Source organism: Ambystoma mexicanum, chromosome 2q (assembly GCF_040938575.1).
Source record: "Ambystoma mexicanum isolate Mex_15411 chromosome 2q, UKY_AmexF1_1, whole genome shotgun sequence".
Taxonomy (NCBI): Eukaryota; Metazoa; Chordata; class Amphibia; order Caudata; family Ambystomatidae; genus Ambystoma; species Ambystoma mexicanum.
This window is the reverse complement of record NC_090924.1, coordinates 80400137-80688494: the sequence shown is the minus strand read 5'-3', so window position 1 is coordinate 80688494 and position 288358 is coordinate 80400137. Positions and strand designations below refer to the sequence as shown.

General features: G+C 45.1%; 1 protein-coding gene across 8 annotated transcripts; it reads right to left on the bottom strand.

The window, feature by feature from the left end:
- Positions 1-52473: 52473 nt before the first annotated feature.
- Positions 52474-276817, bottom strand: DECR2 (2,4-dienoyl-CoA reductase 2). 8 transcript variants are annotated; one of them, XM_069646891.1, is made up of 11 exons: positions 276581-276656; positions 185471-185642; positions 119504-119613; positions 112141-112209; positions 108908-108959; positions 91229-91364; positions 90013-90137; positions 89515-89608; positions 89245-89349; positions 75230-75444; positions 52474-52926 (listed from the first exon to the last, which is right to left on the bottom strand). In XM_069646891.1, exons 3-10 carry the CDS (start codon positions 119599-119601, stop codon positions 75230-75232), a joined length of 894 nt encoding a protein of 297 aa, XP_069502992.1. In that variant the 5' UTR covers positions 119602-119613; positions 185471-185642; positions 276581-276656; the 3' UTR covers positions 52474-52926. The 8 variants fall into 8 exon arrangements, with proteins under 8 accessions (XP_069502992.1, XP_069502991.1, XP_069502990.1 ...); XM_069646890.1 differs by having other exon boundaries at positions 75256-75444; XM_069646889.1 differs by lacking the exon at positions 276581-276656 and adding an exon at positions 185825-185963 and having other exon boundaries at positions 75256-75444.
- Positions 276818-288358: the final 11541 nt, after the last annotated feature.

The following is a 288358-nucleotide window of genomic DNA, read 5'->3' as shown; positions in this document are numbered from 1 at the left end:
TCAATAATGATGGCACCCGGTGGGAGGCCCTCCTGGCCCCCTTCCACTCCTCCAAGACGATCATTAATGTCTACTTAAATAGCAATGTTTTGGTCTCCAGGGCCCTCAGGCCAATCTCCTCCTTTTTGATACACGCTTCCTGCGCCTTATCAACTTCTTTCTTTGCCTGCTATCCCTACTTAACCCTCTCTGGCTACTCTTCCACCTCCTTACTCCGCCACACTCTGCTACTTCTTTGGCCACCCTGTTGCCACCTCTCTTCTTCCTCTCCGACTACCCTGCCATCTCTTCCTCCCTCCCTCCCTCCCTCCCTCTGCCCATCCCCTGGCACCTTCAACACTTCCGCAGGGCATACCTCTGCCCTGTAGACCTCTCCCCAGAAGTCCTTCAAAGGTGGCAACCTGTTACACATCTCTACTCTCTCACTCCACTATCAAACACTCCTCTCACATCTGTTGTCTCCTGGAAGAGCTTGATTTGGATGTACTCAGTCTCACAGAGTCTTGGTTCATGGCCAGCTCTGTCATGAGTTTTGACGCTGTCCTTCCCGATTGCTATAAGATCCTCTCCGAACCCAGAACCAACCGTCCTGGCGGGGGTGTAGATTTTCCCAGAGTGGATCCCTGCTTCTGTCATTGAATGCCTGGTCTGCAGGCTCCGTCTCTGTACAGGCCTCTCCCTCTCACTGTGGCCACTATCTACAGTATGCCTGGTCAGGTTTCCATCTTCCTCTCCGAATGGGCTGACCTCTCCTCCTTGGAGACATAAACAACCACCTGGATGCTACTTGGGTCTCTCTCTCTCTCTCTGGGTCTGGGTCTCTCTCTGTGTGCTGATCTCCTCAGACCTCCTCCTCTAACACTCACACCACTTCTCTCTTGCAGCGACCACTTTATCCTTTCCTCCCATCTCTCCCCCTCTATCCCTCTATCCCTCAGGTCAAACCAACCCCAGCACTGCCACTTAGCTTCTCAGTCATCCGGCCCATGAAGCGTGCGTCAGTTGAGGCTTTCGCCGCTACTTTCTCTCCTTCTCCTACAGCTTTGGCCAATTCATACTCTGACACAGCCCTCTCTAACCTTCATCTTTCTATCTCCAACATCCTTGCCCCTCTCCAGAGAATCCATTTGAAGCCTAAATCCAAGTGCAACTCTTGGTACGATTCAAACCTTGCTACCGTTAAACACAAGTGTAGGGTGGCTGAAAGGTGGCTCCTCCTCCTCCTCCTCCTCCTCCCCCCCCAATTCCAATCTATGAAAGTCTCATCAAAACAGGTTCTCCCATGCTCATGCAGAACCATCAAGGACCACAACGACACCATTGCTCCAGCCTTGGCCGCTTTCTGCAATCACTCATTGGCCACTGGAACCTTCCCCTCCGCCTTAAGCACTTGCTTGTGCACCCCTGTGTAAAGAAGCCCTCTGCCAATCCTTCCTCTCCGGCTAACTAGTGCTCCTTCTCCATACCTCCTTTCCTGGGCAAACCCTTGGAAAAGCTGGCCCTCTCACAGCTCAATCTGCATACTAAATCTGTTGTTTGTCTCCATGACCAACAGTCAGGCTTCAGAGCTGCCAGAAGCACGGAAACTGCTCTCCAGAACACCCGTGAAGATTTGCTCTCTAATCTTCCTTCTGTCCTCATTCTTCTCGATCTATCCTCTGCCTTTGACATGGTCAACCATGCCATCCAATTGCCTCCGTGACAACCTGGGCAACACTGGTTAGGCCCTGGCCCAGTTGACCTCCTTTCTCACTGACCCGACACTCCCAGTTCCAACTGGGGTCTTTCCTCTCTTCTATCTCTCGCTCTCTCTACTTGTGGTGTTCCCAAGGGGCATAACATTTCTCCATGGCTTGTCAACCATTACCGGTCACCTCTTGCTCACTGCATCGCTACATTCTGCTCTAACTTTGAGGGTTATGCGGATGACACGCAGCGCTCCTTCAGGTTCCCCTCAGCCACCTCTGCAATTTCTCTAATACCAGACAGTCAGACTGCAATTCAGGAATGGTGTGCTGCCAATGATCTCTGCCTGAATGCCAGCAAGGCCGAGATCCTCCTCATCAGGACCCCTGCTCCCTCCTTTCCTCTCTCTCTGGCTGCCCACCCTGGGCCCTGTTCCTGCTCCTTCTTGTGAGGCTAAGAACCTTGGTGTCATCTTCGACTCCACCCTCTCCTTCTCGCCTCACATCGCCGACGTCTCTCAGCTGCACCTCTTCAGAGGTATTCCACCTTTCTCACTTTCCCCCAGAAGATCACTGTCTCCAGAGCCCCGGTCCTCTCTAGGTTGGACTTTTGCAACAGCCTCTTTCTAAATCTGCCCGTCTCTACTCTTCGACCTTTACAACTAATCCAGAACAAGACTGCAAGCCTTGTCCTTGGCCTCAAGCCCAGGGATCGCATCTCTCCAGCTCTGAAATCTCTTCACTGGCTCCCTGTGGCTGCAAGGATCACGTTCAAGACCCTTTGCATCATCCACAAGGCTTTCTGGGACCGCACTACCTCAAACTTTCTCTTCCTAAACATCTTCCTTCTCGAATATTCCGCTCATCCACCTCCAACTCTGAGGGTCAGACGCTTCTCCAAGCAGAGAGTGGGGGGGGTATCTCTTTCCTCAGCTGGGGCTTCCCTCCGGAACAGTTCCCTGCCCCTCTCAAACTTTAGCAGAACCACCTCTGGTTCTGGAAGCAACTCAAGATCTTCCTTTTCACTTCCACTGTCTCTCTTCCTCTCCCCTGCTGATGTCCCCGACTGCTCCACGGACTGGCCTCCTGACCACCCAATGGACTTGGGCCCAGGCTCTTGCATGTCCAGTTGCCCTTGCCTCCGGGCTCCCTCAGCACTTAAGGGTCTGTATCTGTAACCCTACAGTCCCTCTCTCTGCACTTATGAGCCACCCTCTGGCAGCACTTATGGAGTTACTTGCACTTCTCCCCTCCCTCTTCCCCACACTTATGTGATCTGATTGACACAAGGCCTAGTCAGATCATTGTTTTGTCCTCTTTCCGTTTCCCCCTCCTCATCTTGTCACGCCTAGAAACACTTGTGTACAGGCGCGTTATAAATGACGTATATCATATCACAACCCTTAAAAGAAACGCAAGTGCGTGTACATATACTTTTGGGGCAGAGGTACCACTGCCGCCAGGAGGAGTTTTCATTGCACCTGTTTGTCATGAGGACGTCACCATTACAGCAAGATTTTTCATTACCAAAGTGAGCAAAGTCACACAATTGGTATGCGCCGCGGCGGGGGCATTGAGCATTGTGAAATTTGCCTTTGGAGTTTACGTACAAGATATCTCATCTCTGCTGACCAGACATGCAAAAGTATTTACGGGCGTATGAAGATTCACAGGTGACCCAGTTTGCCTACAGATTGATCCAACCATATAACCAAAAGCCTTGAAACACAGAAGGGTGCCCTTTAATCTTCAGGCAATGGTGGAGAAAGAACTTGAAGGCCTAGTTAACATGGATATTATTGAAGCGTTGGAAGGACCGACCCCATGGATTTCTCCCATCTTGATTGCCAACAAACCTAGACAAACTGACTACATCCGCATATGTGTGGACATGCACCTCCCTAATAGAGCCATCCAAAGGGAGCAACACATCACCCCAACGCTTGATGACATTCTAACAGACATACACGTTTCACTCAAAGCTGGACATGAGATGGGGTTATCACCAGTTGGTGCTAGACCCAGCCTTCCATTACATCACCACGTTCACCACTGAGAGAGAGCCCCTGCATCGTACAGGTATAAGCACCTCAACTTTGCTATCTCTTCAGCAGTGGAGGTGTTCAAGAACAACATCTGCAGGGCTTTGGCAGGACTAAAAGGAGTGATCAACATCAGTGATAACGGTGTATTCCAGCTCGGAACAGGAACATTTGGAGAGGCTAGGGAAAGTATTAGGTTGAATTCAACAACTGGGGCTTACATTACACAAAGACAAATGCGTATTCCTACAAAAGAGAATCAAATTCTTTGGGTTCCTATAGGAAGGTGGCATTTCTCCCAATCCCACAAAAGTAAAGGATATACAAACAGCAGTTCCCCTTCGAATGCCTCTGAAGTACACAGCTTCCTTGGTATGGTCACATACTGCAGGAGGTTTATACGTAACCTAACCACCCTTTCCAAAGCACTTTGCAATTTCACAAAGAAGGAGTGTACCTGGAAAAGGACGGCCCTGGAACAAAGCGCCTTTGAAGAGATGAAGACTGCGCCTCAGAGCGAAGGACACAATGGCATTCTTTGACCCAAACAGAAAGGCGGAAATAATCGTGGACGCCAATACATTTGGCCGTTGAGCTGTGTTGATGCAGCCAGATGTGTCTGGGGATGCCCGCCCTGTTGCATTTGCAAGCAGAGCCCTCTCGAATACAGAAGAACGATACTTGCAGATTGAGCGGGAGGCACTGGCTGTGCTGTGGGGCTGTAGGCATTTCCATCTCTATGTGTATGACAAATCAATAACCGTGGTCACTGACCAGAAGCCCCTTGTTCCAATCATGAATGGTTCATCCTCCAAACCCCCAGCGAGAATTAAGAGGTGGCTGCTCGCCATGCAGGAATACGACCTTGAACTGGTATACCATCCGGGGAGCTCCAATGCGGCAGACTACCTGTCCAGACACCCTGTGGAGTCGAGGAAACAGCAGAGGTCGACAAGGAGGAAGAAACGGAAGAATTTCTGCACATCCCAACATCAGCAGCTACACCTATATCCATGTGCCAAGAGCAGATAGAGGAGGCGTGTCAGCAAATGATTAATGCTTCCGACTGCTACAGTTGGCTGGAACTCGAGGCGAGTAGAATTGTATTCTGGAAAAGCTAAATAGGCGCACACAGGACGCAACGAGAGTGCTTGAGCAAATGTGCTGTGTGCGGTCTGAACTGACATTTCTGGATAACGGACTGGTTCTGAGAGGCTCGAAAATAGTTATTCCGTCCAGTCTGGTAGCACACGTGCTGGAGCTGGCGCACAGAGGACATCAAGGAGTGGCCAAAGTCTAACAATTTGTAATCACCTGTGTATGGTGTCAGGCAGCACTGCCCCACCAGAGAGAATCCTGCATAGAGTCCATGGAGCGGAGTAACATCCCTTGGAGGACAGTACACATGGACTTCGGGCCTACCTGCTGCAATACCCTCTTTCTAGTACTAGTGGACCAGTGATCGCGGCACCCATAGGTGGAATTTGTGGAGTCCACCTCGCTTGAGGATGTAGTACCTATTCTTGCAAAAATATTCGCCATTCCCAGACGAAATGTGCATGGACAATGATCCTCCATTTCAGAGCAGAGGGTTCTCAGAGTACCTCCAAGGGCCAGGAAACCAGCACCGGAAAAGAACGCTGCTAAGGCCTAGAGCAAATGGTGACGTGGAAACGATGAGGGCACTCAACAAGATATTCCACATCGCACATGGCCAGGGTGTGTGCGAACAACGGGCCCTGTATCCATTTTTGTCGGAATACCGCAACAGTCCCCACTACTCAACCGGGATACCGCCTGCAGAAGCCCTATTCCAACGATGCCCAAGGGGACTGCTACCAGACCATCCAAGTCGCTCCCCGGAGTGATTGATGAAGGACTAGTGTTTGAACGGAGGAGGAGAGCAAATAAAAAGGAAAATATCAGAAGAGGACTGCGTGACCGACATCTAGAGATAGGAGACAAGGTACTAGTACCTGCCAGACACCCGGAAGGCAAAATGGACCCACCTCACGATCCTACCCTGATGGAAGTGATGAGAACAAAAGGGACTATGGTCACCGCCTCTGATGGTAGGTCCACAGTGACAAGAAATGCCAGTTCCTTCTGAAAAATGGGGAAGTCGACAAGGGAAGGAAGTGGAGAAAGAATGCCCAGCCCTACAACACCAGTCCTCCCTGTAGTGGCCAAGACTAGAAAGTGAGGGGTCGGACATTTGATGGACCCGTGTTCAGCGACGACGAAAATGGTACAGCAGATCAAGGAGGCGGCATGTGTCCGGGAGAAGACGGGGGACCAGAAGGCTCTACCCCGCGAGAGATCGCTGCAGGCCACTGAAGTACCTGAAGGACTTTGAAGTCGGTATTGTCTGACATGCACACTTAAATTGTATGACACAGTTGGTCATTCAGACGAAGGTCCCGTTATAGGTCTGTGTGAAAATTGTATTAGCATCTTTTCCTTATGAAAAAGGATTGTAGTGTGTGCACATTTTAAGCGCCTGTGACGCGTTGGGTCACGGGACGCAGAGAATAAAAGCCTGCCGCCGTGCTGCGTAGTTAGTCAGCACGGGGACCGAGTTACTTAGCAAACTGTCCGTCTATGTGTGATTATTCTTCTGGCGGGTAGACCCCAATCTAGATGGAATCCTACCCCACCACATAAACGCGCATTTCTTGTGGTCTAATCGAATCCACTCGTTTGCACATTTACAACATGAAGGGGATATAGTTCATCCCTGTCTATGCCACGGGCTGCATCGTTTTATGCAGCCCGTCCATGCTAGGCTGCACTGCTCCCTACCGTGAGCTCCACGAGCGTGTGAGATAGGAGATTGCGTGCACATCTTCTAGACCACACATGCAGCCAAGTACTGTTTGATGTGCGCCGTGCAGTGTGTATTTGTTTCGTGGTTATCCCGACCCACAGCTCCTACATATGCACTTGTAATGTAGGACCATGTCTGCAGCAAGTGGGATTTGCTCTGCTAGTGAAATCCAAGGCGACATATTTTTTTTAAACTACTGACAAGTCATGAGTCGTGCCGGTTCTCTTGCCAGTGGGCGATTCATGGATGATTTCTGGCAAAGCTGCAGTTTTGTAAACAGGCCTCCACCATTAGCTTTCCACTGCTGCCGTCCAGTGGTCAAACTAGTGTAGCACACCAAAGTCGTGTCATGTTCCGATTACTTATTAGTAATGTTCATGACTCCAGTACTTTTTACTCTATAAGGATACAACCACTGGCCACGAGGAGCATAAATAATACCTCGGACACACAAGCCTGTACACACCATAGTGTATGTATTCCGTGACTCATCTCACCCAACACAGCACAAGCAAATGAGTGATACTTCCGCCCAGGAGGGGAGAGAAGCGCAGATTGCTGCCCTTCACATGTCAAATACCGATGCTCCCCTGGCCTCTGCTCATGAAGCCGCCAGGCCCGGGTGGACTAACCCAGAGACCACTCACAGAGTATGAAAGGACAAGTCTTTCAGCCGCCTACTAAGTGGCAGGGACTAGGACTTCCTAATCCTTTCCGGAAACCCAAAGGCAGAAACAGACTAGGGTTTAGGGGAGGACCTAAAGAAAGCCTTTGTTTTCAGATGAGTCAGAATAAATTCCCTGACATCAAGTTGGTCCAAGGCAGGGTCTCCCCCCACACCGCCCCCCGCCCCGCGCCTGCACCATCTTTGGCAGATCCCCCAGGATTGCAGGAATCACCATTTTTTTAAGCTAAAAGGAAAAATGCAGAATCACTGTTGGTTGAAAGAGGGGTCTCATTGTAAGCAGATTGCATCAGAGGTAAAATGGGGGCAGAGGATTCACCCAGCTCCCAATGCAACTTGTCAAAATGATGGCTACCCAAAGGCTAGCTTTAGAGTTAGGGATGTCAGGTCTGAGTAAGCCAGAGGTTAAAAAAAAATAGGGGAGGCCCTGTGGAGCCCGAAGCCCCAAAGGAGGATCTCTGGAAAGTGGCGGGCAGGAGTGTGGGGGATGAAGTGGGTGAAATCTTAATGTTAGGACGAAAGCCCAAAACTCTTACGAAGGCAGGCTATGACCGCAGCAGCAGAACCCAGGCCCGGGATCTCAAATGGTTTTGAAGGCCTGCCACTAAGCTCCCAGAGAGAAAAGAGCCTCGCCCCAGTTAATGACCCCCTGCAAATATTGGGCTAGAGATACACAGTCCAAAGGCAGGAACTCAAGGCCCTTGCTACATGAGACAAATGCAGCCAAATGGTGAACATATGAAGTCAGCTTGTAGGAATGGTGGGGGCTTTGACTGAGGAGGAAATCCTGTCTTCTAGACCCACCCATCTGAAGCCGACCCTTTTGATAGCCAGGCTCCCACAAGCCAGGGATTGGTGAATGGGGGAGATGTTATGTTCAACATCAGGCAGCTGAATCAAGTGTGACATCAATAATCCTACTAGGTGGGCGAGGCACCCCCTCCTGGGCCGCCAACAGGGCTTCAATGATAAAGCCACTTAGACCCCCCCCGCCCCACCTCTCCCAGACAACTGGGGTGCAACCACACAACAAGCCCACCCAGACAATGCCACTTCTATTGCTTATGAGTCGATCCAGTCATGATCCACAGAGGTCTGATGCTGCAGTGGTAAAGGCAGAAGAGCTTACTCTCCCAGGAAGTCCCCGAAAAACCTGGGAGCAGGCCTGGACTGACCCACCGGGACACCGGGAGTTTCCCCCGGTAGGCCTCGAGCACATTGGGCCTCTTTTCTTGGGGGAAGGACACATGATTAATGCCTGTGTATCTGCTCATCCATTTTTGTGTGCTTTAGTCTGGCCCTGCAAGGCTTCTGATGAGCAAAGGCTGCAGGTGTGCACTCCCTCCGCCTCAGCACAGCTCGTGGACAGAAGACTCCCTCACCCACAGATAGCCGGCCATCACCTCCTCAGCAGGTCACCATGAACAGCGGTGCATGCCTGGCTCTACTCACGCATCTCGCAGCGGCCACGGATCCCTCCCGAGGTAAGAATGGAAGCATAGCTCTCAACCCGCCTTGTAAACAGCGGACTCACCCGCCAAGCCTCCTGCATGCGCATTCGTTTCAATAGGCCTCTCACCCGCCAATAATCAAATCGGTTGTTTTCACCCGCCTTTGCAACACAGATGGTCGAGAGCTGTGCGGAAGACTACAAGTAATCTCTGTCCAAGCGTTACCACAGTCTTTACAACTAATAGCACCGTAGGTTGGCATGTGCCCACCCATAGCCCCGTTTGCAGCAGCCCCTAAGAAAATCTCAAACACTCGTGGGTGTCAATGTGCAAAGATTGAACCCGACAGCAGCCAAAAACAAAACAAAAAAAAAAAAAGTTCGCGCAGGCCGGGGTTCCTAATTTGAATGCGTTCAGTTGCTTATTGTCCGTAGGATGGAAAAGAGTAACCACTAGAGTCAGGCTGGTTGGAGAGTGCCTGTATTTTCCCCTAAAAATGTGTAGTGATTGTAACGTGTGCTGCACTTTACATACTGTTTCGCACTGTAGTAACTTTGCGGATAATACGGGTTTATTTTAAATCAGGGAGCAGATAGAAAAATGCAGAATAATTTTGACATTACGTTTTTGTAGCGCTACATTCTGTACCCTCCCGCCTACGGCTTCTAGGTGCTGGTACAACTAGTCTTATTATCAAATCTAATTGTACAATGATTTTGGAGTCCACAGTGCTACAAAACTTGTTAAATAAAGATTTATCAGCCTGACTGGTAAATAATGGACTATTATTAAACTGTGTGGGATTGGTTAACTAAACAACTTCTCTGTCTCCCGTGATACATCTGCACCAGAACAATGTCATGAATGAATATGCTCTGTCATGCCCTGTCCTGGACAACCTATTTGCGATTTGTATTTTGCACAGGTGCAGTGCAATTTTAAACCTTTGTTGTGCTATGCCCATGCATAATGACCTCAAGCAGTAGAATGCTGCCCTGCTGCAGAAGTGCCAACATAAGGACCAATATCGTCATTGCTGATACAAGAGCGCTGAGAGGCATAAGCACAACGCAGTGCACAAGGGGGTCACTGGAGACCCACCAGCCTCAGCTGAGCTCACCCGCCCTTACTGCGCTATTTCTAAGACCACCCTAACCACTCATTAATGGAATATTTTTAATATTCCAATCATTATATAGTAAATGATTGCCTAAATGGAGCCATGTTACTGGTCCAACCAATGGGATTTTCATAAACTAAAAAATAGAAATTTCATTTTGTGTGGTAATGTATCTTATTGTCAGTGTTCTCATAGACAAAGGGTTGGGCATGCTGAAACTTTGAAAATGAGTTCCAGGGCCTGGTTCCCAGTCCAACCCATGTGATTTAAAAACTGTTTCACCACTTGATTATGCCATATAGCGGATGCGTGCAACACCAGGGGTATTCACCAAATGGTTTCGGGACGTTGGTTCATCGCATGCATGGGGTGGGCTGGCCTATAGGGAACTCTGGAGATTTCCTGGTAGGCATCTGCACCCTGGGCCTCTTTTGTGTGGTATTTCCACATTTCCTCAGAGGAAAAGGGTTGTGATTGCTGAAGATGTGTAATATGGGGCCACTTTAAACATTATTTCCAGGGCCTCTTTTGGTTCCCAGTCCACCCCTGCCTGGGAGTAGGGTAGGCCAACTCAAACCGCTGCCCCTGAACAGAAGATGGGCAGGGCCTAGGGATCTGGCACAAGAAGCGCGACGCAGTCATCAACCGGCTTCAGAACATAGTCCAGAAGGTTGCCAGATTCTCACCCCACCAGCAACTTGACTCACTCCCTCGTCACCGCCCAAAACTAAGATGGATGGTAGTACCACTCCCCCAACCCAAGACTGTGGTCAGCAAGTGGAGAAGGGCAGGACGGGAAACCCCAGCGAGAAGCCATGCCCCTCCACCCACCCCCAAGTACCCTGCTGCAATTCACAAAAATGCCAGGGGTCCCAACCTACTAGTGCCCTCATGGTCACCACAAATAATGATTTATATGGAAATCCTATTACATTTAAATGTAATTACATGAACGTGTTTCGCTGAATCACGAACAGTATACACATTCATACTTGTATCACATCAATGTTTGCCTTCATAAACAATGACATCATGATGCGAGCATAATCTTCCTGTGGTCAAGCAGAATTCTGCCAGAAGGAAAAAGGAAACAAAAAGCCTTGGCCACCCCATACCTCATTTTGATGCAATCTGTAGAGCTAACTGGAAGAAAGCTACTTTCATCTGCTGGCGTTTGCTAGGCTGCCATAGAAACCAGTGAACAAAGTTAATTCACAAGGCCTGGTGTTCAGATGGATTTCTAGAATCTGGCCTTGTGGGCAGATTTTAGGAGGCCACACTAGTTATAGTGCACAGGAGAATACTGAGGGGTTAGCCAAAACACAATTAAAGTAGCAATGGCAATGGAGAGCAGTCAAGGCTATTCTCAGAATATATACAGTCACCATATGTTCCAAACAGCATTCAAAGACTTAAATAATAACATCAGGTAAGTAAGTGATACAGTAAGATGGAACCAAGTCATAAGAAAAAAGCCTCAGAAGTCCAATCTATGAAGAGGCGGGGGAGCCTTCTGCCTAAAAATCACAATGCTTCTCTCCCCAGAACGCATCTGATGCAGGTAAAGTAGGTCTGTTGGCGATTATTCAAGAGAAGAAATGCAACAAAGTTACTGGTAAGTGAAAATGTGTTATTTTTCAGGTTACACTGCTCAGGTGCGAAACCCGAAAAGCAGTGGAACAATAAAGGACAGGGGGAGACAAAAGCTTTGAGTTTACTTACACCCCCCACGCTCCTTCCCCCCAACCCCCATTTCCAACTCAGATTTTTCCAGAGGACTGCATGGATTGACTGGGGGGACAGAGGCTCTGGAGGTTGGATTTTCTGCCGTTGATTCGGGTGAGAGGTGCCCGGGTGCAAGGGTTCTTCCGGTCAGGTCCAGAAGCAGAGTGCAACCCATGCCAATGGAGAAATGCCAAAAGCACCGAGGCGGATCTCTTCAGGACACTTCACAGGACAGCTAAAGGTGAGTTTCAGCAATGGACACCGCACATAGACAACGGCAGGCGTCCTTCCAGTTGTGGTTGAAGAAAACCTTCCAGAGCAGGATCCCTTGAAGATAAGAGGATGAAATTAAGCAGGAAGGCAATTTACACCACACACTGACAACCACCCAAGTTCCAGCTGCCAACACAGAATGGTTCTAGCGAGGTAGCCCACTGGAGAGCTTGGGAGTCCAACAGGTGGTCTAGGGACACCTCTGATGGCTGGATCATCAAGAACATGTCGAGACAGGTTGGTGCCACCAGTCCAGAGGTTGAAGCACCGCGCAGGGCCTCCACACCTCAAGTAGTCCAAAAGGGCCGGATGCAGGAAGGGATGCTGGGTCTCTTCAGGACTTGCAGGGCCGGACTGGGAACCAAAAGTGGCCCTGGAATATTTTTTCAATGTGGCCCCATATTTTGACGAATGAGTGAGCATAGCGCATGAGCCCAACCCTTCTATGAGGGTATTGGGTGTACCCCCTAAGAAAATGTTGAATAAAATGTGTCAAAATGAGTGCATTTAAAGCATGTTTGTAAAAATATATGTATTAAAAAGTCATGTTTTAAATAAGTTAATGATCTCTCAAAGTAAATCTTCGATGATAGCGGGACCTGGGATGTTACACATTTTGAAGATGAGAAAAACGAATTAATCTGCTATTAAAGGTGCCCAGACAACATGTATCCCTAATCCATTTAATCATATTCTCGTGCAAGGAAGGGTAAACAAATAAAAGGCATTCTTAAATGAGCATTGGCAATACCAACAGTTTCGACTTGTGTGTAGAGATGATAAAGGCATTTTCCAGGCGCTGCCTTAGTGGTATTAACTGTCCTTTGATGGCAGCAGCTGCAAAGTGGTGAGAGTACCTCGGCATATAGTAGCACTGCCTGGTGAATGCCTAATATTGATACACAAGCTTAAACTGTTGGCTTTGGCAATGATTGTTTTTAACAGGACTTCATTGAAGGACAGGCATACTGCTTATAGAGTGGCTGAAGGAAGACCTAGTAGATATTTTAATTTCACCAGTAGCACTTTTACAGTTCCAATTAAGTAATGAACTCTCAGAAGACTGCTTTGCAAAAACAATTGCAGGCACTTCATGCACAGAGTTTGATAGTAAGGATTGATAAAGCTAGCCCCAAAACATACCAGGATTATGTGTTTTGGGTGGAGAGGGTCAGTAAGTGGGTGGAAATGGTTGTAGGGATTAGCATGGCCATGGGCAGCCAATGGGTGGGTAAATAACCAAACAATATGTACAAGCTTTGTGTCCCAAAAGGCACAAACGGGTCAGAAAGTGGACAGAAGAATTCTGGGAGTTCATGTTGGGAGGGTGAGAAGATCGACCAGACAGGATCTGTGAATAAAACTTAGAGGCGAGTACAATAATGTGAAATATATGAGAGATGCTATGGTCCGTAGACTGCACGTCTGTACACGTAGACAATGGGCAAACATGCAGTCCACAATGTAAATCTCAATAACACATACCTGAAATCAAGACTATTTTCCAATAAGGACTTACCCACCTACGAACTGTGAAATAATTCATTGTCTCTTTCCAGGCCAAAAACCATAGTGCTTGGCCGGCTGCCTGAAAGCAATCATTGGTTTTGCAAGGGCCGTTCGAACAGGTCTTTAATATAAAAATGAAAAACTGGTCTAGCACGCTTTCCCCCTTTGTCAAACTAGTATATCATGTTACTGAGAAACAGTGTTCAGCTCATCTTACTTTCCAGGTCAGAGTACAGTATATAGTAGAATAGAATGCAACATCCATTACGGTTTACAACACGTCTATAAGATCTCACAACCGTATTGAACGTGAGTGCATAAACACAGATAAAGTGCCCGAGTTTTCTCACAGTAATCCTCTTACTATAAATGGGCAAGTATTCCCTTCCATCCATAAATTACTGCTTGCTTTCTTAAAATTGTTTGGAGCCCTATGTCGTGTGCCCTATTCCCATATTCTTTTTGAATATGAAAAAATGACATTTCTGAAAGAGAAAGAGCTTACTTTTGGATGTCTTATGTGCACTTATACCACCTAAACAAACTGGTGGCGGACATATTTTTCCAGGGGTGTTGGGTGGGGCTCAGTGGATGAAGTCTGATAAGAGGAATCCCACTTTGGGTGGTACATGCAACCCAAGGAGGAACGGCAGCATGGAGGTCAGAGGAGTGTGCTAAATTGACACTGCAATCTTGCCCTCCTAGGGCTAATTTGCACTGGGGTATCGGGGTGTGACATCTTTCCAGTAACTACATACCCTGAATGTAACAGGACTTCAGAAGATACCGTTTATTTTAATGGAGTTCCTATTGCACTAGTGGACTTATAAAAAAATGATATATTATGAAAAGCATGGCACCTAGCAGTATTTGATATTTTGTGCTGTGCTTTATGACACGTTAATAAATGGTCAACAAAAGCGCTGAGGGTTAAAGGCTGAGTCTGGGCCAATCAAGATGCCATCTCGTGACCAAACCTCTAGACACTGTCTGGGAAACAAGCTTGAATATTAACAGATGTGGGCTGCCATCTTCCCATTCCCCACCGGTCCAACTCAATGTATTAGTGCCGTCTTGATCTTACCATTGACTTTGGGGAACATCTACAAAGCCCTAGAACGAGAAAGGTGCAGAAGCTTTTGAAGTCGCAGTATGAAAACCCTGGTGTGTCTCCCCGCTCACTGAGGTGAAAACCAGCACTAGCCTCATGTAGTCTACCACGCCCCACCACCTGCAGCAGCAGGTAGAGGCTTCATCCAGGCTGATGCCCCGCTCCCCCAACATTTCATGAAGCAAAGTGCTTATGTGACCATCATATTTACATTACTCTACCTTTTCGTGCTTAATGTGGCTTCCTTTTGCCTACTGCTACTTGACAAAATGAGGGCAGTTCAAAATCTATTTTTACACCTCCTAGCAATTTACAACTTGGCTCTGGACCAGGACCCTATCCTCAAGAACTCGCCTCTCTTGGGCTCACTAAGCGAGACTGACTCTTCTCTGTGCCAAGGGGCGAATCTGGATGTGACTCCCTCTTGTCAAGCTCCAAGTCAGCTCACATTTTGACTGAGCATTTTAATCTATGTTCTCAAAGAAGCCTTCTGCAAAAAAATGGCTTTCTGCTAGTTCTCTCCAGAAAAGCTCCTCAGAATTTCCATCATCTTAATGTAGGCATTTTGAACTCCCTGAAACATCACTTTCTTTTACAGCACTATACAAAGTGACAAGCATGCACTGTTTTTGACCAGGATTGAACAATACAAGAGTTTGTTCCATTTATTTATCAATTTGAACCTGGTGCTGCATGAAGGAGGAGTGGGTTCTGCTTTATGTGCAGTCTCGCTCATCTGAAACACATACACACACACTTCACAAATCAGTGCACAGCAACAGCATCTCCTCCCGCGCAGAGTTCGAGTCCACCAGCAGCATAACGCCAATACACCATAACTCAAAAAAAGCTGCGAAGACAGCAATTGGTGCACGCACTGCACCATCCACTCTGACTACCACATCCCTGCACTCGCACTCTTTCTCAAATAGGGGCCCTAATAGTGACTCAAGCTGCACTCAAACAAATGATACACCAGAAGCCAACCCATCCAAAAACACTGATGAAATTATTTGCGCATTTAAGGATTAGCTTAGAATTTAAGAAGGACTTGGAGAGAAGAAGTCTAAGAATCCGACTTGTAAAGATATTCAGAAACGAGGAAGAGCAAAAAGAGTAGCAAGAGAAAGGATGACAGAAAGAGAAAAATTGTAGAATGTGGAAAAATAAAGATTAAAAGGGGAAATGAAGAAAAAGCAGGAGCAAGTGCAAGGAGGAAATTGCGAGATGTGTGTGAGTATCAGAGAAGGGATTGGCCTCAAACCTCACTATCCATCAGCACAGAGCTGTCAGCCTTTACTGCTGTTTAAGCCTCACTTTCAGTAAGCAATGGATTGTATCAGAATATGGCTAGCCCTAATGTCACCCGCAGAACATGGTTTGCCCTCATCCCTTGGTTTATATGTAGCTATGCTGTTCTCAGTGTGTGCCCATAATTTGCCCCCACCCAGGGGCACCTTTTTCATCCTCATTCAAGATGTATGGAAAAATACCCGATTAACCACCCCACCAAAGCTGAAAGCCATTACCCCCTCAGCACGTGCTAGAGAATGGTGATGGAGCCCTCAGCTTGTCACACTGCAGAGCCAGTGAGGCCTTACCCTCTTAGTGTGCAACAAAACACAACCAGCCCCCACCTTCATTGAAGTTGCAGGGCTGAGTGTGAGCAGAAAGTCTTTGACCGGAATGTTGTCAATGGGCGTGAGGTGCAGGCAGACTCCTCTCCCACCTCCTCACGGCATAGTGTTCCACAGCAGCCCAAAGCCCACAATAGCCGTGTCACTACACATTGTGCATCCGGAGTGCCAATTACCACAGGGCTCATGGGATAAGCACTAAAAACCTATAATACACCTCCTTGCTCGGTGCGGCATACACAAGGTCCATTCAAACTTGCACACAGATGCAGTAGCAGCACAAACACAGGCAAACCCTGCAACCATAGGGGCAGCACACATACAAGTGCACAACCTCAATGGGCAAAACACTTCACATACATACATACATACATATGTAGATGTAAGCAGGCATGGGAAGCACATGAACAGATATTGAGCAAACAAATAGATGCCGCCCAACAAGGCTACGCATTTAAAAGAAATCAACATTGTTGTGGCCGCAGGATACAGGCTACAGCTCTGAATGAAGATTAGACCAAATCCCAAATAAAAAACATATTTCTCATAATCGCATGATTCGCACCTGAAATGAAAGCACAACGCTGCTCCCTGCTCTCCTCGTTCGATGTCAGAGCACTCAGAGCCAGCACTGGGCCACAGGTCGACAACTCGAAACAAAGACACGGGCGGCCTGGGCTGCTTCCGCTCTACGTCCGAGCATGTGATGCAAGCACACGATGTACCCGAGACGTGCGGTTGCTGCACATGCCCAGCCACGGGTGGTGACTCTCAAATGCGCAAGCGCAAGCCACCGGCCAGCAGAAAAGAAATGCAGCAAGACAGCAGCCACATGATAGCGAACTATCCAGGCTGGCCTGCATGTTTGTTAGTTCCGAAAATAATTATTTATGTAGCACTCGACCCCAAGCAAGAAAAGCGGCCCTATCCACCCGCGGCCAACCAGGGAAAGTCCCGGTGTCCCGCTGGACCAGTCCAGCACTGAGGACTTGTCTTCGGCTCTTCAGTTGGCGGTCCTTCTACACAGGATTCTTGGTTCCAACACTGATCTCTTATCCAAAATCTTGGCTGGAAGCAAGTCCACCAATAGTACGGATGTACGCCATTCAAAATCCACCAGTGGTGCAATTAGGGAGCACTGTTGGTTTAACTCATGCCCCACACCCAGACCATCAGGCACCATGGATGTGGAGTGGAACCAGACAGTCCCATTGTCTTCCAGAGCGCACACAAAGGCATCACTAGGCCACAAAAGTTAGCCAGAAAGTGCCTGACCTTATATGCAATTTCCTGAGCCGGCAAGGCAAGAAGAAAGCCAAACAACAATATGGCCACAGAACAAGTGAAAATCTTGTGGCATGGGCACTTTAGGGCACTCGCCACATTTAGTAGCTATATGCAGTAAACACGAATGTGCACACTAGAAACAACAACACACAGTAAAAATATAATTGCTGCTCGTCTTTAGGCACATATAAAAGTAACCAAAATACCAAGTGTTAAAGACTAGAGTGATACAAAAGTATCCCCATTGGACTGCAATGTACGATGCTGTGTGAAAGGTAAAAAGTTACAAAAGGGCAGAAATAAAAAGGGGAAACAGTTTCCCAGTACTAATAGTCTGAAGGAGTGATCTGTTTCCCCATCACAAAATGAGCAAAAAGCCAGGGGTGTGACGCTGAAGGCTTCACACTTCCCTTCCCTGTACAAAAATTAGGACCTGTTCAAAAACAAAAGCACCACGTTTGGGGGTCCATATCATTATGGAGGGAAAGTTGCCAAAAGAGAAATCTTTTCCAACTTCAGGCACTCCAGATAGCACAAACAGAAAATGACAGTCTCCCTCCATCAATAGGAATCCCATTCCTCAGGCATGGTGCACCAAAAAGAATCTAATCCCAAACGGTTAAAGAATGAGTGTCAATCACTTGCCCTTATCTCTGAGCTCTTTAACATCTCTTCTCTGGACTCTTCCCTGCCGCTTTCAAATATGCAACTAGCTTACCCTTATTGAAGATACATTTCTGGGACCTTTGGGTTAGCAGGGGGTATCGCCCAGATTCTCTCCTAACCCATTGTTCAAAGTTCCTTGAGCAGGTCGTATTCTACCAGATTACAAGTACCTTGAGAAAAATGGCTTTGGAGATCTATTTCAATCTGGCTTCCCTACTAAACACTCCACCGAAACTGCTCTCATGCTTGTCTCTAACGTTCTCTCTGAAGGTCACCACATCATAATCTCTTCTATATTCATGCTTTTGGTTCCCTTTTCCACTTTCGACACGGTTGACCACCTCTTCACTCTGCAGGACCTTGGGTTTCGCAAATCTGCTCTTGCCTGGATTGCCTCCTACCTGGAAGATTGATTCTTTAAAATCTCTTAGAACTCTCAAACCTCTGACACCAAGGATTAGTCTTTGGATCTCTGCTCTTCACCCTCCGTACCTCTACCTTAGGAAAAGCTATCTCGTCCTTTGGCCTTCACCATGACTTTTTTGTTGATGTCTCCAATACTTTTCTCCTTTCACTCCTTCACCTTTCATTGTCTCAAGAGGACAGCTCTGGGGCAATGCACTCACCTTGGAAGCAAGAGAAACCTGAGCAACACAGGTTCGATCCCCGGGTCGACACTTAGAAACCTCCCGTTATTAAGCATGTTGTAAATAACCCATTACAATTACACCTCAGCCATTTTGGAAAAGATGGCAAACTGTCTCACTAATTCGTCAGTGGATGGCTCTCTGCTGACTCATGCTGAACTCTTCAGAAACAGAAATCATCTTTCTCCCATCGTCCAATGCCATCTCTCCCCTCTTCCATCATCTTCCTGGCAGACCTTCTTGCTCCCTTGCCCAAGCTCGCAATATTGGCTCTTCTTCGATAGCAACCTGCGACTGCAACACTTCATCACTGCCTCTGCTGCTCATATTAACCTTCTCAACATTAAGAAAATGTGCCCTTTTCTTACTAACCACTATACAAAAGTTATAATCTCCACCCTTATACACAGCAAACCTGACTACTGCTTCAGCCTACTCATTTGCCTTCCTCTCTATTCCTTCCTCTCTGTAGGCAAAGTCCTCAACTTTCCTCCCTGTACTCTACAACCTCCTCCACTTCGTCTTATAGACAACGGTATCCTGTCATTTTTTGGAATGTAAAAGTTTCGAATGGCAAACTTTCGCATTTTGTGGAAATGCCATTCTTTCGAATGGCAATTTCTTAGAAATGTTTTTGAAAGTGCCGTCAACATGGGTTAGGGGTAGGGTTGGGGCTTGGATTAGGGGTGGGGGTGGGAGGGTGGTGTGGGGGTTGGTGGGGACTGGGGGGAGGTCGGGGGGGGGAAGTACCCCCCCCCCCCCCAATATACAATAAAACCTTGAAACGTTACATGGAGCTGTCCAGTGCTGAAATAACAGCACTGGACAGCTCCATGTAACGTTTCAAAGTTACAAAAAAAGCATTAAAATGCCAATATACCCAAAAACCTTGAAACGTTGCATGGAGCTGTCCAGTGCTGAAATTACAGAACTGGACAGCTCCATCTAACGTTTCAAAGTTACAACAGAAAAAAGCATTGAAATGCTACTTTTAACATGTAAAAGAGCATTTCAATTGAAACCAGTCCATGACTATTGTTGGCGGATTGGTTTTGAAAGAAATGCACTTTGCACTTTAAATATAGGCTGTCACAGCTTTTTCTTTCGAAACTTTGTTTTCGAAATTATCACTATAAAACATAGAGAACATGCTGGTTGGTTCTCCATGCACAACCACTCCACTTTCAAGCTCCTTCTCCTACTCCACAAAGCTAATGGTCTTGTTCTTCAGTACCGGTCTGATTGTATTCTCAGTTTACTCACCATCTTGCTCCCTCTGATCCTCCTTTGCACTCAATGTCACTGTCCCATAGCCTCCTCTGTGCCTTCTAATTTTGCTTTCTAATTTTGGATATTTATATAGCCCACCTCCTTAGTTTGAAGCACTTGTCCTTTTAGTTTGTTACCTTTGTACGTTACCATTTTTCTTAAATATTTTATGTTTGTCCCACTTTTTATTTTCCGCACCCTCACAAAATGGCTCACCACACGTCATCTATGTGCTATTGTACAAAACCCCTTCATGGTAATTCCTCCACCTTTGTAAATGTGTTATTGCAAGTCATTACTGATTGAAATTGACATCCGTGTTCTTTAAATAAATACAAACACACCACACCTGCCCATGCAGAGCTCCTACCTATTCATTGGCACACAGAACCGGCAATAGGGTATTCCCGGTAGCCTGCTCGCCGTGTTGTGGGAGAATTCACAGTCCAAAGTGTCACTCACCCCTTATGGCATGGCAGTGCTCAGACTGCCATTTCTGCAACCAAGGGCCGCACCATGAGCTGAAGCCCCACCCATAGACTGTGAAGCCTAATACAACCTGCAAAAGGCCTTGTTGAATGCAAGTAGTGTGGGGAACCACCAGACGCCATACACCGAATAGTGCCAACATACATGAGGCAGAGAAAAACAGTGGCCACAGATAGAATTTCCATTACTTACTGCGACCTCAAGGATCCTTGGAGGGGTGTTTGCAATCCACCCATCCCCATGCAGAGCCCTTTCCTCAAATCATTACCAAAGCATGGGCCCCTGTGACTCCCAGCGCTGTTAACTATTGTTGCTCAATCCCACTGCTGTGCTCTTTGAAGCCTCCTGGAGAGCCATCCACGGCCACCCACCAGCCTAGGCCCACTGGTGCTTAGCTCACCAGAAACTCCCCAGGTGCCCCATACTCACCAGGCCTGGGGCTGCGCTTCCCTCCTGAAGTTCAACTCCAGTGGGAACTGAAACGGGTAAATAAAATAACGCTCCAACTTCCCTTTTCATGTCCAATTTACCCCATCTCAACATATATTGACTCTGTGGGTGGCTTGCAGGAGGGGTGGGGGAGTAGGTCTGTCGAGACCAGCCTACAGCTGTATTCCCAAGATATCCTCATAGTATTCACCAGACCTTATATTGCTCAGCTAATGAAATAAGAAGGCATGAAGACCTAGCGAGCCACCCGCCGACTGCCGATCTGCTCCACTTCCTCCATGCACACAATCGGGTGTTTTGCGCCGGTGGGGCTGCTGCTATTGCAGGCCAGGCCAGGCCTGTTTGAGGCCTACATTAGGGTGGTGAGTAGGGTGGTGAGGGAGGCAGTGGGGAAAAGAGATTCGCTTAACTGCATCTCCAGTGCCCCCAGGTCGTGGCAGTGTCCACGCATGGCCCGGTCGCCCCAAGGAGGGCCTTCAACCAATACATGCAGCCCAAAGCTGGCACGCTGAGGGGGCTGCCTACTTTCAAGGGGGCTTCCCACTTGCACGCTCCCCTGACCACCACAAGCCCAACCAATAGGGGAAGGAATCCATCCGGATATTTTTTCCACTGCAGACAAGCAGCAGATTATTCTAGAAGGACCAGCCCATCAGGCCCCTCTACCAGCTGTCTGGAACGACAGAAGAAACGGGCCCCATCTCCCACCCCTAAAGGAGAACCCCATACAACATCCCAAGACACAATTAGGTTTTGATTGGCCAAGGCAGTCAGGAAGACGGTTCTCCTGCAAAGAGTAGTGCACGTATTGGAAAGAGGAAGGAGGACATTGGAGGCAATGGCCAAGAAGCATTCACAAAACATGATTTTTGTTAAAGCCTCAGTTCCCAATTGTGAGAGAGGCATGATATCAAGAGAGATGACATAGACAGATATATTAAACAAAGCTTTATTAATAATCAGGATGGTGTAAAGCCTAACCCTATGCTCCAGCGGGATTTCCCCGCCCAAAGAATCTAAGAAAGTCTGTGTCTATAAGTTAAAACCAAAAGTCTGTGTGTCAAAAACCTAAGCTTGTTCTCACAACTACAACAAAACTAGTGGGGAAATGCTCTCAACCGAATAGAAGTGTTCCAAAGTAAATGTTCAATGATTGGCAATTTAAGTTCTAAAGTTCTCTGACTCAAGCCCAATACAGTTCCAATGTAGTCTTGTAACAATTAGGGCTGATCAAGTTCTGAGGTTACCTTCTGCAGATTCACAAATATTACAGTTCACATCACTTGCCAGTCTCAGGTTTCACTTCCCCAAACACCAAAGGTAATAAAGTTCACACAGCACTGCAATCTTGGGATTCCCTTCACCAAGATGAATATTCTCCAACTTTTGTTCTCAGGGTTCCCTTTCCCAAGATTTACTTTCAACAGTTACTTGTTTCTTTGAGTTACCAGTTGGCAAAAGAGCATGAGATCTACTTGACCCTTCCTTTGGTTAACTTCACCAATGATTCACCTCTGTGCTGCTGTGCAACCTTCAATGGTTTTTGGTCTAGGCCCAGTTGTCAGACCACACGGTCCAACCATCACAAGTCACGCAACCATAGGTTTACCAAAGCTGATGCTCAATGGTTCACAAGACAATGCTTTCATTTAATTGTAGGATTCTCATGCGTTTTCCAAAGTGTTTTCTAACCATGCAACACTTGGTTACCCAAGACTGTTCTTATAGTTGTTAACACTCTGTAGTCTTGTTCAAGTAGCAACATTGTCATTTGATTTATCCAGCCTTGCAGCATTCACTTCGTTTCACCCTAACCATGCTTTCCTGTTATTCAATATTCAAGATGTATAGCTTTACGTTGTAAGAGCTCGAATAATGTCTTTCGAACAATTCAGTATTCAATAGATGCCAATTCTTCTTTTATGAGCTCAGCCGCTCCTTTCATCAAGTTCAGCATTCAATATTCGCTTGGTTCAATAAGACAGGCTCAACAGCCCCTCGGAGCACCCCAGAGTTCCCAGTCTCTTTGAAAGCCTTACCTTGTTGCTGCTGCTCCGCGGCTTCCCCCCACACGGAAGCACCTTGCCGGTTTGCCTGCTGCTTCCTTCCAGGTATGCTGACCATCGTGCTGCGCTCTGCTTTCCTCCACAAGAGTTCCCGGTCCTGCTTAGTCTGCTCGGCAGGATTCCCGGGATCTTCAGCGGGCGCCTTCGCATCTCGTCTTCCCTCACCGCAGCACGGCACAAACTTGTTTCAGTTCTCATTCTGCTCCTGCACCCCCTGCATCTCTGGCACCTCTCACACCTCTCTAGGAATCCCTGACGTCCACATTTCATACTCTCTTTAATTCATAATGGGCTGCAGGTGAAACAAGATCTTCCCAATCCCCTGACCTTGTTTAAGCCCATTTTTGTGACCAGGGCCAGGATCCAAAAGCAATGGCCTTTCCCTGGCCACCTGAATAGACTATACCTGGGGAGTATATGTGAGAGCACCTTAAGGTTTCTCCCACAATCAACAATGTTCAACTTTTGTACAGTCTATTCTCCACTGCATGCAAAGAATTTACAAATGATGTATGCCACTTGATGGAATAATATACTACGGTGTAGGGTTCATATTGAAAGCCATCACCAACTACTTTCATTTCAAAATGCCATATCCTCTTAAGTTGACATTACATCAGAGGATTATGGAATGTCACTGCAGGGGGATACACAATTTACTCTTCCCCTTTTGGTCTCCTAAGAACCGCCGGAAGCAAAGAAAGCTCAGTGCCTGGCCACATCATTTCACTGCTCCATCTCATGACTTCCCCTCTTCTCCAAATGCAACGATGGACCATATTGACAGTGCAGGATTGTAAAAGGGACACAAGTGGGCCATACACAACACAACATTAGATACAAGAGCTTTCAACACAAGGTCTAATACACCTTGGTATTCTGAGTGACGCCAAAGGCTAGTTAAGCTTCACTGTCACCTATCAGATGCAACTTGGAACTCATCTGTGGGAGATATATTTATTTATATATTTTACCATAATTGACAATGCATCATCTATAATTCTGTAACTAAAAAAGTGATGGGTTGAAGGTTTTGAATTAATCATCCACTTCCGGCCATCACCTCTTGTTTTGCGCAAGTCACCTTGAGTGGGACAGGTATGGCCAGACATGTGTCCTGTGCGTGCTGGGTCTACAGACCCAAGCTACTCCTCACTGATGAGGCCCAACAAGACTGAAACAGATTTGGGGATTCTTGTGATCTCGTGCACAAGGGATGTGACCAAGCAGTTTGGGCTGCACTGCCCCGTTTGCAGTGGGACCAAGCCTGATTTGAATATGGTCTTTCCCCTTTTGTAATATCTTGGCAGGCAGAGACCGGTGGTCTAGAGGGTTGCCCAGAGCAATACCAGAGGTTAAGACTAAAGCCAAACCTTCAGCCATCACCTCTTGTTTTATCTATAATTCTGTATACTGATATTGTTTGGGGAAGTACATTATTAGAGTTCATCTTGAAAGCAACATTTAATAGGGGACCACATCTTCTAACTTTTAAAATATGTTCTCTCTCATTCCAAACTCTTTGGGAATATTAATGTGGTGAAAGTTATAGTTAATTGCCATCCTGCAACTCCACCTATACCGTGACCTTCCGTTTCCAAACACTCACTGCAGAGGGACATTCACAAGAAATGTAACCAGGCTAAAAAAACAGCATCCATTTTAGGAAATAAAAAGTCATTTAAAAATAAAAACGTAATACTTAGTACTGATACTTGTGGAAGCTATTTAGCGACCCGCCTTCACTGTTAGGACCACCAGCCCCCACCCCGCCACAGGTAATAAAAAGGCTATAGACCTCTCTCCAAGAACCTTGCCCTCCCCACAAACAACTGCAGCCCAATCCATGTTCCCTAAGGCAAATCCTAATCCCCTCCCCACCTATCGATCCTCCTTCTGCCCGACCTACTCTGGCCCAGATTGGTCATGCTGGGGTTCAATAGACCTGGAACAGCAACCTTTTGGATACCCACCCAGGGCAACACTGCCCGTGCAGCCAGCAAAGTGCACAGGCAATGGGTGGCTTCCTGTTTGACTGGCGCCCTGACCCCCTCCACAGTCTACAGCGACATCAAGGTAAGGGACGTCCATTGGTAATGTAAGCCTGTACCAATGTGTGATTTTACCATTACGAACCATCAGCATTGTTGTGATTTTACCAATGAGTTTGTGATCATACGAGATTACACCAAGGCAAGTCTTTGCCACTACCAGTTTATCATATTTCAGTGTTTGGCATAATCTCACTTTAAAAAATGTTTGGGTCAAAGGGAGATCTTTGTCTATCAGTTTTAGCCACCAATGATTGTTTCAAACTGAGACTGTACTAATGTGTAATTTTGCCAATTAGTTTGTGTGCCATATTTCAGTTTTCACGACTTAAGTTGTTTAAAGTGCGAGTACGCTAAAGTTAGATTTTAGCCTCTATCAGTTAAAACCACTAATGGTTAAACAAGCTTGCCCGGGCACAAACCTAAATGTTGATTGAAGTACTTGTCTGATTTGCTCAGAAACGTTTGCCTTGCTCAGAAACGCTTGCCTTGCTGTTTTGAAGTATTTTACCATATTTTGAGTTTACTTTTAGTCTCTTGATACTTCTCATATTACACTGCTTAGGATTGTATACCACTTTACTGTGCATTTTACCAATTACAGCCATAGATTAGCCGAAATTCCAGTTCCCAGGCTCCCCTAACCATCCTAACAGGAGTCTGACGCCGTTGCGTCATTTCCGTGCACCCCTGCTTTAAAAGATCACACAGGCACAAAGCGTGTTGAAGCATGTTAAAGCAGGTAAGTGGGCCAGAAATCGCTGTGGTTGGCGCCTGGCTTTGTTTTACTGCGCCCATCACTACCGATCAAGCTTAGCTGTACATCTTCCTAGCTGCAAAGAGCTCTTGGATGTCTGCCTCATCTGGCTTTTGCACTACTTGCCTCTTAGCTAGTTCTATCCATCCTTCTTTCTTCATTTAATTTGATAGCAACCAACTGCTTTGCTGGACTTCATTGCACTTAGTCTCATGATGAGCAAATCAATAGTCAGAACCGTACTAGATAAATCTATCCAAATGGCCCAACAGGATGTTGATCCCATTTGTAATTTAGAACTCATCCCTAAATGAAACAAGACTGCCTCTTTCAATTCAAAATCCTTCTGCGTTCCACATTACTATAATTGCTTATGCCCAGCGGTTTCTAAGCGCAGACCCGGGGCTCGTACCGGTGTTGCTCCACATCGTCTTGCTTCCAAGGTGAGCGCATTTCCCCTGAGCTATCCTGCCCAGCCCGATACACCATTCAACACAGATAATACTCAGACATCACCAACTGGACATACCGCACATCTTGACCTACATTGTCATCTGCCTGAACCGAAGGGATCATGGCTATTCTACTCACATACACCATCAGATCCCCCCCAAATGCTCTAAACTCCATAGCAATTCCAGATGACCGTGATCAGTACAAGGTGTGTACGAAAATGGACCTGAATCCAGAGGCAGGGGACTGCTCTTATCTACAACTCTACACTCAAAAAACAGACAGGAAACTGTCTCTGAAATACCTGCATGTGAACATTTACACCACTAATTCTACTTCCCTGCATGATTTCAGATCAACCTCCATCACTACCTTTGGATTTTACCTCTTACCTACTAGAGTTTATTTTGTCCCTCATTTCCAATGAATGATGGATAACAATGAGAGATTTCAATCTTGGATTCAATGATCCATCAGAGGCATCTGATTTATGGGTTATTTTAGATTCTCTTAGTTTTGCTCAAATTGTTACAGGCCCATCGCACCTCAAGGGACATACACTGGATTGGGTAGTCGTGAGAAAATCTGGCCACGGTCCAGATTTCACAAACCACTCTTAACTGGTCAGACCATTACATGATCAGATGCACCCTAGCTCTCGACCACAAGCCAATACGACAAACTGCTAAGGAAATCTCCTACCGGAATCCCTGATCCCCAACCAAAGACAATCTCAACTGTCCTTTTGAAAACAGTATAGACAGGATTGCTCTTGAGCAACCACTGCACCAAATAGTTTTGAACTGTTTTTTAAATGTCAATTGTATGATAAAACTGACGCTAAGAAAAAGAAAATGTTACAGCTTGCACCTCAGATCCCTTAAAACCAAAATTAGAGCCCTTGAGCGAAGCTAGATGAATCCTTCCCGTGCCAAAAAGTTGGCACTAACAGCTAAACTAACTGAATATAAAATTGGCATCATTGAGACTAAACTTTTATGAAGACCAAATTGACAGCGCAGAGAACATACCGAATGGGATACATTACTAACCATAATCTTATTTCTGGTGCTTGTATCTGCTTAAATTCACATGCTCTGCATAGTCAGACATTAGTGAAAGTCGCAGAGTATTAAAAGTTTTGTTTTTGAAACTTGAAAACAGACGTCAATATGGCGTGTTATTAATATGTGTGACGTGTACTGTACCCATGGTCCTTCACGTGTCGAGGTCCCTCAGATTGTTTGTCTCTGACATGAGGTTGCATGAAGTGTAGCAGGAGTACAGATGTGATAAAGCAGAAACAGTGGTAACCCAGAAAACATCCATGCGCCTTCTACTCCAGAAGGGGAGAAAGGGTGGGCGCATGTGAATCTAAGCAGTTACAGGCACCAGAAATGATTATGGTGAGTAAGGTATCCCTTCTGGAGCTTGTGGATTTGTTTAGATCACATGCTCTGCATAGATTAGCGAGCAGTATCTGGAGAAGGAGGTGGGAAGTGAGAAGGTACAGCGGCAAAGATGTTTTAGGACTGCTTGCCCCACCTGTGGATCTGCTTTGGTGTGTGTCAATGCAATAATGCTGGGCGCACGTGTGGATGGAACTCCATGTAGCAGCTTTGCAAATGGATGGCGTTTAAAGGGACGTTTGCAATGAAGGATAAGGTAGCTCCTGTACCTCTGGTAGAGTGAGCCCTACGGGTTAAAGTTAAGACTTTCCTGGATAGGGAATAGCAGAGCTGTATGCACTTGACTATCCATCTGGAGGTGGCGTTCTTATGTGATCACCTTCTCTACAAGGTGCTATGGAAACAAAGAGTTGGCCTGTTTTCCTTAGAGGTTTAGTTTTGTTCACATAGTATAAGACCGTCCTCCGTACATCAAGTGTATGTGGTCGCCTACAAGACCACATTTGATTGATTTGTGTGGTGCCTTATGGTCGCCTACAGACCACATTTGATTGTATCATGCCTTATGGTCACCTACAGACTACATTTGATTGATTTGTGTTGTGCCTTATGGTCGCCTACAGACCACATTTGATTGTATCAGGCCTTATGGTCACCCACAAGACCACATTTGATTGATTTGTGTTGTGCCCTTTGGTCGCCTACAGACCACATTCATACCTAATGATTATGCTATTATTAGATGCGACAAACGCCACTCAAACGAAGGGAGGTGGACTCGCCATCATATTCAGAAATACGTTCGACATCAAAGTCATCCAGGACGCTCAAATCCCCTCTGCTGAATCCTTGTCTATTAAGCAACCCCGATCACATAACCACACGGCAACTATGCACCTTATTTACCGACCACCAGGTCCCATCTCCTCCTTTATAGAGGACATTGCATCACTCTTAACCACAGATACCAAACCCAACTCTCAAACGATCTTACTTGGGGACTTTAATCTTGGTTTTAACGACCCTAAGAACACTAACGCCCATGACCTAGCTAACACCTTATCGGACTTGGGTCACACGCACATTATTCACGAGCCCACTCATATCAAAGGCAGAACACTGGACTGGATCACTCACCTCAATTGCTCTATTGACCTTCTATCCAATGACCCATGCATTTGGTCGGATCATCACAAAATAACCTTCTCTATCAAAGCCAATACACCTCACCTGGTGCCTATCATCGCCCCAGCCACCAGCACGAGAAATAAGAAAGATATTACACCTGACAAACTCTTACCCATACTACTCCCCATCCTGAACAATATCGACTCAGAGGCTGACCCCACAGTCTTAGTGGATATCCACAACCAGGCTATACTTAAAGCACTGAACACCATTGCCCCCCTAGAATTGCGGAAACCCAAACCACAGCGTCACCTTAACACCTGGTTCACGCCGCAGCTAAGAGAATTACGCAAAGCTAAGAGAACCGCAGAGTCACATTGGAAAAAACATCCCACAGCATCCAATAAGACTGAGCTAACCCTAGCCGCCTCTAGTTACAAAGAAGCCATCTTTATTGCTAAAAAAGACACATATAACAAAAGGATTACACAAGCGGAATCCAACACAAAGGAACTCTAAGATTTTGAAAGAACTAGGATCCCCCATTTCCCCCATAGACAAATGTGTTACAGATGCACTATGGTGTAGTAATATTCAGAAGGCTTTATTAGATAAAATAGCTCGCCTACAATCTAAAATCAACGCAAAAAAATCCCTGCTACTTGCTGACCCGGACTACAAACAATTACCTAACAAATCACCTACCTTTAAATCAACTTGTAAACCTTTCAGCTTCTCACCCCTCTCAATCTGGGAAGTAGAAAACATCATCAGGAAACTTACACCTTCAAATTGCCAAGGTGATGCCTGCCCTGCCCCGATCATCAAAGCTGCTGCGCACGACCTGGCACCATTCATAACCAACCTCATCAATGCCTCCTTCAAAAGTGGAGTAGTACCTGACAACCTAAAAGATGCGTGGGTCATCCCACTCCTTAAAAAACCTACTCTTGATCCAGCCAACCCGTCTAACTATAGACCGATAACAACTGTACCTTTCTTATTAAAAATACTGGATAGAGCAGCCTATTTACAAATACAGGCCTACTTAGAATCAAACAATCTCCTAGGACTTAGGCAGTCAGGTTTCCGACCGAGACACGGTACGGAAACTGCATTAATAGATCTCACTACCCAGATCCAAATCCTGAAAGACAATGGTAAACTTGCACTCTTCTTATTGCTTGACCTGTCAGCAGCTTTTGACCTGGTCAACCATCAAACACTCTGTCACCACTTGAAAACTGCAGCACACTTCTCAGACGCAGCCACGGCCTGGATCAGTTCCTTCTTGGCAAACAGAACCATGAGGGTCTTCTCTCCCACTGATTCTGCTGAACCTTCACCAGTACCCTGTGGAGTCCCGCAAGGCTCTTGCGTGTCCCCGACACTCTATAATATATTCACAAAGCCCCTCTTTGATATCCTTGACTATCTGGGTGTCACGTATACCAATTACGCGGACGACACCCAGATACTCATTCCTATCTCGGGGAACTATGAAACAGACAGCAAAACCCTTAATGAAATCTACTCAGTAATTCAAGCATGGATGGCAAATCATGGACTCTGTCTCAATGACGAAAAAACCGAGTTGATCATCCTTGGCACTCACGCCAAACTCAAAAATCTCAATCCTGCATTTAAATCCTTCACCATAGATGGCAATCTCATCCCCGTGTCAAATAACACCAAAACCCTTGGGTTTTACATCGATGCCACCTTATCCTTCTCCGAACAAACTAATGCAGTAGCATCATCAGCCGCTTACACCTGTAAGCTGATCACTGCATGTAGGCCGTTCATCTCCTCACCCAATTGCATTACTCTTGCTAGAGCATTAGTCCTATCCAAGATAGACTATTGTAATGCCCTTTACTTAGGCACTAGCTACAAAATATCAACAAACTGCAAGTAATTCAAAATAATGCCATCAGAGCTGCCCTCAACATCCCCAAAAAGATGCACATCTCGGAGACCAGACGCAAATTACGTTGGCTTCCAGTCAAGCACAGAATATCCCTTAAAACTCTGGCCCTTATACATAAAGCCAGGGCAAACCTTGCACCAGCCTACCTCACCAACCAACCAACTTACACCTCACACTTCTTCAAGACCACTTAGAGCAGCACAAGCTAACACTATGTCCATACCGAGATTTAAACTTCATAACTCGGGTGGTGCTAGCTTCCCTGTACAAGCCTCTAAATTATGGAACACAATACCTGCGCTTTTGCGAGCAGAACCTTCATTTAACCTATTTAAACATAACACAAAGTGTTGGCTTCCAACATGGACTCTATGACAGCCTAACTGCCTGATCCCAGCATGATTGACTGTCACTGGCACACTTTTGTAATTAATGTACTTACACTAGACTATGTATATCTGCATTTGCATGACTAAGTTTGTACCCACCTGTAACTGCAATGTAACGAAACCCTTATTGACTGCTTTCAATTGTAACTGTAACCAGATCTAACTTACGCACCCGTATGCCCCTGGGCCTGGCTGCGCTTGATAAATAAATACAAAATACAAATGGAGGCTTCTTTCTGCAGTTAGATGAATCTTGAAAGAAGGTAGGAAGTTCTATGGATTAATTTACATGGAACTTTGAAATTAACTTCGGTGAGAACCTAGGATGCGTTCTGAGAACCACCATGTACTTGTGTATAATGAAAAAGGAGTATTGTATGGACAAAGCCTGTAGCTCACCAACTCATTTTATGGAGGCGATGGCTAGTAGGAATGTAGTTTTGCAAGTCAGATGTTTTAGGCTGGCCTTGTGCATAGGTTCAAAGGGTGGACCCATGGGCTTGGAGAGCACAACATTGAGATCCCAACCCTGGGAAAGGTTGGAAATTGGGGGGTATATCCTCTTCACCCCCTCCATGAATGCCTTAATGACAGGAACTTTCCACCAGGACACCTTATTCTGTGAATTGGTGTAAGCTGACAGGGTCGCCAGATGCACTTTGATGGAAGTAAATACTAGGTCAGAGTAAAAGGTAAAGCAGGTAGCGTAGAATGTTAGCTGGAGTACATTCCATTGGGGTTAGTGTTTGTGACGTGCACTATATCACAAATCTCTTCCACTTATTGAACTAGCAGTATCTGGTTTTGGTTTTCTGTGCCCTTTTTAGAATATCCATATACCTTTCTGGAAGATTTAAGTGGGCAAATTCTATGACTTAGGGAGCCAAGCTGCCAAGTTCATAGACTGAGGGCGTGGGTGGAGGGATGCTCCCTTGTGTTGTGTGGCATGTTGTACGGGCATAGGAGTTTGATCGGGTCGCACATCGCCAGTTTGAGCAGATGTGGAAACCAAGGTTGTCTCGCCCACACAGGCAACCAGGATTAGAGTTACTTGTTTCTGGTGCATCTTATGCCCTATTTTGCTCGGGAGTGGTGTCGGGGGGGAAAAGCATAAGCACATTTCCCTGACCAGTTCATCCACAGGGCGTTCCTCTTGGATCCTGGTTGGGGAAACCTGGACGTGAAGTCTGGGCATTGTGCGTTTAGGCTTGTGGCGAATCCCCTGGAACATGTTGACATGCTGGGGACATGTTCTGCTTGAGTGCCCACTTCCATATTTTTTGGGATAGTTTGGATAGACAGAGTGTGCGCACCCAGGTAGAACATGGCAGTGGTGCCGTCTTTGAGGACCTGCACTGTTTGACCTGCGCGATGTTGCTGAAAGGCCTGAAGAGCCTTGAGGACTGCCAAGAGTTCTGCAAAGTTGATATGTCTGGGCAGTAGCATGTGTCCACTGGCTGTGGGCTTTGTGGTGAAGGAAGTGAGGCATCTGTAGTTCGGATCGCTTGTGCAACACAAAAGGGTTTTCCTTTTAGCAGGTTGTCGCTGGACCACCAGTGAAGAGCCTGTACCAGGGAAACGACCACTGACCGCTTGCCCGAGACCATTGTTTTGCTAACCATTCCTGCATTGGACGCATACGCAGGCGCACGTGTGAAACCAAATGAATGCACACTCCATCATCCTGAGCAAGCTCATTGCTTTGGGTAAAGTTATCTGGTGGCCAACCTTGCAGTCAGGTACTTGCACCAGCTTTTTTTAAACTCTCTGGTCTGAGGGGAAAGCCATATCCTCTTGTTTTTAGAATAGCCCCTAGAAATTATTTTATTTGGCTCGACTCGATTGCTTTTCATTGGTGGAGAAACCCAGATTGAAAAGGAGATTTATTGTTTTTTGCGTATTTTGTTTGCAAATTTGAGGAGATTCCCAGGTGATTAGCCAGTCGTCCAGAGAAGGGTATACTGGGATGGACTTTCTGCGCAGGTGTGCTGCACTACCGAGAGCACCTTTGTGAATACTCTTGGTGCTGAGGCAATGCCAAAGGGGAGTACTTTGAACTGGTAATGAACTCTCGCTATCTTTAATCGCAGACATTTTCTGTGTGGAGGGAGCATCGAAATATGAAAGTATGCATCTTTCATATCCAATGTTGCCATGTTGTCCCCCCGTTTTAGGTGTGGGATTACCTCTTGGAGCATGGTCATGCAAAACATTTGGGGTTTGACATGTTCGTTTGCATGGCGCAGATATAGTACTGGGCGCATGGAAGTGTCTTTCTTTGGCACAAGGAAGTAGTTTGAAGAAATACTCTTGTTTACGTGGTTTGCTGGGGCGATCTCAATGGCATCCTTTTCCAGCAGTGCCATTACGTCTTCCAACAGTATGCTTCGTTCTTCTGTTGACATGTTCCTGTTTCTTGTGGGCAGAAGGGTGGTTTTTGTACCAGCTTGCTACAATACGCTCCTGCCACAGTGGACATTACCCACTTGTCCCACAATATCCCCTCCCATGCGTGGGTGAAGTGTGAAATGTGGCATTGGGGGGCCTAAAGCAGTGTGTCATTGTTTGGGAGGAGTGAAGCCTCTCCCTTGCTCTTCCCCTTTAATTACCTCTTTGAAAATTGAAGAGGAACCTTGACCTTGCGATTGGCCCCAAGACTAGGGCTGTCCGCCGAGACTGTAGCCCGAGGAACACTGAGCACCCTGGTCCTGAAACCTTCTAGAGTTCAAGGAGCCCCAATGAACATAAGGCTTGTTTGTTAACTGGCCAGGTGATTCGAGAAGGTCGTATTCCTCCTTAGCACTCTTAAGGGCATCTTCGGCAGCTTTCCCGAATAATACATTAGGCTCCATCGGCATGTTTAAGAGGTTTGCCCGAGATTCCAACTTAAACCCAGAGTGTCTGAGCCAGGCGTGGCGCTTGATGAACGTACCCTCTGCTTTGATGTGTCCTGCATCATCTGCTGCATCAAGGTTATTTTTCAAAATGTGGTTTGATATCTGCTTGCCCCCTGGAATAGTTTCCAGGATGGCTTCAATTTAGCATTCCAGGTCACCCCATTTGTGGCAGCCGTAACTAGCTAAAAATGTACTGTTGTTGGCGATTCTCACCTGGTATGCCGCAGAGGAGGCGACTTTTCTCCCAAAAGTATATATCTTTTTGCTCTCCTCGTCTGGCGGGGCCTCTGCCGATGCCAGTGGAGTACCCGTCCTCTTTCTGGTGTTGGTGACCACTAACAATCCGGTTTAAGCAGACACCTCAGTGGGTTCCGGTCTGAATAGTTTTCTCTTCTAGGGTTGACCCCCTTGTGAGACTAAGTGCCAGGAGGGATGGCATGATGCGCCTTTATACTGCCTGCAGGAGAGGAATAAACTGGGTGGCAGACCTTTGATCCTACCAGAATGTCTTCCACAAGTCCTCCCAGAATGTTTTCCACAAAGTCTTTGTCGACCTGTGCTTCCTGAGTGTCAAATTTAAAGTGTTGCGCCGCCTTTAGTACCAGTTCATTATATTGTAGTTGGTTATCAACAGGAGAATCTGCTACTCGCTGATCCTGGCGGTCTGGCGACTGAATTACATAAATGTAGTTATAAAATTGGTCTTTGTCTTGACTATAAAGGTCCTCTTGTGACCCAGAGGGGTTGTCATAATACATAAACAGTGGGGGTCTTGGTAGGAAGTTGAGTCTGGGGTGCCTAGAGCAGAGGTGCTAGGCTGTGGCTCAAGACAAGACTTTTTGGCAGGGGGCTGCTGTACGGGGAGGAGAAGGAAAGAAAAAAAGAGACACTCTCTACAGGAGTGGGAAATTGCAGCCTGTGTGGTTTTCAATGACAAAGGCATTGAAATGTGTGACTTTTTCTGCAACCTCGCTTTAAGCAGGGAAGCACTAACGTGTTACTTGATTAAATCCTGCATTTTCAGCATCTTCTTGGGGACGCCAAAATGCCTTTTGCCGCCTGTTTTTCGGCACGCGAAAGGAGGGCCTTTTTGTGTGCGGTGTCCGAACAGACCTTCGGGTCCAGTTTCGGAGGCCTGTTTTGGTACAAAAGCGTACGCGATGGCCCAGAGGACAGTGAAGAACCTGAGGCTTTCTCCGTGGACACCATGGGCGCCCCACCACATGACAGAACCGTTGAAAGTCAGCCATGCGGTATGTTTTTAGTGTTCTTGGGCTTATGTGTGCTCTGGCCACCTAGTGTCTTCTCCATCACAGAACAGCCGGTCTGTATACTGGAGTCGGGGGACCACACATGGGGTTTCGACAAACACCGATTGCCTCCGGCGGCACTCATGAACCCCAATACTGCCCTCGCTGGAGTCTTCCATCACGTCGATGGATGCCTCAGCCTGCCTGGCGTGAGCGGCCCAGTGTTTGGTGCACTTAGCTTTTAAGGTTTTAGGTAGAAAAAGTTACACGATTTTCAAGCTTTTTTGGCGTGATCCCTCGGGAGACAGTAATTGCACACTCGGTACGTGTCTTTCCAAGGGAATTTTCTGTGGCAGGTAGGGCAAAATTTAAAGTGAGTTTTGTCCATTATTTTTAGAAGGGCAGATTGGCGAGAAAAAGGGAAAGGGGATGACAGAATATGCATTCTCTGAAGAGGTCAGTATGAAGAACCTCCCCCCTGTCTCCCTATTGTAATGAGCCGAAGCCCGAAGAGGCCCATGTAGAGACCCCTGCCCTTCGAGCATAATTAAACTCTGTAGCTCCTCGGTCATATCGTTCCTCAGACATTTTATGAACAGGTCCTTTTCAGAGGGATATATACAAGAGGAAATAAAAAGCATCCGGATTATACTCTTATTAAAGAAAAAACCCAGCCACTAGATACGAGAAACTACCGGCACGACCTCCAACGGCCCCATCCTCTTATAAAATACTCTACAAAATGGATACAATTCAATTACAGGAAGATTTAGAAAACCATGTCTTGCTTCCCAACAGGCCGAAGCACGAAAACAGCCCTAATATATGTGAAAGATCAGCTTCAGAACATCTTGGATCAGGGCTCACCTGCCTTGCTTATGCTGCTTGATTTATCATTGACCTTTCACACCCTGGACCGTTCCATCTTGTTATCCAGTCTAAAGGAGATTGCACATATCTCTGATAATGCCCTCTTATGGTTTTCTTCATTCCTAGCAGAATGCAGGGTTTGAGTAAAGATCAATCAGTTGGAGTCCAAGACATATTCTTTAGATAGCAGATTACCACAAGGGCGTGTCTGTACCCCTGCTATTTTACATTTATTTACAGCCTCTACATGACTGGCTCGAGGACAATAACATCTTTCATAACTATGTCAACAAGACAGTTAATCTTTTGCATGTCCTCATCTAATACAGAGCAGGTTCAGGCCGAAATAAATACTTTCAATTGCATTGGATATTGGATGAACCAAAATTGGCCTAGCCTTATTACATGTAAAACTTAATATCTCGATACCCGCCTGACCAGAAAGCCAAAGCAATCAGATGAGCAACTCTGCCTAGATTAAGTTATTAAATTTCAACGAGTAGAGAAAAATCTAGTGGCTCATTCCGGCTCTCAGCTCTCCATGGTCCAACACACAAATACATTATTGTGACCAAATACTATCCAATGATCCTCAGGCAGGTCAGACCCTTCATATCGGAACACAATGCAGCAACCATTGCTTGTGCCATTATCAGCTCACGCCTCAATTATGGCAACTCGATACTGCCTGGTGCCCCTAAATAGGTCTTGAATAAATTGCAGACGATTCAAAAACATTGCTGCTTGCACAGTAGTTGGCCTTCCTTCAACATCAACAAACATGCATATATCCTACACCTGGAAGAAGCTTCACTGGCTTCCAATTGAGGCAAGAATTGAATTCAAATCATGGTCTTCAAGACCCTACAAGAAAATCAGTCCCAAATAGCTATATCTGTATGAGTTGCCCTCTGCAGTCCAAATGGCAAAGCGCACCCACTTCAACAACAGCTATCCTTTTAACATACGGATGCATTTCATCGTGGTCAGCAAAAATTCGGAAGTTACTTCTTTCCACCCCCCACTTCTCTTCCCACATGGCATGTCGGTTCCAGTGTCAATGAACAGTTAATTACTGGCTCAACATTTCAGTCTATAAAGAGCCAAACGCTGTAGGACATACACCTCCTCACAAGCTAAAACTGAAAGTAGGTGCTGTAATTATGCTACTGTTTTAGTTAACTCTTCCCCCCCTTTTTTATTTTATAGTTGTTAATGGGTGAGGTCTGAGAGCTAGATACACTTACTACAATACCTTCTCTTTTATATACTCTTTTTCTGTTGTTCATTCCCTTTCTCTCAGGAGTCTTGTTCTTACATATCTGACTTTTGGTCCTGAAGATGGTAGCAATTTTGATTTACACGCCGAAACGTATTCCACCACGCCATTTTGAACTTCCAGCTAGGTGTGGGCAGCATGCCTGTGCACATCTAGACAGGAATTATACGTAGACCTTTAGTAGAGTTGTAAGACAAGTGAGACATTGTTCGCACACAAACAGATTACTATTGAATGTAATCTTATGACTTGAGTTGTCTATTGAAGAGATCTGCAAAAGCAATTGGACACTAATTTTGATGTGTGGCCATCTTGACTCTTCAACTCAAGTAGAGTCACAATACCAGTGAGACATTGTTCTCAAATGAATGAATTACCATCTTGATGTAATTTTATGCTTTTCTTGGATATGAATAGACTTGCATAAGTAATCGGGTAGCAATTCCCATGTATGAATACTTTGGCTCTTAGGGAGTCTCCATGTCTATTTTTCTTTTTTCCTTTGTTGATGCCAATTATTATTATTGGACTCTAATTATGATGTTCATTTATGTATGTGAAAATTTGAGTTTGTGGAAAAATGACATTCTCTGTAATAAACTGACTTTTTTCTACTATTAGGTTCCATGTCTAATACTTGACAAAATGGCAAGAATGGTTAATTTAAATGCATGGGTGAAGTTAACATGTATGTGATAGTGCATTGAGTAAATAGATGAGTATAGGACACCACCTGAGATAGTGACTAGAGCATCCAGCCAGTAGTGATCCTTTTTCTTCATTTTTTTCTTTTTGGATTAAGTGAGGGTGCAGCAAATTATTTCACTGCACAACCTATAAACCATTATCCTGTGGGGACAGCTTTTGTTGTTTTTGGATTATCTTTCCCAATCCCGCACAGAGTAGGGAGAGTCGGTCCAGTGTACGTAATTATGCTGCTACGCAATCTTATGCCATCACAGGGACTCTGGAACAAGGTTGACAATTACGCATCTACAAAGGCACATTATATAGGCCTGTGTGACGGATGGAACTTGGATACTGTTCTTATACCACGCATACCTCTCATTCCATCGGATACGTTTAGCCTCTTCAATGACCATTACTAAGCCAAAAGGTATCTACGGCCCCTTCCTGGAAGAGATCAATGGTAATTCCGATATTTAAGAAGGGGTACAGAAGTGACCCTGAGAATTATTGACAGATATTGACAAGATGTACTAGAACGGCATATGTTATGCAGGGAACAGCTAGTCTTTCAGAAAATTCAAATTTTACTCTCTTCAGCAGTCTTTTCGATCAACTCATACCTTGCTTTTTTCTGAACAGCATTTCAGGTGTTCAAGTGCTAGCCCCTTGATCACCAATATCAAAATGACCTTTTCACCTTCAGGAAAATATTGAAAAGTTTTGTTCATGTAACTGCACTCTCTCTACCAGCACTTGCTTAGACTGGTTCAGCGCTTGGATGCTGAGGCCGATGGCGCTATGCAAATAAGCTTAGCAATAAATTGAGATTGTGCTAAATTGAGACTTTTACCTCCATCTATGTTTGCCAAGAAGATGGTTTTAAACTGGGATTATGCTAAAGTGAGATTCTTGCCTCCGTCAGTTTTCACCACTAAAATTGCTTTAAAGTGAGACAGTACTAAAGTGAGATTTTGACGCCATGAGCTTGAAACACCATCTATTTTGCCACAATTGACACTATCAGTTTCTGCCACCATCAGAATTTGTCACCAAGACTGTTTAAAGGTGAGACTCTACCAATATCAGTTATTACCACAATCAGATTTAACACTAAGACTGTGGTAACATTAGACTGTAGTAAAGTTTCACATTGGCAACAATCAGTTATTACTTTTGTGTAGTTCTGCCAATAACAATCAGGATCACGGAATGTAGCCTTGTAAGAGGCTGCCATTGCGATAACCTACCTTTGTGATACTTTATCTGAACAGGTTAACTGATCACACTGCTAGCTTTGCCAGACAAATAGTACACCTGCATTGTAAACTTTGACGTTTGTGATATTTCACTATTGTGACGTCTTTTCTCCCCAGGAGGTTGTTTTCTGATAACCGTTCACAGCAATAATCCTCCCAACACTGATAGCTTGGACTGCCCTGCTACGATAGTGCTCTGCAAGTGCTGACATTCATTATCACTGTCATACTCTGCCATCATGCTATTTCCACCGTTTTATACTTAATCCAGACAGATTTAACAGATTGTTGTAGTGTAGTCTTGTCTTGCCACTGGCCTGGTGCTTGCTGTATAATGTTGGTGCATGAATGTAGAATGTAGCTCAGGAGAATGTTGGGTGGATATGTGTGTGAATGTTGGGTGGGTGTCAGTTATGGGGCCTGAGCTGGGTTGAATGTATGGCCGGTGGGTCAGCTCCTTTATAAGTAATGTTATACCTTCCCATGTTCCTGTCTATGTCTACGCGTGCTGTAAATACAAGAAGAGTAACTGGAGTAATGTACAGATTCTACATATGTGAAATAAAGCCTACCTGGAAGCAATCTAGACTACAGCTGGTCTGTGATTCAGAAGTGCACTCTGAATATCTAGCATTAAGGCTTTACAACATTGGCGACGAGGTTAAAAGAACCTGCATTAAAGGGAAGGTGGAAAAAGGAAAGCAAACGGGACAGAAAAAACAGCGAGAGGAGCTGCAGCAACTGAGATGTACAGTAAGGAGTGCTGTGGGGGGTGAAGCAGCGTTAGAGTGACCCACCGTTCCCCCAAAACCTTGAATATAACCATCCTGTCCAGCAAATTGGAATTAAAAATGACATTGGACTGGACTCTGGGAGGGAAGTCCCCAAAAATGATAATGCCCCAGAGATCCCCGCAAGGTTGGAAGGAACCCTGCATGCAAAGTAACATTATCTTATAGTTTGCAGAAATCCACCATGCTCAGCTAATTGGAAAGTATCCCTAGCGGGCAAGGAGTAGCTATGCCTAGTAATACGTGTTAAAATGACACTTGGGGCGGCTGTGATTGTCCCGAGCCCAGCTGAAGTATAAATGAATAAGAGCTGGAAATACAAATAGACTTGCAATGACTTTGGGCTTAATCCCACAGAAATCCAGCAGGTGGCGCTGATGCTACATGTTTTAATTCATAACAAAAAATTAAAATAAATACAAAAAAAGGTGAAATGATTTCGGTTTGGATCATGTTTATTGCTTCCTCTAGCTGAAAAGGGAGTTACATGAGCGGCTTTCTTCCAGGTTAGTACATTTATGTGCACATCTAAAGAAATAACTTCACTGGAATACTGCAACTGATGTTATTCTGGGCGGCGAATGGAAATTATTTGTTGCACTGGAAAACTACTTCGTATGTGAAACTGTGCTGCATACTTTTAAAGCATGAAATGAAACTATGGAAATATTTATAGCATTGTTTTTAAAATCACGATAACGAGGATGACTTTGAAAGTTACGTTTAAATTAAGCTCAGTATTCTATTTTATGGTTTTATATGTGGCATCCATAACGATAATGGGAATTTGGGTAATAAAAAGTTTGTGATAATTTGTTTATGTGGACAATGCCCGAAGACAGAAGGCACATTTAAATTGCACAGCACGGTGAATTTTGAGGTTTATTATGCTACAGGCGCAACCTTTTATAATTATAAATACAGTGAAAGATACAGATTTGAATAATCTCTCAGTTTGCAAAAACTTTTTTTTTTTTTTTTACAGGTTTCCTATGTGATTTTGTTTTTGGATGGGGTGTTAAATACATGAGGAGGAAACCTTAGTAATGTTTTGGGTATTATTTATAATGCAGCACGATTGATTGGACATTTATAAGTAAAGTAGGACAACTGACACAAGTAATACTGCAATACATGTAATTTATGAAATGTTGCACTAGAGATTCCGGATATTGTAATTTTTGAGAGTGTACATGGGCCGTTGTCTCGTGTGTTGTTTTTATTTTGTGGCCCAAGAGTTCTTATTGGTGCAAGCTATATTTATGGTGACAAAGTAAACTTTGTCAAAATAGTGAAGAGTCGGAAAGTAGATGCAGAAATGGTGAAGTTAAATTATATATGGGAAAAGTGAAATGTATATATGTGGTCAACTGAAAATGGTTGATGTTCGATTTTATTTCTTGGCAATACATGACACTGTTTTCAGCCGATTTTAAGGTTGTTAATATTATTTTAGGCGGCCACACTGCATGTTTTTGCAAGTGTGGTTGGTGTCATGTTTAGAGCGGAGTATCCCAAATATTGTTTGGTTGCATGGTGCAACAATCTGCATTAATTGAGCATTTGTAGGGGGGAGGAAGAAGGGTACCCCTTCCTATTTGGGATCCACGTATCTCAATCCAGAATGGACTATATTTGGGTAACCTTGAGTTTAGTGGGCCGGGTTCGAGAGGTAGTAACGGGACCCATCAGTATAGCGGATCACAAAGTGGTATCTATGGTAATGGACTTAGGTCATAGGGAAAGAGAGGTATGGACATGGAGGTATCCAGGACACCTCCTCAGAGACCCGATAATTAGGCAGGAAATAGAGGATAAAATTAGGAACTTCTTTGTAATCAACCAAAGGGGGGGATACAAGGGAAGAGATAAGATGGAACGCCTTTAAGGCTAAGTTGAGGGGGGAACTAATAGTGGCAGCGACCCATAGGGAGAAGCAATTGAAAGCGCGGTTGGAAGAGGAAGTTGAAACGGCGAGGCGGAAGGCGGAGGTGACCCCGACTAGAGCTTCTATGAGGGACTATCGCAGGGCACTAGGACAGCTGGAGGTCCTCCAAACCAGAAAGGCTGAGGGGGCTCTTCACAGGGTTCTTCAGCAATTCTATGCTAAAGCGAACAAGGCAAACACTCCTTGCACGCTTATTAAGGGGAGTATCTAGAAATGGGATCACGGCCCTAAAAAGAGGGTCGGGGAAAAGGGTTACAGAGGCAGGGAAGTTACGAGAGATGTTGGTCACTGTCTATGAATCACTATACGCGTCATAGAACCCCCGGGATTGCTGGCAGCTAGAGTTTCTAGATAAGGTTGAGCTGGGAAGAATTGGGAGGGAAGCACCAGAACTGTTGAGCACGGAGATCAAAGAGGAGGAAGTAGTGAAGGTGATCAGAGGTTTACCTTTGAATAAGGCACCAGGCCCTGATGGCTATACTGCGGCCTTCTATAAAACCTTTGCAACTGTACTGGTCGCTCACCTGACTTGCCTTTTTAATTCATTTGGGACAACGGGGAAAATAACTCCGTCTATGGAGGAAGCTAGACTAACCCTTGTCCTGAAGCCCGATAAGAACCCTGAGGAGGGAACATTTTATAGACCTATTGCGTTGATCAACATCGACGCCAAGATGTTCACAAAAATATTGGCGAACAGGTTGAAGGGTCTTCTCCCGGACCTGATCCACCCAGACCAGGCAGTGTTTATAAGGGGCCGCAGACAGCAGACAACATAAGGAGGGTGGCCCACTTGGTGGTAAAGACTCACAGAACGGACACTCCCGTGGTACTCCTATCTTTGTGCGCAGAAAAAGTGTTTGACCGCGTGGAGTGGTCTTTTCTGTTTAAGATAATGCGGAAGATGGGTTTCAGTGGGAATTATTCTACGCATGGTACAGGCCATCTACCAAACACCCACTATGAGAATAGCGGTAAATGGGACTATGTCTGGGTCCTTTAGAGTGAGCAGGGGTACTAAACAGGGCTGCCCCCTGTCTCCTATGCTTTACGTAATCTATCTTGAGCCTCTTCTGCAGGCGATTAGGGTGGCGGAGGGGATAAAGGGTATTCCATTTGGGGGAGTAGAACAAAAAGTAGCAGCCTTTGCCGATGACCTGTTATTAACCCTGACGGCGCCAACAGAGTCCAATCACCTAAGCAGGAAACTGCTGGAAGAATTGGGGGAGTCCTCTGGCCTCAAGATTAATTTTGGCAAATCGGAGCTCCTGAATCTGACTCTAAAGGCAGAGGATCGGGAATCCCTTAGGGAGGCTACCCCGTTAATATGGAGCCCGGGGGTAATTAGATAATGGGGTGTGAGAATCACACCAACCTTGGCAGGTTGGTATCAAGCTAATTACCCACCGTTGTTGAAGGCTATCGAACGGGACTGCCGTAAGTGGAGGAGTCTTCGGATCTCGTGGCTAGGCAGGGTGGCAACGGTTAAAATGGTAACCCTCCCGCACTTGTTGTATCGTTTCCAGGCAATACCTTTGTTTTTTTTTTTTTAAGGGATTGGGATCTTTGACTAGAGATTTCCTGTGGGAAGGGAAAAAACCACGGGTTAGCAGACTCCTGTTGATGGCTCCTAGACGGGAGGGGAGCCTGGCATTACTGAATTTCCAACAGTATTATGAGGCAACGCAGTTACAGGCGATTAGAGACCGGCTCTGGGAGGAAGAGGCCACACAAGACAAGCAATGGGTGGCAATGGACAGAGCGGTGGCACATCGCAGCCTGGCAGAGGTCCTGTGGCTCCCAAAACAGCATAGGCCCAAGTATGTATATGAAAGCACCATCACGAAATTGATGGCGGAGAACTGGGACAAATTGGTGAGGAACAAGGGAATTACGACCTTTCCCTCCCCCTTTACACCCCTTTTCTGCAATGGAGATTTCACCCCAGGGATGGGGAGAGAGGAGCATTTAAGCAGTGGTAGAGGGGGACTGTAAATGGCTGGGTGATATGTTTTGGGGGGAGGGATTCTCTCCTTCGAGGAGTGTAAGAGGGAGTATGGAGTGAAAGAGGGGGAAAGACTTAGATACGCGCAGCTACGCCACTGGGTCCTGAACCCTGTGAACAAACAGGCCGCAACAAGGGAAAAGACACGGTTTGAGAGATTCCTTCTATCTAATGATGGGTCCAAGGGGTTAATATGTAATCGATATAAGATTTTGGATGAAGCAACTGCCAGAAGTCATTGGAAGTATATGCGGAGGTGGGAACAGATCTTGGCAAGGGCAATCGAGCGAGAAGAGTGGGAAAGGCTTTGGAGGAAAATTCCCAAATTGGTCAAAGCATCTCAGCTGCAGGAAATGTGGTACAAGATCTTGTTTGGGTGGCACTATACACCAGCCAGGCTTCGGGAGATATATTCTACTACCTCTGGGATCTGTTGGTGGGGATGTGGAATGGAGGGCACGACGCAGCACATCTGGTGGACATGCCCAAAAATTAGGCCCTTTTGGCTGGAGGTCCAGAGGCCTCAGGAACAAGCATTCGGACTAGAAAGTAGCAGACCCCCAGAGGAGGTCCTCCTGGGAGTTGGGTGGGGTATCAGAGAGGGAGAGCCTAAATCTCGGGGGAAGGCAAGGGCGATCCTTATAATCGCAGCTATGACACTAATAGCACAGAGGTGGAAGAGTAAAGAGGTCCCTCTTCTACAGGACTTGTTGCAGAAACTTTGGGAAATTGTGGCTCTTGAATGGGCATCGTATGCGAAGGATAATCTACAGTCCTTCACAGGGGACTGGGAGGAAACTTTGGCCTTTCTTAAAGATGACTTTCGGATCGGGTGGTACCCTCAGTGTCTGCGATTATTGGTCCGGCAATGAGCATTGTTGAATGCCCATGGAAGTAATGGATTATGGACAAGGAGAAGGCGTCCCAGGAGAAAGAGAGGGGGGGGGTCGCTGGTGGTCACTGTTTTCCTGCTATACAATTGGAGTGCCTGGTCCATGGCGCTAATGGACTATGGACATAACGTAGCTGCCTTTGGGGGGGAGGGAGGATGGGGAGTTGGGAAATGCATTTTATTTTGTGTTGTAAAATCAATAAAAAGAAGTTACAAAAAAAAAAATGTGCATTTGTATAAAATGTATGAGGTTTTATGCAATATGAAGATGCAAAGTTGTATGGGGACATCCACCAAGTATTTTATTGGCTGGATGGTGCGGCAATTTTTAGAGGTTGTGCGCTTATTAAGTAAAAATAAAGGGTGTGAGGTTTATAAATGAAAAAATGCAAATGCAATTAAAGTGCAGTAAGTAAAGTATATTAAGTAAAAGAAAAGGAGTGAGGATGTATACAAAATTTGAAAATTCTAATGTAATTAAAGTGCACTAAGGAGAGTGATGAATATATAGGTTATTAGGGTACCCAATTGTTTTGAATTGTTATGGTTTTAGTTATTATAGCTGTGTTAGGAAAAAAGTTAATGCTACCAGGAGCACTTCATTTGTTTTTTGGTGTCTTGGCATGGGTCTGGTAGTGTCTGGTTTGGAATGTATTTGTGATAAGTGATGTGTGCGTATGTTCTCCATGGCTGGTTGTAGTTTGCTTGTAGTTGGTGGCAGCTGTTTTTCGTGTGACTGATTCTGTGGGATGTCTGAGGGAGTCAAGTGGGAGCGATTTGTGTTTGGATGAGATGTGAGGGTGTAAAGAGGAAGAGGTGTGATCTAAAGTTATCCCCTCTGCAAATGTTTTCCTGTCATGGCAACACCTCTTTTTGCTTGTTAGATGGTTGGACTTGGACTATGTTCCTTTAGGTGTCATGGTTGTGGTGATACCAGGTCCGTGGCAGGGCAAATGCGTGACCCCACCTCCCCCCTGTTTTTCCCCATCCGGATGTATGATTGGTTTCCTTGGTTGTTTATGGTTGGTGCCAGAGTGTGGCAGGCTCTGTGTTTGGATGTGGCAGGTTCAATTGGAAGGTGTTTGTTTTGGTTGGACGGTTTTGGTGATAGGGAGATGTTGTGGTGAGAGTCTGTGGTAAGTCTGGTATTAAAGGTAGATGCTGTGTGTGGTGAATCTGGTATGAAAGGGAGTCGTAGTGTAGTCTTGTCTTGCCACTGGCCTGGGTGCTTGCTGTAGAATGTTGGTGCATGAATGTAGAATGTAGCTCAGGAGAATGTTGGGTGGATGTGTGTGAATGTTCTGTGGGTGTCAGTTATGGGGCCTGAGCTGGGTTGAATGTATGGCCGGTGGGTCAGCTCCTTTATAAGTAATGTTATACCTTCCCATGTTCCTGTCTATGTCTACGCGTACTGTAAATACAAGAAGAGTAACTGGAGTAATGTACAGATTGTACATATGTGAAATAAAGCCTACTACAGCTGGTCTGTGATTCAGACGTTCACTCTGAATGTCTAGCATTAAGGCTTTACAACACAGACAACCTTGCTAGTTCAGACTGCTCTACAAAAATGATACCAACCAATAATAGACCTTTGTGATAATTTGCCATTTCAACACTTCGCCTTATCGATACTTCTTCCCAACAGGTCGGCTGACCACAAGGCTAACCCGCCACAGTCTTCCCACATTGATGGTTCTGACTTTCTCTGCCAAACTGACCTTCTGCAAATTCAGACGTCTAGCTTTTAAGATACTTTGTCACTGATATTTCTTGCAACAGGTTTGCATGATAACACAGCGAGTCTGCCACACAGTTTCCCTCTAAGAAAGATTTTGATCATACTTTTATTACTCTGCAATTATTCAACTTTAGGCTATTGCTGTCGTCATAACAATGGGATATTTCTCCCCAAACAGATTCCTTTTCCCCCAACAGATTAGCTGTCTATGCCATACAGCCCACCACTCTGACAGCCAACCACATTAGTAGAGTGACCACACTGATGGTCTTTACCCCTTCGATAGTTTAGAGGACAGCAAATTCTTATCACATGGATCGCAAAGTTACATAGACACCGGATTGTCTACACACACAGGTAACCACAGATCATCCTTACAGCAGAGGCCTGTCACGTGGATAGTTGACACAGAGATTAAACACAGCACTACCAGTCACCCACCTACAACCACAACAGAACACCCATAATTACAGCAATGCCCAGTTACAAGAAGGACAAATGAACAAAAATGGAGAACAAAGAAAGAAAACACCACTCCTTCACCAAACACCAGGAACCACCAACCGGAGTTCACATAAGCTCAAAATCACCACCAACCCTTATTAAAAGAACAAACTCAGGAATAAAACAAGAGCGCACATCATACATGGCTCGTTACCTTTCCACCTACAAAACAACCAGATCAGAAAAGTCCACTAAAAAGGGCCCAGGTGACGTAGGTGGAAGCTCTGCTACACTACCCAGAACAAAGTTCCCATCCCAAAACACAGAACCTTCCAATGCAGAATATTCTATCTGAAAGACATCGATAAGAATCAGATTTAAACACCATTCCCCTGCTACCAAAACTCCTTTCATAACAATAGATGGTAAACCTGCTTCTCAAACCACTAAACTACAACAAAACAAAATAGAGACACCCATGACGAAATCTACTAGAACTCCCCAATGAAGAGACAGGTGATACAGCCGCACCCCTGGAAACAGCCACCCTCAATGGGCCACCCAGAAAAGCATGCACCAATGAATCAACCAAAACGCGCACACTCCGCTTCAGCCTCTTCAATGTTTCATCTATGTCAAAGCACACAACTGGAAATACACAACCTCCTAAACCAAGGTGGCACTGATGCACTCTTCCTCACAGAAAGAGGACTACAAAGTAATCACTCTCAAAGCCATTCCTAAAAACTACAAATTAATACAATCTAACAGAGAAGGCAGGAGAAGAGGAATCACCCTGGCACACAAAAACGGTATTACCTCCACATCTCTACCTTCAACAGACTAACTAATACAATTCGCTCCTAGTCAACCTCAACTCAGCAACCAATTAAACTTACTCTTCCTAGTGCCTACCTACAACCCTAACTTTGCCACAAAACTCACTGATGACATAGCCAACAGAGCCATAAAACAGGACGTCCTCATACTGTGAGATTTCAACATCCGGTTCGAGAGAGATAACCAAATGACAACCAAAACCCTCAGTGCCCTCCTGAAAACTCTCCACCTCAAATAAAATGGTGAATGGACCAACCCACAGAGGTGGACACACTTGACGTAATCTTCTGCAGGGATGGGACCCTCCATGCTGCCCCACCGGTACCCATCATCTGGCGCGACCATCATATGATCCCCTCCACCATCAGAACCTCAACATGTGCAATTATCACAAATACAAAGCAACCAATGACACCCAAAAGAAACTGGAAAAGGCTTGATCTAGAAATTCTAACAATTATTAAAAACCACCAAACCCGATACTTCTCAACTAAAGAAATGATGCCGGACAGTGTCAGAGATAATTTTCATACCTGGATCACAGATGCGCTATACCAATTGACACCCTTAAAAAACTTTCAAGCCTACACCGAACAAAGTAGCAGCTAGATAGTTCATACAGAGGAATTTAAAAAGCTAACGGTAAACTAGAAAAGACATGGAGGAAAACAACAACCAACTGGACAAAATAAACTACCAATGACAAATTTGGCATACAAAGTGGCAGTTTTGAAAGCCAAGAAAGCACACTACACCACAAGAATCCAATCAGCAACACACCCACAAAAGGAAACGTTGCTATATGAGGTAGGATTTATATTGCCTCGATAATTCTGCACAACACTCTACCCTTGCAAGTGTTATGTGACAGCATTGCAGACCATCTGAGAACAGAAATATGCTCAATTCAACAGGCCACAGACGCATCCACCATGACCACAAACAACGCCCTACCAGAAACCAGAACCCCAATAACCTGCTCAATTGTCAATCAATTTGAACCAATAAATGAGGAAACTTTCAGCAATCTACTAAAAGAAAACAGCAAGGGTGGATCCCCCACTGACTCATGCCCACCGGATAATTGCAAACAGCTACTTGCTCATGAAACACTAGCCCTCTACAGCCGAATATTAATGAACCTATAACTGAATACTGGCACTGTGCCTAAATCATACAAATTAACCTATATTGAACCGCTTTTAAAAAATGAGGCAGGAAAAACATACAATCCTGCTAACTACAGACCAATTACAAGCCTGCTTTATCACACAAAAGATCTTGAAGAACCACATGTACAAAGAATTGCTCAACCACGTGGAATCCAACAGACTGCTAGACCAATCCCAGGTTGGTTCTACACCCATTAGAGGAACCGAATAAGAGCTCATTCCCATATGGGATGGCCTAACGAACGCTGACAACACCAAATCTGCCCTCATATTACTGGACATAGCAGCAGCCTTTGAAAGAATTAAAAAAAAAAAACATTCTTAATCAAAAGACTGGAAGAATTCGGCATTCAAAACTCTGCACTACAATGGCTGAAATCATACCTCCATGACAGAACTGAAAGAACTACCCACCACCGCTCACATCAAACAAGAAACATCACTTGCGGTGAACCACACAAATCAAGCCTCCCCCACTTCTCTTTAATATATATGCTCATAAAAACCTACGGTCTCACATCCTACAACTACAGACGACATACAGCTAATTTTTAAGATGTCTACCAACAACGACCCCGGCAATGTACTCAAATGCCTCATTGATATAAACATATGGATGACAAACCTCAAACTAAACCCAACCAAAACTGAGATGACCACCCCAAGAAACCACAACCTAAAAACAGACATCTCTCACCTGGCCCCCAAGAATGGAAACTCAACCTGTAACCTCAACAGCGATAAAAAAACTGGGAATACTCACGGACAGTGGTCTCACACTGGAACCACAAGCCAATTCTATAGTAAGAACATGCGTCTACCATTACCTCCACTTCCCACACTGAACCCTTGTTATCTCCCTGGTATTTGCAAGAATGGACAACGCAAACGTCCTCTAGCTAGGAATGCCAGACTACCTCATCCAAAAATTACAACGCATCCAAAACACAGTAGCAAGACTAAATAGAAGAGACCACATCAACCCAGCCCTGAGAAGTCTACATTGGATACCAGTCAAGAAACAAATCAATTTCAAAGCCCTCTGCATAGCCCACAGAGCACTACATAGACAAGGAGCTGAATTCCTCATGGCAAAAATCACTCAATGCCAATCTAGAAGAACTTTCAAATCTAGCACCAACCCCTGGATAGAAACAAGACACCATGAGTAAACTAAAATCGGAGGAACTGCCTTCTCTATTCTCATAGCCAAACTATGGAACTTGATCCTGAAGTAAATCGGGACGGAGGACCACCTAATCTTTCGGAAATGGCTAAAAACATGGTTATTCAACTTGACGGGATAGAAGCAGATTAACATCAACTACACAATGATCATTCTTATGGGGATGCTACATCAACCCCATACAATGCCCAAACAACATCCACAAAAGCATTGAAAAGTGAGCTCTCGAATGAATTAATCGCAAGGATCCTGACAACCTAGCGTTCTACATCTTCCTACACATGTATCAAATACGCACAGAAGTTTAAAGGATCAAGAGAAACCAGTCAATCCAATAACCCCTAGCCTATACACCAGCGCCTCTAGATGAATGCTTGCACCTGAGGCGCCTCTAGATAAATGCTTGCACCTTAGACAGCTTACAATCTCCAAATCAATCACTACTTTACTAACCGCTTTTTTAGCCTGCTTACCAAACCTGGACAAGCACATCTTTGTCCCGCAAATTTAACCTCATACCAATGCAAAGGTTAGTGTCCACCCCAATCCCCAAAAAAGGAATAGCATACCTGCGCAATATCCAGAGACTATATTCAAACAGGGATCATGTCAGCGGAATGTAGCAATACTCGATCAAAGAGACATAGCCGACAAAAAATGAAAAGAAAGGACCCCCAGCTCCACACCACAGATCAACCTTACATTGAATACTTACATTGTATCCTAATTCATTATAAAAAACATTGTTTATTTAATTTTTCATCAATATTAAAATGCATTTTAAATCATCATGAGCTCATATTTAATATAAACTTGATATGTCAAGAAATAAAGTGCATAATCATAAAGTGCTAATTTAAAGATAAAACAAGAAAAAGGGCCATATAATTGGTCCGTGTCGCTAGTCCACAGGTGCAATGTCGGGAACCCCGAATGAGTGAAGGGGAGCACTGAAGGGGGACCGGCAGACACCCGCGGACATTTTAGTGAAAGGAGAATATAAAACAGTCACAATATTCAAAAACACACGAAAAGGCTAACCATGGGATGCGATGCGTCAATATCCAGAGACTACCCACAATCTGTTACCCAAACAAATAACCATTTCATTTTCTGAACCTCCCTCGCACATCAGACACACCCACATGACTCGTGAACATGCTGCTAAACCCCCCAAAATGCACATCACTCTCAAACTAACTCACAAACTCCTAATAGCCTCCAACACCCGACGACACAAACACTGGACGGACGGCACACATGCGGAAACCATAAGCCTCCAGTGTAGAAAAAGCGTGCACGGACGCCATTCACTCCGATTCTACACACATCAACAGCTGAGCACAACACCGGTCTCATCCCGCTCTTCCACCTTAACCAACCCACCCCACGTTACCTCCCATAGCCAATAGAGCGCCTGGAGACCATGAAAGTGGAAGTGGAGCGCAGTATAAAATCATCCTAACATAACTGCAATGTACATAGCTTTGACCCTGGTGCCCTCTCATACACAAATTTAGATTTCCAAGGACGCACAACTTGCACTCAAAAATCAACAAACTGTAAATAACTGAATGCAAAATGTTATTTGACTACCAACCTCACCTCCCCTTTTTTTGATAAATTCCTTTAAGAACTAAATGCACATTCGCCACACAGCTACGAAATCCACTGCAGGAAAGCTAGTCTTCTGGTAGCAATTGCTTGAAGGTCTGCCTACTTAAGCTACCCGTTAACATTCTATAGTGTATACGTGTTATCATGAACACTAGCCACTCCTTTCCTTGTGCCTGTTTGCACTTGGGGATACGAGTGTCCCTGCTGGTAGCATCATCATCTCTCCCATGCAGGCATTTCTGCCTAGATCACAAAGGTTATTGTAGCAGAAGCAGGTATAGATGCTATATTTGAATGTTGGATTTCGGACTCTAGAGAGGGACTGGTACCATTCCCAAAGATCCCAGGTATATTGTAAAATGTGCAAATTTCATGGTAATTATTTGAAATGCAATTCCAAAATGTTAATACAATGCTTGTCGTTTAAACGGTTTGCATTTCGGATGCCGAGTTTTACTTCTGGTGACATGAAAGCAGCTAAGGTAGTTCCCCGTAAGCCCCCACTATTTAAATCTTAAATAAAGACAATCACAATTCCCTGCAAAAATCACAGATTTTTTATTCTATACATGGAAGTTCAAATGATCAGATGCGGACGACACGATCACCAGCCAGCTCCCAAGATTCACTCATTGAGCAATAACACCCAATGCACTGGACTCCCCCCACTTCACTGTTGGTCTGTCCCCATGATCTGCCCGGAAAACATGAAATCCAGCAGAAGGGGGCCGAGCTTCGGTGACCTCCTGAGTGAGATGGACATACCCTGCACTAATGGCCAGATCGCGTTCAAGCCCCCTTCAGCAAAAACACTTTGGGGTGCCCCTAGGGGTGAAGATGGCCAATGATGTGATGACAAGCACGCCTCCTGGTCGCTCTGGTCTCAAGGGGTCTTGACTCATGTCTTAAAGTGGCTGAAGAGTTTGGTTGGGCTCCCACCTTCAGACAGTCCTTTAGTTATTTGTCTTGCTTCACCTCTGTACTCCAGTGACCTGTAGGGGACAACATAGGAGGTTAATGCAGGGGCATCAAAATGACAGAACAAAAGAAAAAAGCAGCATCATGAGAAGCAAAGGGGAAGCAATGAGGAAAATGAGAATCTTTAGCAAGTGTCCCTGGGCCACTATGTAATCGATGTTGCAGTTTACTTATAATCTAAAGCACTTACATGTCAACAATCAATTATTTGCCCTTTGAGCTAGAACACCTTTTATTCATTGCTCCAATTCCTTACTCTTAAGTCAAGCTCATCTTATTCTTGATTGCCTCAGACCACCCATGTTCCCTTGATGGCAGGACTTTGCTCATAACAAAATGGACGCTGGGCCAGGAAATTCAGCACGACTGAAACAGCGGCACAGTATCCCCCTTGCAAAATACTTGGTTAACGCCAGAACACCAAGCTTCTCAGGGGAGGTGGTCTCAGGGGTCGCAGGACCCAGGAAGCACTCCTGCTAAAAGTCACTAAATCTTGCCACAACAGTTAGGATATGTTTCTTGGATAGCTGTTGCATATATAAATGCCCTCCACGGCTCACTGAGAAGTCAAATGAAATCACATCTCCTTATCTGTAGGAAGGAGCTCAACCCATGCTTGGATTGTTGGCCATCCTTCCAAGCTAGTTCAATGTTCTATCCCTCTCTAATTGCATTGCTCCTGCTGTCTAACATTTGTATTTTACTAGGATCTTTTCAGTGATCTGCTGTGCTTTAGTGCAATATTCATAGCATACAGAAACATTTTATTTCAATGTTTTGCTTCTTTTCTATAGGCATAGTGATACAGGAAGGCATATCTAAAATTCACTGAGCTGCTTGATTATTTTCAAGACTTCAGCACCCCTACTGCTAAGTTCGAGCCAGCAAGATAATTAAGCGAGTTAAGTGCTTGCTCCTGGCATCCATTTTCAGGCTTCAGAACAAAGGTTGAAACTTTGTAGAAAGGATCAACTCAACAAGCTATCTTGCAAACTGTATTTGGTTCTACTGAACAACGTGGATGGTTCGTGACATTAGATGTCTTGCGTCATTCAGCAAACATGCAATTCACATAACTACCAGCTTTTGTTATTTTATGTTAGTTTCGAAAGTGGCTCTCTTTGTCCATACAGTGGCGTATTGTGCCACTGCCCGGGGTGACTAGACATTGGTTGGCTGGAAGGTGAGCTCTAGAACAGGGAAAGGTAAGAGGGCCAATGAAGTAGGAAAGAGCTTGCAGACGAAGGGAGGGGTCTCCCAGACTAGCTCACATTTTGCCCCTGGCTTGCCAGTCCCAGAATTGTATTCAGGAATGTACCTTCGGCACTATAATTGGACATTTCCAGGCATCTAACTCTTCCAGGATTGCCAGAGCAGGATCTCAAGCCACCCAACACCATTTGCAACTCATTCTACTCCAAAGCTGCCACCTTCGCTGCACGAGCAGGCCAGGTGCACACAGGTAAGCAGTTCGAGCTTCCAGATGCGCTTTACCAGTATGATCTTTCACTTTCATTAGCACACTATCCAGATGTGCTCACAAAAGCATATTCACTGCAATAACACTGCTAACCAGAAAACTTCCTCCACAAACCCAAAGCCACAGCAAATAAGTCCTGGCCAGCATACTCAGTTTAACAGAGATGGCCAAGAAGGCAAATAAGACTCTGAGATGACAAACATGGAAGGGTAGGAAACCACTCTCGTAACTGTACTGATGAACCTTGCAACATGGGCAACAGTGACCACACGGACCAAGAATGCAGAACAGCATTTCTGGTTGCAAGGGTTCTGTCCTGGCACCTATCCTAATTAAATGGTTTATAGACAAACTGGATTATCGTTTAAGTGGTGGAGGTGAACACTGGTGCTTAAAAAAAGGTAAGTTACTAGTTCTATTATTTGTGGAAGATGTAAGATTATTTTGCCAACAGCAAGGTATCTGCAATGCCTTTGGCAATTTTCAAATGAATTGCAAGAAAATAAATAAATAAATAAATAAAAGTACGATGTTGAACATCTAAAAGAACTTAATGAAGAAATCCATAACACGCCGAGAGCCTGGGAAGGTACAGCTACACAAGGCCAAAAGCCAGCAGAAATAAATAGACTTGCTTTAACAAGGGCAGTAAATAACCCACTGGCTGCACTACGGCGGTACAAGCACAGGCTGCCACACTGCACAGCATGGAACGGGAGGATCCTTCCAATGCCAACACTTTGGTCCCTAGAGAAAAGCACTTTTTTGACAATTACTCAAATGTCTAGGATACACACCTACTTCCCGGCTCTCTATGGAGAAGGGAGCTCTGGGAACTCAGGACCTGGTAGCCTGGAAGCCCTTATATTTTACAAACAGGCATTATCCTGAGAACTAATTTTCTTGAAGAGGTTATGAGCAGTCATAGTAAGTCTATGCGTGACTTACCTGGCACACAATTGGAATTTCTATATCATGCGAGAAGGCTGGACAAACAAACTCATCTAAAGAAAGAGCATGGAGGCTCTTTGGGGTGTGGGTAAATGAGGACACTGAAGCAATGTCGAAAGTGCCATGGGCTACAGACCGAAAGTATATAATATATCTGTCAGAAATAGCAAGAGTAACTTATCCATGAAGGTTTGAATAGGGTTGATGCTTTTTGCAAACCCGAAAATGTGAATGTGGACAAGTGTACCTTTTTCAGACCAGTGCATATGCTTAGAGTGGGCTGCAGAATCATGAAGCCTCCTTTTGCCCTCTCTTTGTACACAAGGCTAAAGGGCCTTAAACACATTTCCTTACTGTGTGCAATAAGGGGTGTACACGCAAGCCTAAAACAATACTTTGTAGATAACTCTCGATGCATGTATTTATGATGATGTATAGATATCTATTTGGAGCACTTATCAGATATGGGCCAAATGTATGGAAACGCTATGCACTTTTATAGTCTCTGAAGTTATCGTGTCAGATTCACAAATATGGGTTTTGTGGAAGCAAAGACCCGTACTAGGAAGGCGCACGTTTAAAGAAATTGGTGTTGAGGCTACTATAAATGGAGCAATAGCTGCAGTCGTGTGGTTGATAAGGTGATCTTCCACCGTCACCTGAGTATAGAATAAGAACTATGGGGTGCTAACCACACAGGATGCGCTTCTATTAACTTAAATGCCAAGTTTGTGACGAGTTAGTCAAATGGGAGATGTATTCAAAATTGGAATAATCGGTAAGTCAAACCTTTATATGTCAGACACAGTGTTATTTGAATACAAATAGTCTCAGCTAAATTAATCAAAATTGTTTTATTCACAGTTTTGTTGAATTCAGACTTGTTTTTGGTCACATAGAATAAGTTGCATATAGATAGATCACATAGAGTACTTTTTAAACACAATATTGTTGACTTTGGACATAATACGAAGTTATAATTAGTAATGCCACTGCTCTTGAAAAGGCTAACACGTGTTTCAACCTATAAGGTCGTCCTCAGGGCGTGAACATATAAAGTTCCAACAGGTAAACTGAAATCTTTAAATGTGTAGCTTGTTATCAGCTACTATATAGTGGCCAAAAAACCCGAGGAGGGAGAGAGAACAGAGACAAAAAACAACACAGAAGGGAGAAAAAATAAATAAAAATCGTCAGATGTGAATGAACATGCTATGTTACTTGATATACATCGACTGTGAAATTTACCTTAGTCACGTTTCACTGTGCAAGGTAATAACGTTGCGTGCCGCTGTAGCAGCTTAGCAGAAATGTTCAAATTTCTTCTTGGAATAGTGGCCGTAATCTAAGGAGATAGTTTAAATGCGATAACGTGTCATTACCTTTCTCCTGTATTCCGCATGCTCAGTTAGCTGATTTTAGAATTAGTCTCAAATGGTCTTACCGGCAGGGTCCTGAATAGATGCACGCACAATGGCGAATGTCTTCACGGAGGCCGAGTGCATCGGCAGTAGATATTCGTTACTATGGTAGCCAACCTGGTTTCCTGGTCAGGTGACAAGTTCACGTGACCCCCGTTGCTTGGTTACCGGCTTGATTCCGGAAATGGGAATCGACCAGTCCTCTCAATCGGCGAATGCTGTTTAATTCTAACATGCACGGCCACAACCAGGTTGTTTCTTGTAAGAAAGTTAAATTGCCGTCCTACGTGGCAGATTGCACCAACTTAAATAATTTGGTGTGTCTATGTGACGATTACATTTATATCAATATAATTCTTATACGAGTCACAAATCTGATTGGTTACTGGAGAGATGACTGATAAGTCCCTGATCCATGTAATGCTTTGCATCTAGTAGTGTAGCACTTGATTGGATTTTAGTCCACATACGACTGGGTTGTAATGGGAATACGCTACTCTGTCCTCCAGACAGACATCTTCTCTCTGGTTTGGGCGCATACTTTAGAGCATGTGATTGTGCTTGGAATGGTGAAGAATATACGCTCCGACAGGGGTGGCCCTGCTTATTGAACTGTATTATCGTTATGGTGTATCTCGTGGCATTAGTGCTTACGGTATATATGCTTATGATAAGCGCAGTATCAGTCTCAGGATTGGCAAAGGTAATTCCTGCTAATACACAATCAATCATTGCTATCTATTAACCAGTCCCTGGTTAAAGTGTTTGAAACGTGCAAAGTATAAAAAACATCATATAGTAATTTATAAAAAGACATTCAACTCATGTTCTTGGTTTAAACAGAGTGTGAGACAACGTAATTTACATATCATTTTCGCTTCTTGTTGTTGCAGCATCATCTCTCTGTTACCACCTCTCTGGTGTTGTTTGATTTGTTTAAGTCCAATGTATTTGATATCTTTTGCGTTGTCCATTTGGTGATGTGTCTGCCAATGGGAAGCCATTGGTAATCTGATGTCTTGACTGCTAAGGTTATTCAGGTGTTCACAAATACGAAAACTAACTTCACGGATGGTACTTCCAATATATATTTTCTGACACACATTGGATACCATATATAACATATTTTGAGCGACAGTTAATAAATTCTTTGATTTCAAGTCCTCCATGACAACTGAAAATCTTGGTTGGTGATAAGGCATACTGACAGAAATTACATGACCCACATTTGAAAAATCCTTCTGGTTTGGTACTTGTAGTTAGCCATTTGTCCTGTCTAATTGGTTCAGGTTTGAGAAAGGAGGGACTCACAATATTCCTCAAGGTAGTAGCCTTTGTAAAAATGATGTTGGGTCGTTCAGACAGATAGGTTGTGAGATCTGGATCTAGGTGCAGAATATGCCAGTGTTTTTGTAAAATATAGTATAAACATTTGTCACTTGAAAATTTAGTGATGAAGTTAACATGTGTAGGATATGTGATTTTATTCGATTTTGTCTTTTCTTCCAATGGCTTAGACCTTTTGACCTTTTTCACAGAATCTCTGGTTCGCCTGATTATTTTCTAGAGTACCCTCTTTCCTGAAATCTGTGTCCAATTGACTTACATTCTGGTTTGAAGATATCTTATTGGCTGCAGTTTCTTTTGGATCTGAGGAACTCACCTCTGTGTATGTTAAGAATGACACTACGTCTGTGGCTGCTGTTAGCATAGAGAATAGCATTCACGGCAGTAGCCTTTCTGTAAGTGCAAGTTTGGATTGTTGCAGAAACAATACTAATTTTTAGATCCAAAAACATGATTTCAGCTGCATCCATATGTCCTGTGAATTGAATATCAAAAGTGTTTTTATTCAAATAGAGCATAAATGCCTCAAACTCTTCTTTGCTGCCTTCCCAAATGGCTAAAACATCATCAATATACCTTCGCCAGGTGATATGATTTTTAAAAGGGTTATTGTTAAAGATATATTTGTCTTCAAAGAAGGCCATGAACAGGTTAGCCAATGAGGGCGCATATTTTGCCCCCATGGCTATGCCTTTAATTTGAGACTAGTAATCTCCATTGAAGAGAAACTGGTTGTGTGTTAGGGTGAATTCTAGGAAACTTTTAACCATTTGGACATGTGTTTAGTGGGAGGCTGAAAAGGTTCTAAAACTAAAGTCAAACTAATTCACAAGCTTCTAAAGGAAAGAAGTATTCTGACATCCAGAGAGGTTCAGGTTAGCAGATCATTTTAAGGTAGCATTGGAATCTGATTCCATAGCATGACGCCACTTGTACCACTACTGCTTTCAACCAATGAGTTTGCCCGGATGGATCCTGAGATCACAACAATCAATGGAAGATGTTTCACTTGGATAAAACACAACCCTCCCTTTAGCAAAACAAAAGTACCTGGGTTACTTTAATTTCCCCTCCAGCTGTTTGTAGGGTGATCATCTCCAATGACCGCTCCCGATACAATGTAATTTATGGGGGGAGCAGGCTGCTCCAAGGATGAATCATTAATGGCAACTTTAGCCCTCCAAGCAGCCAAGCAGCTTCCGAGATTCCGCAAACCTTTCTAGTGATCCCTCCAACGTGGCATCCGGCTGAGCATTAGAAGAATGTCTGGTTCGTGGGTAGAGGCCCTCTGGGTAACAGAAGTTGCAGTACTGCCCCTGGAATTCCTTATGTAAATGGTAAGAGCAGGATTCTGCTGTGGCATCTCGGAGGGAAACTTGGGTACGAGAGGGCAATAGTAAAGTTACCAGAGCAGGGCTAGGTACTGTGACGAATAGAGGGTATTTGTCCCTTCTCCCCAAGGCCCAAAGAGGGAGCCACCCCTTTGAGGCTAGGGAGGTGAGATCGCTCTGCGATACTTTCCCTAGGGGTATGGGCAAGTGGGACCTCACTGAGAGTCACTCCCCCTTAAGCGGCACATACTTATGTTCCTATGAGCAACTCACAAGACTGCCAAACATATCGGCATATGTGGGACGGTCTTCTGGGAAGAACAATACAAAATCTGTATATTTGGCTTTCACATTCCGGTGCAGAACAGAGTGATGTTTCAGACGCGATCAAAAACATTTGTCATTACCTTGCAGATCATGGCACAATAAAACATGCGTCATTTAAACGTCTGAGGTCCTCAACTTAGTGCACTCTGCTGTGCCCATGTTTATGTGCGGCTCAGAGTGGCGTGCAATGTGATGACGTTGCATTTTTAGATGTCAGCACCACGCAGATTAACACAGCATGTTAAACAATAACAGTTGTTAATTGTTAGAGTCTGTAATTCCACGTTCATGTTCATATGCAGAATTCGGTGATGTTTGAGACACGATTAGAAGCAACAGCTATCACCATGTATATTATGACACCACCACAAAGGTCAATCAAACGCCATAGGTCGCTAACTTGGTGCACACCATTTTATCTATGTTTATGTGCAGATCAGAGTGGCAAATAGTTTGACCATGTCGCATCTTGTGAGGATAGCATCACAATTTGTTCAGACACGTCCCCTCCGTGGGATTGCGGGGTGATAGCCGTTCACCTTATCCACAGTGAGTGGATTGATTTTTCAGCGTGTGTTTCTTGATCTTAGATAGGAAGGCTTAGATGCCCTACATCTTTTGTAATGGGCTCTTACTTAACATTGCCGCTAGGTCACACGACTATGAGTAATGGAGAGTTTGTTGTGATTTTCCTTTAAACTGTGGCGATGGTACGTTCTTTGGCCATTGATTTCACTCCCCAGTTTACCATGGGATCAAGGTCTATTTGAGAAGGTGATCCTGCACGTCTGTAGTGATTTACAGATACAAGACCACAAGTAAGTTTGGCTACTCTTAATATATCGAATTTAGCACACATAGGTAGAGCAGTAGTTTCACTCTGTGCCTATGTCGTTTACAGGCTTCTTGGCATTTTCCTCTGGAGCATTGCTGATTCGATTCTGAGTTTGCACCACCCCCATAAACCAGTATTGGAGGTTAGTGCAGACTTTTGGTAATTGCGAAGGATTTACTAGCATAACTTGGATATGCCTATGTTTTGTTGAAGAGATTGGGCTGTAAACAGTTCTTGTTGCATTTATTTGTCCCATGTAGAGTGTATACTGGAAGACATCTTCCACCACATTTTGTTTTGTACTTGAGGGAACATTTACACCTCATTGTTTGTCCTGAAAATGTCAGAACTACGCCAGGCTGCAATTTAAAGCCATCTAACCAACCGAAACATATGTAGACTTTTGTCAATAAGCTTTGTCTTCTATTGTATATATACACACACACCAACAGGAGACATGGGTGTTGTTAGGAAAGATTTCATAATTGTATGTAATTTGCCCTCCATGTGGCAACCCCCAAACGTTTTGCTGTTTTACACCCTGATCTAGACTTTGCCAGAGAAGCGCAGCCTTCCGCCGCACTCCTCTGGGCTGTCGCGCAATTCTTATGGGGAAACTGACATGCCCTTAAAACAGTCAGTACTGGGAGACTTCGTTTCCCTTAGTCCTTTCCTCATGTGCAGCTTTTGTGCAACATGAAACAAGAGTGCACCGTAACTTACATTACCGCGCTCTTGGGTCTCTAGTCATTCCAAAGGCCCTAAAAACTCTCGCTGGACTAATCATGAACTGTGCAAGTGTGCCACGGACCGGATTGGTGGCAGCCATCGTTTCTCTTGTGTTTTGAACCTCTTTTTGCCATGTATCCGCACTTACCGCGTTTGGCACGAATAGGTGGCCTGGCTCCCAAAATGGCCAGGCCACAAGGTTCTTTGTCCTGTCCGCTGACCGTCTTGCCCCTTCACCCTCCCCCAGGTCGAGCCGACCCGGGGCAGTCCTTATTTGGTTATGTACTTTCCCGCGAAACACAATGCTTTCGTGGGCTTCTGCATGCCTTGTGTGCCCCTCCAGGATGTGGGCTGGGATGTCTGGTCCCAATACACATCCTGGGTGCCAGAGAGTCTAGAGTGTCCTGAATGCCTGGGACCACCGTGGTCCGTGATAGGTCCACGTATGGTGTGAGTGTTTGTGAGCAGATCTCCCATTGGGCCCTCTCCGTTTTGGCGCAAAGGGAACTTTGGATAAGAGGAGGCTGAAAACACCACTACCATGTCGATCTCCTGAGTTCACACCAAACAAGGGATAAGGAGCCAAGTATCCTGCAACAAGAAGCTGAGTCGAGGAACCGCTGGTGACCCGCTGAAGGTTTGGCACCCTGAGCCGCTGTCGTCCTGCGAGACCCCTCTGCATCTGATCGTCCTAGAAGGTCTGCAAAGGCGTTTCAACCCATTGGAATAGTGGGATCAACTATTCCTGGCACCTTCATCAAACCCTGCAAGTAAGCCTCTTTGTAAGTGTCCCTGGGCCAACCAGTGGGCTGACCAGCTTACGCAGGACGCTTTGCTCTGTCACCGCCGCCGTTTCGGGGAAGCCCTCGAAACTTGGTCTACTGCTTGCTCTGCGCCCACAGCATCCTCACACCGAATTCGTACACTTGGCATTCCCAGGTCTGAAGTGAGAAGAGTGCGCCCGGACCAGAGTAAACGCGGTTGCCGTGTTGCCCTGCTGTGGTAACAACCTGTGCACGTCCGCTGCATTTGGGACACCCTCTACCCTGCATCCTGCTACGCAGAATCTACACGGTGTCGAGGCGTCCTGATCATCGCAGCTGAACCTGCCAGCAACTTGAACTGAAGAAGTTTGGGTCAGCCTGCATCGGGGACCGGTGAGCAGTCCATACCCCAACCGGTGGTCCCTCGCGCAGGTGCCCATTTCTTTTCTACCGCTGTTACGAAATAGCGACTCTATCCCGCACTCTCACCCTGCCTCTGCCCACAAGTGGAGGCCTTGCTTGAGTAGTGGGGACTTGTTCTGCATCGCTTCATTCACCTTCCTGAACTGCCTGATATCCTCGAAGAGGCCCTCTTTTGTCCACTGGCACCAGCGCGTGCAGGTACCTTTGAGCATAAGGCTCCTCTCTTCGTAGGGCTCGGACCTCCTCCTAGTTAGGTGTATTTCAGATGTCGAAGTGGGTCTAATGATTACTTGCACTGCCTGTTTTCCTCCCCATCTAGGTGGTCTACATATTACGTGCTCCTAACTCCTTAGGCCCCTCGGTCTTGTATATATATTGTATTGATTGTTATGTGTTGGTTTACTTTAGTATTATTGTGATTCTTTGCTATGGTCGATGTTACAAGGGCCTTGTAATAAATGTGTCTATATTTTTAATTATAACACCTGCCTGGAGTAATTTGTAAGTGTCCTTGCTTTGTGTGCTCATTGAGGTCTTTCCGTCACCCTCGCCCCTCTTGAGACTTAGTCTTGACCGCCGCCATCGCTACCCTGATTAGTCTGGCTTGTCCAGAGGTTACCCTGTTCCAAGAAACTAGGCTGGCCTTCTGAACATCTGCCCCTCCAGGTCAGAGCTCAGAAATCCATCTCAACAGGTGTAACATAATCATTATAATTCATTGTCTGTAGAAGCACAAAAGGGGTTCCATATATAGGCTGTCCTTTTTTCTGTGCTCAGTATTGTCATTGGTTGTTTGCGTGTGAGTATGTGTATGAAAAGTGGAATGAATCTGATGTCAAAACTATTTGTTTGTATAAATTATATGTTTTGTTTTAACATTGTGGCATTTTCTTCGAAGTAAATGTATTTTCTGTATGAAAATGAAGTGTTGATGGTATCAGTTCAACCTTATTACCAAGGTCTATTTTCTTAATATTATCATATTGTTTACCTGGTGGACCTTTGGGATTACAGGTACCTTTATAATTTACATTGTGCCAACAATGGCCAGGGCGACTTTTGGGAAGTCAATGCTTGAGACTGTTTTTGTACGGCAGCCTCATGTTGTGGGGTAATCTTAACATGGTGTTGGATACAGACAGAGAGAGACAACGAACAAAAGATACTCGGAAGATGGATGACGGGTTTAGAGAATCCACCAAGGTTAAAGAAATAAATGATGAACTATGCCTCATAGTCCCACTGAAATGTTGTACGGACACTGACTATTTACCCATCACTCTGCAGTAAACAACTTCTTTTTCCGTATTAACCTGATTCTTATAGATTGCGCGGCCATCCCCTTTGACAAAGGAGCAAAGACCTGCGCCACCTCATGGTCTGACCAATATCTTGTTTTAATCATGCTAGGAGAATGTAGGCAGTAGGTTTGTAATGAATACATTTTGAAGGATAGGAATTTGGGGGGAGAGTTAGTAACATAAAACAGATTATTTTGAATTTACTGACACCGGCGAGATTTCTACTCCGATTCTTTGGTAAGGCCTTAAGTATATTAGTAGGGGGTAATTGATTAAACTAGGGTCGCAAAAACATGAGCAAATAAATAGAGACCTCTCTAAAAGCTACAAGAAAAAGATACAGCCAGGAGGATAAATGTAAAAATAATATTTCATCAATACAAATGAGAAATAACTCTGGAGCCTGTAAGGCAGAGCTTAAAGCCATTTTAGCTCATGAAATAGAGTGAAAACTGAGGTTCCTCAAACAAAAATATTTCGAAAGGGGGGAGACTGCAGACAAATATCTGGTGTCAAGGCTTAGGGAACAGTAAAAATAACAGGCAGTGAACAGTATATAAAGTGAAGAGGGGCATTTAATATGGGATAAGGAGGGAATCGTGAAGGAATTTAGGACATTTTATGAGAACTTCGATGCCTTAGAATGGGATGGAGATAAACGCTTGGTAAAAGTTTACTATGAGATTAGACCTTACCAAACTAAGGTTGGACCATACCCTAGTATTTGACTCCCTGATAACGGTGGATGATTTTATACCAACAATATAAAGAAAAGGTTTGATGACCGGAAAGACCCTTAGGGATGATGGCTTGTGAGATTCTATAAGATCTTTTTCTCCCTTCTAGTGCCTACGCTGGCTAAATTATTTAATGTAGTATTGGATAAGCAGTCTTTTCCGTTGTCCATGTTGGGAGATCTAATTACTGTATTCCCGAAAGATGGTAAAGACCCAGGGTTTTGCCCATCATATAGACACATTTTCTCCTGAACACAGATGCTAAAAATCTTTGCGAAAATTCTAGGGAGCAGACCGGACAGAGCAGTGCAATCAATAATCCATGGGGACCAGGTAGGGTACTGTGGTGAACCAGAAGGAGTCAGACTCCAGGTTGACATTTCAAGGGTTTTATTTTTAACAAAAAAAGGAAATTCCTATCTGTGCTGATTGCAAGAGGGATTTTCAGCCTACAAACTAAATTAAGGGTGCTTGTCATTTGTCGAACACAAAAAGTAGTCCCCAGTCCAAAGCCTATTAACTATCCAGCCCTGCCACTTTAGGAAGGAAGAACAAAAAAAAAATACATGGGTGAGAGCTTTAGGCTCCCAGCTCTTGTTTCGTCTGGCCAATGTTCGTTGGATCTCCCCCAAAGTACTGGTTGTAGTACAAATGTTCTTTCAGATCAGTTCATAAAAGAAAAATTTAAGTCTCCTTTTTAAGTCCCCCAAAAAGAATTGCAAGTCTTTACATAAACCAAATGTCTCAATTTCGTGAAGGGTAGGGCTTATATAACTTTAGTCAGTTTCCTCCAAATTGGACCTTTTCTTCCCCCATTATTGTGCCTTGTAGGGATTAATTGCAATCTTCAGGTTCTCTTCTTCTAAGAAAGTCTCATATCTTTAATGCTTTCCAGGCCCTTCTGGATTACATATTTCTCTATTTAATTCCACTCGCCTCCCTCTAATCTGGGCAACCCGGGTACCTTCTCTTCTTAGGGGTGTGTCCCAGCGGGGCGGCACCTCTGGCATTCTCCTTTTCCTGCACGTCTCAGCACTTTCGTTGTTCCTCGCACCGAGATCGGAGGATTAGTTTCTCCGTCGTTTCCTAGTCTCAGCGTCGGTTGGCAGGCCCCACACTCACCATTCCACCAGGTAAGACAGTTTGTCTCCTGTCCGTCTGGTCAGTCTGTATTTGCCACACTAAAAACAGAGGGTTAGTACCTCTGCTGTCCCTTGGCCTCTGGGTCGATTCGTGGCTCCCAGGTCCTCCACGATTGAAGCGTGGTCACGCCACAAGACTGACAGTTTTTCCCAGTCTCAGTTTCGCCCTTCTCGGTGCCGGCCTTCCAGTGTTTCTCATTGCTCATTTTGGTTCTCCCACACTACCACTGGCTACATGGTGTAGCGCAACTCCAGCCCTCCAGGGCGTTCACATGTCAGAGGCTCGCCTCGGCATATGATTCTTCCTCCTCCATTCAAGGTTCCTCAACCCTTTATTGTTGCTGCCATACTTCAATGGGGCGTGTTTTTCAACAACTGCTGAGTTCAAGTGGATTCCAGCATTACCACGAGCCAATGATATTGGAGTAATGTCAATAGGGTTGAAATGCAAAAGAGAAGTAACAGCAGTCTTTTTCACTCCCATATATGCAGAGAGTGTTCCTCATGGGAATGGGAGCCCTTGTTCCATAGAGGGGAGTCACTCACAGTGATGAGCATATGGTCCTTAATCATTAACATGTCATGCAAAGAATGGGATGCAGAGTAATCTTAACTCTTACATCAAATAATCAGACCGACTCAGGAAGTTGGCAAGGTCCTATTCGACTGTTTTAATATCAATTGTCTAAAACAGAGTTACAACGGACATCGACGGACGTTGGCTCGAGCTCTCAACATATTTTTCATAAAACCACACTTATGCACAAAAGATTCGTCATAGGCGACGTCATACTACGTGGCAAATAAGAAAAACCTCTGAGGGATTGTGGTTGGCTCAAGGGGAATATCTAAGTATACTTTCTATACGGGGTCTGGTTCCGATAGGACACCTGTCAGGTGGACAACTTAAGCCTGCCTAATTACAACATTTATAGTTTTATTTGGCAGGATAAGAGGTCCTGGGTAGGGTGGAACATTCTTACTCTCCCTAAAGATGAAGAGGGTGTTAGATTCCCAGGTCCTTTTTGTTATACCAAGGCAGCTCAGCTTACAGTCATGTTGGAACCTATGAGGGGACGACCTGAGGACTGGTAATATCTAAAGGACCACTGGAGGGATCTTATTTTGCATCCCCATTGAGCTCACTCTGGGGCCCTTTGCTCGATCTGGTTCCAAAAGTAACTCAAAAATGGTCAGAATCAGAACTGAAAAGAGTTCCCCCTTCTCTGAGAGGGAATTGAAAGCTATGAGGAATGCAGGATACGCTGGGCAAACAATGTTGGGGTCTTTCAATATTTAAGGGTATTGTTTTTGGACCGCAGGTGGAGATCAAGGCTTGTCAGAGAACTTAAACCTTCTGAAAAGGCCCTGGACTCGGTCCAATAAAGAAATGGCATCATATCTAGGACATATAAAATATATTTGTTTACAAACGGTTTGGTGGAGAAACCTAAATTCAAGAACTATTGGAAAAAGTTTGATAATTCTAGAAAGCCCCGGGGAAAGATATGGTGACATTTCCTTGGAAAATGTGTACCCGCTATGCAACATAATTTTAAGATTCTGCATGGTTGGTACAGAGACCCAGTGAAGTTAAAAGGTTTGCAGAGTTTTCCCCACTTTATGGAAAGGTGTGTGGTCAGGCTGGGACCTCCATTCACATGTGGTGGACGTGTCCAACCATTCAGGTCCTCTGGGCAGAATGGTTTACCTGGATTACGGATATAACAGGAGTCCATTGACATGTAGATGCCCTGACATTGTTGTTTGGGTAACCTACCAAAGATTATGACACTACCTAGAATGGGGGAGGCGTTACTGTGAGCAGAGACTGGTGGTGGCCCAGAAATTAAGACAGCCCTCTATCCTGGACAAATGGGAGTGGCTACAGAAAGTGTGGGCCATTTAACTGATGGAAAAACTGACATAAATCGCCCATGACAATCTCTTTATTTTTATTGAGTCAGGGGCTTTCATAGACTGAAAAATAAACAATTATATAAATACTCCATAACATGAGAAAAAGAGCAGATAGAGAGTGTGAAATAATGTATGTGATAATAGCATAATGGTCACCATCACTTCTCCTGGATGTGTATGCAGAGTGAATGAAGCACAGAATTTTATAGTTCTCAAATCCAAGGAGTTGAACACCCTGAAACATTCTTTTTAGATCTTCCTTTGGAAAACACTTGGGCTTCTAGTCAACCCCCTGTCTAGTCTCGGTTACTGGTGTTTTTAATTCACCCTTTAATTTGTATGGGTCATTATAAACTCATTTGTGATACCTTATCTGCAGATTTTAGTCACGTTTACACATTTGTAACCTTTTACTTTTTTGCTGCATATCTTGCATCTTACCTGATTGGTTCTCTTGTGAATTAATGTCACAAAAAATTCAATAAAAAAATGTCAAAAAAAATCTTTACCAGTCCACCCATATTTTAATAATAATGATAAATTAGAGGTAAGTAACCAATTCCGGTTATATAGGTGGACTTTAAAAAGGTAGAGCTCACCCACAAGATATTATGGGGCTTAATTCATGAATCAAGCGCACTTCGGCTGTACTAATTTGTAAGATAGCATTCACTGGTCTCCTATGGCAAAAAAAGCAGTTACCAATCATGAATGTCTTGGGCAACCCCAGACAAGATTCTTAAACTCAGAATCCATCACAAATTGTAGACTGGGTAAATAGCTGCAGTGCATAGGAACAGGTCAACAAAAATGGAAAACCCCAATCACGACGTCCAACGATCTCAGGTAAGTATGAGCCCTAGGGGATGACTAATGGTCGATACACTGGGCATCAAGGTTAATTTATTTGTAATTCTGTTTATTTGTAAAGCGCAAGCAGGCCCGAAGGATACCGGGCGCATATTCTTAGGGGCAGTTACAGAACATACAAAATAGTTAATTACAGTACTGAGCAATATATACAGTTGCAGTATTACAAAAAAAGGTGCAAGGTCTAGAATGAGGTGCTTCATACGTTCTGCGTGAGCAACCAAGATTTGGTTTTATTCTTGAAGGTTAAGAAAGAAGGCTCAGTTCTGATGGTAGTGGGCAATGAGTTCCAGAGCTTTGAGGCTAGGACAGGGAAACTCACATCGCCAGCTTTTGGAGTTTAAACCTGGGCCGGATGAGGCTGTGAATATGTGGTGTTCTAGTCGGTCGTGTGGAGGTGTGGATTGTGAGACGAGAGGCAAGGTAGGGTGGGGCCTTGTTGTCCAGGCATTTATGAGTCAAGGCTTGTGTTTTCAAGGCGATTTTATGTTTTACTGGGAGCCAGTGTAGGTTGCTATTTTAATAGTGGTTTCCAGTGGTTACAGGCCTCAATTTAGATCTTGGGATCTTGCACCACCAGGCCGGACCTCAAGTTTCCAAAGGCAAAAAAACTCTGTTGGAGGCAACATGACTGAGATGGACTAGCAAGGTAGCATGCGATGAAAGCAGTCTTGGGGGCCAAGCATGGGTCAGAAGAAAACTAAGTAGGGTGACTGAAGACTTAGAGGCACTCTGCTCTACACCAGTAGAGCGGCATTGCTGGAGCACCTCGACAAGTTGAACTACTGGCAAGCAAAGAAGCATGGAGAGCTCTACGATGTGCTGAGCACACAGCCATTGAAGACCAGCTACAGGCCCATTGCCCCTTAACCAGCCAAATCCAGTTCCAAGAACACAAAGGTTACTTTCTGAGCTCTGGCTTGAGCCTGCAAATAGAATGACCATATATGCCCATTTCTAACCCATGCCTGAAAGGACGTCTAAGACATTGAGCCAAAGAGACACAGCTTGAATAAAAAGGTTAGCCATTTTGGCCACTGTAGTGGCAAAAAGGTTACCACACTGAAAAGAAAAAAAGAAAATGCACAGGTGTTGTACAAATAAGTTACTAATGCCACAAGCCTTTCTGGGATACACTAGGGTTGGGTGGTGGGGTGGCTGAAATTAGGGGGGGGGATGTTCAGAGTAAAAAGAAAGGAGAGCAAGGTTGCACTGAACTATTATCCCCAAGTGAAAGTAGGGATACACAACTTCGATGGGGGACTGGGCCCCCACTGCATTGGTAGCCTTAAGGACTAATTGGGGCCCCCAAAACAAAATGAGTTAAGCGAGTGATGTTAAAAAAGTACTGGCTAAAAATAGCACATAAACACGACAACAGCAGATGGGCTGTAGGCCTCACTGAAAAAGATGGGAAAACTGTAAATGAAAAAGGCTAACAACATCCATCTTTGAATTATTTTGAAATGTTTTTCACTACTCCTCACAACTGGGGCAACGTTAACCATGGTTCCCTAATGTTGCATTTCCCTTACCGTATCACTAGACAGATTTACACCAAACATGCAAGAGAAGCTGGCTTCCGGTACCATCAACAACCTCGGCTTGGTTAGGTGAAAACCACTAGTGTTTTTTTTAAAAAAAATAAAAATAAAACGTCTGTTTGCGAAAGATGACCAAAAAAACGATTTTTTGTAAGTTACATCCAGAGATATTCTGCTTACCCAACCAGGAATGGGATGGACTGATTTATAACTGTACATTTTTGTGCGGCCGGCATTTAGGGTTCTGAAACTCGGGTGCGAGCATGCAGACTTTTCACTGAAAACATTTTCAAAAGTAGAATGTAGAAGCTCATTGGGGCATGTCCTGGCCCTGGGGAAAGCTAGTGCATGCCCCCAGATAGGTGAAACAGGCCCTTTTGTAGGAACCCCAAACCCCTAAAAAAAATTGCCAAATTTAGCTCTGAAGTCCACGGATCCGGGACCATGGGGAGAGCCATGCAAAATTAAGCATGCTCTGGCAAACGGAGTGAATTTGAATAAAATTAAATGACTATATAAGGAAATGTTGAACTTCGATTACTGTGTATGGAACTGCATGAAACATTCAAAAAATCCAACATAGGCAAATTTGAATATTTTCAGAAGGTTTTGTGAAATTTAATCAAGGAAAAGAAAGTTATTGTGGGTGGCAAAATTAAAAATGTGCGTAACAATATCAACTAGATAGATTGTCGTCAAATTTGGACAAGAAGTTGTCACTGGTCCTGGGACACAATCAAGGTCCATAACCCCTGGCACAGTATTGACCACAGGCATGCCCAGCAGGTACTGCAGAAACTGTCAATTCCACTATGCCCCATGCACTCACTGTTGAGTAGGACCACAGCCACGCCCTATAGGGTTCTGCAGTATCTGCACCTGAAAGATGACTAAAGTCAAGCCCCGGGGCACAGTCACCTCTTGGCATGGTGCATGCCAGGCCTAGCGGGGAAAACAGAAAAAGTCACTGTGCCAATCATGTAGGCTAAATGTCATGCCGGTGGCACATAGAATTGGAATGGACACGTCAATAAAACATATCATAAAAACACAATTATTAGGAAAACCTTTTGATACCCACTGAAAACAAATTTAAGTTGAAGGATGTACTGGTTACACTGTAAAACCTAAAAACCACTGGAATTTGCGAGTTACGCTAAGCAATGTATGATCAGCCACTTCTCCCCTTTCACGCATGGTCTTTTTTGTTCAGCGGGACAGCAGTGGTATGAACCTCTGATGTTCCACTTTCATTTATATCCCCCAAATGGGTTTAGAAATACCTTTTCCTTTTTCACAACTTCACGATGATAGGCCCTTTAAGAACAGTGAAATGCACTCCTAGCACCTGGGCATACTCATAAATTGGTATTGGTGCACAGGCAACAAAGTTGGCCAGTGGAAAATGTGCACTGGCACACAGCACCAAATGCAAGTTGCAGAGGTTTCCTTTGTAAATATGGTGATCTGCTAATTTATTAGAAAAAGACCTGCAGGGAACTAGGAACATCTAATCAGGAAGGGGTGGAACAATTAAGCCAGTGTCAATCACGTTACTCAAAACTAATGGGTAAATAGACTTGCAAATCAGAGCCGTCAACATCCTATCCCTCTATCAATGCAAGACTACAGAGGATCAAGACTCCGGACTATGAGGGTGATCGGATTGTGTTCCTCAGAGGTGCTATAGTGAGGAGAATTAATGGAGGAGGGCCAGGAGAAGAGACGCAAAATGGACCATGCCAAGAATGCCAAATAGGGATTTAAGATGTAGAGGAGAAATACAAGCAGAGAACTATTGTAGAGCAAGTCAAATAGGTCAACCAAAAACAGCTAGTGAGAGTGGGAGATGGCCAAGTCATTGGATGCACGTTAGGAGAAACCGGTTAAAGTTACAGGCGGGTAGACTGACCTGCGGGGGCCTATACCCAGATACCGGCAAGAGGGCACACCCAAAGATCCCTGAGGCACAAAGTAAATATCGCTGGGAGCTACGTGGTGGGAGTACCAGAGCTACCAAAACAAATAAAGAATCATGTGTAATATTAAAACTGGAAGGAGAAGCAAAGCAACCTGCACCATATAAAGAAAACTTGCCAAGTATAAGGCCCTAATGTAGCATGCATACGCCACAAGCCCCAATAAAGAAGTCTTGCTAAAACCTGAATACCCAGGTAGGCGGGAGCAAATCCTGCTTGAAAGTACCCGGTAGCGGGAGAATACCCATCAGCCTGATAGCCCAAGAAACTCCTAGATCAACAGGTGCCCCATACTTGTTTTGTTCAAGTAGCTGCTGTGAGGTTGATGCTTTGTCCTCCAATCCAAGACCACGCCACCAACTAGAACCGTGCCAAGAGCTCGGATCAAGAGTCGAAGACCACAGCCAGGATAAAGACTTTGTACCTGATTCACAGAGCATTTTCCTATTGGATTACACCATTAAAAAACGCTTCTGTGAATCAGGCCCTTAGCCACAAGGAGATCATCACTGTGAAAGGAGTGTGCAACTGAGGGACTTGCATGGGCGGACGTCCAAGTGTTGCTTGATAATATATGGTGGGTGGACTCTGGATTTACATTCCTTTCATGACCTTTTTATTAATCCTCAGTCTTTGCATTTTACTTGGCATTCTCTACTTAATGGATCACAGTCTTGTAATTCTGAGGCAAGTATTGATTCTTCTTTCATTGCCTGTATTTCTCTAATTTTGTGACTGACCACTTTCTTTTTGCAGAGACTATATGTTCATATCAATGCACCCCATACCACTGCGTTTGTCACATGATCTTGGGCGGCCTTTTCAATTCAGTGCCTCACAGTGCCCTTGGAATATCTTTGACATTCTCCTCAGTGCACCTGTAAGCTCGCCAGTATCAGCCCTGGTGTTATTAAAGCCCACTCCCAGGACTTAGTGTCCACTGCCACAGTGATGCACCCGGGCTCATTCTCGTAGCATGGCCACTGGGATAAAGGATAGCTGGTTGCATTCTGTTTCTCCCACGTGGCACACAACCCTTGGGACCTCACCTGTTGCAGAGCTTCAGAAAGCCCATGCAGTGCTGCTCAACACCATAGTGCAGCCCCCTCTCGGAGTTCCTCTTCCTTGGTTTCTCTGAGAATCAGGTGCTTGAGTGTGTGTCCTCTTGGTCGCAGAGAAGGCTTTGTTCCCACTGCTGCCTAAATCATGCTAAAATCACCACTGCTGTCTAATTTAGTTATGGTTCCAATCTGGGAACATGCTATGCTGCAAAGATCTGACTGCTCACTGCGCGCATCCTCCTGGCGAACTCCCATGAGAAGCGGATATTTCCAAAGCGAGAAAAACTAATTAGGCGCTCCTCTCGAATAGTCCTCCACATGAACACTGCAAGCATGGCTTTCATGTTGGTCCTCTCAGGATTTCTGGTACCTGAGGCAGCAGAAACCGATTAGTGCTTTAGATTCTGATAAGAGACAGCACCCTCAATTGGAATTTACTCCACCGGTCCCAACAGGAATACTGAGTTTACCAATCTTGGAGAAAAAACACTGTTTGACAGTTTTTAAAGGATCAAGCAGGAGCTCCTCTATCATGCCCAGCTATGTCAAGACGTGGCCACAAGTAACAGTTTAATATCCTAATATATATATGGAAGTGCAGATGCCACACACACAGCCACACACTCCCGCACACTGACATATTTGAGTTGACCATAGCTCCACCCCTGAGCACAATGACCGCGTGAGTGAGGGTCCCCTTTTGACAAAGATGGCAGGTAGGAAAACATCTCACAAAAAAACAAAAGCAACTTCTAAAGCCTTGGTGTGCTGCGGAAGCTGTGTTGAGCCTACTCAGTACACCATGGTAGTCTAGACTCCTGATGCGCGATACGCAGGCAAAGAGGTACCAGGCACATGAAAGGGGGATGAAAACAAATGTACAAAGTGCACAATGTCGATTCCAAAACAATGTACACATTTAACAATTAACAGTCGAAAACAAACTGGAGATAACAGAGCAAGATCAAGTAAGATATGTAGAGGATAGACTATGCTAGGGTAATGTGTGAAGACTAGAGGAACCCATGCGGCTGTGTACAGAGAGGCGCAAGCCCAGTGCAGCTGAAATAGCAGCACCTGGGAGCCTGCAACACAGCGTTCAACAAGTCTTTTCTGAAGCTTATGGCTTCTTTCTCTTGCACATGGCATTAGCACCACACAATAGCACAGGGTCTGCAGCAGGTGTGACTGAAAGGGGCAGCATAGATAGTGGAATGGACAACACTCTTCTTGTGAATTGCTGGCGGGATGCTGAGGCTTCATTTGACATAACAATCTCCCTGAAAAAGGATAACTAAATATTTCCTCCAATATAACCAGGGTGGGACTTCTCACCCAAGAGACAGCAAGCAACCATTAAAGGCAGGAAGTGGCCAGGTGCCCTATAAGGCAGAGACCAAGCTTTACACTCAAACACTGCTGCAGGGCTAGATATCCCAGAATAGCTTTAAGGATCTGCTGATAAAGATCCAATCTGCAGCCACTGTCCAAGTCAACCCCACTTGTCCCAAGGACATTTTTTCTTCTCACATTGTTATTTGAAGGTGCAATGCATTTTTTTATGATCTTCATACTGTCCTAGTGCAAATACAGAGTGTTATGAAATAACTAATCTCCGTTCTGGGTTATAAAATCTTAATTGTGACTTGAGCATTAATCATTCTATCATGAATGGCTCAAAGGAGAGCACTGAAAAAGCAAGGGAATGCATGCATGATGAGAGGCAAGCTAAGGCAAAGATTACAGGAGTGAGCGGTAGGCATATGAGGTGAAATGTGACCCGAATATGTGTATATTGGAGGTGCATGTGTCGGCAGGTAGAGTCTGAGGAGACGAGTATTTGGAGATGGTGAGTGGGTTATGGGTGAATTTGTCCAGTGTGCATGTTGTGTACAGTAAGCAGAGGGGTTGGTGAGGGAGCCATGCAAGAGTGTGTGCATGAAGTAAGATTAAGGTGTGGGGGCAAGAGTGCACATGGGAAAATGGGGTAAATGTGGGATAGGATCAGGGCCACATTTGGCAAGAAGGTGTTGAATATGTGTTGAGGTCTATGTCCATGCCGGTGTGTTTGTTATGCATGTGTTTCCTACAGACAGGTGAAGGTTAGCAAACCCCGGGGTAGGGGAGAAAAGGAGAGGTTAAAAGTCCACATCACCTATATTTTAGACTGAAAAGAACTACCCAGCATTGCAGAGAAGTTGTTAGCGGAAGTCAACCAACTTCCCCCATCAGCCACAAGAGTTGTGCCAGTCACATAAGATGCCAGGGGACTGGCCAGGAACAGGGCACTGTGGGCAATCTCAGTCTTGTTCCCTGGCCGTTGAAGAGGAATGCTGTCGAAGAGATTGCCTGATTCAGCCCATTTGCCACCTATAATACAAGAGAGAACAAGAAAGGTAAACAAATAGAAAGGTAAGGGTGGGGAGAACCTCATGAAAAAGGAACAGAAGACAGCCTAATAACAATATTCTGTTTTCAAGAGGGCAGTTCAAGGCTCCAATTTAGGAAAAAATTAAGTGGATTCCCATTTGGGAAAAATAAACTGGTAATGTTTAAAAGAAAAAGTGATAACATTTCTATACATAAAAACGTGTATTTTAGGAATAGCAATCGATGTAAATTCCACATCACTCCAGCTGTGCAGCATGTAAGTTAAGTTTCACTTGACCAACAAGGTTGAATGAAAAAAAAAACATAAGTTTTGCATGCCTTAAAGTCTTTGAAAAGGGAAAAGAACAGGTCTATATTTTGGGACAGGGTTGGGAGGATTCAGAGGCAGACACTTAAAATCAATATGGATTAATACCTAAACTCTATTAATCTACATGTTCCACAAGTGCACCAATGAGGAGCCCTTTTACAAGTACTACAGACCATGGAGAAGTAAAAGCCGCTATATATAACATTCATTGACTTCTCCATGGCCTTCGACAGCATAAATCGGAATAAATTATGGGTCAAACTTCAATCATGGGACTGCCCAGCTCTTCTATTAGAAATGCTCATTGCGCTGCACACAAACACCTGTGTACGGGTTAGATGGAATAGGCAGAGCCAGTTATCTGCACCGATTCAAAGTGTACGCAGCTTGAAACAAGGCTGCCTTTTAGCCCCCCTTTTTAATTTTGGATATTTCTAGTGCCTTTGTTAACACATGCTCCTTCCCCACAAGTTTGGGTGGTCCTCCAGTCAACTACTTGCTATATGCGGACGATAAGGCCTAGATGGACCATACTCCTTTCTGGAAACCTACACTAGGATGAATGACCTACGCATTAATGAAGCAAAAACTAAGGTCTTCTCATTCCGTTGACAAAGGAAAAACCTGTATCCCGAGTTTATATGTACTTGAGCAATAAGAATTTGGAAAGAGTGGATCATTTAATTTATTTGGGTTTTTAATTTATTTGAAACAAAGAACGAAACCAAGCTCCTAAATCATTAAATGATTGCAGGTGTAGCACAAGCAAGGCAAATAAATAGAATGTTCTGGCACTTCTCATTAGTCCCAGCAGTTGATTGTACACAAAGAAAGTAATTACCAGTCATCACGTAAGGTGCCGAAACCTTATTATAGGGCCTATTTTGGAGGAGAGCACTTAGGCTTCAGCAGGAAGTACCAGCACATGTGATTAGATATTAATTGGGGCTACACCGAAACTTTGAGACACTTAGTCACCGACTATTCCTACTTTGATAACTGGCTAATGTGTTTTAGGGATACCATTGGTAATAACACGGATGTGTCTATGAACCTCTTCTGGTGCAGATGTATGTGGGGTGCTAATGTTTTTTTGATTTTAGTCTTAAATGTTTTCTTAAAGTCTGTTACAACCGAATTGGACAAGAAAAACCTAAGAACTGTGATGACTTGCTGTGGTATGCACCTGAAATTTGAATTGTGAATTTTTATTTTATTTCTTCAAGTTTTAATAGTGCTATGAGCGATAAATGTTTTAGTTTTTTGTATCGTTTATGTTGTGTAAGGTTTTCTGTAAACCGTGAATGCAACAATAAAAAACAAAAAAAATTGGGGCTATGCTTTCGGGCAGGGTGATATGGAAGAACTTAAGGTTGCTGGTGAAAATGGCCTACGTGGACGAGAACTCCATCTACTGGTATTTAAGACAACTACTAGACAATCACCTTTGCAACCGCCTGAATATGTGGGTAGCAAAATGCCAAGAGTATCATCCAATACAATTTGACCTTTGAACTATTACAACTAATGCCGGAGAAGGCGAAACAAAAACTGTGGGACTGGATAGTCACTACTGAGGAGGTTCGGGGATACCGCTTATTTTCAGGAATATTGTTATATGCCTGACCTTATGGTGTTCTCCACCACTATTTACAAAGATTCCCTGGTCAACACTGACACACACAATTTTTGCACCTCTGCTTTAATCTCTTCCCCACAAAAAAAAAATCCAGCAGAAAGAGGGACTGGAATGTAGCTTGAGAATCTGTTGATACTGTAAAGTAGAGGGAATCATTGAAACTATGTATCATCTACTGATGGAATGAGAAACTTAAACCCAATGTTGTGTCCTATATTTTAATCACCTGAATAAGGACCATAAACTTTTATCGAGGCCTTGGTTTGGCAATACATCTTCACTCAAAAATCTAACAGATGGAGACTTGCTGCTCTGCGCTTCCTAAAAGAATTGCACGCTGGAGGGAGCGATGACTAGGATGAATGGAGACACTTTATCTCATATTTTAGGACTTAAATATAAACCTAATCTGTAATAATGTTTTAAATGTCAGTGAATTGATTTGTTTAGTAACGTTCTAAATATTTGATGTGCTAATTAATTGAAATGAACTCTATGTATTTTGTAACCTTATTAAAAATGTAGGTTATGCAATGATCTTTTCTCAGAAAACAGCAATTATATCAGTAATAAATAAAGTACCACAGTTTGCACCTCGCAGACAACAAAATTACTGACCTTTATCAATTAATGTTGCAAAATCGGAGACTCAATCTTACGTCACAAATGTATAGCAGAACTTAAAAAGATCAATCTGGGGGATGGGAGGATGACCTGTATGGAGGCTAATGGCGACGCAGCCCTGTGAGCTCTGCAGCCCTGAGCAGAGGAAACAAAGCCTCTCATCCGGATGATGCAGCGCTGACTCCGGCGCCCCTCGAGCATCAATGGTTTGTATTTTGGATACTGGTGAGCTGGCTGGGCACCCAAAATAGTTGCATACGTGAAGCTCAGAGTCCTGATTGTGCCAATATGGCTGTCGTCATTAATACAGACAGAGCGCGCCCGGCTTGCTGAACACCCACACTGCATTACTGATGGCCCCGGCTCCCCAATTCGGAAGCTGGGCGGCACCATAGTCTCCTGGTAACTGCGCTGCACTTCGAGGATAGAGCCAGCCTCCCCTGCGAGCTGCGCCACACATTGCTGAAGTCAGACTCAAACTCCAGGAGGCAGACAGTACCAGCCTATATTCTTGTGGCGCCCCGCAACAGACCATGTATTATCAACAGATCCTTAGTTAGGCACAAACCCGCACTACACAGGCCGAAAGGGACCGCTGACCGGTACAAGCACTGCACTCCTGGCCTCTCCGTGCAGCCATTAAACAGGGCAGCACACCCAGCGGGTATTAAAAGATGCTGCACTACATTGCTGAGGTGAGCTGCATGGATGATGCACTGAAACTGTAGGCAGACCCCTGCCATTCGGAAGTGTGTGGGGCCTAAAGACATAGGGCCTCATTACGATTTCGGAGGTAGCCATGGTGCTATTAGCGCCATGGCTGCCTCCAAACCCGCGTCCAGAACCGGTTACTCGGAACGGGGATTTAGCGGGTCATTCCAACCTTGGAGGACCCGGTAAATCCCCACATTCAAGCCCCCATGGGGCTCAATGGGAATGGGGGGAAGAAGCTGAAAACGGGCCCGCAAATAGTGGGCCCGTTATTAGCTCCCTGGTCCCTTAGCGGCTCCCTAAAACCAGCTGGCCTTAGTGGGACTCGCTAAGGGACCTCGGAATCCGGCGGTAGGGGGTTAAAGGCACCGGCATTATTACCGGTGCCGTTAACCCCTTAACGCCGTACTATTAATGAAGCCCATAGGCTGCTAAATACCACCGGACAATTCATGTAGCCACCGGGGAGCGCATTCAGAGAAAGATCCCAGTAAATGCCCCTTTGGTCATCAGATACCATTGAGCCCACCACTATACGGCATCCTTGGCCTAACGGGCTAATGTGCCATGCGGCTTCCCAGCTGGTAGTTGGCAGTGGAGGTTGAACAGTGAAGAAAATAACTTATATTTGGTTGTGAGGTTGCCCAGTGACCCATTTGGCGTCTGCACCAGTGTCTGAAACGTCATGCCCCCGGCCTCTAATTAGGTACACCTCCCTCATCTCACACACCAGTCTTACTTGTATTGACCATATCATGAAGTCTGGCAAAGCTAAAGACAAGTCGGTGACCTCCATTAAAGATATGCTTCAACAGCTGAAAATCCACCTCCACTAGCCCAGCGGCCTCCGAAACGATCTCTACCTTGAACTTAGATGCACAACTGGTCACAATGGGCAAGCTTGTTCCAGTCCATTCAGAAACAACATTGCAGGAATTAAAAATCTCCCTTCAAGTGCTGCACAACATTCATCAGAATGAAACCAGACTGGGAGATCTGGAGACTGTCTTCTGAGACCAGACACACACTCATAACCAACTGGAACAGAGAGTGGCCGCTTTGGAGTCCTATACGAGTTCTGGAAGAGAAACAAGAGGACGCAGGGAAGAGGTCCTGCAGGAATAAGATTTGCATCAGTGGGATCCCCAAGGAGGTCACAAACCGGGAATTAGAAGCACATGTCCGAGGCTTGTTCATAGAAATACTGGGAGATGGAGAGGCGAACCTCACCCTTGATTGCACGCGTAGAGTGTACTCATACTTTCAACTATGGCAGAACCTCCTCCCAGATGTGCCGACGAGGGTCCACTTCTTTAAAACCAAAGACCTTATCTTTCAGAAGACCAGAGCACAGCGGGTAGAGGACTATAAAGGTGATTCTCTTCAATTGTTCCAGGACTTGTCTCAAGGATCTACATAAAAGCGCAGGATGATGAGACCATTAATTAACTGGTTGACTGATTAAGGCATTCTCTAAAGATGGGGATACCCGTTTTGCATTCTGGTCAAGCATCAGTTTACCTCCCTCTGTGCAGCCAATGAGACCCTAGATTCCCAAAACCGACAAGGGTGAGCTTAGGAAGCCCCTTCCACCGACTAGTCAAGAGTGTGCCCAAGAAGAGTAAGAAGAAACGATCGCCGGAGACCCTCAATGGACAGAAGGAAAAGTAGGGACTCAGAGGCGCTTACGTGAAAGCTGGATTCGAATACCCTGATGCTGAAGTTGTTAAAATGCACTGCATACAGCAGTGTGGCTGGATTTTCTCTCAGGTTTACTGTGAGCCGCTAGTTATAGTAGTTGATGAGGCTTCTATAAGCCGTATTTGTTAGAGTTCATATACATTTATAAGGGCCTTCGGAGCATGTGCCCTCATTCAGGTATCTCGGCCTGATAACCCCAGGCAGGGTCGTTTTCATCTTTTCTTTGCTCCTTTTTGAAATTTCTTCTCAGTGGGTTTTTACAATGTGGGAGAGCTCACAGTGAAATAGGGTTGTTGACTACTTTTGATGAACAGACTCCTACAGTTCTGGGGCATATGCATCTGAGGTGGGAGGCCTGAAGTTAGCGGGTAAGATAGCTCAGCGGGTTGAGCGCGATCTGCAGGTCTGAATTCCGCCATGGCCAACTCAGCCTTACATCCTTCCGAGGTCGATAAATGAGTACCAATTTCGGTTGTGTGATATTGTATGTAAATATGTTCACTGTTAAGTGCTTTGGATTAAGGAGCTATATAAATAAACACATCATTATCATTAAGTGGGAGATTATGAGAAATTAAATCAATGGTATGGCTGATTTAAAAATAATTTTAATGAGTGTTCACGGGTTGAACTCCAGGAGAAAGAGGAATAGTGTGCCATCTAAATTGGTGGACCTCAAGGCTGATATTGCTTTACTCCAGGAAACTACTGAACTGGCTGAGGCTACGCGCCATATGGAGTCCAATTTAATAAAATGGCTACTTGTGGAAAAACTATCTACTTGCCCTCCTAGCATTTCTGACTCCTCACAACACTACCAAGTGTGTTTAAGCCCCGTGACCTGGCCATTTTCATGGCGGGCCATTCTTATTGTTTTTTATGGAGGAAATTGCCATTTTGGCCATTCTGCCTATGTGCTCTGGCTCAGAACGCAGTCTCCTTTGAGTGAATGGGATGAGATTTAGGCTGGGTCTGCCAGACACCTCAATCAATATTCCTTTGTGTGTACCCACAAATGTACGGGTGAGATGAGTCTTCCTGGCCAGGAAGGCTGCTAGAGTTTGGTACATGAATGGTGACTGGAGGGGTTGGGATGTGCGTGTATACTGGCGGACATCTCAAGCTACTTACTAAACCCATCGGGAACATCTTTTGTGTAGCTGGACAGACTATGATGTAACTTGTTGAAAACCTGCCGCTTGTCTCGGAGCATCCTCAAGGCTAATTATTGCCCCTCTATCCAGCAGAATCTTGCTTCAGGACCTTCCTCTCTCAGATTAAACAGGAACAGCTGGATAATCCCCCACTGCAGCCCTATTTGCTCCTCTAGAAGCTCTTGGACAGTGTTCTTTACTGGAGGATAAGTGAGAGTCTCTGCTGTAAACTGAACAGTTATGTTATTTTCTTACTGTTCACAAGGGCTAGATAAATTGTGCTAGGCCTGGGACTGGACTTCTGCAGCTGTCCTCTGAGGCAGTTTCCTGTGTCATTGCCATGCAGACCATTGCCTCAATCGGTGCATCCTGTGACCGGATTAAAATGGTCACCATTATGGTTCTTTGCTGCTGCCATCAGGTTTACCACTTTGTGGCTTGTTTCGTAAGGGTCCTCCAAACTGGTCTACAAAGGTTTCCCCGCAGAGCCACCCACATGGACTCTGCTGCCAGGCCCTGCTTTAGGAATCGGCACCTCAACCAAACTAAATCTAGACACTGGACACAACCTCACCACCTACGACTCCAGGACTTCCGACTTCTATCACCAATCTGGTCAACATCCTGAGGGTCTTACTTTCATTCTGTTGCTGGTCCCATTCTTTTGGGCTTTGAGATTTTGCTAGCAGCACTATTTTAAGGCCCCGTCCTGACGAGGACATCCCCTGCATCTTGAACTTGGCTCCAGCATTTCAATCTCCTCGAGAGAGACTGTGGTCATCGAACCTGGGTCTAGATCTCCTCTGATGAGGGTCCTCCAACATCACTAGTATTGTCTGCAGCTGCCAATGGAATCTACCAATACCGGTTTTCAAGCCTATACTCGGGACCTGTCCAAACTACCATATCTCTTTAAGGATTCAGACACAATTTCTAAACTATGAATTTTTTACTAACCTATACATTTGTGGTGTATGCTTTCTTAGATTGGTTTTGATTTTTAGGGAACCTTCAGAAATATAAAAGGGGTAATATAAAAACTATAAAGTACTAGTACCTAGTGTAGCGATTTTCTGATGCACAGCTTTACATGTAAACAGTACATTTTCAGTGATATACTGGGTGGACATTCCTTGATTTCGTGCTGAAATCTCTGCAGGTTTACTACTGCCCCTCATCCCCACTATGAGCGACATGAGTTTAGTAACACCACCCCTGTGAAAGTCAGGAATAACTCAAGGGAAACCTTGTGACATGCCAATGGTTGATCTTCAAGTCCTCAACAAGGGACTAGTAGAGAATCTCCCTAACAACCAGGTACCATGATAAGTCTGGTTAATGGGAGAACATCTCTGAAACTGGAATTAATGTGCGAAATTGCAGATGATTAAGTCCACAGAAACACAACACCAAGCAGGTTAGAGCAGGCCCTATCCCGTCACATAATATCTTCAACTTCGGGAATTGATTCTAATTACTAATGAATACCACTCTCAATTGCTTAATATGTTCTATTACATTGAATAGAGGTTTAATTGTACTCATCACTTTGTACTTCTGTGTTTTTCTGTGATTCAACCAAGTATTCCAGTGATACATAACTGGTTTTTTGTCAATATTGTAATTGCTTTTCATTTATGTTCTTTCCTTGATGTACCAATTCTAATTTTCTTAGATTGTTTCAAAGCTCTCATACCCAATTGACAAATGGGAAATGAATGTTCGTTTTCTTGATTACACATGTCTTTCCACGTTGGTTTTTACTATATGTACTTAATTTTTTTATGATATTAAATATTTCTTTTCTTTTTTTTACATCAATCTCTGTAAATATCTGTTTATTCTGTAGGAGTGTTCTAATATGTATTTTTGCATGCAAATTGATAACCATTAAGGTTATGTGGGTTTAGACCGGGTGCAATATTTCTAATTCATTTACACTTCACACTGGCTAACCCCTAAACATACCAGTACCTTTGTTTTGTTGAGATTATAGAGCTGTAACAAGAACAGGAATTGCAAATTCTGTGATAGATAGTGAAGTTGTTCTGCTTCCTTAAACAAATTAACATTGTAACTGCAGGTATTGACCCTACCTTTACCTGCCTTCTTTGTGATGCACACTGAAATAATAGGGGTGAGCACATACATGCTCACCTCCAACTCTGAACAATGATGGAGGCAGCATTCCATTCCACAGGGCCATAAATAAGGTGGTGCAAATTAAACCAGCCACTATGCTTCCAGGCACCTTATGATGCCTAGTTAGAGGTGGACCAAGATACCAGGCAGAGGAAGGATGGTGCAGATGAGCGTGGATAGGGATTATACAGGTGGTGTGCAAGGTGAGGTTTTGTTTGATGACATTAAGTGGTACTGGAAGTGCATGAGCGTGTGTTTGTGTGAGTGGTAGGAGAAAGGAGTGCATGAGAAGGGCGAGTGGGGAAGTGAAAGGAGAGCGAGTGAAAGAAAGGGTGGAGGACTAGTAGTTGTGCGAGTTCTAGTGATGGGGAAAGCGGGAGCTGTAGTGGTGTAGAGAGGGGAGAGAAGTAGTGGCGATGGCCCACTGGTGAATACAAATTACCTAGAGGCAGCTGTCGAATCCTATGAAATGAGGCTTGTGAGAGACTCCCAGAGACCATCCGACCCCTGAATGGACAGAGGATTGTGTAGTCTAAGGGAAGCCCTCCGGGAGTAAATAAAACCTTCTTGTAACTCAGGATAATGGACCACAAGCAGAAATCCACGGGTGACGATGGACAGATCCAACAGTCCAGTTCTCGGGAGGCAAGGAGGAAGGACCAGGGAATGCTGTGGAAGGTATCACAGGAATTCAAGCAGCAATGAAAGCGGGGAGCTGGAGTCGAGAAAAGGCAAGGAGGAGAGAGGTATGCGAGAGAATGAGATCAGGGAGTACGAGACTGGCCAAAGTAAAGAGAAAATGGGGAGGGAGAACATGAAACAAGCGGACAGTGTCGGTGCTCCAAGAAGTGATGCAGAGAGCTTACCGCCCGGGTTTCCTGTCACTGCAGTCTTCGAGTAGCACTTGCAGCTGGACCTGAGAGGCCAGGGCACCATGTTGGAATAAGATGAAACAATGCAGGATGTCTGTATAGTGGAAAACCTTGAGCACCATATTGGCATGCATATCACCTGACGAATAGCAGTTTGTTTCCATTTATGCCACAGGGACCATGATGGGAATGGTTTACTGACACTATCTCTGAAAGATGATGTGTTATCGAGGTCATCAGTGACACATTACAGAATTTGCTACAGGAAAGGCCCTTCTCATTTGTCCAATCCCATTATCTGGCACTTGTGAGGTTACCCTGTCCACATCCCATCTCCACCCAAGCAAATCAACCCCCCTACATTTTGGGAACATCTTCATAGGTTGGGAGTAATCAGAGGATGGGAAGGAAAGGAGATGTAGCAGCAATGAGCAGTATAAAGGACAGGTGAAAATATGACAGGCATTCAAGGCAGGTAGGGAGCGTTCAAGGCTAAGGGGCATGGATAACTTGGTACATCTTAGAATTCAGGCGTCCTTTGCTGGTGGAAGGCAAGGTAAGGGGTATCTGATGAATTGGATTATCCTGGACTGAGATCATGCAGAACGAAGGGGCATTTGAGGTTGGGAGAACCTTTGGAGAGTGGGGGCCAACAGGGCATATGAGCAACTGGCACCATTTAGGGCAGGGGAAGATATGGAAGCTGAGGCCATCTGAGGTTTGGGGTCCTCCTGATCAGGGGGAATACATGGCTTGGGGGACATGTTCTATTGAGTGGTATTGGATGACTCGGGACATGCACGGTGGGGTGCATTAATTTAGGTATTGGGCATTTGAGGTTGGCTGGCACCAGATGGCTAAGGCACTGCAGCCCTGGATTTGAAAACCTGTACTTCGGGCCTGAGACATACAGGTCTGAAGCATTATGGTTCTGATGAAGGGCATTTGATGCATAGGTAGCCATTTCCTTCTTTTGTTTGGGAGTCTTAACTTATCAAATAAAGGTAAGAACATCAGTCCATCTGACTCATTGGGTGTGGTGCTAGTCCAGTATCAATATATTTGTACTGCCCATTTCTTTTAGTGCCCCATCCCACCATGGTTTTCCCATGGACTCTGAAAACCCTGTGACTGCAAGGTCTGATGCTACTACTCCTACCCCTTCAGGTTTCCCATATTCTGAATCCTTGCATCGCACCCATATTCTATGCACACCTCTTTTTGCAGATCATACTCTTCTCTCGTTCGTGCAACAAATCAGTTCCAATATTGTGCCAATATTGTTATGTATTAGAATGTCTGTAGTCCTCGTATCGACTGTCATCAGAACTCTTGTCCTAAACAGACAACCAGTAGTAAGCAGAGATAGTTGGCAGCAACATATTCCTTGCACTTATTTACCAGTTACCTACTGAAACTTGCTTGTTCTTCACCTTTTAATGTTCCTGAACACAACACACAAACCCCTCCAGAAAATATTCAGAGATGTGACCAGAAAGCATAACCCCCGCCTCTTTAGTAGATGCAGAAGACATGTTTACCTGCCCATTAAAGCCACACGCCAAGTCCCTAACCTTTTTCAGTTATGCCCAAGAACAAAAAATAGCTCAAGTTTAGGAGCACACCGACAGTCAAGGAGGGCAGCAAGGTTGGGGGCATAAGGAAGAGTGCACAAAAATCATAAGAGATCAACCAGGTAAATGAGGCTTAATGCACAGAAACTGTCAAAGATACTCCAATGTGTGGTAGGTGAGGGTCTGAGGGGTATTGCATAGTAATGTTCAGCATAACATTGGAAACATCAAAACAGTAGAGCACCCAGCACATGCACACAGTGTCCAGCAATATTGCAGAATCTACATTAAAGCATCCAACATAGTCAGGCCGACAGGGAGAACAGGTAGACACCTTGACCGGTCCAGGGATCAAAGACACAACAGCACAAAACTTGAACGGAAATGGGCAAAAGGAGCTCAGACAAAGTGTCCGCCCACTCTTGCAATGACCACCCCACTTCACTGGACAAACCTTTTAAAGAACAGGCCATCCAATCTAATCCACTGCTCAACAATATCACACTGCTATAAACAACACTTCCCACTACAGAAACACAACCCTTCAAAAGTAAACTCATACAATAGGTTCATATTCACTACAGAAAAGCTTTTAGTGACACATTTGATAGTGGTAAATTGCATGCTACTTTAAACTACGTACTTTGCCAGAGCTTCTCGATTGATAGAAAGCAATGCAGAGAATGAAAGCTGTTCAGAATTCTGGTAAATTCAAGGAACGTTCTGAAAGAGCACCAAACATATTGGCATGATCTCGCTGGTGCAGAGCATGCTCTGTGGGAACAATACTTCTAATTTGGTGCTGGATAGTCCTGGGTGCCCAGGTGTGCTTGTATGCCCTCACTCATCAGAGTATGCCTCGACACAGTCTTGCTCTTCAGTGTGGAGTAAGTGCCTGGTAGACAGGAAACACTTGGCACAAGACCTCGTGAAGTCCAGGTTCATGCCATAATAAATCTCTTGGTGAGTTAGAGACACTGCTGGCCTTGCCTTTCACTTTTGTGGGGCTGGTTGGCCAGAATCTGTGCTTGAGTGAAGGCTAAGCCTGTTGGCCTGCCATCCACCATGTTACCATCAAGGGCATCAAAGCCCACCACTCCCAAAAGCTCCTCACATATCCTGTGTGACCCATGAGAGTTAGGAGCACGAGTTAGCAAACTGCACACACCTATGAGGCCTAGATGCTGGTGCAGGCAGTACGACCAATAGCACCATCAGTCATTTGTCCTTTTAGGGACTATACTTAATGGGTAAATCTTTCAGCCCTCGCCAGCCTTCACTTTTCACCCTGAGAAGTCAGCAAGATTCCATGAAGGTAATGAGGTGGTAACATGAGGCAAGTGGAGCGAAGACTAGTGGAGATGTAATCTAGAGGCACTTTGGAGTAGATCTAGCGGGCCCCAAGTGCTTCTTGCAATATAAGCCCCAAAAGTGGATTGAAGAGAGTGATCATACTTGCAATACTGCTCAGAAAAGTCTTTTGGAGGTGGTACGACAAGCCTCTACATATAGACCTGTATGTTTCAGATCTATTCAAGAGGACTTGACAGTCAAGATACAGTGCCTCTAGTGTGCTACCAGATGATACCATTGTAGCTTATGTATTACTGGTTAAGATGGTAGAGGCAATGCATGTAAACGTAGTAAGCACTACATGATGATATTCTGGAACTTATTAGGAGCCCGTGAACAAATCCTCTCATCAGATGCAACTTAATGGCCAGCATAACTACAAAGTAGAAGTAGTAGACCTAAGGAGGAAGTCTAATTTCCTCACCATTTGCTGAACCCCAGCCAACTGATCTCAAAACTGCATGAAGCAGCCTATAGATTGCAGCCACTTGCTCATCTGCTACTTCTTATGAGGAGTCCCAAGAACCCGGCTCCTATAAGCAAAAAAGTCCACTATACTGAAACCCTTAGGTTGCAAAAGGGCAGACACAGAGCCAGTGACGAAGAAAAGAGAAAACCACCAACGGAGGAAATAATGTAAAAGTTATTTTATAAATGTTCAGCTTAAAGACAAAATACTCAGGAGGAGGAACAAATAAAACTGCCCAATATATCCGCTAGAGTTAGATCGTGGGCTTATATTGTAGGAAATATTCACAATCAAGGGTATTTGTCATATTACCTGACCTCTAGGAAAGGCTATTATAGCTCTCTTATCTAGAAAACATTGTGCTTTCCTCACATAGTAGCCTCCCTACTCCTCTTTGATTTTACACTACAAAGAGAATAGGAAAAATATGTTAACTTCTCGCTGCCCTGTTAGAGATGCCTACAAGAAGACTATGCTTTGCTATTTGCAGAATAGGGTAGCAGACATCTCTTTAGATTCACTCACTGTGCTTTTATCCATTAGAGCACGCTTCCAACGGGATTAGAACTGGACCTTCAACATGTATATAGGCAGATTATGTTGTCACGCATGCCACCACCAATCCATGCTACAGTTTGCCATGGATCCAGGACTCCTAATAACTGAGGTCATTTTCTGCTGTCAAGGCAACCATTGTCTGGAATTCATGCCAACCTGAAGGTGCTGCAGTGGTTAATATGTCCTATGGGGCAGTCTGGAAGAAACAGCAAACCTACAGGTGGAACGTTCTCCACAAATGCACCTTTAATTCTTCATTACTCAACCAATTACAAGGCTGAGAGCATCACACCACATTAAAGTTTAAGACATTCAAATCGCTTCCAGCTCAAGGTCAGGGGCAGGAAAGCAGCGACTTCATGGATTACTTTACTGTATGTCTGCAATTAGATATGGATCGCTGTCCCCGGTTGTTGGAGCACTGTCATGTAGAGGTCAGAGCAAGGACAAAGGAAAGTAGTGCACCTTTGACAGAAGATTCATAAGCTGAACCATGGAACTGCAAAGACTAAGTGGAACTTGTATGCCCTACAATTTCACTGTACTTACAATAGGACCTGAAAGTTCACTTTCTCGCATGGCCTGTACTTTTACACAAGGACTGTAAACACAGTAGAATTACTTGCTTGCTTCCATGAAAAAATAGGAATACACCGAGAAACCCAGGCCTACCGAGCCGGCGGAATCCCTCAGTTCCGGAAATTGGTCCAGGGGCAAGACTGTTGACCCTCACTTTGCTTGAACCCCACTCCACTGCCAAATGCTTGGTCATTGCATCTAAGGGAAGCGAAGAAAAGAGGTGCATCAACCCAACATTTCAGCAGTACAGTCAGAGAAAACAAGGGTCTCTGGACAACACTTTGCATGTGCTGGCACAGCAACCATAGGATAGAATGAACACACAAGTATAAGGGTTTTGCAGAAGCAACAATCCTCTCTTACCTACAGCAGCCTTGGCTGTACCAGCATGCACCTGCAGGGCTTGACCTTTATAGCTTAAAGTCGCAGTGATGTTAACGATAACCCCTCCTCGGTCCTACAATATGAGAAATCAATACAAATGGGATGCATGCTGGTTGAGAGGAGCTGCAAGAGTAGTAAATGCTTAGAAAATGTTTCAAATGTAAAGGATAGCAGAACTGGCAATGCATAGTGCTCTACCTTAAATGGGTGAATGGTTGGAAGTCAGATTACCCACTCGGTACTTAAAACGTAGAATGCAACTAAGGGGTTACAGGTGGATGGGGGTGAAAGTAGACACCAGTATTGAAGCACAATTAGTGAAGTGATGAACATAAATGGGTGCATAGATGTGCACAAAGGAGAAGGGTACAGGGCAGCAAAGTTCTATTTCGTGGAGGAATACTTTATCCTATGGCTCTGGCATGCAGTCAGAAGAGACGGTATGTTTTTACTGTATCCAGAGACGGCAAGCATTACCTGGAAGCACTTCTCAAACAGCACCTTGGAGACATTGAAGGTACCCATGGTGTCAATATCCAGCACAGTCTTATATGCATTAAAGGACAGAGCACTTGCTGGGCACAAGAAGTTTCCTGCAGCATCTGCGGAAGTTACAAAACAATTAATTAGTAAATCAAAAAGAGGACACATGCATTTGATACAGCATAAGCTCCTGAAACTTGCACTCAGGACTTTTATCTGTACCCATACAATCCCCCCGCAGCCCCCATTTTTCTTCTTTTCTGTACTTATCAGACTTACCCAATCTGCTGCCGTAAACAAAGCACTTGCCACTTTGCTGGCTGCATTAACACTGTTTATTGCCTCTGTTATGTATTTATTTTGATTTATTATTGATCTGTTCTCCGCTGCTTCGCACTTTCCACTCTCCCCCTTCCATGCAGTTTTCCCCTTTCCCTTTCCCATGCACTCGCGCGTTCTCAATGTCACTGGGCCTAGTAAGATCATTGTTGTGTTCTCCCCTCTTCTCCTCCCTTGCCTTGTCGCGTTCTGAAACACTTGTGTACGAACGTCATACAAATAAAATATGATATCCTATATCATATCAAAAACAAAATTCACTTCTATGGGAATCACAGAGCAGGACTACAGGAACACATTCATGGAAGTGGAAACATACGCATAGTATAAGGGCTCAAAATGATGGCTGACTAAGCAGGAGCTAAAAGCATCTCCTCAGTATCCAACATCAAGTGACCTGGAGCTACCATTAGCAAACGAGGGACCAGTACATATCGTTCCGCAAATCTAGCTTCCACGTAAGATAGAAACCTATGCTTTTGTCCATTGTTTGACCCCTGGCCCCTTATGCTTTACATGTTGTATACATGTGTCCTAGTGCTTATTTATAGATTGTCCCAAATCCACATAGTTAAATTCACGCAAGTGTGTTTGACATCAATTGGCCTGGGCAACCAAACGTAGCTCCTGCCAACTGTTGGTGTCAAGCTAACCAGGGTCTTCTAGACTGCATGCAGGTGCTAAATAGCTGCCAGCTGCCATCAATTTAAAACCCTGTAGTAGTAATGAGTAAGAGCTGCCTTGGGAATCAAAACCAGATCACATAGTAACTATGCAGAACAGTGCAGAGACTGCACCAGTGCTTCTCTCACTTCCAGATCCAACTCCCCTTAACCCTACCCTCAACCCCTTACCTCTTCAAAAAACATACTGTTAATGAGAATGTCTATGTGTCGAAACTCTGCCAGTGCCTGATCCACAGCGGCCATGATAGTCTGAGGCTGTCGAACATCTACACAGAGAGGGAGACAACGCCGACCTGTAGCATCTACCAACTTCTTCGCAGCCTTCAATAGTAGGTGAAGGAACAAAAAGAAAAAGGAAGAGATCAGTAACATGGTTTCTTCTTGTGGTGCTTGTGACACAACTGTTGATGGCAACTCATTTGTGCTTGGAAATGGTATAGTACATACGTTTGTGGTACACGTTTTCTTGTACAGATGCACTAGGGGGAATGTTGTGAGTCATCATCAAGTTATACCCGACGTTAATAAACAAGAGCATGACATACCAATCTTAGGATTGGAGATGATTGTACTAAGTAGCACATTAGCACTCAATAGAGGGAGAGCTACACACTTAATGAAAATTATGCTGCAATTTAATGTCACACATCAAGAAATCTCTACAGTCAGTCAAGGTAAGTGCTTACAATTATAGGAACAGAATATAAACAACTATGAAGTGTCCAAAATGGACACAAACATTTAAGAAAAGTAGCATGTGGCTTTACAAAAGAGAAAAAAAATACTTAAGGTTTTTTGTGAACATGTGGTTTTCCTAAAATCTAAGTCCTTTCAAAAATCAAAAGGTAATTATTACAAACTAAGCGTTCCTAAGATGGTACCCCCAATAGAAACATAGAAGTACAATTACACAGTTAAAATTATTAGGTACGTAAAGACAGGACAATACTGTAGGAACTGTTCTAATGAAAAGTAATGTAAAAATAAGCATTTCACAGGAGCTGCAGAGGAAACATTCGGTTTGGAGACGCTAATAGGACCCCAACAGAGAATTCCAAGCCAAGGTTTGATGACCAGAGGCTCAGGATTGAGTAGTTGCAGAGCTTAAACAGGCCCTATTGCAGTAAGTACCGCGGCCGGGAGGGACTGGGGGGGTTTGAATCAGGATTGCAGGCAGAGACCCAAGACACCAAGATGAGACCAGTGATGAATCTTTAGTCAGAAGACCTCAGTGACATAAGTAAGGCCATTGAAAGCAGTTGAGGGAAGCCCAGGAGTTGGATCTGCAAAGGTCACTTTGGACTTTGAATCGGTTTTAGCTTTAATTAATGTGGTTGTTCCTGTTTCAGGATGACGTAGCAGAGCCCCTGGAGCTTGTTGGGTCAAAGGAACACCAGTGGCGATGTTGATGCCTCCCCGCCCCCAATGAAACCCATAGAGAGCTGGTAGGACTGACAAAGCAGCAAAGACAAAACCAATTCTTAACATGTCACCAGAATGCTGTAGTGGGGATGGGGCTTAAGCACAGGGGGTGGGACAGACCGATAAATAGGAGCAGCTGCAAAAGTCACATCCAGGATGTCCCACTAAGGAGCCTGTAGGTTTTGAGCAACAGCACAATCCAGTCCCTCCACTTGAGTCCGATGAGAACCATAGTTCTAGGACGCTTCAGGAAAGAAAAAGGCGGCTGCAGAAATGGATTTCAGCAATTCTCACCGGATGAAGACAAAATGGGTCTGAAGCAGAATTCTATTGCACTAAGTACAGTTATGAGGGCGTGAGATCACAGATCCACTGTCAAGCCAGCCTTGAGGCTCTTCAGGGACATTTGATCTCTTCAGCACCTTCCAGCAAGTTTCAACATTCAAATCTCTAATATGGCCAGGGGACGGGGGGTTGTATAGAAAAATGCACATACCCACACACCCCACCCCCACACACAAACTGCCCCCCACACAAACCACGCAAACAGTCTCCCCCACACACAAGCCACCCCCCACATGCAAACCGTGCCCCACACACAAACACCGTCACACACACACAAACTGTCCCCGACACACACAAACTGTCCCCGACACACACAGCCATATACACACACACACACACGTGTTATCCCAGCCCACCAATGCACAGATGTGTACTTCACAGGCTTGCCAGACAACCAGAATTGGCCAACAAAGCTCAATTTTCATGGGCACACCCAATCAGATGTGGAACGAGGTGCCCAAGGGACACTCTTGCAACTTGCACTAGATACCTTTTATCCAGACGTGTCTGGGCTGTGTAAAGAATCCGCATTGGCAGAGCAGCCAAAATGGCTGTTCATCTTGGCACGAACGCACCAATAATGGCCACAAATAAAAGGGCAAGGGTGTAGGACTTCTAAAATGCATTGGTAGTGACTTTGCTCCTTTTCAGCAAACTTGTGCCCCCTCAACACAAACATCTACAGTGGTGTAGCCAAAAGTAAAAACACAGAACTGTACCAAACACTTTCTGGGTGCAGAAACTCAACCAGGGACGAAAGGAGGTGGCTCTGCAGGCAACTCTTCCTCAGGTACCCATAAAGGGTACTAAGGGCAGCACATCATAAACAAGATTGAAGTTTTAGGACAAACCCTATAAAAGTCTCTGCCGGCAAACAGACCGTTTGGAGACCAAAAAGCTAGCAACATGTTTCGGCAACAATCTGTTAGCAAAAGGGGAGCCAAAAAGGGCTCCCTGACCTAACAAGGTGCAATTGCAATTAAGATTAAACATGCTGCAAATCTCTGCATTGAAAGCAATGCAGTAGAATGAATGTAGGAAAAGAAATTGTAAATGAGTGATGAACGAAATCAGAATCTCAGAGTAACCATGGATCACAAATGAGAGGCATCTCGAGGGGCATCGGTCATCTGGAAGTGAGGGGTTAAATCAAGGTACGGTCAGTGTAGGCGAAACAAAATCTTATGTTGTAAATTCACATCTGGTATCAAGGGAAAACATGTTACAGTAGCGCACACAGTTATTCATATTAAAGCAAGACCCTAGCATTACCATAGCAAGGTGCAAACGTTGCTGCAATGAGTTCTTCTCGTCTGGTCTTTGAGTCAACAAACTTTCAACCTATATTTGGGATTACATTAGCTGTCAACCGTCCGCACTGGTGCCAATTCTTTAAGCCTCAGTCGATCCTGTATTCCTTGAAGTCTAATTAAACATTAACATACAGACTCCTATATTCCTAGAATCACAGCAAATATTTCAGGTTGCATGCCCTTCCGTTTTGGTTATTTTTAAAGTTGCAGTTGCTGGTAATTCTGCCCGGTGTAGATTCACCTTAGAACAGAAAGGCTAAGTTGTCTACTTCAGTGTTCTTTGGGACGTTTGTATAAAGAAAATGCGTCGGTAGCAACCAAAGTTTCTCACTCTCCCACCTCATCCCCAAATTATATTGCTCATCTGACTTGGGCAATGCGCAATTTGCGTCTCTGACCCACAATGAGATTTATTTTTTTCTGCCATTTAGAAACTGGCGAAATGAAGGGCTGCTAGCAATGACTGGATTCTCACATATTACAGCAGAACTACATAACCTATTGTTTCAATTGGTAATAGAAACTGGAATGGCCTTAAAACATGTGAGGCTTTTAATATAGCTATTTTTGCCAAAAACCAAGACTCTAGATTGTTAAAAGGTATTTATATCGCACATCGTCACCAACAGAGTTGGTCACCAAGACTCTAGATTCTCTGCCTTATTGCTCCATACTGCACCACTGAAGCTGAATTGCAAGATCTGCTCTAAAAAAACAAATGCAATGTGAGGTTTACTTCATGAGGCTTCATTAATTTGAAGTAAACCTTAGTCTTCACTCATCTCCATATTGGGGCACATAATACCAATTTAGATGCTCTGCAATACATGGGACAGTTAATCAGAACACTCAGCAGACCCTTTCCTTTTGGCGGCCGAAGAAGTATTAATTTTGGGTGACCAGCAGTTACGGAGGAAAGTAATTGAATACAGGGTTTTTGATAACAATGTATTTGCTCAGCTCACACTTTATGATCAGATCCTAGAGCAAAGATATGTGGTGGCCAATTGTTCTGAAGTGTTTGAAGCAGTCATTGCATCAGCTAAAAACAAAGCTCACACTACGAATATGAAAGTTCAAGAGGAGACAGGGTCAGTGTATTACTCTGCAATGCAATACATTGACGCATGCCCCCCGTAGAAACTGAACCCAGCAACAACCCCTGCATATAGGTCAGTATCTTTATAAACCGTTCTCGCTCTACGCTGAAAAGGATCCTTACAATAAGGCTGTTATATGTCATGCCCGGTCTATCTTTCTTGGTAGGAAATGGATAGAGGGTAGTGATTCATTAATTAGTTGCTGTTCACTGCAGCCAGGCAACAATTATACATGACAATAAAGGATGATGGTGTGTCCTTAGCTTACCCAAAGCTTTATAACTGGGCTGTGCATGTGAACCTTCTGAAGATATTTTTTTTAATACAGATATTCTAGGGATCTCATGGGTAAGTAAAATCCCAGAAATGGTTATTCCTACCTTTAAAAAAGTCCTTGAAAAATATGCTTTCAATTGGTCATTGATGGCACATTTCTGAAGATTCTATTAAAACATAATTGAATCTATTGTTGGTTCATTCGGGAACTGCTATATGGGAGTTGGCTGGTATGACTGTTGGTCAATTATCCTTCACAGGTCAGCAACAATACACAGGTAGATATAAGATCAGTTCTATGTGCGCTACCCTAAAAGGATTTCTTCAAATATGCGTCGAAATGCGCTACTAAACTATGGATAGATGTTGTAGACCACCAAGCGTTCAGAAATGTGCATGTGTGAAAGGATCTCCAGATGCTGTACACTTATTTTTGATATTAAGGTGTTGCATAGTGAATCTGTACCTATTGAGGTTGAAACATTTTACTTGCAGCACACAATACACAAACATGAAAAAATTTCAATTGCATTTATGCGGATTGAAATAAATATCACCTTCAAAATACCCATGAAAAGCATCGAAATATCCAGTGAGCTCCATAAAATGTTTACTTTTTTTTTATTGTATATGGTTTACATATTAAACCATTACATTCATACTCCATGCGTAATGCTAGTATGAATACACATTGAACAGATATTATCTGCATTTTATTACATGTTGAAACATGAGTCTCAAAGAATCAAACAGTGTAAAGCTCAATTTTATAAAACCAAATGTTATTTAAAAACAAATAAATCAGTTAGGGCAAAGTTTCAGTTGCATTGAATGATTGAATTGAAATTTTTATTTTAAGTAAATGCCTTTGGAAGAAGAACAAAACACTTTCTGTTAGCTGCAGTTCTCCATTATTAGAATATATTTGAAATTTAATACGGCTCTTTGGCCATTTTGTAAACTAACATTTGGACAATGCATGGGCAAGATATTTTTTGCAATTGCATTTGAAAGACAATGTCCCAACAGAAAAATAGCATGCTGAATGCCAGCAGGAAATAAACATGGGCAGCATCATATAAAGTAATTGGACGACTTACACGTTTTTCCCCTGATGGGCTGTCTAAATGTGGGAGGGTACTTTTAGATCAGCCTCTAACTGACATGTACAGCGTCATTTTGCAAACCAATGCAGTCTATGGAAAACAGACCTATCAACCACTTTCCAATTTTTGTTGGGCTGTCAATTTTTGGAGGAGTAGAAAATTACATATTTGTGGAGGAGATACCGATCACATACAAGATTGACTTCTATGCTGTGAATTCTTGAAAACAACGTCGACCCAATGGGAAACAGCCGTGCCCGCACTTTCAAAGATGAAAACTAGCGATTAAAACAAAACTGCTCACAAATCAGAATAGGCTGGCAAGGAAAAGACATAACCGCCAAAAAGTCAGATCGGCAGTTAAACAAGGGTCGGCATGATGGGTTGAACATCACACGATATAATAAGCTGAAGAGAAGAATAGAGCCACACAAACACAAGGTTCCTGAAGTCAAAAGTAGCAGAGCTGGCAGGCAGAAATGGATCCACAGAGCTGAGAGGCCTAGCTGAAATCGTAAGCTAATTTAATGCAATGGGCAGAGCATTGGCAGAGCAGATTGGCCTATAGGCCTAAAATTGGTAGTTTGCCAAATGTTCCAAATTCAAATTTGTATGCTTGCTCCAATAATTAGGAAGCAGAACAGAGCCACGCAACTAAACTAATTTGATGGCAAGAAGCAAACTGGTTTTAAATGTCTTCAGTAAATCTACTCATTGGCCTGCCAATTTTTCCAAATTGCAGATTTGATTGTTTCCATATTTTGGAGGTTGCAATAAGCAATTTTTTTAAAACATATTTTTCTTTTCCATGGTTACATTATTGAGATACCACCCTTTCAACTATCCCTGTGCTGGTGAAACACTGTTTAATGTGATACCAAGGTTTGGCAGAGCATGTTAAGACCTGTGCTGCCTCTCTCATTTATTTGGCCAAGGTAAGTGGATACATCAAAGCACAGAGAATGAAAGGGGAATCCTTATAGGGAGGGTTTTAAAAGGCTCCACCTGCAACTTTTAATCTAGGCTTTTAGATTGTTTTTAGGTTATGTTTAGGCAACTGCCTTAGAACCCATGGATATTTGACCATTTTCTTTTGTCATTTTTATTTAATGGGTTGTGCAGGGATTAGTATAACCTCACCGGTTAACTAGCTTGCCAATCCAGACAGCACAACTTTTTATACTGCGAGTGTAATGTGACAAATCCAGAGTATCTATCCCCTCTCCCCAAGGGGGAGCCACCCTCTTTAGGTCTAGGGAGGTTAGCCTGCTAAGCTGAACACTAGGTGAAAGCGAAAGCAGGATCCCGCTTGGGGTAATCCCCCCGCCCCCTTAGCGGACCGGAAAAAAAAGAGGGGCATTGTAATCCTCCCTAGTCTCAAGATCCCAATGATTTCGTTTGCTATATGGGTCTTCAATTGTAGGTTGATTTAAAACATCCTGTACGACCGACTGATATGGTTTCTGACCCTGTGTGTGCACAGGATTCACCTAGAATGAGGGCAGTTTGGAACAGCCCACCCCTTATAGAAGGAGGGATAAAGAGCCAATGTGCATTAAAAAGAGAAGAGAAACATGCAGAGCCAGAGAAGCATGGGATCCTCTTCCTGGAAGGAGTGGCAGGAAGAAGAAGAGTATGCCAGTGAACATTATGAAATTCATGACAGAGTGGGAAGGGCCCGATATGCCCATTGTTGAATGCTAAAGGTGAAAGCTCTTCTACTTTGACAATTTTGCATCTGGTTTTAGAACGCACCAATTAAAAGTCATGTTTAGGCTTCACTATCAGTATATGGATTGCCAGTTAAATAGGTGTTCGCCTAGAGATGCTCTTCCTTCTCCCTGATAATTATCAGTCAATACTGCAATTACTGATTTTTTGTTCTCTCTCTGATCTTAATTCATCACCATACTAGTCGCAAATTGCAGTAAAATGATCTCACTATTGGCTCAAATATTGGCTTAGAAAAGAAAAAGATATCCTGTTTGGCTTACCAAGGGGTAATAGTTATACCATCTGTTCTTCTAAAAAGCATTTATTAGAATGCAGATTCATCAAATATGAAAGAACGCAGGTCCCCCTGCTGCACAATATAGATTGCTGTGTTAAATGGACTATTTGGAAGAAAAACCGGAAAGCAGGCATTCGCAGAATACATTCCTGGAAATCAGACGTTATCTTCCTACCTGCACATGAAAGCAGAGCTGTATTAAAACGGTTCTATGTGTTTCTTTTGAACGATTTTAGGCAGCCCGCAAAAAACCTCATCGCTTTGCCTCCCACCCTCTCGGGTGGGATATGTTAGAAATTGTGGGGTTTCGCCCCCAAACTCCCCTTCCTCAGCCCCCGCCGCCTCCCTCCCAACCCAAGAATTCCCCTTTAGGGTATAAATTTTTGGTATCTGGCTAAATGTTTAGAGTATCCTCAAGTAGGATAATCGTATGTTTTAGTTCACTGTACACGTCTGGTGTTACAATACTTGAATACACATACCCGGTTTGTGATTTCTTTAATGGGCCATGCACAAACTGTGGGAGCAGCATGTTAAGAGTGGGGCGCATGATGCACGTACATAGGGTGGGCTACAGCTGCACTAATAGTCAGACCAAGGTGCACATTTGTGCAGAACTTAACTGGTGGTCACCATTACAGCATTCAAACCAATATTTGTTTCCAATATCAGTAACAGTAATTTGCATTTGAATACTTGATGTATTTTAAAGGAACAGTGCATTTGAGGGTTATTCCAGGAACAGGTTTGAGAGTCAATGACCCAGGAGATGCATGTTTGAAGAGTAAAGTTCTTAAGGCTTTCCGGGCGTTGCAGTGCCTTTCTTACATCCTCAGAAGAAATGGCAAGCTATTTAAACCTCAATATTTGAGTGAAAACATTTTGGTATACTTAAACGACTTTCTGAAAAAAAGTAACAAATGAAAAGCTATTTTTGTTTATTTTGTGGGTGTTAAATCTACCCGGAGTTCCGGGTTAGTGGATGCTCTTGCCATTGGGTTGTGTGGCATTAGCTTGATTATCTTTTGTACCATTTCTGGAAAGGAACTGTTGATTCACGTTAATTACTTGAAGTCAATTAGCTCCTGGTACGTTTAGAATGCAAGGCACGTGGTATCGACAATGTTGTGGATACCACGATGTAGGAAGACGGGCTTTTGTTTTTAAAAGAGCCTCTTTGTATTGTTTTTCATACAATCCTGCTGCTCTGCAACTCAAAGCAGGTTATGAAATTCTAATAAACCATTAATCAGGCCTTCACTAGTGGCCTCTTGGCGCTAGCCAATGAGTAGAAACGCCCAAGATCTAGCAGAAAGAGCTAGATTTTACACACCAGTGTCAATATATTTCTGTATCAGTCTGCTTGTTACATTATTAAAATTACTGCACATAGCCGAAGGGTGCCAAATACTATTACAGTGAATAGTTTACCTTGAATAAGGTCAAGGAAACTAGTGTAGATGTGGGTTTAAGAGTTAGTCAATCCAGATTATTTCCTTTTGCCTACATGTATTGTACACAGGAGAGCAAACTTCATGCATTCGTCTATGAAGATCCATGCCCTTTTTACAGCCAGTTTGAGAAATGTCTAGTGTCTATCAACAAACATGCAGTTTGTGCTCCGTAAGCAGGGTTGACACCCTTCCCTTAAAAGCATAATGCAATCTATTCTTAAAGTGTAGTGATCAGACTTGCATTAAGACAACCATGTTAACTTTAGACACACTGGGTCAGAGTTCAAACAAGTCACACCAAATTGAAGACAACATTTTTTGCTACTGTCCATGCATATTTATATTATTTTTGGGAATCCTAACGATGACCTAATTCCAAGGAGCAGCAGAGTACTTTACACAGCACATTTACAGTAGGAGGAAGCATCTAGATCATATGGTGCTGTAAATAGAACAGAACTGGGTCTGGTTGAGACTGGATAGCAGAAACCAGGGGGTGATGAGGTTCTGAACATGCTATTGGAACCACACTAGACAACATGCCACTTTTAAAACACATTTTTGTATTAAACTTATTTGCAATTTTCGGCACAGAGAAATAAAGTCATAGATCTACGTCACTCTGCTAATGTCCCGTTCTCCAACTGCAGGTTCCCAATTCTCACCACTTTTTTCTTCTTTATGGAGGCGGGACCCCCCCCCCCCTCGTGCCATATGTCCCCCCCCCATCGCGTGCCTGTTCCCCTTACACTTCCCCAGCACCATTCACTGGCCCATGAACAGGTTGTTTTTACGTTTATGTTAAAAATTGCATTTTCATTAACATTAACTGAAAATGCTTCTGACCAACATTTCAATGTTAAAACTGAAGCATCGCAAACTAAGTCGTCTAAAATTAATCACAGGAAAGAAACAATCACCTAGAGCCTGTTTGCGCTGCTTTTCTACCAAGATGGTAAGAAGACAGGCACATTGATCATCTAAAAGACAAAGGAAGCAAGCTCTTTCATCACAATGATGCTAGCTTTAGCATCTGGCTGAATAATATACTTACTAAAAATTGATGAACACTCTGAACATAAATGAAAACCGAGGCTTCTCGTTTGAGCAAAAGCAACACAAAACCTCTAGTGCAAATTTCTGCGAGAAACACTAAACAGTGTTTGGATGAAAAGTACTCGAATATAAATCCCTCGTTTTATATCGGCTTATGCATATCAGATCTTTTAAACATTAATTACTCAGAGGAACAGGCACAAAAATCTAAAACTGGAAAATGGTAAAAGTGTATTATGCATGCACCATTAAATATATTTTTGTAATGTACCATTAAGCCTGTTCTTGGGAAACGCAGGAATTGGCCCACTACACAAAAGTTAAGGAAGGTGGCAGCTCTTGGCCAGTCATCTTGGTCACAGTAGTGATGCAAAAAATACTTTCTTTTTTTTTTAAACAATATTTGTTTTAATGGGTTGGAGACATAAAAAAAGAAAAGAAAAACATTACAGCATATCAATTAAATACAGGTCAAATTATTAGTCATAGGTAATCCTGATTGTGCATATCCGGATGGTCAGCAAAAGGGAAATAACCCCCAAACCCTGCATAGTTCGCCTACTCAGGGGAGTCAAACGTTACTTGGTTTCCCCAGACTGCAGATAGAGTCTTGCCAGGCTGGGTTTAAATGTTAACGTTGGGTATCCCAGATCGTAGTCCAACAAGGGAGCCCATATGTTCAGAAATTGGTGAAGCTTTACCTCCTTTGCAGCTGTAGCCTTCTACGCCACCAACACGTCCCATAGTTTAATCCACCGCAGGGAGAGATCTGGCCCCTCTACAGCTGTCCATTGGCGGGCAATCGTAATGTGCGCAGCCCTCAATAGTTGTGTTAGTAGTTTCGCCCGCACACCAGATTTAGAATATATCTCCTCCCTTGGGGCCCCCCAAGAGAAGAATTTCGGGGCACATCGGAAGTTTGATGCCAGTGATGGACTATTATAGCCACAATGCTTTCCCAGAAGGAGTGAATAATTGGGCAGTCCCACCACATTTGCAATTATGAGCCTTGTGCCCCGCAATTTCGCCAACAAGTGGGAGCAACTGATGCCTGAAAGTGATGCATCTGTGCTGGGGAGTAACACCAGCGAAATACAAGTTTTAGGGCACATTCGTTGTTAGTTACGCATCTGGAGGAGGAATGATTTCTGGCCCAAATATCTAGCCACAATTGGTCCTCCAGCTGGTGGGCCAAATCTGCATGCCAGCGGTTCCTGTAAGCTGGGTGACCTGTTAGCATGTCATCCCTGAGGAGTTTATATAGTTTGGAGACCCCCTCGCTGCCCCTCCAGAGCAGTTAATTCAATCAGACTCGGAGTTCGTGTAGCATTTTGTCTCGTCTCTGGGTGTGTGATCCAGTGCCGTAACTGAGCATATGAAAATCTGTCTGACTCAGAGTTGAAATGCCCTTTTACAGTCCACTAACGAACGAGGTTGATCTCCTTTGAATAGCTGGGTCAATGTTTGACGACCACCTCGCCTCCAGTTTCTGAAGGCTTCAAGATGCATGCAAGGGGAGAAGGAAGGTTTGCAAAAGATTGGGGATAGCGGGCCCATGACTCTAGGAATCTTTTCCCGTTTCAGGTCCCTGTCGCACGTTAGAGTAACTTTTGTTCTGCCATTGTTTTCCTAGAGTGTGGGGGACGAAGGGCAGAAAACGAAGGGGGAGAGAGAGAGAGAGTGTCTGGACTGTTCAATCTCAGCCTATTTCGGTGGAGATCGAGACATCATTGGCAGGTGTGATATTTGTGCAGCCTCCGCATATGTGTGTAAATTGGGCACCCCCAAACCAGGCACCTCCCATCATTAACCTTTGGGGGATCCTAGACTTCTTGCCCGCCAGATAAATCACAGGGTCTTATGCTGGTGACGGTCTAATAGGTTATTCAGTATTTCCACCGGGAGGGACGAACAAAGATAAAAGGAGGCGCGGGAGTACGTTCATTTTGACTGCCGTGATGCGACCCATCAACAAAATCTTCTGGCTCGCCCATTTCTCTAGTTCTTTTTATAGCGTTTTAAAGAGGGGTGGAAAGTTAGTCACAAATAGGTCTTTTGGGGAAGCCATGATCTGAACCCCCCCCCCCCCCCCCCCAAGTATTCCATAGATTTGGTATCCCAGCAGATTGGACAGAGGGACTGAAAAGCGGAGACCTCCTGTGGGGACAACCTAACCCCCAATGCCACCGATTGCCCAGAATTTATTTTATTTTGAAACCTGCTACTTGACTAAAACTCCTGAAGTGCAGCTCGGAGGAAAGGCTGAATATTAGTAAGAGAGAGTGACACATTGTCAGCATAGAGTGATAACTTGTGGGGAGAGCCCCGAACCATAACCCCTTGGATTGCCAGGTTGCTAAGTATGCGTTGAGCCAGGGACTCCATGATTGGGGCGAACAGGAGGTGGGAGAGGCGACAACCCTGTCGCGTTCCGCATGTGAGGGGGATCAGGGATGATTGTTCCCGGTTAAAATGGAGTAAAGTATTCAGGGAAATATAGTTGGGTACAATCATTCTTCTAAAACAGGGCCCAAAATGAAAAGCCTCCAGTTTAGCTGCATAAAAGACCAGCCACATTGTCAAACGCCTTAGTGGTATATAGAGCCAGAAGGGATAATTATCCTTGGTTCATGGTGGTTGTCTATCAGGTTCAGGGTTCGCCTAATGAGATCCCCAGTCTTACTTCCCAGAACAAATCCTGTGTGGTTTGCATCGATCAGCGTTGGGAGAAGTGGAGCCAAGCGATTTGCCAGTACTTAAGCTTTGATGCAAACATTTACTCGTAACAGTGAGATTGGCCTATAAGAGGCACAGTCCCTTGTGTCTTTCCCGGGTCTCAGTAATAAGATCATGGTGGAGGTTTGCATAGAGGGAATTACATTACCCACTTCTCTGAAAGAGTTGAAGAGGGCCGTAAAAGGAGAAAGCAACTGGCTACTAAAGAGTTTATACAATTTTGTGGAGAATCCGTTGGGGCCCAGAGCTCTGGACTTCAAGGATCTAATTACCACCTCTACCTCTTTCTCCTGGATTGGGGCCTAAAATGCTTCCATGTCCTCCTTCAATTAACCTTTTTTGGGCATGTACTCCCCTGAACGGTGCTGTCATTGTTTCCAACAGGTGGGCCTTTACTAACTTTAGTTTAGTCCTTTCCCCATATTGTGTTACCCCCTTGCTGATCCTTAAGGCCTATAAGAGTGTCGTTTTTTTTGGATTGGGCAAATATTTTCACCAGGAATTGGTTGGCCTTATTGCTTTTGGCATAATATCCCTGTTTGGTAGATAACAGGGACTGGGCTGTCTCTTCAGCATACAGTGCCTCTAGTTTGTTTCGGGGGATATGAAGGGCTGAGTGGAGTTTAGGGGACCAACCTCTCTTATATTTACGCTCAATCTCTGAGATTTCTTGTTCTAGTTGGGCTCCGGTCTGGTTTTTCCGCTTATGATAAGCCGCCGTATGACCTATTAAGACTCCCCTAATAACTGCCTTCATAGCATCCCATGTCGTGGCTGGGGATGTCGGTTCAGTGGGGGTTCTCTCGGAAATAGTCCTGTATTGCTTTCGCTACCCCATCTCTCAGGGCCATATCATTTAAAATTGGGTCATATAAATGCAATTGCGGTCTGGAGGGTGGGGCTTGATCCCAAGCCCTAACTTGCAGGAGGACCAGTGTATGGTGGGATAGAACCCTGGGGGCAATAGCCACCCGGTCAATAAATGGCATAAACTGGGGAGCTACCAAGATCAGATCTATACAGGAGGAGGAGCAATGGACCTGGGAGAAAAAGTAAAGTCCTGCTCTTCTGGATGCAACACTCTCCAAGAGCCCACTATTCCTAGGGATTTGAAGAAGTGGAGAATGCTCAAGGCGATCTTGCAGTGTTTTTTTGTCCTTGTTGGGGTCGGGGACACCATTAAAGTCTCCCCCTATCACAATCTGACCCTGCAGGAAGGGAAGGAGGGACGTCTCCAGCTCCCTCAAGGAACAGGCTTGACCCTCATTAGGGGCGTAGATCAAGATTAAACAGTACACTTGTCCCAACAGCATACCTTTCATTCCAATAGATCAGCTTCCAGGGTCTCGTATGGTGTCCAATTCCTCAAATTGGGTGCCCTTCACCACCAGAAATGCCATGCCCCCGTTTTAGTCCTACCAGAGGCCAGGAACTGCTTGGGGAAGTCTCTGATCCGAAGGCGAATATAGTCCGTAGGAAGGAGGTGGGTTTCTTGTAAGAAAATCACTGATCCCCTCCAAATCTTTCAGTCGTCTCAAGATAGATTTGATTTCCATTTCACTGGGGAGTTCAAACCTTTTATGTTTAGTGAAACAAAGCCCAGTGTTTCCCATGATGCTACCCTCTATGGCGTGGGAGGGGGTCGGATGGATCTCAGTAGCCAACCAGGGTAAGACGATTTCTGGCGTCATGTTCCAACCAAGGTTTTAACTGAACAAACAAACAGCAAAAATTGCACAAAAGGAGTCCAAAACATAAGGTTGACTAAAACATAGGGCAAGCCGTCCCAATGATCCTCAGGTGACATCACACTTGAGGCCAGGGATAGGCTGCATGAAGCCCATTTTCATCACTGGGTTGATTGGCGTTTTCCTGGTGCCATCAGCCGAAACTTTAGGCATCAATAGGAGCTCCCCTTAGTGGATGTGCATCCCTGGATCAGGTATGTAGATGAGGTTTTCCCTGGATTACAACCTTTCTGGACTCTTGACCAGGTGGAGAGCTGAGTGTTTGGTTTGAGTGCCAGGCAGGGTGCCACTCCCCCATTGGGTCAAGAGGCGTTCACGATTCCTTCCGTATCCTCCAGACAGGCAATCGTTCGTGAGACCCCGTTGAATATGAACTGTACAGAAGTGGGAAATAGACAGCAGTACTTGATGTTCTGGTCATGCAAGAATAATGTTAGTGGCCGGAGAGCTCTACTTTTTTGAATTGTGGCAGTTGCTAGGACTTGGAAAATCTGCAGGGGTGAGCCCTGGAACGTCAGCTCATCCAGAGTACAACCCACCGCTAGGATCTCCTGCTTAGTAGTGAAGAAGTGGATCAGACTAATCACATCTGGGGGAGATTCAGGCACCAACCCCATGCACATTCGCAATCTGTGAGTGCGGTCCAATAGGAGCATTGTTTTGTCAATATGTGGCAAGAGAGTTTGAAAGAAATCCCCTACATACTTAGTTAGGGCTTGGTCTCGGGCTGATGATAGCATTCCTCTAACACACAGGTTATTTCTACGTGCCCGGTTCTCCATGTCGTCCAGTTTGTATTCCAGGATCTCGTTCCTGCTCTCCAGAGAACGGATTTTCTGTTGCACCTCCAGCAAAGTGGCTGCGTGGTTCTGGACCGGTTCCTCTATGTCCCCGTTCTTTGTTCCACTTCCACTGCTCTTTGATAGAGACGCTCTAACTTGGTGGATATCTCGGACATACAGTTCCGAAATTCTGCTCTAATATCCAGCATGAAGGATTGGAGATCGTCCTTAGTGGCTAGTTGACTCGTCAGGCTTTCCTGGGACCTAGGCAGAGATTATGCCAGTTCTAGCTTCCGTTGGGGGAGTTTCCCTCTCCAGCGACGCTAGACCTGACCAAGCTGTAGCGATTAATCAATTGCCCAGACCAATAAAGTCCTCTGGGTGCCTGGGGGGTAGGAGGCTATATCATCACCTCAAGTTCCAGTGGGGATTGATTGCAGCAATCTGTATTTGAGACAGTGCACTCCATTCTTTCCCAAAGAAATGTATTGGGTTATAGTATCTAACTTTGGTTATTTAGTTTCCATCCTTTTCTAGAAGTGCTTTGAGACCATTTGGTCTGTTATTATCAGCATAACTATTATCTGAATTGTGGTAGCCATCTGGACATTGTTTAAATCAGAGGTTTCCAAACGGTGGGGCGCAGCCCTCCCCGCGGTAGCATTTCCGGAGGGAAGGGGGGGGGGGAGACGAGACCCCAGCCTGAAATAAAAAGGGAGGGTCTTTCTTTTAAATTGGAGAAATGGGCAGGGGCGGCTCACAGGGTCGGCCGGGAGCATAAAACTGTCAAGCGCCAATGAAAAAGTGGCCCACAGTTGCAAATGGTAAATCATTACCCACAGACTTTTTGAATAGTACACAAGGGGGTGTTTTTTGTTAAAATGTAAGCAAATTGTGATATTTAAATAATATTTATTCGGCAACTATGGTCAAATTAGCTGCATAGTGAAGTAATGCAACAAATTGGTCCACAACGGCCAAAAAAGTGGCCCATTTTGACCCAAGAAAATGGCCCACACTAGCATTTGCAACTTTTTTGGTTCAGGCATTGCCCTAAAGGCCAATCAGAGCCTGGTGGCTCATCCATAATGGGTGAGAGGGTGTCGACCCAGTGGCCCCCCCTCACCCATTATGGAGTCGAAGAGCTAGCCTAGTGCTCCTGGGCTGGCTGAACTGTCAAAGGTAAACACTGCTTCCCCATTGACAGTTCAGTTCCCCAGCTGCAGGTGCTCACTGAGCCATGCAAGGCTGGTGGCGTTTGGCTTCGCTATGGCTCATTGGAAATGCTGGCTGAGGAACTAACTGCATGTTTGTATGTGTGAGGGGGGAGTGCCTGCACCTCCTCACACATCTGGGGGCATATCTGGAGGAAATATTGATGACCCCTCCAATAAAAAAATTCAACCGGGGGTGGGGGGGCGGGAGGGGGGGGTTCAGTGTGTGTACGTGTGTGTACGTGTGTGTGTGTGTGTGTGTGTGTGTGTACACGTGTGTGCGCGTGCGCGTGCGTGCGTGCGCGTGTGTGTGTGTGTGTGTGTAGCACAGGGACTGGGTAGGAATGGGATGAAGGAGCTGATGGGCTCAGGGACTATACGTGGAGTAGGGTGCTGTGATGGCGTGCAATAGTTCATAGCCATTTGGACTTACTGTCCATTTATCATTGGGGGGTTCGGGGGGTACCCAGCCTGCCCACATTTTGCTCGGGGGGGGGCAGGCCTAAACAAGTTTGAAGACACTGGTTTAAATTGTTGCACCCCTTCACTTACTCTAACCTAGTACACTCAAGTAAACGGGTTACCCGCGAGTCTCCTGTTTAGTATACAGAAAGATGTTGTGGGAAATTGAGGCTTTTCATGTGTGGTCTTTTTTGGGTCCCGATTAGGACTAAATCAAATTTGCTGCCCATGTAAAGAGATCCCTTTTTCGCCTGATACACATCTACACTGGGTTTACTGTGTGATGTTTTTGAAAGTTACAGTACTTATTTCAACTCGCAGTGACCTTTGTGTAATTATGTATTAAAGAGTATATTTTTCAGTATACCTGTGTGTATTTTATTTGGTCGTCTACTGAGCAACTATACCAAGTTCCAGCCTTCTACCCTCCTGTGAACGAACCCAAGCCTGCTCGATTAAGTCTACCAACAGAGAATCGGACCATGGTTTGTGGTTACCCTGTATAACCCTTAGGATAGATGGTTTTACACCCCTCACCAGAAGGATGTGGAAAACTCTCCCTAATTATCTTCCATAAAATGGCTTAATTCATATGTGAGGTGGGGATGTAACCCTCATTCCTACATCCACAGACCGAGACATTCCAGATATGCCGGCTGAGCATATTCCAATTCTGCTCTTCCGCAGCTCACTTAGTCATCTTCTCTCTTTTGTTCTCTCCCTACTACTCTCAATCTCTACTTCTCTCCCTCGCTCTCTACTTCTCTCCCTCGCTCTCTACTTCTCTCCCTCGCTCTCTACTTCTCTCCCTCGCTCTCTACTTCTCTCCCTTCACTCACCTCGGACAGCCGCTGCAGGTTCCTGCTGGCAATGACGGTGTGGCACCCATGCCTATGAGAGTGAAAGGAAAACAGCATTACACAAGAGTGGGGTGAATAAATATTTCTTTCTGTAAATGAAGAATGTTAGTTTCTTAAATATTCTCCAGTGTTACAAGACTGTGGCAGACCTCAGACAGGACGTCACATTTACTTCCTTTGTTCAGACCGACTCCATAAGCAGAGTTTGGGTATATTTACAAGGCATACGGTTAAGAACGTATTACCAGGACAAATCTTGTTTAATTACATGAGAATTTCAGAGCTTGAATTTGACGTCACATTTACATCCTTTGTACAGACCGACTCCATAAGCAGAGTTTGGGTATATTTACAAGGCATACAGTTAAGAACGTATTACCAGGACAAATCTTGTTTAATTACATGAGAATCTCAGAGCTTGAATTTGAATAAACCTTTTGCCAAAGACATCCAGGTCATGATAACAAAACTACGTTCCAGGTTTTAATGTCTTTTAATCAAGCCACAGAATGTAGTTTAATTTCAAATATTTAATTCCAATTTCATGGGCTAACTAATATTACAAAAACAAATTTGCAGTTCATTCAGCACTTGAAGGTGACAAGCTATTAACACATTTTTGCTCATGGAATATATTTGTGATGGTCGGACAATTGAATATTCCAAATGTATTATTCCATCAATACTGAAACAGCAGGGGCTGCCGAATGCAAAGACTGAGGTGCAACAGCAGGTTTGTGGAACCCAGTGTTGAAACCAAACGGGGGGGGGGCTACAGTTGGGCAATGAGATTTCGTGCCCACATCTACAATACATATAGACGGGGCCTAAAATTCAGGTTTAAGACGTATAAGGGATACAAACAAAGCAGTGTGTATTGCAACTAGAATAGTGGATAAGCAGGGTGTGATGAGGTCACCACAGAATGGGAAATGACCAAGTAACTGACTATTCTTGCGAAATGGGCCTGTCCACCTAAGAGGGGCTGGTAGTTTCCGAAGGTTTCACTGGATCTCTTAATGTTTACTTCTCGGCACGAACTCATAATTATAAGTTATATGGTAAATTTGCCAAACATTTTCCCCCACATGAGCTGTGTCACTGTTGGTTTACAATGTATTTGAAATCCAAATTTGGTGGCTGTCCCACTGATACCAAACTGTAATAATTGTTAATACGTCTCTTTACTTACCTTTGTAGTTATTTTACCTCCGAGTATGCAAACTGTAAGTTAAACCAGAGTCCTCCTTCCTGTGTTTAAGCTTTGTTACTCAGTTACCCTACCAAGTGAGAGCATAGTTATACTCTGTGTTTCTCCCCGTCTGGTTCAGTAAGGTTGGCTTCCTAGCAGTCTACACCAGTAGTGGTAATGAAAACAGTTGAAATAATAGTTAATTTCCAAAACCTGGAATTAATTTGCTACACACAGCTCCAGGGAGGGTTCTCCACCTTTCAATTACCTTTGTCCACATCACCCAGCTCTGCCTTCACAAATATTAGGTCTACCTCTCCATCCATTCAAACCACTACTGCTCTCAGCCTTGGTGTCCATTTTAGCCAAGTTAGCGTTCCAAGAAATAAATCCAACCTGTCGCTCACTCATCAAGAAACCCAACTTTTGTTGGATCTGAAAAACTGATATACTATTTATGCAAGTTCTACATTTCTTTTATCACCTATATTCAACCTGTACATCGTTCTGCGTCTCATTTTACATGTCCTCCGTATTTTTCTTATACTTGCCATATTTAGGTCAATGTAAAATATCCCTATATCCTACCAGTTTAAAATTCAGTTTCTGGTTTGACATTTTCCATGCATGTTAATGGTGTCAATGTAACTCCCACTTTCTCACGCCCCCCCACCTCCAATATCCGATCTCTTCTGATCAACTACCATACATGTGGGTCAGGTTTCCAATTTTCTGTTGGTGGCCAGACAAGGGTTGTTCTGCCTTCCTGTACACTTTGTATATTTACCTGCTTACTTTTTGATTATGTCTGTATATTATTGTATTCATGATTCCTCAACGAGACTTCTGCTCCCCCGTATCTTCTTGTAAACTGGGGGATTTTGAATATCTTGCCATTGACCCTTACTGTAATGTACTGCAACTGTGTATGTAAGACTATGCGCCCAGATGCCCACGGGCCTGGCTGCGCTTTACAAATAAACTAAATACAAATACTACCTTGTTCTGTGCCCGGGCTCAGAAAGTTTGCATTTCTTGTTCCTAGGCAATGGAATACCTTAAAAGCTCTAATGCACAAATCCCGGAATAAGATAGTTCTAAACCAGACAAAGCCATCTTTTCTCGCTTCATTTGTTGAATTGTATATGCATTATACTTGATCATCTAGCCTTTTTGACTGTACAGTTTACTTTTACCCAAAGTTATCAGTGAGTAAAAGCTTTATTTAAACTAAATGTTAATTATCTAGACCTATACAAGGGGTTGGGGAGAAGGCGTGCGGTCCACTTTTTCAGCTGTCTCTATTGGTAAACTGATAACCGAGTTATCCTGGCTAATCTGATCTCTTTTTGGCTGTTTCCACAGCTCAGAGTGGAAAAATTAGATCCAGAACCACTGGACGCAGCATCTAAGCTAGCTGACAGCGCTCCAAGAATCTGATACCAGGTCGCTTTCATTCCCCATTCACTTTAGCTCTGAGAAACCGCGACTGTATTCTGGTGTACGCTTCATTGTGTCGGAGGCCTGGTTAATGCTGTTGCTGGGGGCCTGGAGAGATGCAGCCTTCTGATGAGCGGCAGCTCCCTTTCTGATGCCATGATCCTGTTCCACAATCTGCTACTATTGGGTTCACAGGGACGGATATTCAAGCCTCCCAAATGTGGCGGTGGGATTTATCTCTGTGGCTACTAAACATGTTGGGTCACAGTACAGGAAAATTGTGTTTTGCTTTCATGCTTTCTGAATGTGCATGTTGTGGCATGCATTCAGGTATGCACGCCACCGCTAAACTGGATTTTCGCGCTAAACTAGCTATGAGCTAGAAATTGTAGCAGAGGCAGCTGCTGGTCAGGATCAGCATAAGTAGTTTTAGAATATATAAATGTGTACAGATCTCAGAAGTACGTGGAATGGACACACTGTGAAATAAGCATGCCAGCACGTGGTTAAACGCGCATTAATTGCACTGCCCAGAGAGGACGCTGTGTGTATATATAAAAAAGGAAGATTTTTACAGTACCTCATGAAGATCTCAGCAATGCGAAATCCAATGCCCGATCCACCACCTGTGATGAATGCCACCCGGTCCCTGTTGGGAGGGAAAGGAAGAAGACCCTCTTAGAGACACATCTGAAATGTGTAGCATATTAGCACATGTCAGCTGCACTGCCAATCGGGATCGTGTGCACTGGTTCCTCGGGGTCACATCCACACCCTTTGCCTTTCCTGCCCTCCCCCCACCCTCCAAAACTCAACCATCACTACTTGCACATCAGCAGCACCAAACCTTCCCCACTCCCCTCTACCATTTCCCCATGATGACAAGGTTTGTTGTAGTTTAGAGAAAAAGAAATGGGTTGTGTGCACTGGGCGGGCCATTTTTTTTTCAACCAAAGAAAAGGGCCCCTAGCACCCTGGACATTTTGCCAGGGTGCTAAAGGTCCTAATACAGCGTTTGGTGCAGGGCACCTGATACTAATGGCACACCACTCACATCAAGGTCCAAACTCTGGCAGCAGGCCGTTACCACTCAGCATGGCCTGTCAAACACCCCATTATGACCTTCGTCTATTCCTCTCTTCCCAGAGTGGTTCCCTCTTTCACAGTTCTTATTCTGATGATTGGTTTCAGAAGGACCAGGACAAATGGTCGGCGAAATCTGAAACATCACTATGGAGTGCTAAGTACAAGGCACCAGAATGTCAAGGATCCCCCATGGTAGGGGGTCCAGGCACTCCCAACCAAGAAAATGTCATAAAAAGCTTGTGCGAGGACAATGTGTAGCCGTGGCGCACCTTTTGCCTTGCCATAACTGAATGCAGTGCTTTCTATGACCACCTTCGCCCTATTAAGATCTTTAGAATAGAATACTGTTGCATTTCTAGAACACATACAGACACTACCTGATGTCTTGTATGAGATGATAGTTTGTCTTTTCAAATGCTGCAATTAGTGAAACAAAGGATGCTTATTAAGGAGTAAATCAGGACTTGCTACATTAAAAATACACCAAGATTTCAGTTTATGCAAAGACACATGGTTACATTGGCACCATTACACTAAAACAAAAGCGACTTGAGCGGGTAGGAGAATAAAGGGCTGGTGCAAACATTGTTCTGCCCTACACAAAAATGTCATTTGGACAGCTTCCCATACCTATACTATCCTGCTCCAAATGTGTCCCACCACTTCACGTGCTTTGCCAGGCCACAGGTGCCATGTGAAAGACATCCACATACCTCATGTTTTTAAATGTTCTTGTTGTAACACTATTACATTACTTCACACTCTTACATGCTAAGTTTCTCACACCCAGACAGGTTCTCAAATAACTCATCAGAATTAGAAACCATAATCATATTCATGCAGGATAAGAAGCAATTAACACCAGGCATGCCATCACCACAAGGATACAAAAAGACACCCTAGGTCCAGCTTTTAAGTCGAGCGGAGTCAGTCAGTGCGCAGTGCGTTACTGGAAAAGTGGGGCAAGCAGCTGCAGAGTATTTTAAGTTATCCGTTATTGGAGGTATTCGCCTTTTACTGCTAGTAACAGTATGCTCCGATTGTGAGCTGTGTTGCTCCTGTGCTAGTTGGCTATGCCCAGAGCAGTGTAGCAAACATCCCAATGGTGGATTGCCCTCCTCACACCTCACTTTAAGTCGATGCGCTTGCTTACTGTGACAAACGAGTCAGTAACTCCCATGAAGGGCTACAACAACTGTATTCTGGTGGCGAGGATATGTTGTGGCAATTCTGGCATGTAGCACCGTCAAAACACCCGTCATGCAAAGCAGTATACTTTTGGTAAAGATTTCTTGGCCCTTGTATGCTAAAACATTGAGCCGATTTATGTAAAGTTCAAGCTGCAACAGTTGCATAAAACATCAGGTTTTGGCATTTCGCTCTTGTATACAGGGGTCTATTTTAGGAACCTTAAACATCAAGTTGCAGCAATCAAATGACAATCCAAGCGTTGTCTCATTCCATGCTGTGTGTAAGGTACGTTTCCACAACGCCTATGGGTACAGAGGAATAGAAGCGATACTGTGTACCTGGAGACATCTCCTAGCCGGGCTACAATATATACATTTTCAAGCACCCTTACCTCTATCTGATAGGTACTGACCCCACCACCACATTTCAATTCATTTGCACACCTGCTCTGTAACTGGGAGCGTGCTACACACTTGAAATCGGGCCTTGCGTGTACCATTTCTTGGAACACCTTCAAAGTGCAAGATGTCACTCCCTCAATATGTGCAGCATATGCAGTAGCAGTTCAAGCTTGACTCAAATACAGGAGAAACACGGTAAAAGCAGAATCAGTGCATGCCTCTCCCTCACAACCACTAAAGGTGCAGTACTGATAGAAAAAGGGCATATTTCGCTCATGCCCTGAAAAGCGACAGCAAGGCAGGCACGGTGCAAGGGTCCTTCACACGCAGAATGCGTACATCACAGGCTTTTCTTGCATACATACAAAAGGTAGAGCACAGTCAGCGGCAGTGCAAAATCACGCCACACACTAAATAGGTGAAGCACAGGCAGCAACCAGGTCATCTTGCCGTGTCCTTACTGTAGAACGCATTACAGGTACAGAATGAACAGTACAGGCCCTTGTAAAGGAAACCGGTGCATATGTATTACGGGCAGCAGAGCAAGTTCTCCGCACACTTTGAAAAACAAGGATGAGCAGCAGAGCAGGATTACCTCCGACATAGAACACGCAAAGCATGGAGAGCAGCGTTGCAGCACAGACCCCGTCTCGAAGGGCCCGGCTTCAATTCAGCACTCATGTGAAAATGTAGGTTTTGGGAATTTCTCCAATGTTTGTTTTGAAAATGGTTAAAAAAATAAAAAAAACAAAAACACACCCTGTAGCAATGCGAGAAAGGGGCTAATAGAGAAATCAAAGATCACATTTTGTTTGCGTAGGCGTGCGCAGTGCTGCCTCACAAGTTACTGTCATCCCTTTGACACACCCTTTCGCTGAAAGAGCGGCTCAATAAATGTAGAGCCTATTATTAGATATGGAAATGAACATAGCATTTTGTAAAGCATATAGAGTCAAGATTAATTGTGTAAAATGCATCACTGCTATTACACAGTCCTTGCAAGATCAGTTTGCAATGCACAAATCACTCCTTGGTGTAGTCCCCACCACCCTCTTTATTCCTTTGTCTCTTTTGACGGTTTCATAGTTCTCACCTGTGAGAAACCAGAGGGTGTCCCTCCTCTCAGGTGACCAGGGAAAGGCCATCACTTTTGGATCCCGAACCTGGTGATGGATATGCGAGGGAGGATCACTTGAGTGGAGGGAATTGGGGAGTGAGGAAGAAGACGTCCTTAGGTGAGACATGGTATTCCATTCCCTTTTCAGAATGAACACTCTATACCTCAAGCCTTTGTAGGCTGTCAGCCCTTTCCCTTTTCTTCCCTCCAAAATATGCCCCAGAAACACCACCTCAACACTGGGACGAGGAAGAGACCAACTAGGAGGACACATTCTCTTTTTAGCCTTGTATTGTTAATGCAGACACATCTCAGTCAAGTACCAAGACAAAGAGGATACAATACAGTTAGGTACACATCCTTGAATTCAGCTATCCCCAAACACCACTCCGGAACGGAGATCAAGAAGAGGGCTATGGAGGTGTACCCATGGAAAATCCAGGCATGTCCAGCCAATTAGTGTCACCATGCTTAGGCAATTGAACTTAATGACCCACACCTGTGGTCATTTAACAATCCCAATGGGTATAAATATCCTTGCCGCACAGCACAAGCTGGAGAGAAGTGAACACAAAAGAAGCGGGCTAGAGACAGCAGGAGACACAGAAGCCAGGAGCCATGTCGAGCAGGAGAGAGCGTGGGCAATGTCAAGGCCAGGACCGAGAGAGTCTGGAAGTCCAGCAAGTCCTTCTTGTCGGATGGAAGCAGCAGCAGCTTTGGGGTGCTGAAGAACTCCAGTCGCTGCGAGACATCAGGAGACCAAGCAGTGTTGTCTATGGCCTCCGTGGAGGAAGAGGAGATATTGGAAGCCGGAAAGCAGAGGGAGGAGTTGAAAGAAGCCAAAAGAGAGATGCTGCAGGTAACCAGTGAGTTGAAACAGGGAAACGCTCATACCGGGGCGCTTCGGGAACTTGAAGCAAGCACTTTTGAATATCGAACAAACTGAAAGTTGTTAGAAGCACTTTTAAATGCAGAAACAAGTGCTTTTACATACTGAACAAACTGAAAGGCATTGGAAGCACTTTTAATTGCAGCACAGAGCAAAAGCAAGTTATGAGTACTAATGAATGGAATGACAGGAAGGTGGCGCAAGTAGCAGATACCATGGAATGAATTGTTTCAGACACAAGTGTTGGCAAAGCCAGCAAGATACCAAGAAGGGTATGAGATGAGAAACCAAGTATTGGCCAAAGCAAACAGAATTCAAGGAACTGCAGGTTAAGAGGAAACCTGTATTGTCAAGAGTGAGAGGAATACAGAAAAAGTGTAACAAAGTGCATGGTGGGCAACCAAACCATGGTAAAGTGTTGGAAGAGTGTGACTGATGAAAGAAACAAGCTTCACTGTCAAAGGAAAGCAGTGGACAATTGTTTATGGAAAGCAGATAAGAAGTGGTATTGGTTGCATGATCTGTAATGTGTGGACCGTGTGGTTCGACAACTGCGCCTAGACCGAGTGCCTACTTTAAGGAAAAAAGACAGTGAAAGTATCCATAAAAAAGCTGGTGTTTTGCAACAGCCACTTGTGTGATTTTGAAGTCTAGAAACAGAATTATCTATGTGAACCAGTGAAAAGTACTGATAACAGAGCTGGGAAGTGTCCCAGGGAATTGTGTTGCTTTGAAAAGCTGGAAGATTTGAACTCTTGGGCAAGGGAACACCAATACCAATACCTTGTGAACTGTTTTGAACTTGGGGAAGGTGAAGCCTACTACAAGCCAATAGCTGGAAGCAGCTCAGAACTTTATTTTGAACACTTTTCATTTTGATGCCGACATCCCTACATATTGTATACAGTTAGTTGTGAGGATAAGTATAGGTTTTGGACACAGACAGACATTTGATTTGAACTTCCTGACACAGACTATCCTTAGTTTAAGTTAATAAAAAATAGCAAGAACCAATCTTAAACCTGTTGTCCGTCTACTTCATAATACTTTCACACACCTCAACATCTAAATAGTTTGAAGAACAGACTATCATCTTCCTCTAGCACCAATTAAGACTACATGAAGTGCTGAGAAGCCAGTTCCAAATTTCAATTTTAAATTCCAATTTCACCATTCTTAGTATTTCACAGTAGTGCTGTGCAGTTCTTCCAATTAATTCATCTACTTGAAAGTGCGTTAGTGCCATCAGTCTACCTTTGCTTATATTTCTACTTCAGCAGGCCATTATGCCACAATGCCATTTTGCCTCCTCCTCCTCCTCCTCCTCTCCACCATTTTTCTCCCTTCAGCCCTTATTTTCCCTCCACCTACAGATGCAAAGTGCCTCTATGTTGTGTGACACACATTCAATCAGTTTCAGCTTTTCACTTAGTAGCAGTTTTCATTTTGGGAGTGGAGTTTCCTTTTTCCATTTGAAAATATGTTCTTAAAACTATACGTCTACATAATGCAAAGTGCTTGTTGGATAAAAATCCAGGCCCCGCGGGTGCCGTCACAAACGATATGAGACCACTAGGAAGCTAGAATCATCCTTTTTCCTTCAGCCCGTCCTTTCTGCAGCGTTCTTCTGCACGGTCTCCCTCCCCTGTCCTTATCCCTTCTTCCGACAACATCCCCTCCTTGGATGCGCCACCAATCTGCCCTCTCTTCTCATTCTCTAGCCATCAGCAAATCCTTCCCTCTCATCCACTCCTAAACCCTACACTTTTTGCTGCAGCTTTTTCTTCCACCACACATTCCCTCCTTCCATCTCTTCCTCTAGCCCGTATCCCCTGCTTCATCCTGATGTTACCCATCCTTTCATTCACCGTTTTCCTTCTACAATCACTTCTTCTGAAACCTTAGCCGTTCCTGCATTGAAGCTCATCACCCGACCCGGCTCATTCCCCCCGCCGACCCCCTCCCCACCGCGCATCCCGACTCTTGCAGTGCTCTCTTTCCCCCTCAAACTAGCTAGTTTAAATTTGCATTACGGAGGGGACAGATTGTGGAAAAAGGAGTCAAAAGGATGATCTGGGCCACCAGACAGATCAAACAAAAGCCTCGACTCTGCATGTTGCTGAAGGTAAGCCATGCCTCAGCAAACGTTTATAAATGTGAACATATGCAACACAAAACGAGTTTAGTGATAGTGTGTATATTGCTTATTCGAATATCAATAAGGATGGCCAGGCTGAGAAATGGAATACGACTGACTTGCCTTGCTGTTGTCTGGCCTGCAAGTTGTTGAACTCTCTGAATTTCAGTTGACTGCATGTGTACCATCAGGGCTCAGGCTTGGTTGTGGCCTGGGAGACAGACAGCCCAGCAACCAACACCTCTTAGCTCAGAGAAGGTGCAAGTGCTACAGTTTCAATGCTTACAAATTATCCGTCCATAAAATAATTGCTAGGGTCGCAGGAGACCAACTGCACAATGAATTCACAGGGACTCAGCCGGAGCAAAGAAACGAAAAGGGCTGCTTCTTGTCATTGTATTGGGTGGTGGATGGACACAATATTCCCTCTTGCCTCACTCACAAGCCCCCTCCCAGCTCCCCTTCATAGATTGGTCACTGCAAGGACAATTGTAAAAACAAAGTCGACAAAGTGAATTAATTTACCAACCAAGTGCGACTTTGAAGGCAAGTCCAGGACAGCCCCTACCTTTATACTCTGGTGACCCCTGCTGAGTTCACCATAGTTGGCCTAGTGGCATCACAGGCCCTTCAACATATGCAGTCTTGAAAAGGGGAACTTCATGGCAGCCATGTGAAAGGCAATTTCCAAGCAAACTGTAGTTAGTCCAGAAGGGATTATACAATTACTGTACCCAGTTTACTGCAACACCCGAAAATGCAGACTTTTTCTTTCAGCCTTTTCACCCCATAAACAGGGCGCAGTAATCACATAGATACGCCCAGTATTATTATATGGTGACATGACCTATCCTTGTGCCGAAAGTAAGTTTGTTTCAATCTCAGATGTTGACATCTGCACTGTTTGCTGCAAAAAAAGGAAGAAACAGACTCAAACATTAGGGGTAACACTAAAAAAAACAAAAAAAAACCATCTTTCTTTGCATAGCATCTTAATGATATTCAGATGCACGCACGACAGTGGGTACAGTCAGCAAACGACTACTCGATCAGCCTTTCTGCCAGTGGGCCAGAGAGGGAATACTGAACCGAGTCAGGAAGCCCATCATTTTTAGCACTTACTTGAGGACATCAGGGCTGAAAAGGTAGCTGTATGTGGAGAGGCAATCATCAGTGTCGACATCCTCAGGAGGCTGTGTGAGTGAAGGCGTCTCCAACATGGTGGCTTCTGTCTGCAAAATTGAAAACAGTACCAGAATTCATGATTTTACCCCTAAACTGATATCTGTAAACATACCAACAATATAAATCCACTCCAGCCTACATTAGGAATGAGTGCTAATTTAATTCTTTGTGGCCACGAGCATAGCAAAGTCCTGTGTTGGAGTCAGGGGACATAGCACTGTCCAAACCAGGAAAGACAGGAAACATTCTCAAGCTAAGCAATAGGTGCCGAGATGTGCAGTCACAACTTTGTCAACCAAGGGGTATTCGTGGCCTTTGTTTACCCATGTGATTGGGGTGGACAGTGGATTTCAGTCGCTGCCTTTCCACATGACCACAGCATAAATTTTACATTCAGGCGGCAAATGCGTTAAATAGTATCCTGCAACAAACAGTCACAATTCATGCACAGTGTGAGCGAAAACAATCAAAAGTGGATGACATTGTAACAATGACAGCACAAGGCATAAGCCAAAGTGTAACAAATGGATCCCGGGCCAAGGGGCATCATGAAGAGAGTCAAAACATACCCGAAGGCAAGGGACCAGACTCCCAGCTCCTTTGCTTATCTAGACGAGACCACGCAACCCTAGATGACATTCATTCCCTATTCAGACCATTTTATGGGATAGAACAAGCCCCCGATGAATGTTCCAGATCACATTCTTTGATCAAAGAGATCAGAAGTGATCTCTACTGCACGTCCCACCATCTGCCGACATAGTTGATACACTTGAAGGCCACCTTTTGAGCTCATTCTAAGGAAAGAGGGACTACAGTCAGAATGAGTAGAGTGGAGTGGAGTGGACACTCCACCAGGCATCGATTACCAAGTGCCCCCTCCTCCTCACAACCCCGGGGCTGGCATAAGGTTCACTGGGTGTGCAATCCAGCAGGCATGAGAAAGCTGCTGGATTAGTAAAGAAATGCTGAATGCCCTGCAAGCAGAACAGACTGGATGAAGAATTGGGGCGGGTGGGGGTCTCAAACACCAACAAAATACCTACTTCGGGGTTCATAAAGACTGTTCCGACAGCCAGACAGGAACAATTCCAATGCAGGAAAGCATTACCCTTTGGACACTCGCTCAAAAGCTGACTGTCTATAGATCATTAAACAAAGTTAATCAGAAACGAACAGTGAAAGTCCAGGTTGAAACGGAGCCTGTGCAGGCACATCTGCGCTCTTTAACGGCATCTGTTGCAAAACCTGTCAAGCACTAGTACTTACTACAAGGTCTCTCGTGCTGCTTTATGCAACATAAGCTGTTGTAAACTGGTTGCAGATCTGAACACATGGTCGTAGGGGTTCCTGCTAACTGGGAGGTCTGTAAGCCAAAGAATACCAGTTCATAGTGGCACAGTGGGCAATTAATTTCATCTTGATCCCATTCAGCCAAAATAAGAAACTGGGAGGTGCCTGTAACAGCATGTTTGCGCCTGCTCCAAACGCTACACTCCAAGATCTCTTTTCAGGTACCCCAATGCTCCAGAGAGCAAATAAATCAGATACAAAGGCTACTAGATGACTTCATGTCACCAGGCCCACTTAACTCCACTGCAACCATAGCTTTTACTGTAGTCCATTTTATTCATTCATAGCGATGCAACACTACAACTCCTATAATGCAAAGGATGGAGGATAGAAAACCCAGTTGCAATGTAAGTTAAAGACATAGTTGCCACATGACCCATTCCAATCTGTAGGCACTTATCCAGTCCTGTTTTTTTCTTTGCATTCTGGGACTTGTAGTTCCACTTTTCCAGAATCATAAAACGTGAACTACATGTCCCAGAATGCAAATAAAAAAACAACTGGATAAGCACCTGCAGATTGGAATCGGTCATGTTGGCAGCTATGGTTAAAGAACTGGTCCAATGCAACTCGCTGAAGGGTCTTTGTTCAAATGGCTATTCTCGTGTACTTGTACTTTGGAGATCCAGCAGGTGAGCTATCATTCAATGAGCTTCCTAAGGGCTTGTCCAGTTCCGTCTTGTTGTTTATAAAGGGCCATTCAACAAAAATGTTTCAAACACTTTTCTTTGAAGAGCATGTCAAGTGAAGTGTCCTTTACTAAGTTTCCCTTCGGCGCAGTTTGTCAAAATACCTGCCATGGAGGGGGTCATTATTGGGCTTTAGTTGATTTCAATCGTTTTATTGAACGCAGCATTGAGGCTTATAGGACAGGCCCTCCAAACAGCCAACCACTCCTTAACACAACGTGCATATTGTATTACAACAAGATATATGTGTCTTTTTTTTCAATGAAAAAAAACATGTTAAAGGGACGTTATGGTTACAAGTAAAACCGAAAAACCTCAGAAATTCGCCATTTATGGTAAGCTAAGCAACCAGAACTCGCGCCACCAGAGTGCACTGCTAAGACTAACACCCAGGACATCAAAGATTACATCAAGATTACATCCCACAGTTCGGAACTGCATTTTCTACTGATCTAGGAACTTTCAACTTCAAAATTTCCCTTGCACAGCTCCAACACCTATTCTACTCATTATCCATTAAGAATCTAGTACACAGTACATACTTGGAAGGCTATCTTCCTCCACATCATCGTCCTCAACCAATACTGTAACCACACAGCCTACTTCTGTGGTACAAAAAATACCACCATCTACCTTGCAAGCAATAAAAGATGCTGTTGTACACATTTTTTAAGACAAAAGTCCCCTGTATATACTACAACACATCATTCTGCAGAGGGAAGCAATTTCGAAGTGCTTTTGAAGCGGTAATCAAGGAGCATGAGAAACATTGCCCCCTACCTTAGAAGTAACACATGTGCATCATCTTACCCTGCCCACCGGCCCCTCCATATAAGTGCTTAGTGCCTCTTCCCTCTTTTCCCTCCCGAACTTTCGTTCTAAGCTCTCCTGCCAAAAAAATAAATACATCAAAAAACAACAAAATACATTTTCCTTTAGGAACCACCTTTCACAGTAAAAAAAAAAATATCAAAAAAATATTAAAAAAAAAAACACTCCATCGACTTTACATTTCTCGGTAAAGTACATAGACTCAATACGATTTTCCAACATTTCCATTAGCATGTTGTGTTATGCTAAGGGTAATATTGTGGTGTTCATCCCCCGTTCCAGGGACTGGAACAGTGGATACCAGCCCGGCAGACCAAGTTACCAGCCCAAGCGAAGCCATGGTGGATAACGAGGTCTCCAGCCCCTGCAATGGGGGATGAAGGCCATTAGCACCCCAGGTTCCCAAAGCGATCCTGGGGTAAATAAAAAAAGAAAATGTTAAATGGATTTTTCTTCCTACACCGGGATGCCATCCTCTTCACTTTCCATGGCAGCCTGCAGAAGGCGAAGAGAGAACCCTATGACCATATTACCACAAGCACATTTTTCTTCAATTTCAAAGCTATCCCACTTTCGAATAACTTTACCATAAAGCCGGTCCCAGGTGGGCATGGCCACTTTGACCCCATGTGTTGTCCCTCGTCCGGATCATGACCTTATTCCATGACCCAGACAATGTGGCCACTGCCCATGGCCACACCTCAGTCACCAAAGGTATATCACTATTTTTTGTACCTACATTATGACACGCGTCAAAAAATAAAACCGGCACATTTGCAAAACCATGCTTTAAGGTCCTTGCCAATGCTCCTTTCACAAGTTTGCTGGAAATCCACCCATATTTTATTTTTTCAAAAGTGTCAAATGTATGCACATACAATAGTCATACAACTTAGCCCCCACTTTACAAAATCCATTCAGACTTCACAAAAACATTTATATCTAGATCTAAAATCTTTTTGCAAACCTTTGTGTAGATTTGTCAAATGGCACCACATTTATAAGCCTTTACAATATTTTGGGACCCCCATCTAATTTTGCCCCCTCTTGACTGAATCCCAGCAAACTCATCCGGAAACAGGTAAAGAATAGAATTGCAAAATGTCATGCATTTTCATTAAGTGGCGCCAAAGTTATAAGCCATCCAAGAACTGCTTTTCACCAACCCTGTAATGCAGATGTGTCGGTGAACTTCACACGACTGTTCGTGAACATCCGGACTGTTCGCTGACTTTTACGGTGCAAAACGCCAGTTATTTTGCTTCTTGCAGCCATATCCCATCCCATCCCATCCTCATTACACCTCACCTCACCGGAGATTATTTGATAAGTTTGACAAGTGCAATGTTGTTTTTAACATGTTTTTACCGCCTTGTCTGCGAACACCGGCCGCTGTCTGCGAATCCAAGGTGGCGGCCGTTTCCAAAAATCTGACGCACTTCACGCTTTTCAACATCCAATGTCTGCAGACACAACGTTGCCTTCTAAGCCAATCGGAGCCCTGTCCGCGGACCAAACAAAGAAATGGGTGCGCAGACCGAACACAGATATCACTTATTTATTTATTTATTTATTTATTTTTAAAGACCAAAAACTACTGGACGGATTTCCACCAAAATACAAAAGCACGCTTTCGGGACCAAGCCAGCGCTCCTGCCACAAATTGGTGAAAATCCGTCCAGCAGTTTGGGCTGTTGGCGTGAGCAAAGTTTTTCTCCATTCAGTTAAAAACTTTGGGACCCCCCTATAACTTTGCCCCCCGTTGACGAAACCTCACCATGCTTTCAGATATGTTTACCCACACACTCCTTTTCAGGGCCTGTTGTGGCGTTAAAGTGTTAGCCACTATAGAGAAACCATGGCGCAGCACACACAATGAATAGAACCCTCTAATGTAAATTGTTGACACACATAGTTGAGCGCTATATGTAATTCTGTGGAATGAGGGGAAGTTATGACTAGCGGGGTGCACTGCAAATGAAGCATATAATCATGCATTATGAGGTGTTTTGTCTAGTCTGAATTTGTGGCAGAGGGCCTGTGTGGCATCATTAACCAAGGTGGCCACTGCTACAATTTATGAATCAGAATTTGATTTATAATTCATTTAAGAGTGATCCTATCAAATATTTTCTAAGGACCTTTTTTGTTTGCCTTAAAAATGGAATGAAAACGGTCCTTAAAAGAATTTGATATCTTATTGTTTAGAAGTTTGTTCGCAGTTCATTCTTTAATGATTGCTAAAAAAAAAAAAAAAAGTCCCTTCCATTTTGTTACAGGTTCCGGTAATTGTTAAGAAAATGGATGAATACATTTTGATTGCATCTTCCAGTAAAATCTATTTTTTCAAAATGTTGGTACCTCTAGATATCGAAAGTCATTTAAAAGTAGAACTCCCACCATCAGACAAAAAAAAAAGAAAACCGATAATGGACTTTTCCTTGTGTATCTTATGTCAACAAAGAAAGAAATCTCCCCTGGTTAATCCAAAATGTTATGAAAACTTTTTAGAGTGTATTAAGAGTGGAGTGGAATAATAACGAATACTTGCACATACGTCTAAGATTAGGCAACTGTGAAGGAAACATGAAGCAAAACACAGAAAACAGATTCAATGTTCTAAATAAAACACTTTATTTACTTAAATGTCAGGATGGTGTAAGGCCTAACTTGCCCTATGCTAAGGTGGAATTTCCCTACCTAAACAAACCAAGGATAGTATGAGTCAGTAAGTTCAACTTAAAAGTCGGTCTATGTCCAGAATCTATACTTGCCCTCACAACTAAAACTAAACAATGTGTAGGATGTAGGCAACAAAAGAAATAGTGTTCCAAATAAAGTTCTGAGCTTCTTCCAGCTCTTGGTTACTAACCATCTTCCTCCTTCCCCCCCCCATGTTCAAAACAGTCCAAAAGCCTCAGGGTTCCCTTCCCCAAGAAGTCAGTTCTTCTAGCTTCTAAACTTACAATCAGTTCAAGTCTTAGTTTTCACAACCAGTTCCAGGTCGACTTTGTAATCCTTTAGGCTTTTCAATAGTTCATATAGATTGCTCTCTCACCTTCACTTCAGCAATCCTATTCCAAAATGTAGATTCATTATCTCGACTTTCCTTAGCTTCTTCCAAGCAGGGTACCCTCGGTCTAGGCACAGTCAGTGGACCACACAGTCTACACATTACAGGTCACGCAACCAATAACCCTTGGCACTCTGTTAGCCTTCAGTATTCTTTTGGGTTTTCTTGCTAAAGCAGGTTTCTCTCTCACTGCACCTGTGCTTTGGTTTACATTCACTTTTGATTCTCCTTGGCAGTCTCTTGGCTTTGCCACCATGTGTTCATTCATAAATCTCACTCTGTGGTGCTCACTCTTTTCCACCAACTTGCTTTCACAGTATTCATAAGTGCTCATCACTTACTTTTCACTTTATTCATAATCATTTGCCTTAAATTGTTCATAACTTGCCTTTTCACGTGGTTCAAAAAGTTTACTTCATAAATGTTCCATACTTGGGTTTAACACTTTGTTTTCACTTCGTTCGTAAGCTCATCAGAACTTTCCTTTAATTCGGTATTCAATACTACTTTCTTCACATTTAAGTTCATTACTTATAGCTCGTAGCTTGCTCGATATCCAAAAACCCTCACTTTGGGTTCACCATCAACTGTTACATGCTTCAGTTTATCCGGCATTACCATATGTCCAGTTGTAGACCCAGGAGCGCCCAGGTGTGAGTGTTCCCTTGCAGTACTTGGGAGTCTCCTGTGCCCCACAGCTCCGTGGGCATATGGCAAAGCAGACTGTAGTGGTCTCGACCCAGTTATGGCCTGCTCAGGCCCCAGTGTCACTGTCTCTCCTCTGCAGCAGACAGCATCCGGTCCTCCAGACAGGACCCTCCATGGCAGCTCCCTCCTGGGCAGGTTTCCTACATGTCGCTTCCCCTCATTCAGGCTTCTCTCAAACGGTCTCTCCCAGGCCAGTTTCTCCTTCTCGTTGCCCACTGGCGGTCACACCTTTTATGCACCTTTGACCCGTTAACTGGTTGCAGGTGCAAGTCCTTGGTTTCAATTGCCCGACCACAATTATTTCTATTTTCTGGACAAGTTTGACTCTTGCAATAGTCTTCCTCTGCAGTACACTTCCCCGTCCAAGTACCAAACTGGTGTGAATAAGAGGAAATTACTGGCAATAACCTATAAAAAGGTAGGAGAGGGTAGAGTTTATTCTAACAAGGGAAAGGGGGATACCATGTCTCACCCTAAGACATTCTCTCCCCACTCTCCAATGTCCCCCCACCCAGGTGATTCTCCCTTGCATCTCCACCCCCAGGGTCGGGATCCAAAAATGATGGCCCTGCCTTAGCCACCTGAGAAGAGGATTAAAGGGGAGTAGATGCGAGGATGCCCTCAGGTTCCTCACACAACCTAATACCTAAAGAATTTAAAAATAAAAAGCATCATGGCATTGGGAATGCTACAATGTACTCATAAGCAATGTTCCCTCTAAGACGTGCGCATGTGTGCTTGCCCAGCCTCCTTCCGGGTGCCGCTCAGAACAATGTTAGCAGCGCACATAGACAATTCCAACTTTCTAAAAAATGTATAAAAAGGCAGAAGCCACAGCAGTTACCCAACATTTGCTTTCCCTCTTAATAAAGCTACATTATACTGGTCATACTGCGAACTGGAAGGATAGCTCAGGGGCAATGCGTTTGTCTTGGAAGCAGGACAACGGACAGCAACACAGGTTCGAATCCCGGGCACGCGCTTAGAAACTGGTCCTAGGCAATAAGCGCGTTATTAACAATTAATATTTAACGTCCTTACATTCCGCTGTAGTCCATTTACATTACCTTATTATGATTAGTCGGACCATAAAAATCTAAAAACCCTAAAAACAGAATACACCCTATACAGGTTTAGAACGAATATGAAAAAGTGGCTACATGTACAGAAGATCCAATTAAGATATGCCTGCACAAATTTATCAAAGAACCTTCCCTCCCCACCCACGCAATGTTCCCTCTAAATATTTTTCTCTAAGAGCGGAAATGGTGGTCTTTCGTGCGCACAATATTTTCCATGAGCGCAGCCGACTAACAAGTAAGCCAATTTGTGAGTATGCGTAGTTACTGAGCTATCATCTCCAAAGAGAGTTTGAAATAGAATTTCCCCTTCCCAACTATTGCAATTTATTACAAATCAGTGTAAAAGGTGCATTTTACAGCATGTTTTCCAAAGGTATAGGTTAAAAATACAAACTTTTGTGATTTTATAAAGAGAGCTCATCAACCAAGATTTCCACATCTGCCACAGCAGCTAGCAAAAGTACTCCTGCGCAGAGTAAAATATGTGCATGCACCCAAAAAGCATTGTGTTCAGTATAAACACTAGGTTTTGTGTAGGCTATTCATTTGTGGACATTGCTCAGAGACAAGGCAGAAAGTGTTGTATGCCTTTGGTAAAAACGAATGTGTATTACAAAAAACAAACTATCCATCATCGTATTTGATGAGGCTGGCAAACTATTCAGACAGGATACAGTATTTGCAGATGGAATAAAGGCAACTAAAATGAATGTGTCATAAAAAGCATGCCAATTGCAACTTGAAAGCAGTTCAAGAGCCAGGAGAACATGCCTCTCATAATTTGTGTAAGGATGATATTTGCATCTGAATAACTGCACCACAAGATATGATGATTAGAAGTCCTATGGCTCTGCTTACTACATTGCATTGTCCTGTGAACAGATCTCTGATATCACTTTGAACAGCATTGAAACCACCAGATTTTACTCCCTAAAAACAGGAAAATGTGACCAACAAAAATGGGAAACAACCAACCTATAAGAGCCTACACTCTGCTGCTACCCACAAAGCTCCACTGGTGTTTTTGAATCAGTAACCAGCAGAGCAGTGGCATAGGAAGGAACTCAAATATTACTGCTTGATCTCAAGAAGCATTTTAAGGGGCAAGAACATATGTTAATAAGTATAATGTATCCATATTGGCAAAGCGAATTACTTTTAATCCCTGAAAAACAATTTGATTTCAAGTAGGAAGTAAAATCTTATCAGAGCCCTGCTTGCAGAGCTGACTTAGCAAGTGAAGTGAGGGGGCACATAATACAGCCTAGTTTTGCCCTCCCTTCCTCACCACAGCCTAGACAAAATTCAGGAGGATCCTTAATGAAGTTTTTATGGAGCCGCATTGAAGACATTTTATTTGCCTTTTAAGTTAACAGCAGCGATACTTATAGGTACAACAGATCGAGTCTCACCTCAACTATGGGAGATCCCAAGGTTTGTTTGATATAGCAGCAGGGGGCCAACACACGTTTGTATTAAACAAAACCTCCTGGACTGCTTGTATAGGACAAGTCTAAATACTAATTTAGAATTTGTTTAATATTCATTTAATAAAATCTTAAACGCCCTGTTTTTTACAAAACAGTTATCAGCCAGTAACTACAAAACAACCAAACACATCTGTGCATTTAAAAACACATGTTAAAACCCAATCTAAAGTGCAATGTGCTAGAACGTGTCACTGTGCTAAAGTGCTTTAAAATCTATGACCCTCTAGACTATGTAAACAGTGAGGGATTGTTGCAAAAAACACTAGCTAGGATTTTTGTATACCCACAACACATTGCAAGCAACAGTTATTTAAAATCTCATGTATTTTAAATGGGAATCTGAAGAGCATGTCATGAATGTGATAGTACATACATTATTTTGTAGTGCATACAAGATTGTTTGCGACATACCCCCATCCTAATATTGCTAGGTAGAATTATACAAGTGCTCAGTGAAAACATTTTTGCACAGCACAGAGTTAACATAAAATGTTAAGGACTATGCCCACAGGAACTCTGAAAACTTGGAAAGGATGCAGATTTCTAGCTGTTTCAATATCTGCTGCTCTAATGCTATGTACGAGTAATTCCAGCAATAGTCCATACCCATTATCTCTTGCAGGTCAAGTAAATGAAATTGCAATGTTGCTCTCCACTGATTTATTTTATTTGTTTGTTTGTTTGTTTATATAGTGCTGCAGCCTGCATCAGAGCGCATTACATGTAAACAGGGACAGATTAGGGGGGTAATTCATAGAATCCAGCGCACAAGTGTCGCAAGCAGCTGGCACACAGTGTGCGACAGTCTGCGCCAGCCGCGTGCGCCAAAATCCATTTCCGCGCACAGCGTATTCATGGATTTCAACATCCAAAACCAGCCGTGGCGCAGCGACCCTGCAGAAGCGCCAGTTACGCCCCCAACCCCTCCCCGTGCGCCATGCACAGCGCACAAATCCTGTAGATGGCGCACAGGCCCCCAACCACGAAAACGCCTGTAAAACTCCCCACGCACCCCTCCGAATACATGTACACCCCGGCGCAGGGAGTGCCACACACGATTGGCCCTGTGCGAGCCGGTTACGTGTATTATGTGGGTTCGCGGGAGGTTTCATACCCTATTGGCCCTGCCAGCAGGCCCCCACTCATGTCCCCCAGCACCCCCAGCAGTGAGGGGCACCTGCCAGCAGGCCCCCACTCATGTCCCCCCCCTGCATGAAATAAAGATGCACAATCATGGCCCACTTCTACACCAAAATACCGCAGCATGCCACCCCATTCTTGAGACGCAATGATTTCCCAATCCACCACACACTGACATGCCTATCTCAAGACACATACCAAAAGTCAACTATGTACATCAACACATGTCCGTCACACACACCCACTGATTGCCATTGATTGAGTAAACCCACATGTCGACTTGCATGAACCCAATGAGCGAATCCCACACATTGAAGTAAAACATCAAAATGCATTAACATGAAAATCAATGTAAAGTAATTAAAGCATAAAATAATGGCAAACATGAAATGAAATGCATGTCCAAATGAAAAGAAAAAAAAATCCTCAAGAAATCCCAAGCAATACAGAAGAAATATGGCCAAAACTGTCCACCAAACCAAATCCAAATGAAATGCAAAAAGGTAAATCCATTGATCCATGGTGAAATGAAATTAAAATGTCCAAATAAATCCAACGTCCAACTATGTACAATCCAATTTTCAAGGGTTCATGAGCCCAACGAAATGAATGAAACCTATCTAATAACCTAACAAAAAAACTATATATAAAAGTGTGGGGCATAGTCCAAAAGCCCCAAAATAAAAAAAAGATAAAGGAAACCTAACACTATAAACTATTTACAATGGCGTCGGGCAAGTCCTGCGGCTCACTCAGTGATGCTGTCGGCCAGGGCATCATCGAACTCCATGTCTATTTGCTGGAGGCGGGCCTCTGTCCTGGCCCCGAGGTCTCGAAGGGAGGCACTCATGGCCTGTTCAAACTCCCTGCGAGTCGCATCGAGGCGCTTTGCCCGCCTCAACGCCCGACGCATGGAGAACTCCGCCCTGACCATGGTGAGCTGCGCCTCTTCCGTCCGCCGCCGCTCCGCACCTATACGCTGGCCCAACCGCAGCCACACAAGACACACCCATTCCAGGGTCCTCCTGCCCTCTGGCCGATGCCTGCCCCCCTGATGTCGATGGCCCCGAGCCATCATTGCTCCCACCTAGAGCCTGATCCTGCTGCTGCTGCTGCTGTCCATTTGCCCTGTCCGATGATGCCTGCACATCCTCCATCAGCTGGTCTCCAGTTGTGGTGTCCACCCCTGCTGGACTGCCGACTCCCGACTGTGGCAGGGATGGGATCTCCACCAAGCTGGCTGTGTTGGTCAGGCCAGGCCCACAGGAGGCCCTGGTGGAATCTCGGCCGGAAGACAGCAGGGAGAACGACTGGCGCATAGTCTCCACAGAGGAGGAGAGGTCCGCCAGAGTGCGCGTCACATGTAGGAACCCACCAACCAGGACCCCTCCCAAAAGTGCCACGTCGCAACGCTGCTGTTCGTGATGGTGAGCGTTCTCCGCCCAGGAAGAAAGCACGTCATCATGAATGTCACGCGTGCGCAACGCGACACCAATCAGGACGGAGCCCATACGTTCATGGGACCCCTGGTCCGCAGGTAGTGGAGAGGAAGATGACATGGCACTCTCCCCTACCTGCGGATGGGCCTCGGACGGGGCATCCCTGCTGGTGCAGTCACAGGGTCAAGAACAGCGACATGCACAGGCCCCTGCGCGGTGACCTGTGCTGCCTCCTGGCCCTGGACTGCACCACTTGCACCAGTGGTACTAGCCCCACCAGGCCCCATGTGCTGCTCAGTAGCGGGTTCCTCCTCTTCTGTGGAGACCACCAGCCTGGATGTCTCTGCACCGTCTTCCACCATTGCAAGCCCCTGTGGGGGCTCACCCAGCCCTTCCGCCACAGCCGTAGTGGCAGACGCGGCACCAGCCCCCTCGCTCCCGGATGATGGTAAGTCCTGGGAGGGTGGTTGGGCCTTGCGTCGCCGCCCGGTGGAGGCATCCCCGCCGCTTGGCTCCAAAGCGCAGTCTCCGCCCTCTTCTTCACTTAACGCTGCGTAGAGGGAGACATAGAACATAAGCATCAGGGTACAGTACAATATTCCCCTAGACAGGAAGCAATAACACATGAGTGGCAGTGTCAAACGTCACTTCCATCCTGTCCCTCCACAACACATGGGTGAATGCAGGCAACACATGCAGAAACAGGCACGGCGCCTGCAATCAACATCAGCATCCATGTACAAGGGCCTCTATTAACCAAAATGTTGCCTTCAAACTCACATGCATCATGGCTCACACTGATCCCATGCACACACATCACCGGAGGGTCATGCATCATGGCTTGTACACCACAGACAGTGAATAGACCGTGCATACAACGGTGACCGCACTGCATGAGTGAATCTACACATCACGGACATGCGTCATGCATCCATGGCGTTTCAAAGTCTCACACACACTTCTCAGACACACACACATGTGCACCATACATGTACATGCCAGCAGCACCCATCCCTCACACCACCTCCATGTCCAAGAACAGAAACTGGCATGCTTCCATGTGTGCATTTGGCATACAGCTCCTCATGTTGCATTGTAACACATGCACCAACCATGTGGTTCACACATTACTGGTCTCACATGCATGAGCATGATGTCCCTGCACACACACATCCATCCATACATGGCCTATGTCACACATACAGGCAAGTATCAGACTGTCAGCACACTGCAACATGCCCTGTCTCACACACCAATGCTTGGCCACTCACCGCTCAACTCCAGAAGGGTCTTCCGCCGAAGGATCTGGGCGTGGAGCGCTGGGCATACGCGTTCCAGGACCCTCATCTGGATGTCACTCATGCTGACCCGGCCCCCCTCCGCGAGGCACCAGGCCTTGTAGAGGGTCCTGGACCTGAAGTCCTCCCAGCGCTTGACGTGCTTGATGTTGCGGGTTGCCACCCCCTCCGCATTGATGGCAACCACTACGTCGTCCCAGATCCTCTCCCGTCCTTCCTTGTTGGCGCGTAATGTTCCGAAGAGGACATCAAAATGCCCCAGGACATGCTCCACCAGGACATCAACTTCCTTCATACTGAAGCTGGTGGCCCTCTGCCTCTCTGGCTGGGGGTCGCCAGTGGTCTCAGATGGCGTTTGCCCATGCCATGGTGTGGGTGGGCAACTGGGTCCTGGGGCTGGGCTGTGGAGCGATGGTATCCCAGTCCGGAGTCTTCTGTTCCAGCAGGGGTGGACACAGCAACTGGAACCCTGGCTGACGTGCAGGCACCAAATACCAGGGCACGTGGGCAGCAGGCAGCAGCAGATGGCAGGTGGGAGCGTGCTCGGGGCTCAGGGGGGCAGTAATTCGGCCTTCTGGGCAGGAGCGTGGTCTTCCGTGTGTTGTTGTGTGGCCAGCTTGATACGGAGTGATTTGGCACGTGAAAATCTTGCACGTCTGCGTGTAATTCGAGGAAAGGCCCTTAGCGCGTCTGTGACGTGACATGCGCGGACGTTTCCCTCAGAACGGGTTAAAGGAGAACGGGGCCAGCAGTTCGCTGTACGTGCCTTTCGTGGAGACCGACGTGTGTTGCTGCTTCGTGTTGTTTCACGCGCCATTACAACTTCACAGCGGATCGAGGACGTATCTCTTCTTTTGGCGGGGGGTATTGGCTACGTGCGTTTTTCATTATCACGCTAGTCAGACGGTGAGTCGCGCATGCTATTTTTCCCACTACGGGTGCCCCTGTGTATCGCACCCGTTTTTGAGGTGATAGTAGCCTGCGTGTCCCACGCGTATGCGTTTTTCGTGTTACTGGGTGCCATCACGTAGTACTCCGGGAGGTTGATTCCACGAACGTAGGCTGCAGGGTTGCGTGCACGGTTTTACTGCAGTTTTGGGGTGCCTGAGCGTTGCGTGACCCATGACTACATCACAGTGGTCACATACAGCTTTGCAGGTGCAGGGGGGCTGTTAACATCTTGCATCCCACTCCCTTCACCCCAATTGCCCAGGAAAATTGTGGTGTAGGCCTCCCATTGGCACTCCTCCATCTGTGCCATGGTTGGGAGGCCACCAAAGGTGAGGGGCGACTCAGCTGGGCGTCGTCCTCGTGGCGGGCGGGGTCAGGGACGTGGCCGGGGTGACCAGGGAGTAAGGGGACTCCAGGGTGTCCAGGGTGGCCGCAGAGGGGGGAAGAGGCAGGGGTGCGCCACTTGAGCACGATGTTGTGCCATGTGTCGGTCCAGTCTTGCCACCACCCCCTGTGGTTCCGGGAGATGCAGCTTCTGACACTGGCGCCCGTGTGACCCGGCAATCTGTTTAATCGACTGCCACAGGCTCAAGGGTAGTGGTAACTGCAGGTGCAGCTGTGGACACCACTATCCAGGCTCAGGGTCTGCCAGCACAGGCTGCGTTGGCACTTGAAGAGCCCTTGGAAGATTTCCAGCAGGGAAACCGTAGGTGCACGCAGGGCTGCCCTGACCAAGACACGTGTCCCTGGGGCAGTAATGTCATCTACTGCCCCGACCAGCCAGGTGTTGGCAAGTGCAGGGGCAGATTCAGCCAACAACACCCCGGTTGTGAGTCTGCCAACCAGGACACTCGCGGTCAATGACCCTGCCACAGCGGATGCTGCTGTGCAGGGCCTATTAGAGGGAACCCAGCTGCCACTGACGCAAGTCAGGCCTTTGGTCGACCCTCCACCTGCCACTGCCTTGGCTCAATCCACCGGTGCTACTGGCCATAGTCATCAGGGTGGCATTTGCCAGCCAGGGTCTGCGCCACAATCCAAGAGGAGGAAGGTTGCACTTGCAGCACAGGCTGGGACCCCACACACAGCCACGACCTCCAGCACGTCGAGGAAGAAGCCTTTCTGCAACTGGACTGCCTCGTGGACTACAGCCGTGACATGCAGGTGGGTCCTAATTGTCACACTACGCCTGCCCACCGTGATACCCACTGGAAGCAAGTTGCGGAACATGTGAGTGCATTCGGCCATGAGGTGCGCACGGCGCAAGAGTGCAAAAAGCATTGGAATGACCTCAAACGCAGCAGTAAGGCTAAGCGTGCCTCAAATGACAACTTTACTCTGGTGACTGGCTGTGGGCCTGCACCTGAGGAGGAAGCCCTCACTCCGCATGAGTCACTCGTTGCGGAGTTCATACTATCTGAATCGGTCGAAGGAGTGAGAGATGCCGGACTGTGATGCCCAGTCCATTGAGTGTTGCTGCGTGTCTGTTGTGGACATGTGTGTTTCACTTGTGTGATGTGTTGTACATGTCATGTGTACATGGTTCTGATGTGCAAGTAATGCAATGCTTCCCTGATGCATGTCTGCTCTGCTGGATGGTGGACATGTGGAGCGGACAGGGACTGTCCGCATCACCACTATTGCACCCTACTCACATGCTGGTCACCAGGATGCCCCTCAAGTCCATGTTCCGGCTCACTGGCCCTTCAGCATGTAGCGTGGGGTGACCTTCCTTTCAGCCCAGGGACTATGTCATAGCATGACTGACGTGCATGTGTCCTGTGCGTGCATGCGGGTACTCCATGTAGGCATGCTCTCTTGCCCTCCCCTCCACCCCCCTCTGCACCCCAATTCCACCTTAACACTGGCATGCTTCAATTTTGCCATTGAGTACTCCCTGTTCATGCGTCCTGTGTACATGCTGACTTCCAGCAGCCAATCTGCCAGACATATGCTGTGTGGTACATCCCTTGTACTTGATGAAGGGTGTCTCACTTGGACTGTGCAGAGGTCAGATGCCCAGCAGGGACAGGAGTGCCCATTCAGGCTCCATGTGTATTCCACTCATGCCCCTATGTGTCCTTGACTGGATGATCATTGTGGTAGGAGTCTAGGGGGACCTACATTGCATGGTATTTCATCAGCCTTCCCATTTCCACTGTGGCTCTGTCCTGCGTCACACACATGTTTAGGGTGCGACGGTCTGTGTGGGTCACAGATCTCAGCCTGTTTAATGGCCAATGACTCTGCCCAACTGGTGTAGTGTCTTCTTCACACGTGGGTGTACTCCAAAGGTTTAATCATGTGTCCTGCTTAGTATCCCATCATCATTTGCTGTGTTGTCACTTGACTCACATGATGCAGTTGATGCTAGTCAACACTGTCAATTCACAGGTCTATGTTCAGCCTTTTGATACCATGCTAGGCATCCCTGCATTTGCACTTGGGGGGAGGTGTGGTTTACTTGTAGACATGCTACCCATGGAATGCACATTGCACGTGATGCCTGAAGTTGACCTTGCACTGCCTTCACATTTTCTGACACACATCATGAAGTTCTTGTACATGTAGATAGTGAGTAACATACATCTTTGTTGCACTGCATCGACCGACTTCAGTGCAAACTGACACCTTTCAACATGCCTAATCACAGAAGCAATTTCAGGTTGACCCAGCATACATGGCAGGTTCTATTTTGTGTGCAACATGTCTGCTTGATGTGTTTGGTGTCTGTGTGTGTGTGTGTGTGTGTGTTGTGTGCTTCTAACATGTGTAGTGACCTTTTTTTGCTCTACTTTTCAGATGATGCAATGGAGCCAGAGGATGGTGTTGTAACGCTCACCTGTCAATCTGCGGGAACACCAGAAGAACTCCCTGGAACTTCAGTGAATCACTATCCCTGTAGAAAGGATGACAGGAAAACAACCCTCCTTAATAATGTTCCTTCCCTATTCTGAAATAACTCTCCAGTACTGAAAAAGAATAAATAACCAACAGGAAAAGCTCACCTAAGGTTCTTTTTTAGTGAGCCCTCCATCCTGCATTCATACAGGGGCGCATGTCCTGAAGAAACGGTGTAGTCTGGATGCAAAAAGAATTCTTATATAATGGAAAAAAGGCGACTAAGTGGCAGGGAGAAAATAATTCCTATTAAGTCATGACCAATATGAGTGTTAGCTGTGAAAGAAAGTACATAAACTATGATGGTTCCTAAAAATAGAAAACGAACTGTGCAAGCCTCAATACATTCAAACTGGAGAGCAATAACGGAATTTCAGATGACACTCTGTTCCGTATAAGTGGTGCAGCGCTGTTCAAAAGGGGACTAACTAAACAACTACCAGCTGCGTGTAATGCGGAATGAGATGAAAATCCTTTCTTGCACTAGAGTGAGTCACAGGAAGTAAATAAATGTTGAAGCAAGCTACACAGCTTGGCAAAATTTACGGGCAGTGTGACGGCAACCTGGCACAGCTAATGAGTTTCAAATATTGGCGCGCGGAACAATGCGCATACAGCATAAACACAATATGCGAAATGCACAGTAACTAATCTGTTGCTAAAACACTCGCTACGAAAAACAACAAAACACTGGTAACCCACAAGAAACCTTGAGAACAGGTACTTGCGTGTATGTAAGGTGTACTCCTCACGAAACTGACAGGAAAACTCCGGAATAGAACTATGGACACGGCAACTAGGGGACAACAAATAATAATGGAAACTACTGGCTGAGAGCAGAGGAGGAGACTATAGGACAGGACGAATAAATTCTGACCGAAAATTGGGAGGGCGGGGAAACTGACTGGAATTCTACGGAGACCGCGGTGAGCGTCCGTGCTGCAAAGCAGTCAGACCTGCAGATTAGTTCCTGGTTGACACCACTAGGCGGCCATTTTGGAATACCAATTTCCCCATGACTTACTATATGGATCTGAATGGGAACAATACCTTCTCTCAAATGACAGAACAATAACCACCTATGGAAACATGGGCTTAATCAAGGAACTCGTTGGGAAATCATGACAGCTGTCATGCCAGGCACAGGGTTGTCATCACTACAGCAACCCGGCACAAGTGGGGGTCGTGGGGTGGTAGGCCACGAAAACCCACATGTGCTACAGTCCATCTTGTCTCTGGTTGGCAATGAGTCCAGCCCTGATGACCACTCCGACGTCCATGTCGATTTGGATGAGCATCAGGTCCATATGTCAGGGGTGAGTGATTCTGATGTGGACACTCCTTTGTCCGCGACACCTGCACTGAGGGGTCAGACAGTCTTGGAAGCTCCGCCTGTGGTGGATCAGGACGCAGGGTCACCCTCCACACCAGTCACTGATGTGCCTGGGCCATCACGTCAACGGGGGCATGTAGTCGTGCAGCCACGGCGGTGCCAACACAACAAGGACACCCAGTCCTTGGGTCCTGCAGGGGTCAAGCCCAGCAACGCGGTCGCTGCGCGCAACCGCAGTATACTGAGTGGGAGCAAGACATGACTGCCAATTCTGAACGGCAGGGGGCAGCAATGGAGAAAATCGCTGAGAGCATGGAGCGTGTGGCCCAATCCGTGCTCCCCCCTGCTAAGCAGGTGCTTCTCCAGCAGCAGGCGGCACGGTCCATGGCCCGCTCGCTCAGGCTGGGCATGGCGGCCTCAGACAGGGCACGCCAGGCTGAAATGTCATCTCTGCGTAAAGCAATTGCTGCTCAGGCAGAGGCACACATGGAGGCCCTGAGGCAAGAGTATGCTTCCCTCAGATCCACTCTGGGTGTCCTTCCGATGTCCCAGAGGGAGCGGGCAGAGGAGAGGTTTGCGCAGCTTGAGCGTACCATTTCGGCTGAGCTACATGCTTGCCGGGAGGTGCAGCAGCTGTCCAGCCAGGCCTTGCAGGATGAACTCCGTGTTACACGTGCTAACTTGCAAGAGGACGCACGTGTATCACGGGAGGTTCTGCATGCAGACCTAAGTGTGATCGCCGCACAGAACCAGGCTCACCCATCTGGCAGACTTGCTGCTGACGAGGGGCAAGCTGCGGCTAGGCATGGTCAGGCTCCTGTGCCACATCCTCCTTTCCAGGAAGAGCCCGACTCGGACGACAATCTATCTCCCACATAGGTCGGGCTGTGCAGGCGTTGAGGCCACTAAGGTTTTTTTTTCCTCATCATCGCATGTGGGTGAGCAGCACCCTGTACCTCCCCCCTCCTGGGTGCCCTCCTCCCCTCCGGGTCGTATGTGGCCATTTTTGATTTTTCTTCTAGTTTAGTTTCATTTTGATAGTTTAAATAGATAATGTAGGTTTTTCATAGTGTAATTAGTTAATATTGTGCTTTCATGTGACGGTGTGGTGCTTTGTGGCTTTTGAGAGCATCCACTGTCTGTTCCAGCTGGGCCCTTCAAGCTTGTCTTGTGTATGTGTTTGCAGCTTGGGGTCCTTGACTCACATATGCCACTCCTGCTTCCCTTATCCATGAGCTCGCAAGGATGGTTCGGTGTTACAGCCTATTACACAAGGGCTCTGGACTGTCATATCTGTGGCATGTCTGCTGCTGTGAAACTTGTGTTAACATCCCTAGTGGGGATGATAGGGGTGTTATTGACCACTGTTCTTCATTCGCTAGATGGGGGGTTTTATGATTGATGTGTACATTCATTGATATTCATTGTGTAGTATGTTTATTATCTATACTGTACATGTGCTTGTTGCAATTCATGGCGTAGATGGTGTGTTCAACAGTTTGCCTGTGAAAGACGGACTGATTGTCATGATGCCTGCTCCCGGGGAGCCGGTTCAAGCCCTGCGTCCCCGAAAGCGGACATCCAGTCCCCAAGGAAGGACCCAGCAACCCCATATAGGGGCCCTTTGGACAGTGTCCTGGCGCCTATGGCGCCAGGCTCATAAAAGACATCAGTCCTGGTGCCATAGGCGCCAGGCTCATTATGGGAGTGCTTGGGTGCACTTACCTGATGCAGACCATGCTGCAGGATCTCAGCCTCCTTGTGGCCTGAAAGGAACTACTTTACCTGTGGGACTAATTTGCCATCCGGGCATGGTCGGGGAAGGATACATACTTGATTGGAGGAAGGATACATACCTGGAACTTCTTCCAAGGCTATTTAAACCCCACCCGAACAGCCACACGTGCTTCGCGTTGTTCTGCATCTAGCAGCTGGACGCTCACCGTGTCTGCTCCTGCATCCTGACTTCTGCCACGCCTGCCAGCATCCTGGATCACCTGCAAAGGAAGAGAAGAAGAGAACAGAAGAAGGAAAAGTCCTTACCTGCTAAATCCGCATCCCGGAGACATCTCGCCCACAATCCTGAAAAGGAAGACTTTAATTTAAAAGCTCATCGTGTCGATCGCTGCAGCGCCGCATTCCACTCACCTTTACAGGGCGCCTCCATGTTCAGCAGCGATCATCCGGATTCGCAGTCACGCCCCAGCGCCTAGGGAGAAAAACACCAGAACAAAAAGTGAGAGAGAAGGGAACAAGGAAAGCTAAATCTCCATGTTAAGACTTACCTGTTGATTCATTCCCTCTTCATTTCGGGTCCGCGCCGCATCCTGGCATTTCCGGACCCCGGCCCCTAAGGGGAAAAAAAAGACATCAGCGTTAATGAGCGAATGAAAATACATTACCAAAAAACGCTCATTAAAGACTTACCTGATTTCTACAAGGATTTCACCTCATCTCGGGTCGGTGCCTGTTCCCCGGCATTCCGTACCCGGTCCCCTATGGGGAAAAAGACACTAGCATTAGTACATTAATGCATGGACACAAGGGGAACCTCTTATCAAAAAACTTACCTGGAAGCCAAGCAAGTTTGGTTCTCACCAATCCTAAAATCCAGTGAAGTAACTGGATACCAACGCGCCCCTGCATCAGAAGCAGGATGGAGAGCTCGTCCTTCCAGACCCTAAGGTGAGACGCTACGAGAAATCACAGAAGGGTTTCAAGGAGGGTGAGAGGGGAAAGTGGGAGGCCGATTGTATTACCCCGCAGACAGTCAATCCCCTATTTTCGCCTACAGAAGAATACTTCTGCGAGCCAGACAAGCCAGATTTGGGGGCCCCCTCCAGTCCGTCTTCCGAACCCTGCGCATCACCTTAGAAGAGGTCTCAGCAGCGCGAACCAGGCCAGCGCCTCCGTGGGAGTCAGGTGAGCGTAACACTGATGGTGTGATTTGTGTTGTACGTCTCCGACATGGTCCAGTCATCTAATGCCTGAAGAGAGAGACAGATGATTTTAAAGCATTAATCATGTGTTTCATGCCCTTTCTGCAGGGGAATGAGCCTCCAGACCACGTTTGCCAGCAGACATGGGCCATTGGACGTCTGGAAGCTGGATACGTTTGGTGGTGCCGACATGCGCATGTGTGCGCAAGCAGAGGCACAGGGATTACGCTCATACATCTGAAAACAGCTGACGTATTTCAAGGGACTCCAGGCAAGGTGAGCAGGACGGGGGGGCCACAACGCAGCAGACCTTCCACCTGGCCAGTTGCACATGCATGCTTAGTAGCAGCACCGACGGTGAGCTTGGACAAATATTGGTGTTGAAGCACACAATACAACTGACATGCGTTGGTGGACTAATGGCTAGTTGATGGAAAAGTTGTCTGGGTCACCTGCAGGGCCAGTGGCACATACTCTCCGGTCCACCATGGTCCATTGAGGCACTTGTATTAGCAATGTAGCATTCCGAGACATGGAAAGAAGCAGCTCACAGGGACAGACAGCAAGGGACAGACTCGTGTGCAGTGCATTTCATTACCATGTAGAATTTGACACATGCACTACCTACTTTTTTTGGGTCATGGTAGAACACGACTTGTTCTGAAGTCATTCCTTGCTATATGCGTCTGGCTGCTTACCCAGGGAACATTGCATGTTGTGTGATTCGTGACACATTGGTCTTCCATTTGCAACGCACCCAGCGGCGCATGACTTACTGCATTGACTGTGTATGAACCATCACAGGGGTAATGTTACGTATGGGTACGAAGCATCCACACCAGATTGTTTGTTTGTAGAGTATTTTGTTACTTTGGGGCATATATGGTGGTGTGTTTGTGTGTTATAGGCACGCACAGATTAGTAACTGTGGCTCTCTTTGCAGCATTAAACTGCTCCTGTTACCGGACCTGAGAGTGCGCAGGCAGGAGGCCAGCACTCACCCCAGAGATAAGTTTCTGTTTGTCTTCCATTTGAGTAATTTGTTACTATGTGCATGATGATCAGGTTTGGTGTACTTGTGTATGTGTTAATGTGAGTGGTGCAGTTTTGTGCATTTCCTACTTTCCCATGTGAATCCTACTCTCCTCTCCTGCCACTCATTCCGGTTATCCAGTATAGCAATGCCTGTCCCGACTGCATATCCCTGACTCTCCTTCCCCACCAGGGTCTCAGAGGCTTGTCTTAGTTTGACCTTGCAGGCACCCAGCCACGGTGGGGGTGGTTGGTTCGTGCCACTCCTGCACCTGTACACGGGAGCAGTGACAGTACACATCAGTTCGTGGTGCATTATTCTGTGTTATGTACCACACATGGTACACATCCTGTTGTGAAATGGTTTTACTGTGCTACCTTGGTTGTTACGTCATTGTGGTAGTACTTTGGCTTTGTGACGTACTGCTACTTCAAGTCATCTACTGGAGGGTCTTCTGCTTTGTTTTGCTGCCTGCAGGCTTTTTGCTTGGCTTCTGTGTTGGCCTGCTTTGAGATCTCTGATGTGGTGTTTTTGCAAGTGACGCTGGTCTCTGAGGGTGCTGGACACTTTTTGCACACAAGGTGGGAGATGGTGACAAAGGGGAAGGGTGATCATGTGGCCAGGTGAACTTCAAGGATGAAGGCTAGATAACCCAGGTGCAGTTGTTCAGTGGGTCATGGTGATTTGTGAGGGAGGGGGGGTGTTTTGTTGTTGACAGTTGCCTTGCCCTACAGTGTGATTCACACCCTGACATTGTAATTGCAGTATCCTATGTACATGATGTATTCTGCTGATCAATGCCTGTTCATGTTTTGTGTTTACCTTTTAGGTGTGAGGGAATAGTTGTGGCTTGACATGATGGGGTGTACACATGGTGAATGTTCACATGTGATGTGTAGAGGAAACTGATGGTCACTTGATTGCACACGCATATATTGAGTGCATGTCCCTACTGACCCACACACTCGCTCTATGATTCACTACATGTACAACCACCCTTCCATGTTCACATGTACACTCCGTTTGCCTTCTGGTGCCCACTGTGTCCCTGCAGCACATGATCTATGACCAATTGTGGATCCTGTACATGCGTAATTTGCTTTTTGATGTATTTTGTCGCTTGGATATGATGCTCAGGGTGTGCGTCACACACAATGGCTGTTCACTATGCCGTGCGCTGAGCAGTGTGTTGCATGAGGTGGGCACGGCACACAGAAGCTGCAGTGTTGATTTTGCAAAGCACAATGTGCATGTAGACAGGCATTCATTGTTATGTTACAACCACAACTGTTGGAATGCATTTGGGTATGACTTCTTTTGGGTGGGAGGTTGTTGGTCAATCATCTCATCTGATTCCATGTCAGGCATCATTGTGTGATGCCACTTTACATTTTTCACATGTCAATGTGTACCTTATTGGTACTGTGTTGCTTGCCATGTCATGTCGTGGTTTGGGAGGGTTTGGGTGACATAGCAGTGATAGTCATGGCCTGTTTTGCAGGTCTGTCTGATTCCCATCTTGCATGTGTGCCTTTTGGTCACACAGGATTGCTTTTGTTTAAGGAGCTAGGGATGCACACAATGTGGCACTTGCATGGCAACATTCTCAGGGTGGTAAAGTTGCGACAGTTAGCTGTCTCTTTGTCATCATCGATTGTCATCTGGTATGTGCCAGGCCTTTGTGCACTCCACAGGGGTGGGAGTTTAGGTGAAAAATGTGGCCACAAGCTGGGTCCGGGCTGCCTCGCCACGTGCCCTGTCCCCTCCCATGGGCAGCGCCTGTGCCTGTGGTTGGGGATGTGGGGGCACCACCAAGCCCACCGGTACGCCCTGCCATGTTGCAACATTGTGCAGGACACATGCTGCCACAATGATCCTGCACACTACTGGGGGTGCACAGAGTAGCTGCCCGCCAGAACGGTCAAGGGAGCGGAAGCATGACTTGAGCACTCCGAATGTGCGCTCCACTATGGCCCTGGTTGCAATATGGGCAGCGTTGTATCTTACCTGGGGTGGTGTGGTGGGGTTCCGGATTGGCGTCATGTGGTTGCTCAGAGGGTAGGCATTGTCCCCTGGAGCGGTGATGATGGTTGTGATTATTGGGCTTTGTGTATTTGTGTGTGTGTGTGTGACATGCATGCATGTGCACAGGCATTTGTACTCACCTAGGAGCCATGTGTCGCCATGCTGCCCAGCTTCCAGGGCCCGGCTCAGGGCAGAAATTCTATATATGAAACTGTCATGGGTGGAGCCAGGGTAGTTTGCATAGACAGAGGTGATGATTCCCTTTGCATCGCATACCACCTGCACGTTGATGGAATGCCAGTGCTTGCGGTTTCGGTAGATGTGCTCAGTGGCCCTAGGTGGACGTAGGGCCACATGGGTGCAATCTATGGCACCGAGCACTTTGGGGAAGTGTGCCACCCTGTAAAAGTCCTGGACAACGGCCTGCCTTTCTGCGGGTGTTCTGGACATGTATATGTGCCTGCGGACTGAGGGGCGCGCTGACATGATTTCCAAGTCCTGGTGTAGGCAGTGTGACTGCGTGGCCTGTGAGATTCCCCCCCCGCTCCCTCATGGCAGTAGTCCGCTGAAATGACCCAGTGACCAAAAAATGCAGGGCATTGAGCTCCTTCTCCAAAGGGCTCAATGCTTGGGAGCAGAGGGTGAGGGATGTAAGGTCATCTTCCCACTCCCTGACCAGGTCTAGGATGTTACGAGGTGGAAACCTATACCTGCCGTAGACCTGGTCATCAGGCATCCCAAAAAGGCTTGTCCAGGGTGAAAAAATGCATGCCCTGGCTATTCTCCTCCTCTTCCTGCGGTGTCCCACGATCAGTGCTGCGACGAATGGGGCATTAATCGTAGCGGTATATACGTGTTTGCTGTTTGCGCGCACTTTCATACTGTGCGCGGGGACGCTTCCGCCTGCCTTCCTGTGACGGACGCGTTGACGCCTATGCGCGTCTTTTGCTGTGCGCAGGTTTCCCGTATTCGGGTCCATGAATACGGGTTGTTCGCGTGCGTGTGGGCGTTCCGTGTAGTTCCCTGCAGTACTTTCCCAGTAACGCCTTCTTTTTCATGCGTTATTCCCCATTGTTCCGCCCACTTTTGTTGTGTGCGCCGCGCTATGTTCACTTTTGCTGTGCGCGTAGCGCACGCCGTTTGATGACGTGTGCGCCATGCACGAATTTGGCGCACAACCAGTGGTATACACGCGCAGCGCCTTCCTTGAATCGCACATGTGCGCTTGCTTTCTCACGCTTGCGCCACCTTGCGCCTGCTTGCGCTGGGATTTTCGGAGCACGTTTGTTCCATGAATCGGACCCTTAATCAGGACAACATGGATACATTTGGTGTCAGCCAAGTGTAGGATATCAGTATGTGCTAAGTGAGTGCAGGTAGCTTGTGTGCCTGGAGGAATTCTTATTTGAACAGTAGTTTGCAGTTCTTACCTGAAGCAGAGATAGTTTGTTTCTAATCTTAGTGTTGGGGGCAATTTCATTCAATTTTAGAACTGCCATTTTAGAACTGCTTTTGTCGTGAACGCCCTACCTAGTCCTTTTGCTTTTTTTGTTGGTATGGCTTGTCGAAGGCCTTTGTTAGTCGATCTGAGATTGCGGCTTGAGTCATACCATTTGAATTGTTTCTTCAGGTATGTGGGAGCATTTCTGAATAGACAGCGGTGGACCAGAGTGAGTGATTTAAAAGTGATACGGTCCTCTATGGCAAGCCAACGTAGGTCTCTTCTGTCACTTGTGATATGCTCTCTTTTTGGTCTGCCGGTAATGGTTCTTATTGCGTTGTTTTGAATCACCTGGCATTGTTTTCAGCATTTGCTGTTTGTACCCAGAAGTAGAGAGTTACCATAATCTAGTCGGGAAAGAATTGTCGCCCTGGCTATAGTTGTACTATTTTGCTGGTTTAGCAGAGGTCGGATTTTTGTCAGTAGTTTTTGGTGATATTGACAGTTTCTTTTGAGATGGGCTGTGTGAGATTCTGCTCCCAATGTTGCCTGTAAGTAGATGCCCAGTGTCTTCACTTTTTCTGATTTTTGTGATTTGTGTCTCTTTGATGTTAAACGAGGAGTAAACTGGGCAAAGTTTTTTTCTAGCGCATGATGATCCAAAAATCATTAGCTCAGTTTTGTTACTGCTGAGGCACATCCAATTTGCTTTCATCCAGGATTCGATGGTGTTATATATTGATGCAAATTTGTCACCGTCTTGCTTGTAATCCCCATATAGGGTAATGTTAGGAATGCTAAAGTAGGAGATGCCAAACATGACATTTGCCAACTCAAAATCCATAAAGCACAAATTAATATTTTAGTTTTATAATGTGTAAACCTGCAAGTGAACCACTTCAAAGCACTTGTGTACATATGCATAAAGAAAAGAGCATTGAGCATGAGGTTACACATCCAATTAGCCGGCTTACGAACAGTATCCCATATTTCAGCTGAAAGCTGGGTTACATAGTGTGGGTCGCTTTTGCTAAGGTGCCATGAGTAACAGAAATTCTCATACTTGAACATTATTCATATTACCACAAACATAAAACAAGCAGATGCAGGTACATGTCTGGTCAAGGTAGTCTGGTAACATCTAAAAGTGGCCTGGGGTGGAAGTTAGAGTCATAAGGTAGAGTCAAGTATAGGAGTCGTAGTCATAAGGCAAACATGGATTGAAGCAAAACATTTTATGGAGAGCAGTTATGCAAGCCAAAGCGGTCTACCTCCAGCCATAAAGAAGAGGAAGAAGTAGAACAAAGCTGCATAACAAAATCAGAAATTCCTATGTACGACAGAAATAAATGCTTAAGGAAAAAGTAGAAGCCAATTATATTTGATAGCAACCGATTCAGCAGGAATCCGTTTGAAGAGCGCAGAACTCTCCAACAATGACACATTGAAGATTTCTCTTAGCAATTGTACAGATCCTGTAGACCCTCACGCAATGGAAATTGCACCCCATAAACTATGTTGGAACACGCACGTAGTGAATGTCTTGCGATGCAAGTCTACACTACGCGGAAAGATGCAGCCACATTCACCTTTTTACGAAGCAACAAATGTTGAATTTTATCTTCAATCAGTGATTTTCTCCTTCAAGGCAACGTAACAATGGTGGAACTTCAAAAGCTTTACAGGAAAAATGCAGCCAACGATGTTCTAGAAGAAGGACGGATGAAAACAAATGAAATGTTTCATAGAAGAGCTTGAATCCATTGGGATTATTTCTAGTAATCCTAAAAGGGTAAATGGACCACAACGAGTGAAAGCAACAGCAGATGTTGCACTCTCTCATGCAGAAGAATTTGAGGATAGACAGCAGAACATGAAAAATGGAAATTCACTGGAGGTTTAGAAGAAGAGAATTTGTTTTTTTTACAAGTGGGTCAAGGACAGATGGATATGAAAAGTAATTCAGACAAGCGGGATACCACTGAATGAACAGGTCTCAAATTGTCACAGATGTTTATATATGAAATGCTATCACCACGACAAGCTTCCTACGAGAGCACTTCTACCACATGGCATACCTGCAAAATGGCCTTGAAAGTGGCAGTTGGGCTTACAATGCACACAGCATCTGCAGAATATTCATCCTTCAATTTCTGCATAGCATGGGAGCTTCTATAGATTATGCCAGAGTCCTTCGGTTTGAGAGACAGATGGAGGTTAAAAAAAGAAAAGAAAACGTGTGGAGGATCTTATATTCCCTCAGAGTTGGTGAGAAGCAGATTTGACTATTCCATGTCAAGACAGGAGGCAAGCATTATAGTTAAACTTCCTTTAATTCTACTCCAGCAGATTTAAATATCCATATTTATTTTAATAACACTTTTTGTTTTCACCTTAAAATAGAAAAAGATTCCCCAAAAACTTCACATCCCATGAACCCCAGTGTCTCTGGTTGTTCCATGTCCACACCCTGTCCCTGGACTCCATGAATCACTTCCTGCCCAGGTGCATTTCTCTACTTTCTCTGATCTTCCATGAGATAAGTAGCAAATCCTTTAGCTCCGATTTGAAATAGATTACTAGTGCACAACGTTGTGTTGATGCCAGCTGTGGTATCATGCCTTTATAGAATTGTATAAGAATATCTTACAAGTGTAAGGTTTAATGTAAAAATGGTTACTTGGTGTAGCGTTTTCGTATACTAGTTACTGCCTTGCAGAAAGCCTGCTACGACAGCGTATAGATTAGGTGGTGCAGTGCGCACACACAGCGCAAGCCTTCAGTGATTACTTGATTGGTATCTGTCTTCAATGAGGAACGCAGTCAGACCCGCGAGTACCTAACTTATGACAGGGCATCGGGCTGCACTCCGTGAGGCGGTCTCGCTTCCCTGGCGTCCCACAGCCGAGCAAGGCTTTCCACAGCTGTGTTAGGGCACGTGAGCGCCGGGATGCAGGGACACACCCGTGCATGAGCCAAGGAGCTCACGCACAAAAGCACTGCAGGGTGCTTTTCTCCAGGATCCCCAGCATGATCGGAACACGACAGCCCGGCACACGGGCAGCATCTTTCTTCCTTAACATACAGCGAACAAATAATTGTACAGTGGCAGCGCAGCAAACGGAAGCCCCAATATAACTCACAAGTACAGAGAGCTGTCAGACTTGCATAACACGAGTCGAAGCAACATTCAGCCACAGCAGCTGAGCTTTTCACAATCGGACCTTAAGGCCCACCTCAAGGAGGAACATTACACAGCTCGTTTCACTGTACAGCACTAAAGCAGGTGCAGCCTGACCTGCTCAGGATACTCCAGACTGAGGAGATACATTTTGAACAGTCGGAAGAGATTGTAGAAGTTGGATTCCTCCGGTTCCCAACAAGGCAGCAACCCGAGCCCCCATCCCAGAGGACGTGCCATTCAGCCTGCTCAGTCCAGGCACACAGGAACCAGAAGATTAACTGCATATAATGGAGTCAGCTCAATGGAGTGTGGGGAGCCAAGACCAGGTGTTTTTCTGAGGAAGATTCTGAACTAACAGTTTTAAAAGAGTACTGGGAGACTCCCTGGTTAGTGCAGTATCACAAGGGGTGCACCCACTCCAAGATAGGCTCAAAGCCCTGGAGAATCCGATTGGGGATGGTCTTAAGAAAATAGGGAGACAACAGACCCGTAAGAGAAAACACTCATTGGATTTCCTACGAGTGCCTCCTCCCAGGGAAGATCTCCTTTCGGACCTGTTGGGGAATTATCCTCTGATGAGAACGGGACAACTACCCTGCTAGCTTGCAGGTTATCGGGAGCATACATGGCACCTGTCAGGCATTTCGGGATCAGCTGCAGGATCTATCAAACAATCCTGGGCCGCCTCTGTGCTCAAGAGCTACAAAGCTGCTTGGGAGAGATGGTGCCTATGGTGCCAGCACAAACTTCTTCCTGTTTCATCCCCTTTAGTACAGGTACTCAATTTTCTAGTATACCTAGCCAGAAGCGGTAAAGCTTTTCGAACAATAGGGTATATAGGTCTGCGATTTCCGCAGGGCATGATCCGTTGGGTGAGTCCCTATGAGAGAGCCCCCAGCAGTAGTGAGGTTGATGGGTGGCGTTAAAGTAAATGCACCGCCAATCTCTAAACACGCGCAACTATGGGACGTCGATGCAGTCTTGCAGCTATTTACGGGCTGACCATGTAACATGGATTTGTTGGACCAACAGCTTTCGGGGAAGCTAGCGATGCAGTTGTGCCTAAAATCCTGTAAAAGAGTGTCAGAAACGAAAATCACTTGAAGTAGATAGGAAGACCTTTAGCCCGGAGGGAGTGACCGTCTACGTAGAGAGAAGGACTAAGAGCCACTCGCCCATTACTTTTGGAATCAAGCCAAGATGTGCATAGCTGACCGTATCAAAGAAAACAAAGCGAGCACAAACGAAGTGAGACCTGCAGGAGTGTTGCAGTTGCTCATCATGTGCAGGAAACCGTATAAGGCAGTGGCGGCAGCGACTATAACCCGATGGGAGAGTGATAAGTCAAGTACCTTGGCAGTGATAGACACGTCTCTGTTCGGGGCTCATTCAGTTAGAGGCTAATAAATCCTTTGGAGGTGAAGCGAGTCTTCAGGACATTTAGAAAGCGGCACACTGGTCCAGCGACAGTACGTTTAAGACCTTTTATTTGAAGCCGATAGCGAGCGTAGCAGCGGCTGTAGTGCATAGCTTTGAACAAGCATACTGCTCGCCTAAAGGGCTCCACCAGGAATGAAGATGACCCCTGCTGGGAGTCTTGATTCCATTAAAGACATGGATGGGAGCATTATCCCGCCTAGCGACGAATAGCATTGGAGGTCAGTTGTGTGTAATGTTTATTATGTGTTGGTGATGCGCTGCGTCATATGACCCTCCCTAATCTACACCTTTACTGACAGGAGATGACGAGAAGGCTGGCAGAGGGTCTGAGGTGGCAAGATTTTGCGAGAGAAGTTGGCAACGTTGGCCTTGAAGAGGCCTCTGGCGAAGAGTGACAGTTCAATTGCAGCGGAGGACAGCCTGTTGGTTTTGCAGTTTGGAGTGCGATCAGCATTTCTTTCAGGATGTCAGTTGGAAGGCAAAGAAGAGGCAAGGACCTCAGCATGAAGTGGTTCATGGAGCCCAAGGATAGGATGTGGACATGGAACTACCAGAGACACTGGGTTCATGGAATGTGACTTTTTTGGGAATATTTTTCTGTTTTAAGGTGAAAAAAAAACAAGAAAAACACAAATTCGTTTTTAAAGAAATATGGAGATTTAAATCTTCTGGAAGAGTAGAATTAAAGGAGGTTTAAGCATAATGCTTGCGTCAGGTCTTTAAAATAATCAAGACTCCCTGTGCTACAGCAGGGGTAATCTTGATTGTGCTGCTGACATCGACTTCCTTGAGGATACTCTGTATGGTAAAGGAGCTTTGCGTGATACAGTTACCAACATTCCAAAAGGGTGCTGTAAGGAACTCATGGTGGCAACCGTAAAGACAGACACAAGTGATCACAGTTCAAGGGTCTTTATTAAACTGTATAAATGGGTGAGAAAAACTAAGATGGGAGCAAGCTACAACCATCAAATAATAAGGCAGTCATAGTGGCATCTTGTCAAATAATAAGGGCCTATTCTAAAGAAACCTATTGCCAATCCTTACCGCCAAGTTACAAAATAGTGTGGCATAATGTTAATCAGAAAAGAAGTGTTCACAAAATGATAAGTCAGGATGGTATAGCTTGGGTATCCCTTCCTCATGTTTTTAGAACAGGACAAGGCAAGTGTCCTGAGCACAACACACAACTGGGCTTCTTGCAACACAAGGTTACAGTTCTTTTCAGCGATATCAGGAACTTCTGTGGCCAAGTCTCTTTCATGCAAAGTCTCTTGCCTCCGAGGGCCTGATGTGTCAAATAACAAAACAAAAGTTCCTTTCCGTAATCTCTTACATTGGGTGATGGCTGTCCACCCACTGTTGCCCCCTCAACCGGGCTACGAGCATTCCTTAATGTTAGCCTCCTTTAGTCGGGTTCACTATGGCCAAATACACAGTTAACTTTGCTTTATCAATATGCGGGATTCATGTCCCTTAGCTCTCTTCTTGACTATGTATCAAAAGACTTTCGATTGTACAAGGGGTTTTACTCAACCTTGGAATGGCCACTTTGACCTCTTGCGTCAGGCTCTCATTGGGCCTCCTGGTATCTGCAGTTTCAACAGAAGGGGACCAGCCAGTCTCTTTTGAATGTGCGCCCACGTGGCGCTGGACCACTCTGCAGCTGATCTTTCCCTGGCCTTTCTTAAAAGTTCAGTAACACACAAGTTCTTTGTTCACAAGTTTTCAATTCATATCATGTTGCCGTTTGCAACCTTGACTCAACACAGTCCCGTCTACTATCGGTTCTTCCTCCGACTTACCTGCTGTGCTGCACTCCTTGGCATTTCTGGTCTCTGGAGTGTTATTCTGTTGTCTTTCACAACGTAAAAGCGTTCGTGTAGGAAAAGGGGGGGGGGGTGGGTGAGAGCATCTAAATATCCTATGGGCTAGGATGGGGAAAAGGTGTTATAAAGGAAAGGGGTACTGCGTCTCACATGTCTGTGTCCCACTTCCTCTCCCTGAAGACCACCCATCTAGGTGATCCTCCCCCACTGATCCACCACTAGGAACTGGATCCAATAGCGATGGCAGTGTCCTGGCCACCTGAATGACAGATCTCTGGGGACCAGTGGGTGAGACATCTTCAGGTGTCTCACACTATACATACCACAGAATCCCGTAAGCAGTCAAATCACTGACTATACAGAGAGGAATACGGTTATTTTAGATTCCAACAGGCTTGGGATGATGGAGGAAGTCTTGCTGTTGATGATTTTCAAGAATGTTTAGATGAAGAGTTGCTGGATACACATTGGAATCTCACTGAAGAAACTGAGACTGATGAATGTGAGTCAGAACGACTCACTAAAGTTGCAACTTTGTCAGTTTACAATTCCATTATTAGTGATCCGCCAACTAAAGAAACTAGATTCTGTGTACTCCCACTCAGATGCAAGCCCAACAAGCACACAAACACATCTGTTTGTGTGCTTGTTGTGCTTAGCCAGGGAGGATAGCTCAGGGGCAAGGTGCTCGCCTTGGAAGCAAGATGACAAGGAGCATCACAGGTTCGATCCCCGGGTCCACGCTTAGAAACCTCTGGGGATTAAGCGTGTTATAAATAACCTATCATATCATATCATACCTCACATTCATGAAGTTGGAGAATCTGTTTTCACCACAGAATCAAAAACAGTTGTAACATTGGATCTTGGCCTTTACAAGCCCGTTTTAAAAGTAGCTATGGATAAACATGACTTGTCAGCGAACTGGATGCTTAGACCAGGCAAGCTACATATACTAATGGCGATGCTCGAGCTATTGGTTCTTTCTTGGATGGTACAGGCATTGAGGCCACCTTAACTGTACTTTATGATGCAAATGTTGCATTGAAGATTCTATTAGGGTAGTGCGTAAGGAGAGCAGTTTAAGCACGCATGTCACTGAGGCTTGCACTTTTCAAATACATCATCGATAAATTCTACAAAGAGCATGTTGAAATCAAGGAGAGGGTGGAACCAGAGCTAAAAAAAAGTTACTTAAATGTTTACAAGTGGATGTTTCCCAAGAAACTAAATCAGTCCATAATTACGTTGTTACAGTTCTGACAAATTTGAATGTGATGTCCAAAATCAAAGTATTTGAGGATAGAAAAAATCTCAATAAAAACCAACACTCAAGAGTTACTCTTCAGTACATTCATATGGCAGACAAGGCTTTTATTGATCCGTCCGAACTGCAATTTACACCATGCATCACTTGAAGAGATTGTTAAGTACTTTCTCGCCCTCGATTTGATAAGCTACGCAAGTATGGTAGCATGGTAATTAGCAGAAGTGAAACAGCTTGAAAGCAAACGCCCAGGTTTGTGGAGTAAGTTTCAGAAAGGCAATTGGGCAGTAAGCATGACAAAAGTACCCTTTTGTGCTTTAGGTTCCAATGAAGCTCTGGAACCTCAAAACAGGGGAAAGAAAGTTCTTGGTGGTGTGGTAAATATTACTAAAAAGAAACAGGCCTTCTACAGAAGCAAAATCAATTGTAGGAATCACAGATTACGAAAAAAAAAAAAGAAATCGGAAGGAATCAAGAAGGACAGAAAAAGGTTGCCAAATGTACAACAGCTTTAAAGAAGAATGGAATGAATCAGACAGTTGAAGCCTGTGGGCACCAATTAAGAAAAAGAACCTTCAGCTGTGTAAAAGTGCATGCAAGGTTAAGACAAAAGTATCAGATGCCATAGTGCAGTTGATGGCAGATCGTCGTTTGTTCACACCTTTGCTGATTGCTTCAATCTCAGTTCGACTTCGTGATCTACAGGAATGCTCGAGTAATTACGAATTCTTTGCAATACAGCTATCAATGTTCAATTCAGATGATAGTGATTTTCGCTAAATACAAAAACAAGTTAAGATACTGAAAGAGGAACATATAGAAGTTTCTAACAACCTGACAAGGTCTCTTCAATTGTCACTGAGGACAGATTATCTGTATCAGAGCAAACAATCAGGAGTTGTCCTTGATGAAATGGCAGAAATGTAAGCACTGCAGAAACCATCATATGTTAAGGCATGCCATGACCTTGCAACTGAATTCAAATAAAATAGAACCTTATCTGCTCAAGTATGATGAAACTTGTTTAGTATTTGCTACCTACCAAGAAAAGTCACTCAAGAACTACATGCGAAGGAAAACAGCAGGAAAAGAAACCCCTGTTGAGTACAAAATCAGGGATTCCATAAATAGTGAAAGATTTTCTATGAGAACCCTCCTAATCCATTCTAAAACTGAAGATGAGTTAACAGCTTCCAGCTCAAATAAAGCAATTCTGCATGCACAGAGGATGAAAAGAAGCCTGGTAGCCAGTTGTAGAAATAAAGCCAAGTCATCAGATGGAAGTGATGTTGGAGACATGCACACGAGGAGGCAGGCACAAACATAATTCTTCACTCCCTTTATGCATCACGTCGTCATGCTACCACCATCGAATCTGATGTTTTTGTCCTTTCACTCTGGTAGGCACTGTTTTTCTCATCAGACAGCATGTTTGCAACAGGAGTTGGAACTAATCTAAGATTTATATATTTGAAATGTTTGTGCTCCCAGTGAGGGCCTACAAAAGTTTAGGCATTGCTAGGGCTTCATGCTCTTTCAGAGTGTGATGTTAGTGGGTGCTTTGCAGAGAAAGCAAAACTATCTTTCTCGAAAGTTTAAGTCTTCAGAAAAAGAAATCCTTGAAACATTGGGAAGACTTGGATGCCTAGAGGAATTGAAGCAGGGAAGATTAATAATTGGAGAGAGCGATTCATTTGTCAAGTCTACTCGCAAGGAACAAAGATTTCCGACAGGTTAAAAAAAAAAGAAAAAAAAAAAAGATGCAATGTGAACATCTCCCGCTAACAAGATCCCAATACCATACATCTTATGGACTCATTATCAGGTGACAGAGTGGTGATGCGCTTATCAATATGACGCAAAGGAAAAAGCCCCTTGCTAAACAGAAACAAATGGCCACCTATGGGACCTGAAGGGATTGGAAAATATAGAGAGCACTAATTAAGGCCAAAACATACACCAAATGTAACACTCTCTCAAACATAGAACATATAATTATAGCCAAGTTAGTAATACATGTAAATCCAATGTGGTAAAATCAACACTTATGCCCTAATGCACCTAAACAAAGGAATGTTGCCAGCAAGATATTATTCCACGAGTGGATATGATAAAGTCAAAATATACAGTGAGACGAACAATAAAACACAAAAATGGAAAACTATACAAAAAATTGTAGACAAAGCATTTAAAAATAATATAGCACAAAGTGTAACAATTAAAATAAACACTCAATTGAGGAGTGTGTTCCAATTAATTAAAATCAACATGTGTACAAAAGTACAAATAAACCCATTTCATTTCTGCTCTGGCAACAGAGCAAAAAACAACCTTGGACCACGTCTACTCAAGATTCTTGAGTTTCCGGCTGCTGAAAGGTCCAATTATGGAAGAAATAGACCCGGCTTTCCGCAGGACAAAAGCAGACAGTGGGAAGCAAACATGGATATATTCTGTTTTAGATGATTAATATGGACTTCAAATTTGTCTCTAATAAAAATTGAACAAGTCCTAGTGAAAAAAGTGTCTTATGGCCCGAGGAGGTTAGTGCAAACAAGGCAATGTCAGATTGTTGATCTGGTCTCCTACTGTTCGTCTGAAAATGTAACCGGTTGGGGTTTGACATCTTGTCTTGAACGTCAGACAATTGAAAAATGAGGCAATATCGTCTGATTGTACCAAGTCTGTGTACAACAGAATAATGTGTAATGTGGATGGAGGACAAATGATGCATTTTCAAACAAGAGGCATGATGTGGCCATATTGTAAGAATACAAAACCACGTTTGGGTCATATTAAGGACTAAATGCATGCACCTGGTGAGTGCATAATTAGCCTATAATGAGAAAACTCACCCTAGTTCATGGGGACCTTCTGGAGCAAGATGTGTGTTTCCCCTCTGAAAGAAAGGGAATAATAAATCAGGTTTCTTCTATAAACTACTGAAGCTCAGAGGTCACTGGTGGTAAAAGTCAAATAAATCAAGCCATGAAATAGAAAGACACTCAGGACGTGGCGCCTTAGCTACTGGGAATCCTTAGATGTAAAGATCATTGGCCGGGTGTCGCGGCACGAGCTAAATCAACTAGCCTCCTGTGCTACTTAATGAGGCTCTAAAAATTTTAATAACCATATCTAATGGTGCACATACGCAACATGCTGGTTTTGAACAGTAGTAGAGACTAGACCGCGGAACTGTCTGCACAAATGGTGTCATGAGGGCCAGGTTGAAATCTATTAAGTGGAACACTGAAGCCGTGCTGTATGGGTGAAACCCAACATCGGCAGGCATATAAAAGTATTTGGCCGTGCTGATCAACATCTGCATGTGCCAGAGCCATCAAAAGTTGGTGGGAGATGGAAGATAACAAATATTCTCCTACTATGTGTACGATTCCATGTGCACCACAGTCAATCATACAGTTGGTACGATGCGCAGGTGTCAAAGGACATTTCAACTTGGCATTGCAAATGCTGAGCTCAATCATTAAGATGCACAGAGCTTGTCAGTCCAGTAAAAATAGACACCCCTCGATCGTAAGGCAATGTACTTTATTGGCCGAAGACCAACCGCCTCATGTGTTTAGTATTAGAGATATGTAGCCATAAGCTTGACTGAAGTGCGGCCATTTTAAGGTGACTGAAATCACCATTTTGTTTTCTCTAACGTTTGCCTTTTGCTTCATGTCAAAACTGCTTCGCTGAAATATTATTCTGCTCCACTGGTGCAGAACGCAAGGCCGCGAGAGACATGTTGAAACATAACGCAGTAACCCAGACAGAAATGCCTGGTCTCCTCCCTCACATATCCTTGGAAAGTAAACAGCAAGGCATTCTAATCAGTACAGCAGGTGCCAGCTAGTCTCAGAAACACAGTAGAAATGCTAGAAGCGAACATTAAATGACTTGAATTATGCTCTTCTTTGCGGCCCCCCTTTCCTGAGCCCTGTAGAGCTCTGGGGAGCAAGTTGACCGCCAGCACCCAAATAGAAACCAGGAGATAGCAAGGCCTGGAATGTGTCTCTTCCCCTACGCACAGCTCGCTTGTAGAAACAGAAGCATTGTGTTCTTTTAAACAAAGACTTATGTCTGTAGGTTTGCGAAATTGCAAACTGTTGCTAAATGAATGTTTGAAGGTGTCATACTCGTCACCATTGTCAATCATTGTACCCAATTCAAAGGAAATGTATTAAGGGCAGTATTGGATGTGTCACTACTGATTGTAAAATGCTTGCTTTGTATATATGTAACTGTTGTACGATCCTCTCGGCTCTTGCGTCCCCCGAGGTTTGGTAAAACACGTCGCGGGACATGGGACCCAGTTGGCCAGCAGAGACTATTTGCTTTGCAATAAAGCCTAGCTTTTGGGAATACAACCTTGTGTCTGGCGTATCAGTTCGTGTGTGGTGATTGTGCCTTGTTTCCACATGTGAGGGTACCTCAGGGGCCCCTTCAAGCTGTGTAAGTGTTGTGCGACAAGGAGCTCTGTGAAAACGATTTTGTAGATGAAAATGAACTCTGGCACTCAAACGATGACCTGTAAAACCTTAATTTCTCTTCAATTGTAAATAGATATTTTAAAATAGTATATTTCAGCGAGAAAGTTGCAAATTATTTCAAACGTTCTAATTTAGTGTGCATACAGTTGAAGGTTTTCAATGAAGTAGCAATAATTTATGGGGCTGAATCCCCGAAACGGTGAAATAAGATCAAAGAACTCCTGATATTAACTTTTATATTTCTTTGATCATGTTTAACAAAAAACCTACTTAGCAAATTTTTCATAGAACCACTCTAAAAGCAGTTACGGATACCAATCACTTTTTTGAGCTGTAACAACAGCCATCATGGATTGATCGCATCACACAGGCCCTCTGCCACAAATTGAGACAAAACACCTGGTAGTACATGATTGCATGCTTCATTATCAATGCATCCCCAGTAGACATACCTTCCCTTCATTCAAAATCCCATGTAGGTTATTCTAACAGATGACCCTCCACTAACAGGGACTCAAACCAGCAACAACTCACTCCAATGTACAAGACCTTTGCTCCTGTGCACAGCGCATAATGTAGCTAGGACCGACAGTGAGGTGACCACATTAATTTTGAAATATTTTATTGGAACTCATTGCTCCTCACCTAAGTTTACATATGTGCAAATCTGGAAACAATGTGCAGCCTTGCAACAGGGCACTTTTCACTGCCCTGCAGTTCTCTTTCTCTCAGTTCCTAAGTTCATGTAGTACTGTACCCATTCCTGGTTATCCTTGTGCCTCTTACATCGCTTCAGCATCCGTCAGCATAGCCTCTAACAGGGCTTGTAGCCAGAAACGACTGGATCATGTCGTTTAGCTGTGCCGTGTTTCCTCCTCCTCGTGGCACAGCGGCTGCCTATTTCCCTTGTTGTCCGCACATCGGCCTGAGATACAATTCCGGCTGTAGACATCATCAAGCCCATTCTCTGTGCAGCGACTGTGTCGGGCTGAGTACGGCAGTGTGCTGCTGCTTTTAATACACATCACCTTGGATGTGCCCTGGTGTCGTTCTTCTCTGCCCCCTTTCATGGCAGAAAACCATTTGTACTACAGACATCTACATCTTTCTTTGAAGCTAACCTTGCTACGCTCACTGCCTCGCAGTACTTTAGATGTTACAAGCAATCACCCAGTGTTTCCAGGTAGCAGCCTTTTGGACTTCCAAGTTACATATCGGAGAGGAGCAGATCTTCTACTCCTTATTTTGGGTTTTATTCTCTGTTTTGTCACTAAGGGACTCGAGGGATTTTTCGGAGGCTTTACACTAATCTGGGAGCCGGAGTCGACTTTCAGATCAGTACCATTGTTATATTAACATACTGCTACTAGTCATCACAGCCTCCCACTCTTGTCTACAATTAGAATATTGAGGATTCCACACAGTTCTGGCATTCTTTGACCAATGCTTTTTAGGTCCCCAATTTCTACACAGTTGCAACCAACCTCTTGACTTCTAGTCAAAAGGTTGGTTGTAGTCCCATCGATTCCCTTCACATGGTAGAAAATGTCAAGGCTGACTTCCAGTGGTGTATCCAACAATACACATGTTGCAGAAGCAAGATTCAAATAAGCTTCAATGTTATCAGGATGGGTAATCGGACAAACTTCCATAGGTCTTTGAGATTTCTCCACAACAGAAAAGCATGTTCCTCTCAGAATCATCTAAGATAAAGGTGTCATGGTAGGTAAAACTACAGTGGATCGGGGGTCTTCCATCAAAGATACTGATCGCCCTCTGGATCACGAATATAGTTCAAGAAATATAGTGCCCACAACACTTCTTGGCACTCAACACAAGAGGTCGGAGAAATAGCACATGTAATCCTTCAAAGGATATAGTGCCCAATTAATTTGTCAATTCAAAGAGGTACATTGCCCAAATCACTTCCCATGGATCATGCCCACCTCACCTCATTCAGATGTCAAGGCTACAGTGCCAAGCTCATTTAAATGAGATATTGTCCTGCACACTGCCACAGCTTCTTTAGATCTCAGTCTCTCCCTGCTTGTTAGGCTTGCTCAGCTATCCCAGGCCATTGAGCTGCCACCTAAGTAGCCCCACTTATCCCAGTCCTTCGCAGTTATGCATCCACTCCTTCAGCTAGTCACCCCCCTACTCCTCAACCATTCTCTGCAACAATCACCTTCCTGCTTTCAAAACCAGCCATTAAATATGGGGCACTGGGCAGATGCAGCACTCCCGATTGGCTGGGGTGGTCAGGTGACCAGGTGCTGCATCCTCACTAGTGCCCTTTTTGATTTTCACCATGTCCTCCAAGTGTTTGTTTGCCTAGCATTTGTTTTTCTCCCGCCACATTATTTTCTTCTGCTGTTTGAGTAAGTGGGGACAAGGCTGTCAGAGTTTGGATTTCTTGAACGTCTGTTGCCCTCCCGGTGATTTTCGTTTTGGGTCGACCCCCCCGCCCCCCACCCACCCAAGTGCCTAGGAAGCAGTTTGTTTGTGTGCCGGTGCTGCTCCTAAACGGGCATTGCAAGAGGGAGGAGTGTGGGAGCAGTGTCATTCTCCATGCAGCTATTTCTATTGAGTGGGGGAGTCCCGAGAATTCGGCTCTCCTGCGGTCTAACTAGGGCTTGGGGGTGTCTTGAGACTCATCAGGGAACAAACAGGAAATGTTCCAATTAAAATAAAAACGCGTTACTGGTCAGAAAGGGGTTGCAGGCATGTTGTTCTCCTGGGGCTTTAACTGGATCTTAGAGTGTGGATGGATTCTCATCCTCCTGGAAAGTTGCAAGCTACTAGTCAGCAATAAAAAGCCACTCTTCACCTCAATTCTAAACATACACAGCACATTTCACAATGCCCCACTTTCAATTTTTCCCCAGGGTGAACTGGTTGTGTAGATTAAAGCAAGCGTCAGGGTGACCAGAGCTTTGCTGGGTAGGAGAGGATAGGGGGACCAGAGTTGTGCTGGGCGATGGAAGCTAGCGCAGTGTAAGCATTGAACTAGGACTGTAGTGTGAATGGTGCACAGTGAGCTTAATAGAAGCAGTCAATATGAAAAAACTGATTTGAACAGCGAGTGATGGCCCAGTGTCAGTTGAGTGGTAAGTGCTTAGTTACAGTAGTGATAATATGCACCCACACTGTGCTTGCTAGGAAAGCAGGGCAAAGTGATAGCAGTGAGAAGTGTGCTGCAAGAGCGCCACGAGAGCAGTGCAACATTGCTGGCGTGAGCAGCCAGTTCACGTAGAGTGTGCGCTACCAGGGTGCGCTGCACTGTGGCTGCTGTATTAAGAATTAAGTGTAGCAAGGAGGGAAAGAGTCATGTGTTATGTAGTGCGATCGCATTGCAATTAGTTGGCAATGGTCATTTGTATGTGGGGAAACCTACGATAATGCCGGCTGAACCATGCATTAACTACAGTGAGAAATTCATAAGGTGCCCTGAGAGAATGGACTGCAAGTGAAATTCAAGTAGTCAGTATGCGTGAAATGGGAGCCCTCTAGCGGGAGCTCGAGAGCCCCCTCTGCTGGACAAGCACCGTAACTTTAGAAAGATTTACAATTTGAAATAATTTGCTTTGCAAGGAAAAGATTAAAAAAAAATTTAGATTTGTCCATTTTTTCAAATGCTGCATTCACTTAATAGGAAGTGCCATAGACCCTTTCAAATATGTCATGTTTCTTCGTTGGATCCAAAACGTTAAAGCAAACATTATGCTTTTGCTGAGTGCAAAGCTTAAAATATGTGGTCCGAGCAGCGTTTTGGAGAGTAGAATCTGCCAATTAGACTGCAGAGTTTAGCTCTGTGTACAAACTTTCTTAAAAGTGCACGAAGTCCCCCGAATGGTATTCAATCAATGAACCACTATGTTTTGTATGATTAGGTCAACAAAACTAAAAACGTATCGTTTAGTGTAACTAGCTCGTTATTCTACTTACGAAAATAAGTTTTTGGCCAAGTCACGGTACAATAAAATATTTATTCTGTCGGATTAAAAAAAAACACATTTTAATTCTGTTTCTGAATACGCAGAAGGCCTCTAGCGGATCTTATATCAAAAGAAAAGCAACTCTCAAATGCCTGCTATGTTGGAATTCAAAGCTATCTAAATCACACTTTTATTCGAATGCAGACCAGAATCTGCATTGCATTTTATATAATATGCCCCTTGTACCTGAGCCACACAATCGTGTGAAAAGAACGTTTAATTTCAGATCTAAGGATTAGTTCAAACATTTTTTACTTTGGCCCAGAAAATTATTATTCTAGGTCTATGGCGAGCATTATGCTTTAACGGATTTTATTTCCATTCCTCAGCATAAAAACACTACAAGATCAAATAGCAGGGGAGCAACCACTGTTGAATTGTTGCAGGTTGGGGGGACCTCCAATATTGCAGATGTACATTTAGGATTGCGATGTTGGAGCAGTTTAGCAGCATCACTGCAAGATTACTCTGTAGTCACTTTTACAAGGTAAATAGCTGCGTATAGTGATACAGGATGGTTGTAGCCGTAAGGAAGGAGCAAGGAACCTGGCACCTTTACGAGGGCTGGATCAAGTGAGCGGCGTCTTTCCCTTAGCAAGGATGAGTCTTGGAGATGAGCTTTTTGGGAAAACACGAGTAAAAGGGGATTTCATCAATACCCATGGACTGTCACCTAAAAGATTGATGGGGTCTAGGAGTTTGGCTATGGAAAGAGAATAGTCACTTTTAGGGTTTAGGGTATAGGGAATGGAGATTTGCTCATGGACAAAATACCATTCCCTGTAGGGTCAGATGGACTGTGGGCAATGTCACTGAGACAAAATACTATGTTTCACCTCCAAGTAGTATGGAATATTTCCATTGCCCATGGACAAAACTTTGTATTTCACCTGTTAAATCCTGGGCATGGTCTCACTCAAAAGGGAGGATGTATAACGCATTCACCTGTTGAAATAATTGGTTATGGGGAATTTCCAGGTTACAGGAACAAAATGTGACCTATGACCTGAACGTTGGATAGTTCTACGGATTCATAAAGGGACAAAGAATCTGTCCCTTCAAGGAAGGGTGGATTGCAGGAATTTTTTCAGGGACAAAAACAACTTTTCTCTTGTAGGAAGTAGGGTTTTTTGAGAGCCTGATAGATTTGTGGAATTTGCCGATGATCAAAGAACTGTATATCTGTAGGAAGAATTGGCTCTGGGGACCAAAACAATGACAGAGAACCCGTCATTAAAATATGAAACTGTCAGAGGTATACAACCTGAAGTTACTATGATGTTGGAAGAGTTGGTTTCTGGTGATTATCAAAGAGGGGACAATCCAGTCACCCATATGAAGGGTTTGTTCTTGGAAGCGAACCCAGGGTAATCAGCTAGTTATCTGTGGGTGGGAACAATTTTAGGGATTCATCAGAGGCAAAGAACTTTATTGTCTACGAGGAGGTATGGCTTTTTGGGGCAAAGACAAATACAAAATTGGAGAGGAACACACTGGGAGAGTGGCTGTAAGCCTAATGACTCAAACTGAGCTTCCAAACAGCCTAATCAACTAGCAAGAGTTGGAGACTGGTCAAATGTCCCAGCAAAAATACCCCTAGTTTGCACATGGGTAGCAGACACCACGCTCAAGACCTCCGTCTGATGTACTGGTAGATTAATGATGCACAATTACAATAGACTTAAAAAATACAAACAAGAATAGATTAATGGTATTAATCTCAGGGAATACACAGTGTTGCATGTAAGGATGGATGGAGTCTGGGATTCACTCACTCAGGGATATAAAACACATCACTCAGGAACAATTTGTTCTGTATCTTTGTTCAAGTGCAGACAACATGCCACCTGGGGAGTCACCCAGGAATATAAAAACAGGTCAACTATAGCAAAGTGAGTTCTAAGAGTTCACACAGCTGGAGAACACCGTTGTCCCTAGGAAATATGAGGGGTTGGGGGGGGGGGGGAGGTTATTGAATCTGCCATCGGGAGAGAATGCCGAAAATCATTTTCTGTAGAGACTGAGAACTTTAACTGTAGGAAGGCTGGCATCCGAGAAAGAACTCTGGAGAAATAGAACACGTCACTTGCATAAAGGATGGTTTCTGGTTAAGCCTATAAAATAGCTTGGCGAGTAATGCGTCAGTTGCTTCTTGGTCTCTTTCTGGACAAAGCAGTCCAAATGAATGTAATACCTGGCCTAACACTCCTCTAAAGATTAGGTGTTCTCTATTCATGCACAGTGTGTCTGGAGAGATATTTTCCAAAGGTTTGATTCTCACTCTATGTCCACATATATCCCCTTGTATCAATCAATCAATGCCGCATCAGTGAGACACCTTGCTCCACCTCCTTCACCTTCTCAGAAATGTGTCCTGCTTTGCTCTCTGCCCACAATGTCCCTTACCGCTCTTCCATTATCCATCAGCATCACTCTCCATGCACTTCCCCAGTCCAATCTAGCTGAGCGATTAGGCTTCAAGTACGGCAGCCAGCTCTAGAGATAAGGGGTGTATCGGACACTTTTACTCCCTAAAAATAGGCAAATACTGCTAAAAAATAAAAATAGGGAGTAAAAATACTCACAAAAAATCAAAAGGAAACAGACATGTAGAACATTGTCCCCCTGTTTTCACCGACACAGCTCGATTGATGCGTTTGGACCTGTAGTGCACATAGTACCACAGGAATTAACTACTATTTTTACCGTACAAATTCCATTGAAAAAACCCATCAAAAATATGGAGGTGTGGGTGGGGTTAAAAGGGATTGGCGGGGGGGGTCGGGTGGGGTTAATAACCTAGGGAAATGGGGGCTTGCAGGGGATTCTGGACTCTTAAGTCAGGTAAGGAAGAAACAATTTCTATTTCAGAGGCCAGGCACACTCTGAATAGTGGCAAGGTGCCAAGCCTGAATACTCCCGTCCCAGGGAAGCAAAATGTGTGCCACAGCACCTAGTGCCATAGAGGTGAAAGGTTCAAGCCTTCATAGGAGGGCCATACTACTTATGAGGAGGACAGGACATCAAAGTGGCAGCAGGCAGAGTATTCCTTGATGGAGTTAGAGGTGCATTGAGTTGAGGTAGACAGGTTATTTGGAGCGGTAGCCATTGTTGAAGGTGACAGAATCTGACAGTGACATTTAAAAAAAAAAAGCTTTGTACAAGGAAGGTCAGCAAAATCTCAGGGCTGTGGGTCCACACTCAGATCGGAGCTGTGAAGCCACGGACACACCAGAGCTGGAACCAAAGATGATGGCTTTTCTAGTCAAAGCTCATGGAGGCAAACAAGGGCATGGACAGAACATAGAGGCTCTGCCAAGACAAACCTCTGTATCTAACAGGACCACTGGCCAAGATCACAAACACCTGGGAACCTGTAGACATTACTAAGCTTGGCTGTGTGCATTTTGGGAAATGCTAACTGCACAATATCCACAGATCGCAGGCACAGCTGTTACTGAGGATTGACAGTAAGCACGGGCAGCTAACTACCTTTGAGACAAGACCAGCAGCAGCAAGCTTGCTGTTTGGCAATGCATTCGCCAAAGAGCGGAGTACATTTGTCATCACAGTGACGGCACTCGACAAAGCCCAAAACTCCATCAAGAGAATTTTCTATCCAAGAGCATTCAGCAAGGCGAGTCACAGTAAGGGCAGATCGACTGGGAGCTTCTGTACATAGGAATCATAGACTAGGCTCTAGACTCCCACTGCTTAATATCACCTCGACTTCCAAATGTACCATTTCAGCAACCAACTCACCTATACACGTAGACACCATCACCCTCACACCTAAGCATAACCAATCACAATCCAATTGCAAGCGGGATACCCATCTTCCCAAATCAAAGGGGCCCTCGTTAATGCCAGATCATTGCCAGCCCACGCTTTAGATATGGCAGACTTTATAACATCACATGATCTCAACTTTATAGCTATTACAGAAACCTGGCTCCATGCAGCATCTGCACCAGCTCTAGCCCTTGCTATCCCCGACAATTACACTATCGAGACTCCAACATCTCCAAGGGGGGGGGAGGTGGTATTTCATTTATCCTTAAAACGTCTCTTGGCCTTAGAAGTATCAACCACCAAACTATGCCTTCAGCAGAATTATTATCCATCAAACTACCTACATCACCCTCAAGTACTATTACCATCCACCTAATCTATCGACCACCAGGGCCGATCACTACTTTTAAAGATGATATCTCACATCTACCCTCAACCAACACTAAAACTAAATCACAACTCATCATCCTTGGTGACTTCAACCTGTGTTTCCTAGCCCCTAAGGACACAAAAGGTTGCGCCCTCCTTAAAGACACCATGGGCCTCATTACGACCCAGGCGCTGGACCATGGTGCTGTTAGCACCATGGTCCATGCCGTTCTCCGGCATGGTGGATGGCGGAATTACCACCCCCATCACAAGGTTGGCGGGGGCGGTAATTCCCCATTCACCATTTGCCCTTCCCCATTCCCATTTCGCCCCATAGGGCATAATGGGGATGGGGAAGGCGCTAATTACGGCACCGTAAATTACGGTTGCCGTAATTAGCTCCAAGGTCCCTTAGCGTGTTGGATTTTAACACCTGCAAAAAGCAGGCGTTAAAGCCTCCAACCCGCTAAGGGACCTTGTAATCAGGCGCTAATGGTTTAACGGCGCCGACGCTCTTTACGGCGCCGTTAAACCATTACCGCCAGGGTCCTAATGAGGCCCCATCACTGAATTAGGATTCACACACTGCATGACGCAAACAACACACAACAAAGGCAGAACCCTAGATTGGTTAGTTGACCTCAATTATAACAGATATCCAATCCAACAATCCGTGTGCATGGTATGACCACCATTTAATTTCATTCGTCATAAAAGAAAACCTTGCACCTAATCAGCAAAAACAAGCACCAGCCACGATCACTAGAAACAAATGGAATTTAGCCATTGAAAAAAATACTTCCTCTACTTCAACCTATCATGAACCCCACCACGACCCCTTCTGATCCTACAGCCCTTGTCGACCTCTATAAATCGCACTATCCTTAAGGCCATCAACATACTAGCAGTGCTTAAACTACGCAAAAATCCAAACGGCGTGCTCACCTTAATACATAGTATTCCCCTCACATTAAATCCTTACGAAAATTAAAAAGAAATGCAGAGTCCCGGTGGAAAAGCACTCGACTGCAGATAATAAGGATCACCTTTTACTAGCATCCATTGACTACAAAGTAGCCATTATCCAAGCTAAAAGGCACAATTCTAATGACTGCATATCCAAAGCCAAATCCAGTACCAAGGAACTCTTTAATATCTTGAAAGAGCTAGAATCACCTGTCCTACAACCAGATACTTGCACCAAAGATATCCAATGGTGTACAAAGATCCAGAACGCGCTTCAAGACAAAATCACCCTGCTTCAAAAACAAAATAGAAACTAAAAAACTTCTCATTTCCAAAACCGACCCTAACCCCAACCCACTTGCTACTCCTACTAGGAAAACCCATACTTCAATTCAACTTCCCTCCCCTCTCTATCAAAGAGGTTGAGACCATCATTAGGAAACTAAAACCCTCAAACTGTCAGGGAGATACATGCCCTGCTCCCATTGTCAAGGAGGATGTGAAGGAACTTGCACCTTTCATCACCGCCGTTATTAATGCTTCATTTAACTACAGAACAGTACCCAATAACCTAAAAGACGCCAGGGTACTTCCGCTTCAAAAAAAAAAAAAAAAAAAGCCCTCCTTAGACCCTAATAATCCTTTAAACTATAGACCTATCACGACGGTGCCCTTTTTAGTGAAAATCCTGGACCGAGCAGTCTACTTGTAAATACAGCAATGCCTTAAATCCAATAACCTCCTGGGTCTCAGTCAGGATTCAGACCCAGACATGGGACTGAAACAGCACTCATAGACCTCAAGACACAAATCAAAATCCTTAAAGATTAAGGTAAACTAGCCTTGCTTCTCCTACTCAATTCATCAGCGGCACTTGATTTGGTGAATCAAAAAATCATATGCCAATATCTAATATCTGCTGCACACTTCTCAGATCAAGCGAATGCTCGGATCCAGTCTTTCCTTAACAATAGATACAGGAGGGTGTTTGCGCCTTCAGCTTTAGCAGAACCCACCCCAGTCACTTGTGGGGTCCCCCAAGGGTCTTGTGTGTCCCCCTACTCATTTTACCCTCATAGCCAAGTCTCTCCCTCCTACCTCGCTCCCCCTTTTGGGAACTCCCCTCAATCTCCCCCCCCCTTCCCTTCACAAACACTTCCACACAGACAGCCCGTTCTGGGAGAAAACAGACTCACACCCGAGCAGTGTACCTTGACATGTCCCGCTACTTTGGTCAGGTGAAGTCAGGCAATTATTGACAATCACTCGCACCTAACTTCCATTAAACTTCCCCACACGGATAAAAGGCGGAGCAGGACAGCACACTCGGAGCGAGGCAAAGCACACGAAGGAACAGCAGTTTCGAGTCGGCAGCTGAATGAGAGGAGAAAGGCAGCAAACCAAGAAGGGTTTTCAAGGAGGGAAATACCCTTGACCTTTTCAGCAAGAAACCGTTACTTTCAAGAATCCTTTGAGCATAAGGCTAGAAAACCAGGCAGAAGAATCATACATTGCGTGTCAGAGATACCAGAGGTCCTCCTGCGTAACTGACCAAGGCGGGGAGGAGCATCAGCCGCTGTGGTATCGTCCTTGGCTTCAAGAAGCGACACGAATATCAACACAGCTCGTGAGTTGCGGAGAGCGTTGCAAGAATGCTCTGTGTTGAAGTCAAGGTTGCAATCAGCATAACGAGCGCTAGAACGAACATTGTTAAATACATGTGATGAAAGACGCAAGTAAAGCTAAATGACTGATGAATGTTTGAACTTGAGAAGGAAAGAAACGTTCCCGTTGACAGAGTGGTCCAGCACCTCAAATGTGCTCAAAGGTCTCTTTTAAAGGTATCCTTCCAAGAAGTGGTAGAAATGAAAGAAGATTGATCAGAGCATTGTACAAAGAATCAAAGTGGTCCTGCGACAGTTTAAACAAAACCCATTGCACATTCAAAAGTCTTCGATTTGGATGTCAAGAGGAAATTGAGAGTGCATGGTCCGAGCCCGAACGAGGGAGACCAAATGTGAATATTGTGGAAATGCGATCTGAGCACAAACAAGGGAGATCCATGGTCCTAGCCCCAATGACGGAGATCCATGGTCCGAGCACCAACGAGGGAGATCCATGGTCTGAGCACCAACGAGGGAGGCCAAGTGTAAACATTTTGATAAGGCTAAGTGTTAACATTGTGATAAAAAGGGGGCCCAAGCCTGAAGGAGGGAGACCCATGATGAATACTGAAATGGAGAACTTGTGCAGGTGAAGATCCTGGTAAGAGTGGAACATTGATATTTGTTACGACAGGCCCTCTGTGGTAAGAGATTGTAATTGGAAAAGAGGCGTTTGGCAGAAAGACGTGATACCTTTGGTTTGAACTGTATCCTCATGGCAGAGAAGCCAGAGTGTTTGCAAAGCTGAAGTGTGCCGCCTTGCCCCATGCTGAAAATGTGGGGAATGGAAGCCTACTGCTCAACCAGCCTGACATATTGTTTCTTTAACACTTTTCCATTTTGCATACACAATTGTTGCACACCCTTTTATATTTCGAAGTAAGGATTGGCAATAGGTTTATTAGTACAGGCCCTTTTATTTTCACAGAGACTTCACTAGGACTCTTATTATTTGATGGTCATAGCTTGCTCCCATCCTTACATTTAGGTGAGATAGGTGTTCAACCACATTGAAATTCAATATACCCCTTTGAACTGTGATTACTTGTGTCTGTCTACACTGTTTGATACCATGCTTTCCTTACAGTACTTACTGATAAGTTCTAAAGCCCCTGGTCAACAGATCCCTTAAAATAATAGGAATGTATTGATATTCAAAGTTCATTCTCGCAAGTTCGTTCAACAGGCACATAATGTTGAATTCAGTCAATGGTGACAACATGCCGCTTAATCACCTAAAGGTTGTTTCACTAAACGTAAAAGGATTCAATCATTCAGTACACACATTAGACTAGTGCTGTAATCTTGAATGAGACATTCTTCTCCATGAATCTAAATAAAGGATTGAAAGAAGTGAATACATTAGCAAATGGTTGACATCACTACACTGCCTGTTCTGAAGCATCTGGGAAAGGATACGTAGCTCTGTGTCTAATATCACAAAACATGAATCTCACAACAGAAAATCAGGAGCAGGATAAGGCAAGCAGATGGTTGCAGTGTCATCTGCCAAAACCCCATAATATTTATGTAATGATCAACAATGCCCCATATGTAGACTCTCCTACATTTTGGGAATCAATAAGCAAATTCTTACACTCTATCGCATCAGACAATATGTTATTTGTTGGTGGTAACTTTAATTTGCCATTAGACCCAATTATTACTACTCTTAAAAATATCAGTCTGCAAAATCACACTGAATGTTTCAAAACATTTGTTCAGAGATTAACCTAGTTGACATCTGGAGATCGTAAAACCCCACAATTCAAGAATGTATCTTCTTTCACACCAGTCTCACATAATTGAGTTAAACGTCATTTCAGATCATGCGTGTATACTTGTCAAATTAATAGACTCAGACCCTCCAAACATGCAAAAACCAAGGAGACTAATGACACTGTTCCAAATTCTACTACATGCATAAACAAGATCAGAGGCGACATTGAATACTAATTTGTTAACAACCCTACAATCCAAGACAAAGCTTCTTGGTCTGGGACACCATGAAGGCTACCATCAGAGGATCTCCAATTAGCATCTCCTTACATATTTTAAAAATAAAATAAAAAAAAAAAACCTCGAGTTACTGAAGTTAGAAACCAAAATCAAAAAATGAGAAAAATACTTGATCCCATCCAACTCTTCCCCACCATCTAATTGTACAACCTTTCATCTAAAATTACAGACATGTGGAACAATTATCAGCACCAAAGTTAATAGCTGGACTAAAAATAATAAGAGCAACAAACTTTGCTTTAACAACAAATCTGGGACCCATTTCACAATTTAGTTAAAGTGACTGGAAAATGAATCGCTTGAATGAAAAGAGAAGACAACTATCACAACAAGAAATGAAATGACAGGTTTAAATAATGTTTTCAAAGCTAAACCCCCTTCCCCCAAGAGAAAACCAGATGAAATATTAATAAAACAAATTACCTACAGCACATACAACTCCCGGCCTTTCAAATTAAACTAAAGGGGCTTATCAAAGTCCTAATCCCACTTTCTGCCACAGGCGCGGATGGGTTTACTGCCATCTTTCATTAAATATTTGAACACAACTTCTCATCCCATCTCCTAGTCTTATTCCACCATTTTGCAATAATGGTGGAAATTACTGGTTGTGCAGCTGAGGGATCAAGAATTGTAATCCCAAAAGAGAATAAAGATCCTCAGCATCCTGAGAATTATAGAGCCATCTCGCTGCTCAATCTAGATTGTAAACTTTACACAAAGATTGGGGCCGATAGTTTATACAGAAAACTACAAACCATTACACAACCTTCACAACTGGGACTCATTTGTAGACAGTTGGCTTGTGACACTCAATTGCTTTGTAATATGTTACATCAGGCACGCAAAATGACTTTGCCCGCTGCGATTGTAGCACTAGATGCTGAAAAAGCATTACAAGTCTCATGGTCCTTTTAGGTGCTACACTCATGAAACCAATCACGGCTCCACACTAAGGCCTTGGTCTGCATCAATTAATGCAATTCTACTTTTTTCCCACTTTTTTCTTCATCGCATTAGAAACCCTTCTTCACTCAGATATAACCCAATAAAAAGGTATGATACTAGGCTGTTCAACACGGCAGCAACAAAAAATAAATAATGGTATTACCGATACCAGTTATACCAGCATTTCCCCCCACACCCCCAATAGAGTCCTATTGGACTCCATGGAATGGGGAATTACCGCTGCTGCCGGCACTAGGAATATGATGGTAATTCCAGCATTCCAAGTGCCGTTAACAGTATTACCGTTTGCCAGTATCCAGTAGGAATTACTGGCGGAATACCGGCAAACCAATAATGAGGTCCATTGTCTTCAGATGCCTGACTGCTACTACTTTGTGAATCACGGGCCGTAGAGGTAACGGTAGTCTGGACCTGGACCCTATAATTGTCAATTGTCAGTTTGGGTTTTCCAACAATGGAATCACATAGTACAGAGAAGGTGTAGGAGATAGTGGGGGGTGACAAGGGGGGTGAGAGCAACATGCCAGTAAGGGGCGACCATTCCACCCTTGGCACAGAGGGATCCCTGCTTACTGAAGTGCTAGGAGTAGATCTTGGGCATGAATCTCAAGTCTCAGCCATTGAGGTTGAAGATTTGCTGCATGTGACTCTGCTTGGTTCTTCCCTCTTAAGGAAATGATGACACCAACCTTGATGCAGATTGCAGCAATTCTGACTGTGTTACAAGGGGCCAAAGCCCAGAAGATGGGCCATACAAACATGCCTTTGGGTGGCCACAAACTCCTTGAGGTTTAACTAGCCCTAACCAATTCAATTTCAAATAAAAATACTTAAAAAGGTCCTGCAATTTATTCCTCTTTACCTGCAAGCCCATGTGGTCTCTGCTCTGGTCCTCAGCAGGACTGATTACTGTAACTGTTTATACTTGGCTCAGGCGGACTATTTGTTACAGCATGCAGGTTTTCCAAAATTCTGCTGCCCGTGTTGCACTGGGACTCCATATCTGGAGCATATTTCGGCAGTTCTCAATTCCCTTCACTGGCTTCCAGTGGCAAAGTGTGTGCATTTTAAATTTTTATGCTTGGTGCACAGGGCCTTCTATGCTGCTGGCCCGGAGTACCTGCAGCGGAAATTTCGACCATATGTTCCTGCCAGCGCGTTACGCTCTGCGGACTGCTCTCTTGTGGCTATTCCTAGAGTCCGTCGCGCAAGAACCGGTAGCCGTTCTTTTTTGGTCAAAGCTGCCATTCTGTGGAATTCTCTCCCAGATGCCCTCTGTGTGGTGTCTGGTCATTTACAATTCAGGAAGGCTCTGAAAACTTTACTTTAATCTTCTTTCCCCTCTTGATTGCCATGATCTCAGTCTTAGCGCCAGGTTGCCTTTGGGCGTCGGTTGCACTGTACTTCGGTATGAAAAAATGATAACATAACCAAGGGATCCTCGGCTTCATCGATGACTAGACAAGTCCTCACTGAGCGATCCTCTGGAAAAGGCCTGGTACTTTTCAGTCACGCAAGGGGGAACCTCAAACAGCACCTTCAATTAACCCTTACTGAGCGAGCCACACATTTCCCTAATTCTTTTTGCCCCAAAACGGGGAACCTCATCCCTGCAATTATCCCCCAAGTAGGGAACTTTGGGGGCTAATCCCAACACCAGGAATGTGCCATGTACAAGGTTCCTTGGGATGTGCCTTGGTGACTCTAGGACAGGAACGGCCCCTCGTGTGATCAAGAATACTTGGGAAGAGCTCCCCAGGCCAATTACTGGTCACTGCCACTTCTCAGTGATCAAATCATGAAGATACTTGGTCCCGGGCAGTGAGAAACGTGCTTGCAGCGCTCGAGCTGAAAGAGCGGGACCAAAGTGTGTCACAGTAAACGCAAGCTTCCCACGGTGTTACAGCTCAAGCACAAGACAGAGTGAATGTCGGTCTGAAACCAAAATAGTTACGCCCACATAAAAAACAGGAAACACCCTTTTTGTCCCGGCATAGACAGAAGGAAAAATTACTTAACACCCAAGGAGTTGGGAAACATCAAGAAAGAGAGAATAAAGAAAACACAAAGAAAAAAGGTGAGCAAAGGCTTGCCAGTGCAAAATGCATCCGATCACTACCACACAGAGAAAAGGACTGAAGGGCAAGCCCAAGAGGCGGGGCATGGGGCGATAGGGCTCAAAGCATGCACGCACCGGGCCCAGTGTAAAATTTAAAAAAGGACAAAAATGTTTTGGTATACTACAAAAACGATCCGGTCCTACCCAGTGGTATACAAAGTCCCAGAAGTATGCAGAAAAGGGGTCGGGGCGTATGATTATTTCCAGTTCTGGGCCCCAGGGCAAAATACGTGCTTCAAAAATATCATTGAGCTGTGTGATGAATCCGACAGAGTGCAAGGGGTGTGGGTGGGCACTACTGAGTTAATGCAATTTCTTGAAATCCAAGCGTAATTCCTTGTAAAGTAGTTGATGATCGCGAAAAAGCCCAATGTACACCGCATTGGTACAAAAATAACTATAAAAAAAAAATGTCGGGTGAAAACATCCACCAGACCAGGGAATCGCCAAGTACTGTAGTCAACACTACTGAATGTCTTTCATCGTTAATCCTGTGTTAATATGTTCCTCGTTCAGCCAAAAATTACGAGATACGTCAAGTTTGTGCAAAAAAGTTCTTTAATTAGGAGTTCATATTTTTTCAAATTCTTAAGCAGAAAACGCCGATGCATTTTACCGGAGGTTCTTCGTCAGGGTGATTTTCTACAATATCAATAGTAAACCGACTGCGGATGACAATTGGCTCATTTTCACGCTCCCCTCTGCCACCTCTTCTCCCCCTCTCAACTCTAACTGTCTGTCTGCAATCCAGGAGCGGTGTGACTCCAACGACCTCTGCCTTAATGTCAGCAAGACAGAGATCCTGCTCATCGGCACTCCTGCACCTTCCTTTCCAGTCTCTCTGGCCGGCCTCCCTAAGAACCTCACGGTATCTTCGACTCCACGCTTTCCTTTTCTGAACACATCTCTGACGTCTCTAAGAAGTCAAACTACCAACTGCACCTCCTCAGGGGTATTCTTCCTTCCCTCTCCTTCCCTCAGAAGCTCCCTGTCTCGAGAGCTCTGGTTCTTTCTAGGCGGGACTACTGCAACAGCCTCTTTCTAAATCTGTCTGCCACTACTCTCTGCCCTTTGCAACTCATCCAGAACAGGACTGCAAGACTTGTCCTTGGCCTCAAGCCCAGGGATCGTATCTTTCCAGCCCTGTACTCCCTTCGTTGGGGCACAGTGGTTGGAAGGATTAAGTTCAAGACCCTCTACATTGTCCACAAGGCCTTCTGGGGCCTAGGTCCGCAATACCTTCAACTCTCCCTTCGGAAATACCTTCCTACTCAAGCTCTTCGCTCCTCCAACTCCTTCAGGGTCAGTCGCTTCTCCAAGCATCATGTTTGTTGTAGACCTCTTTCATCGGCTATGGCCTCCCTCTGGAACAACCTCCCTACATCTCTGAAACTTGAGGAGCGCCATCTATGGTTCCGGAAGCACCTCAAGACCTTCCTTGTTGCTTCTGCCTTCTCTCTTCCTCTTGAATGCTAATCTGCCTGTTTTTGCACTGGGCACCTGGCTAACCTCTGAATTCAGGCCCAGTTCCCTGCCCACCCAGCTGCATACCCGCTCTGCCGCCTGGCAACCCTTGCAATTGGGTCTATCTGCAACCCTATAGTCCCCTTACCTGCACTTATCAGACACCTGTTGTCTGTGCTTAATTCTTGCACTTGCCACCTGCTTTCCGCACTGTCGTTTTTGATCACTTGTTCAGTACTTTCCACTCCTCGCCTCCCCCTTGCACTTTCCCCCTTCCCTCTCCCCTGCACTTGTGCATTCTCAATCTCACTGGCCCTAGTAAGATAGTTGTTTTTGATCTCCCTTGTACCCCTCCCTTGCTTCGTCGCGCTCTGAAACACTTGTGTATGGACATGATATAAATAAAATAATACATAATTTAGAAAGGAAATACAAAACAGCTACATATTGCATGTACACTGTAATGTCCGTCAGCCTCCTAATACAAAAATTGCAACCAAAGTAAGGGATCGAATTACCTGAAATCTTCCGAACTCCAAAGGATGTCTACATAAATCTCTCCATTACAAAAATCAAGTGGCCGGGAGAATTGCAATTGGTTATTTATAATGTGCTTAATACCCAGAGGTTTCTAAGCACAGACCAGGGGATCGAACCTGTGTTCCTCTGCGTAGTCTAGCTTCCAAGGAAAGTGCGTTGCCCACAAGCTATTCTCCCGAGCAGACAGCCGCTAACTTATCCTAACACTTTTTGTGGTATTAGCAGGGAGGATCACCTGGGAGAAGGGCCCCAAGGGAGTAGGCAGGCTCAGTTGGGTGAGACACAGTATTGGTCTTCCTCAGAGGAAGAGAGGTCAGTGATGCCAGAATATGAAATGTCTGAGATTTCCTGTTCAAAAGGTTATTCATCATGGGTGTTGTGAAAACTGTCCTAATCAATCATTTACCAGCAGTAAAGCACCCCCTCAAAGTTGCCCAGATCTATAATAAGAACCCTTGTAATCAACAAGAGAACGTTAAATGTGGACATCAGAACATTACCATCTTAAGATCTGATCAAGTTAATCCTCCTTTGGTTCCAAACCAATCATCGACTCCTTTTAAAATTCCTATTAAAAAGGTAATTATTAATGGAAGTGAAGCATAGACATTTATAAATGTTCAGAAAGAAAAAGGTAATTTGGACATTGGGGACTCCAAGTCCCACAATGCCCAAAGTACTGGGACAAGGAAGAGGGATTTGGAGGCTCTAGACTGGAAGGTGCAGTCTAGTGATTCTAATGACCCACACCTGAAAGGAACTGGCAAGTATAAAGGGCCCCCTCATGTGCATGCCATAAGGAGAGGGAGAGGGAATCACAGAAGTAGTATCAGGAGGAAAAGCAGCGGGTGGATTATCACGACACCACACTGCAGTGGCAGCAGAAGTTGAAGGAAAGCAGAGACACCAGTGCCACCGCCATTTGTGAAGCGGATGCCGGTTTTGTGAGGGCCTCTACCCTTAATGAACCTGGGTGCAGAGACTGCACTGCGGGAAGCGTTTCAGAAAGTTTTCCTCCCGATGGCCTTGAGCAGCAGTTGTGCTGCGGGAAGCGTTAATCTGAAAAGCCTTTCCTAAAGTAACTTGTGCTCCGGTGGCAGGCGAGTGCCGGAGTACTCCTGGAGCGAGAACGCTCCTCTCCTGATTGGCGCATGCCGCGTGAATCAGAGAGAAGCGGCATACCGTTCAGCGGGTCGCGGGCTGCAGAAAGAAGCAGTTTACCGTGCAGCAGGAAGGGGAGGAAGCAGAAGCCACGCTGGCAGCGGAGCGAGCGGACGCATATGCAGCACCCAGTGGGTTCACTAGTATGGTGTGACCCCGGAACGCTCCGTAATAGCCCGATGCCCGTTATTGATGATATTGAATACTGAATAAAGAAGTTAAAGTGGCAGACTAAGAATACTTTTGCATACCGATCTGATACAAAGCAGTTAAAAGTGGCAGAATAAGAACATTGGGAATAGACAAGGTGGTTATTATTATCCAAGTAATCGCCAAAGCCAAAGAGAGCAATATTGAAAGAAGGTAATAACCACCATTGCCAACGCCCAGAGAGGGTGATCTTAAGGAAAGATAACAACCAATCTTGCAAATACAAATAGAATGCAATTAAGAAGCCATCCAATTGTAACCCCTATTGCCAAAGAGGAGGAGGCAACAGTTAATTAAGACCCAAACAAGTATTGTCTAGGCCTAAAAAGAGCAAGTGTGGTTAAAAAGCCATTATCAGCATTAGGTTGACATGTGTGAGAATACAAGAGTTGTAGAGGAGCTGCCCTCCCGATACAAGCATTCAGGAGGAGATCAGCATAATCTGCATTACATGTGGCAACCACAAGGGTGGAACAAACAGCACCAACGTGTTACATGATTTCCCAGAAGAAGTAGCCCATACATAAGTTGATACTGATATTGTTAAAAGCAAAAATACTTTGTTGTGGCATGAGAGCAGCCCTCCTGATAGCAAACATTCAGGGGGAGAGGAGCATAACCTGCATTGCAGGCATGTGGCATGCACAGCACCAATGTGTTGCATGTCCTTCCAGAAGAATTTATTGCTGTTGTTCAAAGTCAAAAGACTTTACTAGGCTGTTTAAAGTTCACTTTACCACAGAAGTACTTGTACTGTTAGGACCGGTCAGCCCTGGCAGGCGAGTATACCAGGGCAAGGAACTTAGTAGTAGTAGTCCTGGCAGGTTAGTTGGCCAGGACAAAGTTGTTGAAGTACTCTGTTGTGGTTAAAGACTGAAGTGGCAAGGCCACTACAATCTCTTGCACATTATTGTGAAATCATCCTGGCAAAACCTTGCTGTTGTTAAAGATGAACTGTGGAAGTGTTTTTGTTTCGTGAGAAGTCGTGTTGAACACTTTGCTAAAAGTGAGAGGTATAGCTGTCATTTCTTTGGAACTGCTGGAAAGTCTAAGTGAGAGACTTTTGGAGCAAGAAGAACCTTATCACCAGAACTTTGTTGTAACACAGAACTTTCCTAATCTTGAACTGTCGATACAAATCCCCGTTTTAAGTCTGGGGAAGGGAAGATTAGCCGGATTACAAAGAGAAAGTGTTGTTACGTTTATGTGGATATAATTGGGATTTATATTATATTTGAATGGCCATATATTCCCTATATATGTTTGTTGTATGTAAAGGTGTGTGAGACAGATTCAGAGTTTCCTGTAGTTTATTTTGATTGGCAGGGAAATCTTCAGTGTAGGGATAGTCAGGCGTTTATCAATCAAACCCTTATAAATTAATAAAATAGGATCTTATGCAAAACCTCTACAAAGTTGTCCTCACATTTCTGACCCCTCACAGCTGTATCCAATGGGTTCAAAGCCATTAGCCATAGAATGTTGGCAATTACAATGGCTAATAGGTGTAACCTTAAAAATAGGGTAAAAACTGTCACACATATAATTACACACAAAAAACCTGGCACATGTTTCTGAGCATGAATGTGTACTGCTCAGCAGCTCACCAGCACAAAACAGGTTCATGAACATCATTCTAAGCAATTAAGTGTTTTTCTAAATTTTGTTTCCAGCAAAAATGGTGCGCTTGGACTAATTCTTACTAAGAAAGAAGCTGCTGAGCCTCTCATGTACCAATTTATTTTGCAGGCAACATTCATTCAAATCTTATTTAAATGCTTAATATTATGCTAAAATGGCATACAATTTCCAGCAGAGGTAACCAGTCTATCACAAACAAAAAACACATTCAATGTTCAAATACACAAGTGATACAGGAGCATACGAACAAATATACAGACAAGATTGAGGCAGCAGAGTTGCTTCATCCAGCCCACAGCTCTGTATCTTTGAAAGGTCTTTAGTGTACGTCATCACATACTGGCCCATGGTAGGTCTCTGAGAAATTAATAAGTAGGTGCAGCTTTAGTTACCCACTGTTCAAGAATTATGCATTTAGCAATTAAACAAGCTAAATTAAAGAAACAACGTGTTTGGACAGAAACCTTTCTGATGTAACTGGGGAGGTATTCTGCCAGTGCAAGTTGTACAGGAGTGTCTGGGATGTCAGCTCCAATAGTGGATTGCTCTCCCTAAAGGAAGATTAGCCTGGGTGGCTCCAAATCCTATGTAAAGTATCTGCTGGAGGGGAAAACATGTGGGACACTCCATGCTGCCATCAGCTTTGAATTTTGCAAGTCAAACAGGAATATAGCATAATATTTTAAGGACTTTAAAATAAATTAATCTGGAATGGGAACAGAGGAATACATTGAGGCGTGCTGTAGTGAGGAGTCGGAGAGAGAGTTGGCATTTCAGTATGTTTTTTATTTAAAGAAAGCACCTACCTTCCCCAAATTCTAGCGGGTGGTCCCTACCTAACCAAAACATTAACTAGGATAGTCGTCATCCGGGTGGAAGTCCAAATGAACATCGGTCCTCTGTCCACAAATCTACTCTACTCTAGCACTACCACTAATCAACATAAAGAAACCTAGCAAATACCAGGGGAAGGACTCCATTCTCCTGATTCAGTAAGTATCAGCCATAGGGCAATGTCCAAGAGTCTTTTTTTCAGTACAGTTCTTCTTGAAGACAAAATGCCAGGAGAAGGACTCCCTTCCCCCAACTCCACAAGTCCAACCTTCTCTTGACTGTAGTTTACAACCTTTAACTTTCTGATTCAACAATTATTATTAATATTAATCCCTTCTCCTGGTTCTGTGACTCAAAGTGCTTTTCTATCTGTTATTCACAATAGTTCTTGTGCCCTTCTAGTTCCCTCCAGACTCCACTAGAATGTATCACACTATCTCTGATATTAAAGGGTAAGTTCGCTCAAAAATGTTATTGTCCCGATTGTTCAGGCATGCATTTTTAAGCATACTGTAATCGATCTTACATTTTTTCCTATGCATCTTACTTTAGTTTTCCTCATGTTTACACATGCGAAAACAACGTCTTGGGCGCAGCCATTTTAGGGTAAGCTTATCAGTTTATTTAATCGCCCTAAGTTCAAGTGCCCTTGCGGCAAGAATACAGATTGCCCGTCCCTCAAACTGACATTTGTAGATGCTTACGCCCCTTTTGACAACACCAATGCACCTATAGGACGTGTCTCCATGTAAATGTCAGGACACCTCTTTCCTCAAGTATAAACAAACGGTTTCTGAGCAGACAACATTGCAGTTTCTTTTTCAATAGTCTCACTGTATTTAGTTTCTTTTGCCCGTGACTCGGTTCTGCTCTGTTAAGCTATCTTCCTAGTACGACGCCCCGCAAACAGGTACTAACACCAGCAGAACTGATTTAACTCAGTACTTGCGTTTTATTTAAATATTTGTCATATAATGCATCAATGTTTTCAACAAAACGTATATAATTTCGAAATGTCATAGATTGTGCATTTATTTGCTCCATGGGTATTTCTAACATTGCAATGTATTATCTTCTCATTCTTTACCAGTAGTTGCTACATACAAACAAAACATTTTTTTTTCTGACTTTGCATTTTGTACTTATTCAATTGTCAGGAACTATGGCAACAACACAGCCCTACCAGTATGAGCCAGAATATTCCAAAGAGGAATCAAGTGAAAGAGAAAGACACGGAAACGATGGGGAAAATCGGACGATAGTTGGGAAGATGAATCACCAGAGCCTGAGCCTAGTCGCATGGAAGACGTTTCCACCTGGTGTACCTGCAATCGTTGCAAGGTCATGCAAACCGAGGTGAAGAACTGCTGCTGCCAAGAAAACTCTTGATGCTTGTCCTACATAGCCAAAGAAGACACACAACCGCTATGAGTTATCGAGCTGCATGACTTCAGGGCAGTCTGCCTCACAAGGTCCGTGTTGAGGATTATGATGGTGCTTATGCACGAACTTCGCGCAACAGTCCGCCCACGCAATCCAAGTAACGAATAAGTATACTCTAGATGTGTTGTACTTTTGACCACTGAAATGACTAACATTTCATGTTGTTCTACATTGTCGTAACTTTGATCGACCACTGACGAATGAATTTAGTCTGTAAATTGAATACACTTCTCTCACACTTATTGCAAATCAGTGTTCATCGCATACGTGTATTTCACTTTCGACTAAAAAAAAAAACAATATTTCTCTATGGCCCAAACCGTTCTGGCTTGAATGGGTGTTCACTTTTGTAATGTGTCGATACTTCCAAGCACAAGTACATGTTTCCAGAAAATTACTTTCCCAAGAGCAACTATTACATCAAATTTAGGATGCATTTTCAAGTAAGTTGGTACACTTATCTGGTTCATTCAATATTTATGTTTCTCTTTCACAGGTGGTACAGGCGGGTGGCCTACCGTTCGTTTACATGGTGGCTTCATGGGAGGCATGGAGTCCGTGTTCGATGAGTAATACCAGCCTGTGTCGTTCGAGCCATTCGAAGCCAATTCCCCAGTGACAGCAGAATTTTCACACACTTTGCTGCAACCTCAAGTATACCATTTGTAGTTTGTTTGTGCCATCAACATCACCAAACTAAATAAAATACAACAGAGCATATATGAATAGTTTATGAGGGTCATGAAAGAATGGTTGGTGCCCTTTTGCGCTCACGTCGTCCCAATACATCCCCCCTCCAGTAGTGGGTGGGTGGGAAAGGTGAAGATGCCAAACACCATGTACAACTCAAAGTGTCCCTTTGTCCCTTGTGTCACTTCAGCAGTGTTCAGGCCCTTTTGTGCTCACCTCATGCCCATCCATTTGTCATGCCGCCACTTACAGGATTCAGGAGGCGGGGCCGCCTGGTCCTGCAGGCCCCAACATGGAGGCTCGATCCTCAGAGGTGCTTCTCACGTGTCCACGGGGACCTGAACGCCGGCACTCCGGGTGCAGCCATGATTGCGGGACTGCGCATGCGCAGACTCCCGTGCCCAGAGCTTTGCGCAAGCACAGCATGCCTGGTTACGAGAGCTTGCGTTCCAAGCCTCGTTATGGGCCCAGGCCTTTAACTAGGTTGCGCCAACAGTGGTTCACCGCGTCTCAATGCGGTCAGACCCCTGATCGCGTTCCCACTCCAGTCAGTGTTTATTCCTTGTTTCTTGCTCTGCCTTAATTCCTTTTGTTCTCCTTGAGATCTCTGGGCTGGTTTTCTCCTGGGCCCCTCTCCATCTCTGCCCAAGGCCCGGGATTGGGCTGCATCTTGGTTCCTGTTCCTTCTCTGGGGTTCATTGCCCTTTCAGTTCCCTTCCCTTGGTTCCCGGTTTCCCCACTCAGTGGTTCAGTTCCTTGTTTCCCTGGGAGACCTCTCGTCTCTTGTCACTTTCCTGCTTGTGCCTTTGTTGGGATCCTGCTTGCCTGTACTTGCACTCCTTCCTTGTGGTACCAGCCGTCCTTCTCCTGGAACCTGTTCTTCCTTCATCAAGATCCTTGCAAGTCAACCCTTTGGACCATCTTTAGGCCTTCTCTGCCAGTGCTTGCACTGTCCTGACACCACACAAATCAGAGAATTGGCAACCGTGGCGTTGGGAGCCAGTCCAGCCCCAACCTGTTCCGAATCTGGCAGGAGAGAGTTGGGTTGGTACTACATCGTGTTGCTGCTACATCGCTTTGGCCTACATTAATATACTGGCTGCCTCTTCACGTCAATCACCAGGAACATCAGTTACTCAGCAGCCACACAACGCCTTGTTTAACATCCTCCCCCCTCCGGTATCAATGGCAGTTCGCACCTATGACCGTGCACTCCCAAGGGGGCTGGGTGGGTGGGAACACTCAAGTTGCCAAACACCATGTACACTTCAAAGGGATATCTTCCGCACAGGGACCATTGTTTACATGGTCTTTCCAGACCCAGTGTCTCCAGCCTCCCCTCTGCAAGTCCATCCATACCACTCTTTACCTTCCCAGCATCGATGGCACTTTGCACTTAAGACCATGCGCTTGCAAGGCAGCTGGCTGGATGTGGACGCTCAAAGTGCCACAAGCTGTTGACTAGCTAGCCTCTGTGTGGCATTGAAAGTATACATTACGCATCATACAAAATTATGCAGACTCATTGATTTTTTTTGTGTTGGCAATAAAAGTTTGTGGCTTTTATTAAACATAACAATAATAAACCAAACATGATTACGGAGTTTATTACACAAATCAACAGGTGTGCAGCGTTATCATAGTTCTGTACTTTTTGGGCACTTGGACTGGGAAACAGGAACTGAACTGGCCCTCCTTAGTTCACTGAGTGCCCCTATTGTGGGCTCTCGGGTCTGTGTAGTGGATGATGATTTTTTTATGTTTGTTGGTATGTAGGACAGTGGTCTGTATAAATAGGTCTTGTCAATGCTCTCTCGATTAATTTAAAATAGTATATTGAAAAGTTAACTTCATGAACAGGTTAGAGTGTTCAGTGTTTATGTCCATCAATTTTGTATTACTCCAGTTTCCCTAGTTACCAGAATCACCAAAATTTAAAAATGTTACACTTTAGACTACTCTCTCCATGCCCGCTTTCGAGACACTGAGTGAAATGTGACCCTTAGTAAAAAACATCCATACTACACTTTAAAAGTCGCCTAATGTTTTCGAAATGGGTTGGTTGACATGTCGTCCTTTTCGTAGAGCTCACTGATGGAAGCACAGACCCTCACCAGTGACGAAACCACCAACATGTCCAATATCCCAATGGTGCAGTGATATTTTAGAGCATTGGATGTGGCCGCATTTCTAATACTAATGTACCTTTTCCATTGTACTCTTTTCTGACAAGGTACTGAAAATGAAGGAGCAAGATTCTTCATCAATTACTTTTTCTGAGTCAACATCAATCTCACTTGCCTATTTATATTGTACTAGTCCTTTAGATGCGAATGAACAATACATGTATGTTTTATGCTTGGAATTTAAACATATTGAAAATTATGTATAGTATTGGTTGTTTACACAAAGTGGCATGTATGGGTGTCTCAGTTTGTACCATCGCCTGCATCTCATATTTTCAGTTTAATGTTGCATTTTCATCTGTATTAAAACAAGTACTATATTATAGGTGGATGATGAAACTTCGACTACAATCACTTCCTCCTTTGTAACAGGTCTTGAGTATGAGGTATGCATACTTGCAGTTTCTTTGCTAGAATGAAAGTGAATGCTACAAAAGATATACTTTGAGACCGAAATGCATGCAACCTTGCACTGTTCCAAACTTTTCAGATTTTGGTTCTAACATAACACTTCCTCCCTAATGCAGAATAGATTCTAAAGAAAACATTACAAAGCAAAATACTTTTGAAGACGACAACATTTTAATCACTGTGTTTTGCAGGGTGATCTCAGATCAAGTCCATGTGTCATTTCAGAAGGTTATCAGGTGAAATCTGAAATGTATATTATGACCAAATCACGCAGTTATGGAGGGCATGTTCATACGAATGTTCTCTGTGTGTTGCAACAACAAACCTTTTAGTATAATGTTCGCAATTATTTTTAACTGCGAGGAGTGCTCTGTGCGATGAACGATTTTACATTTCAGTTTGATTGACATTTAACTTTTTTTTATTTTTCTTCTCTCCAAGGCATGCACTCAAGATTTCCAATTAGAAGAGGCACATGGACCAGAGGTATACATAACCTAATATGAAAAACAATTGAGCATCACATTGGATTGGGAATACATTTTTTATAACGTTGTATTGTTTTGAAGTCCGTCAAGTTGGTTCTGTTTGTAGATATGTACATGTGTCCGAGTCAAAAAGAAATTTGCTTGATTTAAACCATATAAAAACGCTATTTTTTCAGCTTGATGTTGCAGTTGGCAAAGCGAAGGCCACGGTTTCGAAGCGAATTAAGAAACCAAGTGCAAAGAGCAAACCTGTTTGTTTTGGAGAATTCTTTAAGCAGATGTTCGAGTCATATTATGTTTTAGGTTGGAAAATCATATCTTCTGTATGGTTGCTATACATTGAGCATGTTTTTCTATAAATCTGTTAGGGGCCCAAAGTATAAAGACTCCGACAACAACTGAAACCAAAGATGTTCCTTGCCAAACAGATTTCACAATAGAGCAACTACTATTTGAGGCACAGCGTGGTCCAGTCAATATTCAGACTTGTGATGCATATGTCCAGTGGCCAGAAAATGAATGGAATCTCACCTGCGAACCATAAAAGGTCAACATGGACCATTGCTCATTTGTTCAAAATCGCCCAGATGAAACTGAAGACAATGAAGATGCATGGCAATTTCTTGCAGACCCTTTGACACAATCTACACCATCTAAAAATGTTCCACCCACCAAACATTTCACTGTTACCCGTTTCTCCAATTCATGTGGAAATATCACAACCTGAATTAACAGAGACCGAAGCTTTAACGCAATTGACTGAAGGATTTGCTCAAGATCTCGACTTCAGTATGCCTAGTTTGAGGGAATTGTCCACCACTGGCGAGTCGCAAAACTCAGTACTACAAGATGATTGGCTATTAAAGGAGAAAAAATACATTGCATTCAACTGCTGCCTGCTAAAGATTGCACAAATGATTAAATGTGATCATAAATTAAGAGGGAGCATATGCGGAGAGCCATTGGTGAATTTCTCTCATGTATTACAAGGCACCAACCTGAAAATCCAGCCCAGCTGTGTCCACCTTCAAAACACATTCTCATGGTCTGTTCAACCGATGCTCAGCAAAGTGCCTGCTGAAAATGTTCTTTGTTCAGCAGCTTTACTGTTCAGCAGATAGACTTTTAAGATTTCCAGTTTCTGTCAATTTGTGGGACTAGAGTTCCTTGCTAAAACCCAGAGGGAAAAAAGAAAAAAAATAGATCAGAGGGAATTCTTATTCCCCGCTATTAGTCATGCCTAGAAAATCGAACAGATGTCAATGGACAGTGCATTCTCTGGCAAAAGTATCAGGCTAGCTGACGACGGACAGTGCAACAGTCCAGGAATTTCCGCTAAGTACTGCACTTACCTGCTTTCAAGACATGGAAAGTAAAAAAATTGCGATGCAGGTGTCTGAATGTACATCGTCTGTGGACATGGAGAAACATGGCTTCATTAAATCCATCGAACATCTGGAATCCAGAGGAATGCAAATAGACCCGAAAGCCACCGACAGGCACGTTTCAATAGCCAAATGTACACATGGACCTATATCGAAGGAGCAGGAACACAAGAAGTGGTTGGTGCCATGTTCCCCTCCACACAAAGCATTTGAGAAGACTGTACTATAAAACGCTTTCAAGAGACCTGAAGGGACTCACCAAATTCTGTCGTAGTGGAGATTCGGAAGTGTTCCATAATATGTGCTTAAAGTACAGGCCCAAAAGGTTGCATTTCGGAGTAGACGGTATGTAGGCCAGAACAAGACTAGCTGTATTTGCGCACAACGAGAACGTTGTGAGGGAACAAGCGAAAACTGCAGGAACTTTCGGGATGCTTCATTACCTCATGGCCTTTACAAAATGAAGAAAACAATGGGTGGCCAAGCCAATCTACCAGGAAATGGGAATTTGAGAAAGTTGTGACATTGACTGTTGGCCATGCATACTCACGGAATGGCTCCCGATTTTGTTCCCAGGACACACAAAATGCCACAGAACATTGCAAACAAGCCATGTCCTCCAAAATTGGAACTTGTTGAAAGGTAGACTTCGAGATTTAAATGATTTGTAGCAATCGTCAAAATCTGCTCACACTCAAATTTTCGATATGTTCGCCAATGTTTGGACATTGTACAAAAACAATCCAATGGTATGACACTTGCAATTTCAATGCTAGATAATGTATTTTAAAGTATTTTTTACGCAAATATAATTGGGTTTATGATGCATTAATGTATTTCTTTTACAAATCCTTTCTAGAAGACACTTGCCTGGGGTTGCTGTTGGTACTCTTGTTCAGAAGAGAATTGCTGCAGCATTTCGGTGCTGGGCTGCCCATTTGGGTGGGAGAAAGACTGACATGCAAATGGATATTTCCCATCTATGAAAGGAACACTGAGGCTTGGTGTCTGTCAAACCCACTGCTAGACCCAAACCCCATGCACACATGCACACATGCAACACATGGCACTTGCGCTGATGGCCTCCCCTTAGCAGACACAATAAGTCGTTCAAATAAGGGATATGTTTTTATATGTACCAAGTGGAGGTGTATCCCGTCGACACTAAGTTTGCTGAAAGGGGATTGGGTTAAAAGGGATGTCATTGCAGACATACAATCTATCCCATGGCTCCATTTGCTACACGAATCAAAATCAAGACCCTTAGCAAAAACACAAACCGTTCTTGGTCCTCAGACCACGCCATCTCCTACTTTCCTTCCCTAAATAGTACCCTAATACAGCCGTAGCCTCCTCTAATTCCAACTCCATGACAGTCAAATACTTCTCCAATCTGAGAGTGGGTGGCATGTCACTCTCCCCCGCAGGTGCCGACCTTCCCTAAAGGATCCATGCCCCTGTCAGACTTCTGTAGCACCCTCTACAGTTCCGAAAACTGGTAACAAATGTACCCTTCAACACTGCTTTACCTTCACTGGAAAGGATCCAACTGCTGAAGTTACAGCTGGTCTGATCCTCGGAATTCCCATGGGTCCCGTGGCACATCCTCCGAGTCAATACTAAAACCTACTAGCAACCTCAACTAAACTGGCAATGTTTGGTGTGGACTGTGCCAAGGGTCGGTTAGTACTTGCATCACTTGCCGGTTTCGCCCTGGCAAAACCGATCCCTTTTACGCACAAATATCCCACTAGAGGTCCCTAGCTATTCTCACCTTTTGAAAACTGTTCTGCCGCCGAGGGCACAGCCTACCCGAATATTGGGAACCAATTCTTCATCGCATCAAGCCCCTTCCTGACTTGCTACAGCCTTCCCAAGAAGACCTGGTTTTTGCTTCACCTGCGCGATCATGCGCTTTTACGCACAACTGTACTGTTGAGCACAAGGCTCCCCACTTCTGAGGGCTGGGCTAGAAAGTTAGGGAATGCCCCCGGAAGAATTGTATAATGCTCCTAGCGTGTTAACCAACCCTTCTCTTTACAGGTTGTGGCTGTGTTTTCCTCATTTGTCGCATTAGGAAACCTATTTCATATATGCTGTATACAGTGGTAACTGTTTTCACATAACTAAAGTTTATGTGTGTCTATAGATCCAATCGACAATAAAATGTCTAGATATCTATCATATACACTTGTCTAAGAGTAATTTGTGGTTTGTTGCTGTGTGTGTTCATTGTGAGTTTCCGATCACTCTCACTCCTCCTGAAACTTAGCCTTGACCACTTGCCAAGCTACCTAGATTGGTCAGGCTTGTCCAGAAAGTTTCCCTGTTTCACTAAACCGAGGATGGGCTCCTAAACTTCTGCCATCAGGTCAGAGTTCAGAAATCCATCTCAATACCCTCCTTGAGCACTTCTACACACATAGGCTCCTCCTTCCATCCCCCTAAGCACTAGCACGGCCGATTGCCACAAAGGCTAGTCGGAGCATGAATGTAATTTACCATTTTTCACCAACCTGCACTCCCAATTCGGCTTGTGGCGCTTCAAAATAGAATTCTGTTGTAGAATGCGTGATACAAACGTTCACCTTGTGCGTTGTGTGGCAACTTGACAAGATAATGAACACACCAGAGACCTATTTAGTACAAGCACGGAATGTCACCCTGTCTCACATGTTGGTAGAGAGGGCTGATTCAGGCGCGCAAGGGAGCATGAACGGACATGCATGAATTATAGTACGAGCCGTGCAATATATGCCAGAAGAGTAAGTATCACACAAATGATTCAACAGTTTAACAGGGACATAGTAATGATGGGCAGTTGGTATATAGCACATTAGCAGTAGGGGGTATGTTTTGTGCCTTGAAACAGTGCTGAGGATGCAGAGGTGGAGTTTCGATTTAATTTTCTTACAGAGAGGATATATCCACGTTGTTAATAGCAACACAGAACTTTCTGGATTGTTCTTACGTTCCGGTCGCAAAACATTTTACATAGCCTTTGCAACTGTCCTTGGTTTTCTGAACCACTTGCCTGAAGCGTCTTGTCCTTTTTTTTTAGCATTCTTTCCCAAAAACGAAACCTACCCGTCTCGGGCTTCAATCACTGAAAACAGGCTGCTATTATTATTTGGCCTTGAGCGAAAGTCAGCAACTGTTCGAAGGACACAATGTGTCGAACATTTACTACATTGAAAGTGGACATACGAAAATGCAGTTTCCATTTCTGCAATCTGCTGTTCGGAGTGGTTACTCAGCGTGAAAACGAGAGAATGGAACATCCTGAAATTATGTAAACTCAACTAGATTATATATCGCAAATGTTTGTGCGATTAAAAACAGCATGTGTGTTGTATGCATAATGACTAAATTCAGCGATGTGTAAATGTGCAATTAGAGCAAAATAATTGACACAGTATGCTATGTTGAATGATATTTATACCACGCACTATAAAAAGCGAGTCCGTAACATGTTTTTTTTTATCTGTCTAGTAAGGATTGTTATTTGTGTATAGTTTAAAGAGGAGTGAATAGGTATGATTTTTTGGCATGTATTGCTTACTAGCCTTGCCCATCAATATATTCTGTTCAGAGTTATGGGTGGTTGCATGGACCATATTGTGAAGATTCTTCTGCGAAGACCTGCAACCGGTATGCAGGCTAGTTATCTCTACACCGATTTGTCCTGTGGGATATCCTGGTGTGCTGTCACCGTTGCATCCATATGCACCATAAAGTGGCAGTTGGGTAGAGGATGAACCTTTTCCGTGTGCACATAGTTCCCTTTTGAAACACTAATCTTACCACTCCCATTAAAATGGAATTGGGCTGTGTTTCCACTTAAAACGTTACTATCTCTGTACTAGGGCCCGCTATGTGAAGCGGGTGAATCTGGTTCTCCATCCCATTGGGAGCTATACCTACTTCAAAGCGCTAATCTTTCATGCACCTTGCAACCCCTCCCCGCCCCTCATGTTATGTCTGTGTTCATTCTGTGTGGTTTAGGTTTACGATTAGGCTTCATCCGGTTCTGAACTGTATGGTAACTTGTTATATTCGATTACAGAACAGCTACTAAAATATATTCTGTTATTTACACAGCTATATTGTACCATTCTGCCCATGCGATAGATTCCAGCTACTGTCGGATGGATTCTTCCATCAACACTGGCGCATAATCATAAATGGTGCTTCTTTGATTTCAGTTATGTGGGACAACCGACAGGGACAAAGAGCGTGCTGAAGCAAAAGCGGTGCGCTTTAAAGTGCAAAGAATCAATATCTTCTCACAAACAGAACACCATGTGCGTAATTAGAAGGTTTTGCGGGTGTAATATAAGGACACACAAGAAGTGGAGTACATGCATGAATCGAGGGCTGAAGAACATGCAAAGCATGGGATGTTCGCTAGCTATACTTGTATGCCAAAAAAAGATCGTTCATATCGTGGACTTAATCTTCTCTTGGGAGCGTTCTTTGCAAAATAAAAGCACTCGTTACATTGCAGACTATTGATATTATTTTTTTAAAGAAATGTTTTGCTCTTATTTGGGACAAGATAGAAAAGTTACGCAGTGCGAGAGGATGTGTGTGTTTATCTTCCTGCTTTTGCATAAAGTAACATTATGTCGTGGGTGACGACGGGCATGTTTGGCTACGCTGCCAACGAACGTCATGAAAATAGGTGGAGCATATCATTTGGATTAGTGATGCCAGTTTGAGGGGCAGGCGATCTGTAGGATTGCCGCAAGGGCACTTGAACTTAGGGCGATGCTTCAACTGATAAGATTAGCACGAGATGGCGGCGCCCAAACTGGTTTCACATGTGTAAAAGTGAGGAAAACTAAGGTAAGATGCATAGGAAAAAAAATGTTAAGATTGATTAAAGTAGGCTTAAAAATATGTGCCCGAACGATCGGGACAATAACATTTTTGAGAGAACTTTCCCTTTAACACACTTGTCCCCCTCTTTTAGACAAGGGATATTGCTCTCAGGACTGTTTACTTCGGTTACTGTTGAAACTACTATATATATATAATACTCTTAGTGCAAATACTGGGATGAGCGAGAACTCCTGAGGCTTGCTTCTCAGTTCTTATTCTCAATGCAATTACTGAGATGAGGGAGATCACTGCGCTACACCTACACCTACACCTACACCTACACCTACACCCACACACACACACACACACACACACACACACACACACACACACACACACACACACCCGCCCCCCCCCTCCCTCCCCCCCCCTCTCTCCCCCCCCCACTCTCCCACCAGGTCTCACGTAGCTCCTTTTACCTTTACTCTGGTAGGAATTTGTCACTGGTTTTTCCTGGGGTGTCAGGCTTCTACGTTCCTAGTGAATGCCTGTTCGGCTTCGCTCTTCTCTCTCTGCGGTCCCGCTGTATCTCTGCATTTCGGGCAGGCGTTATCAGCATAGTTGTTGGACCACTCGGTCCACCTCCTTGAGGTCATGCCACCGTCTCCCAGCTTCCAGTTCGGTTTGCTCTCGCTCGGCCAGTGCTGTCCGAGTACGTTTGAAGCCCAGGTGAACAATAAAATCTGAACCCAGCAGAAGCCTTTGAGGCACAGTAGGAGTTCTGACGAATCAACAATGTGTCCCTTCTCCTCAGAAGGGAGCCATTCACTTTGAGGCTAGAGAGGTGAGCCCACAATGCATGACCCTTGCCTAGGAGTCTGGGCAATTGATACCTCACTAGGAGGGACTCCCCTCTTGGAGACAAAGACTCCAAGCCCACAATTGAAATCCCAAACCACCTGGTCTGCCTATATGAAGATGCAAAAGACATCTCCCACAACAAATGGATTTCACAAGAGTCCTTCGTTACCTCTTTTGGCTGCATGCAATGCAGAACAGAGCCTAAATGCCCTGGACAACAAATGTACAGCTTTTCAGCTATCCCTAGGACATGTATAAGAGGATGGATTGGAAAGCAGTGGGGAACTCTTATGGAGGAAGGTGAACTGATACGCAGAAGTGAGTCTCTGCAGTATCAACATCCTGCAGGGGTGGGGCCACGTTGGGCCACGGAGCTAGCGGAAACAACAAGGAAGAAAAAGACGCTAACCAAATGCCCGTGGGTTGGCGTTCTAGCCGACCAATACACCCAGGTCAGAACAGGGGTGGAGAGGGAAAGATCTTGTTCCATCTGGTGGCACAACCTTGAGGGAGCTGCGGTGGCCTGAAAGACCGGCAGCGGATGACGAGACCAGACGAGGAAGCTTGGTTCCCCCCGAGTTCTGCTCACATCAGACCGTGGTTGCAGAGACGCGTAGCCACCGGGCAAGAAGACGAGGTTTCAGAAGCCTGAGAAATCCAACGAAGAACCTACCACAAGGTACGAACATTGTAAATAACAATTGGAAAAACCCTATGAATAGGGGACTGAGGGAAATACAAGTATTATAAATAATGATTGCAAAAGATATCAAGATTACGGGAGCCTGGGAAACCCAAGAGTGCAAAAACCCTTGAAAAGGGGGAGTGAGAGCAAGACAAATATTGTGGAAAACTGATGAGATATTCAGGTTACAGGAGCCTGAGAAACCAGAGTACGCAAATACCCTGGAAAGGGTGAAGAAAAGAGAGAAAGACTTTTTAAGTAAGGCTAGGAAAGCCAGAGGAAACTTTTTGAACAATCAGGGTGGAACACCACCCTAAACAGCAAACTATCTAAGATGCGGCACAACAGTACCATGAACTGCAGATCTTCAAATGACAAATGCCACTTTGTTTTCAAATCCCCAATACAAACCCCACACACAGCTTTGAAGGAGGTAAACAAGACGTTTTGTTATTCTCTCAGTAAACCACAAGGAATGGGATGGATCGCTTCAAGAAATATTTTTAGCAAGGAGAGACTGAAACCCTTAACCTAGTATCAAGTCTGGGAAGAATATCCTGATGTGGAAAAGGTATTTGAAGACTGAGAACAAGTCAAATTTAAATAGGCCATACAGAAGTCTTGCTTAGGCTAGTATACAACGCCCCCCCGTTTTCCTTTTAGTGAGTCAATTAGTTGCATGGGATTAGGCTTAATAAATTACTTTTTAAAACAGACTTTATAGCAGTAAACTGCCCCACCCCCTCCCTCCCCAGCTCCTTTGCTTTCCCTCCCACCACTCCTGTGGATCTGGCCAAACTACCTTCTCCCTCCGCTCATCGTAGGGTCACTGTTAGGGAGAATTCTCTGTTTAGGCTGAATTTCCCTACCTAGTGAGTCCCCCAGCAGCTTTGCTGGATTTCTGGGGTTTCTTTTTTTTTCTCTTGCCAAGAGTGAGACTCTTTTACCCTCACTCTTGGACATGTTGAAGTGTGTTTTCTTGGTTAAACCTTGTGTTGAATGGGCTATGGGGTCTTTTACTCCATAGGGCCTCATGTATTTTTTGTGATGTGGGTTACACAGCACCCTCTGTGCCGTGACCCAGGGGTGTCCTAGGGACTCCCCAACCTAGACTCCATACCCTGGGACTGACTACTGTCTCCCAGGGCATGTAAAGTCACCAAAGACTTTGCTAGTCTTGAATCCTGAACAGAACCAGTACAAACCATCATATTGTGGACGTACTGGCTGGGGCAATTCGATTGCCCCAGGGTCTGTTAGTCGAGGGGGCACGTCTCCGTCCCCCCTGATCGAGTTTTGGCTGGTGGCAGTGGAAACTACGTTTTATATTCGACCGCGAATATTTTCCTATGGGATTTCCCATTGTTTTAGGCTAACACATTTAATTATTTATTTACGGTAGCCTTAAACATACCGCCGGTTTATATATTTATTTTTATAACTCCGGTTGGGACTTTTTGCCAAAACTTGATTCTAAAATGGCGTTGGTGTTCGCCTCTGTAACTCTGACCCAAAGTGGAGCCCTTTGTTCCACTTTTGGCGGGCTTCTCCACAGAAGCCCTCCAAAGTGGTGCCACTCTGTCTGGGGTACTTAGGAGGGGTGGAGGGGGATTTAGGCACCCTGGACTGAGTTACCTTGGTAACTCAAGTCGCACTCCGTCCTGATTGGCCCAAGTGGTGAGCCGGCCGGCTCACCACTTAGCATGTTTGAGTGACAGCTAGGCTGGGTGAATGGGGGTTTGCTGCATAAAAGCAGGGCTTTGGGGACTGGAACTTCAGAAGTCGCCACAGGACCAAGAATCCGACGAGGGAAGAGCTGAGCCGACCTGCTTCGACGACACCACCCGGTGGAGCCCTGCTGAACCGTCTCACCACTTTTCCCGACGACCGAGGAGAACTCTTAACGGAGTGGCTCCTTCCCTTGACTGGTGGGGACAACCAGTTTTCGCCTTCTTTTCGCTTCTCGAGGTATCTCGTGGCCGCCTTGCCAGTGCCAAGCACCCCGGCAACCGGAACCCCACCACTTTTACCCCAACCACGAAAGTCGGTACAACCCTTTGACCGGAGGACTCCGCGGCTGGTTTCTTCCCGGGCAGTGCAACGACCTTCTTCTTCTGCTCTTCTGCGAGAACTTCTTCTCCCCTGACCGACATCGAGCCTTGCTGCCACTGCCTGGAACAACTGCCACCGCTGGAGGATCCTTTCCGCTTAAGGTACCGTGTTCCGCCTGGCTTCCCTTGCCACCGACTGTACGGGGTAGATTTAGCCCCCGGCTTTCGAACCTGGGAGTGCCTGGAATACCCTGGCTAAACTTCTAAGCCACTCTAAACCCTTTCTAACTCTTTGCAAGACTTTGAATCCCTAATAACGGTGTGATCTTGGGCACATTTTCGCTCCGGCTACTCTAAGAGTGGGCCCTGCCTAGTGACTTTTGCTCACCTGTGACTTTGTGCTTCTTTGAGCCTATTGCAAGTGTTCTGGACCTTAGAGTGGTGTGTTTAACCCATTTCTGTTTCTTTTTATCCCTTCCTTAAACCTACTAGAGTGTCATCTAACGTTAAGCGCTCACCTCTGTTTTAATTATGTGGAGCTAACTTAGAGTTGTCTAGATAGGAGTAAGGGTTGAAACTGCTTTCATTATAACTGTGTTTTAAGTGTTTTTACTATACTTTGCTAGAGTGTTTTCAACTTATGTGTTCTTAAAAAAATAAATAACTATATACTTTTGAAACCAAGCTCTGGTCAGTGTTTGCTTGTGCTATTGTGTCTGAGTACATATTGTGTATACTTTGCATACTGCCTAACTCTTCTTGAGGGAAGTCTGACTGCTCAGCCACAGCTACCAGGTAAATCTGGGTGGTGCAGACTGCTACCAAGTGGGTTTACTGCTATACCTGTAGTCTTAAATCTTTTGCAGTGTTCCCCAAGGGAACTGCACAGGTTTCTGCCTAACACTGGTGTACAGCGGTGGGATTTGTATTGAGTATACATTTTATTGTGCTTTAGATACCTTAGTGCAACTAACCACAAAGCTTAGCACTGTAAAAGTAATCCTCTAACATGTCAGTTATAGAAAGCTATAGTCAAGAGTCCCTTGCAGCCAAAACTGCTGATTGTTTAAGAGTGCTCTGTAAACATAAGGATCTCCTGACTAAGGGCAAGAAAATGGAGCTGATTGAAAGATTGTTAGCTAACCAAAGTCTGGGTGATGGTTCAGAGGAACCTACCACTCCAGCAACTGTAGATGACAGTATTGAAGTTAACATGGAGAAAAATGTTGATGATTCTGAGGAAGAATCAGAAGAGGAGGGTGAGGCTGTTATGACTGTCCCCCATAGGCCTCTGCCTGCTCTACCTGCTGTACCTACTGGACCTTTACCAGGTCCCACATTTAGTCCTCAGTACTTTGAACTGGAGAAAATGAAACTAGAATTGGAGTATAAGAAACTTAATGCTCAAACTGACAAAGAACTAAGGCTAAGGGAAATGGAGCTCAAGTATGACTTAGAAATGAAGAAATTATCTGTTGAGAATGCTTCTCTCTCTGGCTCCTCTAGAAGTTCCAGTCCTAAAAGACCCCGGATGCCTAAAGAATTGGTTGGTATGTATGAGCCTAAGTTGGATGTGTTGGATTGGTTGTCTCTGTTTGAATATAATCATGGGCTCCAGAACATCACAGGAAATGACTTACTCACCTGGTTGTTCTCTAGGCTTCCCCCTGTTGCAACTGATGTGGTAATGGAGATGGGGGAGGAGGATAGGAAGGACTATGAATGTGTGAAACTAGCTTTGATAGCTAGGTTTGGGAAGACCCCTTCCCAGTATCTTAAGAGGTTTAGGAGCCTCAAAAAGCATGATGGTACCCCTTGGGCTACCTGGGTGAATGACTGTTTGAAAAACTTAGAGGGATGGATTAAGGGTTACAAAGTGAACACTTATGAAGGTATGAAGAATTTGTTTATGTTGGAGACTATTTATGATGCCTGCTCTCCTGAGCTCAGACAACACTTGGCTGATTCCAGGGAATTGGATTCCCGGAAACTAGCTAAGGCTGCTGACTTGTGGGTTGCCAACAGGGCCACTCACAAGGATTCTGGGGCCACTCAGAAGAAGGATGGGGAGAAACAGTCTAAAAAGGACTCCAAAGAGAATTCTAATACTACAAATTCCAAAGAGGGCCCCAAACAAAACTATAAGGGTAAGCCACCAGGGAAACCAAATCAGGCTAGTATACCTCCTGGTCCCAGACCAGAAGGAGGTCAGAACAAGCCTCCATTCCAGCGAGCCTTTGGCTCATGCTTTGTTTGTAAGGCTACTGACCATGTGAAAGGAGATCCCAGATGTAAGGGTAAACCTTCAGGGGTCCAGCTTGCCTCCTTAGCCTTCGCTCCAGAAGAGGAAGTACATATGGCAAGTGGAAACTTTCTATTACTAGCTGATGAACCCACTGGAGTCTCAGCTAGTGTTTCTTTAGTCTCTCTGGGGTTGTGGGAACAACAGAATTTAGATGTCTATAACTCTATCCCAGATAATACTAAAGAGTATTATAAGGACAGTGTCCAGGTGAATGGTCAGGAGACTCCTGCCATTAGGGACACTGGAGCCAGCATAACTGTGGTGGATGAATCATTTTTCAAGGCAGAGGATGTTGCTAAGGCACCCAAATGCCTCACCAAGTTAGCTGGTGGGCCTGTGCAGATGTGTCCCCAGTTACCAGTTCTCATCCAATGTAATGATATGGCTGTAAAAATACCTGTCAGTGTACAATGTGAAGTGCCAGGTAGGGTTCTGTTGGGTAATGACCTCAAAGCTCTTGGAGTTGTATCTCATACCCCCAGTCCCCCTAGCAAAAGGTTACAGGAACTCACAAAACCTGCAAGAGAGAAAACCCCGAGAGGGTTATCTCAGGAGATGATGACAGAAATCACTCCTCTCCCACTGGAGCAGCTTACTGCAGTAACTACCAGATCAGGAGCAAAGGGGCAACCCAAGACTCCTAGGAAAAAGCCAGCAGCAAGCACCCCAGTGCTTCCAACAAGGACTTCCCCTAGGTTGTCCAAAGTTACACCTGTAACTCCACCTCCAGCTGAGGCTGAGAGGGAGGTACCACCCTGTGCGGTTGAGCTAGACTCTGAGGAAGAGCTAGAAGGAGGCCCCAACCTTATTGGAGATTTGGACCCTGAGGACCATCCTGAGCTGCAGTCTTTACTGGCAGAAGGTGGGCCTAGCAGGGCAGCTTTTCGTAAGGGGCAAAGAGAATGTCCAACTCTGGAGGGTCTCCGCCACCAGGCAGCTTCTCAAGCTGATGGGCAAGAGCCTGGGAAGTATAGGTTACACTGGGAAGATGGCCTCTTCTACAGTGAACCAACTGAGTCTGAACCTGGAGACTACAAACGCCTTGTAGTCCCACAAGAGAACAGACAACAGTTCTTACAACTAGCCCATGAGATACCTTTGGCTGGTCACTTGAGTTTCAAGAAGACCAAGGAAAGGCTCTCTCTCTACTTTTATTGGCCAAAGATGGGGGCTGAAGTAGACAGATATTGTAAGAGCTGCCACACCTGCCAGACTTCTGGTAAGGTTGGTTCCAAGAATGTGGCACCTTTAGTGCCTCTCCCAGTTGTGGGAGTCCCATTTGAGAGGGTAGGGATTGATATTGTTGGTCCCCTTGATCCTCCAACCTCCTCAGGCAACAGGTTTATCCTTGTTGTAGTAGACCATGCTACTAGGTACCCTGAGGCAATTCCTATGAGGACTGTTACAGCTCCGGCTGTGGCTAAGGCCCTCCTCGGTATTTTTACCAGGGTTGGGTTTCCTAAGGAGGTAATCTCTGACAGAGGGTCAAACTTTATGTCCCACTACATGAAAGCCATGTGGAAAACCTGTGGAGTTACCTACAAGTTCTCGACCGCTTACCACCCTCAGACAAACGGGTTGGTTGAAAGGTTTAACAGAACCATGAAGAGCATGATAGGTGCTTTAGAAGAACCCCTTAAGAAAAAGTGGGACCTTCTACTGCCATGCCTTCTCTTTGCTTATAGAGAAGTCCCTCAGGAGGGAGTAGGTTATTCTCCCTTTGAGCTTCTCTATGGCCATCCAGTCAGAGGTCCATTGGCCCTGATTAAGGAGGGATTGGAAGGTGCTCCTCCCCTAGCGCCAGTCAGAGTGACTGACTATGTGATAGGTCTCCGGAGGAGAATGTCACACATGATGGCAGAAGCAAGTGACAACTTGAAAGCTGGTCAAGCTCTGGTCAAACATTGGCACGATCAGAAGGCTAACATGGTTGAGTTTACTCAAGACCAGCTAGTTCTAGTTATGCTCCCAACAAGGCAGAGGGCCTTGCAAGACAAATGGATGGGACCCTTCAAGATTGTGGGAAAACTTGGAGAGGTCAACTATCTGGTGGATCTGGGCAGACCCAGGGAAGCTCCTAGAGTCTTCCACACCAACCGACTAAAAGCATACATCTCCAGACCTGATGTAGGAGCCTTGCTTCTAGCTTCAGCTGCAGAGGAAGAAGAGAGTGAATCTCTCCCTGATCTCCTCAGAGGTGTGCCTCTAGACGAAAAAGTTGAAGGAGTCAATCTCTCTTCAGACCTGACACCTGAGCAACAAGAGGAGTGCAAATCTATGTTAAATCAGTTTGCCTCCCTGTTCTCACTGTCACCAGGCTTGACCCCTTGGGGTCAGCATGAGATACTCACTGGTGACTGTCTGCCAGTCAAAAGCAGAGGATACAGAATGTCAGAACATGTCAGAACCCACATCAAAGGAGAGGTCAAGAAGATGCTTGATCTCGGGGTAATAGAGCCCTCTACTAGTCCATGGTCTAGCCCAGTTGTGTTAGTACCAAAGGCAGGATCCAAAGACTTGAGATTCTGTGTGGACTATAGAGCTCTAAATGCAGTCACCAAGACTGATGCCCACCCTTTGCCCAGGACAGATGAGTTGGTGGATAAACTTGGTGCAGCCAAGTACCTCAGCACATTTGACCTGACGTCAGGCTATTGGCAAATAGCCCTGACAGACCATGCCAAGGAGAAAACTGCATTTTCAACCCCAGTTGGCTTGTACCAGTTTAAGGTCATGCCTTTTGGACTAAAAAATGCACCTGCCACATTCCAAAGGATGGTGAACCAAGTTCTGGCTGGGATGGAAGACTTCTGCATGGCATACTTGGATGACATTGCAGTCTTCAGCCACTCCTGGGAAGAACATGTGACCCACCTATGACATGTGTTGCAGGCTCTGGAACAGGCCCATTTGACAATCAAAGCCAGTAAGTGCCAGATTGGTCAAAGTAAAGTGGTCTACCTTGGACATGAGGTAGGAGGTGGAGAAATAAGGCCTTTGCCCAGCAAGATTGAAGCTGTGCAAAATTGGACAACACCAACTACTCAAACCCAAGTGAGAGCTTTTCTAGGCCTCACTGGATATTACAGGAATTTCATCGAGAACTATGGGACCATAGCTTCTCCACTGAATGTAATCTCCTCTCCCAAATTCCCAAAAAAGGTAAAATGGAATGAGGAGTGCAATCAGGCCTTTGAAAAACTGAAGAGAGCTATTTGCCAAGCTCCAGTCTTGAGAGCTCCTGACTACCACCAACCTTTCATTGTACAAACTGATGCTTCCAATGTAGGTATAGGTGCAGTTCTAAGCCAACTGGATGAGAAGGGTAGGGAGCACCCCATTTGCTTCATCAGTAGAAAACTGAAGGATCCTGAGACAAGGTGGGCAACTATCGAAAGAGAATGCTTTCCTATTGTGTGGGCACTGAAGAAGTTTAGGCCATACTTGTATGGTTCTACTTTTGTTATTCAGACTGACCACCAACCCTTGAGATGGTTAATGCAAATGAAAGGGGAAAATCCAAAACTATTGAGATGGTCAATCTGCCTGCAAGGGTTTGATTTCACCATTGAGCACAGGTCAGGGTGTCACCATCAAAATGCTGATGGACTCTCTAGGATGTATATCATCGACTAGAGGTATGAGGTTCATCCAGGAGTGGATTAGATCCTCCTGTCCCTTAGTCTGGGGGGGGCGAGTGTTAGGGAGAATTCTCTGTTTAGGCTGAATTTCCCTACCTAGTGAGTCCCCCAGCAGCTTTGCTGGATTTCTGGGGTTTCTTTTTTTTCTCTTGCCAAGAGTGAGACTCTTTTACCCTCACTCTTGGACATGTTGAAGTGGGTTTTCTTGGTTAAACCTTGTGTTGAATGGGCTATGGGGTCTTTTACTCCATAGGGCCTCATGTATTTTTTGTGATGTGGGTTACACAGCACCCTCTGTGCCGTGACCCAGGGGTGTCCTAGGGACTCCCCAACCTAGACTCCATACCCTGGGACTGACTACTGTCTCCCAGGGCATGTAAAGTCACCAAAGACTTTGCTAGTCTTGAATCCTGAACAGAACCAGTACAAACCATCATATTGTGGACGTACTGGCTGGGGCAATTCGATTGCCCCAGGGTCTGTTAGTCGAGGGGGCACGTCTCCGTCCCCCCTGATCGAGTTTTGGCTGGTGGCAGTGGAAACTACGTTTTATATTCGACCGCGAATATTTTCCTATGGGATTTCCCATTGTTTTAGGCTAACACATTTAATTATTTATTTACGGTAGCCTTAAACATACCGCCGGTTTATATATTTATTTTTATAACTCCGGTTGGGACTTTTTGCCAAAACTTGATTCTAAAATGGCGTTGGTGTTCGCCTCTGTAACTCTGACCCAAAGTGGAGCCCTTTGTTCCACTTTTGGCGGGCTTCTCCACAGAAGCCCTCCAAAGTGGTGCCACTCTGTCTGGGGTACTTAGAAGGGGTGGAGGGGGATTTAGGCACCCTGGACTGAGTTACCTTGGTAACTCAAGTCGCACTCCGTCCTGATTGGCCCAAGTGGTGAGCCGGCCGGCTCACCACTTAGCATGTTTGAGTGACAGCTAGGCTGGGTGAATGGGGGTTTGCTGCATAAAAGCAGGGCTTTGGGGACTGGAACTTCAGAAGTCGCCACAGGACCAAGAATCCGACGAGGGAAGAGCTGAGCCGACCTGCTTCGACGACACCACCCGGTGGAGCCCTGCTGAACCGTCTCACCACTTTTCCCGACGACCGAGGAGAACTCTTAACGGAGTGGCTCCTTCCCTTGACTGGTGGGGACAACCAGTTTTCGCCTTCTTTTCGCTTCTCGAGGTATCTCGTTGCCGCCTTGCCAGTGCCAAGCACCCCGGCAACCGGAACCCCACCACTTTTACCCCAACCACGAAAGTCGGTACAACCCTTTGACCGGAGGACTCCGTGGCTGGTTTCTTCCCGGGCAGTGCAACGACCTTCTTCTTCTGCTCTTCTGCGAGAACTTCTTCTCCCCTGACCGACGTCGAGCCTTGCTGCCACTGCCTGGAACAACTGCCACCGCTGGAGGTTCCTTTCCGCTTAAGGTACCGTGTTCCGCCTGGCTTCCCTTGCCACCGACTGTACGGGGTAGATTTAGCCCCCGGCTTTCGAACCTGGGAGTGCCTGGAATACCCTGGCTAAACTTCTAAGCCACTCTAAACCCTTTCTAACTCTTTGCAAGACTTTGAATCCCTAATAACGGTGTGATCTTGGGCACATTTTCGCTCCGGCTACTCTAAGAGTGGGCCCTGCCTAGTGACTTTTGCTCACCTGTGACTTTGTGCTTCTTTGAGCCTATTGCAAGTGTTCTGGACCTTAGAGTGGTGTGTTTAACCCATTTCTGTTTCTTTTTATCCCTTCCTTAAACCTACTAGAGTGTCATCTAACGTTAAGCGCTCACCTCTGTTTTAATTATGTGGAGCTAACTTAGAGTTGTCTAGATAGGAGTAAGGGTTGAAACTGCTTTCATTATAACTGTGTTTTAAGTGTTTTTACTATACTTTGCTAGAGTGTTTTCAACTTATGTGTTCTAAAAAAAATAAATAACTATATACTTTTGAAACCAAGCTCTGGTCAGTGTTTGCTTGTGCTATTGTGTCTGAGTACATATTGTGTATACTTTGCATACTGCCTAACTCTTCTTGAGGGAAGTCTGACTGCTCAGCCACAGCTACCAGGTAAATCTGGGTGGTGCAGACTGCTACCAAGTGGGTTTACTGCTATACCTGTAGTCTTAAATCTTTTGCAGTGTTCCCCAAGGGAACTGCACAGGTTTCTGCCTAACAGTCACGTAGCGGCTCCTCCTATCCTCCTGCAAATGATGGCTTTCAGGTCCGGCCCAAGATTTGCATCCTTCTTGGACACCAAGCTTTCCTTGACTTCTTCCTTAGGAATTGCAGTACCAAGTCCCAATCCATAAGCAATTTCTGCTGCTTTCCCTTGAGTGCGTATGCAATCTTTTCCATTGCTACCAAGGTCCATATTTGCCCATCCATTTGTGTTCCGAGGGTGCTTCTTTCGCTTCCCATTTACAGACTACTAGCAGTGCCCCTGCCATCCCCAGGATCACCTATATTTTCCTCTGCGCTCTGGTTGTCAATTTGTCCAGCGCCACATCTAGGCCCATTATGAACAGCCCCATATTTGGTGTCTTCTCAATCCTCAATATGCCTCGCACAGCTTCTTGGATCATTTCCCAGTATTGTTCTATTACTGGGCATTGCCACCATATATGCCCCCACATCGGTATCGGGTAATAAAATCGCGGCTATAATGTCGCCGGTAAAAAAAATTGCGGCAAAAATGTTGTGGTTTGAACCAGTAAAGGTGTACCCCATTATACCATTGAAGGGGAGCGGAGGTTGCGGTGGGTCCCCTGCGCCCCTTAAATGGTATAATGGGTTTGTGGGTTGCGGGGGTGTCCCCCGCATCCTTTACTTGATTGTGGCACAAAAAACCACGGCATTTTTGCCGCAATATTTTGTAATCACGGCCATTTTTGCCGCGATTTTATGACATGGAACCCCCACATCCCCTCATACATAATCTGGATGATGTACAGTGTATTTTTGACAGTCTGCAGAGGGTAAGGTGCCATTGATGCATCATTTTGATCCATATCTCCTGAATTTGTAGCGATTGAGCCAGCTTGGGAATGTTCGCCCATTGATTATTCCACTGGTCTATATCTATCTCTCGCTCTGTTTCCTTCTCGCAGTTAATCATAAACCTTCTCTTCCTTGGTTCCTCCCCCTCTTTAATCAGCCTATAAATGTCCCCCAGAAAATTTTTGTCCCCAGAGTTTGATGTCACACATTTCTCAAATGGGGTCAGCTCTCTTATCGCTGCCAGTCTTATTGCAAGGTTTAGGGCCCAGTGCCTCAACTGGGCATAGTGGAATAGTCCCTTTTTACATTGGGGAAAGGATTTTATTTCCTCACTTTCGTACAAGTCCCTTCTCTTCTTACATCCCCCCCTCCTGTTCCACCCTGGCGAAAATTGAGGGTTCCTGAAGATCGGGCTGAGAGGTGAGGGGAACGTGGTCATCTTTGAATGTTTAACTAGATCGTCCCATGTTTGCCAGGGCTTTGATAGCACTACAGTACATATTACATGGTCCATCTATGCGGGGGCAGACATAGGACGCTCTCCAGATACTCCCCCACCACTACTCTGTCTGTGTCTATCCACCTTTTCCCTCGGTCCTCTTTTCACCAGTCCCTCAAAACTCTAATTTGGGCAACACGATAGTTGCAATGGGGTCTGGTTCTCCCAGCCCCACTTTGTTCCTCGGCTGCTGCATCACCCTATATGAGATTATTGGTTTCTTCTGCGCCAAAATAAAGGCCTGCGTGTGCTTTCGTATGGCTCAGAAGTATGCCGTCAGGACCCTTGCCGGGATTGCCATGAAAGCATATAGCATTTTCGGCAACACTGCCATTTTTATGGTGTTTATCCTGCCCAGCCAGGATATGGTTAGAGGACTCCAGCTGAGCAGCATGAGTTTAATGTTTTCCAATGAAAGGTGGGTCATTTGCTTCATATAGTTGATCGATTGTTTTTTTTTAATGTATACTCCTAAGTATTTTAGTTTGCTAGATGCCCACCTATAAGGAGTTCCAGATCTCATCTCCCTTTCGCTTTCTGGTGACAACTGCAGACTCAGTACCTTCGACTTGCCCTTATTTATTTTCAGCCCTGCTACCATCCCAAATTGGGTCAGTACACCGTCTACTTCCTTTAGAGAATCTTCTGGATTGGTTACTGTCAGCAGCATATCGTCCACAAATGTCGCGACTTTATGCATTCTTCCCCCAAATGGTAACCCTTCCATTTCTTGGGTTTCCCCAATCTTACTCAGGAGGGGTTCTAGGTATATCTCGTATAATAGCGGGTACAGCGGACATCCCTGCTTCGTGCCTCTAGACACCTCTACCGGTTCTGATAGATCTCCATTTATAAGTAGAGGCAAAGATAGGTTTTGGTAGTTGGCTGCCACCTTTGCTATAAAAAGGACTCCCCGAAACCCATTTTGTGCATGGTGAGAAAAAGAAACCCCCACTCCACCATATCAAATGCCTTTTCTGCGTCCAATGCAATCATTAGGGCTGCAGTGTTTACATCCTTAGTTTTGATTACTATGTAGGGAACATCCCTCACAGAAATAGGGCAAGTTGGGCTTTTTTGTTCTTTTTATTCTGAGTACAACCCTTTAACCATGAGTCGATCATCCAAGCCCTTGCCCTGGTTCACCACAGAGGATAGAGGAGTTCTGTAAGGAAACAACCCAGATTTGGTCCAGTCAATGCTGAATCCAGGGAACAAAATTCCTGGACTTCAGACATAATGTGTAGGAGATTTTCATTATGTTAAACATATTACAAGCATACAAATAAATCATTCTGGAGACACCAATGAGATTTGGAGGAAAGCAGCCAAGTGGACACTGGTGAGTAGGGACGTTGGTGAACCAACCAATTGTACCAGCTCAAGATGTTTAACCTTCCTGAACTTACATGCAGCTTTCATCACCTGGGGCCCCACCTGTCAAGTGGCAAATTTGAAATGAATGCAAAAAACATTAGCATAAAATTTAAAACATATAACAAAAGGAGGGCTTCCAGGACTATGTCCAGCGCTGCACTGCCTGACCTTCACTGTCCAGGATTTGAAGAATGGTGCATCCTCAAAAACCTTTCAGAGATCAGGCAAAGTACAGACTACCAGGGGGGATGAAGAGGGCAGGGCCAGTGCTAACATCCATGACTATGAGCTTTCTACATAGAATGTGCCAAAAATGTGGGGTCATGGAGCAGTGATAAGCTCCACTGGGGGATTTTGTTAAGCATGTTGGGAATCCCGGTTATCCATACAAATGCAGGGTATGCAAGGAGCCCAGCGGTGCCCAACAGGACAGATTACTGTATTTATACTGAATGCATCCAACCAGGCTATTGCAGGTACAGAGACTCCAATCTGCTACAATAGAAGGTGATGCAAGAGGGAGTGGAAGAAATACCCTTACTGAACATGGTGTAAGCATCCCAGGACTGGCAACACGGGAGACAACAGCTATGAATGAATGTGTGTCAAATAATGTGTCAAATAAAAATGGGATAGGGTTTATGAAAACAAATAACTCTCAAACACTGATGTGCATACGGGTTAAACTTTATCATTTTCTTAAAAGCCAGGAAGGGGATGTAAGTAAATGAGGGACTGGTTCGAGGTTTCACGAAAGGGACCGGTGCAAGGAGGGGGCGGGATGCAGAGGTAAATGCAGTGAGGGTCTATGACAAGGAGGAGGGATTCCACAGTTATGGAAACGAGGGACTTAGGTGAGGATTAGAGTTGCCAGGGGTAGGGACAGGATTAGGAGGCGAGTTGCAGGGATGCGGGTAGAGAGTGACTGGTACCAGAAGGGGGATTGCCGGGGTACGGGGAGTAAGGAACTGGGACTATGAATGGAGTTGCAGGTGCAAGGGTAATGAACGGCTTAGATTCCATTGACAATCTTGGACAGCCATGACACCGAATTGCAATTTGCAGCACTCTGCATTCCATTGCAAGGAGTGGCATATTAGGGGAAAAGGTACACTGTAGATCAGATCAGTAAATAAAATATCTGCAGGGAACATCAAAGGGTAGCTTAACAGCCTCCTTGGCAGTTTACCAACCCCACTGACTGATTTACAAAATTCATTTGAGAAATCAAAACAGTGTATTTTTCATGTGAATGGGCTCAAGATGTTTAATGAGCGACAGATCTAACAAGATTGCTGGCGGCATTGCAGGTAAAAATTATTTCTGAGACTGCTCCCTGCCACATCTCCCTCCGTCTCCTACTTTTACAAAAAGCTTTGCCCTTCCCTATCCCCCAGACACCCCACCAATTTTAAATGGAGGCAGACAGTCCTGTCTGTCAGCAGCAAGCAATTAATCTTGAGAGATATTAAATAAATAAATAAATACATTAAAAAAAATAAAAATAAATAAGATGTACGTGCCAGGAAGTAATGCATCCACAAGCTTTCTGCCGCTCCTAAAACCAGTGTGACAAAAATCCGTCCAGCAGTTTAGTCTGCGCCAGTCTAGAAACTAAGCATTTACCCTTTGGGACACACACACAGGGACACGGACAGACACAGACACAAGACGCCTGTTTCTACTGAAACGCCTTGTAAGCTTATGCTCTCACTCAACGCCTTCAGAGCCAACTTTTTTTTCAATTCCCAGCGGCAAAGCACCTTGAGAATTTCATTCAGGAGAAGAATCAGACAACAGTAAGCGGCTTCCTTTTCACAGTTCCCCATCTGGAAACTTCCTTTTGGGACTCTCCGGTCCTTAAGTCTACTGGGATTTGTCCAGAGTTATCACGTAAGGGAAGTAAACCGGTCACTGGAGTCAGCTCAGGAGGTTCCCCACTCAGCCGAGGATTCCAAATTCGGGGCGAAAATAACTAGAGGCTTTTGAGAGGTTCCCTGTTATGCGGTGAAAGGAAATGCCGACAAGCCAGAGGAACCCGACACCTTTCGGGTTAGTTCAGCACCAAGATTTCCAACGTTCCCTTATCAGGGGCTAACATAAAATAGCACCAGCAACACAGAGGTTCTCACCCCAGCAGGGCTAAACTAACCTGGGCTTCCCTTCACTTTGGTAGAGCTAAAGAATACTTCTGTGTAGCCAAGTTTCCCTCAAAAAGACCTACATTTCAGCAGTCCAAAAGCTTTCCTGGCCTTCAAACGTCCACTAAATTACCCAGAAATTCTCACGGCAGTACCTCCGGTCAAAAGGCAATTTACCTTAAAAGACCAGGTGTATAGTAACACAATGGCGGCTATGTGTGAGGCGACTGAGCGAGGTATTGTTACTACAATGTACTCAGGTATTCTGTCCAAGCATGCTTCAGATCAATACCTATTTTTTCACTGAGTAGAGACGCTCGTGTTCCGAGGGTTGAGTGGTGGGCTCGAACACCAATGTCATTGCCCCTCCCCTCCGACACTGGTTCCACTAGATTATGTGAATCAATGGATGGGTGGAACATCTTGGCAGCTGATCTCTGGAGTCCTAGTCCATGGCAGTACTTGTGCCTAGGCCTATTCCTCAACCTCATTGATGGTCCAGAGCGGAAGACTCTTTTTGCAGAGTTTCAATCATTGATGCACTCTGCCCCCAAAAACCCATGGAAGAACATTTCAAAGGACCCATTTAGAGAGATGCTTCCTCATCGACAGGATCAACCAAAGCCCACTGAATCAATTGCTCCTTCAGCCGGAGGGACCTCACAGCAGGAAGACACTACCAGAGCCTGAATCAGCCTCAAAGACAAAACCTCAGGCAGCCGATGTAAAATATCCTTTGGGGAAAACCTTTGCGCCAGATGACGACGATGCAGATTAAGAGAGTGATAAAGTGATTTTGTCATCAGCACAGGCATTTCACGATAGCCTCAGGTTTTTTAGAAATTCCCATGCCCGCCCCAAATGCCATCACAAGCAGGAGTTCCGGCAGGCCGGCTTTTACTCATGGCCTCAGAATCAGGAGAAGGCTTACAGAAAGATGTACTTGCTGAAGCAAGAAAGATTTGGGTGAAACCACATTCAGACACTTCCAAAAAAAATAAAAAGGATATACGATATAAGCTGCTATCCACATAGCCAGTCTCATTAACTTCCTGCCCCAGCCATGTTCATCAATAATTACTGTGGCAAATCTTTACGAGACAGTCTTCATCCTCTTCAACCACTTCTCAACCCCTTATCAAACAGGGCATAGCCTTCGAAGCAACTGACAGGAGAGCTTTTTTGTAATTCTGCTCTGCAGCTTCTACAGCCTAATGCCGATGCATTATTGGCGGCGGCCAACCAGAGATTCTGGCGACAGCTCTCCGAGTTGGAACAATACAGGATTGCCTAGACTAGTTCAAGGGCAGTTTATCAGATGCAATAGTCATAGTTCAAGACATTCTAGAGGCGGCAGCCCATCATGTAGACACCTCAGCAAGAGGAGTTGCTATCAGCTCCTGTATATGCAGGCGGGCCTGGCAACATGCAACTTAACTGAACAAAGAAGTTCAAGACAAGGTCCTTGATGACAGCATCGACTTGTACCAGAGCTCAATCGATAACGAGTTGATGAAGTAAAAAGCAAACACCCTTACTGGGAAATCCCTGTCGGTGTTCATTAAACCATGGTCTACCAAAACAAGAGGGAGTGGGAAGCCGAACTGCTACAGTTTCTTTGCAGGAATGTTGGGCTTGATCACATGTCAGAAAGGTCTCCTAGTCCCCACCGAAAGAAACTGCAAAAGAGCACAAATCAAGGGTGTTTGCCCCCATTCTTCATCCTCAGCAACATCTTGCACCTCATCTGATACATCCAAAAAAAGGAATGGTCAGGCGGAGTTTTACATCCCAAATGGAGGGACAGCTGTTATCCCATATAAACGCCTGAAGGACCCTCATTTCAGATGCTTGGATTATGTTGGTAGTGGGCACGGGATTGAGGTTACCACTTCCCCTCCCTTTCCTTCTCACGTAGAGGAAATGGGCTCCCCCTCTCCAAGGGAAGAAATATGGTTACTCGTACAGTTGAAATCCAAAGAGGTTGATCTCCTGAATAAGAGAGTTGGGGAATCTTTGTTGTGTCCATTTACAGTGCAAAGTACAGTACAAAGCAAACCAGGCAGGTCTGGGCACCACAGTAGACTTGGTGAGCTTCAGTCTGCATTTACCTCTAAAAAAAATATAAGATGATCACTACTGCACTTATCAAGTCTGAGAATGGATATGCGCAGTGGATTAGAAGGATGCATTTCTTAATAACCCAATATGGCCAGCCTACCTGAAATTCCTACGATTTTCACTGGGATGGGCTAACTCAGTATATTACAGTTTTCCTCAACTTAGCTCCACCATCGTTTACCAAAGATGATGGGAGCAGTTGCGGTTTTCCTCAGCCTCCAAGGTTGCCATGTTGTTAAGAACTCAATCCCTGGAATTGGCTGAGCTGTACCAACACATTTCATTGGACCTGCTCTGCATCTCGGGACTAAATCAGCTGAGTAACTGTCATACAAGACCCAATTATTAAAGACTTCCACTAGAACACATCTCAAGCCAGAGAATATCCAAAGGCAGAAAAATTATTTGTCATGCGGACGACATGTGCTCCCTTCCTTAAAGCAGATTTTAAGAAAGCAGTATAGTTCCAAAGTCTTTTAAGTCTGATGACCTCATTTGTGCTGGTGGTTACAATGGCCAGACTTCAAATTCTCAGGACACAGTTTGCATTGGGACAGTTCTGGTCCCAGGCAATGGACCTTCCGTCCCAGATGGTGCCGATCTCAGATGGGGTGGTCTTTGCACACCTTCTTCTCCAAGTTACCAACACAGCAAATGCCTCATCATTGGGATGGGGAGCTACAATCGAGAATCTACACGTCTTCAACCTTTTGTCCAGAAAGGAACAAAAAGAACACATCAATGTTTGAGCTCAGAGCAATTTTCAATGCTTTGAAGGCATTTCAGCCAAGCCTACAAAACAGGACTCTGTGGATCTAGACAGACAATTCTGTCTCACGGTTTTACTTAAGGAAAAAGGTGGGGACATAATCCAAACATCTGACTGTCTTGGCGGTGGAGAGTGGGCTATTTGCCAGGTTATTTGTCTCCAAGCGATTCACCTTCCAGGTATGGAGAATGCAGACTTTCAGAGCAGGTTGACAACTGCCAAACACAAATGCGAACAAGATGCAATATTAATCTTGTTTGCCAGTTGGGGTGTCTCTGTAGATACACCTCTTCCCCATGAGCTTCAAATGGAAGTGTCCGCTTCATGAAATCGAGAAAGAACCAGGGAGAGAACTCCTTAAGAGACGCATTGGAGGTCTTAGGATAGAGTGGAGGATAATCGATCTCGGCCAATGGGCCAGAACTCAGGTTCTCCCTGATTTTCTTAGCTCTCTGGTGGCCAGCCAAGTTCTGGGTCTCAGACATTATGAACCAGTCAGGTCAACCCCTGCCCCCTGCTGCCCCCCTCCCCGCCATCCCCCAGTTCGCCTTCCAAGAGGCAGGACAGATCTTGCAGCCCACCCCTCATTTAATGAGCTTGGCAATGTGATACCTGAAATCAGGTTCATAGGCCACTTTAAACTGTAAGAGGAGAACATGCAGATAACAGACAGCAAGGAAATAGTCTATGCAAAATCAATACAAAAGCAAAACGGATGAGATCTGCAACTGGAGTCAAGCAAAGCAGATGAATCTGCTACTGCCGTAACTCAATAACGTCTATCTATAATTTCAGATTTAGTAGCTTTGGGTATTCAGGTGGAACCTTGTCAGACATAACTACCAGCCCATTCAATCTCTCTCCATTTCAAACCCAGTGGTGAGCGACCATTTTGATGGGCTGTGTACTTGTAACCAACAATTAAGGTTCCTCACCCTAAATGGGACTTGAACGTAGTCCTTAGGCTATATGACAAACCTTTTGAACCAATGGCTGCGACGGACATAAAACTAGTTTCTTGCAAAGTGTCCTTCCTTGATGAGCCATTTACGTTTTCGTCAAGATAATATGGTGCTGAGTACACATCCTTCCATTTTACCAAAGATAGTATATGATTTTCATACAAGCCAATTCTTCGTGAAATGCGGAGAGAGAGTCCTCCAATATTTAGACATTAGGTGGGCATTGAAAAACTATTTGGATTACACAAAGGAGGAGTTCAAGAACTCCTCTCGTCTCTTTGGGACCATTGGGAATGCCAATAAAGGTATCTCAGGCATCCAATGCCACCATTCCAAGATGGATTCATCCTGGAGTGCTACTCTACTCTATCCAGGACTAACTCAGCCAAAAGAACTTCCTGCACAGCTGGTCAGGGCCAAAGCGCCTTGGGTCACCTTCCAAAAATATATATTGCATGTGACATAATTTCCACAGCAGTAACCTGGGCTTCCCCTTCAGCTTTTTGTTGGCACTACTTGGCAGACATGAGCTTGAGAGCAGACGCTCAGTTTAGACAAACTGAGCTTAAAACCTCTTGTGCTAAGAGTTGAAATAGGAGCAGCCTCCCCTAGGTTATTGAGTGCTTGGTAAATCTCCCAAAAGAGGGAGGGAACAGGATGGAATCTAGGAGTAAGGAAAGGTTACCCACCATAGTGACTTAAAATCCTAGTCCAGAGCCACTTTTTACTCCATACGTCCCCACACTTTCCCCTCTAAAAGTCAAATAGTTTCCAGTCATGGACTGATACTGGCAGTTGGAAAAAAACTGAAGGGCAATGTCACAAGCGGGGAATGGAGAGACAGGGCCAAGGCAGCGCAGGACCCCACATTAAACCCAAAGAAATGACAATAAATTGCTTTTGTGCTATGTCATTGATGGCTCCAATAATACACCAACTTCCAAGAGCGGTTCACAGGGTTTTATTGACAATTTGCAAATGGGTTTTAATGGATGTCGCTCTTTACCTTGGCTAGAAATAACAATTCCTCCCCACAATTCGGTCTATCCTGCTGGTGATTGGGGGGGGGGAGAAAGAGAGAAAGAGATTTATATATATCTATCCCTCTAGGATCTCCCAGATGCAACCTTCTCTGCTCCGCTAGTTAGTTCCAGAAATTTGGATGGTGCCTTCCAGACACTCAAGCCCTGGTTAGCCTGCTACTTCCATCTCCCCAGGACTCTTTGTTGCTCTCCCATTACTCCTTCTAATCTCCTCACTACTACTCCACCCACTTTCTCTCCCCTACACTTACTCTTCTATCCCTCCAATGCTCCTCACTCCACTACCTATACTCAGCTTCCAATCCTACTTCCTACTACTCTCCATCCTCAGATCCACTAATACTCTCTACTAACCACTGTCTCCAAACTGCTACCACTACTCACCCATCCCAACACTACTACTACTCTTCTCCCATCTCCACACTACCACCACTACTCGCCAGTCTCCATACTACTTTTCCCTGTCCACACTACTACTCTTCTCCCTTCACACTACTACTCTTGCCTCTCCAGTCACTCTTTCACTCATTCTGTCACCCCTCACTCACGACTTATTCTTTCACTGCCCCTCTCACGCACAAATCACAATACAGTACTACTTTCCCTCACCAACTAATACCTCGCCTCCTTTGCAATTCTCCTCCACACTCCTTTCCACGTCCTTCCGGCTCCTTGTCTCTTGGTCCGTCACCTCCTGCTGCTCCTCTGATCTCAGCCAAACAACCCACACCTTCAAGTTTCTTGTCCTTCCTTTTATCCTCCCCTCTGGACTTCCCCTTGCCAAACTGGTCTGCTCTTCTCTGTCCGGGAGAGGTTACAAACAATGCAGTTTTTAAAAGAGGGTCTTAGCCCTGCCACTTTCTATCTTACAGCCCACAGTGGATCAGTTTTGGTGACCCACTGTCACAGCAGTTTGCTTTCGCGGATGGATTTCGCCTGTCAGAAAACGAGGAGCGAGCTCTGTATCCCAGCCTTGAGTATTCTACGTCGCCAACGCGGCTTCCATTTAAGAACCATATGGATGGGGGCGTGGCCAGCCGAGGACGCGGACGGATGCCTCCTCGGTAAACTCTGGGACTCCTTCCCCGTCCCGAGGCCCCTATACCCCTGACAATCCCTTGATCACCCTCAAAACAGCTCCGGAAACGTCTGTGTAGTTGTGGAACCTGCAGGGCTGATGTGAAGGCATATCGAGCCATCACGGCGGAGCTGCATGCTGTGAAACCAGAAGCGCATTGGCCGAAATCAAGATGGCGGACAGGAGCTAGTGGCGGCTCCCGAGGACACAGAGTGCACTCCCTGCCAAGGACATGGCCACAAGAGAGGTGGTCCAACGGAGGCCGAAACAGATGGAGCAGTGGCTGGGGAGGACTGAGTGGACCCCCTCGATTGGTGCTGAGGTGCCCCACTGAGCAGCCCCCCCCCTCCTCCCGAGCCGGCGGGCATCTCCCTGCTGTGGACGCCGGCTCGGGGGGGGCCCCCGTTCGGAGCTGAGGCGACTTGCTTTGAAGCCTCGCGGAGAAGCCCGTCCCCCGCCAGCCTGCGGCCGTCTCCTCTGCAGCACTTCCCGCTGACATACAACTAAAGTGGGTAAGGAGATGCCGGAGGGCGGCGGGAGCGCATGAGCACCAGAAAAGGGGGATAAGAAAGGATTTGCACTGCTGGGAGCGATAAGAAGCTGACCCATACCAGTGGGGGACCCTAGACACAGGAGAAAAAGTGCACACAGAGGGACAGCGGCAACCGCAACATACATGGCGAACATGGAGGCCATCTGGAGCTATTAGACTTCTAACTGGGCCCAAAATTACAATTGCTCCCTGGAGGCACCCTCCCAACAATGAAAGCTGAGCTGAGGCAGCATTTGGGCAGCATTTGACATGAGCATGCCTGAGGGTTATGTCCTCCGGAGAAAGCACACTGCATGGGCCAACATACGCAGAATAACTAAAAAACATAGTCCCAGACCCCCAAGCAATTACACCTGAGCAGAGCCTGAGACACACTGCTCTAGGACCCTGCGGCTAGCAGCAGAAACGGCAGGAGAGCGAGAGGGTATAAAACGTCAGAGCACCGAAAGGGGCTCCAGTGGTAGAGGGATTCCCCCGTTGGGGAAGAGCAAAGACCCCTCATGGGGGAAAACGACAGCGTACTGGGCACATCAGGACAAGTAGCCCAAAGGGTCGGCAGCGGCAAAACAAAGGGGTCCCCGGGCACCTGAGGAGGAGGGGATACCGACCAAGGGTGCCCCTGAGAGTTGCAGCACAAGGCGTCAAGACATAAGGATCTTGGAATACCCCGCGCAACACCACCAGAGGAGCACTACAGGCCAGAGGCGGAGACCTAGGGAAGGGCAAAGTGTAACCGGGCGCATACGACAGAAAAGCCTGGTCAAGGGCCTCCAGTCTTGCGGCAACTAGCAAGAATATCCCCCCCCCCACCTAGACAGCAACATGACCAAGCAAGTCATGAAGTCGAAAAGTCAAGAGTCTGGAGACATCAAGACCATGAAGCAGTCCGCAGAGACCCAGAAACGTAACCAACTGCAGGCTACGAACAAGATACATTCCCCTCCCCCAGAGGGCTCAAGAGAGCTTGAAGGTCCACCGATTCATAGATCGGACCTATTAGCAATGCTGCAAGAGCTCAAAAAGGACATTAAGGACAGCACAGCTGATTTAGCCAAATCAAATGCGGATCTCAAAGGGGTCATAGCAGTAGAGAAAAGAATCGATGAGGTGGAAACCATGATGATTGAGCATGGCCATGATCAAGAGGTACTATCCAACAGGGTGTATGAGCTCGAGCAGCAAACAGAGCGTGTCCAGAATAAACAAGAGGATGCTGAAAACAGATCCAGGTGAAATAATATTCGGATCCCCGGGAACCCAACATCGGTAATGGACTCCGACCTGCAACAATATGTAACAGACCTGTTTCGGCAAATCCTGGGCGAGGACAGAGAGATCATACTGGACCGGACGCATAGGGTCTACTCCACTTTTCAACTGAACCAAAGCTGACCCCGGATGTGCTGACTCGGATACATCTATTTCATGCTAAGCTTCTGAACCACATCTATCCAGCTATTCCAAGACTTGGCTCAGGCAACGCTCGCTAAGAGGAAACGGCTGAGGGTGGTCACGGAGTGGCTAAGAACTAGGGATGTGCGATATCTCTGGGGATACCCGACAAGCCTCCGCTTTGAATGGAAAGGCCAAAAGGTTTACAGTCACGAAAGAGGAGGACATGGAAGAACTCATGAGGGAGGAAGAGGGCAGAGAAAGTAACAACAAAGGAGGGACCTCGCCCCGAAATGGGGGGGGGGGTGGCAGGAGCAATGGAAACCGGCACGTTCCCGTCCAGGGGGGCGCAATAAGGCGCCCAAATCCACAGATCCCACGTGAGGAACAGCATGGATGGGGGAAAAGAGACCCTTTGGGTAATAAGAGGATCTGAAACCGATAAAGGGGGGCTCAAACTGAAGCGCAAAGTCCCATAATGGGGGGCAAACATGAAATAATTCAACAATGTTAAACCAACAGGTGAGAAGAGGGGGGGCGTGAAGGCGGGGAGGGAGACCAGATCCCAAATTTCCCGGGTAGATGTTAGACCCGGTGAGACACACTGGCAATACCACTGTGAAAGTTCAATGGAGAAGTTCAAGTTTAGGGGTCAAGGTGGGATACTGGATGATTTAACATTTGTTACACTAAATGTTCAAGGACTTAATTCCCTGATTAAACAGAAATCTATGCTGAACAGGCTGGGGGATATGCGGGCCTCAGTAGTAAGGATGCAGGAGACACAACTGCTTCCAGAAGATGAACATAGACTAAATCACAGGGCCTTCCCCATACAATACTTTGCCTCTAGTGGAACAAAAAAGTGGTGAGTAGGCATCCTGTTGGCGAAGGGTATCAGCATCAAGAAACATTTTTTTTTTAAACAAAAATAGCCGCTACTTGGTGCTGGGAGGGAAACTGATGGGACAACAAGTCACATTAGTGACGATCTATGCCCCCAATGAAAGACAGGATCGATTCTTGTTGGGACTGTTACCCCAAAATCGCGCAGTGGGGCAGATCCTGACTGGGGGCGACTTTAATGGGGTGATGGACGCTGCAATGGACAAGACCCTTCCGGCCACCCCCAGTGACCATACGTATCGGCAGGCCTTAGCAAGATTCATTAGGGAACTACACCTAATAGAAACATGGCGAGTTTTCCGCCCACATGTGAAAGCGTACACTCGTTATTCAACGGTGCATAGGGGTCACTCCCGGATCGATATGGTCCTCATCTCAGACACACTGGTCCCACAAATCACAGGACTGGAAATAGGAGTGAGATGTCGATCAGACCACGCTCCGGTCCTATTGAAGATGGAACCGACTGACTCACAACAACCACCCCGCAAATCATGGAGATTAAACAAGGCGATCTTGAGGGATTTAGCCCTTAGAGCAGGCATAGAACAGGTCCTAAAGAACTACTTCCAAGAAAATATTACACCAGAGGTTAACTGGGCCACGATATGGGACGCAAGCAAAGCGGTGGTAAGGGGTGAATTTATCGCACACACAACAAACTACATCAAAAGTCGGGAGAGGGCGAGGTGGGACATGGAGACCAAAGTAACAAAGGCAGAGATGGAGTATAAAGACAAGGGCTCACAGAAAGCATGGCGGGAATTGAAAAAAGTAAGGGCAGTCCTGGAAACCCACCTGGCCGATGACGCTGCACGACTACTGGTACAAATCAAACAGTTTTATTATATACACGGGGACAAAGCCAACCGACTCCTCGCAGCTAAGCTGAGACAACAGAAACTCTGGAATCGCATAGACCAACTTAAAAATCGGGAGAGGGAGCTGGTGAGGGGAGAGAAAGAAATAGAAGAGGTCATGTATTCATATTATACCGAGAACCTGAAAGGGGAAGACCTAGATAAGGAAGCACAGATAGCATTCTTAAACCAGATAACCCTGCCCCAAATCAGCAAAGCAAACTGGCAAATGTTAGAAGCACCCATAACGGAGGAAGAGGTGGGGGAGGTCATAGGGGCACTGAAGGGACACAAATCACCAGGTCCAGATGGTCTTAGTAACGCATACTACAAAACCTTCAGGGCTATCCTAGTGGGCCCCTTAACAAAACTGTTTAACTTCATCCGAGACACGGGTAGAACCTCTGGGGATATGAACCCGGCAACCACAGTGTTACTCCTAAAGCCAGATAGGGACCCACTAGAATGTGCGAGCTACCGCCCCATCTCCTTGTTGAATGGGGATGAAAAAATGTATTCCTCAGTCTTGGCCCGTAGGTTGGCGAGGGTTCTCCCGGGGATAATCCACCCAGATCAGGCAGGCTTTATAAAAGGGGCGGCACACTTATGATAATATCCGCAGAGCCATAGATAAGATATACTGGGGATGAAGGACCGGGCAGAAGTTCTCGGTACGGGCGCTGGATGCTTCCAGAGCCTTCGATAGCCTGCATTGTGGAATCTTACAACTGACCCTCGAGAAGTTCGGATGTGGGCCTACCTTTACCCGTATGGTAATGGCCAACTTCGTACGTCCAACCACAACCCTGATGATCAATGGGCAGCTTACAGAGAACATCCTCATCCGGAAGGGCACGAGGCAAGTGTGCCCACTATCACCACTGATTTTCGCTATGGCCATGGAGCCACTGGCGCAGATGGCCCGAGATGATCCGAGAATCCAGGGGGCAGAAGTGGGGGCCGCGGAATCCCAAAAGGTAGCTCTCTACACGGATGATGTTCTCATGTTCATGAAAGACACAGCGCATTCACTCCCAAAGGCCATAGAATTGTTAGAGCGATTTGCGAGGGTCTCGGGGTTCCATATCAACTATCCTAAATCCAAAGCACTTAATATCACTGAGAAGACAGAGCAAGTGACGGATTGGGAAAACCGGTACCACCTGAGATGGGAACAGAAATCGGTAAAATACCTGGGAATACAACTGACCCCCACATATGAGAGGCTATATGGGGCTAACATTCCGGGTCTATTGAAAGCACTGGCAGAACATTTGAAGCATTGGGACATGCAGAAGCTATCATGGCTGGCACAAATAACAGCAGTCAAGATGACTCTGCTCACTAGTAGGCGCGCTTCCAATACGCATCCTGGGCCCAGCAATAAAAAAATTACAAAGAGAGGTGATGTCCTTTATTGGTGGGGGAAGGGGGGCGGGGGGAGAGAAGCAGAGAGCCTCCAAGAAGGTATTATTTAGACCACAAGCGTTAGGGGGGTCTGGGGGGCCCAGAACTCTGAAGATATTTAGGGGCTGCACAGATAGCACCTATGCTACAATGGCCACTTAGAGAAGGCCAAAACCGATGGGCAATCCTCGAGACTGCAGCTACTAAGACACCCCTGGGGAACCTTGGCTTCCTTACAGAAAGACACAGAGGCAAAGGGCGTACATTACTGGAATCAACCAAAGCCACCTTATGGTATTGGGATAAAGCTTTAAGGGGTAGGGGAGTAAAGGTGGTGGAGGCCCGCTGGCTCCGGTTGCCCGTACCCCGGACTTCACCCCAGGGATGCAGATTGACTTTTGGGCACACTGTGGCGGGTAGGTGGGGGGGGGACAAACCCTGCTACTGAGGGTTCTATACACAGAGAGGGTACCCCTCGCATTTGTAAGGCCAAGTTTGATATACCGGTGGGAGAACGGTTCCATTATATCCAACAGACATTGGATCTCCAATACGAGGGTCTGGGAAGGAGCAGCTCGGGACCCGGCAGGGCTGGAGCTAACGATACAAGCAGGTGGGGTGTCAAAACTGTACTGGTTGATGGGGGCGGTGGACCCAGAGGAAACCCTTATGTACATGCAGAAATGGGAGGCAGATGTGGGGAGACCAATCTCGGGAGAGACCTGGAGTCGCATATGGCATAGAGCCACTAAAAGCTCCAAATGTACCTCAACCAAAGAGGCGGCATACAAACTGTTTACGGTGGTACAGGACACCATCACATATGCACTCCATTAATCCAGGGTATCCCAGTACTTGCTGGAGGGAATGTGGGCAACCTGGGGACCCGATCCACATGTGGTGGTCCTGCCCCGTGGCAAAGACCTACTGGAAAGAAATTTTGAGCCATGTCAAGGAAATAACGGAGGTGCAATTGCCTCACGACCCAGTGGTGGTGTTATTGGGGAAGCAGTTGAAGGGTGTTATGCGAACTCTGCGGCCAGAGCTAACCTTATCACTCACATGCTGAGTGCGGCTAGAATCACCTTGGTGCAAGCATGGAAGAATAAACAAGGGCCGGTAATAGCCATGTGGTGGGTGAGACTATGGGGTGTGATAGCCATGGAAAAAGTAACAGCAATAGCTCATGGCTCCTACTCGAAATATCTGAACACCTGGATGCTGTTGCATGGGTTCCCAGACGATAGAGAACAGATGTATTTTGAACCTAAACTACTTCGCAAGGGGTCCGTCATTTAACAGTCAGTACGAACCTTGAGCGGAAAAAAGGGGACCTGACCCATGGAACATTCAAGAAAGCCCAAACAGATGTAGTACTCCACCCAAAAGTTGGGAGGGTTTGTTGGGGTGGAGGGGGCGAGAGGGGATGTTCTAACAGTTAAAACTCAGAGCAAATGGACTCTGGAAAAAAAAGGTGAAGACATGGGCTATGCTACTGTTTGTTATTCTTTAATGTATGCATGTCTATGATTATGCCCTTGAAACCCAAATAAAGTTGGTAAAAAAAGAACCATATGGGTACAAGTGCTGAATGGTCGGCACATTGAGTGTCTCTTGCTCGGTTTGTTCGCGAGCGCAGTGCATAACCAAACGCAGTATGGACCACTCTGCAGGCTTGCATAGGCGAGGCTGGATAAGAGGCTAATCTGCTGGTTTGAGGTTCGTTGGCATCAGAGCTTGCAGCTGTCTTTTCATTTCGCCCCAGGTCTGCTTCTTTACTGTTACACATATTGTTAGTTGTAGTTCTCTACAAAAAATATAAAATAAATCGGACAGCATCATGTGAGGCAAGTATGGGGTAATGAACAGTGGTACTGCCCAAGAAGGCTCCTTGAGAGGGAACAGGGGCCAAGCCCCTCCCAACTGCCAGCTTTCGCCTCTGGGGTAGGAATGGCTCTGGCTTCCAACCTGGTAGGCTTCAAACCCCTAGGGTGAGAGGGGTCCCCATCACCTCTTGACAAAGTCAGCTTACCGACCTTGTCAGAGCTATACAAAAGTGCAAAGGGCAGACTGTTCCAATAGTATTTTTGGCAAGGGGTCTCGGAGATAGGAGTACATTAGTCACTACAGTGACCAACTTTCTTTTTTTGTCTACGCCTTATGTTTTGAACCATTGGATGGATATGTGTTTACTTTCCACTTGAAATAATGCTCAAGAAAAAAAAAGTATTTGCTTCATTTTCCTGAGCACAAATGTGCTTGGATTGCTCTCCAGTTCATCAGCACAAAAACAGATTTATAAAAAATGTAAGCAATACGTATTTTTCTAAATTTTGTGATCTGAAAAAAAATCAAATTAAAACAAAATGGTAATTTTGGAATCATTCTTACAAACAGCTGCTGATTTCTTTGTATCATTTCATTTTGCAGGCAACATTCTTTAACATTTTATTTAAATTCTTAACACTACACCAAAACAATATGCCATTTGCAGCCGAGATAACCGGTGTATGAAAATAAACGAAATAAACAAAACAGTCATGTTCTAATACACTGAATACAGGAGAAAAAGAACAAATATACTGACGAGAATGAGACAGCAGAGTAGAAAACCACCTTCATGCAAACTACTGCTCTGGGTCTTTCAAATAACTTTAGGGCACAGTTAAGCCGGCACCAGTTAAATATGGTTGTCATCGCAATCAATGGCCCAAGAAAGGTCTCTGAGCGATTAAGGAGGTTCATCTATAGTTGCGGTTTAAGAAATATGCCTTTAGCAATTAAGCAAGCTAAATTAATGAACCAACATGTTCAGAAAGAAACCATGCTAATGTAACAGTGGAGGTATTTTGTGGAGGTATTTTGCCAGTACTAGTGGTAAATGCATGTCTGATCACAGCTCCAGTAGTGGATTGAATTTTGCAAGTCAAGCAAGAATATAGTTATTGTTATTGTTATTTTGCACTTATATAGCGCCTTATATACCATTGGTATGGTCTGAAGGCGCTGGTAGGTTGAACGCCCTTGGGAACCGAAGTTCAGATCAGTAGAGAGAGTAGGGAGAGTCAAAAGGTGCATGTGTGCACCGGATATGTGTGCAGCTCGTGCGGTACACGTGTGATAGCTGATTCTTATTGGTAGGTGTGGTGGTTGAGAGATCAGGAGAATGTGTTCGTTCAGGCAGGATTTATCCGGAACGGATGTGGCTGCGTTAGGCCTGAGGAAAACGCCTGGCCGGGGGTGTGAGACCGGCAGTGTTTACAAAGAATGATGTGGAGTAAGCGGCGGATGTTCGTATGAGAACAGTTATACCGAATGGTGTCATAGTATCACTGTGTTCTAGTTGAGTGGTGATGTAAAGGGGAGGGTAAGCGTGGGGTGTGGTAAGAGTGGTTATATGCTCTTTCAATGTGCAAACTTCTAAAATCAACTTTCCCAGGGAGGCTACCGGGCGAACTTCTAAGTACAATTTTCCATACAGAGGCTATTGGGAACATTTCTAAATTCAATTTATCAGTGAGGCTACTGGGCACACTTCTAAGTGTAACTCTCGCAGAGGCTATTGGGTACACTTCTAAATGCAATTTTCACAGAGCGTCTACTGGGCACATTTCTAAATTCAATTTTCCAGAGAGGCTATTGGGCAAACTTCTATATAGCATCATCTTTTAAGGACTTTAAATCGAATTAATCTGAAAAAGGAACAGAGGAATACCTCTTTGGCAAGCAAATAAAATAGGCTGCATTGATCAGCCATCAAAGCGCAACCTCATCCAACCTACGTTCAGTGTTCAGTGGTCACAGGTTTTGTCTGTTTATGGTTTATTTGTACAGCGCTTATACACAAGTGAAGTACTTCAAAGCGCTTCAAGGCGGAAAGGGAGCCAAGGAGTAGAGTAGTCATTCTTAGGGCTTGAAGTTTCCGAATGATCTAACAAAAAGTAACTAGCATACTAGGCCTCATGGCATTTCTCCTAGTACATGTGCATGAAGTGTTAAGACGCAACCGAACTAGGGAGGGGAGACAAGGGAGAACTTACTAGTCCCAGTAAATTTGGGTCAAGCAGTGTACAGACGGACGTGCGAGGGAAGGGGGGGGTATTAAGTGTGCCCAGTCCAGCAGGGCCCTGGGTTAAGGAGCATATGCTGAAAGTGCAGTAGTCTGAAAACAGTGCAGACGCCCGGAGGCAAGTGCAAGGCTGGCGAGGGAGCCTGGGACCTGTGAGGCTCCGAAGGTGAACCAGGCTACCAGTCAGTTAAACTGAACAGAGTTAGGAAGGGAAGGAGGAGTGAGGGATGAGAGAAAAGAGGAGGTTAGCAGGGGAGAGGGATAGATAAGTAGGAAACCAAGAGGAGGGTCTTGAGGAGTTTCCAGAACTCAATGAGCTCCAGCTCAAGGCAGAGAGGTAGGGAGGCTGTTCCAGAGAGAGGCAACTACAGAGGATAAAGATCTACCCCTACATTTTTGCTTAGAAAAATGGCTCACTTGCAAAGAGTTGGATGACAAGGAGGGGAGGGCTCTAGAAGGAGAGTATTTAAGAAAAGAGCATTGTAGATAGTGCGGGCCCCGGCCCCAGAAAGCCTTGTTGACTATGCAGAGGGTCTTGAACTTGATCCTAGCAGCCACAGGGAGCCAGTGAAGGGATTTCAGTGCTGGAGAGATGCAGTCCCTGGACTTGAAGACAAGGATAAGTCTTGCAGTTCTGTTCTGGATGAGTTGTAGCGGACGGAGAGTAGAAGTAAGAAGATTGAGAAAGAGGCTGTTACAGTAGTCCAGCCTGGAGAGAACCAGGGCTCTGGAGACAGTGAGCCTTTGGGTGGGTGGGGGGTGACGGGGGGAGTGAGAAAAGGTATAATACCTCTGAGAAGGTGTAGCTTGTAGTGAGACGTCTGAGATTTATTTATGTTTATTTTATTTATTTATTTTATTTTTTATTTTATATTTAGATGTGAGAATAGAATGAGAGAGGGGAGTCAAAGAAGACCCTCAGATTTTTTGCCTCACTAGTAGGTGGAGGCGCAGGGCCAAGGGAGGCCGGCCAGTGAGAAATTGGGAAAGCAGGGGTCCCAATGAGGACAATCTTGGTCTTACTGGCATTGAGGCAGAGATTATTAGCAGCAAACCAAGACAATTGCGCAAAGACAGTCAGGAATGGAAAAGGCTGAGGGTAGCCTGAAAGAAAGCTGTGCGTTATCCCCATAACCCTGAAAGTTAGAGTTGAAGGTAGAGATTCTGTGGGCCAGAGGGACCATGTACACATTGAAGAACCATGGGGATAGGTTTAGATCCCTGGGGAACACCACATGTAGAAAGAGTGATAGAGGAGAGTAAGGGGCCACGTTCCACATGGGAAGGATGGTCAGAGAGAGAAAGGAGGCAAGCCACTCCAGGGCCCGATCTTTGATGCCAAGGGCATAACAGAGACGGGAGATCAGGATTTTGTGGTTTACCGTGTCGAAGGCAGAAGAGAGATCAAGAAGAATGAGGACAGAAGGATAGTTAGAATCAAGATTTGAGAGCAGGTCTTCACGGTTGTTCATAACAGCAGTTTCCATGCCTCTGGATGCCCTAAAGCCAGACTGATGGTCATTGATACAACCAATCGGGTTCAGCGTGGAGGGCAAGCTGTGAGGTAGCTAATTCCTCGATGAGTTTGCCCAGGAAAGGCGTGATAGAGATTGGACGATAGCTTGCCAGGATAGAAGGGTCAGCAGAGGGTTGCTTGAGCAGGTGGTGCACAGGAGAGTGCTTGAGAGAGGTGGGGGAAAACGCCTGTGGTGAAGGAGAGGTTGCAGAGGTCGGCCAAGGCAGAAGCAAGAGAATCGATGTTGTCCTTGATGGTTTTAGGAGGGCAAGGGTCAACCTGTTTGGAGGAGGCTTTCATGGACCGGACTTGTCTAGAGACCTCCTCGGGAGTGACAGGGGAGGGGGGGTTTGAAGGGGGTTCAAAAGATGTGGGTGCAGGGGAAAGAGGACAGATTGTCCTGTGTTTTGGCAGTGAAATGTGCTGCCAGGGCCGAGCACAAGGCCTGGGTGGGTGCAGTAGAGGAAGAAGCTGCAGTAGGATTGGCCAGTTCCTTGCAGACTTTGAAGAGTTCAGCTGTGCTGTTAGAAGTCACAGAGATGCAGGCTTGAATACAGACCCTTTTCCTGGAGCGAATACAGAGTCTATATTGCCTTTGAAGAAGGCAGCAGGCCAGTTTGTCAGATGGTGCACCTGAAGATCCCCATTTCCTTTCCTTTACGCTGCTCTGCACTAAGGGCAGCCAGTTCGGAGTCGTACCAAGAGTTGCACTTTTTGGAAGATGTCAGACAGACTCTCATGACAGGGCAGAGAATGTCAAGAGTATTGGAAATGGAGTGGCGAGGGCTGTATCAGGGCGGGAGTCTGCCGTAGGAGGAAGAGATGAGTAGGTGGAGGCAAAGGCAGCCACTGTCACTCTTTTCATAGGTCGGGTGACCTTGAAGGCAGGAGGCAGTGAAGGCTTTGCCAGTGGAGAAGAGAGCTTCATATGGGAAGAGAGAAGAGCATGATCAGTCCAGGAGAGTGAGGTAGCGAGAGAATACCGAGATGGAGGTCTGTGGAGATAAGAGCATCTAATGTGCGGCCAGCGGTGTGCGTCGGGCCAGAGGGAAGAATGGAGAGAGAGAGTCGCATAGGTTGCGGAAAGGACCTGAAGAGTCAGTAGAATCAAGTTGGATGTTAAATCACGTGCAGGAGTACTGCAGAATTAAAGCCATGCCCTAACTAGTTTGGAATTAAAGTCATCAAGCGAAACAAACTTGCCATTCAGTAAGAGAGTCCCATTGCTGTTTGTTTCATTTAGTGCACACATCCTCCTGTTACGTGAGAAAGATATGAAATGTTCCAACACTAAACATCCAACACTAATCATCCCAATCATACAGTGTAAAAATACAGAGTCTACAAAAGATTCTGGACCAGGCATGTATTGTGGTTCAGGGCGGTTTGAAAGCATTGGTCATATTTTAACACTGAAAATCGCAGATCCAAGATCAAAAGGAACATGCCCCAAGCATTTAAATTGGCACAGGCAACAAAGTAGTGTCAGGTTGGGACTAGAAGTAAACAAATTGGGCTTTTGCCATCAAGTAATAATGTCCAAAGTCCAGCGCACAAAATCCCCCCAATGAATACTGTTTAACCATAGCTGCCAATTTGAGACTAGCATGACCTGACACCCAAACCTAGCTGACAAATGCAGTTTTCAAAGTTTCAAATGGGCTGCCTGGCCAGATGGGACCATTTAAGAAGACATGTAACAATTTCGGTAATACAACTATACACAGAGATAGTGAAGACCAACAGAAAAGTAAAAACCCAAATACATGTGATACAACTCTGTGTACAAGCTTTACAAAGCAGATATACGATAATCCGAATCCGAGCTCAGCAGAAGTCTCTGAGGTCCATTGGTAGCATATTGGAGTTCATGATAGGATACAGTTCATATTTGGTCCAGTTAAGGCTGAACACAGGACACCCAATTCCTGGACATCGGACAGAACGTGTAGCACATTTTCATTAGGGCAACAAACCTATAATAATAATTCAGAGTGCAAAATTTTCACTGGCCACTAGTTGTTGGCTAGTGATCTTTGACCCATTGCGAGTAAGCACATGTCTGCTGTGTGAATGTGTACAATTGAGGTGGCTAGTTAGTAGCTTGCAACTTGAATTTCTGATCCCTGATAATATATCTTCCAAAGAAAATTGAATCATTTTGGGAAAAAAACAAAATAACCATATACCTCTTGGGAAGGTTTGTGGAAAATAAGTGGTGCAAGAGGTTCAACAGTCAAGGCAAAAATAAGGAGGACAGTGGACATCCTTTATATGTACTCTTGCTATGCCAAGTGCTATTGGAAAAGAGAGTAGCCAGTTAGTGTAGCTACTAGTGGAGGGGGAGTTTAAAGGAGTTTGACAAACATGCCAAAATGCCTAAGAACAGCAAAAATAAAGGACCAGGGCACTGAAATGGCTTTTCAGAATCGAGAGAAGCTGGAACACATCAACCTGTGGGTCTGTTGGGAATACACAGCACATTGCCAAAGGATTATGGCCATTGAACTTTGGGGGATAAAGCCAGATTGCACCTGCCAAGCCTTATATTTTAGTAGCCTAGCAGCAAGCAACCTGAAAGCAACCTAGGGAAAATCTATCAACATTGACAAAATTGCCTGTTGGGAGACCACGAGGGGGAGCAGCATAAAATGGCTGCTTGAGCAAGGAGCACTGCCATCGGACCGCAGTGAAATTGCCACTGTAGTTGTGCAGAGTGAGGGGAGCGGTCATTGAGATTGCACACATTGCCGCAGAGGCACAGCAGCGGGAGGATGGGAGGATAGGAGGCCAGGCCCACGAGGGCCATTTGATCCTGGGTGAGTGAGCAGCTTGCACTACAGTTAAGATTGTGGAGGGGCCTGTGCCTACCCCACATGAGATGGTAGACCAGCGTCGGCGGCTCTGAAGCAGCGGCAAAAGGCTGGATGAGGAAGACCCCAGCGAGGGTGTGGGAGGCTGCCCATACATGTGAGGTGTGCTCTGTGAGAGGCGCAAGTGCAGCGGCCCGCACTGGCTCAGCGGCCCCTGAAGGAGGATGTGGAGCCCCGTGCCATTTGGTGAGGACCAGGCTGAGAGGAGGCCGCCTTGAGAGGTGCCAGGCGCTCCTGGCTGGAATGTGCTTCCTGGTGGTTCTAGGTGGTGCTGTGCCAGTGAGCAGCCGTGGTGGTGGTATTTTCGTGGAGGAGTGGAGATGGATGGCATCCATAGGGAACCCACACCAACACTGATCCTTTTTGGGGTAGAAGATGAAGGGGATGGTCTTGGGCACATGGGGAGGATTCTATTGGTAGCTTCCAGGAGCTGTCTTGCCCAGTTTTGGTACTGTCCCAGGGCCCCATGGAACAAGAGTGGGTTCCGAAAGTTGTGGCAATATAGGACATGGAATTCTTAACACATGTCCTGGACGAGACCAGGATGACTGTTGAAGGGGAGGGGATTCCATTCTTCGACAAGTATGGGAAGTAACTTCTCAGACACAAATGTTGACTGGAGTGTGGTGGACTGTTACTACAAACATTGGGTTGTTAATATTGTCTGGGGATGTGGGTGGGGAGGGAATTAATGCAAAATGGTTGCAGTTTTCTCTGTTCCAAATGCTGTTATGTCCGACTTTGGCAAAAACGACAACACTTTTATTATTATTGGAACCACAGTCATCAAGGGCCATAATGATTTTAAGCAGGAATGAGATAATAGCCTGCCAGAGTAGGTGGTAATTGGCCTAGCACTACAGACTCCTTCCATAGCTTTAGCAAATGGTGTACCAATATTTAGTTAAATTCTTTATAGAACTCTGCAACAAGCACACCGGAGCCTCGTGCCTTGCCAGTTGGGAAGCTGTCAATAGTACAAGATATGATACTCCATTTACATGAGGAGCTACGCTACCATCGACTCGAGGTCAAGTGAAAGGGCACAGGAATGTCTAGCTGCAGATTCCCCCAGAGTGAATCACAGTTTACATACAGGGTGACAGAGGGCGAAACAGAAATGGACATTATTTGCACAAGTGAGAACGTCACAATACTCATAACATTTGAAGGGATACAACTCCTACCACACTCGGCGTGAGCGGGTTTAGAAAATGTGAGGCAAGGCCTGTGAGCCTTGTAGAAGCAACATGTCAGAACCGCTTTGCCATCAATTTAGTTTTGTGTTCCTCCAATTAACCACAGGTTGTCAATTGCTTTCTTTCTTAGTTCACGCAGGAGAGGAATTGATGGGGATTTATCATATTGTAGCTTCACCAACAAATACACAACTCGATAGTGTCCACATCTTTGCTGACAAATCTGAGCAGCCCACAAGTAAGAGAGACATGCCACAAATGGAAGCATTACATCTTTCACAAAGCTCAGCATTCAAGGCGACTGAGTCCTAATTGATTTCAAAACAAAATACTATAGCATTATTCGTTAGACTTCTGTTTCTGCTATAATTTTCCCTTATTCATTCCCAACCATGACCTCAAAATGGAAGTGAACATAAACAGAGTGTGGTAGCGTGCGCCTAGAGAAGGAACGTGGCTGCAGTCTACAAGGAATGCTCGGGCCCAATTGAACTGAAGATCTGCAATGCAGCGACTGCTGATGTTGCATACAGAGAAAGGCTGAGAATCTATAAAGGGAAGCGCAGCAGCGTTACTGTAAATCCCACAAAGGGTGTACAGGGGAATTTTTACAATTGACTTTACAGTTTTGCTTCATTGTGCAACATCTTTTACATTGAAATGTGTGTTCTTTTTTTGGTAGCTTATTTGTAAATGTGTTATATTAATTCATTGTTTTAGCTTGTTTTTTTCCTTTTTCTTATGGTTTATTATGTTCCGCATCAACTGAGATGTGGGGACATGCACATCACAGTGGACGCTGGTGAGTAGAGATCCTTGGTGAAACAGACAATTGTGCCCGTTCAAGATGACTAATCTGCCAGGACCTCCCATATTCCATTTGTCATCTGGGGCCCTACCCAATCTAGTAGCAAATTTGGAACGAATTCAACCCCTCCCCATTGGTACATTGTTATGTTAATGTTAAAGGACATTTGTACCGCGCACTATCACCACCGAAGTGGTCCCCTGACGCTCTGGCAGCTCTGAAAAAGGGAAGGAGAGGGGGTGGGTTAGTAGGAATAAGCTGGAAAAGTGCAACAGAGCAGTGATGTGCTGTTGGCAGCTTCAGCCCGGTGGGTCCGTTGGCTGGGCTTTGGGTGTTTTACGGTCAGTAGTCGTGTGCTGTTTTGAAAGTCTATGTGTGGTTTGTTGTTGTTGTTGCATTGTTGTGAAGTTTGTGCGAATTGATGCGTTTTAGGCTTGTGGTTGTGTTTGGTTAGAGTTTGAGAGGTGTATGCAGATGGATGACATTGTTAGTTGGTTGGTTAGTTGGCATTGCTGTCCTTGCAGTTATGGGATTCCATCTAGGTGCAGTACATGCTGACATTCATCTCTCTATCTAGATGCGATGCAAGCTAAAGTTCAGAATTCCATAATAGATGAGACAAACAAAAAACAGGGCAAGAGCGCAATAGTGTCCCTGGACGCCGTTAAAGCTTTTGATTCGGTGCGCTGGGAGTGGCTGATCAGCGTACTCGCCCATTTTGGCATTGGTGAAGGGTTCCTCCGGTGGATCAAGCCGCTATATAACGATCCTAGAGCAAGGGTGAAGACAGGGCTATTCATCTCAAAGGAGTGGAGGATATATAGGGGAACCAAGCAGGGATGGCCATTGTCGCCAATATTATATATCCTGGCCTTAGAGCCACTCGCAGTCTTTCTCAGAGCAGAATATGGGGATACCGGGATAGATGTGGGCGGGGTGCTCCATCAAATCTCGTTATACGCGGATGACAAGCTGTTATTTGTAGAGAATCCAGCTGCTAACCTACCATGCCTCCTCGGGGCATATACCAGATTATCGAGCATAGCAATCAATAAAGACAAATCCCTGGTCTTCCCTCTGGCGGGGCTAAGGCGGGTTCCCCTGGGTGGCCTCCCAGATCTGGGCCTGACATGGGCGCAGAGCTCCTTCAGATACCTGGGAATAGAGCTACACCATGACACCGCTGACACCCATAGAGCCAATACACTGGTGGCGCTGGAAAAGACACAGAGATTAATGGCCTTTTGGGGAACACTTCCGCTGGGGATGATGGGGAGGGCAGCCCTCCTGAAAATGGTGGTGTTGCCGCGCCTACTATATTATTTTACGAACATCCCATGCATCATTCCTAGAGCCTACTTCAACAAACTAAACACGATCACACAGAACTTCCTGTGGGGGGGAGGGAGGAACAAGATTGTGATGGGGACTCTTCAGATGGACTATGAAGATGGTGGTATCAGATTACCGGATTTCGAGAAATACTACTTAGCAGGGCAACTGCAGTTCACAGTCAAGTGGCTGGGGGAGGAAGAAACAATAGACACGATTATTTTTCAGCCAGCACTAAAACGATAGTACCTCAGAGAAATACTATGGCTTGACAAACCCCTGCTGAAGACCCTGTCGAATATGCTCAACATTGCAGTGGGGCTCTGGAAGAGAGCATGGAGACTCCAGGGGATAAAAGACCCGTGCTCGGCACAGATCCCTTTGGCGGGCCTTCTGAGGGGGGCGGGGGTTGGGACACAAACATGCTGGCGATGTACCGGGTGCATTAGGAAGCCAAAGGTGTAGCACAAATTGGAGACCTGACGAGAGGGGAAAGGTGGGCAGACTCAAGAAATGGTAGACGACTATGAAATACATGAAAGCCAATTCATCGTCAATAACTGCATGATACCAAATATCAAAAAAAGGTGAGGTGGACAGGCCCGGAGGAGGAGGAGATGACAAAACTAGACGCATGGTATGACATCTCAGAGGGAACCCACACAACCTCCAGATTATATGAACAATTGTTAAAAACAGCAGACCCACAGCAATCACACACGAGGCAGCGCTGGGAGGAGGAACTTCAGAGGCCATTTAGTGACCAGGAATGGGCCAGAGTGATAAGATACCCACAAGAAAAGTGTTGAGGAATGTACGGTTCAGGCAGGCACAGCTATACTTAACGCACCGAGCATACCTCACGCCCAAGAGAATGAACAAGATGCGGATGGAAAACCAAGACAGGTGCCCCTACTGCTTTGCGGACGATGCTGCACATGTTCTGGGCCTGCCCAGTGATACAGGCCTTCTGGGACAGGATCAGAGTCAAAATAGCACAAAGCGGACTCCAACTACAAGCAGAGCATCCGGAAAAATACCTACTGGGCCTCTTCCCAAGAGGAAACAGATATCAGTTGCACCAAGCAAAAATGAAAGACTTAATATGCATTTTGGCTAAAAGAAGAATAGCAATGTCGTGGAAGTCAAGGGAAGGTCCGAACATGGATGCATGGTGGTCAGATCTCCAAAAGTGGGGACAAGCAGAGACTGCGGTGTGGATAAGAGCAGTGAAAAGAGGAGCAGGGGAAACAGTGCAAAAATTAACCGCATGTAACTCTCTGATGCAGGACCTATTCGGCACAGAAGATGAGGGAGACAGTGATGACCCCATAGAGACAGAAGAATAACGAGTGAAAACAAGGTAGCCCGGTACAAAGCCCCACGGTGAGGTACCTCATGTAGTGGACTCTGCGGTAGACCCGACGCAGGTGTCGGACATGAACGGCACAATCACCTGAGAACCCCAAAAATGTGGATGTGCAGCAGGTTCCGAGAAACACGCCAACGCGCCAGTAATAATGTGTGATGAGTTTGTATGTTTTGTTTTTGTTGTTGTTGAAACCAATAGACATTTTTTTAAAAAGAAAAAAAAAGTTCATAATTCCATATGAGTGTGGCACATGCCAACCATCATATTTGTATCTCGATGCGGCGCAAGCTAGAGTTCAGAATTCTAAGTGTGGCACTAGCTAAAATTGGCAAGTAAGTTAATATGCATCACAAGGCAACGTTTACAATCCATTTACTGTGGTCACAAGTCTTCCTAAGTATGTATTGTTTAGGTCTATGGCAGTCTACACTATAGAAGGTAAGGTAGAGTGACAGGGGCTTTCTGGAGTAGAGTAATTGCTCTACACCCCACCCATGCCACACTCACAGTTGTTGGTGTCTGTTGGCTTCCTTGGCTTCCCCTGCGGACACCTGCAGACCTGCGATAATTATTACTAATTTTCACTAGATGAGTTGCTCTAGGACCTGTATGGCACTCAAAAATACATAACCCATTATAAAAGAAGGACTTCCAGGACTATGTACTTCCAGTGCATTGCCCAAGCGATTCAGTGGGGAAGACTTTCTTCACTGCCTAGTATTTCAAGGGTGGTGCATGCTCAAAACCCTTTCAGAGAATGCGCAAAGCACACACTATGAGGAGGAGGAAGAGGGCACCTCAATGTTTAAGAGATTGCCTTAAAGAAACTAGATCTCCACTATGGAAAATGTAATTCTATAGAGTTCATCTTTTGGGAGGCGGAAACAAGGTCCTGCTGCAGATTTTGTAACATGTTTGTGAGAGCTAGCAAACGGATGCAATTTCAGAAATCATTATAAGATGCATGTCCATGACCGCTTGATGCTCAAGATCTCCAATCACCGAATTAGCGAAGAGATTTGGAACAAAGCGAACCCCAACCTAAACAGTGATCAAATGAGCAAATCAGATGGCTGTCAGAGTTACCTAAAAGGGAAAGGAGAGGGACCACAAAAAAAATTAATTAGATCACAGATGTACACAAAGCAGGGTATTGAGAGACCGAACTTTGTGAAGAAATGAAGGCAAATGGGGGATGAATCTGAAGGTGCTGCAAGCAACCTGTCCGTGGCGACAGAGAGAGTGTGTCTACATGGGGACATAGCACACAGAGAGGAGAGGCGTGAGGCACTGCTTTAGATGCGACAGTGTGCATCACTTTGCTAACCAAGCAGAGAAACTTGGGAATCATTCTTAATTCCTATTATTAGATCAGGTCAGTCTGTTAGAAGAGGATGGGTTTACAAGAGTCTGAAAATAAGTTGAGATGCCATAAGGACTTTATCACAAAATCCAGTTAAAGGTGGGGGCTACAAGTGTAGCTACTAGCGTGCGGAACACACCTATCATTCAGAGGAAAGAATTATTGTAATTGAACCAGTGGAGCCAAATGGTGTAGGCCTGTCCCCTGTTCGTAGCCAGAAAATCAATGTGTGGCCTAATGCGGGGTTAACAAATGTGCAGTAGTGGAAATGTTTACGTTACCCCACTCAATAGAGCTGGTCAGCATGGTAGGAGAGGCTTGTATATTTAGTGGGCTTGATCTTGCGCTTACCTCAAAGTGTAACCTCACGACCTTTCGGGAGACATCACTACCATCACAGCCCTTGATGGACCGCACAGGTACAAACAGATGCTTTTCGGGCTTGTAGCTGTTGCCTCCGCATGTCAACGGGTAATGCACAGCACTTTTGTTAAGACCCAAGGTGTGTCTTTTTTTCAAGACGATATCTTGGGGCTTGGCAGAACATGATAAGAGGCTAAGAGCGGTCATCAGCTCTTTACAAGTTTCAAGGTTTGGGTTGAGAAAGAAAATCAGTTAGATCACAGTCTATACATTTTCTTGGACATAGGCCTAGTGGCACTGGAGACAAACAAGGATAGTCTAGTTAATTCCATCGGGGACATGGAAAGAACAATGGACAGGCAGGACACTATGTAATTCCTGGGTTTAGTAGAATAGTATGCCAAGTTTGTGGAGCACTTTGATTTAATATCAACAGACTTTGCACCCCTTATTGGTCTTTTTATAATAATAATAGGGATTGGAAGGAGTATCCAGGAGGATTCGGAAGTGGGTTTCGTCCGTACAGGATCAGGAGTTTAAAGCAGTCCATGTCCCAGGGAAAGAAAATGTGGTTGCAGATGTTTTGTCAGGAAGGCCCTAGACCGTGTTCATGAAAATAGTATATGTAACTGGTGAAAGCAAGGAGACTAGGAATACTTATTTAATGTACAGGAACCAAGCAGCCGTGAAAGGACATTGAAGCAGGCTATAAGCAATGACAATTTTAATGACCATATTAGCATTCGTGAAAAATGTATAAGTGATAAGCAGAGCGTTTTCCAGAGCTAGAGACACATTGGATGCTGGAGTAGTGTTCAAGACGGGCAGCAAACTAGTTCTACAAGAGTTAAAAAAAACATTTAGGATATTTGCCAAAGAGGGCACATAGAAATTACAAGGACTAAAAGGAGTAATTTTTTAGGGTTATTGCTACCTACGGGTGAAAGAACTTGTAGAGAATTGTGTCCCATTCTAGGAAAGCGAGATAGTGCTCAAACATCTCCCTGCGGCCTCTAGAATTACTTAAGTTTCAGTTTGAGTGCATGCTACTGGATGTGACTGGAAGAGAACGTTTCTCTTAGTGATAGTTGACATGTCTAAAAGTGAATGGAAACAAAGCATCTGTGAGGTCGACAGCGGAGTAATGGTGCATATTCTATTATGCTATGTTGATTTATACCGCGCACCGCTACCATTTGCATGGTATCCAGGTGCTCCATTACATATTTTAGAGTGGCAGATATCCCAGCAAGATACTCACCAACAACAGGGTCCAGTTAACTTCAGCTGGCATGGAAAGGTTTTTGGAACAGTGTGGGATTGAGCATAATAAAAGATCACTTTACCATCCCTTAACCAATGGTACTGTAGAGAAGTGAATTCCAGGTTGATGAATGCTGGTCGCACGGCAGTAGTAACTGGGCTGGACTCGGAGACAGGGATTGTAAAGGAGTAGTAGCCCATAAATGTACTCCCCATACCATGACAGGATTGCTACCTTTTCGAGGCATAATACTAAAGCCTGTTTGGCACAGTTGGGGAGAGCCAGGTATAGAGTGGAATTATGAGCATTTGAGGGAATGAGTTGACAGCCGAAGAGCCAGGATAAAAAAGCAGATGTAATAGATTGAAGTGTAGTAAGGATTGTACTGTGAAAGCTAGTGACTGGGTGTAAGAAACCTGTATTTGTTGCACAGGGAGAAGTGACCTCAGTTCTGGGGGCCCGAAAAAGTTTTTTTAATTACTACATGGTGTAGTACATATGTCATTAAGGAGGGGAAAAGATGGAATAGCAGTACGACTGAGGTGAAGCAGTAACTCCTTTGCTCATGTGAAAGCTTGGTGAGAACACCAGTTTGCCTTCCGTTTCTCCTATAATTTTTCTTTACTTCCCCAACTTTCTCCTCACAGAGAGCAGCTTGTGCTTGGACTCTAGGTGATTTGGTACTCTGGAGGGCAGGGGAGCAGGCGGGGAGGGGTTGGGGTGAGAGCGAGTAATGGGTTCTGTGTGCAGTAGCAGATGGCCGAGCAAGCACCTTGCTGGATGTGGATGGGTATCTTGGGGCCTGTTACTTACCCATCTTCCTCTAGATCTGCCTTATATAGACCGGACTCTGGAGGACTATACTGGCGAGTTTGGGCCTTTTCAAAAGCAAGCACCATAGTAACTAGTTTCTCCTCTGTGGTGGCCCTGTAAACTAAGTGAAGCAGTCAAAGCAGTCTAATGTGCCAGAGCGGCACCGGGAGCTGATCCGCAATAATGTGCAGTTTCAGTAACTGGGAGGAATGTTTGGAATGGGCGCATAGCAAGATGGAACAGAACTCGACACCGTCCAATGACATAACAGAAAACCCAATTTAATAAAACACATCAGGGTTTAAATGGCTGGGAGTTATTTAGCTCCTGCTTGTAGCCTAGAAGAGGCTGGCTAACTTCAGATCAACAGCTACCACCAGGAGCTATTTATTTAACCTACCTAACATTAACTCTGTGTTTAGGAATGTGCATAAAGGAGCATTTGAACATTTAAAGCATACACTATATAACAAAGATTTACAGTATTCAGCTCATATGTGTGACTTGCTAGTTACGTGTTCCTTGAGCCATCTCTTGATCCTACAATCCTTTTTTTGAGCCCTGCATATCATTTACGGTTCAGTGACATGTGATTTGTTTTTGTTATAAAGGAAGAAGAGGCATCGATTGTTTACCCAGTCCTGACAGCGTATCACTCGCAAAAATGCTTGGTCCATTTATGTCCATGGTTTTGTGGCAGTACTTCTACAATCAAAGTATTGATAAGAGCATAAAAAAAATGTGCTCCCATAGGATCAGAGCATCATCCATTTCAACACAGAATTGGGAGACATCATCGACATTTGGCCTTAAGTATTCATCAGCAGTACCACATATACAGCAAGAATTCCTTACTCTACCACAGATCTACCAACCGGGTCTGAGGCAAACTTGTGCATTAAATGAGGCACAATATTCTGATCCTGCACAATTGTGAGGAGAATGATGTATAATACTCCCCTCTTCCCTTACCCTTCCCCCCACTCCCCGACCTCCAAACAGACATTGCAACCCCCCCATTATCTTGCCCCTCTCCCCTCCCCTTCCCCCACCCTCCCCCTTCTTTTAGTAAATTGTTCTACAAATTGTTCTAATGACTTGTTTCATGTTTGTAAATATGCTTCTCTCACTATTGTACCGGTTGTTAAACTGTAAAGCGCTTTGGCTTAAAGCACTATCTAAACTCAAAAAACAGAATACCTATTCATACTTTCGGTGCCAATATGCTGCTTGCCTACTGGCTTCAATTAGGCTATTTAAGACCTATAACATTCCAACCTACAAAAATTATTAATAGGTTCGCCAGGTAGATCCACTACATCTAATTTGCAAAATGTGTTTGGTAACCTGGCCCTAACCAATCCGGAAATGCATGCTGTGGTGGCATGGTTAGACACAGAAAAAGCATCACTCTCTACAGTGGTCGTTTGTTAAAATCCTAAAACGTATGGGGGTTGGGTCCTATTTTCTAATCTCTTGCCTCACTGCTTTAGACTCAACCAATGACTAGAGTGTATACTAATGAAGTTGTTTCAGTCCCTTTCCCATTATTTAGGAGGTACCAGGAAGGGTAGGCTCCTTTCCCCTATCCTTTTTGCTTTGAACCTGGAACTGCTGGTTTCTAAGAAGCAGGTGGTTCATAGTCATCAGCAATTACTATAACCAAGTCAGCTTGATCTCAATATACGCTGGTGATCTTTGGGTAACTTAGCTCCAATGATCAGGAGATTAGCAAATATGGTAGCTATTCAGAGAGCTGTATTAATAAGGGCAAGTCTGTAATATACCCCCTTAATGAGCCTCCATTAAATCTAGGACACTTTGTTGAAATTATGTACAATCCAGAGGCAGTTCACTATTTGGTTGATCAATGTTCCGGGATCCCGTACTACCCATTTGATCTGAACTTTAAATCCCCGTTTAGTAGCATTCTTCATAAAATACAAAAGTGTAGAAAACTCCCCATCTCAATGATGGCACAATTCTCTTTAAAAAGAGGATTATCCTACAGAAAGACTTGCATTTATCCACTAACATCCCCATCCAATTGGCCAAATAATTTTTGCTGAGCTGAAATCTGCTTTAATTGGGAAGGTGCCATGGTTGACTTGGAGGTAATGACACTTCTTTATGAACATGGTTGCTTTAGAGTTCCAGACTTGGAGATTTATTCATGGATTACCATGACACAACTCTCAATCTCTTGGTGGGACTCTCCATCACTTATTTGAAAAATGTTAGCAATACCCAACTCACTGGAAATCAATATTGTCATTCCCTCAAATTAAACAAATGATAATAAAACTGTAGCAGCCAGCCCTACAGATAAGGTGTATATCGGCCACTTTTACTCACCAAAAATTGGCAAATACTCCCAAAGAATAAATATAGGGAGTAAAACTACTCCCAACAAAATATAGAAAAAAGACCTGTAAAATTGTGCACTCCTGCTTTCACCCTTAAAGCTCCATGGATATGTTTGCACCAGTAGTGCACATCGTACCACAGGAAGAAACTACTATTTTAACTGCATGATTGGATGAAGTAAACATGTACCTTTTAATGTGTATGAATAACAAAGGGCAAAGAAATACATATTACAAAAAATATTCCGTTTTTCAGTTAAAACATATTTGTACTCGCTTATAAAATGCTCTCATTGGGAATTGGACTTACATGTTTACTCCCTAAAAATTCATTTTACTCCCAACTTTAAAAAATAAGGAATAAAATACTCCCACTTCAAAATCTTATCTGGAGCACTGGTAGCAGCAACGAAATGGGTACAAATTATACTTGTTTAATCATCCCCCTCCCTACGTGCCCGCTGTATATATTTTCTTAATCTATTTTTTGATTTTCATGTTGAATTATAACAGATTGGTCAGATCAATATTAGCACATATAATCCTGAGAGATCTATCCAGACTCATTTTGTCGGGATCGATGTTACAGTCCACACATTCCCCATCCCGTCCCTAGCTTTGACCCTACCACCTCCTTGCTCTCACCCTCCCTCATTCAATCCAGTCATGTACATCCTTGAATTGCAGCCCCAGGCCACGAAAAAAATGTTTCAAAGCCCGCTAGACCTGCAGTTTGCTCACCTGAAGAAACATTGCTATTGGTCAACCTGCATTTTCATAACCGCGAAGAGTAATGATGCTTTGATTTTTTTAATATCAAAACTAATCAGCACATTTTATTTTTTTTGGTGGAAAAACAAGGAGACTCATGAAACATGACAGACAAAATCCACAGATATTGATCACAGGCAAAGACTACCACCATGTAAAGTACTTGTTGTGCTGTCAGCTGAAACACATTGCACAGATGTTAGATCTGTCATTTACCCTTAATAAAAATGCAGATTTTTTTTAACATAGCACTTTAAGATTAATTATTCCTGCTTGTGATGCACTGACAGGTGTTATTATTACCCCTATTAATAGTGCTCAATTTATCAACCTCTGAAGAATGAAATTCTGAGTTGGCCTAGCTGGAGACTCAAATATGAGGTCTGTGCTGGCCTTATGCAAGAGGAGAAAACTTCAATTGTGAGTCGGCGTGAGAATTTGGGGATGTGTGGCATATGCAAACATCTGTTCCCTGCACAACACAGATATGAGGCAGACATGCACCACAAAGACAGCAAAAACATGGTGCATCCTGTCATGTAGCACACTTGGAATGTATCATTTTCAAGCTTGGATTGAATATAGCAGCTTGCATTGCACGTAGTTTCCACAGCTTTTGGATTTGTATATGTTCAAAGCTAATAGTTGGGGTGGCGGCCTGCATAGCATGATTTGTGGGCTTATACCCCTCCCCCTGCTTTGGGTATCACTGCTATGTTATGGGTATTTAAAGAGATATTCTGGATAAGTGTCCTTTTGAGAGGGAGTTGGTTGATGGTGGCTGACCCTCTTGGTGTAGTTGTCTCAAATGCTGCCAGAAGGTTTGAGAGACGGCACATGTTTTTCTCACAGATCTATGATCACATCTTAGATGCTAGTTATAATGACAAATAAAAACTCTGATGCGACATCTTCTCGCATCGATTTACTGCCTAGAGCTTCTGGTTCATTTTTTCTTCTGTGCAATATTTCTGACCCTTCTCACTTTTAATCTTTAATGCATCATCCTGCCAATCATCCACCCTCTTGTACTGCTAGAGATGCATGTTCCTCGTTCCGTTTCCAGCTCCCACGTCGCCATCTAGCTATATTGCTTCACTATTGTTCTTGTTGCTTGCCCTCAAGCACCATTAACACCCACACAGACATATCCATATTCTCTGGCTTCCGTGATTGCCAGGACCATCACCTTAGGCAGGTAAAATAATATAGGCACAACTGATCTGGTAAATATTATAGATGTGCTGCTTTTTTCGAAGCATTTCAGCCACAGTCCTCGGTATACAAAGGAAAAAGGCAGTAGGGATTAATAAAATGACAGTGATAGTTGATCTGAAAGCAGCTGTAAGAAATCACTCAGCAGCAGTGCACGAGTGAGATGTCAAAGAGCTTTGATGGTATCGCTAGTCCAACAGGTAGGTGGAGGGTCCGTAGCTGGTTACCAAGAATGAATGAAGACTCAGGTTGGAGCTTCTGTGGACCTAGGGCCTACCAATGCAAAGGGCCAGCCGAGATTGTGGTAATGTCTAGATGTGGGTAGTTATGGTAGGGTGGCAGTGAACATGATTTAGGTCTATGTCAAATATAAGCAAAGGGGTCCAGCCTGAGGGAGCTGCAATAACTGACTCTCTTATGAAATGTGGGTTGTGCGCCAGTGTTTCTCTTGTTAAGTCCTAATGATGCGATGAATGCAAATGGGTTATTAGCACCATGCACAATCAACAACTTAATACAACTTTGGTAGCATACACAATATATATAGACATAAGTGAAAAACAAGCCGTCAATGTTGACTGCAACAAGTTACATACATCAAGTCAGTTTTAAATTGCAGCACACATGGGCTAAAACATGGAGTAAACAGTACATGCACAGAAAATTACTGTACCAGAAAATGCCACAAATTAAAATGACACTGTCAGCAAACGGTATGCTAGTAGTTAGAAAATACGGGTGTAAAGCATGCAACACTGTCAAAGAACAGTGTACATCATACATCAGTAGGCGGCATTGCCCTGATTTAAACTCTTAATACTGAACCCTGGAACATGGTGTAAGGGACAAAGCTATTGTCGGAAGCTTGCTAACTGAGACAAAGAAATATATAGAAGTAACAATGCTGTTGAAAGATGCTAGAACATTGAAATGCTGGACGCACTGAACTGCTGCCACCTAAAAGTACCCGCCTATATGAGCGGGCAAAGGCCGAGGGGATTTCACAACGCCCGAGTCCCCCCTCCCCCCTGGTCTCTTCTACCCTACATCACCCATTCTAGGACCCATTCCCGCAGGGTGGTTGCAAATCTGGTGACAATGTCAACTAATTTAGCATCTGACCCCAATCCATCACTTCTCCTCCCTCCTCCCCCAACACTTCCCTTTTGTGCAAAATGTTCACCTCTGCCACAACCCACCACGGAATATCCCCGATCCATCCAGCGCAAACATATTTCAAAGAACTATAAACCAGCTATCCTATACGCATTTTAAAATTTCATACATTTGACCCAAACCTCGCCTAGAGCTTGCCCAAGATGCAAGGGGAGGTGGCTGACTTGGCACCTCTCTTGGTTATGTCCCAAAGTTCACAACTTTGGTCTGTTGTCATCAGCTGCTAGCACATTATCTCTGATTGCGGATACAGATATTTCACTCAACCAGCTTCAACCTCTATTAGGGTTTCCTCTCCCAATTAGCTTTGACCTGATGTGCCCGCCTTCCCCCTTGAATTCCGCCTGGCTCAAGGAACTTACCCGAGCAAATAAATATAAAAAGGGAACTCTGCACCCAAATTCAGAGGCCAAAGATATTTGGCCGGCCTTTGCTTTGCTCACTACTTGCACTTCCCACCGCGATCAATCATGCTTAGTTGCAGAGATGTACCAAACCATACAAAGAAACCGACAAATGAATAAGAGCATGACTGGGCATTATGATCTTGGTTCTCATTTTGCTGTATGTTAGTTCTTATTCTTGATAATCTTCAGATGACACTAAAATGTAAATACATGTATGGAGATTGTACTCCACCATGATATTATGCTATTCCATTGACATGTTTATCAAATTAATAATTGAAAAAACATTAGTAGGTTTAGAGCCAAGTGGCCAGATGCAAATGAAGAATCAACACAAAAGAAACCGTCAAGGCATTTTGTGATATTAACCCGTGAATTTCCACACCCACCCCACTGTTTTCCCCAACAGGACAACGTAATCCCCAGACCCGTCTGGTCAACAGAACATTCCTGAATTCCAAATAAAGCAATGCATCGAGGCAGAAGCCATAACATATATTGGTGGGGTAAAATGACCACGGAGATTAAGTGGTAATTATGCATTAGCAAGCATATACATGATATAAATATGTTTATTTTGGATTGCTGTGTCTGCTAGAGTGGACAGGGGCTGCGCATCCGAATAGTGGATTCAATATGCAAAGCAGCTTTGTATGGAGATGTGAAGAACAGCTTGCCCTTGTATTGAATGCACAGTTTACCAACCAGGCAAAAGCATGGCATAAAGGGCTTGCCCATCTCAGCAGCTGTTTGACAATCATAAAACGCTTCAAGCAGATTAAATAGATGGAGACATCTTAGGGAAGAAACTCTATTGGATTCCGATTTCCCTTGCACATTTCAGCAGGAAGTCTTGGTCCCTACAGTTCAGCAATCGAGCTACGATGGGAGTTGTCAAGCTTAGGATTCTATGTTAATTCGACACAGTGCTCTCTCAACATTGAACAGTGATGAGAAGAAGAGATTAGCCAAGATTTTCTTCACTAGGTCTACTATTAACATTACCCTTAAATTCCCAAGGATTGGTCGAGTGTTATTTTTTGTTCCAAAATGTCACATTTGTGCTTGGTAGTAGGAAGAGCTTTCAATAAAGTGGTGATTATGATTTAAGCAATGAAACATCAACTGCGCCAATTCTGGTTTCGGCTTGAGATGTCATTACGCTTTCCTTATGCATTTTGGGTTCCAGTATGCAGAAATGGGCCAAACGATCAGCTTTGTTTTGATGAAAGCAAATCCTTCCTGCATACCTTGCATAGTCTAGTGCATTTCAAACTCTGGGGCAGGCACCGACTACACACAGCCTGTGTGGCCCTATCCTCTTAAATGCATCTAGGTAATCTGGAGCAGGTATTGTGACGAGTGTATTCATCAGCCCTTGTTTCCTAGCACCCCCGGCCATGGCCAACATCAATTTAGCACTGCCGAGCCAAAATGGAACAGAGCCAAAAAAGGGCTGAACTAAAGAAGCCAAAAACCGCAGCAAAGAGCCCAGTAAGGCAGAAACCCGTGGCAAAGCCACTCTAGGGATACACCTTCACACCAAAGAACAGATGAGAAGACCCAACAGGAGCATCGCTCATAATGACACTGCAGGTTCAGCAAGGAGGCACTGCAAAGGTGATCACCAAAAAAACCTGCTGCTGTGGAGGCAAAAGGCGTATTGTATGCAGCTCGTATGGTGATCATTTGTAGGCTAGCAAGGACCATGCAAGTGATCCAGCAAAAGGAGGCAAAGCAGTGGAGCACCATCCAGATGAAGGTCCCTGGATTCAAATCCATAGAGTCAGAAGGAGGGCCTTCCCAAAAATGCAGAACTCCAGGAGCCAGTACAGAGGGTGCAGGTACCCACTGGGCAGACCAGAAACAGTAATCCGGAGAAGAACCCCTTGCACCAGCAATGACAGGCCACACAAGGACCATGGCTCAAGGGCAGAATAAGGAGGAAGATCAAGGCCAGCTGGCTCAGCAGCAGATCATGCACGGGCTGGGAGTTAGGACTTTGAGATTGCAGCTCTCAGGGAAGTCTTAGTTCCTACTGTTCAGGAAGATTACAAAAAATAATAAAACAGTGGCCTCATCCACTCACAGTGAACTCCACACCTCCAAGCAGACACACACCTGAATCAGCCCAGATCATCCCCAAGCCCAGCCAACACCAGACTGAGGCAATATCCAAGAGCGCTGCACGATCATGCAGAAGCAGCAAGATAATTGCATTCCAGTACTGCCCCACCTGGCACGACTGACAAGGTCAATGCCACCCATCCTCAGCAATCTACTGCATTTAAGCATACCATCTGAGGCAGAATTCAAGCCGCGCTGAACGCTGCAGTGCAATCAGGGATATAGTGTCTATGGCAGGATATTCATAACATGATCCTTGCATCACAAAGCAGAGTCTCCGTGTCAAGCAGCTTCTTTTGGCTGCTGGCCAGCACCACCTTGCATAAAACCTTCTGTATTAAGTATTATAGTACATGCAAGTGCTACAAAAATCGATTGGAGAGAAAATCATGCCTCTGGAATGATTGGGTGGGAACAAAATAACTATTTGCAATTGTAAGAAATGCAGATTCCTGAATTCTATCTTAAACAGCAGCAGAGTGGCTTTGGAGGGATGTAGGTTTTCAAAGATTCATTTATCTTTTCCACTGAACATTACAGAGGATGGTTTCTCTAACTTTTATTCACTAGCTAGTCGAGGATTATAATGTAATCTATAAAAAGAGCATGCAGTTTCGGACAATGTGGGGAGAACTATTAGTAGAGGTTAGGTCAACCCACAAGGCTCATCACATACCTGATCTCCTTCACAGCATCCACATAACACAAATCCCTATTACTGTTCTCCTGTATGGCAATTCGGCTAATAGACAAACGTAATCTACCCTGAAATGCATACATGTTGTAGCCCTGGCTGTTAGTAAGCACTGGCTCAAGCATTTCCATCACTTTCATTGTTACTAGTAAACATAGAACAAAGATGGCATAGGTTTCAAGAGAGAGAAAAAAAACACACACACACACGTATAGAAGAAGGACCAAATGCTAAGTAAGTTGAATAATAAAATCTAGCATCTTGGCAGGAAAGATAACTGGAAGGACTATTAAAGAACAGTTATGTAGTGTTAGATAGTTAAATAGCCATGTTTTGTGTAGTGTGCACAGATGTCATAAGCGTGACTTCAAAGTGCTGTTACCATGCTGGAAAGCTTAGTTTCTGCACGGCCCAAGCATTTTACAGACAAAGGCTTGGTATGTGGATGACTGGTGCCTTAGTTTGGTACAGCTTACGCAGGTTGGTTAGCAGGTGCAAGGTGGAGTCAGAGGATAGTCCTGAACTGGTGCTGCACATTTTGGCAACTGTTGTGGATTTCACTTTATGGGAAACCCAAACATAGACCCCCCCCCCCCCGTGCCAAAAGGGACGTTGCATCTTAGCCACATCTCAATAACGAGGACTAAAACAGAAACACACGCCTAGGGTTGCAGGAGGATTCTTTATTCAGAGGCCAAGTGCCTAGAGTTTGCATCCAAGTTCTTCCCTATTTCACTGATCACGGACCTGTTCTGAAGTCAGAGAAGATCGTTTAGAGTGTCCAGTTGGATTTCATCATGTATTTCCAACTTCATGAAGCAGTTAAGAGTAAACTCTGTCTCTGTCTCTCTAGGGGTCCGTCTGTCATCGAGTACTACCATCATTACCATTCTCAGCCAGGTGCTAGTGGTTTCTAAGCTCCAGAATGGTGGAGCTGCTTATATTCAAAAAGCTGCAGCGGATACAACACTGTCATTCAACTTATTTTTTCTCATCCAACTATCACCTTGTGTAAACGGTGTAGCTGACTGCTCAACAATATACATAAACATAAACACTGATCAGGGTACAGGTTTCAGATAGACATGCCACTCACCATATCAAATTCAATGTTCACTACTTATTCTCTTTCAATTTCATCAAAATGTGTTAATACAAAAATGGTTACATGTGAGAGGTTTTATATAAAAAAAAGTAAAGTGCATATACATAAAGTGCATATTTTCTATGAACTTACACTACTGTGCCATCTACGTACAGTACTTAACACATGTATATTCTTCTTGCATGTTATTTCCACTAATTTGAACCCTTTCAGCAAAAGTTGTTCTTGTACACAGGAAAAACCAATTCACTTATTCTTGTGGTCCCTATTGGAGAATATAATCCAAAACCAATCATATTCTGAGGCACAATCATCTATTTATTTAGTGATAACAGACTTTGTGTACATTGGATTATTGCTTCAGCATGGCGATATGGGTGAACGCCCAGTGGTTCAGCCTCCTTAGCTTCTTCTCGCTCTAAGTTCTAGCGGCCTTCAACAGGACACATTTTACTTGATAACCCCACCAATGGAATCCTGTGTTACCGCGTCTGTAAGGATATAAATAGACCCAAACAGTGTATTTATCTAAAGCACATTTTTTTAAAAGCCAACTGCTGACTACTCAAATGCAGATTCTGCTAGGGGCGTGCAATCGCAGCGCACTATTCTATCTTGTGGCGCACTATACCATCTTGTGGGTTCATGAATCTCACCGCTTATTTGTCAAGACCTCAACTTAAAGGGATTACACATCTCTAGGGGACTATGGTTGACTGATGATGTGGGTTCTTGTGTTTCTGGTGTTGTGGTTTTAGCTGCGATTGGTTTGCTTGCATAGTCTATGTTTTGCCTAGTTATTTCAACATAGTTTTAGTGCAAGTACAGAAATAACAGAGTTGTTTGGTTCTTGATTGGCTAAGCTACCTGTAGCAACTAATGTCGGCTAACAGATAACTGGTGCCATTTAAATATATACATACAATACCACACCTGTGTTGGCTATTTGGGATTCTGATAAATACATATTTTATTTATATACAGGAGGAACAATGCTCCTTTGATCACAAAAGAACGTATAATAGACAAGAAATCAGATTTGATGGGAAGCAGTGAGCTGCTTACTCCCGGGAGGGGAGTAAATGCAACAGCCACTGAGGACAATACATAAGTGCAACCAACATTGGACATTTCTAAGTGCTGGTAGGCGGTACGGCCAGCTGTGCTAGGGATGTGAAGTTTTCTTTGTGTGTTTGGCTATTGAACAAGCCTTAACACATAAAAACACCACAAATAGATCACAATTGTATAACAATACATCTTAATTGAAAAAATAACAGATAAGAGATGTACTAAAAAACGCCCGTTTAAAGTTACAAGTTCTTAAAAGAATGCAAAAATAGTCTATGTATAGGGCTGCATAAAAAGAATAGATCTTAACAATGGTAAACTCAACATCAAACAGCTTGAAAGCTTCTTTCCAGATGTTCTGTGATGCCGCAGTTATAACAACAGATTCAGCACCATACAACATGCTCCAGAATTGGTCAAATTTGACCTGCTCAAGATGCTTGACAAAATTAATCTGTCCCCTGATGTAGTAAGGTTTTAGTAAAGGGCAAGCCGATAGGATACGACGGCTTGCCTTGATATTTATACTACAGAGACGACAGTTAGTCCTCTAATGGAATTCTCTTCCATGCCCCAGTATGTTCCTCTGTTGAAATAATATTTAAGTGCAGATATAAAACAAAACACTAAGTTCGATCGAACAGAGTTTAGTTAAGTACCTTCTGGTGGTACTTAACAAAAAGCTCTGGCCTGAACTCGTATGTTCTCTTAATTGATAGTTTTTCAATATTGCCGACTTTGTCCCCATTCCTCTACTTTGTCTTTCAAATAGCTTCGATATTTGGAACTGTTAGAACAGCTTCAATTGATATTTCCAATATAGACAAGTAGTGTAAAGCAGTTTTCTGTAATTCAAAGAGGAATGGGTCATTAGTGCCAGTATCACAGTTCTTGCCAATCTAGCTCTTAAGGTTGTTCAAATTGACTTTTGGCAGTATTGTCTTAAGATACAACAGGGTTCTTTGTGTGGACCATATTGAGGTGAGTGATGAGAGTTCAAATTCCATTCTTAGAGCTTCCACAGGTACTGGGGCAGAAGATTTATTAGTGAACGTAACATGTTGCCCTCTATTTTATTAAGCCAACCAATGTGTCTTTGTTAGAGTACAGAGAGACCATAGAGCAAACTTGGAATAATGCTGACATAGTAGATTTCCAACAATGCTGCGATGTTACAACCCTCTCTCTGAGCTATGAATTGTTTCACCGTGTTACATTTTTGGGTGAAGTGCTAGAGTGGAGGCAGAGGATGTGAGGGACAGAGGCATGTTAGAGGCGATTGGAAAAATGTTAGCTAGAAGGCAGATGAGAGGTAGGTTAAGAAGTTAACTCAGAGGCAGGTTCATTACATAACATATCTTCATCACATATCGAATCACTTATTTTATTTACCTAGTCACCTTATGTGCTCTTTGGAATTTATAAGGTAAAGCCAGGTGCTTGCCAAAGGCAGAACGCCAAGCGGATACATATTCATTTGTTTTGCTTTTACTGTGCATAACTTTAAGAACTGGATTAGAAAGTTTCCACTTCATTTTTACATTATTGCATTCAGAGTTTGCTAGAATGCATTAAAAATCATAAGTGTGCAAAAAAAAGATTCTTATTATACTTGATGAAGCAGCAACATTGCTTGCATCTCATATTTGCTGTACAGTATACATACTGCTAGCTCCTCGTTCTCCAAAGATAGTTACTGTCCATTGAACAAGATCTGATAAACTGGAGCTTAAATCCCAGTACTGTAGGCATTGTTTGGCTAGTTTTTAAGTTCTCTGATCCACGGTTTGCAATTCAATTAACTAAAATCAGTTTTATTGCATACAATATTGAAGAAGTGGCGAGTCAGGCTCAATTATTTCCAGCTCGAATAGAACCACGATACTGCCTCTCTTATTAACAGAGATCGAAGGCCCTTCGCTGCATAATGGAAATCAAGGGAAATGCAAATGTCATGGCTACCAACTGTGACGAGTCGGAGTTTACGGCACGCAGACCTCAGTCATTATTTCCACTTTGTGAACAGGTGACTAAGCATACCGAGCTCCATAGAGACAAAAGGGAAGTCAGTATAAAGAAGCTAGATAACTATGGGGACCTGGAGAACAGGTCTCGCAGGTGCAATCTTCAGTTGAAAAATTGTTATCGAAAAAGAAAGGGTTCGAGGCAGGTGAAAGAGCTGGAAGAAGCAGACCTCCCAGGTTTCCTACGGTCTTTGTTTCGATTAGTCTCCTAACGGCTGGTAACAACTTAAAATCGAGCTGTTGGTGCAATGCTTTGGACAGGCCCGAGGTGAAGAGAAATTCTTGTGATGCTGCACTGCTTTTCAGACAGAGAATTTTGCTTACGATAAAAGGACAAACCCTACATCGAATTCAGAGGCTGCAAAGTGTTATTTTTGTCAAGATGATTCTTCTTGATCTCTTATGAAGGAGGGAAAACAAATATGGGCGGAGCAACTACAGAATGAACATTTCCTAGTTGCATAGCTATAAATAGCTCGGGATAAATCAGATTTCTTCAGTCCAGGAAGGATGCTCACTATTGGACAATTCACAGGAAGACTCCTACACCTCAACCCACAGGCAGGGAGAGAACCCATCAAAAGATGGCACCTGGTTCGGCATCAAAAACGGTCAACCTACACACAAGCTCAGACAACTGGGCAAAACATTAATCATGGTTGGAGGAGTTTATGCTAAGCTCAGGGGTGACACTGTTCGCTTATCAATATTGGTTTAGTAGGAGTATTAGGGCATGGGTGTGAACAGGTTAAAGTTACTGTTCTGTTCATTCCAGTTTCTTTCTTGTTTGGCTTTCCCCTGTGCTCTCAGCTCGTCATTCATTTGATTTGTTAACCTGCTGCAGGAGAATGAAGCCGAGTGTCATTTATTCAAGTATGACCCACCTGATGAAAAACTGAATGATGGCACATGGGCTTTACAATATTATGTACTAAATGACAAGAATATTTTGTAAGATATAGTGCACCATATTAAAGAATTATTTCTCCTTAATCAGCCCACACACGTCATATAATATTAGCTGAGAGGCTTTCAGATCTTTAGGTAGAGACTGCTTATTAATGGTTACATCCAATTTATCAAAGTCACTTAAACATACTACAAATGCAACCCTGACAAGCCTTTTACAGGCAGCTGGACTAACTCTAGCTGCTTTTTACGTTGTCTTTCCTAAAGAAGATGCCTGATCTTGGTGGCAGAAACGTCACCGACACAAGGGGCCCTACATAAATATGACGACTTACTGATTCATTCAGCAAATGTCTACATTAAAAACAGCCCCCATTTCTTGTCCCAGAAGTTAACTTTGAGGAGTCATCATCTCATGGCCAGAAACACTTTGCAAAGGTCCTCCTTCCCAGGTAAAGAATATACATCTCCTTTTCCAATACTCTATTTTGTCCCCTTTGCGGGACCCTTAATCTCCTGGGCAGGTTCAGCTATGAATCATTGATTTCCTCAGAGTTTATCACCTACTGGATCAGGTACACTCGATAGTTAGCCTGAACAAAGTGTGTTCAGTACACATTTTGTTCAGGCTAACTATCAAAGAAGACTATTTTCCATCCTGTAAACCTGCTGAGCGAGGACTTCAGATTGAGGCTCAAGTTATCACTACAGACGGTGGCACAGGAGAAGGAATACAAGCATGACCTGGACTGGACAGCAGTGGAGGAGGCTGGGGGAGGAGCTCCACTGTGGATGCTGGAATGGTGTTGCATTGGATGAATTATTCAGGGTCTGGGACACTCTGTGAAGAGGGAATAAGGAACACATGAGTGAGGCCCTAGGCGTCAGTGGGTACATATAGCAGACAGTTGTATATTTAGGGCACAGGAGACTTGGCTCACTCTACTATTCTTGGAAGATACATTGTAGCAAGCTCTACTGTTCAGTGTGTAGTCTTCATGATGTGGAGCCAGCAGCCTAGGAAAAGAGATGCAAGAAGAAAGTATATCTCGGGGCAATCTTCCGCATCTCTCTCCTCCCCTTCCATTTCAGCGAAAGGTGAACATGGGGTGCAAGTACTGTAGAAAAAGTAAACATTCCCATTCCCTGTAGGAGAGCAGAACCATTGTCGTCAATGCCATGATTGATATAGTGGCAAAGAATGGTTTAAGGAACTGTATAAATATTTTATTTTGATTCTTGATTTCATGTATTTGTATAAAAGGATGTTAATGTAGTCATACTTAATAAAACACGAAAGAAGGGAAAAGAAGAAAGGCGCAAAAAAATAAGTAAATACATTCTTAATACGACTACCTTAGTGCTGCTGTAACACCATGATGTGGAGACCTCATAAGAAGCGACAGGAAAAATACTTGGACAAGTAAGTGCTACTAAGGGTCCGTGCACATGATACAAGTTGGGATTTAGTTTGAATGTATTTTGTAAACATTGAGAGGAGCCTCATGTCCAACAATTTCACCAAACATCTAATCCAGGTTTTGATTTAATCAGGAAAGAAGATGATTCTAAGGGAGTGAAAGGACATATACGTCTAAGAGGCACCAGTTGGTGGGTCAAAAACAGGACTCTTTGCTGAATACGATGCAGGTAGTCTCCCTCTTATCTAAGACAGCTGGTGAAGCTACGTCCCATTATTTTCCACAGTTTAAATGTATGGTCAAGCCTTTGGGAAGCCAGTGAACTTTCAAAGACCCTGCTGCTCTCCAACAGAAGAATCAGCACTCCTGACAAGGCTTGATTAAGGCAGCTGCTACCCGTAAGGAGGGTGGGGGAGGGGGGGGTCATTTTAAGTATTTGCTAGACCAGTGACATCAATCCGCTTCACATCAATAGACTCTAAATGGCACCCAAAAAGTAGACGCAGTATCAACTGGTACTCTCCTTTGTCTTTGCCTTCAATCAGAGCTGAAGCGCGACACCTTGCCAGGAGGAGGGGGGGGGAGGGGAGGAGCAACGCTAGAGAGAAAGAAACCAATTTTCCATGCAGGAGATGGTCGATACATTTGTGAGGAAAACAGATTTATAAATGGAGACCCTCCAGAGTCTAGGATTATTCCCTGTGTCTCGATAGATTCTTTTTTTAAAAAAAATATATTTTTATTTTATTTTTTAAGGTCAAACAAACACACTACAACTGTTTCAAAACATAGAAAGCATCATATTCCAACACATTTTCAAACTCCCCAACTCCCCCCTCCCTCTTTAAACTAGAGCCGGTTCTCACATGTTGTTTACGGGAACATCATTGGGTGGCACACTACCTAGACAGCCATCAACCGGGTCCTCTGTTTCGTTGTCACCCTGGTGAGGGTTTGCCAACGAGGCCACCAATTGCCGCCAGGCCAGCAAGGGCCCTGCTTCTCCTTCGCCCCCCCTGGTGACCGCTTCAAACCAGACTACGGATTCAGCTTCCGCCCACCTCAAGAGGTCTGTCCACCATAACTCCACCCTAGGTCTGTGGGCCGCCTTCCAGCCCATGGCGATCCTACGTTTGGCCAAGACATAGGCCAGGTCCTTCATCTTGCTTATGCGTTTCAAATGCCGGGGTCTAGGGGAAAGTCCAAGCATGCATGACCAGGCCGATTCCACATCCAGCACCACCCGCCCGCCAGCCAGTTTCGTCTTGACCTCGTTCCAAAATCTATGCACCTCCGGGCAAGCCCAAAACATGTGTAGCAGTCCCGCGTTCACCTCCCCACACCTGGGGCATTGCTGCATAGCTGATCCCCCAAACTTTGCAATCTTCCCGGGGGTTAAATAAGCCCTATGGGTAACATACAATTGAAGCTGTTGGAATCTCGCGTTACGGGACACCTTTTTATGGTACCTCTGGGCCCATTCCCACTGCCCATCCGTCATGGGTCCTCCCACCTCCTCCTCCCAATCTTGTCTCAATTGGAGCAACTCCTTTCCTGCCCTTGCTCGCAGGAGCTCATATATCCTCGATATTTCGTGCCCGCCCTCCGATACATCATACATGGTTTCCAGGGAGGCATCTGGATCCTCCGCGAGCACTGTGTCCGGCCATCTTTCTCTAGTCTTTTTCACCAGCCTAGTGTAGGTGATATATTAGCCACCATGTACTCCCGTCTCTTCCTGCAGCCACTGAAAGTCCACCGCCTCCCCTTCCTGCCATGTGTCCCCGAGGGTGGCTAGGCCTACCTGTTCCCAGTATCTGCAGACCGATTCAAGTAGTTGAGAGTTGCTCCCACACAGAGCCGCCAAAGGGGCCTGCTGGGAGTATGGTTCTGAGTCCCCCCCAATCTTCCATGTCCTGTGCCAGATCTCCCAGCCCAACCTCAGTAACCGCCCCTTGCCCACCAGTTTATCTCTGCCCAACCACACCACTTCCATCAGAAAGTATGGGGCTGTATCTTCGCGCAGGAGCCTGGCTTCCGCCGAATCTTCAGTCGAGAGCCACCTGGCCACATACTGCAGCTGCCCCGCCAGGTAATAGAGTTCGAAGTTAGGCAGGCCTATCCCCCCCCTGTCACACGGGTTCTGGAGCTTCCACAGATCCACCCTATTCCTAGAGCTGCCCCACACAAAACCCCTACACATGCTGTGAAGTTTCGCGAATAGGCTCCTGGGTATCAGAAACGGGACGTTTATAAAGTGCAAGAGTCTAGGCAGGACCACCATCATGGTCAGGGGCAATGTGGACCAAAATACCATACTGTTCTTAATCCCCTCTATCGCCTTTTCCGTGTTGTGCTTGTGTTCTGTCTCGATCTTGTGGTAAATGTTTATTCCCAAATACCTAAATGTTACGGGCTGCCATGGTATTGGCAGAACAGGCAGCCTCTGCACCGGGACATTCCTATATCTACCCAAAGGGAACAGGCTGGACTTTCCAGGATTCACCGATATACCGGAGAGGATGGCGTACCGTTCTATCACCTCTAGGACGTACTGTAGGTTTTGTTCCGGGTAGCGCAAATAAAGGAGAATATCATCCGCATATAATGATATCAGATGCTCTCCACTGGCCGTGTTTATGCCCACCTCCCCATATTGTTGACGCAGGCATATTGCCAGCGGCTCCAATGCCAGTATATATAGCATAGGTGACCAGGGACATCCCTGTCTGGTCCCCCTGCCCAGTTGCCAAGAATCTGAGACCGTGGACCCTGTCTTGACCCTCGCCATTGGGGTGCTGTAAAACAACTGTACCCATCTGAGGTATCCGGGTCCCACTCCGTACCCCTTCAGGACCGCTTTCAGCCAGGGCCATCGTACAGAGTCGAAGGCCTTGACCGCGTCTAACGACATTATAGCCAGCTCGCCCGTGTCCTCCTCAGTTTGGTCTATGACATGGTGTAGCCTCCGGTGGTTATCCGTAATGTTCCTACCCGGAACATATCCAGTCTGATCTGGGTGTATCAGTTTCTTAATCACCCTCTTCAGTCTATTAGCCAGCACCGCCGTGAGTATTTTGCTGTCCTGTTTGAGCATGGACAACGGTCTGTAAGACCCGCGCTCCACGGCCGGCTTGCCTAGTTTCAGGAGTGGGATAATTACAGCCTCACGGAGGGACAACAGGAGTTCTCCCTTCTCATAGGCCTCGTTGAAAGTGGCAAGCAGTGGCTGGAGCAACTCTTGCTGGTATGTTTTGTAGAACTCGCTGGGCAGCCCATCCGAACTCGGTGCCTTGCAAGTGGGCAAGTTCCGAATCACTACCTCCAGCTCATCCGAGGTGACGGGTGCGTCCAACTCAGAACGTTCTAGATCATCTAAGGTGGGCAGCTCAATGTCCCCCAATGTGTCTAGTATGTCTTGGCCCATATCCTCCCCCGTGTCCTCATACAAGTGTCTGTAAAACTTAAGGAATTCCTCATTTACCTCTTTCTGGGTGTTGCATATGCTACCTCCTTCGCCCTGAATCTCACTAATCACCGAGCGGGGGTCTCACTCTTGTACAGCCAAGCCAGCAATCTGCCCGGCTTGTCGCCCCCTGCGTGTATCCTCTCCGTATATTTCCTGTAGCTGAGTCTGCACAGTCTATCCCAGAGTGCACTGCAGGACAACTGTAGCTCCTCTACTTTGGTTCTGTTATCATGAGCGGTGCTCACGCAACGCGTGAGCTCCTCTAGCTCCCTTTCCGCCTCCCAGAGCTCCCTTTCGACCCCCCCTGTAGCCCCTTAACTTGGGAAATCGCTACCCCACGCACCACCACCTTAAACGCTTCCCACAATGTGCCCACAGAGCTTTCGCTTCCCGTGTTTGTATCAAAATATTCTTCAATGGCGTCCCTCAGGCCCTCCCGAAAGCCCTCATCCTGCAGAGCCTCGGTCCTAAGTCTCCATGTAGGGATCTGCGGTCGTGGGGGCTGGTGTCTCCAGTCTACCACCAAGGGCGAGTGGTCCGACAGTACTTGGGCTTTGTATTCTGCTCCTTCTATTTCTCTCACTATCCTGGCTGTTACAAACATGTAGTCTAACCTTGTGTACAAATCATGTGGCGCTGTGTAGTGTGAGTAGTCTCGATAGATGCTTAGGTCTCATATTCCAAACAGGAGATTGCAAAAGCAATAACTCAGTTTGCAGTGGGAGTGCATCACTCGTAATTTACAGTTCTTTCCTTAGCAGTGAAAGCATTTTAAGGGGTGCATACTAAGGTCCTTGCTCTGCTAGTGACTCTCCCATCAGTAGGGAAATGCAACATACACCTACTCAGACAATGTTCTAATTATTGCCCCCTCTCAGAGGGAGGCCGAGTTCAACATGGGTCAAATGGTCACTATGCTGCAACATCCTGGATTCCTAATAATTTGATCCAAGTCACATCCAAGGATTCCACCCAAGGATCTTCAGGTGTGACATTTTCTACAATGCAGGACTTGGTTCTTCTGCCAGTCTATCATTTGTAAAGGCTCACGGGAGAGGTTTCAGCCCTAACCCCCAGAGTGTTAGAAATGAGCAGGGACAGCGGGACAAAGTGATCTTGGAAGTCCTTTTCTGGCACAGGAGGGAATGGTTTTCCTCAGTTTTGAATTCGGGCCAATTCCTTTGGGTTCATCCCTCAGTCACCTCTCCAATACAACCAGCATATCACCAGAATTTCGGCTGCGAATGGGTGGCTTCGAGGTTGAAATGGAGCGGCTTCAGGGACAAAGATAATCGTAGGAAGCTGCTTTTTCAGTCAAATATCCAGAAGGCTTTCTAATCAGAAATCTTACGGAAAATGTTGGCTACATTCAGGAAGCAGTGTATTAGCAAAAAAGTATTTCCGTAACCCTGTTGGATTAATTTCCTTTTTATTGAAACGATATAGCACGCTGTATATGTATAAGAGAGAAGAAAGTGTTCTTTGGAGGGGAAGGGCGGGACAAAAAGGGGAGCCAAAGAAGAAGCATGCTCACTTAAACAGCGCATTCAGGTGTGTTAAAGCCAACAAAACGAAAGACTGGAAACAAGATAGGCAAGCTTCTAAATTGCCAGCAGCTGGGAGCTATGTAACTCCTGGGTATATGTTATGCTTGAGCTAAAACATGGCGCTGGTGCGCAGTGTATTCTGGGAGCACTCGGAGCCATGATGGATATTTACTTCATGCCGCAGTGAAAAGCTGTACTCATTTTGCTGAGAGCTAGATTCACAATGCTGAAGAAAACATGCTTTCCAAACCTGGTATGCAGTCAAGGACATTTCTGCTGGGAAAGCTAGCTTTGTTATGTCTTGTTATGAGTTACGGGACTGTTTTCCGTGGTGCTTGTTTTTAGAGGAGGGAAGCACTTTGCTCCTTGAGGTTACTGTTGGTTGACCCAGCTGGCAACCAACGGCTGCTCATCAATGCGCAAGTGCGTTGCCAGAAGGTTCGAGAAATTGCCACCCCTTTTTGAGGAGTGCATGCATATATGCGGAACCCCTTAGCGGTCAGGTGAGACCTCAGCCGGAGGGAGGACGCTTTCTTCTGGCATACCTGTGGGCTGTTGTGCTCTCGGCCTGGCTGTCATTGGGGTCTTCCAGCCGTTTCTGGCGAGATGAGGGATCCAGTTACTCCCACGGTGATGTATTTTCTTTTGAACTCTCTGTTTCTATGTTATCACTTGTTGCTTCCAAGCTTTGAATAAATAGCCGTATAAGTGCTCATTATTTTCTAAGAGTGTGTGTGGTTGCAAGTTATTGCGTCTACCTGCGTTTAAAGTATTAGCTCCGTAATTGCACTTGTGATTAATGACTGTCCGTGCACTCTGGGCGAGCAATACATTTTGGCGCTGTGAGCAGGGTTTTTGTGATGAATTATTCCAAATACTAAAGAATCTGTTTGAACGTAGATAGGCTTTGTTTACCTTGCAAGCGAAAATAATTTGGCAGTAAGTACTGAACTGTGTTAAGCTGTTTTTGTTTTTCTTTGCTGGTGTGTGCGTGAGTGATTGCAGTGTGGAAAGAAAAAAAATATAGATATAAAGAGGTTTTGTACCATTTTGCAGCAATGAATAGTTTGTTCAGGAAAAAAGAGCGTTCCCGCTGGCGGTGAATGTTCTGATGTTATCATTACAGACTGGACTAAGAACCCATATGATAAATTGGCCCAGGTGTGGGCATGCGGCGCGGGGATAAGTGAAACATGGGATCAGGGATTGGGAGATGCTGATCCGTCTGATGTAATGTGCTTACAACAAGTTCCAGTGGAATGGGGCAGAGAATGCGCTGCACTAGGTAGGTGAGGTTGGGTCCTCTTGCATGCCTATAGGAAAATACATCAAAGGAATTTGGAAATGAAAAATAAGGTTTTGCGATTGGAAAGAGAGCTGGCTGCAGAAAGGCAGACTGCGTTAATGCAGCAGAGTCAAATGAAACTTTTTAAAGATAAGGCTGACACATACCAGGCTGTGGCCGAGAGGGCCGCAGTCAGAGTAGCCCGATATAAGTATTGGAAAAGACGGGGAGGGGTCAACCAAAGAAAAGTGGCAGCTGTAATCGCTACCGCCGGTGTGGACTGGGACCCGGATAATTGGGATGGTGATATTTTTGACTCAACCAGCCCAGAGAGTAGTTCTGCAAATGAGTCAGACCCCAAAATGGAAATTAAGCAGAAGACAGTGGCTGCTAAGCCAGTTAGAAGACAGAGAGCCGGGCCCCATCCGCAGAATCCTGCAGGCGGAGTTGTGGATTTAACCACGCTGGAGGATTACACCCAGCAGGAGGTTGGGGAAATGATTACCCGTTTGAGGCAAAAATCAGGGGAACCTTTATTGACATAGATGGTGAGGTCGCTAGATGGGGGCGCTGCGGGGTTGTTGGTAGATTCCACGGACTCACCGCGTTTTCTAGCCTTGTCAACTGACACCAATGTACAGGAGGTCTTAAGGGCAGGGCCGCCCCCTGATGAGAATGGTCACGATTCACAGGTGTCTTTGTTGCACCTAGCAGCCCAAGCATGTAACCATAAATACCCCATTACCACAGACTGGCCTAGTTAGGAAACAAAGTGGTATACTTTGAAAGAGGCAATTCAAAAAGGTCAGAGAGCATGCTATGAAAGAGGTAATTCACGTAGATGCTCCAGGACACATGGGTGCCGTGCCGCTCTCAGTTTCAGCTAGAAACATGGTGATCAGAACTGCACTATCCGCATACAAAAGTGTCATTATGACTTTGCTCGTAGGTATGACGGGGAAACCCACTGATGAGGTAGTGGATGCCATTCGGCAACTGGCGGATTTAGAGGAGTGGGAAAAGAGTGATGACAAGCCACGGGAGAGAGAGGGCCGCAGTGAGAGAAGAAATGAAGGCAAGAGGCAAGATAGTAGAGACTTCCGAGTGTCCAGAAAGGACACGTTTCTGGCTTTGTTAAAAGATGGTGTGCCACGAGAAGAAATTGATGGCATTGAAACTAGGGTAATGTATGAATTATACAAAAAAAGAGGACTTGCAGCCAAAGAGCGCTATAAACCGGTTAAGAAAGAGGTAGTTACCAAGCCACAGGGGGACACCTCACCTTCCACTCCTCCTGAGGAAGAACACGAAGAAGGGTCTATGGGGACACCTTCCCCGTACCAGCCAACATACACTGATTTGAGGAAGGTGGTGAGTGCAATGCTAGAGGCAGAGTCAAGTCACACTCATTCGAAATTTGACTACGGCTACGGCCAAGCTCCGGCATCGCCTGCTCGCATAAAAGTTGATAGGCGGCCCCATGTTAATGTTAAGATTTTTTGGGAGCCAGGAAATACGCAAGAGATGCGAGCATTGATAGACACCGGGGCAGAGGCCTCTCTGATTCATAGCAAACCAGCACGATTCAAAGGCAGACAATTTACTATTACAGGTCTCGGGGGAAAGGAGACCACCGCAGTACAAACGAAAGTGGAGATGAAAATAGGCAATTTGAATAGGCAGAAATACCAAGTGTTGATTGTCCCGATACCCGAGTATATAATTGGCTTTGACATTCTGGAAGGGTTGACTTTGGGACTTGGAGGTAAAACGTACCAGTTTGGGGTGAGTGCATTGACCTGCACACCCATTACCGTAGGCAAATTGAAGATGCCCCCAGTGCAAGTGCCTGTGGCAACCAAGCGGGTAGCAATGAAGCAATACCGCATTCCTGGGGGGCACAAGGAAATTTCAGACACCATCAAAGAGTATGTGGAGGCGGGTGTGTTACGCCCTATCACCACCGCATGGAACAATCCTCTCTGGCCTATTAAAAAGGGGGATGGGTCTTGGAGGATGACGGTGTATTACTGTAACGCTCACCTGGTTCCCACGGAGGCGCGGCGTCGAAGGCGCAGAACTATGAAGATGGACAGGAAGGGCCCCTCTATTCTGGCTTCCCTGGCTCGTTGGATACCCTCCTGTGCGTGAAAAGGGAGTATTATCAACTGTGGAACAATGCTCAAGCCTCCCACTCCCTTCCAACCCTCCACGATACCTCCTCCACGATTCCCGGTGAAGCCTCACCTTAGGGTTTGGAAGGATGAGCTCTCCATCCTGCTTCTGATGCAGGGGCGCGTTGAAACCCAGTTACTTCACTGGATTGAGGATTGATGGGAGCTTGACTGTTCAGGTAAGGCGCTGTAAAAGTTCTGTTCAAAAGTTCAAGCTTAATAATAATGTTCGTTGTCTAATTGCAGCAAGCGCTAATGCTTATGTCTTTTTCCCCTTAGGGGCCGGGGTTCGGAGTTCCGGAGATATGGCGCCGACCCGAAGTGAAACAGTTCTGGATGAGCGCTCAGGTAATGTCTTTGCATTCGCTCATTCAATGTCTGTCTTTTTTCCCCATAGGGGCCGGGGTCCGGAGATGCCAGGAAGCGGCATGACCCGAAATGCAGTGGGAATAATCCAACAGGTAAGACTTAAAAGGAAACTGAGCTTTCCTTATTCCTTTTCTCCCTCTCACCTTTGTTCTGGTCTTTTTTCCTCTAGGCGCCGGGGCGTAGCTGAATCCGGAAGATCGCTGCTGAAGATGGAAGCGCCTTGCAAAGGTGAGTAAAATGCAGCGCTGCAGCGATCGAAACAAAATGCCTTTTAAATGATGTCTTCCTTTTCAGGGCGTTGGAGAAATGACTCCGGGATGCAGATTTAGCAGGTAAGGGCTTTTCTTCTCCTATTCTCTTCCTTTCTCCCCTTGCAGGTGTTCCAGGGTGCTGGCAGACGTGGCTGAAGTCAGGATGCAGGAGCTGACACGGTGAGCGTCCAGCTGCTAGGTGCAGAACAACGCGAAGCACGTGTGGCTGTTCGGTTGGGGTTTAAATAGACTTGGAAGAAGTTCCTGGTATGTATCCTTCCACCAATCAGGTATGTATCCTTCCCCGACCACACCCGGGTGGTGAAGTAGTCCTACAGGTAAAGTAGTCCCATTCAGGCCTCAAGAGGGCCTGGATGAAGCAGCAAGGTCTGCATCAGGTAAGTGTGCACCCAAGCACTTAAACACATATCCTCTTCTATGAGCCTGGCGCCTAAGGCGCCAGGACTGGGGTCCGCTATGAGCCTGGCGCCTAAGGCGCCAGGACTGAGTCCAAAGGGCCCCGACTTGGGCCCGCTGAGACTTCCCTGGGGAAAATGATGTCTGCCTCTGGGGTTGCTGGGCCCAGCCTGGCTCCTTTGAGGTAGGCATCATGACAGTACCCCCCCTCAAGGCCCCTCCCAAGGTCTTTTCCTCCGGGGGTTTTGGTTTGTGCGGGAATCTTCGATGGAATCGTTGAATTAATCGTGGTGCGTGAACATAGTTACTGGGTTCCCAAGATCTTTCCTGAGGTCCATATCCTTTCCAATCAACAAGATAGAAGAGTTTCGACTTAACTATCTTGGAATCTAAAATGTCTTTCACTTCGAATTCTAATTCTCCATCAATTTGGACAGGGCCTGGGGGCTCAGACAGTCTGGTTCCAGGTTGTACTGGTTTTAGAAGAGATGCATGAAAAACGGGATGAATCCGCATGTTGGATGGTAAATCGAGTTTAAAGGCCACTGGGTTGATAATAGCTTTGATGGGGTAAGGCCCAATGAATCTGGGATTAAAAGTTCGCTGACCCTTGAGGGGTAGATGTTTAGTTGCTAGCCATACCTGATCTCCTACTTGGTAAGGAGGAGTTTTACTTCGGTGCAAATCAGCGTTTTCTTTATACTTTTTCTTGGCTTGCTGTAAGTGGGTTGTAGCTTCTTTGAAGGCTTGGGTTATTGTGGGATGTAGGTGATTTACTGCAGGCATCTCCAGGGTCAGAGGTGGATCTAGGTCAGAGGTCCGAGGATGGTGACCATACAGGGTATAAAAAGGAGTCAGTCCGGTTCCAGAATGCACTGAATTGTTGTATGCATATTCTGCAATCCAAAGGATGTCTTTCCAATTTAACTCGGATTGGTGTAACATGCACCGCAGATATTGCTCGAGAGTCTGATTGGTTCTCTCGGTTTGTCCGTCGGTCTGGGGGTGGTGGCTGGTGGATAACCGCACGTCTATTTGTGCTAGTTGGCAACATTTCTTCCAAAAGTGGGAGATAAATTGACTTCCACGGTCTGAGACTAATATGGAAGGGAAACCATGTAACCGCACTATATTTTCCATAAATTCCTTGGCCAAGGTGGAAGCTGACGGCAATCTTTTTAAAGGGATAAAATGGGCCATTTTGGAGAATAGATCCACTATTACGAGAATCGTGTTGTAACCACCACAAGGAGGCAGGTCAGTTATAAAGTCCATTGACAAGGTGTGCCAAGGTGCTGGTGGAATGTCCAAAGGTTGAAGTAGGCCGGCTGGCCTTTTCTTTTGACTCTTATTTTGGGCACAGATTCCGCAAGACAACACAAATGACTTTATGTCTTTTCTCCAAGAAGGCCACCAGAAGTGGCGTTTGATCTTTTCTTCTGTTTTCGCGATACCGGGGTGTCCTTCCTTTAATGATTCATGATGACGGGTAATGACAAGTTCCTGCAATTCTTTACTTGGCAGAAATAACCGCTCTTGGAAGTAGGGTAAATCATCCTTAACGGTGTAGTGAGGACCCTTTTGACTCCATTCCAGTAAGGCAGAAGAGTCAAAAAGCTGTTTTACTTGAGCTTGGATGTCCTCAATGGTTTGCAATGAAGTCAAGCCCAGAATTCTTTGTTCCGGTATGATTGGCACAGGTTCTAAACTCGAATTGGGTTCTTCCATGCCTATCCGGGATAAGGCATCTGCCTTACCATTCTTGCAGCCAGGGCGATAGGTAATTACAAAATCAAATTCTGCAAAGAATAAAGCCCATCGGAGTTGTCGCGAAGATTGAGCTTTGGCCGTCTTTAAATACTGCAAATTTCTGTGGTCCGTAATTACGGTGATGGTGTGTCTTGCACCGAGAAGATAGTGACGCCAAGCCTTGAAAGCTGATTTAATAGCCAGTAGTTCTTTGTCGGTGATTGTGTAATTGAGTTCAGGTGGAGAGAATTTTCTGGACCAAAAGGCTACAGGGTGTAGTTGGTTAGTTTCTGGGTCTCTTTGCGACAGGACAGCTCCCATGGCCGAACTGGATGCATCGGTTTCCACGATGTAAGGGAGATCTGGGCGCGGGTGCTTCAATACAGGTGCAGAGGTGAATTTGGTTTTCAGGTCCTGAAAGGCTTGTTCAGCCTCAAGAGTCCATTCAAAGCGTTTATTTTTTTTTAGGAGAGCTGTGATGGGTTGAACAGTTCGAGAAAATTCCGGGATGAACCTTCGATAGAAATTGGCAAAGCCAAGCATGCTTTGCACTCCCTTCACAGAGCTAGGAGATGGCCATTTGAGAATGGCGTCCACTTTCCGCGAGTCCATTCGGATTCCTTGAGGTGTCAGGATGAATCCGAGAAACTCCGCTTCTGTGGTATGAAAAACGCATTTTTCGAGCTTGGCAAATAATTTGTGCTGGTGCAATTTCTCAAGAACTGCCCTAACATGGTTTCTGTGATCAGATTCTGAGGAGGAATACACCAGGATGTCGTCAATATAAACGATGACACAAACATCGATAAGTTCCCGAAGAACATCATTCATGAAGTACTGAAAGGCGGCAGGTGCGTTGCACAAACTGAAGGGCATTACTTGATATTCGAAGAGCCCAAATTTGGTGCGGAATGCAGTCTTCCACTCGTCGCCCTCTTTTATACGTACCAGGTGGTAAGCTCCTCGGAGATCTAGCTTGGTGTACACACGAGCATCTTTTACTTGGTCGATAAGCTCAGGTATCAGGGGCAAAGGGTAACGATTCTTAATCGTTATCTGATTTAGGGCGCGGTAGTCAATACAGGCCCTAAGGTCTCCTTCCTTTTTAGGTACGAAGAACAAAGCGGAAGAGACTGGTGACTTTGATGGGCGAATGAAGCCATTGGCCAGGTATTGATCCAAATACTGGCGCAAATGCAGGTTCTCAGGTTCAGTAAGAGCATAAATCCTACTACAAGGTAGTTGTGCATTGGGTACCAAGTCAATTTGGCAATCGTAAGATCGATGGGGAGGTAAGGTGTTAGCCTGCTCTTTCTGAAAAACGTCTTGGAATTCTTGGTATTCAGATGGTAGCTGTACAGGGGTGGAAGTTACAGAGGCTAGACCCATAGCTGGATTCCTTGGGTAACAGGTTGGTTCACAATCAGGAAAACTTATCTTCTTTGCTCGCCAGTCTATTCTTGGATTATGTGTTTCTAACCAAGGGATACCAAGAAGTACTTGAAATTGTGGGGCCTTGATCACATCAAACACGATTGCTTCCCGATGTCCGTCCTGACCCACCAGAGTGATTTCAACTGTGGAATGCGTTACAGGCCCTGAGGCTATTTCGGTTCCATCAACTGTAGTAATTACATCTTGGGTTACTTTCGGGCGGAGAGGAAGCTTAATCCTGGAAGCCAATTCACGGTCTATGTAATTTCCAATAGCTCCACTGTCTATGTATGCTTTTATAGCATGCAACTGCTGAGGCTGTTTTGGGTTCACAAGCACCATTGGCATGACAAAATGCGAGGTCAAAGCGTTTGTTTTCAAGCTCGGCAAGCGGACCCCTACGCTTGTCGGGCTAGGTCGTTTCCCGAACCAGGTGTCAATAACTCGTTATCAGTGGCTCCAACCACCTTCTTGGGTGGTTTAACTGAACAACCTTGAAGAAAGTGACCGGAAGTTCTGCAATACAGACAAAGTTGCATTTGTCGCCTTCTCTCTCGTTCCTTCTGCGTTAATGGTCCTTTAACACTGTCTATTAAAGGTGGCGATATAGGACAAAAGATCCTGATTACCTTGTCGTAAGGATAGCAGTTCGTTGTCAAGGGCCTGTCCCTGCGAGTGTCGAGCGAACAATCTTTCCATGCTGGCCTGGAAGCCCTGGAAATCCCGGAGAATGGGATCATCCTGATTTACCAATGGAATAGACCAATCGGCAGCACAGCCACTGAGGTAAGATAGTACAAATGCTACTTTGGTCTGGTCGTTGGGGAAGGCCCCGGGCCTGCATAAAAAGTGTAAACGGCATTGGTTCATAAAAACGGCATATTTCTTGGGATCCCCCGCAAAACGTTCCGGCGGGGCCAAAGGCATGTGTCCAGGTAGATTGATTTGTACCGGGTTATTCGAACCCATTGTTGTAGAAATATCTCCGGAAACAGGTAAAGGAGTGTGCTCTGCCTGGCCCTGCAATAACCTTTTGGCCAGATCATCAGTTCTTTCCTTGGATAGGATTAGTTCCCTTCTGAGAGCATTAGTCTCCTGGCGGGCTGAGTGCACTTCTGCCCGTAATTCCCCTAAAAGATGGGCCAGCTGATCTGTCTCGGAAGCCTCCATAGCACCCAGGTGGGAAATTGTGGTAAGGCTTCGCGTTCTGTAACGCTCACCTGGTTCCCACGGAGGCGCGGCGTCGAAGGCACAGAACTCTGAAGATGGACAGGAAGGGCCCCTCTATTCTGGCTTCCCTGGCTCGTTGGATACCCACCTGTGCGTGAAAAGGGAGTATTACCAACTGTGGAACAATGCTCAAGCCTCCCACTCCCTTCCAACCCTCCACGATACCTCCTCCACGATTCCCCGTGAAGCCTCACCTTAGGGTTTGGAAGGATGAGCTCTCCATCCTGCTTCTGATGCAGGGGCGCGTTGAAACCCAGTTACTTCACTGGATTGAGGATTGATGGGAGCTTGACTGTTCAGGTAAGGCGCTGTAAAAGTTCTGTTCAAAAGTTCAAGCTTAATAATAATGTTCGTTGTCTAATTGCAGCAAGCGCTAATGCTTATGTCTTTTTCCCCTTAGGGGCCGGGGTTCGGAGTTCCGGAGATATGGCGCCGACCCGAAGTGAAACAGTTCTGGATGAGCGCTCAGGTAATGTCTTTGCATTCGCTCATTCAATGTCTTTGTCTTTTTTCCCCATAGGGGCCGGGGTCCGGAGATGCCAGGAAGCGGCAGGACCCGAAATGCAGTGGGAATAATCCAACAGGTAAGACTTAAAAGGAAACTGAGCTTTCCTTATTCCTTTTCTCCCTCTCACCTTTGTTCTTGTCTTTTTTCCTCTAGGCGCCGGGGCCTAGCTGAATCCGGAAGATCGCTGCTGAAGATGGAAGCGCCTTGCAAAGGTGAGTAAAATGCAGCGCTGCAGCGATCGAAACAAAATGCCTTTTAAATGAGGTCTTCCTTTTCAGGGCCGTTGGAGAAATGACTCCCGGATGCAGATTTAGCAGGTAAGGGCTTTTCTTCTCCTATTCTCTTCCTTTCTCCCCTTGCAGGTGTTCCAGGGTGCTGGCAGGCGTGGCTGAAGTCAGGATGCAGGAGCTGACACGGTGAGCGTCCAGCTGCTAGGTGCAGAACAACGCGAAGCACGTGTGGCTGTTCGGTTGGGGTTTAAATAGACTTGGAAGAAGTTCCTGGTATGTATCCTTCCACCAATCAGGTATGTATCCTTCCCCGACCACACACGGGTGGTGAAGTAGTCCTACAGGTAAAGTAGTCCCATTCAGGCCTCAAGAGGGCCTGGATGAAGCAGCAAGGTCTGCATCAGGTAAGTGTGCACCCAAGCACTTAAACACATATCCTCTTCTATGAGCCTGGCGCCTAAGGCGCCAGGACTGGGGTCCGCTATGAGCCTGGCGCCTAAGGCGCCAGGACTGAGTCCAAAGGGCCCCGACTTGGGCCCGCTGAGACTTCCCTGGGGAAAACGATGTCTGCCTCTGGGGTTGCTGGGCCCGGCCTGGCTCCTTGGAGGTAGGCATCATGACAATTACCGTGAGTTGAATAAACACACTCCTCCCTTAGTGCCCGTGGTCCCAGATGCCATTACCTTGATTGAGAATGTCCAAAAGTTTGAGGGGACTTGGTATGCAGTGGTAGATTTAGCCAATGCATTTTTCTCTGTGCCAATTGCTGAAGAGTGTCAAGAGCAGTTTGCATTTTCTTGGAGCGGGTGTCAGTACACCTTTACAAGGTTACCTATGGGGTACATACATAGCCCGAGTATCTGTCACCGGCTGGTGGCAGAGCACTTAGACAAGATACCGTGTAAACCTGACATACAAATCTCTCACTACATTGATGATATTTTCATTCAGGGCACGGATGAGCACAGTGTGCAAAACCAGCTAGATGTCATTATGGAAGGATTGAAGAAGAAAGGGTGGGAGATTAACCTGAATAAAATTCAAGGCCCAGCTGAAACAGTGATATTCCTAGGGATTCAGTGGCATAATGGGCATCGAGAAATGGTGCCGAAGGCCCGACAGAAAATACTTGAGTTCACCACTCCAATGAACAAAAAGCAAGCTCGGCAGTTTATAGGGCTGTTTGGGTTCTGGAGACAGCACATTCCCCATTTAGGGCAGATATTGGCCCCCCTCTACAAAGTGACACCAAAGAAAAATGAGTTTCAGTGGGGGGGGAAGAGCAGCAGAAAGCATTTGATTTGGCGAAAAGACACAGTGCAGCAGGTGCTTGATTTATGGCCATTGAGGGAAGGCGAAGTGGCATTGAATGTGTCTGTACAAGACAATTATGCTAACTGGAGTGTGTGGCAGAAACAGGACAGGAAACGTGTGCCATTGGGGTTCTGGAGTCGTAAGTTACCCGATGCTGGTAACTCATACACGCCGTTTGAGAAGCAGTTGCTAGCATGTTATTGGGCCCTTGTTGATACCGAGCAGATGACGGTGGGCCATGATGTATTGATGATGCCAGAAATACCAATTATGAATGGGTACTGAGCTCTCCTAAAACACATAGAATAGGACATGCTCAAGAAGCCAGCATAATTAAATGGAAATGGTATATTCAAGACATAGCCAAATCAGGGAAGGGTGCAGTTGCGAAATGACATGAGCAAGTAGCCAACATACCGCCGGAAGTGCCTGAAAAACGTGAGTCTCCCATGAAATGGGGAGTACCGTACAGCAATTTGACCGTGGAGCAGACAGAGCATGCCTGGGTCACGGATGGCTCAGCCCGATATGTGGGAACTGAGCGATACTGGAAAGCAGTGTTGTACAATCCCAAGACTAAAATGATTTTGACAACGTCAGGGAAAGGGAAGAGCAGTCAGTTTGCAGAGCTTTACGCAGTTTACCAGGCATTGAAACAAGAGACCCCTGGTCGATGTTATGTGTACACGGATCGATGGTCAGTGGCGAATGGGTTGGCGGTGTGGTTGCCAACCTGGCAAAAGAATGGGTGGAAGATTCATTCAAAAGAGTTGTGGGGAAAGGAACTGTGGTAAGATATTGCAGAAATGTTATCACAAAGTGAAGTCACTGTGTATCATGTGGACGCGCATTGTGCCACTGACTCATTAGAACGTTGGTTTAATTCTGTTGCAGATGCACACACCAAGATTTCATCTGTGGATGCGGAGGCTCAGGAAGACGATTTGGAGGGTTTGGCCAAGTGGGCTCACCAGAAATGTGGGCACCTTGGAGAAAAGGATACTATCAGGTGGGCACAAGCTCGAGGAATCAGTATTCCTTTAGAGGTAGTGAAAACGATCATTTTGCAATGTCCAGTGTGCCAATATCAACAGCATAGGCCTATCCCTCAGATTGTTCGGGGTACATTGCGAAGAGTAAAACTACCAGGTCAAATTTGGCAGATTGATTATATCGGTCCCCTGCCAATCAGTAAAGGTTGTCAGTATGCATGCACTATTGTGGATGCATACTCAGGATATATGATGGTTTTGCCGTGCAAGTGTGCCACACTACTGAACACCATTAGGTTGTTAGATCAGATCATATTGCATTACGGAGTGCCTTTGCAGATTCAAAGTGGCAATGGGTCACACTTCAAAGGTAAATTAATACAGGAATATTGTCAGGAAAAGAGCACTGAGTGGCTCTACCATGTGCCTTATTACCCTGCCGCTTCAGGGCTGATTGAACGAATGAATGGGTTGTTGAAAGAACAGCTGCGCAAATCTGGAGATGGCAATTTGGCAGGCTGGCGTGATCGTGTGTTTGATGCGGTGCAAGTGCTAAACAATAGGCCTGTGAACGAGCATGAAACTCCTTTGATGCGGCTAATGACTCCTGCTTTACAGATTCAACCCAATTCAGTCAGAGAAACCCTATTGTACTGGGAAATTACCCCGGGTTCTTTAGCTCCCTATCAGGCGACTACAGAGTCAGCAGGGGTAGACTTGCATTCCCATGCGGAAATCAGATTAGACCCAAGAGGGATGTTTGGAATTGAAACAGGGGTTGGAGTACAAATTCCCCCAGAGCATATGGGATGGATTGCCCCTACATCTGGCCTAGCATTGAAGGGAGTTCAAGTATTGGGAGGGGTAATTGATGCAGATTACCAAGGCGAGAGAGATCAAAGTCATCCTGATGAATAGTGGGGACCAATTGTTACCGATCCACAAGGGTGATCGGGTGGCCCAATTGATTATCATTCCCGTTAAGTTGTCCATGATTAAGAAGGGGGAGCCTCCTACAGTGTTAACTACCCGTGGGGATCGTGGTTTTGGCTCTTCAGACAGTATGGTACCTGGTGGAAAGGCCAAGTGGCCCATCAGTGCCTGCAGATGTCATTGCATCAGGCAAAGACCAAGCAGTTTTAGTAATGGAGACCGGTAGAAAGAAATGGCAATATGTGCCCGCAGACAAATGTTACCTGAGAGAGTGATGTACAACACTGATATCTCTTTTCTGGGTTTGTTATGTTATGTTACCTGGACTTGTAAAGCGCACGGTCGCCCAAGGGCATCATGGTGCTGGTGAGGAAGCTACCAAGCAGGAAGAACAGTAATAGCCAGAGAGCTAAAATAGAGTAGTTTTCAGGGCTTTCCTGAAAGCCAAATGGTTAGAGGTAGACTTGAGTAGCAGTGGGAGGGTATTCCACAGCCTGGCCGCAGCAATGGAAAAGGCTCTGCCACCGAGTCTTTCCCGGTTATACCTAGGAACCACCCAGAGGTTGGTGGTCAAGGAGCTAAGATTGCGTTCCGGGATATATCGGACAAATTTGGTTTGAAGAAACTCAGCACCTAGGCCCTGGATTGCCCGGTGGACAATACACAGTGACTTGAACTTAACTCGCTGGGCCACTGGAAGCCAGTGGAGTTGGCGAGGCACTGGCGAGATATGTGCTCCATAGGGAGAACCTGCGGCCAGTCTAGCTGCCAGGTTCTGCATGCGTTGGAGACGCTGGAGAAGGCCCACCGGCTGAGCGAGGTACAGGGAGTTGCAATAGTCCAACCGTGAGAGGACTAATGCAGCCACCACAGGAGGGCGCATAGCTTCTGGGATCATAGGGAGGACCCTCTTAAGTACCCTAATCTGGTGGTGGGCGGATTGGGAGACCGCTGAGACCTGATTTGTCATGGCAGGGAGGTGGAAAGAATGACCCCTAAGTTCTTTACTTTGTCCACTGGACAGGGCAGGGGGCCCAATGAGGTAGGCCAAAAAGCGGGGGTCCATAGTGATGGGCTGGGAGGACAACCCACCAACATCACCTCTGTTTTATCGCCATTGAGCTTGAGCCAATTTTGGTCCATCCAGACACCGACTGCTTTTAGACAGTCATGAAGACAAGCTGAGACCTCGGTATGATCCTGATCCAAACGGATCAGGATTTGAGTATCATCCGCGTAGGAATAACAATTGAGTCCGTACGAATGGATAAGGCAGACAAGCGCCCAGATATAAATATTGAATAAGATAGGGGAAAGAGAGGATCCCTGGGGGACACCACAGGTGAGGACACAAGGGAAAGAGAGGAAAGGGGGCATAGCAAGGGTCAGTGCGGTCTGCAAGAAAAGAGGTAAACCAAGCCAGGACTGAGCCAGAGATCCCGATTTGTGCTAGACGTGAGAGGAGGATAGGATGGTCCACCATCAAATGCGGCGGACAGATCCAGCAAAATCAAAGCTCTTGATCTACTTGCCTTGTAGATCCTGTGTCTGGCTGGTGTAATTGTGGGACTAAATGGACTCTGTTTGGGAGAGTTAAACGGCATGCTGCTACCAACGAAAAATGTCACATCTGTGCCAGCGATCAAGGGGAAACTGATAATGATGAGTTCTGATGTCCAAAAGCAGCCTTATGCCGATGCCGAAAAGCCAGCCAGACCGGAGACATGGATTCGTGAAATGCGGAAAACACGTCAGGCGCAAGTGAAAACAACATTGATGCCAGTCATGCGAGAGGCATCTTCAGGACGGCATAAACATTCCCCCATAATCACCCAAACAGAGAATATGTGGATATAGCTGGCACAACAGGTGCTCAACATTACGCACTTTTGCCTTACTGACATGCCCAATGCTGAAGCCTTATTGACTATGTGCTTAGTAGCAGTGCCGACGCCAGTTCTGGTTCTAAATCATATTTTTGCCGTCACGCACAATGATTCTTTGGTTCAAGATTCCGATATCAGGTAATCTTTTTCCGTCTAGGAGTACTGCAGGTTTTGCCAGGAAACAGATCGCAAATGGAGAAATTTGACACGTATTATAACCTATAATATAACCCAAGGCTATGTGTGTTACCTTATGACATGCAATGCAAAAGAAATTGGCAAATGCCAACAGCTCAATTTAACCAAACAGCAAAATCACACTGTGTTCGAGCAACAATTGTCTTCGCGAGTTCCATGCACATGTACCAGCGTGAATAACACTATGGGCCTCATTACACGGATGGCGGAGAACCATGGCGCTATTAGCGCCATGGTTCATGCCGGTAAAATACTGGCAGCGCCTTGGCGGAAAGGGGAATTACCGCCCCATTCCAAGGTTGGCGGGGCGGTAATTCCCCCTTCCACCATTGCCCTTCCCCATTCCCATTTTTGACCCATAGGGCTCAATGGGAATGAGGAAGGCGCTAATTACGGGTCCCTTTGCGGGTTGGTTTTTAACGCCTGCAAAAAGCAGGCGTTAAATCCCCCAACCCGCAAAGGGACCTCGTAGTAAGGCGGTAAGGATTTACCGGTACCGGTATTTTACCGGTACCGGTAAATCCTTACCGCCATCCGTGTAATGAGGCCCTATGTCTTGTAATCATACAGTGATAGCTGCCAGTCATCTGAATCATGTGAAACTTCCACCAGGATGGCTCTTTTCATGTGGCAACATCTCATACACTTATATTCCAGCTAACATTTCCGGAGGTCCATGTGCCTTAAATCGATTAGGACTAATGATGTTCCCTTTACACTCAGCGATATCTCGAGGCAAAAGGTGAACTTTTGAGTCTGTGGGTCTATCCCCCGATTGTGATTCACATGTGCATTTGCTATCAGAAGCTGAGGTTCTAGCATTAACCCTTTCATTAGTGTGAGTTTGGGGTTTAGCTGCTGGGGGTTACAAATCTTTGATCAAATTAGCATGTTTAGTAGTCAAAGGACTTAATCATACTTCTCAAGCATTAGAAGAGTTACTCCTTGATAGCAAAGTTATTAGAAAAGCAACTTTGCAAAACAGAGCTGCTGTTGATCATCTATTGCTAAAGCATAATTTAGGTTGTAACGCAGTGAAGGTATGTGTTGTTTCAATCTAAGTGACCATTCACGATCCATTGAAAGTCATTTCGAGGTTTGAGGGATCTCATTTCTCAAGTGTCCCAAGAGCATACTGGGAATTGGTGGGATTGGTTATTTTCATGGATTCCTGATGTTGGGGGTACACTGCGTTACGCTTTTGCTTGTATTTGCATTATATTAGCTATCATAATAGCTTCTTGTTGTATTCAATGCATTCCCAACTTAGGTTTAATATTTCGTCGGTTTCAGAGACCGGCTCCTCTGCCACTGGGCTATGGAAGATAAATATCCAAGGGTAGAATTGTTATGCTTGAGCTAAAACATGGCGCTGGTGCGCAGTGTATTCTGGGAGCATTCAGAGCCATGATGGATATTTACTTCATGCCGCAGTGAAAAGCTGTACTCATTTTGCTGAGAGCTAGATTCACAATGCTGAAGAAAACATGCTTTCCAAACCTGGTATGCAGTCAAGGACATTTCTGCTGGGAAAGCTAGCTTTGTTATGTCTTGTTATGAGTTACGGGACTGTTTTCCGTGGTGCTTGTTTTTAGAGGAGGGAAGCACTTTGCTCCTTGAGGTTACTGTTGGTTGACCCAGCTGGCAATCAACGGCTGCTCATCAATGCGCAAGTGCGTTGCCAGAAGGCTCGAGAAATTGCCACCCCATTTTGAGGAGTGCATATATGCGGAACCCCTTAGCGGTCAGGTGAGACCTCAGCCGGAGGGAGGATGCTTTCGTCCGGCATACCTGTGGGCTGTTGTGCTCTCGGCCGCTTCTGGCGAGATGAGGGATCCAGTTACGCCCATGGTAATGTATTTTCTTTTGAACTCTCTGTTTCTTCTGTGATTTATTTCTATGTTATCACTTGTTGCTTCCAAGCTTTGAATAAATAGCCATATAAGTGCTCATTATTTTCTAAGAGTGTGTGTGGTTGCAAGTTATTGCGTCTACCTGTGTTTAAAGTATTGGCTCCATAATTGCACTGGTGATTAATGACTGTCCATGCACTCTGGGCGAGCAATACAGTATATCCAAGGGGAGCCTGGTTATCTTGACACCAACAACTACCAGGAGCTACTTTTGACTCATGGGGCAAGTGGTGCCATACAAACCTAACTATGTATGTTTGTGGGTGTCTATAAAAGACAAAGAACACACTTAAGGGCCATTTATAGCATATAGTGGATAGCATGAAATTGACAAAAGGTATAGTCTGCATCTTGCGCAGGTTAGATTTGCTGCGCAGTCTGTGCTAGCTCCTGCCTAACTGGTTATGCTGGATACCGAGGAGCTGCTTTTTGCTCCTGGTCAACAAATCCCAATTTGGATCCCTGTAGGGGAAACTGAGATGCATAACAGTACATGGAGGAGAATATAGGCTGATTAAATTAGATAGAAAGGAGCCAGGTCAGGAACAGAATACACAGAAAATGTAAGAATAGGATAATCAAACCAAAGACAACTGAGCAAATCCAGAGTAGTTAGAGGTAAAACAAATAAAAGTAGCAGAAGAATTAAAAATTAAGTGAAGTGGCACTAGAGCATATGCTGGGCAGCCAAACAGGAGAGCAGAGCAGTAACCGAGGTCTGAAACAAATGGGAGCGGTAATAGGAAGTTTAGTAGCCTGGAAAATAAGGAACACGAATTTTGGCAATATTGCATGGAAAGAATCAGGCCAACCGTGCTCTATGCGAAATATGAAGATAAAAAGGTCAAACATGATGCCCAAGTTGCGAGCAGACATGGACAGTGGAAGGTGTGAAGGACTTCAGTTCCTTTAACATGGTTTTTCATTAGTGCTGTTTAGGTCTTCCTTTAATGCACAATGGACAACCATCAAGGCATTTAGAGAACAGTAGGCAGATGTATCATGTGGCAATCATTTAGCGAAATGCCTACTCTAGAGCATCTCTCTTGAGAGACTTGCTGTAATGTTACTGGTCCTAACTGAGGATTTGCCTTAGTTTCTTCAGGCCCTACCAGATCACCAAGTTGAGCCAACTGAATGGATTGACATTCCATTTTTGGTCATGAAGGCTAGTTTTTGAATAGGGATCACTTTGGCTAAGAGGCTGGAGGAATTAGCGGCTTTAGACTGCAAATATTCCTAACTAATCGTTACTTCAGATGCGGCGTGAATGCTCCCAGAAACAGCTGTTGCCAAGTTTTTCTCCCTCCCACCTCCAGTTGTGGAGAAGGCAGAAGTACGACCTTCTCTGGCATAGAAATAGAACCACTCATGCATTTAGACAGCATTTCTTGATTTCGCACTTCAGATATCCAGTTTGTAATGTATGGACCTGCAGAGAAAGGCAGAAAGTTGTCCCCAGTAACTCTCAGTCATTAGACTTGTGCAACTATAGTGGTGGCCAACATTTAGCATTCATTTGATACCCTTCTGTGCCTATCTAGAGCAACCAGGGGCTAGCAGCTCCTAGGATGCAGCCGAGGGGGTGCTCTTACTTTAGCAAAGGCACATAGGGTGCCACCGGAACCAATCCTCATACGTGTAAGCACTATTGGTTACATGTAGATGGTCCTTCTATACATAGCTTTGATTCGGTTGTACTTTGAACAGCTATACGCTGGTTTAGTCTTAAAGCCAATAGTACATTATTTATTCTGGTGTGTTGAAGCAGATTTGTCTGCGATCTTTTGGTTTTAGGATCATATAATCTCTGAAGCCAGGTGCAAAAACCATTGGCTCCTAGTCCGAGAGCACATAACATTTAAAATCCTATCCCTTACTCACAAATGCCTGTTTGAGAGTGCCCCTGAGATATCGCTCTAGCCAATTCTAAAGCCCAGTCTATAATACTCACCCGAGCGGCCTACTCCTGCCGCCTGGACATCCCCTGCTTTAAGGGCCAAAAAGCAGGAGGTAGTAGCTTCTTAGTGATCGCAGCTAAACTCTGGAACTCCATGCCAACAGCCCTGAGATCAGAGCCATCCCTGTGGTCCTTCCAGAAGGAGCTCAAAACATGGCTCTTTAATCAAGAGCAATACCTACTCCTGTCCCCTCCTCTTACGATGTACACCAAACCCACCATGCACTCATGTGAACTTGACCAGTCCCGCCAACTGTACCAGCATTAGGTAACTTCTGTTAACTGTAACGATGTACTTTTGATGTGAATGATTTCACTGCTGTAACTCGTATGCAACCTAAGACTTCTACTGCAACCACTATGCTTTTGTAAACCAGTGCCTATATGCCTCCCGGCTAAGTGCGCTAAACAAATGTCAAAACAAATAAATCAAATAATAAATAAAGTATAAACGCTATTCTGGTGTCAATTGCATTGGCAAACCTGAAAGTTAAGAACTGGGAAAAGGCACTTGGTGGCAATGTAGATTACCTGTAGGTAGTTCAGACATTAAATATGCCTAGCATTGCATTCCATATAAATAATTATAAAACAGCAACGACTATTATATTTATCCATACTCCCCAACTATACCCCTTTCCACCATTGTAACAACGACCCATTCACAATCCTGCCGAGGATTCAAATGTATTTTTTTTTTTAAGTAATTGCAGCTAAACCTTGATGACTACAATAGCGAGTAAGGCCACAACTGCAGAACACATCTGGTGTGAAGGAGAGACAGCATAAACACAGGCTTCTCTTATCACCAGACCATATAGTTCTAAAAACAGAAGAGGTGATTAATAACAGAAATCGGAATTGATAGGATGGAAAATAAGAGGCAAACTGTATGCTGGAGAGAGTTGAAGGAATAAGAGAGAAAACACAATACATACCTAGTGAAAGGAAGGTGTAGAAGTGATAGAAATGTGTATGCATGCAGTGATGCATAACTGCCAACTGACGCGCTGGTTTAGCCCGCATTAAAATCCCAAATACGAAGGGCAGCTAAAAGTATCAGAAATGTCAAAACAAGCCCTTCTTCCTCTCACACTAGCTTTATGGACATCTACTACTCTTCAAACAATCACAGGACTGAGTTTTACAACCTAAATCACCATGTTTGGCTGCCTAGAAGTGTATTTGATTTGGCACATTCACAAAGTTATTGTAGGAGTCCATATAAAACAAAAGATCAGTTTAGAAAATAATAAAAATAAGCTTGCATTGAGGGACAGACAAAACCATTGTTTACCATGTAGTTAATTGTTTCTCCACACTATTACGTTTGACTTTACTCTTTGAACACGAGAGCGCAGAACAGTTTTGCCCAAGATCACAAGACACTTCACTGCAATTTCACCACTTGCAACGCCTGTAGGCTTTTCTCCACATGGGCTAGACTCCTCATTTTACCACTCACACACCCCATATGCAATGTATATTAGACTAAAGGGTAACTCTCGTAAAATCCGGTTCACACTTCCACCGAGTGCGAAATAAGATGAAGCGTCAAACTTATGGCGTTATCACAGACACATGAGAAACTGCCAACTCTTTTCCAGCAAATAAAACTAATCTACACTATTGAAAACGATTACAAAAAAGGTAAAGCAACGTGAAGAGTGCTTCTCTGGTTCAATTTCCCTCACGCAGGAGGGTGGGTTTAACACGCATTGTGTCTTTTTTTTTATTTTAGGTAATGGGTGGCTCTATACAAATTATGCACTGTTTAAATGGCAAGTCATTGGTGGGCACACCAGTGACTCTCGAACCCACCGTGAAAAGTAGAAATCCAGGCATTATTGTGTCAGAGAGCGCCACCAACAGAGTGCATCAATTACCATCACGAACAAACAACATTCCCACCACCTTCACACACATGCAATGCCTATCCACATTCTCCAACTATAAACAAACTACTCTACTCATTTCTTAACTTGACATATATTACTAATTAATTGTTTCTGCCTTTAGGAACACAACTCCTGTCAGTAATTCCATAACCTTCAGCCACTATCCAATATTCACAACTACTACAGCTGCCTTCAGCTGCTCAAATACCCTGTTATGTGTTATTGGCTCACCTCCATTCTCTGTTCTTGGGGCAAAAGCTGCTTGTTCCCATCAGAGAAAAGGACCCTAGCAATGCTCCGCTGCCTCCTCGTCACGTGAGTTGCACGCCACGTTCAGCAAATGCAGTCCTACCCCTCCTGAGCCTATTAGCTTCATCAGCACCTCGTGATCGCTGCACGAGTGGGAACTGGGACGGCAGGAGTTGAAGCCAACCTCGTGGCTGAGAGAGCGGACCAGTCGAGCGTTCTTCCAAGATTTTGATCAACAGCAATGCCATGTAAGTTCCCATCCGAATTTGTGGCAAATCATTCTACATTTTGGGGCTTGTGTTGGAATGCGAAACGTGCTCTCTTGTGTAGGTTGGCAATGTGTTTAGCGAATTTTTCATGTCCGCCAGATATTCCTGCCAATATTATCCATTAGGTTGGGTGCGCTTTGCATTCAGGGGCAAGAGTGGGCAACTTTCTAAGATCATTTTTTGCCCACTAAGCACACAACCAGTGGCAATGATGTTACCTTTGAGCCGCCCTCAATTGTTATTTAAACAATGGGTGGATGCAATTTAACGCTCTAACATCTGGCTTAATTGTAATGGTAATGATTTGTCATTGGGAGTTGATGATCACGTTTTTTAAAAGCAAACCTGGCCATCACAACCCTAGAAACAAAGCATTTGCATTGTAAGGAAGTTGGGTGTCAGAGCATTAGCAGCAAGAAAAAGAGTGGTTCAGCTCGATCTGCAAGCTCACAAAGGAGCCTGGGTCAGGACTGCTGAATAAAAAGGAGTAACTTTTACCATAGCACAGAGCCTCCACAGAGGGCAAACTCTGTATAAATATAACTCTGCATATATAAAACTGTCCACCACACCTATCATACATATGGGCCGTTATGGAAAGCAGCTGACATCAAGTATGCTTCTGACCCATATTTTGCTACTGTTTTCCACTGCCATACTTGCTTTTCATCCCTTGGGGTCCAGGGTGTGGGTTTCCCTACTGTATTTTGCTACTGTTCTCTGCTGCCATACTTGCTTTTCTTCCTGTAGGGTCCAGGGTGTGGGTTTCCCTACTGTAATTTGCTATTGTTCTCGACTGCCATCATTGGCATAGTGGGGCCCCTGCAGCCCTGTGAGGCGCGGGGGGGAGGGGGACATGACCGGCAGAGGGGGGCTTGGACTTGAAAAATAGTTTCTTTATGAAGTCAGAGTGACTTCAAAAAGAAACGGTTTCTATTTGAAGACATACAGCACCTTCACCCCATGGCATGGAGGGATCAAACGTTCCTGCTGCAGGCCTCCTTCCTGGGACCAGCAACGGATTAAAAAGGGGTGTGTGTGTGTGTGTGTAACGTAATGTTTGTGAATGAGTGAGTACAATATTGTATGGGTGGTTGGGTGTCCGTGTGTGCTTGTGTTTGATGCCCGGATTACTTACTGGTATCTTCATTGCTCCTAGCGCTACCTTTCCTCGTTCTAGTACTTGTGTATGTGGCACCTCATACACAAGTACTGGGATGAGGAAGAGAGACGTAGAGGTTATGCCTGGCTTAATTACCTGTAATCTTCATTACTTCTAGTCCCACTCTTCCTCTTCCCAATACTTACCTATGAGGCAAGGTGTTAAGGATTTCAATCAGGCGACACACACATTGGTCTCAAGCCTACTATGCAGCACACGGCTGAAATGCTTATCTTTTTATATTGATTCAATATTGAGATGGTACACCACTCATGTCACACACCCTTTTCAAATACCCCAGGTCACAATGGACCATTAACGAGGCTGGTTGGTAAAAGACTTTATTTTAAAATTCAAAAGAAATCATACACTTTTTAATATGGGGCAGCAATCATCAATGAGGTGATAATTGCAATGAGAATGCGAGCAATGCACTGGGTTTAACCTTCTAGTGAAACATATACACAGCACAGCGGAATAGGAGGACTTTTTGATTTAGGAAAGATAGCACCCAAGGTAGAATTTCCCCCTGCAATGTTCCCTCACCCCACAAATAATCAATTATGAAGGGATAAACAGAAGCAGAAGGTAATCCGGAATAAGAAACAGGAAACAGAATCCCAATCTGATCTTCCTTCCCCAAATAAGAGAGAAAAACTGATTTCAAACCCCTTGCAATGTTAGGAAATGACACTCGGAAATGAACACCTAAAATTAACCAAACGGTTTTTAATAAAAACGGGTGAATTACACTGATTTGGAGTGCGGTTTATTTGGTTGGGGGATGGAGCGATATCTCAGGGATGTTCTAGAAGTCAAACTAGATCTCTAGCTGGTAAATTGGATGAGTTATGCAAGATATCAAAAGGTGCGGTTTGAGTAAAATGGAGCTGTGAAATAGGAAAGGAAATCGGTTGTGACAAGAACAGTTTTACTTTACACTAGAGCATTCAGGCTAGGGCGCCAAAGATGGACACAGTAAGCTCCAGGGTTGATTTGCAAGTTCAACCCTATCACCCCAGCGCCCAACCCTGGCGGAAACCATCACTCGAAATATGACTAATGGCATAGGATTACACCAGACAAAATTACTACAGAGATGGCGCTAGCACTAGAAATCAAGGGTAGGGTTGCCAAGGATGACTCTCACAGTTTGAACCACTTATCAAGATAAGGATAGGATGACTAAGCGAGTGGGATAAGGACAAAGACAAGATAGGCTATGGGGTTAGATGAGGTGGCAATTATACTCACAGTCCACTTTTTAGTTTGGGGATTTTGGACAGTCAACGGTTCTGGTCACTACATAGCAGGGTGCCTGGCAAACAGCTGGGCGGTTCTGGTCACCGGATGGCTATGGACTGGAATGGCAATTCTGGTCACTGGATACTCAAGGTCAAGTGGATGGCAGGATGACAGGAGGGCAGCGGTTAATGGGCAGCAAGCCAGGCTGGTTCAGGATGCTTCCCAAAAGAATACCACAGCTTTCCCTTTTGGTTATTTGAGGATTTTAGTGGGCTTTCAGAATTTAGGCCTTGCTGGAGCAGGCTCAGCAATGCTTGGGTTTTGCAGTGGGCCCAGGAGTAGGGTCAGCAATGCTTTGGCCTTGTAGTTGGGATCTGGAATCTGGATGGATGGAACAGAAACGCAGCGCAGGAGCGTCAGGAAGATTGTGTGTGTCTAGAGTCTTGTCAGGAACTCTTATTTATAATGCATCGTGACATCATCAAAGTATATGACTGGGGCAAGCTTAACTAAACCTGCCTCTAACAACGGGATTGGACAAGAGTGATAGTCTCCGCCTCACTCTCAGCTGGTTGGATTTTAGGAAAATTATGTCAGATTTATGATGTGAGTTTTGCAATGTCCAAAAACCTCCCACAGTTACTGCAATCTCTTAGCAAATTATATACACAGGTTACATATTTTGTGCAGCACATAGCAGTCCACGAGACCTTGTTTCGCCCTTTAACCTGTTTTCTGCACTTTTCAATGGGATTTATATTACTCAAAATTATATAACTTTATACATGGGTGTGGATTATCATAAGGGATGTATGTACAAAAATTTGCATTTGCAACATGGATGCTTTTCTTGTAATCTGCCATATTTGTCCATTTCTGTCCCCAAGGTGTCAGTGAACTCTACTGTGTCTTAAAAGAAAGCCCAAAAAATCACTTTCACACTGCGAAAATTCTACTTTTTACAAAGTCTTGCTGCAGAGATAAAAGTCTTTGAAGTTTATTTATAAAATAGTCTTTGGAAACAAATGGCAATCCTTTGTCACTCGATCATTTTCTTTTTGTTTTCCTTCAACTGCAGCCAACTGTCATTTCCTTCAAAGCAAGGTGGGGATTTCTCAGCTTGATGGAAGGTTTAATTGCCCCTTCACACTTCAAACTTCCTTGCCCTGGGAGTTCCATTGTCAGTGGATTAGCCTAGCATAGATTCTTTCCAAACTAGCAATTATTATTTAGGTGTTAGTATCTGCTGAGAGTTTATGGTGTGTCTTCCTTCCTAGGAGGAAGCTTTTAGCTCTGCCATTTGGAGTAACTGGTTTTTGAGAGCTTGCAAATTCAGCCCATGTGTTTTAACATCTTTATTTTCTTATTTTGGGTCCTGAATTAAAACAAACCTATGGAATAAAATAGCCCCTATATTTATTTTCACCAGCCACAAACCCCTTCACATTGCTAGGTAATTGCAGGCTTTCCTTCAACAATTTCCTTTTTAAACTGCCCATTTTTACATGTGTGGTGAAAAGCTAGCATTTCTTTCTTTAAATTCGGTTTGGCAGCTCCATCAGATTCCCCCACAGTCTTTGCAGCCAAATTCATTTTCTTGAAAGCAGGAGTTTTGTCTGAAGCACAGATATATTGAAACTGACCTGGCTCAGAGAGTTAGTCTCTTTGAACTGCTGAACTTTGGATACTTTTGGAAAGAAATAAACACATGGTCCTGTGGGAGTAAAAGTGGAGTTCCTTGTTGATTTCTCTCAGAGTTGGTTTGACATGGCCTGTCATTCAGAAATCATTCCTGGTTTTGCTGAGGCACAATGAGATATCCTGGGCATGGCAGTGCCTTTTTAATCACAGTAGTTTAAGAAAGAACAGATGGAATTAGCGTCAAAGCAGCATTTTTAAAGGGTGAAAAAGTTTCATTTTGAAGGGGAATTTGAGATTTTCAGCAAAGCAGTGCTGCCTTTTCACTTTATTCCATTTATATGTTTCAGAACACACTGGCACGCTCCTTCAGTGTGTTCCCTTGTTCCATCCTGCCTGATGTATGCTTGGCAGGACGGTGCAGCCATTTTGTTTGTTTGTTGCAAAAGGCAGTTTTGAGGCCATGGCACTCACAATAGCCAGCGCAGCCATATTGCTGTTTCTTGCTCAAATGCAGCTTGGTGATGTGGGGAAATGCTGTTGAGTGGATCAATATATCTCACAAAGGTGCCTCATACATAAGTACTGAGACAAGGAAGAGGGACATGGAGGTAATTCTGGGCAGAGGATCTGATGTTGGGGTGGGTGGGAGATGGGATGTGTGGGGCGGGGTTGTGCGCTAAATCGTAATAGTAATCCATGTCCAGGCTAAGGAGGCATGATATGTGTTATTAGTGGTTTGACTGGCATTTTGGTGCGGCTAGTCTAGTATTTGTTACCGTGCCTTGACTTTTTTTTAACTGGCATCTCCGATAAAGCAGTACTGGTAAGTGTAATAGACTGGCATTTGGGTGCAACCAGTCTAGCTGTTTATTAGGTATCCCGTGATTATACCGAACAGAGAATTAATTTTAAACAAATAGAAAATAATGGAGAAAAACAGAATTATATAAAAATATATATGTGGGGTAATGGGTTAAATCTGGTGGGGAGGAGGTAACGGGGGAGCTTCGGGGGAACCCTCCCCCCCCCAACATTTTCTTGTCATTTATGTCTTGTTAAAATTTCATTCTCTATTTTATTTATTCGGTAAAAAGACACACAGAACCATTTCTTACTGTGGCATTGTGTATTTTTCTGGGCCTCTGTGATAAAATAGCCACGATTAGTGTCATTGCTTTGACTTACATTTTGGTGCAACCTGTCTAGGTATGTTTTAATGTGGCATGGCATGTTTTTCTGTAATATGTTTATTACGTGTCCAGACTGGTCTACATTGTGCATCTAGTTGGACATGTTTTATTGTGGCATATGTGAAGAACTCATGGTGACAACAAGTAAAATGGACACAAGGGATCACAGTTCAAGGGTGTTTATTGAACAATAAATGCTGCATGCAGGTTGGAAAAACGCCTTATCCAAACCTAAATCTAAGATGGGAGCAACCGTCAACCATCAAATGAAAAATAAGGTGTGTGTGATTCAGGTTAATTGCCTGACTTTGCCTGACCCTTGTATTGGGACATGTCAGGTAAACGGCTCTGGTGTTAGTCCGTTGTCCTTTGTGTTGTGCGAAAGTGTTGTCAGAAAAGGGGGGGGTAGTGGTTTTGAATGTCCTACGTGAGAGGATGGGGGAAAAGGGCATCAAAGGAATGGGGATACCGCGTCTCACCCATCGGTGTCCCACTCTCCGCGGACCCCCATTCAGGTGATCCTCCCTCACTGGTCCACCCCCAGGAACTGGATCCAATAGCGGTAGCGATGGCAGTGTCCTGGCCACCTGGATGACAGATCCCCATGGACTAGCTAAGGAGACACCTTCAGGTTTCTCACAAATAGCATTTTTAATAGCAAAGTGTCTTGATATTGGGAAAATCTTCCTCGGGGCCAGCCCTTGAGAGCAAAAATTACCCAATTCAGCCGAAAATACAGGTTCTATTGTGCCGAGCAGTGAACTCATGCTAGTGACAAACGACACCTTCAAAAAGTTTTAGCATTTATTCTAAACAGTGAATTTCAGCAACATCTTGGAATTCAAGTTAGAGAAGATTACAAAACACAAACTTAGAGAAATACAAAATATAGAGAAACATAGAGCTTAGAGAAACATAGAGAAACACAGTCTTACGCCCCTTCAATCAGCACTGGGAGACCCTGGCCCTCATAAGCTAGCTGTAGCCAGCCCCGCTCAGAGGACAGCGCTGCAGGGTGCCAACAGAGCAGCAGGTTCCGGACACTCGATTTTGCTCGAACCAAGTCCACAGATCGATCTCCCACCTGAGTCATGTGGGCATGCATTTTTATAATCTCGTGCTGTCAGTCCATGACACACAGTTCCAGAACCTTCCCTGTGCAAAATATAGGCTTGCTCATGGAAAAACCCAACTTTGTGAATTTCCACTGTGCTCCTTTTCTGTGACCCTCCCTGCTTGGAGCCCATCTGCACGAAAACTCAGGAATGTCTTATCAGTGCCTTCCCAGAGAAAAGAGGATTTGTTTACGAAACCATGCAGGGCTACAGTTAGAAAGGCAGAATATTCTAAGAGAAGTCTAGATGAATTAACCCTATGTGAACAAGCTCTAAAAGGCATGCACTCATAGCTTAGTGTTCATAGCGCTTAAGATTGACTATCTAAGCGCTATATAGGTGCCATAATGTTCCAAACACTCCAATAATGTCTATTAACTACAGAACTGGGGCCTTCGCCCTGCCTGTCTATCTACAATGCATAATGTGACCTACCACTCCTACTCGGCCTGCATATTCCTTGTAGCTCACTACTGCGTAATGGAAGTGCTACAACAGACTACTGTCAGCATTTTTGGCACATGCTTTGAATAAACTATTGGCTTTCAGCAGCTAATGTCATCTAAAGCCCTGATTGGCAAATTTGCAATTTTGTGTATCACTACACAAAGCATTACATTGATTAAAGCATTAATGTTCCTGTGCACTGTTGGTGACTTGCATGTCTTGGAATTTTGGATTGTAACCCTACAAAAGAATTGCAAATGCTCTGGCTATTTAGCCAATCTTTCTAAAAAAGTGTGCGTATAATGCATCAAAATACATATTTACATCCTTCTCCTTGTGCTGTGTGCGGCGTGCCCCTGCAGCAGCATGATCATCGTGTGTATTGCACAAGCGTGGTAGGGTAGGCTTGGTCGACCAGAATGTGGTGCTACCCATGATTTGTTGCAGAGCTTGAGGGGGTGGGAGCCTTCAGCATGGCTCACAGGGGTCACCCAAATTTTGTGCTACGCCACTGACTTCCATACCTGCCTTTCTTCCTTTAAGGTCCAGGGTGCGGGTTTCCCAACTGTATTTTGCTACAGTGTTCCACTGTCACACTTGCTTTACTTCCCTGTCGGTCCAGGGTGTGGGTTTCCCAACTGTATAATGCTGTTTTCCACTGTAGCACACTGCCATAGTACTTGCATAACCTTATCCTGCACGAGCATGGCCCACTCACCTGCATATCCCTCAATAAGCACTACTAGATTACACACACCCAAAACATGCATCACCTCATCCAGTAGAATACAGCCGAGACCCATGCCGAATTCAGACCCTGTTCACATAATCTGACCCTTCTGACTATCCCACTCCCCTGACAATTTGTCATGGCACCCATTCTCTCACCTGGTAGCTTTGGATTGTTGCTAGGTACCTAGCCACTCCCTACCCACCTTCGTGCTGGCTAAAAATGCACACACATATTTTAGAAAACATTTCTTCAACTCCTATAGGCGTTCAACCCTGCAGCGCTTCAAGGCCATACCAATGGCAGTAGGCGCTATACAAGTGACATAAAACATAACGGGACAGTCCAGCAAAATACAAGATAGTTGGGCCAACCTACCTGGGACTTGTCTCAGCTTATAATGGGGAAATCCAGGAATATAAGTCCCAGAATGCTAAGTAAAAACCAGGACTGGACTAGTGTCTCCCGAATGCAGTGGATAATGTTGGCATGTATGCACCAGACGGGGTGTAGGGCATGTAACAAGGGGTGGATTTGGAACATGTAGTCCCGTGAAGTATGGGGGGAATATGTTCTGGTCCTCTGTGGAGGAGCGATTTGTCTAGGGAGGTCCGGAGGTGGGGCAGATTTGTCCTTTGCAAAGGTACAGATTTCATACATGCCAACATTTTGCAGCAGCTGGGAGGGAGATTATGCTACAGAAAGAAAGATAATTGAATTCTCCCATTGGATTGCATTGGGGTACGACATATTTTGGGTGGAAGAAAGTAATAAACAATATATATATATTTTTTTAAATCGGGAGGACTGGCATGTCTGAGATTTTAGGGATTTGTCCTGTGGAGAATGTGGTGAGGGCTTTGTTACCTGGCACAGATGTGAGGATTTGTCCTGCATCGCAGTAGGAGGTCGGGGGGGGGGGGGCAGTGGGGGGATTTGTGCATTTATTGCCTGATGGAGGCGGATTTGGGACTTAGCGTCCTGTATAGAAAGACCCCTCCTCTGTTCCACAGAACAAATCCCAATACCACCTTCCCTTTGTACGGGACATCAATCGAAAGTCCCCTATCTTTGCACAGGACAGATCTCTGTAGTAGTGAAAAACCACAGCCACCAAGGTTAAGCCAAACTACATCCTCCTTTTCCAGTATGCCCCAAAGTTTATCGCAAAACAAGATGAGATTTATTGTATATTTTAATTTTTTTATTTGTATAGCACAGCCCCGTAGGCATTGCTGCGCTGTTATAAAAGTTAGAATAGCTTAGTTACGTTGGTACATACAAAATAACCAAGTCACAGCACAATGATACAGTACATAGTGAGCATGGGTTTAGACAAACAGCCAGGTTTTGAGGGCTTTGCGGAAATCAGGGTGGGACAGTTCAGCTCTCATGGTGAGCGGGAGGGAGTTCCATTGCCTGGCGGCAATGAAGGGGAAGCTGGAACCCCCAGCTATAGCATGTGTTTAACTCAACCTTATTTGTAATTTTGTGGTGTCAAGGTTACATGAGGAAATGAGTTTTTGATCTCTTAACAGCTCAATTTGATGATACATAGAGCATAGGTCTATGGTGGAGAAGAAAGTTGCAGCTGGATCTAGGGTGTTAAGCATTTATCCTTTGTTGGGACGGGTATGTCTGTCTATCGTCCAAATGCTTGAGTTCAGGAACCTCATGTCCACACGCATCCTTTTTGTGATTTTGGACTTCTTAAGTATGACCACCTTGGGATAGCCACTCAGAGGTGTCCCCCAGCTTGATGATGCCCCCAGTGCACTGCTGCTTCAGTTCATTAAGTAACTGTTAAATGAAAATGAAATAATGGTATAAAGTGAGTCCAATGGTGGTCCAGCATAGTTTTCAAGTCTTCATAGTACTAACTCCAGGTGTGAGTCTAGGAGATGCTCTCGGGAGTCCCGCGTGCTCCCATGGGAGTTCAGAAGATAACTTGATAAAGCAGCTTACAGGTGCTAGCAGATCACCCCAAAACCTGTCCACACCTTCAACCACCCACTGGATGGTGCATACCCATGATTGCATCAACACTTGGTGTCAGTCAAAGTCTGTACATAAAGTCCTTTAATGCAACAACTAGCACTGGAGAGACAAGGATATTTGTTCTCCCCTTCACGTAATTTGGCAAAGCAAAGTCTGCCAAAGTAGAGAGAGGTTCCATCAGTTGATTCCCTGGCAACAGGGGAATGCTGGAATTGCACAATTCCTCTCAGGAGACAGACAGCGTTTGGCATGCACTTGTGTAGCAGGAGGGACACAGAAATATTTGTTGGCTTGTTGTTTCTAACTTGGTGATGTAATTATTTGCATGTGAGCAGCAGACCATGCAGAGCTCCCAGCTGCGTACATGTCCAGCATGTGAGCCTCGACAGCTCTCTAGTGGACCAGGCCACAATCTCCACCATGCAGTGGCTTCCGACACAGGGAGGGAATTGCACAAGATAACCCCTGCTACCGAGAAGGCATGGCCGCCGACCCAGGACTGCTTAAAGCGGGGAACCTCCACCAAGAAGGCTTCAGCAGAGTGGAGAGAATGACAAGGTACGTACAACTGGAACTTGGCCTGCAAATAAGCCATCCTGTGTATAGCATGAAAAACTAGGCAAAGTGACTTAAATGTTACTCTCTTTGCCACTGGCAGCCAGTGGAGGGAATGCAGCACCAGGGAGATGTGAGCCCTGCCAGGGGTGGAGGTGGTGACTCGGACTGGCAGGTTTTTGAGAACTCGAACGGTCAGGTAGGCAGGTTGACCTAACAGCAGTGCATTGCAATAGTTAAGGGATGACAGTACTAATGAAGAGACCACTGGGGCCCAGTACTGGGAGGGCGCGTGGGGGGTGGGCAGAAAGGGTAAGACCTTCCACAATGCCTTAAGCTTAAGGTGCCCTGTCTGACTGACAGAGCTGACAGGAGCGGCCATGAAAGGGAGAAAGTAATTTTCACCCCCAGATCTTTAACAATAGGCATAGTAATAAGACAGGGGTCCAGTGAAGGGGACCACAAAAGAGGGGACCAGAGTGCAAAGGCATCAGAGGAACCCACCACCAGTATCTCCGTCTTCGCCCCTTTCAGTTTCAGCCAATTAGAGGACACCCACTCACCCACGGCCTCCAAGCATGTGCTAAGCCTGACAGCTCTCAGACCGCTAGATCCAGGCGAACCAAGATCTGGGTTTCGTCGGCATAGGTAAAACGGACGTCACATCTTTAAATACCTCAAGGAAATACCATTTGAGACTTTCAAGGTTAAAAATCCCCCTTACTCCCAGGAATACAGTGACAGGAAAACTATAAATAATGGCTTAAATCAACTGCCTTCTCCTTTTCAAGTAAATTCTTGTGACTTTTCTTGGAATTCATTTAAGAGAAGTTAATCTGCATTTGAAAATAAAAATCTAACTCTGTTGATTGGGACTACACGTCCCATAAACCCCTAAGTACTGGGATGAGGAAGAGAGATCAAGAGAATTGTTGCAGGAGTGGTCAGCTTGTTAAGCCTAACAACCCACACCTGAGGGAAGCAGAGAGGCTTATAAGGCCCTTTAGTTCCTCACCCCTCACAATACACATTACTTTTGGGTTCCAAACGGTTTAGATGCTGAGACCACCCAACGGCCAGCCTCGCGCACTCCAGCTCAGGCCCCTATGTGTCACAGTCAGAACACACACGTGCATCAACATTCTAACAGCATTCATAGAAGGCATGCAGAACATGACATCCTTCAGCTGGACACTATGGAATTCATATTGTAAAAAATAATAATTTGACTACTAGGAGCCTTTACGTTGGCACTGCAATGTAAATGGCTCCACGCCGCCAAATTTTCAACATTTTTATGGCTGAGAGCTAAAGTGCAGGGCAAAAGGCACCGTACACGTGTGTATGCTATCTTTTGCCCTGCACTTTTGACACTGCCGTACAAAGTGAGTAAATGCTGTCATGCATG

Bases quoted from the DNA above. Each gene is read 5' to 3' on its own strand.
- DECR2 (XM_069646885.1), bottom strand. The intron at 108,960-112,140 runs GTACTGTAAAAA...TCACTCTCATAG, and splicing joins ATTGCTGAGATCTTCATGAG to GCATGGGTGCCACACCGTCA. The intron at 90,138-91,228 runs GTATGTTTTTTG...TAACTTCCGCAG, and splicing joins CATAGACATTCTCATTAACA to ATGCTGCAGGAAACTTCTTG.